The 288,358-nt window shown below is 36.4% G+C and overlaps 4 protein-coding genes across 5 annotated transcripts; 1 reads left to right on the top strand and 3 right to left on the bottom strand.

The window, feature by feature from the left end:
* Positions 1-50,490: 50,490 nt before the first annotated feature.
* On the bottom strand, positions 50,491-55,036 carry asb1 (ankyrin repeat and SOCS box containing 1). The gene is made up of 5 exons (XM_059561282.1): positions 54,887-55,036; positions 54,480-54,621; positions 53,621-53,923; positions 52,419-52,801; positions 50,491-51,519 (listed from the first exon to the last, which is right to left on the bottom strand). Exons 1-5 carry the CDS (start codon positions 54,942-54,944, stop codon positions 51,389-51,391), a joined length of 1,017 nt encoding a protein of 338 aa, XP_059417265.1. The 5' UTR covers positions 54,945-55,036; the 3' UTR covers positions 50,491-51,388.
* Positions 55,037-61,974: 6,938 nt separating this feature from the next.
* Positions 61,975-88,929, bottom strand: LOC132153170 (TRAF3-interacting protein 1-like). 2 transcript variants are annotated; one of them, XM_059562485.1, is made up of 15 exons: positions 88,654-88,929; positions 83,609-83,677; positions 81,026-81,187; positions 79,177-79,305; positions 78,205-78,600; positions 77,823-77,903; positions 75,886-75,961; positions 75,716-75,736; positions 74,704-74,788; positions 74,178-74,267; positions 73,521-73,653; positions 73,396-73,432; positions 73,198-73,271; positions 63,731-63,954; positions 61,975-62,388 (listed from the first exon to the last, which is right to left on the bottom strand). In XM_059562485.1, exons 1-15 carry the CDS (start codon positions 88,774-88,776, stop codon positions 62,223-62,225), a joined length of 1,866 nt encoding a protein of 621 aa, XP_059418468.1. In that variant the 5' UTR covers positions 88,777-88,929; the 3' UTR covers positions 61,975-62,222. The 2 variants fall into 2 exon arrangements, with proteins under 2 accessions (XP_059418468.1, XP_059418469.1); XM_059562486.1 differs by having other exon boundaries at positions 74,178-74,264.
* A 7,284-nt stretch (positions 88,930-96,213) lies between these two features.
* On the top strand, positions 96,214-100,298 carry agr1 (anterior gradient 1). Its single transcript, XM_059561281.1, has 8 exons — positions 96,214-96,347; positions 96,914-97,033; positions 97,134-97,197; positions 97,276-97,328; positions 97,790-97,866; positions 97,953-98,016; positions 99,795-99,878; positions 100,127-100,298. The coding sequence occupies exons 2-8, from the start codon at positions 96,937-96,939 to the stop codon at positions 100,192-100,194; spliced, it is 507 nt and encodes a 168-aa protein (XP_059417264.1). The 5' UTR covers positions 96,214-96,347; positions 96,914-96,936; the 3' UTR covers positions 100,195-100,298.
* A 14,559-nt stretch (positions 100,299-114,857) lies between these two features.
* Positions 114,858-254,344, bottom strand: adarb1b (adenosine deaminase RNA specific B1b). Its single transcript, XM_059562484.1, has 12 exons — positions 254,182-254,344; positions 206,003-206,084; positions 168,650-168,698; positions 135,625-135,702; positions 130,988-131,910; positions 126,645-126,759; positions 126,131-126,299; positions 125,030-125,181; positions 124,379-124,547; positions 120,463-120,644; positions 118,836-119,014; positions 114,858-116,782 (listed from the first exon to the last, which is right to left on the bottom strand). Exons 4-12 carry the CDS (start codon positions 135,692-135,694, stop codon positions 116,606-116,608), a joined length of 2,136 nt encoding a protein of 711 aa, XP_059418467.1. The 5' UTR covers positions 135,695-135,702; positions 168,650-168,698; positions 206,003-206,084; positions 254,182-254,344; the 3' UTR covers positions 114,858-116,605.
* Positions 254,345-288,358: the final 34,014 nt, after the last annotated feature.

The raw sequence follows: 288,358 nt of genomic DNA, 5'->3' as shown, positions 1-288,358 counted from the left end.
ATTTTGTCAAATAATAAGATAAATAGGACAGTCTGAACAAGAATGCTGGAATTTTCACAATGTGTATTCGGGACCAAATTTTCTATAGGCTAACATTAATATATATATATATATATATATTTTTTTTTTTTTACATACATGAAATTGATATTTCAACAGTTCAGCTAAATGAAATAAAAATATAATCCAGACAAAACAAGTTACATAGAACTGCTGGACTGATTTCTATAACACAAGCAAACTAATTTTGTCTCTTTACATCTTAAAATTGTATTGTTTACATCAGGCGAGTCCTAAAACTCATGCGAGGAATTTTATTTCATAAACATGTTTTCTTAGAAGACATGATCAGAAACTATTGTATTTAATTTTACCTGATTTGCACCTTTTTTTATTTTTATTCTTATTCATTCATTGTTTTTCCAGCCGCTCAGCAGGGTTTGCTACAATAACATATTATCCTGACATTTGATATTTATTTTTGCTATTTATAAAATATTGCAAATTATTATTTTTAAATGTAAATATTTAAATAATAGAATTAAAATGTTGTTATATTTTACATATTTATATATTTTATTTAATGCATTTTAGCACGCGAAAGGGCTTGCATTTAATCACTGCATTGTAGAATTACACATTGTAAGTAATCATTCATAATAATTTGTAAATTATATTTTGAATGATTTCTATTGATGTAATTGACACTTAAAGTTTATTTAAAAAAGAACATTACATTTAATAAAACATCATTTATTTTGTCATATCGAGGACACAGACAAGAGTAAGATTTTAAAAAAATTGTTTTTTCTTCATTTCCTATTTAACATCTCTTAATAAATTAGTTAAATAGGGTTTTCATTCTGCTGTTTTTCAATGCCAGATTTAGTAAACAAGCACTTTGCACATAATACAAAAGCACAACCATTTTGTTTGTAATTAAAACAGTTGTATAATGCTTTTTGTTCTAAGTTAAACGTTAGATTTGAATTGTCTGATATAGAATCTCATGAGGGATTTATAAAGGATTATTGTTTAAACCTGAAGTGGACACTGAGGAAAGGCTTGTCAGAACCTTCTGCTCTGCAGACAGCAGGCAGCCTGACACTGAAGAATACTGCTGTCAGATGCAGAGATCCAGCCATTCTCCACATCACAACAAAACACTCAGCTTGGACAGAGAGACCTTCAGAGAGCCTGTAGATCTAAATCTATGTGCAGTATTAAAACGGTCAGTCTAGAATGAAATCTACTGATTTAATACAAGACACTGAATTGGACTCATGTGACCCATGAGTCCAATACACCAAACCATCTGCTTATTAATCAAGTTGTGTCATCTTGGAAGCTGTAAACAGGATAATAATATATCATTTTTGTAATTAAAACCATAACATGTTCGCCCACACCTGGTTTTCAATGCATCCAGTTATATAATAAGGTGGAAGCTTGTACTTTATCAATACCTGTCATAAATAATATAATATATAAAAATCATCTAAAATGAAATGGTTCTTACAGATAAACACAAAGAGTGTTTAAAAGATGGACCTTCAAGGAGCTCTGAGGTTAAGTGTATCTGTAGAGTGCGATTTTAATTGTAAACATTTAGAAAAAAGTTTGATCCATACATTTATATTCTTTCAACAGTAATCTTTTACCAAAAAGAGTATTATACGAAAAGCAATAGTCGATTGAAGGAATGACAAACATTAAATGCAACACAGAATAAGAACATTAAGCAAAAAATTTAAAAAGATGGCAAGAGGGCATTAAAAAAATGTAGGCCTACACATTATATCAGGGGTCACCAAACTGGGTTTTGGAGGGCCGGTGTTTAGCTTTAACTCCTCAAAACACCTGCCTGGATGTTTATAGTAGCCAAGGCTAAGACCTTGATTATAGCTGATTCAGGTGTGCTTTAATTAGGGTTGGAGCTAAACTCTGCAGGACACCAGCGTTCTTGACATATCAACATTCTCTGTGATATTGCTGGTATTTCTCATATTACTTTAAAGGTCCCGTTCTTCGTAATCCCATGTTTTAAACTATAGTTAGTGTGTAATGTTGTTGTTAGAGTATAAATAATATCTGTAAAATTCTAAAGCTCAAAGTTCAATGCCAAGCGAGACATTTTATTTAACAGAATTTGCCTACATCGAACGACCCGTTTGGACTACATCCCTCAAGTTCCTGCAGTAATGACGTCACTAAAACAGTTTTTTGACTAACCTCCACCCACAGGAATACACAAAAAAGGGGGCGTGGTCTTGTTGCGTTCCGACTGAGAAGAGGAAGAGTTGCGTTTGTGTTTCTCGCCATGTCGTCGAAATGCTGTTATTTTCATCTCGGAGTCCAATCATCTTTGTTTGGCCTTCCCAGGGACGCTGATCAATGGTTACAATTCATGTTTAACTCTGTTCCCGAAAATTATAATCCACATGTAAAACTATGTGCAGCACATTTTGCTGAGGAGAGCTTCCGCAATCTCAATCAGTTTAATGCCGGATTCGCACAAAGATTATTCTTGAATAATGGAGCAGTTCCCTCTTTGTCTGGAGAAGGCGTTGTTTATGGACCACAACCGGTAAGTGTATTTAATTATTTAAGTTGGTGCGTTTAACAGTTTCTGTAACGTATTACACAAAGGGCAACGCTGTTTAGCTTTGTTAACTAGATGTTAGGGCTGTGCAAAAAAATCGAATGCGATTTTCATGCGCATCTCGTCAGTAAAAACTCTCCTGTGATTAGAAGTACATCTCCAGCCAGGGGCGTCATGCATTCATGATTTTTGAGGGGACACATTTGGGGGGGGGGGGGGTGGTCGGGAGTATAAGTCATTCTACGAAAGCACTGTATAACTGATATAGGCTTATTTTTATTTATTTATTTTTCCTTTTTATTCAAAACAATTCCAAACATGCTTAATATATCAGGAAATATCTCGTTTCTAAAATATGTGTAGGTAAACGCGTTTTGCACCTTTATAGATTGTTATTTGATCAATATATGGAAATGTAGTGTAATCTATTAACTACACATAAAAACCTGACTTTTTACTTAAGTGCCACATCATGCCATAAAATATTTTTAATACGACTGAATTTGCATTTAATGTAAATTTTAATAACAATATTGTAAGATACTTATTTTAACACTTTCATTTTACAGAGAGTAAAGAACATTTACATTATCAAAAAACATTTTCATTCAGTCTAGCCAGAGTTCAGGCACTCTCAAAAACTCCCATTAAAATCACTGAAGCACTTTACATTATGAAACGAATATCTTACTTACATTCGTACGCAAATCTGCACTTTTTGTTGTTTCTGATGAGAGAATTCGCTAAATAATTCAGTCAGCGAGCAAGTGAACAAAACACCGCGTTTCAGAGATGACTCTTCTGGACGTCTCTCATTGGCCATTGCATCCATAAGCGCAACAGAATAGTTTCTGATTGGTTATCATGAAGCGTTGTACGAACGCGTCTGTCTCTGGCGCAGCGCCAGCCAGCGAACGCAGATTTGAATTTAGCAGCTGATGCTGTGCACTGAACGATCTAATCACACCGCTGTGATTGTATCAAATATATAAAAAATATTATTCTGCAACTTTTTTTTTTTTTTCGTTTGGAAGCTGCATTTAAAATCCACTTGTCTCAGAAATCTGAGGGGGCACGTGCCCCCTCACTTTGAATGGGCATGACGCCTCTGTCTCCAGCACATGCGTTCAGATCAGGATTGCCATGTTTTCAAAACAAATCCTGCCCACTTGCTTCTCAAAACTAGCCCAATCACGTTTCCAGGAGGACAGCGTGCGCTAAGCTGGTGTCAAATCACAACACAGGAACCGCTGGCACAATCAGAACTCGTTACGTGTTTCTGAAGGAGGGACTTCATAGAACAAGGAAGATTTCAGCCCATTTTTATGACAATGAAAACAGCGGTATACAGATGATGAATTGTGTGAAAAATACTGTTTTTTTTTACACGCAAAACATGAACACATGTTATATTGCACAATGTAAACACAAAGCTTCAAAAAAGCCCGAAAAACAGGACATTTAATATATTGTTGTATTTATACACAGATTTGTTGCATAAAAGTTTATTTTAATGAGTTAATGAGTAGCCTAAGTAGCACATTTACAGAAAATTGCTTCCGTGTTGCAAAATAATGTGGATGGAAGTTTACCAGACTGAGATTAGCTGTGTCATAAATGATGCACTATATGCACTTATACACAACGTACTTGCACTATGTACTCAACCATGCAGATTATGAAATATATAAAGCTATTTTGTCACTCATAATCAGAGTCTGATAGCCCCTCCCGCTTCTCTACGTAATTAATGCTGTGACAGTTGAGTGCATGAAGTGCCCAAAGGCATGTTCCAAATCGCATACTTATGCACTATTCTATGACGTTTTGTAATATAAATAGTTCGAGTAGTGCGTTCACATTGAAAATTCCAAAAATAAAAAAGTGCACTTTAAATACCCGGATGATGCCCTTACTGTAAATAACCAAAAAAATTAAGTGTGGAATGTTGGACACTTCATGCACTCAACTGTCACAGCACTAATTACGTAGCGAAGGAGGAGGGGCTACCAAACTCCGATTATGAATGCCAAAATAACCATGTATAATTCATAAACTACATGATTGAGTACATAGAGCATAATGGCATAGTGTATATGTGTCATTTGGGACACAGCTAGAGCTCTTGGGCATGCAGTAGACCAGTGGTTCTCAAACCTGTCCTGGAGTACCCCAGCACTGCACATTTTGTATGTCTCCTTAATCTATCACACCTGATTCAACTCAGCATCTTATTAGTGGAGATTGCAAGACCTGAAGTGGGTGTGTCAGATATAGGGAGATATACAAAATGTGCAGTGCTGGGAGTACTTCATGGAGAGGTTTGAGAACCACTGCAGTAGACGCCTTGGCAGTGAGAACGGGTTGCCAGATTACATTTTCTGTTGAGAAAAAGTTAATAGGTTTGGCTTATGGCAAAGTTGTTGTTATCTTTCTTGATAAATAGGGTATCAAAAACAACTTTTGCGCTGAAATAATGGTGTTTGTTCCACTGGAGCTATTAGAGCTCTTATCTGTGGTTAGTGCAGTCATATGTCAGACATGCTGTGCTGTGTTTGAAGGGCATGAGACGGTGATTGTTCTGCACTGTTTATTCTACACACTTAGGACACAATCAGTCTTATCAGTACTGGGTGATTATATACTTTGAACTCTCCTCTAAGAGTGACTGGGGTCACAGTCAACTTCGATTAGTACAAAGCATTTGTTTACTCCACTTGGTTTTACTCTCACTGTTTTTGTTTTTGTTGCATTGCTTTGCAAAGGTCGCAGTGCCCTTGTTAATAAGCCATGCTGTTTAGTTATACCAGCAAGCTACACAGACCTGAACGACTGAACGTGTCGACTCAAATCTCTGGTCTGGTGGAATTTACAGATTGGGCTTGAGCAAGAGGGAAATGCAAATGATGCTGTTCAATCAGGTGGGTGTAGCCAGCGCCTTATGCATCATGATCTATGTGTCCCGCCACAACGAACTGCTGTCCAGCTTAAACAGAACGACGTCAATGTTATGTAGTGCTTAGGTAATGCTACAGATTTAACATGACTGCTTCAGGACATTATTGAATCTTTCTGAATAAAAAGCCAGGAAGTTAAACAAAAGCTAGCTGTGCAAATTAAAAGAACAGTTCACCCCAAAATTAACATTTGCTAAAAAAGAAAAGTACTCACCCTCAGGCCATCCAAGATGCAGAGTTTGTTTCTTCATCTGAACAGATTTGGAGAAATTTGGCATTCCATCAATTGCTCACCAATGCAAGTGAATGGGTGCCGTCAAAATCAGAGTGATAAAAACATCACAATAATCCACAAGTAATCCACATGACAAGTCTATCAATTAATGTGTTGTGAAATGAAAAGCTGCGTGTTTGTAAGAAACAAATCCATCAAGACGTTTGTAACTTCAAACTGTTGCTCTCAGGCTAAAATACGAGTCCTTCATCCATATTATTTCTTACTCCATTGAAAAAGTTGTCTCATCTGAATCAGGAGAGAAATATGGTCAGATCAAGCACTTTTTGCAAGAGAAAATAGACTAAAACTGTTCTAAACCAATATGTCAGTGGATTTTGATGTGAGAGGACAACAGGTGATGGACTTTTTCACTGGAGGACGCATTATTATGGATTATGGCCTTGTTTGCCCCCGCCCCCCTTTTTTAACAGAATAGACAATTTAAAGTTAATATGTGTTAATGCAGATGACTTTGTTTCTTACAAACACACAGCTTTTCACTTCACAAGACAAGATTCTTGTGATATTTTTATCAGCTGTTTGGACTCTCATTCTGGTAGGGGTGGTGTTGGCGCATTGGATAAGACACATGCCTTTGGTGTGAGAGACCCAGGTTCAAATCCACTGTGAGACACCAGTGTGTCCCTGAGCAAGACACTTAACCCCTAGTTGCTCCAGAGGCATGCGACCTCTGATATATATAGCAATTGTAAGCCGCTTTGGATAAAAGCGTCAGCTAAATGAATAAATGTAATGTAATCATTCTGACGGCACCCATTCACTGTAGAGGATCCATTGGTGAGCACGTGATGTAATGCTACATTTCTCCACATCTTGGATATCCTGAGGGGTGAGTAACTTTTCAACAAATTTCATTTTAGCGTGAACTTTTCCTTTAAATGCATTTTTGCTTTGAACTCTCATTTCGACTACATCTGAAGGCATCGTTATAAAAAAATGATTTAAATTGACACTATAGAGGTGAAAAGATTGAACACACTCATAAAGTGCATTCTGATGTATTGTATGTATTGGAGTGGTGCACACTTTATGGCTGTTTTCCCTTCACTGTCCACTACAACTCATCCACACAAAAAGAAAAAAATAATAATAATTATAAATTTCAAGTTTTGTATAGAAATTTCATTATATTTGTCTACAAAACAAATTAAAACTTAAGCAAAAGTCATGAGATCAACAGGTTTTTAAGATCATGACAAACAAATTCAAACTTTTGACTCTGTTACAATTGTTTGGTCTTTGTGTTGCACTTGTTGGAATTAATTTTGTCTCATCACATTAGCAATGCAAATGAGCTGATTGTCCAAGTCAGTTGTTTACACTGCATATGTGTGTTTGGCCTGTTGGATCAGCACCTTGATCTGTGCAAATAAACAAAATGTCTGAACAATCAGTGTGCCTGCTTACATTCCAGGTGCACATCAGGTTTGCTTTAATATAATCAGAGCATGTTGGAAGCCTCTGAGACGCTCATCAGTTTCATTTCAGATGTCAGTAATTCAAAAGCTGCTGCATTAAAAAAAATAATCAGTTTTATTTCAGCAACATACAGAATAATCTTGCCATTTTACAACCCATAACTATTGAGACACTATTTAGTAACTATTGAGATTGCTTTTGTCCATCCTGTGCAGTGTTAGGGAATGTAAAAAGTAGTGCATTATAATAGCGACTACAGGTGAACCTCAATAAATTAGAATGGAAAAGTTCACAACTCAAATTGTGAAACTCCTGTATTAAATAAATTCAGTGCACACAGATTGAAGTAGTTTAAGTCTTTGGTTCTTTTAATTGTGATGATTTTGGCTCATATTTAACAAAAACCCACCAATTTACTATCTCAACAAATTAGAATATGGTGACATGCCAATCAGTTTGCTGAACCACAGACGATGTCAGATGTGTCTTACCTGGGCTAAGGAGAAGAAGAACTGGACAGTTGCCCAGTGGTCCAAAGTCCTCTTTTCAGAGCAGAGCAAGTTTTGTATTTCATTTGGAAACCAAGGTCCTAGAGTCTGGAGGAAGGCTGGAGAAGCTCATAGCCCAAGTGTTAAGTTTCCACAGTCTGTGATGATTTGGGGTGCAATGTCATCTGCTGGTGTTGGTCCATTGGGTTTTTTGAAAACCAAAGTCACTGCACCCATTTACCAAGAAATTTTGGAGCACTTCATGCTTCCTTCTGAAGCTGCTGATTTCATTTTCCAGCAGGATTTGGCACCTGCAAACACTGCCAAAAGCACCAAAAGTTGGTCAAATGACCATGGTGTTGGTGTGCTTGACTGGCCAGCAAACTCACCAGACCTGAACCCCAGAGAGAATCTATGGGGTATTGTCAAGAGGAAAAGAAACAAGAGACCAAACAATGCAGATGAGCTGAAGGCCACTGTCAAAGAAACCTTGGTCTTCATATCACCTCAGCAGTGCCACAAACTGATCACCTCCATGCCACGCCGAATTGAGGCAGTAATTAAAGCAAAAGTATTAACTTTTTTTTTTTTTTTTTTTTTTTTTTTTTAAGTATTGAAACGAAAATGTTTTATATTTTATTTTTTATTGGTCTTATGAGATTTTTGGTTGGGTTTTTGGGAAATGTGAGCAAAAATCATCACAATTAAAAGAACCAAAGACTTAGTCTGTGTGCATTGAATTTATTTAATACTCGAGTTTCACAATTTTAATTGAATAACTGAAATAAATGAACTTTTACAAAACTACAACTTTCTAATTTATTGAGATCCACCTGTAATTCAGACTTCTCCCAAAAACATTAAAATCTGCTACATCTACATTCATAACTGGTCCTGTTTTCCCCATCACCGGAAATTGAGAGGTTTTCATTTGTACTAATTAAATGAATAGAAAAGTAAGACTCAAAGTTTATGAGTTACTCCAACACTGCAGCAGCAAGTGTTCCCAGACATCTGAGAGCTGCTCAGGGAGGAAGCCTGTGATACTCCACCACAGACTCTTCCTCTCATTAAAACTATGGGACACTTTCCCCTCTTTTCCGGCCCTTTCCATCACACGGTCCTGTCTGGAAAAGGCATCAGGCTTATGAAATCTTCTTGTGTAAACAAAAAAAAAAAGCATCAGCTGCTGCCATTAGAATCTACATTGCTCTGTACCAATACCTTCACAGTGTGGTCACATTTACTGTTGTTTGGTGAATTTTCGCAGCTGAAATCCAGTCATTTTAACAGGAATCCACGCGATTAATGAGAGTGACTTCTCTGTTATACTGTACATTGCTATAGTACACCATACCTGTATTCCTGGCTATGGAAATACTGCAAATTAGTTGTTTCTGAGATTGCATTTCAGTTTTTATAATGCCAGCTTAGAAGGTAGCAGCCTATGCATGCAGTAGACAGTTGATGCAGCTCACCAGGTTTTGGATCAGATCCACTGTTCCAGATCTTCACTCCCTGTTAAAAGTCAAAACTCTTTATCTCTCTCTCCCTCTCAGAGTAATTTTATGGAGGGGGTGTTAATTGTTCCAGCAGATCTCAAACTCATGCAACTGAGCTGCTGAATGGCCTTGATGTTCATAGGTTTAAAGCTCTCCAGCTATTGAGTATGTGTGGCTGAAGAAAGAGATGGGCCAGATACAGAACTCTTTTGGCCTGTGCTAAAAGACTGTGAATGGTTAGAACCCTCTTTTATCATCACCCAGTAGGATAAAGACCATGGGTCTGTTGTCCACTGCACAGGTGCAGCAAATACACTGGTTGTAGCTTGAGCAGTCCTGAGGCCACAGGGGTCACCTGATGAAGAATAAGGGGAACACAAAAGTGCTAATGACTGCATTGTGTTGTTGTTTCTCATTTTGAGAAGATGGCCTATTCGGTCATTATTGGCTTTCCTGAAAGACAAGGACATTCTGGAAACAAACTACACATACTGTAGAACCTTCTCAGAAAGGGTCGTCATTGATTTATTCTTTTTGAGGGAGTGCAGACGCTTGGTTCCCTGGACAAGATAAGACATAAGAAAAGAAAAAAAACCCACAGGAAAAACAATGTGCAGTATGCTAAACATTTTGTATAGAAAAAAATATATTTGTGTTAATAATAATAATAATAATAAAACTACTAAAAACCTTTCACATGTATCACTTTCTAAAAAACACAACAATAAAATAATTTATATTATTTTATAATAACATTAGCAGAAAGCAATATGCAGCATGATAAATGTATTTTGTGTAGATTTTTTAAGAATAACAATAAAACGTTTTATATGTAATGTTTTTCTCAAAATAAGCACTACAAGAAAAATGATCATTTATTAACAGAAAACAATATAATTGTTTTGTATATATAAATATTTTTAAATAATAATAAAACATGTATAGCATTACAAGCTAAATAAAAATTGAACATTAATACACTAACCTTAATTTAATAATACAATAAAATATAAATACATAAATACACATCAATTTTATTTGTGTAATTTTAATGTAATATATATATATTTTAAATATAACAAATATAAAATAGGGTTCAAAATGTCTCTCTCTCTCTGTATATTGTTATAACTTGCATTTTTAAATGCAGCTGAGCTTGGCAGCGAAAGAAAATGTAACCATAGTATATAATGATTTTAAAAAGGGTGGGGGGGAAATAATTTTAAGTGACATAAAATACAAAGATTGGACTGATAACATTTTTATGTTAAAAGACAGAAAGAAAAAAAATCCCTACAAAACTTTATCAAAAAGACAAACTTTTATTGGAAGCTGCAAAATCAAAATAAGCTTGAATAAAAATCTAGGGGGCATATGCCCATGCTTCATCTGAAAGATGACTTGGATAATGAAAAACACTTCTGAAAGCTCCTTAGAAATGACATTTAGTTGGTCAGTGAAAACCTCAGATGATGAGAACAAAGTCATTGTTCCATGATCCTGGAGCCTTAGAGACTGGTTCCATAGCAGAAACATTAATAAAATGATTCAGCCCATAAAGAAAAGCTTATTTCATCTCAAAAACATTGAGTAAATGACTCATGTTTAAAATCTCTTTCTCATGAAAAATCACTGAATGACTGAAGCTCTCATGAGTCAGTGCGACTACATTTGGTAAATCATGGCTTGGAGGAAGCTATTATTAGTAATGGTCATCTGTTTCAGGTGAAGCTTCCAAACATAACCAACCAAAGACATGCATTATTGGCCCATGATCAGACAGTTTTGCTTGATAATAGATGGTGCACTAAAAATGCTTTTTCGAAACACAGGGCATTTATATAGTGCTTTATTTCAACATTTATTTAGTTAATTTTATTTGTGTATTAAACGTTAATTTAGGGATAAAAATGGTAACGTATGGTGGTTTTAAGTAATATAAACAATACTGCAATAAGTATCAATGAAAATGTCATTAAACTCCAAATGTAAACAAACTCTAGTTTAGAGAGATGTGCCCATCAGCTGGCATTTAACAAATTTTTTTTTTTTAATTAATCTGTGGTTTTGGTGGCGCTCTCTAAAATATCTCATTTAAAAGGGTAATGACTGCTCTTGATAGTTTTCCTCATAATGCTCTCCAATACCAGGATTGTGAAATTATATGTTATGAGGCCAAACTTTAGTTGTTGATGTCATTTTAAAATATCAGTCTCATAAGTTTATATGTACAGTTAATGTCAAATTACTCCACAAGGTTGTAATATAAAATAAACAACATTTGTGAAAATAAAAATTATATCAATACATTTTAATTTATTTTTGACTGTCAGATTGTCAAATGCATGTTTATTACACTTAATGAAATATATACACTTGCAATCAATAATGACCTGCAAGACATTCTGCTGCTGTAAACAAAATTTTATACATATATATATATATATATATATATATATATATATATATATATATATATATATACATATATATATATATATATATATATATATATATATATATATATATATATATATATATATATATATATATATATATTAATAATAATCAGGCATCAGTAAACTATTATAGAAAGTTTATTGATACACATTTAAGTGTTTCTGAGAAAGCTAGTAATGAAAAAAAAAACTAATTGGCTCTAAACATTCAATTGCAAAATTATTCAAACCCACCCCCAAATTATAATTTTGATTGCAAATATAGGTTAATTCAATTAAAATTTAAAGCTGATTTAAATTCAAATTCAATTCAAATACAGGAAACAAACAAATCTATTATAAGATCATTTTTGCTCTTAAAACAGGAACACCTGTAATGAGTGTTTTGTCTATTAAAAGAACGATATGACAATGCATGTATTAAATCTCTATTGAAGATTATTTTAATGACTTCCAATGAATAATTCATTTCAGAGGAAAAACAGACTTTTTTTTTATAAATGCCAGGCTGACATCTGAGAGCAATTTGGAGGTCTGCATGGTTTCAGTGGAAAGGATAAGTTTGTGGAAGTAAGTGACAGGTCTTAGAGTGGGGTCTCTGGAGCCATTAGGGAGCTGTGCCAGCTTGTTTGGACTTGCATGCATAAGATATGGCGAGGCATTTGCATAAAAGGCACAGATGCAGTAAAGCGAAAAAAGCCAAACATTGTGTAAACCTAACAGTGTTTCTGCAGCTCTGTATCACAACATCAGCCAGCACATATAGTGGAGAGTGGGGTGAGCCATTTATTTTCTTGTACTTAAGTTGTTTTCTAGATAAAGAAAATTTAGTTATAGGCAAAACTAATATTCAAAGTTTATGTCATGTTTTTAATGTGCCATGTTTTAATGCCGCTTTATAAAAAGTAATACTGTTTTATCTATAATGCAATTTAGGTCTGGGCGATATGACGACAAACGTGATCCTCCGGATTTAGATCTAGCTATATTGTAATTATAGTGTTGTCTATCTCATACATCAGTGCTACAGTGACTGCAAATGCAATTAAGAGATTTAAACATTGGTTGCTTTTCTTCTACTAAGAGATTTAAATATTGGTGGGTTTTGTTCAAAGCAAGAGTAAGCAATTCTTACAAAAAAAGTAAAACAAAAAAGATAGAATGTTGCAGGTTGAAAAGTCTGATGCTCTATATTTATTAGCAACTGAAATTATCCTCTGCATCATATAAAACTGTATTATGGTGTAGGCCTTGACAAATATAAAAATTCCTAATATTTTGAAGTTTTTCATGATTGTGGCCTGTTGGAAACATATTAGCTGAGGCACTGGTACAGCTTATCCCACACTCCCCAACACATGAACAATAATAAATGATAATAATCATCATATGCTCATTTTAAAAATGCCCTGCTGTTCTTAGTGTTAAACCAGATTACAATCTGCATGCTCATATATTTTGTATTGTTGTTAGGACAAGTAATTTTGCTTCAAATATGCTGCAGTTTCCCCACAGACTCTTTCTTTAAGACCAAATCAAAGAAGCCTCCTCAACAGAAGCCAAACAACTATAATCGCTCATCACCACAACCCTCAAGGTTTGGGAAAAGGTCACATCTACTGTGGCAAGACTTTAATTCAGCTTGGTGAGAAGTTGTATACGACAAACTATTCAAGCATGACAGAAAGAGCTGCTGTTTTTGAACAGCATTAGATCACTGCGGTAGAAAGTGTGGACGATCAAGTCATTATACAGAAGAAAGCAAATTAAGGCCAGGTTTTGGACACAGTTGTGCCGTCTGAGACAAATTTAAGGATGTTTAAGGTTCACATGCTCACCGATTAATTGCCTTCAATTAATGATGATGAAACTCAGTCCTGACAGCGTTTCATTGTCTAATGAAGAACCAAAATAAGCACATCAATTATTGACTTATCTGTGGAGACAAGAAATGCAGAATGTTCTGTTAAAATGTTTATACTAGCTTTTCTATATAATACATATCTTAATATTCAGGACTTTCCCATTGTACACTAAAAAGTATTGTAATTTAACAGTAAAAGACTGTAAAAATGCTGATTAACAGCAAGTTCCCTTATACTACATGGTTAAAAACTAAAAGAAAAAAAAAATCTTTTGGGGCATTTTATGCAATTTTAAAGTAAAATGAAATGTCAAAAACTTTCTCTTTAGCTAGTTGCCAAGGCAAATTTTTTTTTTTTGTGTTCCTTTAATGTACTAAAATATCTAAAACTGACAAACATTACTAAAACTATATAGACATATATAAAAAAAGAACTACTAAAAATTACAAAAGCACTAAACAAAATGACTAAAACTTTTTTAAAATAAAATAACAAAAATAAAAACTGATTAAAAATATGAATAAAAACTGTAATATACAGTATTTAATTTTCAGTAATACTATTTTTTTGTCTAATATTTATTTTATATCAGCTTTATTTCAATAAAGAATTTTTACTATTGTTTTAGTTAACAATATCAACAATTAGCAGTTGTTTATTCTTGTAGTTATTTCTGTAAAAAAAAAAAAAAAAAGAAAACTAAATTGACATTCCCATAATTCACTGTGACACTTTGCATTTGATGGTTTTTAATTTTCATGTTTTTTCTTCTTAGTTTTCTTATCATTTATGTACATTAGGGTTTTATGTGTTGTTAATTAATGCTTATTGATTTTAGTAATTTGGTATATGAACATTATTTCAGTTCATGAAATAATGTTTTTTACTGTAAATTTAAGATCAATCTGAAAATAATTATTAACTCCTTTTTTTTATACATTTGCAAAGTTCTAGTAACCAGAGCTTCCACTTTTTTCCAGAAGTTGAATGGATTTTGATCATATATACTCTGTATTTGCTCTGAAGAATGTAGAATTCTCTCTTATTCACCCAGTCATGACAGACTCCAGACACTCAAAATATTTCCAACATTAGCACAAGTACTTGCTGGAGTTTGTGCTGTTATATTTCAGTTTTGCATGTCATAAAGACGACATCAGAAAGCCAAGTCGGTGCTGTCAATCATGAAAGCCTTACATCATACAGTCTGCTATAAAAATTAATGTTACACAATCTGACTTTTACTCAAGATCTCACTAGAGTCATGAACATTTTGACAAGTAATATCGTAAAAAAGAGAAAAAACAGTGTACACCCAGCGTTAGATGACGCAGGATTTGATTTTATATTTAAATCATAAGCAGTCTGTCATCAGCAGTGAAAACATGCCAAACATGACCAGGTCTTCTGCTCTGAGACCCACAATCTGTTCAGAAGGTGTTCCTTTTCCTGTCTTTCTATTGTTGCCAACAATGACAGGCTTTAATCCCACTGCAAAAAAAGTAACTGGATTCAAAGAAACAGATCACAAAAGGTAAACAAGGATCAAAAAGAATGAGTCATTTCACATGATCCTCGGAGTGTGTCTTGCATACACAGATTTTTTTATTCGGTCCCAGAAACAAATGCTTAATCAGGAAAAGCCTTTTTGATCGACATCTAAAGCAATCAACCACAGTCGTTTTTTTTTGTGTTTTGTTTAGAGGCAGTTTCATCAGAAATTGTTGATAGCACAATAATAGACCTATGTGAAACTCTTGTGAAGCTGTGTTAGTCTCTGATTAGTTATAGAAAACATAAAACCGACCATCATCTTCCACACATTTCCATCCGCCCGAAGGGCACAGGCTAAACTCAACAGTGAATCCAAGTACTTTCTGTACATCTGCGGATGATTTTGCATGGCAGCAGACCTAAGAGTTTACCTCTTGCCAAAAATGAATTGCATGAATTTTAGCGAAGAGCGTACAGTAAGTGTGTGTCGATGTGTGATGAGATATTGTAATAAAACACTAATCCTGTGCTGGCTGTAGACTCATCGGGCTCATGGCAACAGTGCTTTTTTTCTACAGCACGACACGCTCTGCTGACTGGTCAAAGGGGAATGTATGTGGGTAGCCTACTTTAATGGTGACATTTATGTGAAGTCTATAATAATTCAGTTTCAAGAAAATGGAAGGAAAACAAACAAACTCTTCAAAAGAAACCGCGAGAGCAAAGAATGCTGACGAGATGACACTTTAGAATTATTTGCAGTCACATCACGTCAGAAGTGACAGCTTACGTGGACACAATAGAACGAAAACCAACTACAAATGAATAATATTGCACTTTATAACCCTCAAAAGACACCCTCTGAGACACAAAGCCAATGCTATTTTCTCTGCTGTATTTAAAAAAGAAATAATTGCATTCAAAATAATTTCTCCAGTATATAGTATTTATAGTGTATTAGACTGTATATATTATGGGTACAGGTAGGCTGTGAATTTGTTTCTTGCTGTAGATCAGAATTACTCACTTCTGTTGCGTCTCTGCAGGGTTAAAAGAAGCCTTTGGAGTGCCTGAGGGAGTGAAGGAGAGAGGACTTGGCATCACACCGGCAGAACGCGGAGCAACACCGCTTGGCAAGGCATTGCTCTTTCGGGGGCAATGAAAAATAATTTCCTCCTGAAAAAGCAGCAAGAGGGAAGACTTCTTGGACTGGACACGAAGAATATGAGCCATGCCGAAAGAATGCACGCATGACTGTGACCGCCAGACTTCAATGTCAAAGACAGACGGCAATACTGCACATGCATGCCATGAAATGTTTACTTAACCTTGATTAACATATGAAGAATTCCTCTTCACCAGCTTGCACAGAGAGTCAGTGCATCTCAATGTCTGTCAGCCTGAAATACTGGAAAAATATTAAAAACCTCAGAAATTTACCATATATTTACTCACATTTAATCTGTGCCCTTCCCTAGAGCCTGAAAGAGATTGTTGTAGTTTTACATCCCTTAAAGACAGTGGAGACCAGGACAACTAGAGCCCCAGATACAGATCCCCTGTAAAGACCTTGTCTCAGAGGACCACCAGGATAAGACCACAGGAAACAGAAGATTCTTCTGCACAATCTGACTTTGCTGCAGCCTGGAATTGAACTACTGGTTTCGTCTGGTCAGAGGAGAACTGGCCCCCCAACTGAGCCTGGTTTCTCCCAATGTTTTTTTCTCCATTCTGTCACCGATGGAGTTTCGGTTCCTTGCCGCTGTCGCCTCTGGCTTGCTTAGTTGGGGTCACTTCATCTACAGCGATATCGTTGACTTGATTGCAAATAAATGCACAGACACTATTTAACTGAACAGAGATGACATAACTGAATTCAATGATGAACTGCCTTTAACTATCATTTTGCATTATTGACACACTGTTTTCCCAATGAATGTTGTTCAGTTGCTTTGACGCAATGTATTTTTGTTTAAAGCGCTATATAAATAAAGGTGACTTGACTTGACTTGTGTGTATTTTTTTTTCTTTATGTGTTTTACTGGTGTTTTTCGGTCTCATATTCTTTGCAGCCTTTGATCTCACTAAATGGGTAAATATTTGGGTTTATACAAACCTGTTATTTTTAACTATGTTAAAAAAAAATTAACTCAGAATTGTGAGTTCATATCTTAAAATTCAGACTTTATATCTCAGGACTGCAAGAAAAAAAATCCAAAATATGAGATATAAACTCTGAATTGTGAGATAAAAAGTCCCAATTACCTTTTTCTTTTCTTTTACCCCAGACAAGCCTTTCTAATAGTGCAAGTAATCCAAACATTTAGAAAAAAAACTCCTCCAAATATGTTTTTCTTCTTTGTCTGGTCTTATATGTAAACTGTAACTGTTGTAACTTCAGTGCCTATGGTAGTAGTATCTTGGTCTATGTTTCTGAGTTATGCTAGATTATCCTAGTGTTCAGCAATTGTTTTGTTATATAAAACCACTGCACTCAGGTTCTCCATCTCTGTGCAGGGGCATTACGTTACAATCATGCCATCCATTGTCATTAAGTCAGAGTTGGATCAAAGTATTTGTATGTTGTCAAGACTAAAAGTTTTTGATGCTTTGCTGCAATCAGCCAGTCTGGGGAAAGGAGGCACACATTTAAGGAGCTCGGCTGCCCTCACCCACATACAGAAGAATATTAAAAAGCACTGACCTCCACCTGCCCTCCCTTCCCCTAAACATTCACCAAACACTGCTCTGTCTCATGTCCTGGGGTGCTTTTGAGGACTGTATTTCTAACCTAAATGATCTTGTATGGAAATACGTCTGTCTGAAGTAACAGACCTGTCTGTGATGGTAACTGGCTTTGACAGAGCAGATTTGAACGCCTGGTCTCAGAGCTTTCTGATGGGCCCTTTAATGCTGAAAAATCACAGAAAGATATTCTGCAACATTTGATAAAATACCCATTCATGATCCCTGGAAGGACAGCCGTGTGTCACCAGAGGGAGACTTTGGAAAACACCCACAGCAATTAGGAAAAATGAGATAGCAGACTGTCCTTGCTGATCGCTGAAGAACGAAATTATCTTTTTGGACCACGCACAACAAGGTTTGGTCCGAAACGACCCAGACCCTAGAAACCAACGCTCTTTCTCCAAGCCTGTATAACCACACAATATTCCCAGAAGCTCAAAGCCCATATAATGTCAAAGACTTCAAAAGCGACATGAAAGGTGTAGATATCTTCTCAACTACAGTCCCTGCCAGGCTAGAAGAAAAACAGGGCAATCTGGTTCGTATTATTAGATAAGCATCCCATTTTCAGAGGTATTTTAATAGCTGAGAACTATTTCTTTTCAAGGCTGGGATGTTAACTCCATACAGCCACAAAAGAGGCCCCGGCACAGCAAAGTTTGCAGGGGTCACTGTATCTTTTATTATGTAATGACACCACTCAGCAGGAAACCTGGTTGACGCTTTATGCCACTGCCGTGGCTGGGTAGGATCAGCTTTTCCCCTTCCATCGTACCGCTGCTGTTCATTACACGTCTCCTTTCAGTACTCAGTACTCTGAAATGATGAAAAGGTGAATTCTTTTTTTTTCTCGTTTTTAATGTAGTTAAATGTAGATCACAAGATCAAAATGGTCTTCAAGGTGATGTTATTTCCTGTTTATATAAAAATAATATATAAATGTTAAATATATATTGAATCATTACAATAGTCTTCAGTGGATACTTCAGTGCATCCTTGGGAGCATAAGATAATGTTTCTTTTATATAATAACATTAACCTGTAGTGTACATGCAATATGATGAGGTCACAGTGAGATCATGTGAGAACAAAGTAGCATACAGCATAATAATGCCTATTGTTTTTACTATTTAAAAATAGTATTAGGCAATATACATAGTTCGTAGTCTTCAGTGAGTAGTGTAAAATCAGGCACTGAAGTATTCTAGCTGTAATACAAAGCCTTTTCCAAACTCCTGCACTCTGTCCCGTTGGTCAGTGGAGGATCTACACAATTGTGGTAGCACTGATCAAATTATATTAGCATCAACCACGCCACTCTGACAATGGACTATCTTTATTACCATCCCATTCTTACAATGAAACGCCTGGCTTTTCTCATCCGCTTTGATGCACAAAACCTCATTCAGCGTATACTGTCACAGTAGAGGATCAACATACGGCGCTGTTGTGCTCAGGGACAAGCCACAAACCAAACGCCGGTTTTATTTTTTGCACCAAATCCGAAGTCTTTGGAACATTTACCGACATCAGAGTTTGTCTGCCGGATGAGTTATTGACCTACCCCATGGGTATGTGCTTTGTGGTAATTACAAAGACTTTGTGTGTGGAAACTGTCGCACAGTGCCTCTTTTGTGTTTAGGCAGGAATCGAGGGCCTTGGAAATAAACTTGAGTCAATTCTCAACTCGTACGAAGTCAAACAATCAGTCGGGTTTACAATACGACAACTCTGGAATATGTATTGCCCATTACGTTAATGTGTTTTTGTTGAACGGAGGGTTCGAAGATTCATTATCCTCTTTGGGGAAAGTTAGTCATCGTGCGGTTTATGCGAAATAATAAAAACCTGATATCTTTGATCCCGTGTAAAATAAATCTAAAACTATCCGTGTCTAGCTTTGCTTAATCTGTTGGATTTTCACTTTTTCTTCTCTTACAAAGAGGATCTATTGTGAAACTCAGTCAGTCGAGTAGAAAACGACAAAGTTTGTGAATTACGAGCACAGATGCATCACTCTGCAAGTATGCCCTGCGTGCAAAGTGTAGCTCCGGTCCAGATTTACCCAGAATCCTCAGACTACGCGTGGCGGATGTCTTTGTGATGGAAAAGACCTCACCCTTCACTAGGATAATGAATGCCTTTCTGCTCAGCTGTGAGGCTAAATGAAGCAGGTTATGTCAGTCCCTCGCGATCTCTCACAGCTGTGTTGAAGGATTTCTTCGCAATGGTCACCAAATGTTCCTGCCCAGGCTGCGACGCCTTGAGAGCATTACCGACTTCCTGGTGGCCTGCACTTTATGATCGTTTATACGTCTGTGCCAACATCTGTCTTCGAGACCCCATCTATACATGTATAAACACACGCATACGTATTTCCCCATAGGCTTGATAACAGCGAGTTATGAATACGACCCGATGCCCGTTTGCTCTGTAGGAAAGAGCACAGAGGCGCGAGTCGAAGCCTGCCATCAGCATCCGCTCCATCAATCCGGTGCAGGCACGCGTTTGTCAGTGATCCGTTCAATGAGATATGTAGTCGGGATGTGGGATTTCTTTTCTTTTTTTTTTCTTTTTTATAAAAGGCTCTTTACCCAGACGGAATGGATTTGCAGGCCGGCTTTGATCCCTCCCTTATGATTCTTTTATTTGTTTTAGCCACATCCACTCTCTAAGCTGCACTTGGTGAAATGTGCTTTGAATTAAGAGTTGGGGGAAGAGGGGCGTGCAGCATTTTCACTCTGCCACAGGAGGCAAAGCGGTGGGCCGGGGTGCAACTGATCACCACGCTGGATTGATAAATTACATATACACACACACACAAACACACACACACACATATATAGTTTATATATAAAATAAAAATAATTAATATACTTTAATATAATTAATATACTTTTGTATATATTTTAATATTATTTACATGCACTATATTAATTAAAACATTAAAACCATTTAGATTCCCAACATACTTGGAAAGATTAAGATTTTGATTTGTCAAGCCATAGAGTGCATAATTTAAAATAGAAAATTAAAACGTAATGCACTTAAAATAAAAACTGATTGCAAGTGAATCCAATATTTTTTGTTCTGAACACTTTGTACTGAAAAACAAAGTGTGATTGTTGTGATTTTCTGTATAGATTCTTTGAAACAATGTGCATTGTAAAAAGTGCTATAGATAAATGTACTTGAAAAAAAACAAAAACAAAAAACACTTCAACATTGTTCCTTTTGAAGAAATAGCAGTTCATAAAAAGGAACACATTTCAGGTTCATTGATGATAAACTTGTACTTGAGCCATACGGATAGATTTGTGGGTGTACATAAGACCAAAAAAACACTTCATTAAAAATAAAAAGACTAGCCGATGTTCAGTTCATGGCCCTGTTTGACACGTGTCAGGCTTTTCTGTAATCGCTCCCATTTTTGGAAGTGGTTTGCCATCACAGAGAGCAGCGTGTTTCCCTGCGCATGTGTGCTTACTTCAAAACTGCACTGTAAACAAAATCATTTCTCAGCGGAAGTGATCCTCTGGTGGATACTGTACAGCCTAACGAAGTAAATAAACAAACTGCATGTATACATAGACTGAGAAAATAAACCTTCCCAAAGAAACACCGCATCACAACATCTGCCCTTTGTCTCCGGCTGGCATCCAGACTGTTGGAGAAGGGTAAATGGGAGCATGCTGCACATCATGTCTAGAAAAGAACCAAGGCTGCGATCGCTTATCTTCGCTTTCCAGTGACTACACCGAGAGAGCTATGAAATCAGAAAAAGAGGGAAAAAAGCCAGGAGATGATACTTTTATCAAGGCCTGCTGGGCTTCCAGACTTTGATGAAGTGATGCTTTATGAAACTGTCAGTATGCCACATTCTCCAGTGACTGAAATGAAAGAGTTTTAAAACTGGAGGTAAAGCACTTCCTGTTATCTTTTTTTTTGGGGGGGGGGGGGGGGGGGGCAGGATGTAAATAAAACCTCAACCAGACTGTGTTAAACAGTGTAGTTCTGCACTCAGCTGTACATAAGCAGCAGCGTCAGCTTAATAAAGTCAAAGTATGGCAAGTTTAATATTATGCAACAAGAAATTAAATACATTTAATTTCTTCCTGACCATATCAGCTGGTTAACTGTAAATACATCAACTATGATCTCAACCATTTACTTTCAAGATTTAGCAGATATATGAATAAATAAATAAAAAAATGTAAAAACTGAAACTGAAAAAAATACAATAAAAAAGCAGCAGCAGCAGCAGCAGCAGCAATTATTACATTTAGCTAAAGTGACGATCTCAGAAATTGGGAAGTCTGTGTAAACACTGAGAATTTAAAACTTGAGTTCACAGAAGAGTGGCTTATTCATGGCTTCAGAACCTGAAATGAACTGAAGTATTATACCCATAAAATGAAATCTCTTATGTTCATCAAAGCTGCATTTATCTGACCAAGTAAAATTAGTAAACTTGTGATATATTATCACAATTTTAAATAACTTGAATATATTTTCAAATGTAATTTTCAGCATCATTACTCCAGCCTTCAGTTTCATATGATCCTTCAGAAATCATTCCAATATGCTGATTTCCTGCTAAAGAAACATTGTTATTATTATCAATGTTAAAAAAAAGTTGTGCTGCTTAATATTTTTATTGAAACCATGCTACATTTTTTCCCCAGGATTCTTTGATGAATAGAAATGTCAAAAGAAGTCAGATTATTTGAAATAGAAATCTTTTGTAATATTATACATGTCTTTACTGTCATCTTTGATCAATTTAATGTATCCTTGTGGACAAAGCAGTAATAAAAAAAATAAAAAAAACTGCTGCTGTACACAACTGATGCTACAGTACACAAGCCCACTTTACCACCACCAACGCATACAGCATGGATTTCCCTACAGCCTGTCCCTATAAATCAGGGATTCACCCTACTCCATTAGCTCTCTGGCACAGAGCTGTCCACTTGCTTTTGTGTATCCAAATACATCCATAGTGAACAAATGAATGAAAGCCCATTGGAAATGGTCTGTAAAAGTACTAGAGCATCACAAAGCAGGTGCACCGCACTGCAGAGGAGGGGTAAGACAGGCTGATTACTCCTGTCTGCCATCAGGATGCTTTTTGAGAGAGAGAGAGAGATGGGGCCGAACCAGACCTGAGCCTACATGTGGTACGCATTTGACACTATAAACACACACACACACACACACGAGTTCTCTGGCAAACCTCCCACTCATCAAACACAGAGAGAAGAATAACAGCGTGGAGCGGCCTGTTGCATGCAAAGCACACCCAACCTACACCCCAGCCCTCCTCTTCACCCACTCACTTTCATCAAAGCAACATGCCGCCCATTCCCAGAGGATGTGGAAGTGCGCTGCGATAAATAAAACGGCAACAGGGGTTGAAATGTTTATGCACAGAGATCGGCTAGTTTAGTTGGGCCAGACCACAGCTAACGCTTCACTAAACTGTCAGTTATGACTAAAAAAAGAGAGAGAGGAAAAGAGAGAAACAACACACACCCACACAAAAGCTCAAATAGATCAAGAAAACTAAGCTCCAGTTTATTCTTTTTTAAAAAAATGTTTGAAATGGGGTATTATATTAATACTTGAATAATGTGCATTAAACTGTGTGTATTTTTATTGTATCTGAAACTGAAATGCATTAAGCAGTGATAAACATTTAACAACAATACGCTCGCTATATTGTTGTCACATGACCTCCTAGTATCAGTATTTAGTCATCTCAGATTATTTTTTTTTAAATGCATTTTGTTGTTAAAATGTCTTAATGTTTGCAGTATCATTATAGTATTATTTAGATTTTGTAATTTTTATTGGTTTAAGCAACATGAAAAATAAATATAAAAATAAATGAATACAATTAAATAAAAATTAGCAAAATATTTATATTAAGCTGAAATTACCATTTTCCACCCCACTATTAGAATAATGTCGATGCATAAAAATAAAAACATAAAACTGTCAATGGAATAAAATATTTAGTGATTAATCTGTGATGTTCAACTAAACAGCTGAATAAAAACGTAATATTATATACAATTATATATAAAAACAATTTTTACATTTTACTATTATTTGTTATATTCTTTTTATAATTACATTAATTTACTTACGCTTTTCATCAGACCCCAATTTAAAAACCCTTGAGAAGCCCATTTTGAAAACCTCAGTACCTCAGGGTTGTGACGGAAAAAGAAAACTACAGAACCCATAATGCACTGCAACAAGTAGGAGGAGTCAGTAGCCAGAAGGAAATGAAATCAGGTTAATTTAGATGCAGGTGTGTGTGCATGTGGTTGAAGGCTTTCCCACTACACCAAGAGCTAAAGTTGAAGCAGTTTGAACTGCCTGGAGTCTTTAGACGTTTAAAATGTGCCAGAATTTAGTCAAGACTTGAGATTACTGTGTTTTAAAAGCTTTGTTGCGGCACTGTGGAAGAGTTTCGACTACAAAGGTTCCAGCGAGCTGCTCCTTTCCATAGCAGTGTTTGGAATATACAAATGCTTAATCAACAGACAGTAAGCACTGTGAAGTATGATGCCGATCATGAACCAACGAGACTGAAAGCTTTTGTGTCACAAGACTTACGCCAGTTACACAGTGAACGAGTGTTCGGGTGTCGCGATGCCATTCGTTTATCAGCTGTGTTTTAAACTGCATGGGGTTGGAATGCTGTGACCGTGAGTGAATCTCATCTAGTTTGGACAGGCCTCAGATATTCTGATTGCACGTTGGAATTCAGGTAGGCCTTGAACAGTTCATCCTCACTCTGAAATGGACACTTAAATCACAACTGACTCTTGGAAAATAATGGGTTTAGCGGACTTTTATCCCATACTTCACACAGCCCATGCACACACATCTACACAAGCCCACAAACATCAAATATCCTTCTTTTGAACACTTTGCTTAAGGACAAAACTTTCAAATGCATTTGGTTTGGTTGTCTGTTGGCTTCGCTTATGGACTTTGAACTGAAAATGACTTGATACCTTTACAAGCATTGTGTCTGAATATTGATCGACATTGTTTAAGATTTGTTTAGGTCATTTATCTTTGAAGACTCGTAAACTCTTCTATCTGTTCTGAAAGATGATTGTGATCTACTGATTGTTCATTTGATGATTATGTTATAAGATTTTTTTTTTTTTTTTTTGTTCTCATAATTGTTTTGCACTTTGATATGCTGTGAATAAGCAAGATGTAGGAAAAAAGGGAACGAGTCCCCATTTTTTTAATTAAACTAAAAAAGAACGTTTTCAATTGTAAAAGTGAGCTTATTTTGGTATTTGTTTTGTTCTGTGAAGCGTGATTGGGGTTACAGCCTATCTAGAATCACTACGTCACAGAAAATGGCGCCCAAACAGGGACTTGATAACTTGAAAACTTGAAAAATTGTAAACCTTATAGTATTTGAAGCAAAGTATAGGATGATCCTTATTTTGATGAAATGTTTTTTTGTTTACTTATCTGCTTGAGTCTAACCGTGATGAACTAAGTTGTAAGATGTAACTGAAACTTATCTAAGTGCATTTACTAGATGTGAATTGTGTAGAAACTAACTCAAGTCTTTGAATTTGTGGAGTTAAGATTGTAATTTCAGTTGTGAACTATGGGTTATCACAAGTGTTTATATGTGAGTGGTATTAATGTGAAGTGATTGTTTATTTTTTTTTGTACTTCATATACTGATAACATATACAATATCCCATCTCTTTCTTACACAATACATAATGGCAGATGCTTTTCACCCATCATCAACCTTTGTGGATATTGATGTTCCAGATGTTGCCACTCCAGTCTGGATGCCTGGGCTGCAAACTCAGGTGTCCAACTATCCCTATTCCCCCATTCAATCCACTGCATTACAATCAAGAACCCATGTACAGTTTGCTCCCTCAACCTTTTCCCCTAACACGTCTGTGCAACCTCTTGTATGGGATGGAAACCCAGACCAAATGCAACTGTGTACTCCTTCTCCAGCAGGGACAGTAGGGGATGGTTCTCAAGTGTCTTCAGGGGCCCAGTATGAATTACCTGGGACGTTTCCCACACCTGCAAGGGAGGTTGGACATCTTACCACCCAGGTCCAGGGTAACTGGGACAAAATGTTTGATCTCCTGGAGAAACAAGAGGCAGCTGTAAGTGCACTTACTAGTGAATTGAAACAGAGTTCTTCACAACATGAAAGTCAATTAAAAAGTCTCGCTGCTAAAGTGGATAACCATACACAACAAATTTCAAAGATTTTGTCAGATAACAAACAACAGACTGAAACTGAGACTGACCAAATGGTGAAGACAATGAAGTTGTTAATAACCGATGAACTTCAAGAAAGTACAAAGTCCCTGCTATCCGATATTCGATTCATGGTAGAGCAACTTCAAAAGGAAGTCCAAGAAGACATTAAAGCTGTCCAACAAAACTTTCAAGAAAGTCATGATGGACTTGTTAAAGATTTCTCAGGCATTAAAGCTGTCCAACAAAACTTTCAAAAAAGTCACGACGAATTTGTTAAAGATTTTTCACATTGGACCCTTCAGCTTGACCGCCTAAGTGATAAAGTAAATGAACTGTCAGTGGGTACCGAACATAAAACTACTCTGAACCCTCCGAAGGGAGCTGAATTGTCACAGCCTTCCATTGCTGTATCACCTCCGCTAAATGCTGTTGCTGTCAAGAGTGACCACCTCAAGTTAACATTCCCTACGTTTGGAAGACCGTCAGATGACTCAGACCCTTTGTTATATATAACCAAATGTAAGGATTTTCTTGCTTTACATCCTCTGTCTGATCCAGAAATTCTAGCTACTTTCAGAACAGTCCTATATGGCACGGCCCGAGACTGGTGGGAGGTAGCCAGAGCTACGATAACTACCTGGGGTGAGTTTGAATCGGCATTCCTTACTGCTTTTCTTTCTGAAGACTATGAGGATGAACTCGCTGAACGTGTCCGAATTCGAACTCAAGGTGAGAGAGAGTCGGTAAGGGACTTTGCCTTTACGTACAGAGCACTTTGTAAAAGGTGGAACCCTAGTTTGACAGAGCCTGAATTAGTTAAGATGATTCTAAAAAACCTAAAACCCTACTTGGCCAGCCAGCTGCGTGGTCGGGTGTCATCTGTGGAAGAAATGGTACGACTTGGACAACAACTGGAAAAGGATAATCTTCAACAGTTACAGTATGACTATCGTTTGAGTTCCAAACCCAGTCAAGCAGGGTCTAAAGGTCCAAATGTCAACAGGCCTGCAGACAAACCGCCAGTGCAGTGCTGGAGGTGTAAGGGCCATCATGCTCCTGGTAATTGCCCACAGTTTACTTTGTCCTCACAGTCTGCTCCACCGTCTAACACGCAACCAACCTTTCCTTCAAAATTCAGAGGTAGACCTAGTAACAATTCTGTAGCTATTGCAAATGCCTTACCTACAAAAGTTGGTTCCACACCTGGACAGAAAAATGTTGTTGTACCACAACAATTAATTGTACCTGTCAGTATTGGTACTTGGATAGGTAAAGCCATTGTCGACACGGGGGCAAGCTATACCCTAATCCATGAAAGCTTATGGAAAGATCTAGATCCCACGGAACAAAGCCTGAGTCCATGGACTTTTGGACCTTTATATTTGGCCAATGGAAAGGCTGAAGTGCCTTTGGGATGGTTGAATATTTCACTTAAAGTACATGATCAAATTTGCCCCTTACCTGTTGCTGTGCTGACAACCAAAGCTTTTGCTTATTGTATTGTTTTGGGGCTAGACTTTATCTTCTTTAGTGGAATGCAGATAAACGTCTCTCTGGGACCGTATTCATTTATCTCTGATCCAGATGTGGACTACTTTTTTCAGCCTGGTCATGCCAGTGTGCCTTTACCTTCACCAATGGGGTCTCCATGTCTGCCAGGTGGAAATACAGCTCAACGTTCTATACCAAGTATTTCATTATTAAGTTCTGTTCCACCCTTAATGTTACCCCTATCCTTGAATGATAGTGGCAATGAGGATGACCTAACACTCATCAATCAAGCAGTGGATGCAGCTTACTTACCAATTGATCATAAGCAACAGTTAAGTCACATCCTACAAACAAATCCTCAGGTGTGCACCCTTCGTCTGGGACGGACAGATGTACTCCAACATCAAATCTACACACATCATCAAATACCTATAAAGCAACGACCTTATCGTATATCTCCTTCCAAACAAGCCATTGTGAACCAGCAGCTTCAGGAAATGTTGAATACCGGCATTGTGGAACCTTCAAAATCAGGATGGTCTTCCCCGGTAGTTCTAGTACCGAAAAAAATGGACAACTTCGATTCTGCGTTGATTATCGCAGATTAAATGCTATAACTGACAGTGATGCATACCCACTGCCAAACCTTACTGAAATCTTGGAATCACTTTCAGGATCTACTATCTTCTCCACTCTAGACCTTAATAGTGGGTACTGGCAAGTTACTATGGATGCTTCCAGTAAAGCAAAGACTGCCTTTACCACCTCTGCTGGGCTATTTCACTTCAATGTAATGCCTTTTGGGCTTAAAAACGCCCCAGCCACCTTCCAACGTCTTATGGAGACTGTCTTGGGAGAACTACGAGGAAGTATTTGTTTTGTGTATATCGACGATATTATCGTCTATTCTTCGTCTGTTACTCAGCATTTCCTTGACCTCCAAGCTGTTTTCCATAAGCTACAAGAAGCTGGCTTAACTATAAATCTTCGGAAAAGTAAGTTTTGCTTGCCTGAAGTGACATTCCTAGGTCATGTAATTAACATCCACGGCATTACAGCTGACCCGAGTAAGGTGGAAGCTATTCGAAACTATCCAGTTCCCAGAAATCTGAAGGCAGTCCAACGATTTCTTGGACTAGCCGGGTGGTATCACCGGTTTGTTGAAAATTTTTCCAGAATTGCCGAACCACTTAATTCCTTAAAGAAAAAAGGCAGATCTTTCCAATGGACACCACAGTGCCAACAAGCCTTCGAAGAACTGAAAACCTGCTTGATGACTCCACCCATCCTCGGACATCCCAATTTTGAGCATCCCTTCATTGTGTATACAGATGCCAGTGAGACTGGACTGGGTGCGGTCTTGACCCAAAAAAGAGGACAAGGTACAGAGGAGGTAATCGCCTATGCCAGCCGAAATCTTAATCCTGCTGAATCAAACTACTCCGCAACAGAAAAAGAATGCTTAGCCGTAATATGGGCATTAGATAAGTGGCAGCACTATCTTGAACATAGAATGTTCACTGTCGTTACAGATCACTCTGCTCTGCAGTGGGTGATGAATTCTCCAAAAACCACCAGCCGTCTCATCCGATGCGCTCTGCAGTTACAGAAGTACGATTTCATTGTTGAATATCGGAAAGGGAAATTAAATACAGCACCGGATGCTCTTTCACGAATTACCCTCCATGCAAGTTGTAATTTGTATTCAACTCAAAAGGATGTGAATACTCTTCCAGTTACAGATGAACTAATATGGGAGAAACAGCACAGTGACCCTGTGATTGTGAAAATACTCCAAACTTTGGCTGTTGATAAAGGGAGTCAGCAGACAAAATATGAAGTCATCGAAGACAAGCTGTACCTAAAAACGCTGTCCGACAAGCAGTCACACTACCGTATCTTCCTCCCTAGGGATCTTATTTCACCTATACTGGAACACTATCACAGTGACCCCACAAGTGGTGATGCTGGCATCTTTAAAACTTACAAAAGAATTCAGAATGTCGCATTCTGGCCGGGGATGTGGTCCGATATAAAACAATTTGTAAAGAGATGTGTAAATTGCCAAACCCTAAAAACAGATCAACGGAAACCTGCTGGAAAAATGCAGAAGATTAACAGCACACGACCAAATCAATTAATGGGTGTGGACATCATGGGACCACTACCCCGTAGCACCAATCAAAATGAATACCTTTTAGTATTTGTTGACTACTTCACCCGTTGGATCGAACTGTTTCCTATACGTACAGCTACAGCAAGGAGTGTTGCAACTGTATTCAGAAAAGAGATACTAACAAGATGGGGAGTACCGGACTTTCTTATATCCGACAGAGGAACCCAATTTGTATCTGCAATATTTAAGGAACTGTGTGAGAATTGGAATGTCACGCCAAAATTGACAACCGCTCATCATCCGCAAACAAACATGACAGAACGGGTAATCGAACTCTTAAAAGTATGATTGCGGCATATGTAGAGGACAGTCATAAACGATGGGACCAGTACCTGCCAGAAATCAGGTTTGCTATAAATTCTGCAGTGCAGGAAACCACAGGAATGTCTCCTGCAGAACTCCACATTGGAAGAAAGCTACAGGGGCCAATGGATAAGATTCTGAAAGGTAGAAGCCATGATCTGTCACCAAATGCACCCCACTATGACACTGTATATCATTTAAAGCAAATGCAGGCAAGAGCACAAGAGAACTGTAAGAAAGCCCATCTAAGACGGCTTCGAAATTACAACAAGAATCGAAGGGACATTCTATTCAATGAAAGAGACAGGGTATGGATGAGGCATTTCCCACAGTCCAGTGCAAAGGACAATTTCACAGCCAAACTTGCACCAAAATGGAAAGGACACTACAGGGTAATCCAACAGATGGGGCCAGTAAATTACAGAATAGCACTGGAGTCTACAGGCGAAGATGTTCGTGTTGTTCATGTTTGTAATTTAAAACCCTGTTATCCAACCTCCACTGAATTAGAAGCACAAAACAGACAAAAGCTTGTCGACCTCTTTCAAGAATCCTCTGATGAGGACGAAGAATTCTTAGGATTTTAATGTTTCAACATCTCATAAGGAACCATGAGATGTTTTGTCCAATGGAGGGGGAGTGTGACGGAAAAGAAAAAACTACAGAACCCATAATGCACTGCAACAAGTAGGAGGAGTCAGTAGCCAGAAGAAAATGAAATCAGGTTAATTTAGATGCAGGTGTGTGTGCATGTGGTTGAAGGCTTTCCCACTACACCAAGAGCTAAAGTTGAAGCAGTTTGAACTGCCTGGAGTCTTTAGACGTTTAAAATGTGCCAGAATTTAGTCAAGACTTGAGATTACTGTGTTTTAAAAGCTTTGTTGCGGCACTGTGGAAGAGTTTCGACTACAAAGGTTCCAGCGAGCTGCTCCTTTCCATAGCAGTGTTTGGAATATACAAATGCTTAATCAACAGACAGTAAGCACTGTGAAGTATGATGCCGATCATGAACCAACGAGACTGAAAGCTTTTGTGTCACAAGACTTACGCCAGTTACACAGTGAACGAGTGTTCGGGTGTCGCGATGCCATTCGTTTATCAGCTGTGTTTTAAACTGCATGGGGTTGGAATGCTGTGACCGTGAGTGAATCTCATCTAGTTTGGACAGGCCTCAGATATTCTGATTGCACGTTGGAATTCAGGTAGGCCTTGAACAGTTCATCCTCACTCTGAAATGGACCCTTAAATCACAACTGACTCTTGGAAAATAATGGGTTTAGCGGACTTTTATCCCATACTTCACACAGCCCATTCACACACATCTACACAAGCCCACAAACATCAAATATCCTTCTTTTGAACACTTTGCTTAAGGACAAAACTTTCAAATGCATTTGGTTTGGTTGTCTGTTGGCTTCGCTTATGGACTTTGAACTGAAAATGACTTGATACCTTTACAAGCATTGTGTCTGAATATTGATCGACATTGTTTAAGATTTGTTTAGGTCATTTATCTTTGAAGACTCGTAAACTCTTCTATCTGTTCTGAAAGATGATTGTGATCTACTGATTGTTCATTTGATGATTATGTTATAAGATTTTTTTTTTTTTTTTTGTTCTCATAATGGTTTTGCACTTTGATATGCTGTGAATAAGCAAGATCAACGAGTCCCCATTTTTTGAATTAAACTAAAAAAGAACGTTTTCAATTGTAAAAGTGAGCTTATTTTGGTATTTGTTTTGTTCTGTGAAGCGTGATTGGGGTTACAGCCTATCTAGAATCACTACGTCACAGGGTAATCTATACATATAATGTTGTTTTGTCCACTGAATGGCTCTCTGCTCTCGTTGTACCCCATAAAGCAGCTCTGCAAATACACAAAAACACATAAAGTCAAGATTGAGTGTATACAACTATATAAAATGTCTGCATGATGTGAGCTGTTTGGACTTCCTCCTGATCATCAGCTTGATTTAGTGACAAACAAACGCATCAAATATCACATCCTTTTGAGGGGTAATCACAGGAAGTCCCATCAATCAATTAACATTTGCTGCGCACTACTGACATCTTCCTGACGCTCAGGCCATCACTCACCCTCAAAGACTTTCAGTAAGAAATTCATGATCTGAAAAGATTACTTTTAACAATGCAGGCACTATTTTTGCTAACAAAAATGCTTCACCTATTTTTTTTTTTTACTTACTGCCATAGACAAGATCAGAGATTCAGTTATCGTTTTTCACTTAATAGTCCTCATGAAAGCCATATTAGTCAAAACCTCACCTAAAATTGTTTATTGTATAATGTTTGATTGGTCACATGGTCACAAAAAAACTAATTTATTTTATTTTAAAAATTTAATTTAAATATTTTATTTAAATTAGCCATATTTTATCAAAATATATTTAAATCATATGTACATAACAGAAATAGAGACAGAGAAAAAAATTGATTAATATAACATTATTCATTTAAATTTTAAATAATACCAAACAAATTATGATAACAGTATATAACAATTTAATATTATATATAACCCTACACCACAAAACCAGTCTTAAGTACTTCATTTGGACAACTTTAAAGGCAATTTCTTTTGCTGAAGGTTCAGTGAGTTTATGCACATTGCCAATAAAATATAAGTCAGAAGATGACAAGCAAAACCAGCTCAGTAAACTGGGGATGCTGCCCTCTTGATGAGTAAATTACAGAGGATGTGGATACTAATAAATATATGAGTTTTTGAAAAGAGGGAGGGGCATATCAGGGATGAAACACTGGAGGTTTGGAGCAACCGAGCCATAAAAAGTGTCTGTTTGAGTGTCCATGTGCAATTCCCTAGAGCATACGGCGAGATACACATCCGTATCAGGGTCAGTCGTCTCTTCATTAATCATACACTACAGAGTTTCCTTCACCACTTTTTTGGCCCAAGCATGCTGCAAGATACAACAGGAGATGATGCTGAATGAAAGTCAAAGTCTGCTGTGATTTTAAGGGTACATTTACAGTCCGGCCTTTATAAAGTAGGCACTATAGCACGTGCTTCACCAAAGCCAACCCAAAGCTTTGGTTGAGTACTCAATGCGCCTATTTCTACAGGAAGCATACATGTTGAATGGGCTTGGAATGCAGGGTCTGTCTCAGTGGAGAGTCATTGTGAAGGATGACATCTGAGATTATAAATCAACAAGCCTAGCCATGACCGACTGAAACCACAAGAGCAATATACTTCATGATGGAATCCACCAAGGACCGGACCCTCACTCTGCTATACTGATGAGATCCAGCGAGAGATTGTGAGCTTTCTTAACACACCTAGTACTCATTGCTCCAAATAAACATTCCATGTAGAAATTCATGCAACTACTACATTTACCCGTCACGGGCTCTGCACTTAAAATTTTATTGGATGCAGTTAGCCAAAAAATGAACCTTGTAATAATATTTGGGTATCAGAGGTGCATCAGGCACACACCTATCTTTCTTTCCTAATGTCAGAAAAAACAGACAGGAAATGCATGGTCCTGACAGGAAGATAATGGGGTAAGGGCAGTCAGAGCCCTTTAGAGTTGGAGCCGAGGTAAACAAGTGTGATTGAACCGGTTCTCCGCTCCGTTCAGGGAGTATCAGGTTCTGCCACATGGGTCAGCTGAGTTGAGTTGTGTGTAGATTTCTTTTCAAGTGCTGACTCTTCACATTTAGAGCCTCGTCATGGCTATCGATCCGATCCATCTGGGTTTCCTCACAGGATTCTGGGTTTTATGATGCATCCAGTTGCGTCTCTGCAAACAGCGAGTGCATCTGCTTTAAAAACAAGCACAAGCATGACACAGACTCTGTGTATAGACTCTTTAAAAATAACGGTTGTCGCAGTAATGCCACTGAAGAAACTTTTTGGGTTCCCCAAAGAACCTTTCAAGTCAACCGTTCTTAAAACAACCTTTTTTTTCTCAGTGTGAAAAACTATTTTCTTTTAATGAACAGTTTTAATCAATGACATAACGGCCATTGTATCTGAAATAATCTGAGAGGGTTTTGACCTCCACCAAGGCTGATCCTCTAAACATCTCTTTTCCTCCTTATTGGAGATCTGGGAAGCTCGTTTGAGCCATCTTATCATGGGAGGAAATGGTTGATTTGATGTGGCGTTGGGCCGTGGGCTTGGATCCTTTCCCACCCTCTGTCAGAAAGGTCATACTGTACTAGGAGGAAGATTCCAAGGGAATTGCTGCAAGGCAAGGCCCTATCCAAGCGAGACACCCCATATCCTCCTTCTACGCTGTTCAACGGTTCCACTTTGGGGTCACTTGATCTGAATCACAAAAAGTGACACCCCTTTCAGAGTCTGCAAATGTGCTCAGAGTTAAAATCTAAAGGCATGTGGTGGACTTGGATTTGGTGTAAGGGGGTTTCAAGACACATGATGATGCAATCCTGTGACTCTACCCGTTCTCACTGTGAACCAGCATGCATAGCGTTCACAGGCCTCTGGGAAGGCCCCTTTAAACCCATTTCTATGCTTGCAGGTTTAACTGTGGTATTCCAGGCTGCAGGAAAACACATTTTACTGCATTCCCATAGTGCTTTGTGGAATTGTTTTCCAGGGTTCCTACTGATGTTGTTGTCTGATGGCGGTTTGTCAGCCGAATGACAATTCCTGCTTAATTTCAAGAGGAAGCCCGAATGCCCTCAAACATGTCTGCTGATAGCTTTGTTCCTTGGCCAAGAGCAAACCATTCAGCTCAGCTGTGGAGCTGCTCCCCAGAGCCAAAGCTTCACAGAAGCAATTAACCATGGGTAGTTTGGCTTAATGAATACTATCAATTACAAAGCCTCTGTTCTTACAGAGCTGGAAAAACTCTGGGAGTGTGTGGTATTTCAGAAGTGGGGGGGGGGGGGGGGTATTTGTAAAACATTCATGTCGAGATTATTTTTAGCAGTTTTGTGTTACTTGAGATTAATGTTTACTAATAAAACAGCAATCTACTGCTAATCTACATGATCTCTGACCTGCAATAGGAGTTGGTAAATGCTCTCAAATATGTTTTTTTGTTTGTTTAGTTTGCTTTTTGATTCGTTTCAGATCTGAACACTTCACAAGACAGGATCTGAGAGTCTGGAACATTCATCTGCGATTCTGTTTTCATCTGCTTGCCGCAATTCACAACTGCCGGTGCTGTTGGAAAAAAAGTCAAAGTACGTGGCATTAAGCAATTTTGGTTTCCTAATTAAAATAGATTTATTGGTAAATTTCCTCCTGTCTTAAACCAAGCCACGGATTTAAGCATCGCCTTCCTTCACTGTTAACAGAACAGTCATGCTCTGCGATCAGACACGCAAACGGACGCTTGAGAGGAGAACTGCCCCGGAAATACTTTTGTAATTGATTTTGCATGTGTATGACACAGAATTGAATAATTACCAATATTTATTTAAATCGCTACCCTTCCTGTTATACTGACGTGAGACAAAATAATTAAAAATACTGTTTTGCTTGGAACATACAGTATATATCAATAGTGTTTAATTTCAAGAAGTCTAGTGGCTGATACGGCACAGCTTAAATACAGTAATACCTGATCTAAATCACATGTGATATATAAATCGGAAAATAAAAATGCATTCTTTCTACTCTTTATATAAAAAACCCCGCAGTATGAAATAAAAAATGAGTACACAACAAACAGAGCCAGGAAAAGTTATGAGATCACTGTTTACATAAAATAAAAAATGCTATTAAAGAGGGAAAATAAAATAAGAGCACAAGTGCAAATTAGTCTGATGGAGAGGGAGGTGCGAGGTTAAAATGATCTAAACAACATGCAGCTGTTACTCAATTTCAACAAAAAGGAAAAAAGTAACTTTATATCCAACACAAACACACATGCACTTTTATAAGCTCATATAAAATCTTAAGATGCAGTTAATTGCATTTCCGTTAAAACCAAAATTAAATCCATGAGGAAATTGTCTGTTTCGTTGGAAACTTGAGATGCTGTTTTCTAATACATTTATGAGACAAGAATGCAATTAGTGGCATCATAAAACAATAGAAAAACTACAACTACAGCTGATCGGTTTGGAGAAAAGAATTACAAATCAAACATATGAAACTACACTTTCATCAAAATATCAGACTGAATCAGAATCCTTGTTCTGGTAATCTGAATCTAATGTACAAAACAGACAAACCATAAATGTAAATTGCATTAGTTTGTTATAATATCAGCAAAGAAACCTACATATGGAAAGGGTGAATGCAAAAGAGAGCAGTGGTATTGATAAAGACAACCCCTAAAATGATAAAATATATGGCTCAATAAAACGTTAAATAAACAAATATGACAGCAAATAAATATATACAGACAATGCCCAAGAGTAAATGTTTGTTTTAAATTCTATTTGGTCTCTGTGGAGAGAAAGAAGTCATTAGATGGTGAGGCTTCACATGAAGATAGTGCCATCTAGAGCCATCCTTCAGACAGCAATACAATACAATCAATACAAACCCATTACAATAAACTGAAACTACTGCAGCCAAAATAGAGCAATGCCAGTCTAGGACAAAGTTAAATGCACAAACAATGACTCCACAAATAAAAAGTATTGATTTGACTTCACAATACACCATATAGTACTACAGAGATACTTTTATAGGTTTTACATGTTTTTTTTTTTGCTGCCACTTGGCCAGAACTGAATTCTGTAAAGATGAAAGGGTTAAAATGACAGGACATGCCAATCCCAGGGTCCCAAAAGAAAGTTGAAACATGCAGCAAATTATAATTATCTAGATACTACATGACAATTTTGCTATGTTTGTTTATGAAGGTCACTGTTTGCTGGGGAGTGGCTAGGATGCCACGGAAGTTTTGTATACAGCATTGAAGGTGTTTGAAGTTATTGAAAATTATTTCGCTAACCTCAACCACGTGCCTTTTCTACTAAATCTACTAAACCTTTGTTGCTTAAAAAAAAAAAAAAAAAAAAAAAAGGCCGCTTCCATGACCCTTCTTTACTTACACACAATACATTCAGCTCAGTTCACAGAGCCTAGACCTAACCAAGTGATCAAGGATTAGTTCAAACTAAAATTACAATTTGCTGACTATTTACTTGCCTGCCATTCAACCATCACACCATTGTTAATTGACGGACTGGAGTCGTGGATTACTTGTATTATTGTGATGTTTTTATCAGCTGTTTGGACTCTAATTTTGACGGCACCCATTCACTTCAGAAGATCCATTGGTGAGCAAGTGATGTAATGCTGAATAAAAAAAATTAAAAAAATCCTCTAGGATGGCTAAATTTTCATTCTTGAGTGAACTATTCTTTTGACTTACACAAAAAATAATCTCAAATAATGGTTCTTGTAAGAACTGTTCACTAAACGGTTCTCTGTTATTTTTTTGGTAGCTCCGTGTAGCTGTTTTTATTTTATTTTTTCTCTAGAATCTCTATCTTACTATCACTCTCTGTTTTTTAAAGTGGTAAAATATAACTTAATTCACACCATATTTCTGATATTATCGATCAATCTTATCAGATTAACTTTGATCGTTCACTTTTATTTTATATCATTGAGTGCAGTACACATGCAAAGCGTTAGCACTTGTTAACTTGTCATTAGCGTTTTCATTCGAACCTATCGCGGTTTTCTTTTCTCCTCTCCTCTCTCTCGCTCCAGTTTTTCACAAGTTCATCAAACAACCGCAGTAAGAAAATTTAATCAAACACGGTGAGTAATAACTGCTATTGTTATTTGCACCTCTATTTGCCACATGTACAGTTTATCCATCTCTGTCGCTGATGAGGGATTCACATGTGATAAATGCAGGGAAATAGTTAGGCTGACAGAGAAGATTTCAGAATTAGAGACACGCATCCAAACTTTAATTGAGGACAGTAAGAATGTTAGGGCTCTAGATACGGCTTTGGATGCGTCTAGCTCAGGGATTCCTGTACATTGTTCAGTTCCGGAAACAGAGCCCCTGCAGCAGGGCAACTGGGTGACAGTGAGGCAGCGTAGTCGTGGGTCAAAACACCGCTCTTCTGTTCCGATCAAAACATTAAACAGGTTCTCCCCACTCAGTGATGCACCCACTGAGAAACCTGATGAAAGTGCTCTAGTTATTGGTGATTCTATTGTACGGAACGTGAATATAGAGACACCAGCCACCATAGTCAAATGTTTACCGGGAGCCAGAGCGCCTGACATCTTGGCAAATGTAAAAGTGCTGGCTAATGCTAAACATAAATACAGTAAGATTGTTATTCATGACGGCGCTAATAATGTTCGACTTCGCCAGTCGGAGATCACTAAAAATAACATTAAAGAGGTGTGTGAACTTGCGAGCACGATGTCAGACACTGTAATATGCTCTGGTCCCCTCCCTGCTTACCGTGGTGATGAGATGCATAGCAGATTGTCATCACTCAATGGCTGGATGTCTAAGTGGTGCCCACAGAATAACATAGGTTTCATAGACAATTGGACGAGCTTTTGGGGCAGACCTGACCTGTTTAAAAGAGATGGTCTTCATCCCTCCTGGGGTGGCGCCACTCTTCTCTCTAGAAATATGGCAAATAGTCTTAGAGTTTATACTTGACTAACTGGGGCCCAGGTCAGGAAGCAGACAGACTGGCTAAACCGACCGTCTGCTAGCTGCCTCCCGTCACAGAGGTCAGTTAATTCTCAGCACATAGACTTTTTCACCTAGATATCACACTATAGAGACTGTGTCTGTTCCCCGAACTAGAAAATACAAAAAACATCCAAACCAAGTTAAGATTAACAATTTAATTGAGGTTCAACAAATAAAAAACAGAAGCAATATGGATAAACAAATGATAAAGCTTGGCTTATTGAATATCAGATCCCTTTCTACGAAAGCACTTATAGTAAATAATATGATCACTGATCATAATATAGATGTACTCTGTTTGACAGAAACCTGGCTAAAACCTGATGATTACATTATTTTAAATGAGTCCACCCCCCAAGATTACTGTTATAAACATGAGCCGCGTCTAAAAGGCAAAGGTGGAGGTGTTGCTTCAATTTATAACAATGTTTTCAGGATTTCTCAGAGGGCACGCTTCAAGTATAACTCGTTTGAAGTAATGGTGCTTCATTTAACATTATCCAGAGAAACAAATGTTAATGATAAATCCCCTGTTATGTTTGTACTGGCTACTGTATACAGGCCACCAGGGCACCATACAGACTTTATTAAAGAGTTTGGTGATTTTACATCCGAGTTAGTTCTGGCTGCAGATAAAGCTTTAATAGTTGGTGATTTTAATATCCATGTTGATAATGAAAAAGATGCAGAGGTATTATATATTGGTGTTAGACAACACGTTTCAGGACCTACTCATTGTCGAAATCATACTCTAGATTTAATGCTGTCACATGGAATTGATGTTGATAGTGTTGAAATTATTCAGCCAAGTGATGATATCTCAGATCATTATTTAGTTCTGTGCAAACTTCATATAGCCAAAATTGTAAATTCTACTTCTTGTTACAAGTATGGAAGAACCATCACTTCTACCACAAAAGACTGCTTTTTAAGTTATCTTCCTGATGTATCCAAATTCCTTAGCATATCCAAAACCTCAGAACAACTTGATGATGTAACAGAAACTATGGACTCTCTCTTTTTTAGCACTTTAAATAAAGTTGCTCCTTTACGCTTAAGGAAGGTCAAGGAAAACAGTTTGACACCATGGTATAATGAGCATACTCACACCCTAAAGAGAGCAACCCGAAAAATGGAGTGCAGCTGGAGGAAAACCAAACTAGAGGTATTTCGTATTGCTTGGCGGGAAAGTAACCTATCCTACAGAAAAGCATTGAAAACTGCTAGATCCTCTTAGAAAAGATTCTCTTTTAGAAGAAAACAAACATAACCCCAGGTATTTATTCAATACAGTGGCTAAATTAACAAAAAATAAAGCCTCAACAAGAGTTGACATTTCCCAACACCACAGCAGTAATGACTTTATGAACTACTTTACTTCTAAAATCGATACTATTAGAGATAAAATTGCAACCTTTCAGCCGTCAGCTACAGTATCACATCAGACAGTGCACTATAGACCCTCTGAGGAACAGTTCCACTCATTCTCTACTATAGGAGGAAGAATTGTATAAACTTGTTAAATCATCTAAACCAACAACATGTATGTTAGACCCTATACCATTAAGCTCCTAAAAGAGGTGCTTCCAGAAGTCATAGATCCTCTTCTGACTATTATTAATTCCTCATTGTCATTAGGATATGTCCCCAAAACCTTCAAACTGGCTGTTATTAAGCCTCTCATCAAAAAACCACTTGACCCCAAAGAACTAGTTAATTATAGACCAATAATTAACTCGAATCTCCCTTTTCTGCCAAGATACTAGAAAAGGTGGTATCCTCACAATTATATTCCTTCTTAGAGAAAAATTGTATATGTGAGGATTTCCAGTCAGGATTTAGACCGTATCATAGTACTGAGACTGCTCTTCTTAGAGTTACAAATGATCTGCTCTTATCACCTGATTGTGGGTGTATCTCTCTATTAGTTTTATTGGATCTTAGTGCTGCATTTGACACAATTGACCACAACATTCTTTTGACTTGAACACTTTGTTGGCATCAGTGGAAGTGCATTAGCATGGTTTAAATCGTACTTATATGACCGCCATCAGTTCGTAGCAGTGAATGAAGATGTATCATATCGATCACAAGTGCAGTATGGAGTACCTCAAGGCTCAGTACTAGGGCCGCTACTCTTCACGCTTTATATGTTACCCTTGGGAGATATCATCAGGAAACATGGTGTTAGCTTTCACTGTTATGCTGATGATACTCAGCTCTATATTTCTTCGCGGCCCGGTGAAACAAACGGAACGGTGAAACGGTGGAATGCATAGTCGATATAAAAAACTGGATGACGACTTATTTCTTACTGCTAAATTCTGAAAAAACAGAGGTGTTAATTATAGGACCTAAAAACTCCACTTGTAATAACCTAGAACACTGTCTAAGACTTGATGGTTGCTCTGTCAATTCTTCGTCATCAGTTAGGAACCTAGGTGTGCTATTTGATCGCAATCTTTCCTTAGAAAGCCACATTTCTAGCATTTGTAAAGCTGCATTTTTCCATCTCAAAAATATATCTAAATTACGGCCTATGCTCTCAATGTCAAATGCAGAAATGTTAATCCATGCATTTATGACCTCAAGGTTAGATTATTGTAATGCTTTATTGGGTGGTTGTTCTGCATGCTTAGTAAACAAACTACAGCTAGTCCAAAATGCAGCAGCAAGAGTTCTTACTAGAACCAGGAAGTATGACCATATTAGCCCGGTCCTGTCAACACTGCACTGGCTCCCTATGAAACATCGTATAGATTTTAAAATATTGCTTATTACTTATAAAGCCCTGAATGGTTTAGCACCTCAGTATTTGAATGAGCTCCTTTTACATTATAATCCTCTACGTCCGCTACGTTCTCAAAACTCAGGCAATTTGATAATACCTAGAATATCAAAATCAACTGCGGGCGGCAGATCCTTTTCCTATTTGGCGCCTAAACTCTGGAATAACCTACCTAACATTGATCGGGAGACAGACACACTCTTGCAGTTTAAATCTAGATTAAAGACCCATCTCTTTAACCTGGCTTACACATACTAATATGCTTTTAATATCCAAATCCGTTAAAGGATTTTTAGGCTGCATTAATTAGCTAAACCGGAACCGGAAACACTTCCCCTAACACCCTATGTACTTGCTACATCATTAGAAGAATGGCATCTACGCTAATATTTGTCTGTTTCTCTCTTATTCCGAGGTCACCGTAGCCACCAGATCCAGTCTATATCCAGATCAGAGGGTCACTGCAGTCACCCAGATCCAGTACGTATCCAGACCAGATGGTGGATCAGCACCTAGAAAGGATCTCTATTGCCTTGAAAGACAGCGGAGACCAGGACAACTAGAGCCTCAGATACAGATCCCCTGTAAAGACCTTGACTCAGAGGACCACCAGGATAAGACCACAGGAAACAGAAGATTCTTCTGCACAATCTGACTTTGCTGCAGCCTGGAATTGAACTACTGGTTTCGTCTGGTCAGAGGAGAACTGGCCCCCGAACTGAGCCAGGTTTCTCCCAAGGTTTTTTTCTCCATTCTTTCACCAATGGAGTTTCGGTTCCTTGCCGCTGTCGCCTCTGGCTTGCTTAGTTGGGTCACTTCATCTACAGCGATATCGTTGACTTGATTGCAAATAAATGCACAGACACTATTTAACTGAACAGAGATGACATCAATGAATTCAATGATGAACTGCCTTTAACTATCATTTTGCATTATTGACACACTGTTTTCCTAATGAATGTTGTTCAGTTGCTTTGACGCAATGTATTTTGTTTAAAGCGCTATATAAATAAAGGTGACTTGACTTGACTTGACTATTTGTAGGCTGCATCATTAAGTGTACTTACATATTTATTTTGGATGGGAAAAGTCTAAACAAAGCCTCCCGCTCCAGTTCAAACCAAGGAGGTCATATTGGGTTTTAAAGAGTGCTTGGATTTTAAACAGTGCTTCGCCTTCGCCTGGAAATGGCCAATCACAGATTAGAAATTTGAGTTGACACCTGGACTAGCCAATCAAATTTTAGGGATTTAGCGCCCATCCATCTGGACACGCATCCTATATGCTTGGAGTTTTTGGGTTGCTAAGTGGCCTCCTTCCAGATCCACTGCTGAAAACAATCGGAAAAAGATGACAATCGAGATCTGCTGCTGACATATTGACATTAAACATAGGGAGCTTTGATCAAGACTTTGATCGGAGCGTAACAGCAAAAATGCATAGAGGGGAGATGTTTACAGCGTACCCACACATAAGAGTGCACTTAGTAGTGTGTGAACCTACCTTTGCCCAAGATGCTGATAGAGGGACTGCAGTTCTCTAGAAGCCCACTGGTGATTCGTTGGCAGAGGCCGGCCTTTCCCAGGCTTTGCTTTTTCCACAGTTTGTGGCTTTCAACAAGATGTGGTTTTAATGTCACAGCACACTAAAGTTATAGTCTGTCAAGAAAAAAAAGCAGTTGTACCCAGAGAGTGATCCTGATGGATGAAGCCTGGGAAATCTGCGATATGGTTAAAAACCTCAGTGGAATCATTGCACATCAGGGGCTATTATATGATGGAGAGATGTGATAGCTTAACATGATATCTTCTAAGATCCCTGAGAAACCTGTGGGCAGGGCCTCTGTGAAGACAGGCTCGTTCTTACAAGAAGTATAAATCACTTCCTGTGCTGAATGATAATCATGAGCTTTAGCAATAATTTAAATGCCGAGAGTGAAGAATAATAATGACCCCCTAGGGCAAACAAACCATACAGCGCAATAAAAACAATTAAAAAAAACAAGCCAATGGGAGCATAGAGCTACGTGTAAAAGGTTTCCCATACAAGTATTATAAATAAAACATATCACATCTTTAAAAGACTTGTTATATTTTAATTGATTGCTTCTACTTTAGTAAAACATAATGAGATGATAATAATAATAATAGAAATGAATAAAACTTTTTAAAGGAAATTAATACTTTTATTCAGCAAGAATGCATCACATTGCTTAAGTCACACACCACTCCACTATTTTTGCAAATAATGAAACAAAACATCGGGGTAATGAATAATGAGACAAATTAGAATATTTTAGAGTAAAAAAATATCTATCTGGATAAACATTTTTTAGTTAGGCCAACATAAAAGTTGCAACAAATTCAAATATTGAAGCAAAGTTGAGGCTTCTTCAGTAAAGTGCTTAAGTACTCATTGACACTACTATCAATGCAAAACAATACAGGGACTGTGCAAGGCCATTTTCAGCAGTTTGAAGGTGATATAATAAGGACACATAACCAATATGAGGGACCGTACAAGACTTAATTCATTCTGGCACTCTCACACGCTTTCATTCTGCTTTCACATACATATATACTTTACTGTTTACTGTGTTGAGACGTGCTGCGTTTGCTGCGGGCATTTTGTACAGCGGTGGACGAGGTCTGAGGAAAAATGGTAAAGTGCAAATTCCAACTGAAGTGGCTGGAAAACGAAAATTTCAAGACATGGTTGCAGCCTGTTAGTGGTAAAATTGATGAAGGATTTTGCGGTGTTTGCAGAAAAGCATTTAAGTTGGGGACAATGGGAATTGGCGCCGTAAAATCCCATATGCAGTGTGACGGCCACAAATCCGCGGTAAGAGCAAAACAGCAAACTACTATGTCTAGTTACTTTGGTGTGACCGACAAATCTACAAGTAATAACGTTACGACGACAACTGATGCTGTCACCACCGTTTGTGGAGCAGCTAACATTACCACAGCAAAATCGAGCGACATTCGATCAACGTTTGGCTCGAATGCGACTTTGCAGGCGGAGGTGCTCTGGTGTCTGAACACAGCTGTCCATCTTCTCCGAGAGGCTTCTCCGTAAACAAGGAAGTAGAGACATGCAACATAAAAGAAGAAACTGTTGAGGCCCAGAGACTTGTCTGTGACCAAGTGCATGCTTTGGGGGGGTTCTCAAAGTGTCCCTCACAAAGGAACTACTGCATTCTGTAGCCTCAGCCAGGACCAGATACAGGATCTACCTCGATGAGGAGAGGAGGAAGAGAGAGGGTGCCATGCGTGGACTAAAGAGAAAAGCTTTGGAAGATGAGTTGTAAGAAAAGAAAAAGGGGGTGTTGACGGTCGTGTGCGCCAGCCTTCAGAAGGACGCCGATCAACTAGCTGAGCAGGCCGAAAACAAATCGAAAACGCTCATGGCTGAAATGATAACAAAATCTAATACTCTGAGGAGATTCAAGGAAAAGTGCTGTGAATTGAAAAATGTTGAGTCAGAGTTGGAACTAAAATCGACTGAATTAAGGCACATGCCTTAATGAACTTATTTACACAGTAAATGACTGCGCAATTTCTATAGCTCTTGCTTACATGTATGTACTTTGAATACATTAAGTTCCAGCATTTAAAAGGTTGAGCTTATTGAAGAGCTGTTTTTGTGATGATAAAATTATAAATACAATAATTCTCTTTTTGCTAATTTTGAAATATCTCCAAATAATTTGACAATTAATTAAGCTGCCTCCTGAGCCATTTCTAATTCAGTTCTGAGTTATATAATTTCATGATTGCATCATCATCAAACTGGATGGTTGCAATTAATAATTTGCGACATGTCTATTTAAAATAAAATGATTATATCCGTATATAAAATATCCGTGGTTAGTCATGGGTCGTGTATGGCATTAAAAATTTTAAAAATGGCATTAAAAAGGCATTAAATTTCATTTGAAGATACCTGCAGAAACCCTGGAATACAAGTATTGTTTCGATTAATCTTTTTCCTTCTTGTTTCATTTCTGTTTCAGTTGTTTTTTTTTTTAACCAAATCTTACTATGTGTTTCCAGATCCCTACTATCACTACCACTCGCAAACCACACATCACACAATGTAGACAGCGCAATCTTAACAACCTGCACACTTTGCCTATATCTGCTAATACACTACTTTCTTTTTCTATTGGTCTCTGGAATTGCCAGTCTGCTGTAAACAAAGCCGATTTCATTACTTCTATTATTAGTCATTCAAAGCTTAATCTCATGGCCCTAACAGAGACCTGGATCAAACCAGAGGACACTGCTACACCTGCAGCACTCTCCAATAATTTCTAATTTTCCCACTCCCCCCGTTTGACTGGAAGAGGTGGAGGTACTGTTTAGGGTTCCTTCCCCTAAACTGTTTGGATCTTTTGATGCTAACAGTGCTACTGATACTTTCTGCTCCACTCTTACATCTTGTTTAGACACTGTTTGCCCCTTATCTTCCAGGCCAGCCCGTAACACCCCTTCTGCCCCTTGGTTATCTGATGTTCTACGCGAACACCGTTCTAAGCTTAGAGCTGCTGAAAGAGTGTGGCGCAAATCCAGAAATACTACTGACCTTAATATGTATCAGTCACTCCTATCTTCTTTTTCTGCTAATGTCTCCACTGCTAAACAAAATTTACAATTCGTCTAACTCTCGCATGCTTTTTAAAACATTTTCCTCACTTCTTTGTCCTCCTCCTCACCCTCCTGCTTCATCTCTAATAGCTGACGACTTTTCATTAATAAAATTAAACGCATTAGTGCACAATTTTCCACACCACAATCAGTCAAGCTCATATCACCAGCAAACTTACACTCATTTACATCCTTCTCTTCACTCTCTGAGGCAGAAGTCTCAAAACTCATCCTTTCTAATCACCCTACAACTTGCCTGCTTGATCCTATTCCATCTCATCTCCTTCAAGCTATTTCTCCTGCAGTTGTACCTGCACTCACTCACATCATCAACACATCCCTCCACACTGGTGTTTTTCCATCATCATTTAGACAGGCACGTATAACTCCACTACTTAAAAAACCCAACCTCAATCCATCTCTTTTAGAGAACTACAGACCAGTTTCCCTTCTTACTTTCATTGCAAAAACACTTGATCGAGCTGTGTTCAACCAAGTCTCTACATTTCTCACACACAACAACCTCCTTGACAGCAACCAATCTGGCTTCAGAAGTGGACATTCAACTGAGACTGCCTTGCTCTCAGTTGTTGAAGCTCTAAGACTGGCAAGAGCGGAATCCAAATCTTCAGTACTTATCCTGCTTGATTTGTCCACTGCTTTTGACATGGTTAACCACCAGATCCTCCTATCAACCCTACTGGCAAAAGGCATCACAGGAACCACACTTCAATGGTTTGAGTCTTACCTATCAGATAGGTCCTTCAAAGTATCTTTGAGAGGTGAGGTGTCCAAGTCACAATATCTAACTACTGGGGTGCCTCAGGGCTCAGTTCTTGGACCACTTCTCTTCTCTGTCTACATGGGATCATTAGGTTCTGTCATTCAGAAACATGGCTTTTCATACCACTGCTATGCTGATGACACTCAACTCTACCTCTCATTCCATCCTGATGATCCGACGGTAGCTATTCGCATCTCAGCTTGTCTAACAGACATTTCTTCCTGGATGATGGACCATCACCTTCAACTCAACCTTGCCAAGACAGAACTGCTTGTGATTCCAGCAAACCCATCGTTCCATCACAATTTCACCATCAAGTTAGGCACATCAACCATAACTCCTTCAAAAACAGCTAGAAGCCTTGGAGTTATGATTGATGATCAGCTGACTTTCTCAGACCACATTGCTAAAACTGTCCGATCCTGAAAATTTGATTTATTCAACATCAAGAAGATCAAGCCCTTTCTTTCGAAACATGCTGCACAACTCCTTGTTCAAGCTCTTGTCCTGTCCAGGCTGGACTATTGCAATGCCCTCTTGGCAGGTCTTCCAGCCAATTCGATCAAACCTTTACAATTAATTCAGAACGCGGCAGCAAGATTAATTTTTAATGAGCCAAAAAGAATACATGTCACACCTCTGTTTATCAATTTGCACTGGCTTCCAATAGCTGCTCGTATAAAATTCAAGGCATTGATGTTTGCCTACAAAACTACCACTGGCTCTGCACCCATTTACCTAAATTTGTTACTTCAGACTTATGTGCCCTCTAGAAGCTTGCGTTCTGCAAGTGAACGTCGCTTGATTGTGCCATCCCAAAGAAGCACAAAGTCACTTTTACGGACTTTTAAATTAAATGTTCCCTCCTGGTGGAATGACCTCCCCAACTCTATCCGGACAGCTGAGTCCTTAGCCATCTTCAAGAATCGGCTTAAAACACATCTCTTCCGTCTTTATTTGACCCTCTAACTTTAACACTCACTATTCTAATTCTATTCTTTAAAAAAATCTAACTACCTTTCTAATCTTTTTATATTCCATTTTCTTTTCATTAATTATGCAATTGTATGTGTGTGTGTGTGTGTATGTGTAAAGACCTCTAACACTAGCTTGCTCTATTCTTTTTTTATTCTATCTGTTTTCTTTATATTATATTATTTAAAATCCCATGCTAGGTGTACTGTGTTAACCTAACTGAGACTTGTTATAGCACTTATATATCATTGCTCTTTTTGTTGTTTTTGATTGCTTCCACTGTCTTCATCTGTAAGTCGCTTTGGATAAAAGCGTCTGCTAAATGAATAAATGTAAATGTAAATATATTCTTGCTTTTACACGCTTTCATTCTTCTTACACATGCATACATTTCTACTCTTACACACACATACATTCTCCTTTCATATACATATATTTTTGCTTTCACACACACATGCACATTCTCCTTACAAATACATATATTTCTACTCTCACACACATACATTCTCCTTTCACATACATACATACATTCTATATACAGGTCCTTTTAAAAAAATTAGCATATTGTGATAAAGTTCATTATTTTCCATTATGTAATGATAAAAATTAAACTTTCATATATTTTAGATTCATTGCACACCAACTGTTTGTATAATTCCTGCCTTGAAATTCTAAACATTTGTAGCCTTGACATTGAAAACCACTAAATGCAGACTTCTCCCTGCTGCATTTTTCCCCAAAAGTATATTGTTGGTAGGTATAGATTTCCTCTAACCTTTATAACATTTATAGCATTTATCTGAAGTGCTCTCTTATGGCAGTGATTTCCAACTAATCATTTTTCAGTCATTTACATAGTCATTTGTTCCAAACATGTACAGGTCCTTCTCAAAAAATTAGCATATTGTGATAAAGTTCATTATTTTCCATAATGTAATGATAAAAATTAAACTTTCATATATTTTAGATTCATTGCACACCAACTGAAATATTTCAGGTCTTTTATTGTTTTAATACTGATGATTTTGGCATACAGCTCATGAAAACCCAAAATTCCTATCTCAAAAAATTAGCATTTCATGAAAAGGTTCTCTAAACAAGCTATTAACCTAAACATCTGAATCAACTAATTAACTCTAAACACCTGCAAAAAACTCCCAGCCTGGTTCATTACTCAAAACCGCAATCATGGGTAAGACTGCTGACCAGAAGGCCATCATTGACACCCTCAAGCAAGAGGGTAAGACACAGAAAGAAATTTCTGAACGAACAGGCTGTTCCCAGAGTGCTGTATCAAGGCACCTCAGTGGGAAGTCTGTGGGAAGGAAAAAGTGTGGCAAAAAACGCTGCACAACGAGAAGAGGTGACCGGACCCTGAGGAAGATTGTGGAGAAGGACCGATTCCAGACCTTGGGGGACCTGCGGAAGCAGTGGACTGAGTCTGGAGTAGAAACATCCAGAGCCACCGTGCACAGGCGTGTGCAGGAAATGGGCTACAGGTGCCGCATTCCCCAGGTCAAGCCACTTTTGAACCAGAAACAGCGGCAGAAGCGCCTGACCTGGGCTACAGAGAAGCAGCACTGGACTTTTGGACAAATTTTGCATGTCATTCGGAAATCAAGGTGCCAGAGTCTGGAGGAAGACTGGGGAGAAGGAAATGCCAAAATGACTGAATTCCAGTGTCAAGTACCCACAGTCAGTGATGGTTTGGGGTGCCATGTCAGCTGCTGGTGTTGGTCCACTGTGTTTTATCAAGGGCAGGGTCAATGCAGCTAGTTATCAGGAGATTTTGGAGCACTTCATGCTTCCATCTGCTGAAAAGCTTTATGGAGATGAAGATTTCATTTTTCAGCACGACCTGGCACCTGCTCACAGTGCCAAAACCACTGGTAAATGGTTTACTGACCATGGTATTACTGTGCTCAATTGGCCTGCCAACTCTCCTGACCTGAACCCCATAGAGAATCTGTGGAATATTGCGAAGAGAAAGTTGAGAGACGCAAGACCCAACACTCTGGATGAGCTTAAGGCCGCTATTGAAGCATCCTGGGCCTCCATAACACCTCAGCAGTGCCACAGGCTGATTGCCTCCATGCCACGCCGCATTGAAGCAGTCATTTCTGCAAAAGGATTCCCGACCAAGTATTGAGTGCATAACTGAACATAATTATTTGAAGGTTGACTTTTTTTGTATTTAAAACACTTTTCTTTTATTAGTCGGATGAAATATGCTAATTTTTTGAGATAGGAATTTTGGATTTCATGAGCTGTATGCCAAAATCATCAGTATTAAAACAATAAAAGACCTGAAATATTTCAGTTGGTGTGCAATGAATCTAAAATATATGAAAGTTTAATTTTTATCATTACATTATGGAAAATAATGAACTTTATCACAATATGCTAATTTTTTGAGAAGGACCTGTATGTATGTGTGTATATGTACGAGAAGAATGTACGTATGTGGGAGAGAGAGTATAGTGGAAACGGAAGGCAGGTTAGGCGCTATCAGGCTCACCGTGCCAGGTCTTGATCAGCATGGTCAAAATCTTGTCTTAGAACTTGTACACAGATCTGTAGAACACGTAGGTTACATAATGATATGTTCAAGTTAAAAACTTAAAATATGTACTTGAAAAGAAAACAGGATGACTTTGAATAGCATAACTGTAAAATTGTGAGGAAGAGCTGAGCAGGTCTTGCACATGTATTTCCTGGTCTGAGAGTGACTTCCTGCTTAAACAGGAAGTAATGATACCAAACAAAGGTATAAATATATATATGTAAAAGGTGAATGCACGTGTGTGAAAGCAAAAAAATATATGTATGTGTAAGGAGAATGTAAGTGTGTGAGAGTAGAAATATAATGTATGTGAAAGGAGAATGTATGTGTGTGAGAGTGCCAGAATGAATTATGGCTTGTACGGCCCCCCATAAACCAATATCATAATTCTAATATTTAATAGTCATTACTGTAGTGCTGTAACAACCGTTGGCACAAGCTAAAATAACAAAAATAAGACTAAACTCACATGATTTTCTCTCATAAGTGGTGTTCAATTTTGCCCTTCATTAAAGCAATAAGCCACGAAAGGCAGTGTGTTACAGTGATTTTACTACAGGTGAGCATGTTCTTTGGCACAGTGCAAAGAAGAGTATCTAAAACTCTCTTAAAATGGCAGCAGCAGTGCATATATTTAACACTTTTGCTAATATGCTTATGTATTCTTCTCACAATAAGAGTGCAGTACTCTCAGCTCCATTTAACACATTTTTACAAGGAATCCATTCCACAGATTTCCGCCCAAAATCAACACAAACATGCCATTACCTTGCCATTACAGCTGCCAGAGTCTTGTGGAAGTCATTGGTTTCCATGTAAGTAGTTCTGGAGAGTGAGTGGCCACTCATACCCTTGAGTTCATCGACCGTCAACATGGAGAAGCAGAGGTACATCAGTCCTTGTGAAACATAAAATTGATGATGGTTTCAGGCAGCGGAAGCGAAGAGATGCATGCTAGACGCTTCTTGCCCATGATTTTCCTGATAGTAATGCGGCACAGGTTCATCAATCTCCTCGGGTTTCCTGTTTTGGAAAGCAACATTAGCTAGTACATGTCAGGCCTCAAAGACCTTTAGAAAGACATTTAGTAATTTGACAGTCATGGACATATAATTTTTGAAGTTATACCCTTAAATAAAACAATCAAGCAAATTTTGAAACTCCTGAATTTCCTGTACTGCCTTTTTCAAGTTTATCATCTTCTCCTATTAAAAACATACCTTCAACAAAATGTTCACATCCTGTATATATATAGTTTTTAGTATTTATATACTATTTTTATTATTATTATAATTTTCATGTTTACACATTCCGTTTTCATTTTAATTTCAGTTTAAGCTTTACAAATTTTGTCTTTTGCCATTTTGTTAGTTTTTTATAGATTTTTATTATTTCTTTTTTTGTAATTTTATTATTTCAGCTTAAACTTATTTCAAATTAATTGGCAAATAAACATTTCTAATTTTTGTTCATTTTTAAAATAATATTTATTTTATTGTAGCCTTATTTCAATTACCAAAATCTAATCTCAACAGTTTTAAAGAATTTGTATGAACAAATAAAAATAAATAAATATCTGAAATATTCTTTAATAAAACACTGTTTTTTATATATATTAAAAATGCATAGCATATGACTAAAATCCACTGAAAATGTGTTCATCTACCTGTGATAACTTTCCATATTTTAAAATTGTTAACTTGTTGGTCTTCATTTAACAATTACTATTTATTTATTTTTTTGCTATAAATCTTTCAGAATCCTAAAACTTTTCATTTATTTCCAAATTTACATTAAAAAAAAAATCTAGCTTTTTGGAATTTTTACTGTAAAAAAAAAAAAAGGTGCATTTGACAATGCAAAAAATATACTGCATAATAGAAGTGACCCAATAATGACATGACATTAAGAATGCATCTTACTTTTGGCCTCTTGGTAGATGCGAAAGGCTTCAGCATTGACTTTTAAGCGAACCATGGTGTCAGGATCGAGTTCGTCCCAGGGGACTAGATACGGGTCAGCGCCGTGGTCCAGCAGCAAGCTAACGAAGGCTGGTTCACATCCAAGTTTCAGAACTGCATCCAGCATACAGGAGGCCCGGCCCCTGACCAGCACTTCCCTGCTCACGGGGCCATTGTAGTTGTAGTTGGGGTTGGCACTGGCATTCAGAAGCATCCGGAAGCAGGGGAGGTGGTGATAAGCTGCGCTGATGAAAAGGGGACAGGCTGCCAGAGTTGTCAAAGAGCGGGTGCCGAACATAAACCTCTGGTCCAGCCGATGGTCAATATCAACCTCAGCATTGAACCTGTGTGTATTACAAGGCAATCAGTATAATCATAATTCATACTTAAACAATCCATGAGAACATACACCGACAGCCAAAAGTCTGGAATAATTAAGACGTTTTATTGTGTTCGAAAGAAGTCTGTTCTGGTCACCTTAGCTGCATTTTTTTAATCAAAGCACAGTAAAAATGGTAATATTGTTGAAATAATACTACTTACTTAACATAACTGTTTTCTATATGAATGCATTTTAAAATGCAATTCTTTCGTGTGATATAATGGTGAATTTTCAGCAGCCATTTTCCCAGTCTTCAGTGACACATGATCCTTCTAAAATAATTCTTATATTGTGATTTGAGGCTCAAGAAACATTTCTTATGTTTATCAATGTAGAAAACAAATGGACTGCTTTATATTTTTATTGAAACCGTGATGCACTACAGTAGACATCTGTAATGTTACAAAAATTTTATTTTAAATAAATGCTATTCAGTGAACTTTGTATTCATCAAAGAATCCTGAAAAAATTTATCATGGTTCCCACAAATATATTATGCAGCAAAGACATTGATAATAATCAACTAGCACTAATAATAATTGAGCACCAAATTCAGCTTTGCAACACAGAATTAAATTCATTTAAAAATATATTTAAATAGAATACTGTTTTTTTTTATTGTAAAAATATGCCACAATATTCCTGTTTTGACTGTATTTGTGATCAAATAAATGCAGCCTTGGAGAGCATTATTCCTAATTTTGGCCACCAGTGTATGTAGAGTTGGAACTGAACTCCATTTTCATTATTTGTAGTTTTAGAGTTTACGAGATATCCCGACCTGATCAGCTCTATTAGGATGTCCACTCGGCCCACTTGTGCAGCGTGGTATATTGGGGTGCTCCGGTGATGAATGCTGCCGTTCGGATCAGCACCGGCTTTCAGAAGGATCTTCACACAGTCCAGATGTCCATTAACCACAGCCATGTACAGAGCAGTCTGACCCTTCACATCCACCAGGTCCACTGCAGCTCCCAGAGAGATCAGGTAGTCCACACACTCGCTGTGACCCATCATGGCAGCGATTCGCAGGGGCGTGCAAGGCAGCAGACCACAGGACCAAATCAACTTCTCATTTATCCTCCTAAAAAATAATTCAATCGTATATTCTGTGTTAAGAATATCACCTTTGAACTGCACCTGAGATGAGAATAAACACGGGTTGTGAGTTTTGTCCGATGTAAAACGTGGGCCTTATAGCAAAACCAGTGGTGTGTAGGCACTCTTAAAGGAACGGTTCACCAAAAATAGAAAACTGCTGAAAATGTACTCACCCTCAGGCCATCCAAGATGAGTTTAATGAGTTCGTGGAACAGTGTGAATTTCTTAATCTGACGGCACCCATTCACTCTGCAGATGATCCATTGGTGTGCAAGCGATGCAATACTACATTTCTCCAAATCTGCTACTATGAAGAAACAAACTCATCTACATCTTGGATGGACTGAGGGTGAGTGTATTTACAGCAAAATCCATTTAAGATATTTTCAAAAACATTTTGAAGTAAAAACAAAAACAAACAAAAAACAATTATGTATGAATTGGTTACAATGAGATCTACAACATGCATTTAGAAAACATGCAAAAGTACATTTTAATTTTATGCCAACTTTAATGATTCATTCATTGAAAATCCTCACTGTTTGAAGCCGTCTTCTTGTAGGAGGGTCTTGAGAGTGTCTAGATCTCCTACATGGGCAGCATTATGTAGACTCATGTCCTCACACTGTTCTAGAGGCCTGTCGCCGAACTGCTCCTGGAGCCATCTTCTCAGGTTACGACCTAACAGAGGGACAGAGAGCAGATCAGGTCAATCACAAAAGCAATATTTGATACTTACGAGAACAAGGTTCATACCTCAATTTCAGTAATGTGTTGAATAATAAATCTGTAATCTCGAAAAGCTTGTTAAAACACTTCAGAGAGTGCTTGTTGTCAACATTTATGGTCTGAACAGTCCCTAATAGATCTGCATTGATCATGATGCTGTATGGCTGAAACCTTGGTTCGTTCTGATATGAATGTTTTGATTTGAATAATGACATACCAGCTGCAGAAGTGTTTGGGATCTGTGGCTCAGGGACCGGTGGGATCTCATCAGACATCGTGTTTAGTACTGTCTGCTTTAATAAATGTATGCTGCTCCACAAAAAGGTTCTGTGTTTTTCCCTAATGCTGTTTTTAGTAGCGGCATGGACTCTTGGCTGCGTGACTGTATGAGCCGCTCTGATTGGCTGAGCAGCAGGTGTCTGTCACAGGCTCATCTGGATTTAAAGGAACACTACACCATTTTTGAAAATGGGCTCATTTTCCAACTCCCCTAGTGTTTAAAAGTTGAGATTTACCCAAGCGGCAACCTCCCGCTTTCTCTCGTGAAGCCAACAAGGAAGAAACTTAAACTGTAATTCGTCAACTGGCGAATTTGGCTGCAAAAAGGAGTCAATCCCATAGACTCCCCCTGTTAAAATGCCCAACTTTACAGCAGAAAAAACAACATGTTTACAAACTGGTTCAAAAAATGATTTTGGTCTATATAGCTAACTTTACCCTTCATGTCAACTGTGAGGGGGGTGAATTTTTTTATAACTCATCCGTTTAATTATATTAAGCCTTAAAGGTCTGCATAATTAAGGGCGTTGCCACTTGAGTGACAGGTGGATTGCCGCTGGTGACACTGCCGTCGAGCTAGGTGGGCGCGGCTTCAGCAACCAGCTCCTGCCTTTCTGCCCATTTTCAATTATCCAGAAGTGACGTGCTGCCAAGATGGCGACGGCTGGCTCCGCCTAGTTAAGGCTTCAAAAACGCACTTCGGAAATCTATGGGTGACGTCATGGACACCTAGTCCATGTTTTTATACAGTATGGTTTTACCGTTTTCGAATCCATTCAGCCGATCTACGGTTCTGGCGGTAGCACTTTTAGCTTAACTTAAGCATAGATAATTAGCCTTTCGCCGGCCCCTCCCCCAAAACGGCCATTGTCCAATCACACATCATAGCAACCGTTACTATGTGAGGCAGTTCCGACAAACTTTGACTCCAAGCAAGATGGTGAAGCGGTACGCCCACGGCGTTTGTAAATCGGACACTAGAATAGAGCTGTAATCGGGCTTTAAAAGTTAGGCCCGACAGGACCCGAGCTCGACAGATTTCGGCCCGAGCCAAACAAGTACATTTTGATTGACAGCTTTTTAAAAGCCCGAACACAGCCCGACATTATTCAAATGTGCGCACACACACAGCTCTTTCGCCTTTTGTCAGGAATGAGTCATTTATACATGTTTTAACATAATTTATACATGACTAACGTAATAGGCCACTTGGAAGTTTGAACAAAGAAATAAAATAAGTCCTCTGTGACATAGTAACATCTCAGAACTCTAAATAGCCCTAGGTATACACTCATTTAGCCTATAAATAGGCCAACGCACCAATAAAAACGAGTCTTTCTTAAAATTTTTAATTAAGATAAATTCTAAATTAAGACGGGTATTTGGCAATAACGAAATTAATTAAGATAAAGACTCTGCCTTATTTGCTTCGCCATAGCAGCTGAAATTTAATAAAAGAATAATGCCAACATTAGCCTATATAGGCTAGCCTATATGTCTACATCATGCATTTAAGACTCAATTAGTATTTAGTTATCATTTTTAAAACCTTAAAAAAATAATAAAAATAGATACTCGCAATAGACAATAATAGACCATAACATATGAAAGAGAACTTTCCCGGCTGTGCAAGAGCATGGCTGGTACACAAGGCTGTGCTGGTTGCATTTGAGGTACAGGTCATGGTGTTTCTCAGATTTCGCTTTTTTCCCTCCACGGCATACTGTAACCCCTTTTGCCTCGATCTGGAGGATATCGCGGAGGTATTACTCCAAAAAAGGTCACTGACACGCACGGGTATACCTCTTCCCGTCATGGCAATCCGTCGCGCTGGTCGTGTTTGACCATTTGTTTGTCGGAAGTAGCAACAGTAACTAAGGGGGGTGAGGCTCGGCGAAAGGCTAATTGAGTCTGATTAGACCGTTAGCATTTTGCTAAAAAATAGGGTGACCATATGAGCCATTTTCCTAGGACGTTCGCACCGATCATTGTATGACACCAAAGTACCAAGAGGGTGATTTTAATGCATAAAGAGCCCTCTGCTCTGCTCTCTATAGCTCTTATGAATGTCATACAAGGATCGATCTGCACAGCACAAACAGCCAAAATCTGGATATTTTAGGCAATATAAAAATCCTGGCAAGGACGCGTCCTGGGAAAATGGCTCATATGGTCACCCTACTCAAAAATGACCAAAGAGTTTCTATTTTTTTCCAATTTAAAACTTTCAAAAAGCACAGTTTTATTATGCAGCACCTGGAAATATTCCCCAGCTAGTTTGTGTATGGTATAGCAGCACATTTCCTTGATTATAACACCAGAATGAGAGTATCCCACATAGCAAATGTCTTCTGGCCCAGATCCGGGCCACACAATGACTTTTCCCTCGGCCCAAGTACCGCAAAGAATGACGGCCCGGAAGTGGCCCAGAACTGGATTAAAGACTTGGGCCACACATGGGCCATAACCGGCCAGAATCTCAGCCAGTTAATCAGCCTTAGCTGGCCCTGATCTGGGCCAAAACAGGTTTTATTATTGGTGGCAATTCTCAACTTTAAGTAAACGAGAAACCCCAAATCTAAGCCACACCTGAGCCTTTTATAAAGCCCAGACCCAACCAAGACAGCAAGCAGTGTCGGCCCAGATCCAGCCCGAATGGATTTCACGCGGGCCAGATATGGGCCGGATATGGGCCGGATCTGGGCCAACACTATATTGCTGTCTGGTAATTTTAATATTTCATATTATTACCTTGTATATTACTATGATCGCAATTATTCATTTTGTGACATGCTTTAATGAAGACACAAACTGTCAATAAAGTACATTAAACTGAATAGAAAAACAGACTTAAAACTGTGCAATAAAAAAAACATATAGTTCACAACTTTTCATTTTATGTTGGTCTTACTACACGATGTAACTACAGAAGAGTCAAGTTTTAAATAGGAAAAATATAGAAATTCCTTGGAAATTTTTGATCGAAATGCTAACGGTCTAATCAGATTCAATGATCTATGCTAAGCTAAGCTAAAAGTGCTACCGCCAGACCCGGAGATCGGCTGAATGGATTCGAAAACGGTAAAATTCAAATGGTTAACTCTAGGGGAGTTGGAAAATGAGCCTATTTTCAAAAAAGTGCAGTGTTCCTTTAAGGTGGACCGTGAACTGCTAAGCTGAAAATACATAAATGGTTTTCTAAGTGTGAATATGTGCATTCTTACATGATTCTTTGATCCCAAGTGACTTACCAATTACAATAAAACATTTTACACTTTATTCAAGGGAGAAACCAATACATCTGGATGGTGGAAGTGCGGATTCATGAACAGTTCTATGAGAACTTTTTTGCATGCAGTGTTGGGCTAGTCATTCCAAAAATGTGGAGCTTGACAATAATTTTAGCTACAATTTCTTTGTTACCCATATATAATTATATTTCATGAAATATTTTATCAAAAGAAATCACATAAATTTTTATCGTAATACAATTTATATTGGGATCAGAGGGATGTGGGTGGGCAAGCCATGTTATGCCAGAGTAAAGTTATGCCACAACTTACACATCTGTGTTCAGATCACCTTCTCCTGACAAAATCAGTGTACTGACAATATTTCCATCCCCTGAATGTAAGCTTTCCTAATGCACTGGTGACTTCAGTGCCTGTGTGAGTCGTGAAAATTAAGAAAATATATCTGGGAATTATTGGACTGTTGGATTTCAAATCAGTAGGGCTTGAGGCATCAAAATTAACAAAAAAAAGTAACGAGCCGTTTTATGGATGGTAACTGTAATATTATTACTGTTGGATTTCAAATCAGTAGGGCTTGAGGCATCAAAATTAACAAAAAAAAGTAACGAGCCGTTTTATGGATGGTAACTGTAATATTATTACTGAAATTGTATTAATAATTAGTTACACTACTAGTTACTGCAAAAAGTAATTTTATTACAGTAACTAATTACTGCCAAGCACTGGTTGCATGCACATTTATTAATTTAGGGATTTACAAGTGAGGATAATACAAGTCGAAGCATGCATATATATATATATAAATATATATATATATGCTTTTTAACATTTTGAATGGAAGAGCTGAACATGGAACATCAGCATATTTTTTTTACAGTTTTCCTGGGATGCATTCACATACTCACAGACCTTCTTCTCATTCATTCGGAGACACGAGGAGCCCCAGAGCAGAGCAGGTGAGTGTAGATCTCAGTCCAGTACACTCTCTTGAGGCTGAAGACAAAGCTTGAATGTCTTTAACTGTGGTAGGTGATTTGGGTCTGTCATTGTTGGAAGTGTATACTGAAGAGCCACAGACGCATTCCGTATTGCTGCCTGATGACAGCAGAACCATGAACACTGGCCCAACAGGCCTGAAAAATAAACAGTGAGCATGACGACCTCATGTGTCTCTGAAAAGAACTGGACCGCAGGGAGAAACACCACTCAACTCTCTAAAAAGTGTTTGGAGTGATTTTAACAAGTTGCTATACAGTTGCTAAGGTGTTCTAAATGATTCTTAAAGCTTTTTTAGGATTGTTATGCAGTTGTGCACTGCTACAGTGTTCAGGGTAGTTAAAAGGTGGTTTTTAGATAAGGCTCTGCTTTATGGTCTGCCAAGTAATGCTAATTGATCGCTTTAAAGTAACATCACACCTCTTTTGAACATAACACACAATTTGATTAGAGAACATGCTGAGTAACATGCTGGAGTTTAATACTTGTGGTTAGTGGTTTGTTAAACCCCTAACCCTAAATATGAGCAATCGTAATAATGTATTGAGGTTTACTTTTTAGAACGATTCTTTGTTAATAGCATTTTAACGACGGACTGGCTTTTCCTGGAGGTCAGTCACCAAAGCGTTTTCCCTGCTTTTTATGGTAAATAAGTTCCAGAAGTCCCAATTAATAAGGCATAAACAAAACAAAAAAAAAGGACTTATTTCAATGTAGGTAACAGAAGAACACAAGTTTCACCTGTTCACTGGTCTTCTTGCTAAAGCAGCACAATCATTTCTGACAGTCCTAAGGACCCTCCGGCTGGGGTTTTCTCCAAGGCCCACAGCAGGAGAACACTCGGACAAAACATGCAGTCCTGTTCACTCTGACCTAATCCAAATGTTCGCTCAGGCAGGTGCCCAGGTTTTCAAGGGCCTCCAAATCCTGATCTCAAAAGGCCAGTCGACTGTTACTCAATAGGCTTTTGAGTGCTCCTGCAGTATGTGTGTGTGGACCTGCGGTGCAGCTGTTTCAAGCTCTGCCAGAATAAAAATCAAAACTGATAAAGGGCTTTTAAAATGTTATTCAATGTATTCACTGCGTCCCACCGGGTCAGCTTTCCAGAGCGTGGTGTGTGACACGTTAAACACATCCAGGCTTTTTTGTGAACTCAAGAAACATTCACTTGGCGTGTTTACCGCTGCTCTGAAATGCAATTCAAAACAGTCATTAAAATGTCACAGTGTTTACTTAATGGTGACGTGTGTAATTTTTGTCACTGGCGTCACCAAACAGAATTGGAAAAATAATGACTATGTTGCAAGTACTGTATCCCCCAAACTGCATGCATTATAAAATGGCCACAATTTACAGTTTTAACAGAAATGGAACTGTTTATTAGTCTTCACTACAAAATTAATATTCATTTGTAAACTATGATACAAACAACATATACACAAAATGTACAGCAAAAAGTATGGATATGGTAAAAATCGTTTACAGTGTAAATGGTCGTCTCTTTTATGGAAACTCCAATATATTTCATTGATATTTAAAAAGCTGATTTTACTTAAAATAACTAGCAAAATATTTTGTGTCATGGTGCACAGCTGATAATACTGATGGAGTTTATAATCTGTATATTGAAGTCTGATTCTACTGACATTCATGCTGTGTGGTTTAGTTGTAAAATTCATCTAGACACTGGTACAGTAACACCGTATCCATAAAGTGTGACTGGTTATACATGCTGAAGATTTTCTCCATGTTGTGCTTGACCAGTGGATCAGCTGCGACAGACTGGACCAGTTATTGCTTCATCTAACACAGTTTTTCATGTCATAACATAAAAACTTTCAAATTGCTTCATGGATCTCAGTTTGTAGAAGAAAACGCTCTCAACAGCCCTCTAAAAAGTCATGTTTTCTCAGATGAAATATCAGTTTAACTTTTCATTATTGATATTAATTTGAAACATACACATATACAGTTAATCAAGGTACATTTCTTGACTTATACAATAAATTGACTTAAAATACACTTGTGCAATCGAATCTTGTTTCTTTGAACATATAATTAGCTAACTGATAGGTTTTTGATGTGTACAGGTAAATGATGTGCTGTATTACAGTCTAATTTATCAAAGTGCAGAGGTGCGTGTGAAATGGTTCTCCAATTTTTGGCAAATATAATGCTCAACTGTAAAATTCTACTGCTTACTAGCAGCTTTAGAAAATTACATTAAATTACATTTAAAAAAAAAAAATCTCTCTATATATATTTGTATGTATATGTGTTTCAAATTATATTTGTAGCAATTTGTTTCTGTCACAGCATAAATAAATTAAAAAGGTAAACGTGACTTTTTTCCACTATATTCTGAGAAATTCGACTTTTTATCTGAATTCTAAATTTACATCTCGCAACTGATTTTTTCTTTTTGCACTAAATAAAAAAAAAAGAAAATCACAACTTTATCTCATAATTCTGACTTTTTTCTTGCAAATGCAAGTTTATGTCCCACATTCTGACCATACTGCGAGATAAAAAGTCGCAATTACCTTTTTATTATTTAATCTCAGAAATACAAAAAAAATGTCAGAAACCAGCTTCCACAGTTTTCAATTTACACATATACATATATAAATAATTATATTCATATATGTGATATATTGCCAAAACACCTGTCAGTCTGAAAGAAAAAAATAAAATAAAATAAACCAGTCAATCTGTTTTCCTAAGAGAACATGGAGATCAACTGAAGTCCTATTTTAAAAAGTACAGGACACATCAGTATGGTGACCACACACATTTATCTTTCAAGCAAGTGATGAGTGCAAATCCAAATCTACTGCAGACGTATGAGTGTGGTTGAGAATCCCAATGGACCAGCGCAATCAGAAGGCACCTTACATGAAGGGGGTTTGAAGAGAGGGAGTCCTGACTGTACCTGCAGCTTCTGAACTCTCTCCAGTGCTGCTCAAAGACATCAGATCTCCCTGCTGCTCAGTGCTTCAGGTTTCTTTGGGGATGTGCTGCTATTCACGTTTGTGAGGAGAAGCTGATGCTGGAAACCATCTTCTGGATCTTCTCCTCGTTCTTCAGGATGCTGGACTTGACTGCGCAGATCTTGTCCTGCTGGTCTTTGATTAACTGCTCTAGTTCAGCGAGCTCAGCCTTCAGAGGTTCCACAACGCTGTCTGTGATTCTGAGATACAGACAGAGAAACGGCTTTAAACAGAAGAACAAGACATTCAAAAAGCAGCTTAAGATTTTAATCATGATAAATATTTGGATGCACTGATATAGTTATCATGGCTTATTTTTTATAGCTAATATAGTTGACAATTTGACATTATTTGTATTACTTCTGAGTTCCAAATCATCATTTAAAGGTCCCGTTCTTCGTGATCCCATGTTTTAAACTTTAGTTAGTGTGTAATGTTGTTGTTAGAGTATAAAGAATATCTGTAAAATTCTAAAGCTCTAAGTTCAATGCCAAGCGAGATATTTTATTTAACAGAATTAGCATACATCGAACGACCCGTTTGGACTACATCCCTCTAGTTCCTGCAGTAATGACGTCACTAAAACAGTTTTTTGACTAACCTCCGCCCACAGGAATACACAAAAAAGGGGGCGTGGTCTTGTTGCGCTCTGACGGAAAAGAGGAAGAGCTGCGTTTGTGTTTGTCGCCATGTCGTCGAAACGCTGTTATTTTCATCTCGGAGTCCAATCATCTTTGTTTGGGCTTCCCAGGGACGCTGTACTTAGAGATCAATGATTACAATTTATGTTTAACTCGGTTCCCGAAAATTATAATCCACATGTAAAACTATGTGCAGCACATTTTGCTGAGGAGAGCTTCCTCAATCTCAATCAGTTTAATGCCGGATTCGCACAAAGATTATTCTTGAAAGATGGAGCAGTTCCCTCTTTGTCTGGAGAAAGAAGTTGTTTATGGACCACAACCGGTAAGTGTATTTTATTATTTAAGTTGGTGCGTTTAACAGTTTCTGTAACTTATTTCACAAAGGGCAACGCTGTTTAGCTTTGTTAACTAGATGGTAGGGCTGTGTAAAAAAAATGAATGCGATTTTTATGCGCATCTCGTCAGTAAAAACGCTCCTGTGATTAGAAGTACATCTCCAGCACATGCTCCTGCCCACTTGCTTCTCAAAACTAGTCCAATCACGTTTCCAGGAGGGCAGCCTGCGCTCAGCTGCTGTCGAATCACAACACAGGAACCGCTGGCACAATCAGAACTCGTAACGTATTTCTGAAGGAGGGACTTTATAGAACAAGGAAGTCATCAGCCCGTTTTTATGACAGTGAAAACAGCGGTATACAGATAATTGAATTGTGTGAAAAATACTGTTTTTTTTTACACACGAAACATGAACATGTTATATTGCACACTGTAAACACAATCAAAGCTTCAAAAAAGCACGAAAAACGGGACCTTTAAGAGGTTTCAGTTCAGTTAGGATGCTGTATATGTAGGCAGTATCCTTACTAAGCTTAGGGACAGAGCTAATATGCATGTGCACCTTTGTTCCTGTAGCAGAGCATGTGCATTCTCCTTGTTCTCCTTGCGCCACGTCTGCAGTTCGTTCTGCATCGAGTCCATATCTTCCTGAATGTAGTCCATGATCTTACCCAGAGGCAGAGCGCTGCGACCCACCGTTTGTATGGACGAACACAGTCGCTCGATCTCCTTCGCCACCAATTCACGTTCCTTCTTACGAGACGACTCTGACACCAGTGACCGATCCTGCAGACAGACAGAACCACAGGAAACAGATCAACACTAGCAGTCTCGCTTCCTGACTGCTATTTCTTCTGTCAGAGGTCTGTCACAGTCACTTATAAAATGGAAAAGGGGTGACAGGATTTTCAACATGAAGCTATGATTGTATAGAAAAATGTTTATAAATGTCCAAGTGCAAATCCACGGAAATAAATACTGTTGTCTACACACTGGAAAAAAAATACAAAAGCTGTTAATGGAGTGTATATTTTCAAAAGGTACACTTTTGTATCTTTTTTACCCCTAAAGGGTGCATATTAATACCTAAAGTGTAAATATTAGTTCCTTTTGAAAGGGTACCATGCCAGTGCCTGAGCTTTTTTTCCTTCAGTGTGTGTAGACAACAGTTAGCAGTTATTTATGTGGCTTTGCACTTGGATGAGCATCATATACTCGCTCTCATGTCATTTCAAATCTGTATGACCTTTTCCTCTGTAGTACAAAAAAAGATTTTTTTTTTACCCCCCCCCCCCCCCCAAAAAAAAAGATTTGTTGGTTTGCCCATACAATGAAACACCCCCCCCCCCCCACCTTTTTTTTTTTTTTACGTGTCACAATACATGTTTGGAACAAATGACTATGTAAATGACTGAAAAATGATTAGTTGGAAATCACTCCCATAAGAAAGCACTTCAGATAAATGCTATAAATGTTATAAAGGTTAGAGGAAATCTATACCTACCAACAATATACTTTTGGGGAAAATAGCAGCAGGGAGAAGTCTGCATTTAGTGGTTTTCAATGTCAAGGCTACAAATGTTTAGAATTTCAAGGCAGGAATTATACAAACCGTGCAATGTATATAAAGATCAAAATGAAAGAGACATGGGATCCATAATGTGAGTGAGTGGTTACTGAAGGCCTCCACTGTATGCAGTGTGGTTGGGGGGTCCTGGTCTGCCCCAGTCACCCTTCAGCCGAGCGTAAGAAGGCCTCCCCTGGCACACAGGGCCCGTGTCTATTTACTCAGCTGGGGCCACAGGCTGTGTGTGGCACTAGGCCAAACAGGCTTTACTCTTACTGCCTCAGACACACACACACACACACACACCCTCATGCAAGACGTGACTTTGTTTATTTTAGTAACAGGCTATGGCAGTGAAGTTATTTTACAACAGTATTCGGTAACAACTACTTCACATTTACCTCATTTCAAGCTGAGCTCCTCAAGCAATTCATGTCATTCTGGCCATAAACACCAAAATCTTACTTTCTAAAGCCAGGTTCACACCACCAGTGATGTTGTCAGTGTATGTCGCTACACTCTGTACTGTGAAGATGCTTGTGGGTGTTCCTAGTGCTGTCGCTCTAATGTTATTGGTAGACATATCCTTGGAAATTGCAATCACAACTATTTATATTGCCGGTGATACAAAGATGTCATTCTACTTTGACTAGGAATTAGACTTTAAAAGAAATAAAAGTAGCATTCTGCTGTAAGAGAGTGTTGTTATATAACCTACAGTAAAGCTCAGTGCATTAAATCATTAACCAGTGTTAAACTGCTCTCTGCATCATATAATTAACAACATAAACCATCAATGTAATGTATGAATCAAACTGTTGACAAATTCTTTTACACGCATAATTTTTTTATATCCATGACATGTGGTTGCAGTCAAATCATATAATACAATGAAATCGCTCAGGGAACTCTGTCCTGTCTTTGCTACACCAGAGACAGTGACATATGAGCTCCACTGACAGATTCTTCACTCCTATTGGTTGTCGCTTGCGAAATTTGCTGTTCATTTGCATAAAGTTAAACTAATCTTAACGTTTGTTGTGTGACTCGCATCACTTGAAACGCCTAAATTCTGTCACCAAAGGTTCACCATGTTGCTTTATCGCTGCGTGTCTCTGGAGGTGTGTACGGGGCATAAAGGGTTCACCCAAAAATGAAAATGACCCGATTTACTCACCCTCAAGCCATCCTAGGTGTATATGACTTTTTTCTTTCAGAAGAATCCAATCAGAGTTATATTAAAAATGCCCTGGCTCTTACAAGCATTAAATCTGACAGTGAATGGGTGTTCAATAGTCCAAAGGAGTCCAATAAAGCACATTCAGCCATCATAAAAAGTGTCCCACACGGCTCTGGGGGTGGGTGAATTAAGGCCTCCTGAAGCAAATCGATGTGTTTGTGTGAGAAAAATATCCATATTTAAAACTTTAAAAACTTTCGCAAACTTTCGTATGTCCTTGCATAAATGAGAGAGTCATTTCAGCGGATCATGTAGGACATAGGTGTAGGACTTAGCACAAGTCCGTTGAGAATATGCTAGTCACTCAAGAACCAAGGTTTTTGTTTACAGAAGCAAAGGAAGCAAAGTTTCCTTTGTTTAGCAAAGGAAAACCAGTCTCCTCTTGGCCTTTTTTCGAAATCCTCTTACATTTTTCTTTACAAATCCTTGTTTTGCTCTCTTCTCACCGAAGCTTACTCTATAATCTATATCTATCTATCTATCTATCTATCTATATATATATATATATATATATGTGTGTGTGTGTGTGTGTGTGTGTATAATATTATTTATTTATTTATTAATATTACTTAATTTATATAATACTACTTTATTTATAAAAAAGTAGTACACCTAGTCCTACATAGATATACAGTTGGTCAAACACTATTATAGGGTTAGTTCACCCAATAATCAAAATTATGTCATTAATAACTCACCCTCATGTCGTTCCAAACCCGTGAGACCTCTGTTTATCTTCGGAACACAGTTTAAGATATTTTAGATTTAGTCCGAGAGCTCTCAGTCCCTCCATTGAAGCTGTTTGTACGGTCTACTGTCCATGTCCAGAGAGGTAAGAAAAACATCATCAAAGTAGTCCATGTGACATCAGAGGGTCAGTTAGAATTTTTTGAAGCATCGAAAATACATTTTGGTCCAAAAATATCAAAAACCACGACTTTATTCATCATTGTCTTTTCCGTGTCTGTTGTGAGAGAGTTCAAAACACAGCAGTTTGTGATATCCGGTTCGCGAACGAATCATTAGATGTAAATCGAATCGAATAGTTTAAAACGGTTCGTGTCTCCATTAACTTTTTTAATGTGGCTGACACTCCCTCTTAGTTCAAACAAACCAATATCCCGGAGTAATTCATTTACTCAAACAGTACACTGACTGAACTGCTCTGAAGATGAACACCGAGCCGAGCCAGATAACAAAAGATTTGACTCGTTCTCGAGTCAAGAACTGGTTGCATCGGTTTTCGGTTCGATTCAATAAATCGGTTGAAGAAAACGGTTCACCGTTTTTTTTGCGCTCAACCTAATGACTTCATTTGCAATGATTGCCCTTGATTCAAGCCTTCGGTTTACCTGGGCTCATAACATTAGCACAGAATCAGTTCAGAATCAATCATCAAAAGAATCAGTTCGGTTCAGACGCTCTGTGTGTCGGTTTGCTTCACGCTGAATCACACATGCGCAGTATCATCAGCTCCACGGTTCTCGAATCGGACACGTCTGACAGAAACGGTTCTCGGTTCAGTGTACGAATAAATGTCGAAATAATAATTATTATTGTTCTGCGTAGTTTGAAGATAAATATTTTTAAAATCTTTATCCCGGATATATATATATATTTTTTAATCAGGGAGAGGGTGGGGGGTCAAGGCGTTTTTTTGCAGGGTCTTGAGACCCCCCAAGACCCCCCTTGGCGCCGCCGGTGGCTTAGCATAGATCATTGAATCTGATTAGACCGTTTGCATTTCGATCAAATGTGTCGGTCTGCTTCACGCTGAATCACACATGCGCAATATCATCAGCTCCTCGGTTCTCGAATCGGACACGTCTGACAGAAATGGTTCTTGACTCGAGAACGAGTCAGTCTTTTGTTCGTTATCTGGCTCGGCTCTGTGTTCATCTTCAGTTCTCTCTTCACAGCAGTTCAGTCAGTGTACTGTTTCGGAGTTTAATTACTCCGGGATATTGGTTTGTTTTAATTCAGAGGGAGTGTCAGCCACATTAAAAAAGTTAACAGCTTAAGTCATTTGCGGATTAATGCTTATTGGAGACGCGAACCGTTTTAAACAATTCAGTTCGATTTGGTGAACTGGTTCAAGAAGATCCAGTTACATCGAATGATTCGTTCGCGAACCGGATATCACTTAAACTGTTGTGTTTTGAAATCTCACAACAGACCGGAAGAGAAGACATTGGTGAATAAAGTCGTAGTTTTTGCTATTTTTGGACCAAAATTTATTTTTGATGCTTCAAAATATTCTAACTGACCCTCTGATGTCACATGGACTACTTTGAAGATGTTTTTCTTACCTTTCTGGACATGGACAGTATACCGTGCACACAGTTTCAATGGAGGGACTGAGAGCTCTCGGACTAAATCTAAAATATCTTAAACTGTGTTCCGAAGATAAAGAGAGGTCTTACGGGTTTGAAATGACATGAGGGTGAGTTATTAATGACATCATTTTGATTATTGGGTGAACTAACCCTTTAAGATTTGAAATCTGAAAATATTTTCATAAAGTGCCGGTCTCTAATCATCTGTGTTTTGAAACTAAAAGTTTATTGTTACAACTTTACAGAGTTCAGTAACTCTATTTGAAACACTTCAAAGGTTAACTATGCTGCTTAACTCTAGAACTCTAACAAACACGTGAGAAGAAAGACTAACTTAATTTTTTCCCCCTCTCTCTGTGGTTTACAAGTGTGTTTGGATTGAAATGTGTAATAGTTGCCTTCAATGTGGGTGGTTTCTCCGGCCCCTGAACACCCCCTCTACACAAACACCGGCGGCCAGCACATTCGGCCCACTGTTCTTGGGAGCGCAAAGGCCAGGCTGGATTTGTTTTGTTTGCCATCCTCCTGCACCTCACCCCTTAGTCAAAAAGAAAAGAAAAACTCCAGCTTTCTGACTCTTTCTGACATAAATCAATTGTTTATAGGGGCTCTCATTTTCCCCTCTCTACACTGGACCCAAGAAAAATATTTGTTTTGCACGAGGCAACTGAGGACAGGTTTTCCCATTATCTCAGACAGTGACACAAGCAGGACGTGGAGTGTGCCTGGGGCAGGTGGCTTCCAGAAACACTGATGCATTGGGCCAGAGCCTCTTGGAGCGGGACGCCTCATTACACTGCTATGTGGATCTGAGCCTTCAGCTGCAAGCCCAATTTGCTTAATGAAGAAATGCATTCAAAATGCTTGATTTATAGAGTGCTAATATAGAATCATGAAAATAATCAGAGTTCAAAGTTTTGCAGTCCTCTTGAGAATGATAAACAACATGCTGTAGTGCTATATCATGGTTCTGGGGATCTGAAACGTTGATTTCAAATGTGATTCACAAAATAAAAAATGGGCTTAAATGACTACAAATGAGTCACACGTTTATTCAGTAATTAATACAGTGAGTTATTCTTCAAACTTATTCAAAACAGTAATGTGAAAGAAAATTATTCATTAAAAGAAGCTGCTCAGATGAACCATTTGTTCATCAATCGGACTACACTGGCGTTGCATTTGTTTTGCATGCATTCAAATCAGACTGCAAAAGTACATGCAAAAGTATGTTTTTTTTATGCTGGAGAGTCAAAAAACTGGCTAACACCGAGATTAACTTTGACAGAAACAATACTTGAAAATAACATTTTTATCAGTTTATGGTTTAAACTTGTGTATCGTTCACCCCTAGTTTGCATTCATTAACCTTTTTTGATTAGTTGGGAAGGGAATGTCTACCTGAGCATTTAAAAGTAACAACAATTATTAATAAAAAAAAGTGATCGATTTTTTGATTGGTTAAAATAGCATACTGGGTTGTAACACTGATTGGCTAAAGCCAGTGCATTGGCTGGACACTTTCACAAAAAGCAGTTCAAACCGAATACACAAAAAGCAGTAAAGATTTGTGGCTTCAATGATCTATTTAAGACAGCTTGCTACTGGTCTAAAACTCCATGGTGGGTCCAATACTGACTCATAAGGGTAAAGATTAATTGTTTAGCAATGTTTTAGGGTTTCCTCATTTGGGAAAACATGGGCCTCATCCAGCAAGATCATAAAAATAGCTGGGATGAAGTGAAGTGCAGAGAGGTTTAGTCGTGTACACAGGATGGAAGGGTCAGTTTGGCCCCGTGGGGGTCACTGCTGAGATCACTGTTCTGCACTTGCGTGCTAAGCGGATCACCACAGAACCACAGTGTATGAGAGTTTGGCTTATGAGAACCAGACGGCAGTAAGACTGAAATGAAATGCTATCAATTATGCTATCAGACTTCAGAGACGAATACTGTGGTATTTCACCGTAACTCCAGGGTCATTCCACAGAGATGTCAATCGTCTCTCGGTGAGGGCAAAATGTTGAGGAATGCAACAAGAGACATTTCCTTTACATTTCCAACAAAAAGGTAGATGTTTACTAAGACAGAGCCCTGAAGGGATGATTATTTATTTTCCTGCCTGTTCTGCAGAGCGTGAGCTGGCGTGGCGTTCACTCAACACCCATCCATTTGTGTGCCATGGGGTTTATTTATACATTGCAAACCTTCATCAGGCTAATTTGATGGTGCAAAAGAGGGAAAAGGAAGGAGGAAAAAATGCTTATGAAAACGCAGCTGCTGTCAAGGGCCAATACTTTCAACAACAACAACAAAAAAGACACCCTACAAGAAGTAACTTAGAATAATACACGTGATATGGAAGGTCACAACAAAGGTCAGCTGCAAAATGTACAGCAAATTCTTCAGGAAAATGCACCATGATGGTGAAACGGCCCTTTGTAATATTGCATCTGGCCTGTCCTTTCAGTCAAATGAAACAATAACGGCCTAGCAGATCTTGATGAAGTTCTGTCGACCCTGGCGAGGTAAATCTTCACTTATGAAGCAGAACAGAAAGCTCAAGCTAATAAAGCCACAGAATGAGTCATTGGCTCAGTTTCACCTTTGGAATTATTAAATGGTCAAAACTCTCAATTCTGTGGTCGTTCCAAAGAGATTAAGTCATACGTACTTGATGTGGGGATCTCAGTAAACTTAAAATCCTAGAGAGATGTGAGTGCGGAAGCTCATATTTGTAGAATAAGTAGATGAGAATTTGTAAATGAGCGCAGAAACTTCAAACCTGTCGGGGAGGATATGAAAGCTGAATATTTACATTTTTAACCCTGGATGTTACACCGTGATTACAGGAGAGCAGCTGCTTTATTGCGCTGACCTTCACCCCCCTTTCAAGTTAGGAAGGAAGTCATTATTAAAGACTTTTTTTTAATACAGCTGACTAGACAGGAGAGGTGTGGTGTGCTGGTTAACATGTACTGCACTGAAAACACACGCCCATTTCATGCACCGCAATTAAGATGGAGAATTTAGAAAGCTAATGAGGCTAAATGAAGTCAATTAGGAGAGCACGGCCAGCAGCGCTCAGATTCCAGACCAGAGTTGGCTTGCATTTGATGGGGGAAATCTAATTTGATTATTTGGGATTGAAAGGAAATCCAGTCTGATTGTTTTGAAATCAAGAACACAGGAGGGAGAAGCGCTGGCTGTATGGGCCAGCTGGGAGCAGCTCACTGTGTGCGGCTGAGGTTCAACACCAAATGGGATTGTGCCAGTGGTGAAGCAAACAGAGTTCATGCCTTCTATGAAAAAATACAGTAACTGAATGAACTAAATGAAACTTTTGTGAACATTTACTCACCCTTATGTCATTCCAAATCTGTATCGTTTTTTTTCTTCCATACAACACATCAGAAAAAAAGTTGATGAACTTATTAACAACTCAATGAAATGTAATAGGGACTCAAATCCTCACCTCAGTTTTACCATCAAACCTGCTTGACATTGCTCATTTAAGTTTATTTTACAAATGAAATTTTAAATATAAGAACTAGATTTTAAATCTTATTTTTAAGTTTTTGAATTAGTATGAGGTAATGGAAACTTCATATCCTGTACTCTACTGTTAGAAAGTTCACATTTTATATATTAATAACCTTTGGTTATTAATATTATTAGTTCTATTAAATCTATTGAATTCTGAAGTTTTATTTAAAGAACAAGATTTTTTTCTCGCTGAGAAAAGTATGAAATAAAATTGTTCTTTACTGCTTAAAAATTACAAAAATAAATAAATTTAAGTCAACGAATCATAAACAAACCAGATTTGTTATATGAAACTGGCAACTGAGTCAATATTCCTTACAATTCCTGTCCCTACATCTCCCCACTGCTGACTCACTCTTTGAACATGTAACTACTGTGGGAAGTTGAGGTGGGGTTCTGCATGAAGCCCACCACCAGACACTGCATCCATCAGGCTACAGTCAATGACAGACAGATAGACCGGAGCATTCGTTCCGGCTAGGGTGGACCACCCAGTGCAGATGGCCCCTTCCACCAGGACATGGACAGGATGCCTTCAAAACTCGAATTCAACGTTCTCATCTTCACTGGATCACAAACAGCCCAATTCAAGCTAAAATATGGGAAGACATTGATAAAGTGGCATTTTGGATTAACAATCATTCCAGGAGTCTTGAAAAATCATTCCACAAATTTTATGGCCAGAAAAGAAAAGTACATAGCCTGAGCCGCACTGAAACTACGTCCAAAAAGTGAAATTGGTTTTATTGCTTATTAGACATGAAATAGTATCTTAATATTAATCTTTATTCCATTGATGACTCTTTATACTCTCATGGGGTTTATCTCAGATAAAATCCTCCCAAAATTGTTATCTTAAAACAATCAGGACCTAAAACAAATTCACAAGCAAGCTCCAACTCTAAGCCACCAGCACGTACTGGTTTTCAATTTGCAATTAAGTAACCAAAACAAACAAAATTCACAAATAAAAAGGCCACAATAGTTAACCACGTTAAATGTCTAAACAGCATAAATGGTGCCATCATGCTTGTTTTGCCCTAATTATTTAAGCTCCATTGAAGAAAATAACACGTCAGTGGCTCTGAGGGACCGCAATTACATTTCGCCACTCCATTTGCATAGTTGCTTTCTTTAGTAAACTGACGGTGCACTGGGTCAGGCGTCCCTGAGGTATTGTAGAGCACTAAAAATGCTGATTCCCTTGATGAAGAGATTCTGAAATGCATTAACTCATGTTACTGGAATTTTGTTGTGAAAAACAAAACTTGGACCGTGTAAGATGGAATAGCACTGCCACCTAGTGGGGTTTTAATAGGGGAAAAAAAGATCACACCATACCTGTTCTTTTGACTTTGAGGCTGGAGACGATTCATAGTCTTTCTTTGTCTCTAGGATTTTTTTCACAAGTCCACCTATGAACAAATGAAAACTATTCAATTATTTCTGATATTAAGTGTGCCTTTAAAGGGTTAATTCACATAATTAATTTATGGAAGAATTTTATTTCAGGATGAATTATTTTTGCACATGGCTCACCGTGTTTGTCATTCCCTTGGAGTTCAAGTGAATTAAGCTGTAATGAAAAATAAGTCAATTAGTCCAAATTGTGGTGTTTTTTTTCTTTCTGAATACTATGTACACATATAGAACATCTGCACTACCTCAATTTCAGGTATGTCCAGAGGAGGTGCAGCTGCCTCCACCACCACAAACTGCCCATCTTCATCATCCTCATCTTCAGAGAGCTTCTTGCTATCCAAAATAACAGCCGCAGGGGTCTTGGCACTGCCCAGCCTTAGAAAAACCCAGACAATGATATCTTTTATCATAAAGTTCCTATTTACAAGTTTGGAGTCAGTATGACTTTTATAAAAAAGAAATGAATACTTTTATTTATCAATATTGAAAATACTAAGAAATAAAAACTGAATTACTAATTTAAATAATTAGAATTTTTTTACATGATCATGTGACACTGAAGACAATGAGAATTCAGTTTTGTCATCACAGGAATAAATGACATTTTATAATAAAATTAAAATAGAAAATAATTATTTTCAATTAATTTAAATAGTAAAAATATTTTACAATATTGCTTTTTTTTTTTTTACAATCAAATGAATACAGCCTTGGTGAGCATAAGCCAAACTATGCCCAAACTTTGCATGGTAATGTATATCCCTATCACAAAATGTTAAGGGGGTATTACAGGTTAGAACCCCCTACCTAAAGTAAAATCACTGTAACACAGCCAGCATGTGACTTACTTCATTAACACAAAGTGAGAAACTAAAAGCCTGATGAGCGAGATCTCTCACCTCTCTGCTGGGGTCACATCAGCATAGCTCTCCTGTCGTTTGACGCAGGGGGCTGCCGGTCGTGCGCTGCTAGGTCGCGGTAATCGTCTACTTATATAAACAAAAGAACAACAAACAAAAGAAGAATAAGTTCACACAGGAAATCCACAAGTACTTTTTGTAAAGTATGCATGTGATTTTATATGTGGGGTAACAGTTTAGGTAACAGAAAGTTTCTGTATGGGTAAATGCTTTTAAAAACAGTCGTGAGAACCAAGAGTAATGATCTGGATGAGAGTGATATCTTGTGGTTGGATCTTGCGGTACAGTGCAGTGAAAGCGAGGGATTTGCATCAGTTGCTTCCACTGCCAGGCAATCTCTCATGGGGGCATGTATGATACACTTCACCCAGCCACAGCACATTATCACATTGACTTACTTTGTTATCATTGGGCGGAAATGTAGCCATTTTTAATCTTTAATCAACACACTTATGAGATCATTACCACTAATTAAGAAAGAAGAAAAAAGAAAGAATCAACAGACCTATGTGTTGTTTGAGGTGGCACAGAATTAGTTGTGTCTCCATTCTCAATGTGGACTGGTTTCTCTGCTGAAGGGGCTTCCCCTTCTGGAAGAATAAAAAGAAATTTTTTGAATCAAGGAAATTCTGAATCTGCAATTGGTATTTTAGTTGTTGTTGTTTTTTCTGCCAACAGCACAGGTGTTACTGTAATGTCAGCCGCTACATCTTTAGCCACTGTTTAAAACACAACTGAGACAAACACACAATAAAATTAACACTCGGCAAGCACCAAACGCAAGGATAAATAGCATAAGTGAATATATGAAATGCATTCATGCAATGCAATGCATGATTGTGAGAACACAATATGGCTTAAATGTGATTTTAATATGTAAATATATAATCTGTTTTCATTTAAACGAGTGGTGTGATCCAGTGTCTCGGAGATGCTCTGTCCGCAAAAAGTGCTGCAAGTTTGAGTCACTTGTAACATGTATTTCAAAATGCAACATGCACTATCAATCTTCCCAAATAGTTTTTTTAATCGTGTATTTTTTAGACTGATTTTTTTAGACTGAAGTATTTTTAATTAAATAATTTAAGTTTGTTTCAATTGATTTATTTAATAGATGTAACAATTTATCTATTTTTATGAATTGCAATTTCTATTATTGTTGTTATTATTGTACAGCCATTCTATGAAACAAACAGCGGGAATATGGCCTGAGACAACTAAAGTGGAGAGAGATTTTATGTACATTACGTAAAAAAATTAATAAAAGTAAAAATGACAAAAATTAAATCACAATATGATTTTAAGGTTAAATTATGCAGCCTTACACACAAGCATTATGAATTTTGATTGCAATTTCTATTAAAGAGGAGGAAAAAAAAACAATTAGATTTATTGGTTTTATTTGTTAAATACAGTTTGCTGGCTGGTAAAAATAATAATTATAAATAATAGTCACCAGCCACTGGCAGGTATATTAAAAAGTTAGATTTGGACCCTAGTAAGAAAACAACACTAACCTCCTTCACTCTCAGTCTCATCTGAAACAGAGATACACAATAAATCACATTAAACAACATCTGCTGTGCTGCTAGAAACATCTAAATAGATCAGCTGGACATGCAACAAAGCATTATTGTACTGTACATCAATAATTAATAGGGTTTGTTAAGAAAGACATGTTCAGTACCTTGACCTCCTGTTTTGGGCCACCGCCGCTGTCCTTTAGCTGATGAGGGCCTTGGGATACGGGAAGGACTCTCAGCCTGAAAGGAATGAGGAAATACATTAGTTTCCATGCATTTTCACATGCATAGAGTTCCTCTCCTGTGGAGCACTTAAACAGACATTAGTCAAGAAACATGCGAGTCCGCTTCCTTTACAAACACGACAATCTCCTGGGCTGTTGTTGCACATGTGAAATATCACAGACTAATAGTCGGACAATTAGAAAATCCAGGAGGAAACAGATTTCACTTGGGACAAACAGAAATTACCTGGAATTCAGAAAGTTCTGTAGGCTGAATGAAGACAAAACAAAACCCAACAAAGAGCCTTAAAGACTTTTATGTTTATAGTACACTTATAGCCACTAGCCAAATGAAAAAAATCTCACTGCTCCAAATGAGAAACTACTGAAGCTGTAAGGACACATGGTCATGGAGCAACTAAACTATATAATATATAATATAACTGAACAGAGATGACATAACTGAATCCAATGATGAACTGCCTTTAACTATCATTTTTGCATTATTGACACTGTTTTCCTAATGAATGTTGTTCAGTTGCTTTGACGCAATGTATTTTGTTTAAAGCGCTATATAAATAAAGGTGACATTGACAAAGGTGACATATAATAGCGATGGAGCGACAAAACGAAATACCGTATTTTTCGGACTATAAGTCGCACCTTAGTATAAGTCGCATCAGTCCAAAAATATGTCATGATGAGGAAAAAAACATATATAAGTCGCACTGGACTATAAGTCGCATTTATTTAGAACCAATAACCAAGAGAAAACATTACCGTCTACAGGGCTGTAGACGGTAATGTTTTCTCTTGGTACATTTCTCTGGGTTCATGTCAAATTAATTTTGATAAATAAGTCGCACCTGACTATAAGTCGCAGGACCAGCCAAACTGTGAAAAAAAGTGCGACTTATAGTCCGGAAAATACGGTACATGAAGATACAAAATCAGTCAGTCAGAGGGTGTGTAAGGGCACTTGCTAAAGCAAAACACTTGAAAAAAAAAAAAAAAAGTGAAAACTGGGAGAAACTTGGCCAAAGATGTTCATCTGATTTTGAAAAAAAATGCAGGATTATTGAACTTTAAAAAAGTTATTTTTTAAAAGAAGTGTCAGTTTTCATTTAAAATATACTTGCTTCTCATATACACTACCATCACTGATGTACTGTATAATATAGATCAGTGACTACCATTCAGAAGTTTGGAGTAAGTAAAAATTATATTTTTTATTCATCAAGGATGTATTACACTGTACAAACATGACAGTAAAGACTAATGGTTACAAAATAATTCTATTCATCAAAGAATACTTTTAAAAAAAATCTGCATCAATGTGTCCACAAACATATTAAGCAGAACAACTGTTTACAACATTGATAAGAGTAAGAAATATTTCATAAGCTCCAAATCAGCATTAAAATAATTTCTGAATGATCATGTAACACTGAATAATAGAGAACTGACCACAAACTTTGGAACAGAATTGTATTTTGACACTTTTAAGACTTTAAAATGAGAAAGATATTTAATTTTGCCTTAGTACCAGAGAAAATGTTACCACAGCAGGTAAAATTCTTAACCAATGTCTCAACCAGGATGTCAGAAAGAGATCCTAATCCACCATCAAGAATGTCCTAGCGCAATACTGAATATGCAAACACCCATTATTCTACAGGGAAGCAAAGCAGGCACTGACATCACAACAGACTTGTACCTCCAGTTCACCGCCCTCATCCTCCAATTCAGAGGAACAAAGATAAGAACAATAAACTATGAGGAACATTATGTCAACACTCAACAGGCTTTGATGATGGTCCTTACCTACAGAACACACGTAAAGTGAATAAACAGAGATTGAGAGAGATCAGTCTCACCTCGTCTGCTTCGGCTTCATGTGTTTTACTCACAACCTCTGGGGGAGGCTTTGTCTTGCTGATCTCCTCTGATGCCTTGATCTAGGGAAGAAGACTGTTATTGCGGATTTGAAAAAGACTTATAAAAGACTTTTATTTCATATATAAATGTTACGGAAATTCGCTTTAAGGTTTTGAAATAGTGCAGAATGTTAAATTTTTCTTCATTTTTGTTTGTGTTAAAATTTTCACAACTCGAAAACTTAATTTCTAGGTTTAAATGGGATTTTAAATGCAAGAGAGGCTGGTAAAACTGGTCATTCATCTGTCATTGTGAATGATGAGCAAAAAAGCAGAATCATACGATACAATCATACAGAATCATAAGATGGTGTGAGCAAACCTTTCTATCACCTCTGTCCTTTGGCTTCTCGTCTGTCTCTCGGTGTCGTTGTTTATCTTTTTCTCTCTCCCGTCGTTTCTCTCGATCTCTCTCCTTGTCTCTGTCTTTGTGAGATTCCCGTTCCCTTTTCTTATCCCTCTCTTTATCTCGTTCTCTCTCCTTGTCCCTGTTACGGTCCTTCTCCTTCTCTTTGGTCTTGTCTTTCTCCCGATCCCGATCCCGGCTCTTGTCTTTGTCTCCGTCTCTGTCTTTTGTCCGGTCTCTTTCGCGTCCCTTGTCAGATCTCTCGGCATCTCGCCGGCGGTCCTTGTCATCCCTCTTGCTCTCTCGATCTCTTGGTTGATCTGGATCTTTCTGCTCTCGGCTCCCGCTGCTCTCCTTGATGCCCTTCCTCTCCTGGACAACAGCCAGAGACTACATCTAATTTTCACTTTCATAACAATAATCCTAACAGTTTCATGAGGACCCAAAAGTATTAAAAACAGATTTCACGAGTGAAAGAAAAAGGCACAATAAAAAAGCCCAAGAGGGACATTGAATGAATAGTTATTTAAGACAACACAGAAATCAGGCTTGGTTGAAAGTATCACTGGGTCAAAAGTAAGGCTGGGCGATATATCTAACGATATGATCATGCGCATCTAGTCAGTAAATCTGGTTTACTGGGTGATTACTGCTAAATCACCTTCACCTGCTTTTAAATGGAGCGGCATTTAATAGAGGGAACCATCGATCACTGACAAGCTACACAATATCGCATTCATTATCGAAGGCGATTCATCTGGGATAAAGAATGCGATATTGTGTAGCTTGTTAGTGATCTACGGCTCTGTTTATTAAATGCCACTCCATTTAAAAGCAGGTGAAGGCGATTTAGCAGTAATCACGGAACCAGATTTACTGACTAGATGCGCATGATCATATCATTAGATATATCGCCCAGCCCTAGTCAAAAGCTCAAACCGGTCTCACCTCTCGGTCTTGGTGCCGCTCCTTGCCCTCTCTGTTCTCCTTGTCCTGGGACCTGGAGGTGCTGGGCTTCCCCTTCTGCTCCAGCTTGTCTCCTGCTAACACCCGCCTAACAGCCTCGTCACTGGAGAGCTGGAACAAGGACAGGACATGCTGTTTAACAGCTTAATATAATGAACACAACTCCCAAGCAACCCTCAGTATGCTCTCAGACCAAACAAAACTGGATTCAGAAACAGATGGGGAAGCAAGGTGGTTAATGATCTGGGCTAGTGACCAAAACAATGTAGGTTGATAATGCAATCCGTTCAAAACCATGGGGATTCTCTCTGGATAAAAACATCAGCTAAATATGTATTGACTAGCTGAAAATTTACTAATAAGATTTTTAAATTTTCTGAAGAAAACGTGTGGTGGGGCTTGATGCAAAACTCAGTGTTACCAATAGAGTACTGTGGGTGATCTATATGTTTTAAAGATTTATTTTAGCATTATTTAGTTATATAATTATTTCACTATTATATTATTAATATTTTAGACGTAGCTTAGCTTTAGACTAGCTTTAATTTTATATTTTTTTGTTTTAATAGTTTTAATTACTTTGTTTTAATAGTTGTTATTTTTTTTGTCATGTTCTATAGTTTTTAAAATATTTACATTTAACTTTAATTTAGTTTAAGATTTTTTACTTTTAGTACTTCAAATTAAAGTTTTGACATTTTATTTCAGTTGCCAAGCCAACATTTCTAACTTTCATTTAAGTTTTCCAAGTTTACGTTTTTTTCCATCTAACGTTCAGATTTTATTTTAGCTTTATTTAAATTAACAAAAACAATTTTAATCGTTTTAGCAAAAAATATTATAAAAAAAAAATACTGGTGTTTTTCTGAATGTGTTAATTTACAGTTGCTATGGTGTTGCTTATCGGCACAAGTCAAAGGGATTTTTTTTTTATTGCCCTCCAGGTCTAAGACTGAATATGAACAGCACCTCTCCTCAACAAACAATACAAATTAGGTATCATTTATGCATCATTTATGTCCATAACACAAATTAAATTTAAGAGGTAATTTATGTATTTATTCTATATTGATGCCAATGGCCAAAGTTTTTTTAATATTCTGTTCCAAAATGCATATGAGATTTGAAGTCAGTGAAAAATGACTTCCGGTCTGTTCTTCATAGAAAGCTATCATTTGACTTCTGAAGACCTGGAACAGAATCATATGATCTATTTTATGATAATTTCATGGTATTTTATGTACTTTTTGGACCTTGACAGCCCCTTGTCATTATGTAGGATGAGTGCAACAACATTTCTCAAAATACATTCTTTCATACATGCATTCCACAGAAGAAAGAAAGTGGTGCTACTATTCAAAGCTACCTACGATCCTCCTGAAGCAATCCAAGGTTAAATGTTTCGCTCAAAGACTCAAAGGTGACAGAGCAGGATTGTCGATTTTTTTCCAGTACCTGGGTCACCCCTCTAATCTTTGACTTTAACCACCCAGCAACTTTCAGCACTGTGGGGCTCTCATGTCTTTTTCTCTTGCAACCTATAAAATATCCCAGTGTGCTGTAGAGCAGCAGAACTGTCATTCAGTTTAATGTTTCGCACCTGCTCTTTGCCTTGCAGGCATCAGTGGGTTCCCCTGATAACGCTGCTGGCGATGTTCCATCGCTCCTTAAACTTCAGGAAAGCTCAAGGGTGCAATTTAATGAATATGTCTATAAATTACCCCCTGCTTGGACATCATTAGTCTTGAGTCATTCACTAGTTAAATGGCTTCGAGCGAATCCTGCAATACAGAAGTATAGTAGCTGAGTGATCTTTAATCGCAGGACCGACCTTGTTGAGACAGCACTTAGCAATGACCTGCAGCAGCTCGTTGGTCTTCTCTGGTTCGTGTCCAGCTACAATTCGAGCAGGTTTAGCTGCCAAGGTCTCTCCACTAACCAGCATCACCACATCGATGGCCTTCTGAAGGAATGCTATTTTTGAGTCTTTGTCCTGAAAAGTACATGAAGAGAAAACAGTAGTTGAAACAGAATTGCAAGCATAATGTCTGTTTTCAAACAAGGTTCAAACACTGCCCCAGTCTGCCACTGTTCAAACAAACAGGGAGTTCCACACGAAACGCATGCCACTGGACAAGCCAAGGTTGTTACTGCTCGCCCAGTTTGGCCACTTCAACAAACAGACCGGAATTCTGCTTGGGGCCACTAAGGATGCATAAAACAACCATTGGGCAAATGTTAAGGCAGGGATTTCCAACCTTCAGCCCAGAATATCTTTCTCCTGGGTTTGAGAAGAGTACACAAAACCACTTGAGACTCCAATAATCAATGCTGACGGTGATGCTGCTTTGTGAAAGCTTAGAAAAAAACAACACAACAAGTACATACTTTAATAGTAACACAATTGAACAATCAAGATGATATGTAACTTATGTGAATCATTTGTTCTGTCAGTCTCGTGTGGCCCTTGGGTGTACATACATTAACACTACTTTAAACCCTCTTCTTCTCTATTTCTGCTTTGCTAGTTATGATGAAGTGCAACTGTCCATACGGTCATTTAATGCTTTCATACTTCACGAGGTTCCTAATGAGGTCCCAGCGTCAGAACAACCTGTATGCTGATGTGATCTGTTATGATTTTACACACTCAGCACAGCGGTGTTTAATATCCAACTACTGGCTACACAATATCTATGCAATAAGAATGTTTTATGAACCTAATCACTGAAGGCGAATTTCATGAAAACGTGTTCATGTCATAAACATTGAAACACAAAATTAAGAAATATATTTAGCATAAAATGAAGCCCGTTTTAGGACCATTAGAATTTTATGCAATGTAACATTATGACAATTAAGCATCTTTTACAGTAAAAACTGTAATAATGTGAAATATTATTACAATTTAATATATATTTTAAAATATTATAAAATGTAATTTATTCCTGTGACAATACAAAAGTGACAAGGCAATACAAAAGTGAAAAAACATTATACTATACTATAGTATAATACTATAATAACTCAATCACATTAGAAATGTCCCAATGCAATGCAATTATTTGGCATCAAAACACTTCCTTCTTTCCCAGTTATTATGTATAGACATCTATAAGCTATCTGTAGGTAGTTTCCCCTGAAAAGTGTTAAAACTGTGGCGCTGTCAAAACATTATAATGTAATGGTATACCGTAAGGCCGTCCTGTTTCGCACAGGTGTGGGGAGGTCATTTATTATGCATGCTGGGACATCAAAGGCCAGAGCTCTTTCAGTCAGCCCCACGTTTGGAGAAGGATCAGACGTGAACTCGTCACTGCTGTGTGGTGAGCTATTAACCTTCATCTCTTACAGGGTCACTGATACTGATCCAAGTAAAGCTAGGTGCTTTTAACAGGGAGATCTATCACACCTCATGACTCCCTACGATGTGGGACTTTGGCACGCTAATTAAATGGAGAGTCTTGAGTTACACTTAGTTATCTGATTAATGTCAACACCTTAACAGAAAAAAACACAGCGGAGTGGAAGTCTGAGATACTGTGGCTATAGAACCTAAGAACACTTAATGAGGCAGAAGATCAGGTAGATACAAGAGGTCAACTGTAACATGATGTATTACTGCCAAGTAGGTGGATTAATTGGCGAGGAACATAAAACTGGCATACGATTGTATGGTAGTACTGCAATAAGCGAGAAATAAGTCTCGATATGCACACATATATAGCCAAAAATTCCTCTTAAAGGTGCACTCGGTTGTTTTCCCACTATTAAAATAAGTTTTTACACAAATTAATGTAAGTGTTAGTACTGTTAGAATATTTGGGATTTTAAGATTTTTTAATGTAAAAAAGTCTCTTATGCTCACCAAGGATGTATTTATTTATTAAAAAATACAGTAATATTGTTAAATATTACTACAACTTATTGTAATTTATTCCTGTGATGGAAAAACTGAATTTTCAGCAGCCATTATGCCAATCTTCAGTGTCACATGATCTTCAGAAATCATTCCAATATGTTGATTTACTGCTACAATAAACATTTATTATTACTATTATTATTATTATTATTATTATTAAAGTTAAAAGCAGTTCTGCTGTTTAATATATGCTTGTGGAAAATATATGTATGTTTTTTTTCTGTATTCTTTGATGAACAGTTCAAATTCAAAAGAACAGCATTTATTTGAAATAGTAATCTTTTGTAACATTGAAACATCTTTACTGTCACTTTTGATCAGTTTAATGAATCCTTAATGAATAAAATATCTTACTGACTCCATACTTTCGAACCATAGTGTATGTCAAGCACAAGACCACTGATATGAAAAAGAGCCAGCTAAATATAACTTACAAAAACTGTGCACCTGATTATTCCTCTAAAAGTGGACACATTTCTCTTGGTGATTTACCTTCACGTTATCTGCCTTCATCTCTGCTTCTCCATAAAGTCCTTTCATAAAGCCTGTGGTACGTATTATCTAAAAAAAAAATAAAAAAAAAGGGAAAACAAGTTTTTACAACCAAAATTTTAATCCAAAAATATAAAGACATAGACTCGGTTTCAAAGGTTAGCTGCCTTGTTGTCCACTGCCTTCTAAAAGCATACAAACTGAAACAGAACCTCATAAGTGATTGATTTGGAACACTCTACACAGACAGGAACGGTTATCATCACTTTTGTTAACTGTTCACATTAAAGACAACATGTGTGACCCTGGACCACAAAACCAGTTTTAAGTGTCAATTTTTTATAACTGAATAATGAATAAATAAGCTTTCCATTGATGTATGGTTTATTAAGATCGGACAATATGTGGCTGAGATACAATGATTTAAAAATCTGGAATCTGAAGGTGCAAAAAAAAAATTAAATACAGAGAAAATCTCCTTTGAAGTTGTCAAAGGATTATCAAAAATTAAGTTTTGATATATTTACGGTTGGACATTTACAAAATATCTTCATGGAACATGATCTTTAATTAAAATTAAAAATTAATTAAAGTTAAATTAAAAGTTAAATTAATATCCTAATGATATAACAATAATTTTGACCCATACAATGTTTTTTTTAGCTTTTGCTAAAAATATAACCCAGCGATTTAAGATTGGTTTTGTTGTCCATGGTCACATATAATGACAGAGAAATAATTTACAAAATATTAAAAAACAACGTGATTTAACACAGCATTACACTATGACAAGCAATGACATAACTTAAGGTGCAGACAGTATGCATACAGTGGACAGCCGGTGTGAGTCTATCTGTCTAACTAATCTTAGCTGAGCTTACAGACCCTGGGCCTCTATCTCTTGATACAGACCATAGACTGTAAAAAAAGATGGACGACTCGCCTTCGCTCTCTTCCATTGGTCAAAACTGAAGCCGCCAGTGTCCCGATATGGCGCTGACATCTTGGACTTGCGCCTGCGCAGATAGCGATCTAGGGACCAGTTCTGCGCAGTAGCTATGCGCAGTAGCAAGCAGGAAGTAAAGCCTTAAAGCCGCGAAATCAACGGCCCCGCCCCTGTGCCCCGCCCTCACTCTCCCTCGCAGAATGCACATACCGTAATAATCTGCACTGTTTTGGAAGTGGAGTCCTGCTCCTGTGAACTCTGTCTGATCCGTTCCACTCCAATCTCATTAAAATAAGGTAAATACAATCTCCTCAGTCCTCCGAAGATCATGTAAAAAGCCTGTTGACGCTTCAGTGCCTCCTTGGCTCAGAGAGCTGTCGATCACAGCTGTCAATCACGACGTCACACCACCGTTTTTAGAGCATTAAATAACTATCTAAAAAACAACTTATTTTAAAAACGAACACTTGAATTTACATTAGCGTGATACAAACTACAGTAAATGACAAAAAACAGCTTCGGAAAAAAGATATTTGAAGGTTAATTTAATTGTTTAGTTGGTCTCGCGTCCCATTGAATAACATGGGGAGGCGGGGTTTATGACCTATACTAGGACCACTCACCAGGGGGCGATCGAGACGTTTTGGCTTCACTTTTCAGGGCTTGTGCGGCACGCTCGATACAGACACACCCACTTCATCCTGAACTGTCCTCTTTATTTTACTGTCTATAATTGAACCATTCGGTACGAGGCTTTCGGTTCGGTACGCGGTACGCATTATGGACCGAACGGTTCGTTGGACTAATTAATTATATTTGGAAAATAAATAAAAAATTGTGAAATATGATATGCGTTCAACAAGGTAGCCCAATAACCCAAACGACGTAACAGGCAACGCCCCTGACACCCCCGAAGAAGAAAAAAACACCAACTTATATGTTTATGTTAGGCTACTCAGTCAGGCGCTCGCTCACTCAGTACGCGCTGAAGGCTCGTTGCAAAATGGCCAATCCAAAGTGCACCCAAACACCAGACCTGTTGGTTATTGGAGGATCTTCTATTTCTGGTCTGTTAAACGCATTAGCCATTTTGCAACGAGCCTTCAGCGCGTACTGAGTGAGCGAGCGCCTTTATGGGCCTTTCACACAGGACGCGGTATGCGCGGCGCTGCGCTATAAAACCCATTCATCTCCGCGCAAGGACGTTTTGTTGCTGCGTCGACCAAAGCGCAAGCGCAGCGGTGCGCATCATTTGCGTGCTTGCGCGCACGCCGCGGTCAAAGTTCAAAATAGTTCAACTTTTGCCGCTGCGCTCTGTGACGATTACCAGCGCGACCAATAGGATCCAAAACAAGCACGGAAATCAAAAGGAATGAACGGCTAGTACAGTACTGTGTGTGTCAGAATTTCCTGAGCTGTACGATACAAGTTTGAGGTAGTATAGGGACATCGTCAGGAAAGCTGTGTCATGGAGACATATCTCCATTCAAGGAACAACAGACTATGATAGAGCTCCCGCTAAAAGTTTTTAAAACTCCGCCTACGCCATAGCGCAGCGCAGCGCAAATCGCGTTGTATCTGAAGGGCAACGCTGAACCCAGCGGCAAGCGCCGCGCATACCGCGTCCTGTGTGAAAGGCCCACTGTAGTGGAAAACGTAGGTTTTAAGAACATGCTTAATGTAATTGAGCCCAGTTACAATATTCCTTCACGAGCCCATTTCAGACAGACCGTAATTCCTGCTTTGTTCCAAAAAACATAAGCCCTATAGAGAACCAATTGAGTAAAAACACACTCAATATAAAGAGTTATAGAGTTCCATATAAAAAGTTACATCTTTGTATTTGTTCATAACTACTACAATAATATAACATTTTCATTTTTTTATAAGGAGCTGTTTTTGTTTTATACAGTATGCTGCTAATAAAACACTATAGAAGATGAGTAAAGAATAGCTCCATCATTGTTCAATGTAAAAAAAAAAACATACTTTGTTAGTTTTAATAAATAAAACATTTTTTTAAAAATCAAGGAAATTTATCTGCCAATTTTTTCTTTTTGCTGTATCTAAAACGTACCGAACCGAACCGTGACACCAGTGTATTGTATCGTACCGAACCGTGAATTTTGTGAACCGTTACACCCCTAATATATATATATATATATATATATATATATATATATATATATATATATGTGTGTGTGTGTGTGTGTGTGTGTGTGTGTGTATGTATGTATATATATATATATATATATATATGTGGCCAAAAGTTTTGAGAATTACATAAATATTAGTTTTCAAAAAGTTTCTGCTAAACTGCTTTAAGATCTTTGTTTCAGTTGTTTCTGTGATGTACTGAAATATAATTACAAGCACTTCATACGTTTCAAAGGCTTTTATCGACAATTACATTACATTTATGCAAAGAGTCAGTATTTGCAGTGTTTGCCCTTCTTTTTCAGGACCTCTGCAATTCGACTGGGCATGCTCTCAATCAACTTCTGGGCCAAATCCTGACTGATAACAACCCATTCTTTCATAATAACTTCTTGGAGTTTGTCAGAATTAGTGGGTTTTTGTTTGTCCACCCGCCTCTTGAGGATTGACCACAAGTTCTCAATGGGATTAAGATCTGGGGAGTTTCCAGGCCATGGACCCAAAATTTCAACATTCTGGTCCCCGAGCCACTTAGTTATCACTTTTGCCTTATGGCACGGTGCTCCATCTCCATCTGTGAAGCCATTTTTATGCAACGCAATGATGGCTGCACGCGTTTCTTTGCAGGTCACCATGGTTAACAATGGAAGAACAATGATTTCAAGCATCACCCTCCTTTTAACATGTCAAGTCTGCCACTCTAACCCAATCAGCCTGACATAATGATCTCCAGCCTTGTTCTCGTCAACATTCTCACCTGAGTTAACAAGACGATTACTGAAATGATCCAGCAGGTCCTTTAATGACAGCAATGAAATGCAGTGGAAAGGTTTTTTTGGGATTAAGTTAATTTTCATGGCAAAGAAGGACTATGCAATTCATCTGATCACTCTTCATAACATTCTGGAGTATATGCAAATTGCTATTATAAAAACTTAAGCAGCAACTTTTCCAATTTCCAATATTTATGTAATTCTCAAAACTTTTGGCCACGACTGTATATATATATATATATATATATATATATATGAAGTGAAGTGAAGTGACATTCAGCCAAGTATGGTGACCCATACTCGGAATTTGTGCTCTGCGTTTAACCCATCCAAAGTGCACACACACAGAGCAGTGAACACACTGTGAGCACACACCCGGAGCAGTGGGCAGCCATTTATGCTGCGGCGCCCGGGGAGCAGTTGGGGGTTCGATGCCTTGCTCAAGGGCACCTAAGTCATGTTATTGAAGGTGAAGGATATATATATATATATATATATATATTAACCATTATCATTACATTTCTGATTTGCTATTTTCATTTGTTCAGTGTGTGGTTTTTAAAAATGAACAACTGTTGGATACTGGTGCAAGTGTTGCAGTTTATTGGGGGAATATACCCCTAATTACAAAATCAAAAAAAGTTTCCATATAATTTTTTTTTCTCGATTTTCTGAGAAGTATATGTCTGTTTTATCCCATGAATATGTCAAGAATATGTCTCCAACCCTTGAAATTATATAACCATGTTGAGCTATGCCTAGTAACCAGGTAAACAGTTCAACAAGAGCTCTGAATGAAGAGACAGTAACTTAACGTTTAAAACCTAGACAGAAGAAAGGTGAGATTGTTGACAGTGTGTTTTAACAGTTATTGCATTAGTAATATATTATTAGCGTGCTTACCACCAATAAAACATCAAGATCATCTTAAGCCTGAAAGCAAAGCTCCGGCCATTCAAAAATGTTAAAGCTAAAACGAGATATTTACAAAGCAGGAAAACATATATTACGAAGACTATACGCAAGCTAACGTTACATTAACTTAGCCGGCTAGCGTTTTGAGATCTAGAAACTGTAACGTTACTTGAAGCGTATGAAGGTAAATATGTAGACGGTGAGCGAATAGAACAGCACTTATTTAATAAAAAATAATGTTTGGAATAACTGACCTCGCTGAAGATGTCGTGCAGGTATCGAAACGGCGGTTTGCTGAGCAGCTTTTCTGTCAAAGGAGGCTTTTTGATCACTTTTCCCAGAGTCTCCTGGGTCTTTTTGGCTACAGATTCATTCATGTCAACAAATTAAAACGGTATTTAGTGTAAAATATGTTTCTTTGATAATTAATCGCCCTTACTGTTCTGCTAGCAGCAGATTTCCGCTCGCTAAACTCTGCTTGTTGCCCTGGCGATAGCTTTCTATCCCACAATCCTCCGTTGTGCGGATTCTGCGCTTGCGCGAAACCTAGGCGGTCGTCAAGGGCTACGGGTGTCCATGACAACAGCAAACAACAATAGAGCACTATCAGACCAGCTGGGACAAATATCGTTCTTACCTGCACAAACCGACCAGGGGGGTATTCCAGAAAGCAAGGTTAACTTACCATTTGGTAAATCATAACCTCTGGGTTGATTTACCCCAAACCCGCATACCATGAGTATGTCGGTTCCAAAACACCCGAGAAGAGTTAGTTTAATCAACCTCCTACTGGTTACCCAGAGTTAATGCGCGTGCATAAAGGCATTTTCAATGGATCGCCGATTTCACGAGTCAAAATGGAAAATGACAACGAAAAAAAAAGAGCGGCATACTTTACTGAGGCGGAGTTGGAGGTTTTAATGCACGCATACGAAGAATTCAAGCCAATAATAATGAAAAAAAGCAATACGGCTGCATGGGCTAAAGAAAGAGAGTTGGCTTGGCAAAAAATAACGGACAGAGTAAATGCGTGAGTGTATTAAATTGCAAATTTTATATTGCCTCCCCTTTTATTATAGTGCACAATAATTAAACACCCCTTCCGCATCCTTTTGACTGTTAAATCACTACGAAAGCATTTGCTTTTCCTGCCATTCATTTCTTCAGATTAAAATAGTGTATATTGACTAGGAATATATGGTTTCTTATTTAATAAGGTGTAATCCTTCTGGAGCCAGAAGAACTTTGAGCCAAGTCAAAATGAAACACAAAAACATTCTGCAAAAAGGTAATATTTGATTACACAATTACTGAACTATTTATTAAACACGATTTAGTATATTCTTTCTGTCATGTAGCTAATAGAAAGAAGGCTGAAGCCCGTCTAACTGGCGGGGGCCCACCACCACCTCCCCTAACCCCATCTGAGGAGCTGGCTCTGTCCCTTAATAAAGGGCGACCAGTGGTTGCTGGCATTCCAGGGGGCACTTCATCACACACACCATGCACCACAAGTAACATGGTGACATGTAAGTTTGCCACTGTGATTTGTTCTCATTATGACTTAATAAATTACTCTCTGTCACTTATAAAGGCTTTTTGAACATGCTTAACGTTTTTATGCAGGCTTACATTATTTAACTACATATGATGTATAGGCTACTGTGGTCTTAGTTATATTGCTTTGATATTTTTTCCTGCATTATTGGTTTCTCTTTGATAATATTGAGAATTGTATGGGTTGTATTTTCTTATAGATACTGACAGAGGGATTGTATTATTGGACCCTACAGAAAGAACACAGTCTGTCACAGCTGTAAGTGTTTTGTTGTCAGGTACCTTTAGTTGCTTTTAGATATTTTTTATGTTTATTTTTGCCAGATAATGTATACTTGCATATTTCCACTTAAGGATGAAGATGACGATGAAGAGACCACATCTGCTGTGACAGAAGTGGACAATGCTGGTAGATCCACTGAGGTATGATGCACACCATTATAATGTATGCCCCCTTTTTACATTAGAGTAACAAACTGTCATTGTCCTTTCACAGTACATACCTGGGGATTTGCCCACAGATGAAGGTCCTTCAACCTCAATGCACAATCTAACCAGAGTAAGAATTTGAGTGCAGTTGTCCATATTTTACTTTTATTGTCTGACAGAATCTCATTCATTAAACTTTTTTTGCCTTCCTAGTTGCCAGCAAAGGAGCTGTATAAGGTCCATCTTCAAAAACAAATAAGAAAAAGTGACATGGAGATGGACCTTATACAGCTTCAAATTAAAAAAGCAAAACTTGAAATTGAATTACTGGAGCATCGCCTTAAGGTGAGAACTTCTGATTAATCTGTTGCATGTTAAAAGTGTTGTGTATATAAAGCATTGTAATAAAAAAACAACAAATTTTATTTCAAGCTTGTTTTGCTTCATTTTATTTCATTTTTACTTTCATTGTTTTGCAGGAAATCAAGAAATGAACTGCAGAGCAGACCAGTGCAAACATTTTAATAAAAGTAATTTTGACAAATCCTGTCTCTCAATAGTCTTCCATCTCTGTTGTGTGCAAAACCCTGTTGGGGTTCCTCTGGGCCATCTTCCTCAATCCAAGGAGGGTGGCTCTCTCCTCTTATAGTGGCAATGTTGTGAAGCACAACACAAGCCACTATGATGTCGCATGCCCTCTCTGGACTGACCCGGAGCCCACGCAGACACTGAAACCTAGACTTCAGGATCCCTATGGTCATCTCCACCTTGGCCCGTGTTCGGCTGTGAGCCAGGTTAAAGCGGGTCTGTGGTCCGGGATCAGGTTCAGGGTAGGGTGTCATTAAATAGGGCAGACAAGGGTATCCTCTGTCCCCCAGCAAGTAACCATTGTACTGTCCTGTAATGATTCAAGTGTACAATACAAATATAGTAAAAAAAAAAAAATTATACAGCAAAACATACCCTCCTGAAATGCCTGACATAATGATGACTCGCGTAAAATTCTGGCATCATGCACAGATCCTGGCCATTTTGCCTCCACATTAGTAATGATGTGGGTTGCCTCACATATTACCTATAGTTAGTGGGAAAAAGTAATGAGTTTAATGATTTTAACAAGACAAAAAATTAGGAACACAAAATGAAATTGTTACCTGCACATTGATACTATGAATGGATTTCCTATTAACATAGTCTCCCTCATTTACTGAAGGAGCTTTAATAGGAATGTGTGTGCCATCAATGCACCCAATTACATTTGGAAATCCTGAAATAGAAAGTCATATATGGAAGTTTAAAGTGTGTGTGTGTGTGTGTGCAGGATGAATACATGTATAGATATAAATAGTATGACTACATATTTAATATGCGTCATAGATTTTACTACAAAGGACAAACCTGCCACTCTGTGGAATTCCTCTTTAATAACACGCAGAGGTTTATGGCCAGGGAACTGTACAAATGTGTGTAAGAATCGTTTAAGTGCCTGACATACTGTGCGAATGGCTCTACACACAGTTGCCTTTCCCACATGCTCTGCATCGCCCACATTGTACAAAAAATGCCCTGACGCGAAAAACCGAAGTGATATGCACAGAATGTTCTCTGTTCTAAGCGCAGACCCGCGGTTTGTGACATTTGCAATATGTGGTCTCAAGAGATGTGTTAAATAAATTAACGAATCTTTTGAAAATCGATAACGCTCTTTCAAATAATCATTAGGAAATGAAAATACATCAATTCGCGGTCTTATAACTCTCTCCCGGCGAAAAAAACCTCGTATAATTTGTGCCTCCACGTCCACAGGATCGTCATCAAAAGGGCACGCCATACTCAGTAACCTTCTGAAACAAACTAACCCTGGAACATAACCTGCTACCGAGCAGGTTATCTTCAGAGAGTAAGTCCCTATGGTTACATACATACCCAGAAAGTTACCTCCATTTTTGGAACCGAAAGTTGAGGTTATCCACTAACTTACCCTTAAACTTACCCGGGTATGTCACATAACCTGCTTTCTGGAATACCCCCCAGATGAAAAATAAACAATTATATGATAATAATAATAATAATTATAATAAAAAATTTAAAAAACACGCCGACTCCGCCCACACATTTGTAAAAAATGTGTAAAAAACGAACCAAAAAATAAACGAAATACAATTAAATAATAATAATAATTATTATTTAAAAAAATACACATTTTGATAAAAAAAAAATAGATCTAAATGAATAATAAAAAATGTATTTAAATGAATAAAAAAAGCAAATACATGATACAATATATATAAAGAAATACAGATTAGATTACAGAATACACATTATATTATTTTTAAATAATTATTGGTTAATAAACAACAATACACTACTAATAATAATAATGTTTAAAAATAAACACTTTTGTAAAAAAAAAAAAAATAAGTAAATAATTAAAAATAATATTTAAATTACTTAAAATTTAAAAAACATTTTTTTAAATTAATTAAAAAAGAAGCAAATACTTGATACAACAAATAACTAGAATATAAAAAGATATACATATTAGATTACAGAATGTATATATTATTTTAAAATAATTATTTATTTAATACATTAGTTAAAATAACGTTATGAAACGATAATAATGATAATAAATAAAATAAAAAAATAAAACAATGTAAAACACTTTTTTGGCTCATTTTAATTTGCTCACAATAGGGCAGGGGTTTTTAAACTGGTGGCCAAAAGACAGTTCTAGGGGTCCATAAAGTTTACAGTGTAAAAATTGCAAAACAAAACAAACAAATAAAATAGATAAATAACTAAATAAAATTGATTTTAACAACAAACACACCAACCAACAAGCTACTCTTTTCAGCTGGGTGGTCTTTAGATAGAGAGATTAAAACTACTTTTAAAACTTTTCATGTAGTAGAATCTCCCTGAGACCACTGGGCCTTCATTATTAATATCCTCAAATCACAAATTAGACACAGGTTAATGATTAAGCATACAGGCCTCCACCCAAAAAATGTCAGGTTGCTGAGCTTGTTGCATAACCCCATGTGCATTTCATAGCTCATTCCTGGAATAGTAAAACAGCATGTGGAAAATAATATTTTCTATAATGAAATTACTTAAATTACAGATGAAAATAAATGTGTTTGCATATGCCACATACTATACAAAATATCAGAATCAAAAAAGAGCTCTATTGCCAAGTATGCTTGCGCATACAAGGAATTTGTTTTAGTGACATAAGCTTCCAGTACACAGAGACAACAACAACAACAACAACAAAAAAAAAAATACACATATGTAAATATAAATAGACAAATATTGAAAAATAAAAAAAAATTATGTACAGTTGCACTATAAATGATAGAAAGGAATAGAATAGAATGAGATGCAGGGATGTATTTGGTTGGAGGTGGTAACAAATAAATATAAGGTTATTGCACATTTTTATTGCATAACTGGGGAACATTTAACTGTTCTTGAGGTAGATTGCCCGGGGGAAGAAACTTTTCATGTGCCTGCCTGTTCTGGTATTTGCGGCTCTGAAGTGCTGGACAGATGGCAAAAGTTCAAAATAGGGAATTACTTGGATGTGATGGATCCAGAGTGATTTTATGAGTCCTTTTCCTCACTCTGGATGTACGTAAAGGGTGGTCAGGGGAGCACCAATAATCCTTTCAGCAGTCCGAACCACAGCTGAGACAAACCAGACAGTTATTGAAGTGCACAGGACAGACTCAATGACAGCTGAGTAGAACTGTTTCAGCAGCTCCTGGGGCAGGTTAAACTTCCTGCGCAATGGAGTCAATGTGATTGTCCCAGTTCCGGTCCTGAGAGATGGTGGTTCCCAGGGATCTGAATGACTCCACTACAGCCACAGTGCTGTCCATGATGGTGAGTGGGGAGAGTGCAGGGGGTTTCTCCTGAAGTCCACTATCATCTCCACTGTTTTGAACGTGTTCAGCTCCAGGTTGTTAAGCCTGTACCAGCCAGCTGCTCAACCTCTTGTCTGTAAGCAGACTCATCACCACGGGCGTGGTAGTGGGGGGAAAAGTGGACCTGACTACCCAGGGCCCCGTCTAGGGAGAGGGCCCTTTGAAATCCCATCACAATTTTTTTTTTTTTTTTTTTGTAGCCTAATACGAATTAATTGGGCCCTCCAATTGATGTCATTATTCATTTCAAAATATATTGATAACACCAACTGAGAGAATGAACTCAGTGCCAGACACTCTGGACCCCCCCCCCAAAAAATGGTTTAGTCCGCCCATAGACGGCAGCCGGCGGCAAACAAGTAACGCAGTGAGTCTTGAGCGGTCTAGAGCCTGGGAGCCTGATCATGCTGCGCAAAAAAGCCCAAATCGGGCTTTCAAAAAAAAAAAGAAAGACAGGAAGGAAAAAGAAAGGAGGCAGAATGAGGGGAAGCAGCTGATGACTGCTTTCTTTCCAAAAGGTGAACTGAGTTTGCTTGTTATGCACCTACATCCAATTAAAGTTAACGTAGTCAACTCCAGACAGCTGCTGCTAATGTATGTATACTAATGTTAAATCTTTAGCTTAGTTTGTCAACCAGGCTGCTTGTTGCTGTAAGTAAATTATGGGCCAGGCCTAACGTCAGGTTGCCAACATTAACCAGTTTCAGAAACAAACAGTGCTGTGCTTAAAAGCTATAGTCAATGCTCAATAAATTCATGATGTTTTAAAAGCCAATGAATAGGGTTGCAAATTCTGGGAATTTTCAAAGTTGGAAAATTTCCATGGGAGTTAACAGGAATATAAGGGAATTAATGGTAATTTACAAAACTGAAAGGTTATTCCTTTATAGTTGACTTTTTTTTTTTCATTATGGCAGGCTTAGCTTATTTGATTGTTTTCTGAGGGTACAGTTGTCTCGTTCAAAAATAAATGTTTTTAATTTAAAACTTGCAACAGTATCATGGATCAAAATGTTAGTATACAAAAGAACCCGATGTAGCCTAAGTTTAAAGGTATTTGAGCACAAGTATCCCAAATGCATCAATTCAGATGGTGAATGAAAGAACCAGTCATTACTATAATCTGATTTGATTATAGATTTAAACACTATTTATACTTGTTTATATTCAAATAATTAAAAAAAAGATTTTCATTCAAAATTGAATTTTCATTTTGCTTACCCGCATCGTACAATGGCATGTGTAGGGTGCCCACTGACATTGAGAGTATACAGGGCCCAGAATTTGGTGCTACGCCCCTGCTCATCACCATCCTGGATGAGACCAATGACTGTAGTAGTATCATCTGCGAACTTCAGGAGCTTGACAGAGGGGTCTTTAGAGGTGCAGTTGTTGGTGTACATGGAGATAGCAGTGGGGAGAGAACACATCCCTGAGGGGCACCTGTGTTGGTGGAGCGGCTATTTGACATGAATTTCCCCAGTCTCACTAGCTGTTGTCTATCTCACAGAAAGCTGGTGATCCATTGACAGATAGAGCTAGGAACAGAGAGCTGGGTTAGTGTGATCTGGAGGGCTGTTGGGATGATGGTGTTGAAAGCTGAACTAAAGTCCACAAACAGGATCCTCACATAAGTCCTTATTTTGTCCAGATGTTGCAGGATGAAGTGCAAACCCATGTTGACTGCATCACCCACGGACCTGTTTGCTCAGTAAGCAAACTCCAGGGGGTCCAGTAATGTCCTTCAGATAAGGCAGAACCAGTTTTTCAAATGACTCCATGAAGAAAGACATTAGAGCCACAGGTCTGTAGTTATTAAGGCCTGTTATCTTGGGTTGTCCATTGTCCTAATATGTCAATTGAGCTTCTGTGATTGGCTAAACAAACTTTAGAAGCATTCTGTATTGCCTGATTGCAAAACCTGTTTGGGAGGTCACACATAGTGAGACTATAAAAATGCCTTACAATGTAGTAGTTGCTGTTTGCTTGGAGAGAAGGACAGTAAATTCAGTTCACCCGTTTCATCCCTGGTAGGTCTATTTTACTTGCTATTTTCTTAATTTCTTGGAATTATACGAATCTAAATCTTAATTTATTATCCACATCTTAAGGATGGTTTGTTTGTTTGTCGGAGCAAACTTAATCTTGATTTCACATTACTCTCAGTGACATACTCGAGTTTCTTTTTCATTTCACTCCAAGCTTGCCAGCATGAAAAGCATGCCAGACTGCAAAACTCTAGTTATTATTAGAATATCAAAGAAAAACTTTACTTTCAACTGCATGTAACTGCATTTGATACAGGACAAGGTGTGTGAATTATTATTTTTGGGTGAAATCATTAGTTGTCATTAATATCATCAAATTAAATTGAAAAAGATAGTTTCTCAAAATAAAATGCTCTGTAATAGTCAAGTGAGCATTTGTTACTCGTTGCTGTCAGAACAAAGATTCAAAAGCACGTTTGTCCAGTTTAACAGCCCTTGTAATCTATTTACGAGTATGTCATGGCATGTCAGTAGGACCCAACCTTAAAAACAGTTGAATAAAAGCATTAGTCACGTTTGACTTTCCTTTTTTTTCTTCTTTTTTTCAGGACACATAGCACATACTATAATCATGCATCACTGGACGGTCTGCATATTACTTTTATTTATTGTGTTCTGTGATGTCTCTTCTCAAAGAAAAAAAAAGACAGTCCAAACTCTCTCAAGAGGTATCAGTGAATTGCATATGCATGAACAGACCCAAATAAGTCCATTTTGATCTTATACTAGGGTAAATTGGTCATAGAAAAATGTCTACATTTCTTTCAGGTTGGGGCGACGACATCACCTGGGTTCAGACTTATGAAGAAGGACTGTCTCAAGCGGTCAAAAGGTACTTACAATCACATTAAACGCCACTCTCACTTGTGTTTTATGTATAATCCGATTTTTATTATCTGTTTTATCATAGTAAGAAGCCTCTGATGATCATTCATCATTTGGAGAATTGTCCACACAGTAAAGGTTTGCATCTTTTGGATACTGCATCAAACAATTTACATGATCTGTAATCAAATGAAAATGTATAGATTGATTCTTTGTGTCACACATGTAAGAGTGCTTAAACAAATAATTCACCCAAAAATAACAATTCCAAACATGTACTGTATAGAAAACATGTGCATTGTTTCTTCATATCAGTGGTTTTCAATCTTTGAGATGCCATTGACCCCCCAATATCAGCATCCTCGAGTGAGGGTCCCCATCATCAAATTAAAAAAAATAAACAATATATTTTCTTGAAATATATATATTTGATACTTTTTACAATGTATATAAAACCCTAGTTTGAACATCCCTGGTTTAAATCACAATCTGAAAGTAATAAGTGTTGTATTAATGTAACAAACCGTTTGTATAAAATGGCATTGCATGTCAGTGTATTACCGTAATCGTTTTTCTGTACTCTATTTGCTTCCTTTTAGCTCTGAAAAAGGCTTTTGCTGAACATCAAACCATTCAAAAGCTGGCCAAATCAGATTTCATCATGCTCAATTTAGTGGTAAAGTACTGTCAAATATTCAACAGATATTGAAGTGAGAAATGCATCTAAAACGGCAAGAATAAGCTAATGATTGTGATTTTCAGCATGAGACTACCGATGACAACTTGGCTCCTGATGGCTTTTATGTCCCCAGGATCTTGTTTGTTGGTGAGTTTTTACATTATTTCCTATTAAAGTGTAGTTCAGTGTAATGACTTATCAAGTTGAGATTACCTGATAATATTGTATAATCATAACTCTGTAATTACCGGGATTTCAATAGCAGAAGCACGCTAGGTAACAATATTAGGTTATTATGTCAGTGTGCAGGTTCTGGTGGAACAAAATGGTGGTCAAAAGTTTGAAATAATTCAGATATAATTAATTATAATTAAAATATAGAAGACAGAAACATTGCTAAATATTATTACAATTTAAAATAGCGTTTTTTTTATTATTATAAATAATTAAAAAATGTAATTTATTCCAATGATGGCAAAACTGAATTTTCATCAACCATTACTCCAGTCTTCCAGTGTCAAATTAAAGAAATCAATATAGATCATTAAATGGATCCAAAGAGACAGAAATGACATTTATAATGTTGGAAAAGATTTGGTTACATCTGTTAACTATATGTAATGCATTAGCTAACATTAACTAAGAATGAGCAATACATCGTTAAGATTATTTATTCATCTTTGTAAAATGTTCACTAATAAAATACAACTGTTCACTGTTAGTCCATGTTAGCTCAGGTCAGTTAAATAACATTTATAGATAGCTTTGCTGGAATCAACAATAACTGAAATTAATAAATGCTTTAAAAGTGAAGTATTTTTCACTGTTCCTTAATGTTGACTAATGTAGTTAATCAAATGAAACCTTATTGTAAAGTGGGTCCCACTTTATATTAAGTGGCCTTAACTACTATGTACTTACATCAAAAAATAAATACAATGTACTTATTGTGTTCATATTGTATTGCAACTTTTTTTTTGCTGCTATTGAGGTGGGAAACAGGTAAGGTTAGGGACAGATTTGGTGGTATGGGTAAGTTTAAGGGTGTGTAAAGGTGTAATTATACATGTAATTACAGAAATTAATTACAGATGTAATTATGTGCAGATATTTTTCAAATATAAGTACAATGTAAAAACATGTATGAACACAATAAGTGCACTGTACCAAATTAATAATTAAAATTTAACTACATAGTAGTTAAGGCCACTTAATATAAAGTGGGTCCATAAAGTGTTATAGATTTTTTTTAAATAAATGCTTAAGTTTATATTCATCAGTGAATCCTGAAAAAAAGTCATCATGGTTTGAACAAAAATATTAAGCAACACAACTCTTTAGAACATTAATAATTATTTGTGCATTGATTTGTATTGCATTGATAGCATTGATTAGAATGATTTCTGAAGGGTCATGTGTCACTGAAGACTGGAGTAATGATGCTAAAAATTAAGCTTTGCATCATCAGGAATATATTATATTTTAAAATATATTCAAAAACAAAACAATAATATTACACACTTTTACTGTAATTTTGATCAAATAAATGCAGCCTTGGTGAAGAGATTTCTTAAAAAAAAAAAAACAATAGGCCTAAACAAATCTTAATCATTCCAAAATTTTGACCGCCAGTGTAACTAGTATTATATTGTGTTATTAGGAACATATTTGTGCAATTATATTATATTATATTATATTATATTATATTATATTATATTATATTATATTATATTATATTATATTATATTATATTATATTTAATGTTTAAAATGCAAGTATTTATATAACATATTAGTAGTCCTGCCTATTTGTTGCACTGCTCTTAAAATCTGATGGGCCTGGTTTCATATTCTTTAAGTAAAATGTCTTCTGAATTATATTTGGCTTTGATATTGAGGTGACTTGTGTTTTCCTCCACCACCCAGATCCCTCACTGACTGTGCGAGCTGACATTGCTGGAAAATACGCCAACCGAAAGTACGCATACGAGCCGGGCGACATGAACATCTGTGAGTGACTTTCTGTTGTCTAATGAGCTCCACTGAGAGGCACGGGCTCTATATTGTCAAGTGCTTTCCGACTCCCAACAGCAGAACTGAGCTGTTCATTGTTTATTACACTCATCCGTACCACATTCTCTGCTACTTTATGTGCTTGTAAATGTGCTAATGTTAAAAAATTATATTTGTTTTACTATGGTTATTAGATATTCAGGCATTAATCATACCCCTTGCCTATAATCTTTGTTTGTGTCCAGTGGCAGACAACATGATGAAAGCCAAGATCCTGCTCAAGAACGAACACAGGAAACATACTGATCTGTGATGGATAGATGACAGCTTACCCTTTTTCAATACTTGAACACAATTCGGGTTTCTTTGTGCAACTAACAATATTCATATTTGAATAAAGTCTGTTATCTATAGTAATGTTTCCATGTCAATTCCTTTAAAAGTAAGAAATAATAGCAAAATCAGGTAAAACATAGCGATCTACTTGACTAAGATCAGTGGGAATAAACAGTTGCTTCAATTTAAGCAAGGCAACACCGTCCTCCATTTTACAAGGATTAAGAAGCATGACTTGTTTTTAATTTGTAAAAAGGATCAAAAAAGCACAATAAGAATGAATGTGTGTCACAATGAGGAAGAATGCAAGTATCTTCCAAAATGCAGTGACACAGAGTAAACTCTAGATGGCAGAAAACACTATGCATAGAAGTCAGGGTCATAACCATCAATTAAATGCTGTAAATAAATGAGCATAAAATAATATCATTTTATTAATTAATGTATTAATTAATATTAACATTAATTAAAAGGTAGACTGCAGCAGATAAATATTAAATGACTGCCAAACATTTTTGCAATGCCCAATTTCACAAGTAAACATATGAATTATGAAATAATCACTTTTGGATGAACAAAAATTCTAATTGCAAAAGTGATTTCCAAAATTGCTTTTTTTTAAGGAGATATTTTTCCTAAACAAACTAGCAAACCCACTTTAACCACTGATTTAAAGCAACGAAAAGCAAAGCGAAGTAAAGGAAAAGAAAAGAAATTGACAAAAGTACTTTTTGATGAGTGAAGGAACTCATAAGATGAATTATTATAAATGATTATGAACATTCTAATTGCAATTGTTGTGCTTTTTCAGTCTTATTTCTGGAAGCAGTTTTCCTAAATCAACCAGCAAACAGAATTACAACTATTCATTTAAAATAAAATTACATAAAATAAAAAAAATAAATAAATTAGACAAAGGTGATTTTTATGAGTTCATGAACTCGTACTACAAAATATTATAAATGATGTGACTGAATAATAAACATGATACAATATACTTTAAATAAAAATTTCATAAGATATCACATGTTAAGTGTATTGCCAGAATATTCAAACAAACAGTCATATATAAACTGCTTAGAGCAAAGAAGACTTTTGCACTGCTTTATGGGAGTGAGCGGTCACAGGCTTTTGTGACATTTGCTCTTTTCCGGTTATAACAACTTTTCTGATTCCTTTTTTTTCTCAGTTAAACATGACTTTTTTTTTAGAGAAAAGAAAAATAACATACAGTGGAAGCATAGATCATCACATCAACCAAAGCTCATGGTAGGTCTGTAACTACAACTACAAAAAAAAAAAAAAAACCTTTATGGGGAATTTTTATTTTTTTTATGATCGTTACTGTTGCTCTCAAGTCTTTGAAATAACCCTGCACAAACAAACTGTCACTGTACATGTGGATCATAGTTCCTAAATAGATGGTTCAAAGGCAGGGGCATCGGACTGGGGGTAAAAGCAGTACTGATTACCAGGGCCCCAAAGGAAGAGAGGGCCATTAATGCAAAAGAACTGTGTTAGAAACTCTTCTAGAAAGTATGCCTGGAGGAGCTTTTGCTAATGAGGTGGGCCTGAAGCTCAAAAACACTGGAAAAATGTCTACAGGATTTGAAAAAGCAGCTTTATGACTAGGAGTCGGGAGTTGCTGAGTGCGCTGAATGAAGGGGAGGTGAGGTGACAGACTTTAATCCTGCGGCCATCCTCCTCCGGCCCAGGGTCACAGAGAGCAATGGAGCAGAGCAGGATGGTCATTCCTCCGCTGACAGAGTGATTTAATGCTGTACGCCTGGTTACGGCTCTGACTGACAGCCGCACGCTGGTCACACAGGCGCAGGAACAGTCTTATTAACACCACAGATGAGCACACCCTCTCACCTCACCAACAAGACTGCCAGCTCTAGAGCTGCTGTCAATATATACACACACACACACACAAAGTAAGTCCTTGACAAGGACAGCAAGGATGGTCACAGTCAAACCAAAGAAATGTACAAATAACTTTTGAAGTGACTTACTTGTGCAAAAACAGATATATATATATATACACCATTCAAAAGTTTGGGGACATTTCTTTTTTGGAGGGACACATTTTATTTATCAAAAAGTGACATAAAAGACATTTAAAATATTATAAAATATTTTTTATTTAAATAAATGCTAAATAAATAAACTGTTTAGTCAACAAACAATCCTGATAAAAGCAGCACAACTGTTTTCAACATTGATAATAATAATAAATGTGGCATATTAGAATGATTTCTGAAGGATCATGTGACACTGAAGACTTTGCCTCACAGGAATAAATTACATTTTAAAATATATTAAAATAGAGGACAGTTGATTGAAATTGCTATAATTATTCACAATATTAATGTTGGTACTTTATTTTAAATAAAAAAAAAAAGTCTTCTGAGACAAAAATGCGGGTAAATCATGAATATTTTTAGTCTGTTATGCCAGTAGATGGTACATTTTAAATGTCCAAATTTAGTAAACCTTAAAGCTGAAAGGCATACATTAAAAGCCATAAAACTGCTATTTTGATAATTTCAAGAGGTATTTAATATTCCCTGATATTTTTTTATGTACAAACAGACATTTGTTCCTTAGAGCATCCTGAATAAGCATGAAAAACAAAAATTATCAAGTGAAACAAAGTGTCAGACAGAGGAAAACCACATTCAGCAAGCCTGCCCGTCTTAAAGCACAGCCTCACAGAAATATGATTCATGTTCTCAGTGCCTGATACATTATGCACAGGCTCTTGTGACCTGCTGTATGCAACAGAAAGCCACTCTTCAGAAATGAATGTGTCAAACAACACCACATCCAGCACAACTGTTCCAGACAAATCCCATTCCTCATATTCCCTGGCAGATGCTCTCACTCGGCTCGGCTCTGATATTAGTACAGCACCAGTCAGAAAAACTCTTGTATCTACTGTAGAAAGTGTATTCTTCCTGAAGGCCATATCATTATCCATTATCTGCTGTAAACTATTCATTTCACGGTGAGAAACTAGTATTTGCACTGAGAAGAATCAATACCACTCGGTTATCTATATTAAGTTATTTATTGGGAGGATGCAGTGATGGTCGTGGATTCTGGAGGATGTTTTTGAGAGATCTACTGTTACTCCAGGACAGATGTGAGACAGTCATGCATACAATCTGAAGGCCAGGATATTGTAACAAAGTAACAAATAAAATATGTATATTATATAAATAATAAAATCAAATAATAAAGTGATAAATTGAAATAATAAATAATTATAAAATTATAAATTTTAAAAATTATAAATTACAGTAAAATCTATATATTTGCAACACACACTTTACACAGAAATTGCTACTGTAGTACATTCAAAAATATGAAAAATAAATGTATTTCTTCGTATTTTTTTTTTTGTAAAACTTGTGCCAATAATCTCTTTTATTTACAACTACAACATATTATTGTACATTACTATAAAGTTTTGGGTTTACAATTAAGTTCGCAATTGTGTGTTTTCTCTTGTGCACTTGCATGTTGTTTTCATGTTGTCACAAATTATCATGTGCGTTCAATCAAAACTATTTTCCGGCAATAATAGTGTAAATATTCGACAGCCGGTTTTTTGTAGCCATCAATGCTTCTATCTTTACATTAATTTTAAAACAAACCCAAGATATTTTTGATGAAGTAAAATGTGACAACAAGCCACCAGCCTTATCTATATACTGCATTTATAGAGTAGGGTCCAAAAGAATTTAGTATAGGCCTATTATATACAGTATTACAAAGCATACAATTATTATAGGCCAGTAGCATGTAATATTTAAATGTATTTATTGCATAGTAGGTAAGTACGAGGAAGCTGCAATAGTTACACATTTAACGATGAAATTCTGCACTCCTTTTTGACTTGCTGGAATCTGACAAGGACAAAGACCCATTAACTGCCATTTCAGCTCTGCACAGACAATTTAGATATTCAAATATGACCTCGCTTTGTGGAAACTGTTTGCAATGAGAAGCAGAATAGATAACGTGACATTAATCTCTCTCTCTCTCTCTCTCTCTCTCTCTCTCTCTCTCCATTTGTCAATAGCAAAACATGACAAAGATTTCCAAAAGATAAGAATTTGCATGTCAATACAACACATTCGATTTTTCAATTCAATTCAATTCAAGTTTAATTGTATAGTGCTTTTTACAATACAAATCATTACAAAGCAACTTTACAGAAAATTATGTTTCTACAATATTTTTACGTGTCCTGGAGGAAATGTGAGTGGTGTTAGTCCATGCAAAACTCACTGCCAGTGCTATGGTGTTATTGGGGTTATCAGGGCATTGTTACAGTTGCTAAAGTGTTTCCGAGTGGTTTTAGTTGTCGCTATGATGATGCTAGATTGTTAGTTAAAAGCCAAAAAAGTCAAATGAACCGAGAAGTTTCTATGACATGGTCTGTCCATCAAGGTTTTTTTAATTATTTTTTTAAGTCCATGTTATCAAAACAATCTACACTTCTCAACAATCTGCATAATTAGAAGCCTTATGCACATGCAACATAAACTAACAAAATAATATATATATTTTTTTTTTAATTTTCAAAACCATAACCCTTACAAGGGTTTTCATTCCCATTCTAAAATGTAAAGGCATAAAGTTTCTTGTCTAAAAACTCATTAAAAAAATTAATATTATAAAAAATTATTACTATTATTTGGAAAATATTTAGCTTCAATAAAGTTACATTTATACAGTACTGTACTCTGTTAGTTACTTATTTTAATATACCTTTTTAATGTTAGTTTCATTCATTTTAATCTTCAATTTTTACTTATTACACATTTATTATATATTTTGTTAGAATTATTTTAATCTATCTTGTTTTAATCTCATTTTTATTTATTTAATTATTTTAATCTGTTTTTATTTATATATTTGTATTATTTATTTTTACATTTATTCGTTTTATTCGATTTGTATTTACAGTCATGGCCAAAAATATCGGCACGCTTGGTAAATATGATCAAAGGAGGCTATGAAAATTCATCTGTTAATCCTTTTAATATTTAATAAAAAAAAAAACAAAAAAAAAAAATATCATAATGATATTTCCCCTGATTTTAAATTCTTATTATCCAATGAAAATGTTTAATAAAAGATCAAAAGGATTAATAATGTAATTTTCACAGCCTTTGATCATATTTACCAAGGGTACCAATATTTTTGGCCATGACTATTTATTTCAAATTGTTTTTGCATTTATTTTAACCTACAGCAAGCATTATTTAATTATTTTAATCCTGTTTTTTAATCTAAGTTTTTATTTAATCTAATTTTCTAAAATTTACTTGAATCTTTATTGATTGATTGATTATTTTTAACTAAACTTTTTCACGGATCTTTTAAGGCGGCCGGTCCCACTCGGCGCTTCATTTTGAACCACAACTGGACAGGTGAGCCCATGTGAAACTTTGCAGGCGTGTCTGAATGAGGTTCCCCAGACAGAGTTTGATGACTCCTCAGTGAAAATGAGTAGATAGCCTATATAACCACATTATGGATTCATGAAGATCAAGATGGATGTCTAAGCGTGATGTAATAAACACTTGAGGTTTGAGAGCTATGATGGAAAAAGTAATAAAAGCACTTACATAAATCACAGACTCGACTGACACAGCAAATTTCAACAAGAGACTTAACATTTAAGTAATAAAAATAATAAATCATTCCTGAGCTGTGAATGTGAATTGTTGATGTAATGCGATGCAAGTCTTTAAATGCGAATCTTTTTGTTGAATTGTCAACCAGAGCGGCACATAAAAACGAACAATAGCGCGATTCAGGGGCGTGTCTAGGGGGAGGCTGGGGGACGCAGTGCCTTCCCTAGGATAAGCCCTGCCTCCTCTGAGAAATGGACTGTCCATCTGATGATAAATAAAATTGTTAAAGTGGATTGTTTTGTGGATATTTTTCCATCACTAGCAGATGGGTCTGACACAACAAATGCGCTCAGAAAAAGTTCATCATGTGAGAACAGAACGCAAATGAAATGTTTACCTGGTAGAGCTTTAGAGCAGTGGCGTGTTACCTTAAAAGGCTTTATACTAGGGAAATTAGTTTGGCTGTGATGCTCAAACAGCTTGCAAAATAGAGAAACCAACATGACAAAGAATCAGGATAAAATCATGATTTCTAAAAAAATAAAAAATAAAAAAAAAAGATTTGTTAGATATTTATCATTTCGCCCATCCCTAGCTGAGGCAGAACAAACCCATACAGACTCCAAGCCCCCGTAAAATAATAATATTTGCCTATGGCAAGCATCACTAATAATAAAATAAAAAATTAAAAAAATACAACTATATTTAAAAAAGGTTATGTTGTCTCTGCTAATGATATCATAAATTCAATTCTTTTAGTTTCACAGAAATAGCTTTTATTTCAACTCTCTAAATCTCCTGATTCCCCTGTTTGTTTCCTTTTATCTAGGCCTACATGTTTACATTTACATTTATTCATTTAGCAGACACTTTTATCCAAAGCCACTTACAACCAGAGAATACCATTCAAATACTGTTCTCATACTGTTCAAATGAGCATAAAATTTTTTTTTTTTACCTGAGGCCGCATTCACAAAGAAACTTAAAAGAGCTACAAGTAGCTCCTAACTGGCGAATTTAAGAGTAACTCCAAAAAATAATGTCCGTGTCACTCATAACTTTAGACTCCTATGCGTTTTGCTAAGAGTAATTCACGAAGCATTTTAGCCCTAAAAGTAGCACCTACGTCTGGAACAGCTTAGGAGAAGAAACAAATTAATTTACCTCTTGTCTAATCATGACTTCAGATTCATAAAAAAAAATAGCACGTCTTCTCACAAGCAATCACCGTGATCTGTTATATATATAAATCTGTCAATATTAATAATAATGTCCTCATCATATCATTAAAGGGATAGCTCACCCATATAGCAAAATTATGTCATTAATAACTTACCCTCATGTTGTTCCAAACCCGTGAGAGCTCCGTTTATCTTCTGAACACAGTTTAAGATATTTTAGATTTAGTCCAAGAGCTCTCAGTCCCTCCATTGAAGCTGTGTGTACGGTATACTGTCCATGTCCAGAAAGGTAAGAAAAACATCATCAAAGTAGTCCATGTGACATCAGAGGGTCAGTTAGAATTTTTTGAAGCAACGAAAATACATTTTGGTCCAAAAATAGCAAAAACTACGACTTTATTCAGGATTGTCTTCTTCTCGTGAACGAGTCAGTCTATTGTTCGTTATCTGGCTCGGCTCGGTGTTCATCTTCAGTTCTCTCTTCACAGCAGTTCAGTCAGTGTACTGTTTGAGTAAATGAATTACTCCGGGATATTGGTTTGTTTTAATTCAGAGAGAGTTTCAGCCACATTAAAAAAGATAACAGCTTAAGTCATTTGTGGATTAATGCGTATTGGAGATAGGAACCGTTTAAAACAATTCAGTTCGATTTGGTGAACTGGTTCAAGAAGAACCGGTTACATCGAATGATTCGTTCACGAACCGGATATCACAAACTGCTTTGTTTTGAAGTCTCTCTCACAACAGAACCGGAAGAGAAGACATGATGAATGAATGAATTCGTAGTTTTTGCTATTTTTGGACCAAAATGTATTTTCGATGCTTCATAATATTCTAACTGACCCTCTGATGGCACATGGACTACGTCGATGATGTTTTTCTTACCTTTCTGGACATGGACAGTATACCGTACACACAGCTTCAATGGAGGGACTGAGAGCTCTCGGACTAAATCTAAAATATCTTAAACTGTGTTCTGTCTCACGGGTTTGGAACAACATGAGGGTAAGTTATTAATGACATAATTTTGCTATTTGGCTGAACTATCCCTTTAATGTTGACCTGGTTTTACTAACTTTTATGTGATAGCCCTATAGTCTAATAGGGGCCCTGTGCCTATCTCTGGGTTCCTGGCTTAGAAAAAGATATGCATTAAAACAGATTGTGTGTAGTATAGCTTAATGTTTTGCCGATTTTTTCAGTTGTTTATGTTGCCCCCCCAAACAAGCCAAATGCCCCCCCAAACATGACATCCTGCTAACCCCTCTGGCGCGATTCCCGAACGATGATTCTAATGAGCCGGGTCTTTTTAATGAATCAAAATCATACAGTGCCGCGAACAGTAGCTATAGTTTGATTCTAGACAGGGGCGCCCCCAATAATCTCTGGCCACCCCTGCGGCCACCCCTAGGATTATTTGCAGTGGGTCCTATTAATTTAAATGCAGAATGTAAATTCACAATAGTTTAAGAAGTGAAAAAAAGTGCAGCACCTGCTGCAGCCACAGTTTTGCGTCTCTGAGCAACATTAAAGTGTTTCGTTCCTGAATGAATCAACCGTTTAAATGATTCGGTTCAATCGCAATGACTCACTTATTAACAGTGATTTGCTGCCACCTATTGACGGTTTTAATTTAACATTTAATGGAACGTTTTCATTTTTTAAATAATTTCAAACATCAGTTTTCAATGTTTTATCTTTAAAATATCAAAACATTATTTATTAATTTGTAACTGCAGGTTAAAGTATTCCATGTTCCACGGAGCTGCATTAAACAGTGTGTAAAAACATCTAAATGGCACTTCAGATGCAGCTTCTGTTTTATCTACATTGCAAAGATCAATTTTGTTGATACTGATTGCATTTGCTTGGTAACAGCCCAAATGCAAGTATTTGACCTAAAATATGGTGCACACTTTTAGAAACAATGGTGTAAAGGTAAAAAAAAAAAGAATCAGGTGTCAGCACAATTAAAAATAACATATCAGCACAATAACACTCAGCAAAATAGTGTAATTATCGTTATCGATAAAATCCTAGAACTCACAGAGATATAACTTTTTGTCTATATTGCAAACCCTTAATTTTTTTCTTTATTTTAATGTGCCACCCCCAAAATTTACTGTGGCCTCATTTGGCCACCCCTGTTAACATTTTCTGGGGGCGCCACTGATTCTAGAACGAATTCTTCTGAGCAGATTCCTTTTAGTGAATCAAAAACAATGCGGCCAACGTTATCTGATTATGGAACAAATTACTTTTCTGAGCAGGTTCTTCTGAGTGAATCAAAACCAAAGCATCACCAGAGAAGTGATTACGAAATAAATGACTCTCGATTTGTTTGATTTTTGGTGAACCAAATACTTACAGCACAACCATATGTCCTTATTTCCAAACAAAATATTCTTATAATCGAGTATTTAATCGATTCAAAAACATATCTACTAGTCATTATTTTAATGTATAGTTCATAAAACCAGTTTCTGGATTAAATCAGTTTGACTCCTTCACTGAACTGAATGAGAAAGCGGTTAATAATTCTATACTGAAAGTTGGCCATGCTGTTTTTGATTCACTAAAAAGAACCGGTTCAGAAGAGTCACTCATTTTTTAGAATCGGACTATACAGGTCGCGCTGTATGATATTGATTCATTCAAAATTACTGGCTCCTGAGAACCGTTTGTTCGGGAATCGCGATACACTAGTCGCTTTGTGTGCTTTAGTGTTCACAAGTTTTAAAGATTTTGAGTTGGCTTATGACAGCCTTCATGTTGACAAGGATGCATGAAAGAAACATCCTTAAACAAGTAACCCTTTCATCTTTTCTTCCATCATTTGCGGATACAAACACAAGAGCAGGTGAAAGCTCTTTGTTGGAAAATGATCCAAAAAAAACTGTGTCAAGCAGAGGACAGAGTTCGTCCTGAGGAGAGGTGGTCAAGACGGACGAGACGAGAGCCAGAAACTCCCCAGCTCATAAACCTCCCAGACCAGAGGGAAGGTGAAGGTAATGATGCTTTCAGCTTTGAAAAGAACCACACGTTTATTTGGTTATCCACAGCATAAACCAAATCTACCGTCCTACTTATGTTTTGCATCATACAGTGAAAGTAGCCTACTGATCGTTTTCAAATTGAGAATATTTATCAAGTCCTATTTGACTCCAAAATTCAAAAGAAATAAGATGGTTGGATTTTAAATGATTTTCATGACTGCAAATTGTAGTTTTAAATAAAATATAAATGTGCAAAATATATTGTATTCTTTATATTGGGATTAAATGGGACCTGGACATATTTCCTTATGCACCTTTAGATTTTATTCCAGCCAAAAATATTATTGAATTGTCTATAGACAATTTATACAGTAATAATAAAATATTATGAATATTCTCTGTCTGGTCCATTAGCATCTTCAATAATGTGCAGTGAAATAAGTCTATGAAACCGAATGTTTATTCGATTTCTCAAAGAAAAGAGGCCAAGTTGTGTCATTGGACTACTTTCTGAAAAGTTATATTTCTCTGTCTGTTATAGACATTTTTCTATTCCAGTTGATAGATTTTTTGAGATATAGTTTAGTTTCATATCTCTTGTTTCTGTTTAACTAGAGGATTTACATCATCTTTCTGTCATCATTTACTTCCCTGTCATATTTTGCAAACCTGTATGACTTCTTTTCATCTGCAGAACACAAAAGAAGATGTTTTGAAGGAAGTTGGGCTTCAAACAATTTAATTTAAATCTACTGCACAAATGTCTTAAACAAGACACTTAAAAGTTGCCTTGTGAGCAAGTTTAAATTCTCACAAAAAGAAATATTTAGCCAGTCAAATTAAGCAGTGCAATGATGGCAATTTGGAAATTCTCTTTTATTTCCAGCCTTTTTGTGAGCGCGGGAACCTGTTGCAGTGAATTCACCTCATATCTTTCACCCCATAACAGCTGGTGAATAATTCCCTCTATTAATCCAGATAAAAGTGAAACACTCAGCCCACATGGAAGGGAGGCATCAGTCTCGATGTGCTTAAGATCTCAGCAAGTGCAGAGAACTTCAGGGTTTCCCTGGATGACTGTGACTTGAGAGGAAGGCCAACTCCCAGCTGAACATCATAAGGAGATCCCAGTGTTTTTGAGCATTTCTGTGCTACTGGTTACTGATTCATTATTAATAAGAGCACTATGCATCTGAAAACTCAAGACACAGTTTTTATCAGACAGAGTAATTTAAATAATAACATGATCAACTCATATGTTTGTTGGCATGCACCTAGTTTGATTATTGAGGCTGAATTCACAGGAAGCACATCCAAACTTTCTGATCAGGAAAAAAGTTTTGGTAGAAGTTCTCCGGCAGTGTTGTCCTGAAAGTACCTCACCACACTTCACAGGGGCTTGTGGGAGTGACTGTGAAGACTCCTAAACCTGACAGCAGCAGACGCTCAGTTTCTGCCTGTTTGAGGAGTAAAAAGCAAACAGCGCCTAGATCTGTAACAAAAGCGAGTGTCAACAGCACTGATCACAGGAAAATCACGAGTTGTTGTTTTACAGTGTACAGGGACATTACAATGCCACACACACATACACAAACTCTGTTCCAAAACCTCCACAGGGCACTTCAAAGGGAGAAAAGTCACCTCATTCATGGGTTGTTCCAAACAGAAGTACATTTTTCATGTAATGTTTAAAAAAACATTACTTATCGCTCATGTTGTATTCTAGTCATTTTAACCTATGATTTTCTCACTTTTTGAGTGAACACTGACAAAATTAACCACAAATAATGCATCTTGCATAATGCATCTTTTTGCATAAGTTTGCATAAGCATTTGAGGTGTATTATTTACGATTTGATAATATTGCATAATGGATTTACAAACAATTTACAAGCAAATGTTAATTACTAGTGCATTATGAATGACCAAATTTATTATTTTTTACATTTATGTCACACATCACAATTTGGATAGAATATACTTTTGTCTAAAATATATAATTGAGATAAAAGTAAATACATTTTTTGTCATTGTTGGAATTGTGACTTCCCTTTTTTAATGTAATTTAAGGAATAAATGGATTGTTTCAGACACAATTACTTGACAATTACTTTCAATATAAGTAACATAAAATTAATAAAGTCTTCAATTTAATATTCTACTTTAAAACATTTCTTCCCCCCAAAATATACATATATCAAATAAGATAACATACATGTTGATTTGATGTTCAAGAAACGTTTTTTGTTGTTGTTGTGGTTTAATATATTTATTAAAAAAATTTTTTTCAGGAATCTTTTATGAATAAAATGTTTAAAAGAACAGCATTTATTTTAAATATATATGTATTGCCACCTATAGCATATAATGCATTGCTAAATTTAATCAGTAAATGGACACTGTTTGTAATGAGTTATGCTGCCTTCTAAGAGAAATAGTTGTAGAATCAATTAAAAAAATTTGTATTAAGGAACTCATTCTAGTTCTACCGAATTATAAATGTACTAGTTTACATTAGACATATTTTAATGCTTAGATTATCAAGTTGTTAGTTTAACAAGCCAAACTCTACTGAAATTAATGTAGAGTCTCCCATGACAGCAAGGCAGCTCACTAGGGTTTGGAACAGAGCCAGAGATATATCATAATTCAGCTAGATTTCTGTGAAGCGCACACACACACTCGCTTTCTCTTTATATAAATCAGAAAGTGAGAAAAGAATGACACCAATATGCAAAGGTAAACTAAGATGTTTTTTATTCCTTTGTTTTTTCTTATGTATATATAGATCTATTTTTTATTTTGTTCCTTTTTCTACATACAAGTCCTTATGTCGTCATGCTGGGTGCAGCTTCGGTGAAGTAGCTCATGCAGGTGACCCATGTGGATATTACGAAGGACAGGCAAAAGACGGGGTGGACCGAGATCGAGTCCAGATCGAACTGGACCACCGCCGTACTCCACTGTACAGTCACCAAATCACAAGACGTTTAGAAACGGGTTGACCAGGACCAGGAGGACGAAAGTCAGGACTCTTCGCTAAGACACGGCTCAGATTCCCAAAAGAACATATAAAGAAAAAAATGTGACATCATCAACTGGCGTCTCAAGCCATCAAAATCCCCAGAAAACGGCAGCAGAAGAGAAGGTGAAGATGAAATTACGGTGTTGCAAAAGAAAGAAAAAGTTTTTTTTTTTTTTTTTTTTTAAATCCCACAAGTCTCCTGTCCTTGAAAAGTGACATCAGCAGAAAGAGCTACTTTTTGCTGAGCCACATTTATGTAGAACCAACTGTGCTCATTAATTTCAGCCCGTAATGGTTTCCATTACAGCAAAAGGAGTCAAAGTGTACAGTCATTAATCATTACAGTACTGCAGATCCCCATACACTCATATGGGTCCATCAGAAATACATTACGGCACAAACCAATGCAAGGACACGGTCGCCCTGGCATTTAGAGTAAAGACCTTAAAAACAAAATGCATGTTGCTTTTTGCTTGAGAAATTAAAATTAGTAATACATATGCAAGGAGTCTACTGTAACGGCATCGGAGAGGGTCACAATATATTTACAGCAGTACTGAGAATGACGAGCGCGTCCCAAAGCCAAGTCAGTCCTGACTGATCCAACGCAAATGTACATATATAAAATCTACATTAATTAATGAATGAAACAAAACTAAACACAAGGCAGAACTGTAAAATGCTGAACAATCTTTGCACCAATAACCTTCTTGTCTTTTAAAAAATAGTCTCAGTTGGTTTATAATCTTCAAAAGGAAAAGAAATTGACATCTTTGGTGAAGATTCCACAGCGATCGCTCAGTCGTGTTTCCATGATGTCTCTGCAGAATGCCAACTGGGCTCAGCAGCAGGTGCACAAAAACAGAAGGACGGACGGATGGACAAACGCACAAACTGCTGGTTTCTTTAAAAGTTTTCAAATCAACCACAATCCCGCTGGAGAAACCTGATGCCGTCGAGGGGAAAACTGGAATGATTGTGCTGAGGATGAAGCAAGTCTGATTTCATGGAAGTCTCTCTGAAGAACAGGCTCTGTGAACATCAGCACTTTTAACAATTTTGAAGATTTAAAGAAATAGTTGACCTTCCTAAAATCATCATTCCAAACCTCTATGTTGTTTTCCTATTAGAGCCTCTGGACAATCGAAACTACCCAAAAAAGGACCGTAAACCCATTAAACTACCTTTAAAGTAGTCAACATTTAATGATTTTTAAATCTTCCCTTCCGCTGCAGCTCTCAGATGTTATTTTACATACTGTACAATACTGTTCAAAAGTTTGAAGTCTGTACAATAAAAACAAAACAAAACAATTCCTCAAGTATGCGTTACATTGTTCAAAAGTGACATTTAAGACATTTACATTGTTTAAAAAAGATTTCTATTATTTCAAATAAATGTTGTTCTTTTGAACCATTTTCAACATTGATAATACTAAGAAATGTTTTATTAGCACCAAATCAGCATATCAGAAAGATTTCTGAAGGATTGTGTGACACTGAAGATGGGAGTAATGATGCTGAAAATTCAGCTTTGATCACAGGAATAAATTATACTTTAAAGTATATTAAAATAGAAAACTATTATTTTAAATTGTAATAACATTTAAAATTGTTTTCCCCCTTTACAGTGTTTGTGATTAAATAAACACAGCCCAAACTTTTGAACGATAGTGTACAGCATATTCCAAACTGTAATTTCAGTCATTTAGTGGAAGGGGAAGTTTAGTAGTGTATAATTTCTTAAACAAAAATTCCAAGACCTGAAATATAGTACTTGAGTCATATAGAGTAATGTTGTGCTGATTTTATGGTGATCCTTTTAGAGCTTGACTTACAGCATACATGTTTGAGGTTGAGGAAATCACAGTTTTCATTTGTGGGTCACCAATTCCTTGAAATACTAATGCAGTATTGTATCTTTCATTTTAAGCGTCAAATTATATGACTGAAAGTTCTAAATCCCAACAGGAGTTCATGCAATGATTCTGGAATCTGAAAACCACCAAAGCCCAATTTTCTGCACATGAATGATCGGTGGAGAAAATACTTCTGCTCTATAACCTTAGAAGTCAAACATGCTGCACTGGATAAGTCATAAATCAAAGAGCGCCTGAGCTCCTGGCTTAGACCTTCCTCCAGAACCCCATCCTCAAGGACACAGCTGAATTCAGTCTTACAGAAGCATCTCTGAGGAGGAATGTAGGCATTCAGGTCTATGCAGGAAATAAAAAATCCTCAAACAAGGCGTAAGGATAAAGTTAAAGTCAGAGTCGCCTCTGCAAACCCTCGCTTCTGCATGCAGATGACTTGTCAATAATAAACGTGCATTTTACAGACCATTCTGCCATCTTAAAGAGCTCCCACAATTCCCTGCTCTCAAACCTGCAGCTTGAATGCATTTAGAACTAGAAATAGACTCACCTACATGCTGTTTCATATTCATAATGATTCTAGGTTTGGTCCATCCCTCATGCGAAGCTTTAGACAATCTGGAAGTCATATGGTGCTTGGAACGACATAAGGGTGAATTTTTGGATGAACTATTCCTTTAACATAACTCGATCACATCAGGTTCACTGGGATCCAATGGAATCCATGCAGCTTAAAGTCCATATAGTGCAGACATCTAAAAAGTAGGGCTTCTAAAATGGTCCATTATTGGCCAGTAAAGTATTAAATAAAGGGCTTTCTTTCAGCCTTGTGTAATTCGCACATGCATTTAAGACTTCTGAGAAATGTACACAGCCACGACACATTGTTTGACAACTTCAATGCACTTTGGTTGCATACATGAAACTACTCTATATTCCAATTTAAATAACTGTTTGGGAATACCGATTACATAGCTCTCAAGGAACCATATGCAAAGAAATTCAAGTTTCCCCCTGAGGTCAAATTAAAATCAAAAATTTTGACTAGAAAGACGGCGTACGCTAATTCTACACTGAAGTCCTGACAAAATAAGTTTGTCTATCTAAAAGGACCATGCTGTATAGTTACGATCTATGTGATAGATTTTTTTCCCATTCTTAAATCTGGTGGCAATGGAATTAAAAATATAAATATGCTTATGTTTTGCATATCAAGGAGAACCATGCTCAAAAAGGTGAGCCAGCATTTGGGTAGGCTGGACCAGGAAACCTTCAGACCTGTGCGCACAGCGGTGTGGTCAACATGAAGCCATTTACGGCATCAAGGCTTTGTCGGAACAACCCTCTCTCACTAAAAAATAAAAAATAAAAACATTTCCAGTTACAAATGACATTACGTCCTGTTATCTGCTAAAGGCTAATGCTGCTTCAAACTTTAAAACAAACATACGTTAGATGACAGTCTGCTTCTACATTACAAATTAAAATGGCAGTCATGATTCACACAGAGAGCAAAATGACAGACACTAAAGGGCTCTTGGTTTGTCTGAGAACAAACAGCATCTCTCACACACACACACACACACACACATCCCCGCACATCAAGTGAAGTATTAACAGCTGGTTGTTGTCATGTCCTGGTCTTTTTATGTTCCCTCTTCAAGAGTTCAGTGAGAACTGGTCCTGTTCTATGGGTTTTTTCACCCAGGCGCCCAGACCTGCTTTGTGAAAGGCCTTGATGAGCGTTTGCTTGGCCGTATGGTACTCCACCGCTGCTTGTTTGGCTTCGTGGTACGAGCTGGGCTTGGGCACTTTGATTAGCAGAGTTGACGAAAGCTGCAGAAAAAAAAAATAGTTTGTGTTTGCACTATGTTTTGCATATCTTTTATAATGCAATTAATGTCAAACACACGTTTGGTACATGAGCTAAAGTTTATTTGCTTTTTCCACATACTGATAGCTTTCCTTTAAAACATTTGTTTAATCTTACCATTTATAACACATTTTGTTTATAATGAACAGCACTACATTTATTTTTTCATGTTCTGTTCTGAATATTCTTAAATTTAAAGGATTTTTTTCGTGGAGTGATACATGTTAATAGCATTTATAATGTTTGTAAATGTTTTATATTTTTGGTAAACATTTTTTGTACCAGTATTTGACATTATTTCTCAATGTAATAATGAAATTATTTGCCCTTTATTGATTTAACCAGGAGAGAACCTCCCTGTGATTAAAAATCTCTTTTACAGAAGTGTCCTGGCCAAGATAGGCAGCCCAGTTATATAAATACACATATGACAAAACAATACGTCACAACAATAATATATCAATAACATACAGCACTATAAGCATTTGCAAATCATTAAATAATTTTTCAAATTACTAAAACAAACCAACTGATTTAGCCGCAGTTTCATTTGAAGACAGTTCCTGTCTGATGGTGCAGCATATTCAAAAGCAGTTTTACCTAGATTAGTTCGAGCTGAAGGTACATGAAGATTATAATAAGACTGGGAACACAGTGAATCGTTACCAACTACTTTTGGTTGAATCAAACAACAGAGATAGGATGACAAAAAAAAAACATAATTGCTTTGTAAATCAATAAGTACCAATGCATTTTCCTTCGAACAGCAAATGAAGACCAGGCAAATCTATTATATAAATGTACAGTGATGTGTAGAAAAATCTGTAATTAATACAGTTAATTAATACAATCTGTATTAAATCTTAAAGCACCGTGATACACAACTTTCAGGGAGGTAAGAAGATAAGAAGAGGCATGATGATGTACTACATACCTGTAGTCAAGAATCGGTAAAAAATTAAAAGCAAGACTTATTTCTAAAATAAAATTCTAGCTGCTTCTTTAACTTTTGTCTCAAATAATTAATATGTGAATTAAAATGCAGTTTGTCATCAATTATGATGCCAGGTACTTGTACTCTGATACTAATGTGATCAGTTTCCCTTGCAACCGCATAAATATTGTTTTCTCAACATTTAAGACCAACTTTAAAGTAAAAAAACCTTCTTTAAATAATATCAAATGCTGATTGTAAATCATGCAGCTTGTTGTTGTGTAAGTGCAGAACAATAGATGACAGTATCGTCTGCATAAAAGTGGAACCTTGCATTTTCAATATTAACGTCTAGGCAATTTATATATATAGTAAATAATAATGGCCCCAATACAGGTCCTTGGGGGACTCCCGTACCCACTTCCATTAAGTCTGATTTGATACCTTCCACTTCCACACATTAAATTCTTCCCTTTAAATAAGCATTAAACCACAAGACTACATTGTTTGATAGACCAACACTTCTAAGCCTATCTAAAAAAATTTCATGGTCCACTGTATAAAATGCTTTAGTTAAATTAATAAAAATACATGCACAGTGGTGTTTTTCATCTAGGGACCCCACACAGATGCAACACATTTGTTTGTTTGATTTTTTGGTAACATTATATTTTAAAGGTGTTCATGTTACACGTTACATGTACTTACTATTATAATAACAATTAATTATGCATAATTACATACAAGTAACCTTAAGCCAAACATTAATCATATAGTAAGTACATGTACTTGATTAATATTACTCAGTACTTCAATATATAAGTACACCGTAACAAGGACACCGTAAAATAAAGTGTAATCGTTTTATTTTCTGTCAACAATGCAATCATATATATATATATATATATATATATATATATATATATATATATATATATATATATATATACACATACACACACACACACCCTTTATTAGTGAACAACTACATAACATGTTTTTGAAACATAAATGTTAACATCATCTTTACTAATAAACCAAGTCTTGCAGTAAGTTTGAAAGCGAATCTGTGATAGCAGTACCTTAGAGTGTAGTCGCACCCAGCGGTTATATAGGGCGTGCTTACAGAGACGTGAGGCTCTGCCCATGTCATCCTTGCCTGTGGTGGCGTTAATGACTTCTAGAGCCTGATCTCCCACCGTCCAATTCACACTGAAGTTAGGAGCCTTCCCCGGCTGCCGGGCCTCAGCGTTACTGATTCCTGCAAGCACACAAATACACTAATTATAGTCGAAAATCACACCCAGAAACGGCCTTGTAAAGGTGTCTCCAATAAGACCCTGAGCAGAGAGACTGATGACTTCTGCTGCTTTACAAGTCTTGCACATGAACTCAAAAAGAGCAATGAAAAATGTTACAGACTAAACCAGAAACTCCTACATTTATATTAACTGACTGACTACTTAAAAAACCCTATAGCAATGGAAATTAATTGAAAAACACTTGAAGGCTGCATGCCATTATGAAACAAATATTTTATTCATTCATATTTATATTCTTAAGTTCTTATTAATATAAAAATCTATAAAATATTATACTATTATGTTATATTTCAAGAATATTTCCATAAAGCATAAATGGCTCATTGTACTATGCTTAACCTGTTTACCTGCAGACAAAGACGACAGGAACAAAAGGGTCGTTCTTTGAGCTCGGGTCGAGTACGCTATGCCTCAACATCCCACAACACATCATCAAATGGAGATTTTCAGTAGTGAGCCATTAAAAGCTAGTTCTGCTGGGAATCTGATGTAACCCAGTGCAAAAGCAGTGTTGGGTGTTTCTCTTGAGGCACAAAACAATGCGAGAAAGAATATGTACTCAGATCACCATATATACTTCTCCAAAAGCAGCCAACGTCTCCCTGATGACAAGCGAGTCATTAATATTAGAGTGTTCTCTGGCTGTATTAAGTCTGTCACCCCAACTGAGTTCTTTATTCATTGTTTCGTGCCATAAAAATATGTCACATTCATTTCAAAACTATTACATGTGGTAGTTTAAAAAGATAATTTAAAAGATAATGCCTCTTTGAGTAGCTTTTTGTTATTTTTGTTAGAATTAGGAAAACTACTAGTAGTTTTTCTACTTTAAAATACAATTAATACTCAAAATTATCAATATACTCAAATACATTATGATGAATTTTGCAACACTGGCCATTATTGAAATGAACTGAATCAACATTGAATGGAGTTTAACTGAATAATTACAGTATTGTCTTAGTCTCATATTTGATGATGTTTGCATCATTGATTTTTGTTACTTTCCTGTTCATTACAGAGAAGCTGCTTTGCTTATATAAAGCACTATATAATAAAGGTTATTTGATGTAACTACTCGACCAAGTAGTTTAAACTACATTATATTTATGTCAAGAGTTTCTTAACCCTGCTATAGGCTGTACAGGTTTATTTTCTAGTGTGAGAGAGAATGAGAGAAATCAGCAGGGGATTCTGGGAATTCAGGCATGGTATGAATTACTGAAACAGGCTAGTATTAGAGAGCAGGCCCATCTAAATTACAGTAATTCATCAAACTATGAGGAAATTGAAGGCGAGTTGGGGGAAACTGGTAATACAACTTGACATGGGTGCCATTTTCAATGATTTGGAAGAGGAAATGCAAGCCCGTGTAATGTTGTCTTACCGCTGAGCAGGGGGCGGTTGAGGGCGAATTGCTGGGGCAGGTCTTCGATGTCAGCGATCCGCTGGTACATGGCTCTGGAGAGATGATCAGCGTGATACAGGCTGCCCAGGATGATGCTGGAGAAGTAGATGGGCTCAGTGAAGTAGCTCATCAGAGAGCCCTGGATGCCCACCACGTTCCACCTGCAGGAACCAGCCCACACACCTCACATCAGTGTCCAGATTTTATATTGGGCATCAAGTGGCAACCTAACACAAACTGACTGTTCAGTTCAAAAAGTAACAAATTAATAATGGAATTTATTCATGTTAATATTAATTGCATACACCCAACAATATGCAGATAAGGTGAGAATGAAAAGGGAGTTCGATTGGACACACAACATTAAAAGATATGAGAAGCAAATTTGATAAGCCTATTTATTTTGTGCAGTTATTATTATTATTATTATATGAACTTATAATTTTCTTCTTACTAAATTAAATTACAATATAATTATTTGATTAATTTTTACATGCATTTATTAACCCCTGCTTTACACAACCCCATCAAATCAGACCCACAACCCATTTTGTATTATAATAAATTATCATTATGAATTTATTTATAATATAATTATTTTATAATTTCATATAATTGGGATTTTGCATTGATTTCCACTGGCCATTAGTAACCCAGGCCCATTTTTAATATAATTATGATTAATTTAATTATTATTACATTTTATTATAACATAATTATTTTATTATTGCCATTTTGCATTGTTTTCCCCCTGTTGTACGTTGCAGCCTCATCAAAACAGACCAGCAACCCATTTTATTGTAATTAATTATTACTAAATTTAATTATATTTAATAACTTTTTTTTATTGTCATTTCGTATTAATTCGTTTTATAATTGACATTTTGCATGGTTTTCCCCCTGCGTTCCCAACAGACCCAATTTTTGCCACCCAATTTGATTTAATTATATACTTGATTATAATTAATATTGAATTTAAATATAATTATTTGACACTTCTTTATCTTCTGTTGTAAGCAACCCCATCAAAACAGCCTTGCAGCCCATTTTTGGATCCTGGCCCACTACAAGACACTATTACTGCACTGTTATTGCACTGACTCGCCTTTACATTTAATTCATTATTGTTTCTTTATTATAGCCTGAAGTTTTTCCAGCAGTTTGACATATTGAAACACCTCTGGGATTCCTAATCTCACTCCATCTAAAAGGCTGTCAAAATTACCATTTACAGGCAGATGGAACATAAGACAATCATGAACTACATGAATCACAAAAAAAAAAAAAATTCTGTCCAGAAGCCCGGATGTAAATGATTTTCAGAAACAGTGGAAGGATTGTTCAATTAGTGCTGTTCTTCCAAACCACCTCATTTACATCTTCACATGTCGCAGACACAATCAAAAGGCCTAATCTAGCTCAAATCTGCTCCCCAAAACAACACATGCTGTATGCAGCTGAGAAGAACGCAGACCCAAAAGATTGGAGGCGTTCTCTTCAGTCTGACCAATCAACATACTCAGATGCCAAAGCGACACAGTCCAACTTTTGCTACCTTTAATAAGACTACTTTGTTAGCTAAGCACTTCTCTCCTGCAACCAGAACACTCTGCGGTTTATTCAGTTTCTGATGGAGGATATCTAGCCTACTTACTAATTTACAGATTTGATGACAATAACCTGGAAAATCTGGGATTTCATCCCTAAAAATGTTCATTGCATTAATTTGTGTTTCGCAGAAGCCAGCAAATCAAATAAGAAGTGTCTCTCACATAGTACTTGTGAGTTTTTGAGTGTAATAAGCAGCCAGTGAATGGACTTTGGGTTGGTTGTCTTAAGACTAGCCCAGTACAGGAACATTTGATTCTGGCCGAACATTTGATTTGAACACCCTCCACCTACCGTGTCCCTGTTTGAGACCTACATCTGGTCATGTTACCAGCAGAGCAGATACAGACCCTGATGGATGAGACAACACCACACCATCTTTCATCTTAGCAGATGAGCTGCTTTTCCTTGAGTGTGAGCTCTGAACATCACTTCTGCTGTGTGTGAGTGTGTCAGACTGGCCCTGAACAACACATAAACCAGCCCAGCCCTGACTAAACACCGCTTACCTTTAAAAACCAGAGCAGCAAACAATCTGATATAAAACAGATACTGGAAACAAGAAATGCTCATTGTCTGTCACAATGCATTAACTGATGCATCTCTATAGAGACGCTAATATATACAGCATATATATATATATATATATACACACACAGAGATAGTTCACCCAAAAATGAAAATTCTAGTATTTTTTTTTCCACACTATGGAAGTCAATGGCTACTGTCGAATGTTTAACAACATCACTCAAAATATCTTCTTTTCTGTTCAACAGAAGAAAGAAACTTCTTAAAGATTTATGGAATGAAAAAAGATCAAACTAAATTTTAAATAACTTAAATAACTACATACTGCAAATGAATAAACTATAAATAGATAATAAACACAGACTGCATGATGAGGATGATATATATGTAGTATTGAGTGATAGTGAGTGTTTGTGTTTGTGTGCAAAGGGAGGTATTCTCTCATTAGCAGAGACAGGACCTGTGTTCTCTGGTCACAGCTGTCTCTGAAACATCATTATCTGTCCACTCACAGCTGCTGGGTGGCAGGAGACGACACACTGCCACACTGACCCCAAATGATGAATGAATGCTTCCTCCAACACTGCTAATGCACTCTTCTTTTAACTAGGGTTACAGTAATGTTGAACCTATGCACTTCTTTCCCTGTCAATTATGAAGTCCGGTAAGAGCCAATGGGCAATTAAATTCATAAAGCCCATGTTCTCTTCTCAGCAGGGACAGGTTCAGCTTCTACCTAGTGTATATTAACCAGAAGGTTCTAGACTAATGCTTTTACTGAGCTGTCCGTTATTCTAATGAAGAGGGCTAACAATATCTCCGCTCCAAAGGTAAGGGAGCTGCCTAACTAGATAGCATTTTTAGAAGTAAAGGTAGGAAGAACATTATGCTCATTATGTTTATTATAACTGTAAATGTAGCATTACAATCGAAGAAAGCATTTCGACAAGCTCAGAAAGGAGAATTTGAATGTATACTTATTTAATTAAATAGCAACAAGTAGGATTTTTTTTTCATCTACATACATTTAGGGGGAAGTCGTGGCCTAATGGTTAGAGAGTCGGGCTTGCAATCGAAGGGTTGTGAGTTCGAGTCTCGGGCCGGCAGGAATTGTGGGTGGGGGGAGTGCATGTACAGTGCTCTCTCAACCCTCAATACCACAACATAGGTGCCCTTGAGCAAGGCACTGAACCCCCAACTGCTCCCCGGGCGCCGCAGCTTAAATGGCTGCCCACTGCTCCGGGTGTGTGTTCACAGTGTGTGTGTGTGTTCACTGCTCTGTGTGTGTGCACTTTGGATGGGTTAAATGCAGAGCACGAATTCTGAGTATTGGTCACTATACTTGGCTGAATGTCACGTCACTTCATACATACATACATACATATATATATATATATATATATATATACACATTTGACTAATAATTTTATTACACCATTTATATTAATTATTTATATTAACATTTACAAAAAAGCAATACATATAACTGTAATATTTCTTAATAATAAGCTATAATGCGACAGCTACTAACAGCTATAAACTTCTTAAATACTTTGTCTGGAAAATGAGGGCATTAAGTGTAAACCATTACTGGCCCTGGGACATTCTTAAAGCTGAGCTCTGCAACTGATTGATACAGAGCATTCAGGTTCACTTACATTGATGTATTTGGCAGATGCATTTATCCAAATTTTTTTTTTTTATCAGTTAGGATGTATATGTAGAAATGTACATGTGTGTATACATGCTACCAAACTACCTTGCTATTTTGTCACTGCATGACATCGTGAGCAGCCTCTCGCCCTGCAGAACTCCGTCCCACGTCTGTATAGTGTTACTAGAGCGCACCGGGATGGTTCCCTCTCCAGACTCAATCTTGGTCCTCAGTTGGCCTCTTGCCTTCCTGTTTGGGTGTCTGTCTCCCTGGTCTGAGGAGAACAGAAAAAAAAACAAGAATTAAACAGTGAAATAAACATTTAACAACGAGTGGCACTTACAGGCAAAACATTTTAATCTACTTCAACAAACCAACAGATTTAATCGACCAATAACACTAACTTAAAAAAAGTAATTGAGTTTTTTTTAGCTGAATAATTGTATCACATATAAAGCCAAGCAAAATGATTTAAATACAACACTCAAGAGCAGAATTAATCAGGCCACAATGGGAGTTGACAAAGCCAGTTAATTAAAAACACTGATGAAAAACAGCATTTTTGAAATGCAGTCAGACACTCAAGTGAAATTATAATGAAATGTGACCAGATCATAAGAGGACCCGACCTGATCTTAATTGAATACAACTTTTCAATTTTGATCAGTGTTTGAGTAAAATAACATCCCCATCCACCTCCCGCTAGATCCTGTATAAAGAACGGAAGAGCTAGTTTTATTAAATACTCAGTCTCACCCTCAACAGCCGCCTCGTGTGGAGAGAAGATCCGAGCGTCTCCGCAAGGTGATGTGCTGATGTAAAGATGAAACTGGACGTTGTCTTTCAGCCGGTAACCACGTTTGTCACACTGCGTGAATATGGACTTTTCGTGCTCCTCTTTATTGTTACTAAATTTAGAGACAAACAACAAAAACAAAAAATTTTCACATACAAATATAAAGCTGTATGAATATAATTATTTTGACAGATTGTGACAGCAATCTGAACTTTAACATGATAAACATTAAGTATATTTATTAAATATCTTACACAGATTTTTGATACCTAGTAAACATAATAATAATAAAGATATGAAGAAGAATTATTATTAGATAATAATATTATTATCTATAATCATTATTCATAAATATTTCAATAGATCACAGCATTTAGTGGTTTACTAAATTGCAAAAGGCTAGCTCACACATAAATTCTGATTATAAATATTACATATTTCACATGTACATGTTTTTCAGAACAACTTGAATTACATATAACTTAAATGTATATATACTTATATATGAGAAATAAAAATATACAGTGTGAATATTATTTATTATAGATGTATTATTTTTTTTACAGAATACATCTTGCATACAGTATATGAGATCAATGATATACTGTGTGTGTGTGTGTATGTATATGTATATGTATATATATATATATATATATATATATATATATATATATATATATATCATTAAACCACAATATTGGTGATTTAATAAATTGCAAAAAGCTATTTCACGATTAATCATATCTAAATGCTGAGTGTGTGTTTGTTGTTTGTGTGTGTGTGTATTGTGTGCCATGCTATTGTTTGTTTGTTATTACTTTATTATCTTAAATATATTTCCATATTTATTCAATTCAGTCACAGCATTTGGTATTTTAATAAATTGGAAAAGGCCCTGATTCATCACTATAAATTGTGCACCTCTATTTAAACTGTATATAATAACACAAAATATTAAATTAAAAACTGTTTATGAGTTTCTGCTGGGCTAAACATCCCTCATGCTGTGGTGACATATGAGACATCCACAGACAGGCAGGACAGTAAAGGTAGCATCTCACCTTAAGAAGTGCTCCAGCTGCATGTAGAGATACCTGATCAGGGAGCGACGAGCAATGATTTCAGCGTGACAGTCGTTGAGCGCCAGGCCACGGTCGCTCATATACTCGCCGTTTATACATTTGGTTCCTGTGGAGACGCAGATGACCTCAGCGTCCTTGACATCAGTGCCTGAGTGAAACACACCAACAGAAATCACAAGACATTCACCCACACCTGAAAACTACTGCACTGACATCTACGAATGTGGAATCATAAGAAATGTACAGATTTAAGTTCTGATTCCTTGATTTCATTATCGATTCTTTCATTAGTGCATGAAACAAGTCTCATCAGTAACTGATTCATTGGGATGATTCATATTGATGACTAATGAGTCTATTTGATTCACTGGCTCGAAGCCATTTGGCGGGAGAATGCTGATGTTTGTTGTTGTTGCAGGTTTCTTTTCTTTTTTTTAATGGAAACATTTCTGAATAAGATGTTCTCGATTCTAAATCCGCTGCAGAACTCTACCTGTTGTCATGACAACACCAGCCAGAACTTTCCGTCGCGCATGTGGAGACGTGAAGTTGTCAGTGAGCTCGCTGAATTTGTCCACTACCAGACGAGAAACGGCATCTGCAAGGACCTGGTGGAGAGCATATGGATATTAGACTTCACATCAGCAATGCATGAACACACATCAGTATATTCATGATACTGCTATAGGCAGGCATGGAATATTCAGAACAGTATACACATCATGGCTAAATTCAATATTAAGTTATCAAAACATGCTCCTTGTCCTATTTGTTCAAGACCCATGGGTACGGAAGGCCATTTCTTCCACAGGATAAAACTGGATTTTTTTAAATTGCATGATATAAACTTGCAATTCAGACAAAATTATGAGCTATAAAATCAAAATTCTGACCTTTATTTTCACAGAATTTCGCAATTCTGTCCTTATTTCTCTGCATTATCTTTTAATTCTGTTTTTATTTTGTCTGTGCCATGGAATACAAATATAAAAAAGGTAAATGTAACATGTAAACTCTTCATTCTGAGAAGAAAAGTCAGTCAAGTTTTATGTAGCTTTATATACAGTAGATGAGTCCATATATGGGTTTTTATCCTCTCTCCTTCAACCGACTTGCTTTAATATGTAATATCCACTTCTCATAATACAATCAATTCCTGATCAAGGCTCAAGGCTCTACATTTTTTCTTTGTGAATATGCAATTCCTCTAAGAAAAAACTGAGCAAAGGGAAAGTCTAATACAGAGTTTTAACATAATACACTGATTTTTAATGGGACAAGCACAAATTTGATTCCACAGAAAATATTTCATAGAACCTGCCCTTCTATGGATGTCTGTAAAGCAAAATTTACAGCAGACCTCAGATTCACCTTCTGCTGTTGCAATATAATATCAATATTTCATTGAAACCCTTCCGCTAACAGTGCCCTCTACTTCACATTCCTTAAGCTCCCTGTTAATATGCTGGAAAATGATTATGCCAGGGAAAAATCAATGGGCGAATGGGCAAGAATTAGAGACATTAGTCTAATATTACTTCCCAAATACTTCGGAGTCACTCGGCCGGAGACGGCTAATGGGAGTTTTTTGGTGGAGCATCCTTTCAATATATTATCGGGAGACTGAAATCTCCCACTGAACAGAATGCTGCGTTTTACTCTCATGATAAAACACACTAGTTCCCACCATCATCTTTATTTGCTTTCATTTCCCATTAGCCCCTGAGGAACAGATGATAGGAAACTCAATGGCCAACTAGTCACTGACAGATTTCACAGGACAGCAGCCTAGAAAACTAAGAAAGTGGAAAAAGGAGGCTAACGCAGAAAAAAACAACAACTAATATTTCAAAGACAAATAACATTCTTGAGACTATATAATACATTTATATTAATAACAGCATAATTTTTTTACAGTCTGATAACTAAAAATGTATTATGGTAATATTGTAGTAATATTTATAAAAATCTAAGATATAATTTAGAATTTTAAGTGGCAGTTACAAGTAATGTTCTAAGTAATGGTATACATCAAAATATAATGTCATTTTATGATTATTTTATAAATATGAGATAATTTTATTATTAGCTATTAAGTGATTTTAAAATCTAAAATATATATAAATGTCATTTTTCATATAATCCAATGATTACATAAAATTATTAATTAGTTATTATATAAAAAAAGATTTATATATAATTTTTATATATAACCAGATTTATTACATTATATGATTTATTTAAAATAGGCATTACCACAAGGTTATTAAAATGCGGCATTATCTGTTAGATTTACAGCAAAAATTTACACTGTGACATAAAACACTACTTTACTAATTACAGTACTCAGACCATTATATACACCGCTATATTATTCAACCTTCCATTCTGGACACGAGGTCAGTCTGTGCTGCCACACTCAAGTCCAGGAAAAACATGCTTGAAGCGTGACGAGAGTCTGTTTAACCTCTCGCCATCTGGCTTAAGCAAATACACCCATCCACCTCGGGTTTCATATTGACATCATGTTAAATATGTGGCTATCAGATTAGGGATGGATAATGGGGTTTTGCATTCATGGCGCTGTATCTGTCATGCAGAGAGACAGCCCAAGAGCCATCAGCATCAGAGACAGGACTGCTCTTTAGTGGACAGGTAGTGGGCAGGCTCAAACTAAATTTTCTTGTTTTGACACGGTTCAGAGGAAGATGTTAATTAAGATCGGGTTGCTTCCAGGCCTGGCCTTATCTCAAAAGCAGGATTACAGAGGATTTTAGAAATGTGTAAATAGACGCCTTCTCACACAAACACCAGTCGTTGTTGGTCATTTTAGCTCACTGTGTTGGTTCACTGGCAGAAGTGAGATATTGAATATGCATGACATATATCCAATGCTTTGCTAGTGACATGACATTACATGACATTACCATGGCAACATGGTGAACACCATTTGGATTTATATTTGGCCATAAATATCCTTAAGATAAGTTTCATGGTCTTTCTTTGTCTCACAACTTGCAAAAACACTAAAAGAGACTCAAAGTCATGATTGGTAACTTTGATTCATTTGAAACAAATTCAGGCTAATTGAGCAAATCAATGTAGAATTTCAACAATTTGTCTGAATCATTTAAAAATGCTCAGTCTCAGCATGAGAAGTTTTATATATATATTAAAACATTTTAGTAAAAATGTATGAAGATTAATTAATAAGTGCATTTATGTTGTTATATAAGTATATAAATGAAGGTTATCATCAAATGGAATAAATATGGAGAAAATGTAATATCAAAATGCTATATCACTCAATCCATCTAAATATTTTAACAGAGCTCAAATTCATTTCCATTAGGCTTTGTTCCTAATGAAGACGGCCATTTGTGCCGGTTTTGCGCATCAAGTTATAAAGGCTCAGATTATGATCTCTGATAAACTTAAAAGGATCAGAAACTTCAATTAAACACTATGAGATGTAAAGGACCAATTTCTTATAGTCATCAGATTGTTACAGATCTGATCCAATCAGACCTTATCAGCCAGTCTGGTGTGTGTGCTAAAGGAAGTCACAGTTTTTAAAGTTTTTAAATTATTAAAGGTTGAAATGAGGTTCAATATTAAAGTCTGAGTTTGTGAAAATATTCACTTTTATTAATCTATAACTGAAATGCAATCTTCTATAACATCTATTTACCAATTGAGGCCTGCATATCTCTAGGGTATAAATGAGACATTACTATTTAATAATTAAACCACCTTTCAAAAACTTAATGAATAAACTAAAAGGTTAAAGGCCCTTTGAGATAAATGGAAATTGATGTGTCTATGTTGTGTTATTTCTAGCTGTTTTAATGCTAGACTCCAACCTACATCTATTCGGTTTTTGCATTGCATCTCAATGGTTAATTTCATTGTTCATCTAATGGTTTTTGAACATGGTTGCTGTGAGTTAACTCTTATAGGGACAGTTCTCCAAAAATTTAAATTCTGTCATCATTTACTCATAATCATGTTTTTCCAAACCCATTAGACTTTGATTAATCTTTGAAACGCAATTTAAGAAATTAAGATATTAAGAAATTCCAGGTGCTAAAACAAACCTCACTGGTTCATTGTTTGGATTGAAATAAAAACCTAAATGAATCATATAAAACTTCATAACTCTTGGCAATATAATAATATTCTAATAATCTAATAATAATAATAAATCTAATAATGCTTTCTTCAATGAAAAATTCTGTTACCTGTTGTTCTCTCAAATCAAAACCAACTGATATACTTGTAGAACTGTTCTGGACTGTTTTCGATTATAAATGGTCTATGTAAATTTCTCTCCTGATTCAGGCGAGATGACTTTTTTACTTGGGAAAGCAATATTATGGATAGAGGATTAGTCTTTTAGCTGAAAGCAACAGTTTTGAGTTAAAAACAGTCTTGGTGATGGATTTGTTTATTAAAAACATGTAGCTTTTTGACACACAAGACATTAACTGATGGACTAAAGTCGTGTGGATAACTATTGGATCATTGGAATGGTTTGGCTGTCTGCGACGGCACCCGTTCACTGCAGAGGATACATAAGTGAGCTAGTAATGTAATGCTAAATTTCTCCAAATCTATTTCAATGAAGAAACAAACTCATCTTCATTATTAGCTGAGCAAATTATGGGGACGAACAATTTCTTTATTAAACTTTTTGGATGTTTTGGTTGCCTGAACTTTCACTGAAGGGACCGTAAATGACCACATAACTTTCATTATAGGGTGAACTATACATTTGTCATTACGTGTAGCCTAGTTTTCAGGCCAATATGAAAGTATGAGGTGTAGTTCTCTTACTTGCGGCAGGTGCAGCTGTAGTCCCTCTCTTGGGATGGGTTGGCGTGACGGGGTTTGGTCCAGTTGCATGTTGAAGAGCGCTGACAGAGCTGCCTGGGCAGCCCGAGCTTTAGCAAGTTTCTTATTTCGTCCCGAGCCCTCAAATGTCTGGGTGTCCACGGTCACCGACATCACAAAGTTTTTAGCGTGGCTTTCCCCGCTCTCCGACACAAACTCGTATTTGAGGCCCGGCCGCAGCTCGTTGAGAATCATGACAGGGTTTTTACCATTGGTTGAGGAGGTGAAGGAGGAGGGCAGTGGCGCCTGCACGAGGCTGTTTGTACCTGGTGCTTGGGGCACGGGATACTCTCCCAGCGGTTTTAAGGAGCCATTTCCGTTGGAGCCCAGAAAAAATGTTTCCTCAGACAGTGCCGGTGTCTCAAACCCGTTGAAGAGCATGTCAGGGAAGTCAGCCTGGTCGGATGTGAAATCCGTGTTGACAGTGAGAGTACGGCCCATGGCCATGTGCGCCTCGGATGCGTTTGGGAACTGCACAAAGGAACGCAGGGCCTTTTCAGCAGCGTTTAACTTGGCCTTTTTCTTCGTAGGCCCCGAACCCTCGAACAACTGGGCGTTAACCTCAACGGTCATGACGAAGACCGGCGCATGGACCGGGCCGGTCTGCGAGAGCAGCTTGTACTGCAAACCCGGTTTTATCTCGTTCAGCTGCATCAGGGCGTTCTTGGGCAGAACCGGCCCTGGTGTTTTCTTACGTTTCTTGGGTCTGAATTTGGAGTGCGCGTGGCCATTGTTGCCCTCCTCCAGGGGCCGCTTGCGACCCCCTCCTCCACTACCATTGGGGAGCTGCTCCACCAGGCCAGCTCCCTCCTTAGAAGAGACGTTGTCCAGGTTGCGGTTTTCCTTTACGTCGGTGCTGCATGAACCTGCGGTGCCCAGAAAGAGTAACTTACAACGCCTTCGTTGCAGGATCTTGTAAATGTAAAATTTATAGATTCCTTTATCTTTCTTTGTACCCGAACAAGTGATGTGTGTTCCTTTTGTTGTGTGTACTGAGGGATTCTAGCATGACACATTTTTAGACTAATCTTGTGAAAAATCATTATGAGGGAAATTTCTGAAATGACACTAAAAAAAAACAGATTAATTAACATAATTAAGGAAGACCATGAGGTATAAAATCTAAATGATCATAATCATTAGTTTAATTTAAAGTAGTTTCAGTTTTGCAGGCAATGGCCCATGCGGAGTCAATCAATCACCTCGTTGGAGATAAAATATGTATTAACGGAGAACAAAAGCAAAGCTTTAAAAAGACTAACAGCTGCTTAAAAAGTCTCTTTTTGAGGGATGACAAATGCACTTTTTCAGGCCCTTTGATATAAAAGAAGTTATGAAAAATAACAATAAACTGGTTTCAAAATTAAAAGTTACATATTTGTAAAGTTTTTAGTATGGCTTTTTTTTCTATCAACCTATCAAGCATCATATTTCGACCCAAAATCAAAATAAAGAATTAATAACTGTAAATAAATGAATAAATACTGCTGTCAGATCCTTAAAAAATAAATAAATAAATAAACAAACAAACACAGACCAGCCTATGTGTAATTATTAGGTTTGGCACTTTGTGTGGATGTCATTTTTTATTTATGTAGCAGTGCTTTTCACGCCTTAAGGTTTTAGAAATCAAATTAAATCAACACTGGTACAGTATAAAATATAAGTGCATAAAAAATAAGGCAACATATTAAATTGAATGCATTAATGTGTTAACCTGGACAGGAAAAAAAATAAAAAATAAAATAATAATAATCAATTAAATAAATAAATGAAATAAAATAAAAGTGAATCATTAATATATTATTTAATTTTGATGTTTGGGTGAAATAGAACCTGGACAATTTTTTTCATGAGACTTCTCATGTGTTTCTATTTACAGGTCACAACTGTTTTGCCGTAATAAGCAGATGAAACACACACCATCATGTTCAGTTCACAAAGCTGATGGAACTTTGGCTAAATTTTCATTTATAACATCCTTCAGCAAAAGCTCGCTAGGTTACTGCTTTCAGTGCTCTGGTAGAGAGAAAATAGCATCCGTGAACAGTAGGGGAACAGAGTAAGAGCTCTCTGCAAACAGTAGGATAAGGGATAAGGGAGTGGGTTCAAAGCAGGACGAGAATTAAAATGAAGACATCTGAGAAGAGAGAAAACATGGCTGGGACAAGAGAGAAAACATGGAGGAGAAAGAACGAAAGAGAAAAATGAGAGAGAGAAATATACAAAACAGTCTGGAGCAGAATCTGAAAAATCTAAATCCTTCTTAGATGTGTGAATGCACATATCCACATTACACACAAACACACACACACACACACACACACACACACACACACACACACACTTGAAATCTTCAGCTCGTGTAAACAATTTGAACACATGTGATCAATTCTGGCCTTAATGATGGAAAGCAATCTTGCTAAAACAACAGCTTTGTTCCAAAACCTAGTGAGCTGCCTACTTAGGTGGCATTTTAAATCATCATAGGCCACCCAAAAGGGAGTCTCATAATTCACTGCGACAAATTCCATCCACTCTTATAATACATTCAGAAACAAAAACTATCAACAAAACATGCCATCTAATTAAAACTGACAATTTGACACAATATTTGTATTTGTTGTGTATTTTAATGCTTTTAAGAGTCAAATCATTCATTCAAATCTGTGCTTTGTGTGAGGATCCCTACTTGTATGATGCTACCCATCTAGAATGTTACAAAAGTGAGGTTCAATTTCAATTAAGATGTAACCATAGAAGTAGACAGCAAGACAGGTCGCTAGGTTTCAGAATAAGCCAATGTTTCACACGAAAAACAAAGAAACCCCAAAAGATTTGTGCAATTCAACTTTAACAGCCCAGGAAAAACAAAACCAGCTTAGAGATGTTCAAGCTGTGAGTTTAGAGAGCTGCCCACCTTCAGCTGAAAGTAAAATTAATTGCACATGGATAAAAAGCATAAAACTTATAGTTCTTATAGTTGGCAGTTAAAAACATTGCCCCTACTACATGGTACACATTTTTCAATGTTCTACATGAAACAGAATATTAGTGAGTTTTAAAAGAAAATCCTATAATTGTAGTCTATAACTTTAGTTACTTACTGATTTTTTCTTGTAATTATCTGTGAAATTTACTAGCAGTTTCTGAGTGAAAATCATTCCTACTCCAATGTTTTTTCCAGTGCATGTAAAAGCAAACATGTGCAGATGCACAGACAGCTTAAATCACATAGAAACAGGATTTTTTCCTCTAGAGCCATGAACTTTAATTTTATATGTCCAGTAACAGTGTGGTGCACTGGCTACTTTTGTGTGCATAAATAGTGTCAAAAATATGCATATTACCGTCGCTCCTGCCGAGCAATGAATTGCTGTGTATAATCCTATAGTTTCCTGCTTCTAACATCTACACCTGATAGAGAAATATTCACTGTCACAGGTAGAAAGCTTCTGAATATCAAGTATGCTTATCTGCAGAAAATAAGATAAGAAAGCGTCCGCTTCACTACAGACCAGTAATAAATGACAGGACCCTCCATTGTCAGTGGCTCTGAACAGAAGTGACTGAGTGACGGGACAATAGAAGGTTATATTTCCTCTGGGTTAACAACTCTTCCAGAACCTTCTATTCACAGCACTGGTGAATGAAGAGGAACGAGACACGGAGAGAACGCTGTGTAATTCATGATCTGATCAGTCTTCTTTGATCACGTTCAAGTCTAATGAATCAGGGAATTCAACATTTTTATGATATACTCACAGTTTGATGGTTGTTTTAAAACACTGTTTATTAGTGTTTTACAACAAATGTAATGTTTTTTTAAATCTATAATATGTTTTCAATTATTTAGCTACATTTTAAATTTGAAATGGCTAAAGAAAGTACTTAAAAGATGCTTAAAGTTATAGTTAACCCCCAAAAATATAATTTTCCCATCATTCACTTAGAGTCATCTCATTTTTATGTCCTTAAAATAAAAGTTAAAGGGGTCCAAAGTTGTTATCATTTTTGGGTGAACCACCTCTTTAAACAAGTTTTAGGAAGTCATTTAAAATTATTTTCATTATTATGTTTTCTGGTCATATATTTTAAGTGGCATGCTGTGATGTGAATAATTTTTTACATTTGAATACATGGTCAAATTAACAAATATTTCAATGTTCACATTAATCTAGGACATGATTGTCAACCACAATTTGTTGTTTTTGTTATTTCATTGACTATTAAATGGCATTTCAGTCAGATGAAAACATACTACAATCATCAAGTTATTTTTTATCAAGACAAATAAATGAATAAATAAAATTGAATTGTGGTTTGCATGGATTTTTAGATTTTCTAACTCCATGCCAGGTAATTTTGTGCGCTTTCATGGCAAAAAACTTGATTTATAAAAATGCAAAATCAAAACTAATGTTTAAACAATGTTTAAACATTGTATCAGCTGGGATTGTTTCAGAGTGAGGGGCGTAGAACTGTTCATGAACGGTTCACTAAGTGACACATTAGTTAAGGGGAGTGTGCCGGACTCGGTGTTTAGTGAAGGGGTTCGGGGTTCAGATACAAGCACTCACTCATGTTCTCCTCCTCATCAACATCCATGGTGGTGAAACGCCTCGACTGGCCCTGCGCTTGCTGAGCCATGGCCACACCTGACAGAAACACAGACACATCATCATTAGCGCCGTTTGCTAAAGTGAGCTAAATAACTATAATCACAGTTACTTTAGCTTAACCTTGGGCTCAGGGATTTGTACAACGTGATGGATTTTTTTTTCAGGGTTCTTTTATGAGCAGAAAGTTCAAAGAACAGCATTTATCTAAAATAGAAATCTTTCATAACATTATAAATGTCTTTAATGTCACCTTGGATCAATTTATTTATTGAAAATCATTTCGAATTCAGACTGAGCCCCAAATGATGAATCAGAAAAATCATTCAAACTGATTTGTGAACCAATTTGACTGATTCAACCGAAAGTAATCGACTCAAACGAACAAATCATTCACACGTGTGACATAAGTTTGATTCTACACATAAGCAAAACCTACAGCATTATAGAAAATGTACATGACTTTTCCATGTCTGGAAAATACAATTTGAAAATTCCCTCATACTACCAAAACCGTTTCCATGACTGTGTGAACCATGTGAATAGTAAAGTGACAAATTCAAGAAAACAAACACAGTCCCCTCCAAATCCTTAGCCTCACTAAAAATTGACACTTTACCATAAGGTCTGGTTTTGCACGTACCAAACAGAGAGCATTGGCAGTCATATAATGCCTCTAAATAATGGCATCATGCATCCCGAGCTGCTTTAATTAGACAAGCGAGTGGAGCAGTGCGAACAAGAGGAAAAGAAGAGGACAAGAGAGGTGAGAAGAGGACAGAAATGGAAGACGAGAGCAGAGAATAGGATAGAAGAGGAATGAAACACCATTGACTGTGAGGTTAAGCCTACAGTAAGTGTATAAATATTCAGCAGGAGAAACTAATCTCTGAGAGAAAGGGCCGTGCTTGACAGGCCGTAATAGCAGGAGCAGTCTATTGTGACTTAATATCCATTCGATTAGACCTCATCTTCAGCTGCCTCGGAGGAAAAATACAGTTATTGACATCAATGGGCTTTTAGTCCCCTTGACACAGATGCCGCTTGAGCTCAGGTGAAAAATACAACACAAACACATGAGGAAAATACAAAAAAAAAGGGCTCATAATAGAGTGGAGGGCTGCGTTGACTTGAGGCTATAGTGAAGTGGATTTTATAAAGCGATGTGACACAGAGCCGATATGGAGAGCTTCTAGATTAACTGACAGAATAGACGCTGTCAAGGAAATAATGTCAGTATTTCTGCTTTCTCTTTCGTCATAGACACATTTTAAAAGGGATAGTTTACAGAAAAAACAATTACATTCTGTCATTATTTACTCAAGTCATTCCAAAACTGTACGACTTTCTTCTGTGAAACACAAAAGGTTAATTTACAGTAGAAACATCTGAACTACAGAAAAAAAAAACTGTTGATCAAATTCAAGTTCTATGACAAATAAGGATGCCTAAAAAATGAAAGGGGAAATCTATTAACATTCAGATTAAGTTACAGTTGAGTTCAACTGTTTACATACACCTTGCAGAATCTGCAAAATATGAATCATATTACCAGAATACGAAGGGTCATATAAAATGCATGTTATTTTTTTATTAAGACCTGAATAAGATATTTAGCATAAAAGACGGTTACATAACGTCCACAAGAGAAAATAATAGTTGAATTTATAAAAATCACCACTTTCAAAACTTAACATATGCTTGATTCTTAATACTGAATACTTCGACTTTTTGAACTTGAAGATCAGATCAAACTGAACTTATTTTGTCTTCTGGCAAAGACATACAGTAGGTTGACAGCCTATTTGGGCACTACCGTCGCGCGTACCGCCGCGCGTACCACCACGGCGGTGCCGCTGCATTAATTGAATTCAGTCGTGTGTTAAAATAATTCGCTTAACTACCGCCAGATGGCGCAAAGGGACGAATTTTGAACTGACTGTAAAAATAAAATGAGGGTTTGTAAACGAAGATGAAAGGACAAGTAAAACATCAATAGCATTATATTATAACTATATTATATTATATTATAACTCTATATATATATATATATATATATATATATATATATATATATATATATATATATAAACAAACCAGAATAAAAATATTAAATGTTCTAATCTGTGTGTGTGTTCCTATATATATATATATATAGGATTATATAAGGATTATATATATAAGGATTAAAAAAATATATATTTTTCATTCTGGTTTGCTCTTAGAAAAATATAATAAATGAAATCCTTCAAGTTCCATATGCGTACCGAAATGAGAACGGTCCAGCATTAGCTCTAACAGCAAAAAATTCTTATTAACTGCTGTTGTTCTTGATTTTTCAAACTGTCTCCAATTATGCCTTAACCGTGTAAGCAAAAATTGAGTATGGTGTATTTCAGCTGTTTTATGCGCTGGTGCCTCACACGCACATATTCATTGTAAACAGCGCAGTTCAGCATGAGCAGCTGGTCTACTGTGGCATATTTTTGCTCATTTTAATATTTTTCCGTTATACTGAAATCATATGCATATGAACATTTAAGAATAAAAAAATCCTCCTACCCCCTAAAAATTCTCTTCACATTCACTTGTGCGCTCTTGCGCAATACATTCCTCTCGCGTTGCTCAGTTGTGGACAACGTAAAAGTGTTTGATATAAATGTTGCTGTGCCATTTTATACATGAATTGTTAAAAAACGAATTATTCTGTTAGTTTCATGGTAACATGCAATCAAGGTCTTCTGTTATTTAGGCTATATTTACCATTCACTGTGGCATTTTCATCCATTTAAACTTAAAATTCCATGAGATTCTAAATTCAGATAAATAGTATTAAAAATTCAGATTTAAACTAGTATAATAACGCATTAAATTGCTTAAATTATTTCTATAAGTTAAAGTTGCCAACCTTAAAAACGAGTTGTCATGACTTTTTCATTGTATTTTTTTTTACAGTCTGATAACAAGCTGTATTCATTTTCCTTTTTTTATTATTATTTTTGTTTTAGTTTATTGAAAATAAATTGGCTAAAATAGAAGCAGACACGTTTAAATTAAAACAACCACAAAAAACATGACTAGGTCTTGAGGGAAATATAGGTTTTATTTTATTTTTTTATAGAAATCGCCAGATAAAATACAACTACTAAAATATAATATTAACAGATTTTTAAATATATTTAAAAGAAATGTATTTTAAAAGAAAGTGTCTTCAAAAGTGCAGACGTCGGTGGGCAACAGAGTTCCTTGGGGAGCGTAGGAATTCGTTGACCTGAATTCAGCGCTGGACATGTGGGGAAACCTCTGGGAGACAGTGCTTGTAACATAAGGCATAATCCAAAAATACTTGTAGCTTGTAATTTGAAAAATCAAGAATAATAACAGAGTTAATACTAATTATTGCTAAATGCTGGACTGTTCCCATTTCGCTCTGCATATGGAGCCTGAAGATTTTTTTAAACCAAGAATGAACCGAAATGAAAATGAAATAAAAAAATTTAGCTTTTAATTTTTGTTTAGTAGACTGTAGCCTCCTACATTTAAAAAAAATAAAAAATTGTAAAAAAAATTATGTTTATTCCTAAATATGCAGTTATATTATGCACCGTTGGCATGAATTGTACTCGTGATGGAGCAGTGGTCGAGCGCTCTTGGTGCGAGTGAAAACACGACGCTCCGACTTGGAAAAAAAATCCCTACTCGCTCCAGTCCAAACTCCAGTCCAAACTGCTCACATAACTCTGCTCGGCAGCAGAAGGCGCGTTGGCAAACGAGCGAGGGAGGGTTGATCCCATTCGCACGGAGCCCTGCACGTCACCTGTAGGAGAAAAAAAATCAATCCGTGGCGGTTTTGCAATCCGTCCCCGCAGTTAATAAACCGTACTCACGAATTCATAAACTGTTCCCTCGGTTTAACAAACCGTGCCCACAATTTTTTTCACTTGCAGATCACCAGATCTTAATCCCATCGAGCTGGTGTGGCACGCACTGAAGGAATTTATCAGACGTCAGGTCAAGCCAAGAAATAAAGACCAGCTTCTTGAGGCCATTGTAACTTTTTGGTGCAATTGCTTGACAAAAACTGTCTGCAACAGATACATTGACCACCTTCAGAAGGTTTTGCCAGCTGTAGTGCAGTGCAACGGATGCGCAACTGGAATGTTTTGCAATTTATTGCAATTTTGTACATTTATTGTAAACTTGCTATTATTTAATAAACTTTAGACTTACAATAATCTGCTGGCTCTTATTTCTAAGCATTTCAAGATATGTATATGAGAAACCGCAATTTAAAGTAAATTAATTCTCAGGAAAAAATTCAAGTGATCAAGAGGGTGCCTGTCATTAATGTGCATTAATAATTTTCGCACAAACACTTGAGTTTGAATATTCATACACATTTTGCAAATGCTTTACAACGTAAATAATTTTATTGTTTAAGTAGAATGTGTAATTTACATCGGTTTATTTGAAGGAAAATCGTTTTTCTTTTTCACATCCACTGATGCTCCACTCAAGGCTCAACTCTCACCGCGCGTCTGACAGAGACGTGAAATGAAATTTCAAACATACTGAATTAACTTTATCCGCGTAGAGAAGGTGGAGCGTGTTTCAGTAAGCACGCAGCGGAGTGAATATTAAATGCTCTGAGCGCAGAGGAGGAGTTGCTGCTTCATTCTGCTCACGGACTCTGCTGCGGAGTGAGAGAGATGATTCACCCGACGAAATAAAGACCATGGCAGCACAAGCACTGCATATACATTTATTCGTTTTTTGTTTTAGTCTAATTAGGCCTAAATAATGGGAACTAAATTATACGTGCTTCACGTTTTACTAAAATAAAGGAAATAATTAATAAAACATGCAAGAATGTCTAAATTTGTGTAGGCCTACATACAAAAAATAAAAATTCCCAAGAAGTTATCTGTCAAAATAAAGGACAGGTAACGAATAACTCAATGTTCAAATCAATGTTGTTTTATTAAATGAATTTTAAAATATAATATAAATTATATATATTACAAATAATACTGCACACCTTTCAAATGTGTCAAATCTAAAAATAGGATTTAATACTATGTTGCTTAAAGAAAAAATAAGCACAGGCTCAGGCACAGTCTTGATATTTATCCTGCTTGAATTCGTTCTAAGAAATGCACATAACTTCAAAAATACAAAACTTTCGTCTGTGGATATTAAATATTAATAATATTAAATATTTCAACTAGGCTACAGTGTTTTTCTTTCATTTTCCCTGACTGAAGCCATCAAATCTAACACATCAGTGAGGCAAAACTGACGTCTATTAGGGAAAATGTAGGTGTGTGAATGTGTGTATGTCAGTCAAGAAAACAATCGAAAACTCCAGTTTTGTGAGCTAAAAAAATGTGTGCATATGTTTAGTTTTATTCTATACACTATCTATTAGCATATAAAACAGAATTTATACTTAGCTGTTGCATTGTGAAGGCTACCCTTTTCACCTTTTTGCAGAATGAAAAAATTAAAAACTCTGAAAACATGCTTGCACGTTTTTATTTTAGTGTAATTTCATAGATTAAAAAAAAAAATGTTTACATGCATCTTAAGGATCCCTAATTGTGAATGTGAGGGGGGCAGCACGATCGTGCTCTGCCTAGAGCAGTATTTGAGCTTGCTCTGGCCCTGGGCTCATGATCAATAAGTTTTATTCGCCTCAATCTGATTCAGTAAAGTCAAACCGCAGACAGTGAAGCTTGCATCACTGAGCGCGCGGGACTCGCTGTGAGGCGGGAAAAGAGGATTCCGCTTGGTCTTAAAGCCTCCCGCAAACATCCACGATCACAAATAACAATGATTTTCTTAAAATAATGATTAATTATTAATTGATGATTTTTTTATTATCATTATGGTCTTGTGAAAATAATAATATGGGCTGCGAGAAAATTATGAATACAAAGAGTTCTGCTGAGTGCAGGCATGTTTCAGCCCAGTAACACACCGTTCCTCAGAGCCAAAACACAGACCGAATTCTGTTCAGCTGAAGGGGGTTGGGTTTTGGGTAGTTATTCATGGATGTGGGGGTCGAGATAAAAGTGTGAATTGCTCTTTCATATGGACAGTGTCTTTATGAGGCTTTCACTTGCTGAACCGGTTTATATACGACTGTAGTTTTGATTATATTAACAGTGCTGGCTCTCTCCGACGAGAGAAATGCAACATTCACACATTACACTATTCCTTTTCGTCTAAATTTTTAAATTATACATTCATTATCATGAAAAATTAAAGTGATGAGACTCAAACAAATGTAATCTTACAGTGCTACATTATCAGCATGCTATCTGATTTTGAAATCTTGAAGTTAATCGATCTGTTTAGATAAAAAAAACTGACAAAAATATACTGTTATTTTCATCACAAAAAAATTTTCACAGCAGAAAGCAGCAATTAAAGATGTAATGCTTACAATGTTATTAGTTTGGCATGTGATAGGCTATAGGGAAAAAAGCTTACACAAAATAGCTTAAGCCACTTTGAAACTCTCCTGTTATTTCTTTTATTATTATTGTTTTATATGCTATGTTATGTTTCTGGTATCAGAGCGCGTGGAGGGTAAGTTGTTGCTTCTCACAGACTCTGCTGCGGAGTGAGAGAGATGTTTCACCCGACGAAATGAAGACGACCGCGGCTGCACAAGCACAGCACATCCGCCGAAAATCAACCTGCAGCAATGCTCGTTCATCGACTCGCCAAGCTTTACTTTTGTAGGTCGCATCATGGCAGTAAATAATTCGATAATATGACCATGCAGTCAATACAGATATTTAATAAAAACATTAAAACAAGCAGGGCTGTAAAATAAAACAATAAAAAACGCACGCCAGGTCTACACTGGACACGAGTGGAACGATCCAACAAAAGACAACAGAACACAGTGATGGATGCACTGGACTCGATCCCCATCAGTGAACTGATGCTCGTTCTGTTTATGATGAAATGTTCTGACACTGTGTTCAGATGATTTGACACTATAGTGTGATGTCATCAAGTTAAGACACACTTTTCGCTGTGGGGCACAGATGACAACTCTCGCGTCCGGTGTAGACACAGACAGTGACTGCTCTATTTGCAAATAAGTTCTATAAGAAAAAAAAAAAATCTAAACCAGTGGCATAACGAGATGGAAATATAAACTAGAAAAAATATTAACAGGTCCTCCGTCCATGACACTGACTCACTGCGGAGCTGGCAGTTTTAATCTGAACAGCTCTTAAAGCTGAGTGGTTAGATGCATGATGGGCTAGTATTAAAAAAGATAGCATCTTTCCAGCATTAAGGTAATAACAGTACTGTTTTTTTTTAATCATCTTGTTGCAGTTATAAATTTGACTGATAAATGAATGATAAAGAACTATATTAAAACTTGTTTTGTAAAATTTCTTCGTCATTTGAATATTGATTTAAAAATCGGTTTAAATCATAAATCAGATTTTTTTTTTTCTAAAATAAACAGGGATATTTTTTTTAGGCTATATGATATTACCCTACTTTAAAAACAAGTAGGAAGAAGGTTCCCTTTAAAATTACTTTAGTTGTCAATTACTAAAGCTTTTTTTTTTTACATCGTGTGAATGTTGTTGATTATAATGAGAGAACTTGAGTTTAATTGTGGGGACGTTTTATTAATTCTTTAGAGTTTCAAAGATTTACTCGTGCCGGTTTAATTTTATTCGTTTCTTGTTTTAGGCAAATTAGGCCTAAATAATGGGAACGAAATTATACAGTGCTTCACATTTAAACATGCAACAATTTCTTAATCAGTTTACAGACAAATGTTTTTCCCCAATAAGTTAAAGGACAGGTAACGAATAACAAAAATGCATGTTATTTTATTAACCCTCTGGAGTCGATTAACGCGGATACGCGTTAGGAGTCATTTTCTCCTGATAACCCCGAAAAGAACTTAAATTACACCTTCAGTTTTAATCGTACAGATAAAAGCAATACATCAATCGAATCTGTAAAGGGTCTACTTTTTTTGGACACAGACATAATAACAACAAAACTTTGTGCACTTATAAAATAAAGATAACAAACAAGGTGTGCTGTCTGCAACCTTTGTCTGCGCTGATCTTCATTTACAAACACGTCATTAAAATGAACTGTAACTCCGTGAATACTCAACGAAAATACATGAGAGAGATATCTATAGAAAGCTTGACATGTCTACTTTTAAACTAAACAAGTGCCGCCGAAAACAGATATTCTGTGATAAAGTAATCCTTATGAAAACAACAAAATATATTTATATTGAAAATATAAATTAAAATAGGCTATAGGCATAATATATGAAAATATTGACATTTTGTATATTAATCCAAGTAGCCAACCCCCCTAAAATAGGCTACCACTTTTAATGCTCCGATGCAAAGTAAACCACAATTTCTTTTGAATAATATAACGCATAATATAATATAAATAATACTGCACACCTTTTAAATGTGTCAAATCTAAAATATGGTTTAATACCATGTAGATTAGAGAAAATATTATCACAGGTTCAGGCACAGGCTTGACATCCTGCTTGAATTCGTTCTAAGAAATGCACATAACTTCATAAGTACCAAACTTTCGTCTGTGGATATTAAATATTAAATATTTTAACTACAGTGTTTTTCTTTCATTTTCCCTGACTGAAGCCATCAAATCTAATACATCAGTGAGGCAAAACTGACGTCTATTAGGGAAAATGTGCTTTGATGCGCTTGTTTGATAACTTGTGGTTAAAGCGCCACTCAGCGGTCAAAGGCTGCAAATGCACTTTATACCGCCGCCGCGCGGTACGTGTGGCAGTAAAAAGGGCCTTTTGGATGTCTACTTAGTGTAAGTTTATTTTGTAGCTTCTGAAGGGCAGAACTAAATTACAATAATAATACATTTTATTTATAAATCAAAAGTCACTGTCTGTAATAACTTAATATATCAGGGCCATAAAAATAAACTAATAAAAATGTATGATGTCATAGACCAAACCATTGAGCAACACCTTCACCTATCAGTCCTAAAGCACAGACACTCTATGTGAGATGGAAAGCCATAAAATCCTATGAAAGCCAATACAAAGCACATAAAGCAGCCAATCACAGCTCTCTGCTTTCGCTCTGGCCCATTCTTCATGGGCGACACTTTCTTAAGATAAACTAAATTGACTAATTAATCTGGTCTAATGGTGGGTGACATCAAATATGCTACCACAATTATTAACCTATTAAAGATTAATATTCTATAAGAAAATTGAAAAGAGTCAGGGGACTGGTGTTGAGGGATCATTTGTCTGAGCAAAGCTGAAATTTCTCTCTGCTCTTGCTGGTCTGCTAATGGTCTACAGTGTAATGAGCGACTATGGTACTCAGGCTCATTTTTTTGTGTGTTGCTTTTGATTTAGCTTCCTCTGCTGTTCTCATTTACCCACAAATCCACGAACAGCATTGAAGTCGGCTTCAATCTACAAGTGGTAGACACAAAAGTGCGGGAAGGGTGTGGTGACAGGTGTATCTGTGTATAATTATTTGTGACTTTTTTATCTCGGAATTCAGACTTTTTTTTAACATATTACAATTCTGTTAGGTTTTGTTTTCTCCACCAGGGAATAAAAATTAGAAAAAGTTAATTGCAACTTTCTATCTAACAGAACTACAAGATAAAAGTCTGAATTGTGAGATATTTTTTTTAAATAATAATAATAATAGTTGTGACTATTAAAACTGCGGTGGAAAAAAAGATTCCATAGTATTGTGTTCAAAATGGAAAGAGGTTATTTTATATCTTACATTTTACATATTTTATGTAGGTTTTATATTTATATTCATTTAAATGAAAATTATAATTTATTCTAATATACAGTACAGACCAAAAGTTTGGACACACCTTCTCATTCAAAGAGTTTTCTTTATTTTCATGACTATGAAAATTGTAGATTCACACTGAAGGCATCAAAACTATGAAATAACGCATGTGAAATTATATATGGAATTATATACATAACAAAAAAGTGAATAAAACTGAAAATATGTCATATTCTAGGTTCTTCAAAGTAGCCACCTTTTGCTTTGATTACTGCTTTGCACACTCTTGGCATTCTCTTGATGAGCTTCAAGAGGTAGTCACCTGAAATGGTCTTCCAACAGTCTTGAAGGAGTTCCCCGAGAGATGCTTAGCACTTGTTGGCCCTTTTGCCTTCTGTCTGCGGTCCAGCTCACCCCTAAACCATCTCGATTGGGTTCAGGTCCAGTGACTGTGGAGGCCAGGTCATCTGGTGCAGCACCCCATCACTCTCCTTCTTGGTCAAATAGCCCTTGATGCCTTCAGTGTGACTCTACAATTTTCATAGTCATGAAAATAAAGAAAACTCTTTGAATGAGAAGGTGTGTCCAAACATTTGGTCTGTACTGTATATATAAATTTAAGTGGTCAACCGATATATCGGCTGATATTTGGTATTTATCAAATATCGTCATCAGCCGATAACTTTTTTCAGCTTGGCCGATAAGTTTGTTGAACGGTTAAACAAAAGAATTAATGCAGACAAAAATTATTATAATGATTGCTTTTATATTATTATTTATAGAAAGGCAAACATTATAATACGTTCTCGTTTGCCGTCAGCATTAAGCAAATATGCATTTATATAATTTAAACAAATCTTTGAATGACTAATGAACAAACCTTGCAAACTTATCGAATCCAGCAGTGAGCTCTTGTAAAGTGTGCATTTTTATCCAGCATGATCGTGTGTTCTCTTTGTGACAGTCGGCCCGTGTGAATTGAATGCTTTAAACTTTACATTTGTGATTTCAAATTATGCTGCGCTTTATGCATTTGTCATATTCATGTCATTTTCTCTGTGTGCTGTTACCCTTGCTTTATTTGAAAAATATAATTCTCAATGCACACAAACTTCCCAGAATACTGAGTGCCCTGTTGGTTAAAAAACCTTTTTTAATTATATTTTTATTAAATATTTATTTATTTGTGAAAAATAATTTATCTAAAGTAGGTTTATTTCACACATTTAATTTTTAATTCATTGTCAAATTATTTCAAAATTCTTAAATATTAATTAATTTTGTTTATTATATTGGCTTTATATCGCACCTTCCCTGCTTTTCAAGATATTGGCATCTGTTGTCAAAAAAACAACAACTAAAAAACTATATTAGTCAACCACTATTATATATATATATATATATGCTGCTTATGTAGCTAATCAGCCACTTATGTCACATTCATTTCTGTTAGGACCTTAGAAGCTCACCATGGGTTGGACCAGATTCACAGACTCAAGAGTAACCACTAGAAAGGTGTTAACACTGGACCCAAGCCATGTCACATTTGGCTGGTTTCTGTGGGCTCTGAGAGCAGCGAGAGGAGATTACAGGATTTCCTGTTTGTACAGCTGTGTCATGTCCCTCCATCTCGGAGTACACACAGTCCAGAGATAGATGAACTAGCAGCTGGACACACATCAGTTCATTAATGTTACTAGTCAAACACACAAACAGAGACCAGCATCTGTTGTTTCAGAGGATCCCAAAGCCAGATTAGGGCTTTTAAAATCCCAGCATGAATTTCTCAGAGTGCATCATCTCAGGAAACTGTTTCTGCAAAAACAGAGAAACAGCAATCCAATATGAAACCAAAAATAACAAACCTCTGCTCGTGTGGCTGATGCAAAAGTGCAGGACTGTGAAACAGTTATCTGGGAGATGTTCATGCACTCACTGATTTGTTTTTCTTTCATCTCGCATGGCTGTGTGGAGAAGATGTTCAATACATCTCTCTCGGTGTCTGGTTATAAGACCATAACACTAGAAAAATAAAGCTCTCTTCTTTGGATAAAAGTATTTGCCAATGCATAAAAATCTATACGTAAAATATAGGTAAGAACCAAAGGCATTATGAAAGGCAAAAATTTCAGTGAATGAATATTTCATAATTACAGTCCATTCCCCACACAAAACATATATACCACTTTATAAATAAAACTTGGATTCAAAACAAGGGTGTGTAAACAATGATCATTTTTACAAACTGTCCTTTTAAGTAATCTGGATTCAGGCAGAATTACTGAATAAAAAAAAAACTGTTTGTGCGTCTGTCACTGTATATGAAACTTGGACAGTCTTTGCAGTTTGCACCATTATTTTATGATTACATTTCACATTATATCTTCATAAAAGCAAATTTGACAAAAGATAGTATTGCTAAATAAGTTTAAAGTAGGTGTGGGTGATATGGCAAAAATATATCACAAATTTATTCAGGGAAATCATTTTTTAAGGGAAATGACGATTTACAATTTCATCACTATTTTTTGTCTTATTGGTTTTACCATTTTGCAAGTTGTTTGAGCAGTACAGACAAACTAATTTCCCTATTTTATAAACAAAGCTTTACAAGTTAACTATATATAGTATACACACACTGTATATACATTTTTTTTTTCTTCTCGATGGGGTCGATGGGGACCAGCAACTGTTTGGTAACCCATATTCATATTTTATGTTCAGCACAAGAAAGAAATGAATACAGGTTTGGGACAACCTGAAAGTGAGTAAATAATGACAAAAAATATATTTTTTTGTGTGAACTATCCCTTTATAACAAAGGGGCAGAATGTTTAGTACTATTGGTCTAATATACAGGCACACTGCTTAAACATGCACTATGAATGCTGTAACAGTGTCAATATGAGCACCAAAATGAATTTTCACCACACTAGCCTGAGGGAAGAGGTGAAATCAAACTCACACAAGTGATATTTTCTGGTTTGCAGACTGCTCCAGTGGAAACATGCATAAAGAGATGATTTAGCTGCACGTTTGGCTTTGTAACTGGCAAAAGCATTCCCCTCTTTCAGTTCTTTTCTTTCAAAGATGCGATTAAGAGCAAACTGGTGTGCTTTTCGTAATGAAAGCATGTTTGACGAGCCATGGGCGGCTCTTAATGAAAGAGGAAGAAAAGAAAGGCTATACACCCTGAGAGTCTTTAATGCCATCAGCAGGCACACATTCAACTGAAGATGGTTCTGCAAGAGTTCAGATCTCTGTGTGAGTGCCTTATAGGATACGGATATCCATCTGCAGAGTCAACATCACAGCCAAATGAGGATGAGCGCATTCACTGTGATCTGCCACTTCAGAGCCCACTATGTAATTTCAGCAAAGTGGCTTGTGGTTCATATTGACAGACAGATGAAGGGTAGCACGCCCAGGGCACTTTGGCCCAAACACCTGAGAACATTCTATCGTGTCTTTAACTTTAACTGTGGCTGTCATGTGGCATGCTGTTAAAGAAAAGCAAAAATAAAAAGAGAGATGGTCCCACATGCACATTAAATCACATTAATTTCCACTCATTTCATACTCGGGTTGTGAATAATTCTCAAGTACGGGGTGTTTTGCAGACTTTGAAAAGTCATTCAGGGTAAAAAGAGGACGTTATCAAAAAAATCTTGTGCTGTGCTCCGAAACGTACAGAGAGTTCCCGTGGGTCCTTAAGTCTTAAATTTAGTTCAAATTTAAGGCCATAAAAGTGTTAAATACCTTAAAATGGTATAAGAAAAGCTCTCTTTAAAGATTTAAAGAGGTCTTAAATTTGGGGACAGAAAGACAAGACTCGCAATACATCTTAATGTTATAATTACACTTCAAATTGCTAAGAGTTCTTTGATTAAATATCGTTTCACAGTCAAAATGTGGTGTGGCTGTTTTTATATGAATGTGTTTCTGAAGGGAATCGACTGCCTAAAGAATGGTTTAATTTAATCTTTCCTATAATTCCTGATAAAGCAGTGCTTATGAGCACAGCGCTGCTTTGTGCACAGCCATTACTGGGGAAACCGCTATATTTCTGCTGTTTCAAAAGATCCACCTAGTGGCAGAAAAACAATTTGCATCACTGATTATTATACACATAAGTGATTTACATTTACAATAAGCCCTACTGCTGTTTTTGTTCTAACCGATGCAAAAACTCACCCATAATTGTATGCAGCAAACATGCCATGTTGTAAATGTGAAAGTAGTGAATGTGCCTTCTAAAAATCTAAACAATTAAGACATTAAGATTTATGTTTTAAATATAATAAATTATGTTTGACTCATCCCTTGTTAAAAGTGATTTTAAGACTGAAATGTGTTTATTTTATAAAAAAAATTTTTGGTGAAAACCTGTATCTGAACTGTACATCATGTCATTTTACAGTTTAATATGTTACCATAGTCAGTTATCATACCCTGCTCATACGTTGTTCATTTTATTTGTGCAGGTCTTGAAAAGGGTCATACAAAGCCTTAAACTGATTTTTTAAAAATACCTTTTAAATAGTGAAATACAATTCCTTCCTTAATATTTGTGTTTTGAAAATGTTTTTGTTTGATGTTTTGACTCCTATACAATTTTCTATATACAGTGGGTAATGAAAATACCCACCCCCTTTAAAATAATAAAATGTTGTTACTTTGTAGCCTGAAATGAAGACTGAGTTTTTGTTTAATCCAGCTGTATTTACTCAGTGGAACTTATAATATTAAAGCGAAAGATATAACACCAACATATCATTACATTTTTTTTTAAATAAATAAAATAATAATAATATTACAAAAACAGAATGACTGATTTGGAAAAAGGATCACCCCCCCCCATCCCACCTAAAAATGACTAAACTAAATCAGGTGTAGCTAATCACCTTATCATTGGCACACAAGGCCATTTGGCTTTAAACTGTGATCGGCTGTGCTCATTTTGATGAGTTCAGCAAGAAAAGAGCTTTCCTGGAGCTTTTCAGTCCTTGGTAGTGCAAACAGTCAACTATGGGTGGCAAAGCACTGTCAAAAGGTCTCTGGGATATAGTTGTGGACATGCACAAGTCAGGAGATGGATAAAAAAAAAAAAAATTTGTAACAACCTGTCCATATTAGTTTTACGAAAAAGGCCAACTAGGACATTCTACATGACATGCTAATTTATATATACTCAAGGAAGGAAGGAAGAAATATTATTATCAAAAACACAAATGCGCTTAATATTCATAAACAGGTGCCTCTAAACTTTAACCACATTTGTTAATTTTCAGCATGCACTATAACTGCACACATTTTCTGCACATATTAAAGTGTATAGTCCTCTTTCAGCGTGTGTCAAACACAAGCCCTCAGGACAAATAAATTCTGCTCTCCAAATAAATTGAATAATACTACTGCTGATATGAGTTCATGCTCTCCACCTGCCTGGATGCCAATTATTGTGCTCTAATAGAGCGCCGGGAGGCAGGGTGGCCAAAAGCCCAACATGTGTCAGCAGCTGATGGAACGCACTGCTACCACCAGACCAGAGGCTTCAGCACCACGGACAGGGCTTCAGCCGGGAAACCCAGTTGTGTCTAGAAGGGATACAGCTATGGCCAGAAAATAACAATAAATAAAATTTGCTATCTATTACATTTTGTTTTATTAACATCTATACCTACCCCTTACAATGATGCAAATACAGTGATTATTGTAGTTCAGCATGACAAGAATGACGAAATATTACATGCCCAGTAAGCCCTGCTGGCCAAAGTTGTTTCCCTTCTAGCCTCAACCAGCAAACCCATGTAAAACCACAGAACAATGACCTCACTTCACGTAGAAGACATACTGTGATAAGCATTATTTTGCCTTATTTTAAGTGCAGAATGTAGTACATAACACCTGCTTACCAGTAAATATTGAAAGTTTGTTCTGAAACACAAACTTTCCACTATACAAATATCCTCTTTGAGAGTTTGGACAGCAGAGACAGTGTTTCTGCATCCAGAACATTGACAAATGCTGCCTTCTTATGTGGCAGGAAGGAAGCAGGAAGGCATCAGGTTCCATTACTTGCATAACTTGCTATTTTTTAAGCATAATTCTTTTTATAGAGAAGCATAAATTATTTTAAAGAATCCTAAACTGTCTAAAAGTCTAAATAAAAACTATATGTATTCAAATGGTTGTAAATCTGACAAGAGTATCAAATTCAGCCATAAATGTTCAATTATTTTATCTTTACACTTTTATAATTCCATTTCTACTGAAAAATAGGTATTGTGGTCATTAAATATGACCTTGTGTATAAAGCTTGGTTATGTCTATAGATAAAACACTAAAAGAAAAAAATTATAGAAACTTAAGTAAAAAATAAATAAAAATGACAATATAAATTATAAAGAAACAAGATATTGAACATACACTTATACACATATGAAAAAAAGAAAAAGAAAATTACTAAATTAAATATTATATTCTTTCTTTTCACCCTATGATTCCATTTCTACTGAGAATTAAGCATGGTTATTAAAAAAATATGACCTTGGTTATGTCTAAAGCTCAGTTTAATATTCTTGAACACTGCAACATTATGGTGCCTAGGAAGCTAAAGCTAGTTTCTTTCATCAAAAACGTCTAACTCACTGTATTTTTTCAGAGAGAGGATGGTTATGAATATTCTCCAGCTTTTGAATTTCACTGTTCCAGCAACATCAAGGTTTTCCAAGCGATGTAAGGGTTTTGAGAAGGCTGGAGCTTGAGCGGAGAGGAGAAACTCTTTTACTGTGTTAGTGGATTTAATAACTGACAGCTGGCTGTTCATCACACTGCACTAGAGTTGAAAGCATGGCCGGCAAGGAGAAAGAGCGTGCGGGATGAATTTTTTATATAATAGTTTTATGTGAGATTGCTTTCTGTCAAGGAGCTGTAGGACTATGAGATGGTGAAGATCATATTCAAACCCATGTGTACACGCATACAGAAATCATAGTAGATTTATCCCCAAACCTTTTACACACAATCCCTCTCTTAGAAAACAGTGACTCATTTATTATAACGATGATTTTAGAATCACAATATCAGTATTTATTTGAAATATACTGTATTCAAATATACATGAAAAACGCATGCGATTATGCCCGTTTTCCAATAACCAAAATAATTTCTCTGTGTGTGTGTGTGTGAATATATACAGTAGTCAACATTTGAAATGAATCAAAACCTTTCATCCAAGTTTTCCTAAAACCAAGACAATACCCGTTCTTGTCTTAGGACAACTTTGATTAACTTTTTTGATCCAATTCAAATATATACCTTTTTTATGCTATGCTTAGTCTGATAAACCTAAATGACATGTCACATTTGAATGATTCACTGGATTATTATTTAAACCACAAAGTCACTCAAGTTTCAACAATTTTAACACTGGCGTTCACAGAACAAACACACCTCACAATATGATTACTGATGAAACCGCGAACAGACTTACAACGCTGCAGTCACAGTCTGGAGTTACACAGTTTAAACAGTAAAGCAAAAGCACATTCTGTATCTAGCGATGCACAGCCCTACAGCACACACGCACACCCCACAGTCTGCTCAGGTATAAATCACTCACATGTGTAGCTATGAAAGTCTAGGCGCTGGATGAAGGCCAATAAATGGCTGCTCTCCCAGAGTCTATCATTCCAAGGTCGAGTGACCGCCACACCTCCTCTATCAATCCACCCTCATAGACTTTTAACAGATGCTTCTGGATCCTTTTCTTCTCAGATCCCCCTTCATTTGTGACCTCCGCTCCATTTAGGATGACAAATACAGCCTGATGTGGCCGAACGCTGACTCAGACAGTGCTGAGCTAAGAATTTATGCCCCAGTGCTTCAGTAACTTCATAACAGCCAAAATTACAAGGAGACTTTTACTTACTTTTACACTCCGGCAGAAATGAAGTTGGACAAAAAAATAAATATATAAAACATAATAAATACAAATCTCAAAACCTTTATCCACACGTCAGAAAACCTTGTCACTTCTGTGCTAGCAAGTTTGAATCTTGATGTCTCGAGAAAGAAAACAAAAATAATAAGGAAATCTTCCATGTATGAACACTTGTCTACATAAATGTGATGCAATAAAACGCAACTCATGCTACAGAGGTTTTCAGAAAGATTTCACAAGATTCATCCAAAGGTGTGGCTTACAAAAGAGACGGCAACTTCTGGGGCAAAACAGAAGAGCTCAATGCAATGGTATTAACGGGATTATAGCAGGCAGCACAGGGAAAATGGGAGAGATCCTGAGTGAACAGGCTAAACACTGCATAATATTGCTTTAGGAATTGGTATGCAGCACAGGAAACCTATTCGCAAATAGGCCTCAACATCAAACTGTAATAACTGCAGTGCAAAGTTTGTTTATACACAGCCTTTTGGTCTAGTAAGGTTTTAACAAAGTAAGAGTTGGTCTCTTATGCTCACCAAGACTGCATTTATTTGAACTAAAATACAGCAAAAACAGAAATATTGTGAAATATTATCATAATTTAAAATAACTATTTTCTATTTTAAAATATTTCAAAATGTAATTTATTCCTTTGATTCAAAGCTGAATTTTCAGTATCATTACAGTCTTCAGTGTCACTTGATCCTTCAGAAATCATTCTAATATGCTGATTTGATGAAATTCCAACATTCAGAAAGATTTCTTACATACACAAAAATTCTTTAAATGTACTTGTGATAGAAATAGTTTTTCTGAGACCATCTCGCAACGAAAATCCTTAAATGTTTGTCCTGGTACAAAAGCATTGTCTCATCATAACAATAAAAATATATTATGAAAAAGTTGATGCTACAATATTAACATTTTGGAACTTCCTCACCGTTCAATAAATGCCCAAGGGTAAGTTTAGCAGTTATTTGAAATGGAAATCTTTTGTAACAGTGCTAAAGTATTTAATGCCACTTTAGCCCTGAAAAGTTTTGAACAGAAGTGGACATGCCAAAAAAAAAAAAAAAAAAAATTCAGACTGGTACAGACTTTTAAAAAGCATGAAATCAAATTTTTAAAAGCATGTAAACACTGCTAGAAAAGGGAAGCTGCAAATGTTCATTTTCAGTGGCCTTCGGTCAGTCACAAGATCCATGGTCATTAATAAAGCTATTTACATAAAATAATTAAGAGGAAACCGAAAGAAAAGTGCCTGCTTCTGAACATTTCTAATAAAGGAGATATATTTAAAGGACTTCAGCGGCCTTGAGCTTGTATTTTGCTAATTGTATCCAGTGGCCTTGATACTGTATGACCTTGTCCTGCTAACAATCAATGCAGTGGAACAAACGAGAGAAGAAAACAGTTATGCCAAGGTCCTCCTTTTCTTTCTTTCATGCTGCAATGAAATCTGAACATATGACAGTGGGAAGGCTTGGGATTGAAAATAACCTAGACTTGCATTTCCTAAAAAAAAATACAAATGCAACCAGGGCAAGAAATAAAATGGTATTATAGATTTTGCAAAATTTAGGTTCTTTTAGGATGCAACTCAGAACAAAAATAATTACCGCACACCTTAAAGGTGGCTTGAAATTAAATATATATAGTGCTGGTCAATGATAAAAAAAAATTTAAATGGCAATTAATTACGTATTTGTCTGCGATTAATCTCAATTAATCGTGTTGTTATGCACAAAACTAGTAATTCATTCAAAAGTTGTCTATTGTGCACTTTTTTCATTTAAAGTTGGCCAACTGCTATATGAACAAAAGTGTAATAACATATTTCTTGTAAATCTTAACTTATAACATTAATGAAATTAAATTAACTATAAAACAAGCTATTTGTCACTGCCAGGACATTAACGTTTTTATAGAAAATATTTTAGTTTGTTATAGAAAAACAAGTAATGCTCAGAGTCCAGAGCCTTAATTTTAACATTATAACAGGCACCTCCCTATTAGAGACCTCCACGATCGCAGAGTGCGGCGAGGGACAACACTTGATGTGCGAGTAAAGACTCATGTGTGTGGCATGCGGGAGAATAATTAGAGTGCGCTCACACTAGGCAATCTTAACCCCCAAAGCCTGGTTTGTTTGACTAGTGTGATCGCTCTGTTCAGCAGTCCCTGGCTCGGTTGGAAGAGATGGGCAAGAGCGCGGTTCAGTTATACATAGATCAGTGAGTGTGAGCGCCAACCGCGCCGGAGTGCAGATCTTCTGATACGTGCTGCATGATTGTGTGAATATTTCTGAGTGGCAAAAGCAATAGATGTGTAAAGCAATACATTGTGAGAGGGCCATGTGTTACCGTGTCCCATACGACTCAAAATAATAAACCACAAAGTTAACAAAACTATTCACACCACTGTGTTGAGCAAGAGCTTCTCTGCTGTCTTCACGTGCTATCAGAAACTGCCTATTTCCCATTTATGAAGTGATTACGAGCTTGTTGCATTATATTCTGTAAAAATAACAGTGGACAGTGGTTTGTGAATGCAGATGTTTAGCCTAAATAATTTGATCGGGAGCATCCCCTACAGTGACCCATGATTTGTCTGTATGTGTATTCAGAGCTAGTGAGCAACAGACTTTCATAATAATAAAAAAACTGTGATAACGTGTATTAAAATAACTATCGGCATTAATCAATTAATGCGTTAACACGATAATAACGTGTTAACTTGCCCATATCAGCAAAAAAGACAAAACCACATATCAAGCTGCAAGAAAGAAGACCATGTATTCAAATACACCTTTTGGAAAAAGATTTTTCCAAGTTGTAAATAAAGTTGTACATAAAACAGAGACTACTGGAGTATCTTTTATAAGAAAATACTATTTCACTCCTAATTCCACATTTCATGTTTAATTAAATGTTACTTGCCATATATTTGTAATTATTTGTCAATTTTCTAGCAATTGTTTCACCACCACAAAAGAAGATATTATGAAGAATGTTGGTAACCAAACAGATGACTGCAGCCATTGACTTCCACAGGATATTTTCCATACCATTGAAGTCAGTGGTTACTGTCAACTGTTTGGTTACCAACATTCTTCAAAATATCTTCTTTTGTGTTCAACAGAAAAATTAATTTGTTGAGGTTGAGTAAAATGAGTGAACTATCGCTTTAATTTTAAAAGCCCTAACCAAAAGCTGATCAATATCAAAACAACACCTCTTTGTAAACTACAAATGTTTTTTTTTAATCTAATCTCATTTAAGTAAGTTTAAGTTAATGCATATTCAAGGCTGCAAATATGTCCCTTAAGTCAGCCTGTGAGGTGTCATAAGGCTCTCTGCAGGAAAAGCAATCATGTGTGAGTGAGGGAACGAGTGAATAGAAGACAAGAAGAGAGAGGGAGAGGGGACGTAGATTGATGGGCTGTGCAAATGGGGAGGGATATGAGACACGCAAAAGTTCAGCACAGAGACCAAACCATCACAGCGGCCCCTGTGTGTGGCCTAACACAGATGGATCGCTCCACTGCCTCAAACAGTCATGAGGAAAAAGGGCCCTTCCCAGAATAAAAGGAGCATCCGCTTCCATTATAGCCCCAGACCTGCATTTCAGAAAAGTCTATATTTTCTTTATCATGGCATTCATCACTTCTGTTATCTGTGAAAGGTGGAAAAGACACATATAAAGCAGCTACACAAAGCTGATCAACTAATAACCTATTATAATTAATTTTAAAAGCTGTAAGCAATGAGGAATTACACTTCTTCAACAGAACAATTTTCTAAAATCTCATCATTACAGGTAGGGCTGCATGATTATGACAAAAATCATAATTGCTGTTTATTCCCTTGAAACTGTAATTGCGATTATTAATTACGATTATCATAATTGACATTGAATGATGTTTATACCATTGTTTGATGCAACTGCATGCTGGATTTTTATATGAAAATAAACAAGCTGAAAACACTCTAGCTGAAAAACCTTTAGTGCTTTTCTATATTAAGCCTCAAATGTCAACTATACATCGGATTGGTGGATTATAAAAAAGTAAAAATATGAATGGTATTATAATCTTATACTAAAACTCAAATTAAAATAATGGGGAAAAACCCTTAAGATAACATGTAGAAAGAAAAAAAAACACATCTTAAGCACACACAATAACATGAGTGGAATTTAAAAGATTAACTGCTGCTTTGAACGATTAAATATTTGTGACATCCATAATTGTAATTGCGATAAAAAAAAATGGATTTATTGTGCAGCCCTAATTACTGAATGCAGTGGAAGGCGCTGTGGACGTGTCACATTTCAAACTTAGCAGACTGTTATCTATTGATTCAGAAATCAAACAGGTGGAGAAACTTTTTTTTTTCTTTCTGAAAATGAAAAACAAAATCTCGATAATATTCATAATTTTTTTTTTCTTATAACTTACCGTTGAAATTTTTTATTGATTCATTAGTTTTTTTTATTGATGCATTCTTTTTTATTTATTTTTATTTTATTGTTAAATTTAGCTTATTTTGAAATCATCTATAGCAACATATTTGAGTACAACAAATAAAAATAAAACTATACACAAAAATACAAATCTAAATCAGAACTGTGTATATTTTTGTATTGACTTTTTCCACAATAATTGAGCACATTTTCACCCATTTCCTCAGTACAGTAATGATCCCAGTTGTATTGATTTGTTTATTCTTTCATTAGACTTAATGTAATATAGTTTCTAAATTAAATCTTCATAATGCTGTATACATTCGATGTATATTTTTTTTTCCTTTTTTAGTTTAGGTAGTTTTTTGCCATACAGTAATGAGAATTTAAGGGGAAAATGTACTTTGTTAGAAAAATAGGTTACAGTTCATTTTAAGGTGCCATTGTTTCGGTGTTTTTATATATTTAAGTACTATTAAATAATTATTACATTTAAGTAATATTAACGACGTGTACTTACTATAGGGTTTGGTTTAGGCTTAGTTATATGTAATTATGCATAATTTACTGTTATTATTACAGTAAGTATGTGTAATAATAACACAATAAAAAATAAAGTGTTACCCAAAAATCGATCTAAAAAGAATGAATGAATCAATGTATGAATGCATGAATGCATGCGTATTGTGGGCTGAAATATGACCTGGACATTTTCTCAGACAGACTTTCTTAAGATGCCCAATTTATGACTCTTTTTTTGTGCAAAAACTTTGATCTAGTATCTTTTTTTCCTGCTACCGTATGCTGATCAGTCTTTCCTCAGAGTCTCTGCTCACCTTCTTCTGCCCCCACATAACGATGCTTAATGGACTACATGTGCGGTGGACACTGGCCGGCCGAGCTCCTAATGGAGAGGGGTCCCAGTGGATGGGGCAGGCTGTCGCTCCACCTGATTAGAACTGATGGGCCGGGAATGTTGGGAAGGCGAGCACAGCCCCCTCAGACCGCCCGTGAGCAGCTGCTGAGAACCACCACCTCCATTATTGAATTTCAGCACTTTAATGACCAATATCAGATTTAAATTAGTCTGCCAACACTCATTTTAAGCTCGCCGCAAATTACAGGGTTTTTAGACTGCAGACACATTTAGGAGGTTCCTGCACAAAAGCTCACGACGAGACAATTTGATAAAGTGGCTCCTAATATCTGGGGCTTGATAAATGAATCTGCTGTCAAAGTGAGAACAGCAGCTGACAGACGTGTACCTGCAAACCTCATGCTAAAAGACCACCAGGAGAGACGACGGCCAGAACAAGACCCTATTAAAACCTCACACATTATTATAGCTTATGAGGAAATATGTTATGTGACTGTCCAATTACTGATGAAAACTAGTGGTGCTTGCCTGTGCTAAACTCACAGGCATGATGACAGGGTGCTTAAGCAGTTGCTATGGTAATTCTGAGTCAATGCAGACATCATTTATACAAAAAATATGGCAGTACTTTGGAATATTGCTAAAACTATTTAAGAATAAAGGAGCCATTGCTTGCTGAACACTCACTGATAAACTAAATGTAAAACATCTCAAAGATCGTCTTTTTGTGCTGCCTGCAGATTACAGCAATAATCATAATAAGCATGCACACTATTTTTGATGCCACCAGCTTGACAGCTTTGCATTTCTTTTTAAATGGTTACTTTAAAAAGCCTGTCTAAAGACGAAGTGATCCATTTCATTCATTTGTGTGTATGCACGTTGTATACAGTAAACGTGTTCATATGTGCTGAATACTGCTAAAGATGACGTCGTATTTAAAGGCTAAAATTAAAAACGACCTCCTTTCTGATGTTTGTGTAGAGTTGTTAATGAACTTCAAATTCAGCACAAAGAGTTGTCGCACATAATCATGACAATCATTGTTTACATTATCGCTTTTAATAGTCCTACCATGTATTATATGTATTGTTGTAATGCTTAAATATGACAATTAATTTGAAATAATCAAATAAATTCATCAAATCATTCCTAACTGTTGAGTTTTAAGACAAGTCTGGCGTTATCCTAACTTATGAAGCTAATTAAGATTATTTTCAATAATTTGAATTTGAAAGTTTTGTCTTAAGAACAATCTGGAAGGGAAAAAAAGATAAGAATATTCTTAAGAAGAATTTTTGGGAATACAAAGTAGTCTTCACTTTTTTAGTTTAGTTTGAAAATAAGAAGAAAAATGGCAGTTAATTCATCTCTTTTGTCCACTTCTGTCCTGATATTGAGGGGAGGTATGTGTGTTCTGATCTTTTAATCTAATACTGTGAAATAAGCTTGCACAATTTACGTAACATCATAAACAGAAAAACGATACGGTTGGAGAAGAGCAGATTTCATTTTTGTGATAGCCACAAACCAATGCTGAACTATTTTGTTCAACGAGTTTGTTTTAGAGTCAGGATGGGCAAAGCATGATTTTTGTCCTTTTTTTTCCAAAAGAAGTCCCTTATGCTCACCAATGTGCATTCATTCCTTTTAATGGAAAAATATGTGTTTTGCCCTCAGAAGCGTGACCCTTGTGAGGGACTGTACGGATTGATGCAGCATCTTGAAGCATGACAAATTGCTTCAAAATCTTGGTTATGAGCACAGATGAGCCCCTGGAGCTTATATCCAGCTCTGTGTGTGTTTGTGTGTGTGTGTGTGTGCTTAATCCTCAGCTTTCCTAACCTACACTGGATGGACAGGAAGTTTGCTGGCCTCAGCACTATGTATCATCCTGTCTTTTCTCGTCTTTGGCTCTTGCTCTATCTCTCTCTGCTCGTCTCCTTCCCTGCCTATTTTCCTCGCCTCAGCGGCCCGCTGCACACAACAGATGACTATCACTGTACTCCTAATTCAAGGCCAGGTCAGTTACTCCAATATCCACAGGGAGGAAACCAGCGCTGGGTGCGTGTTCATGCCTGAGTGGATTAGCCGGTGAATTTTACAGCCGGTGGCTGGGTTATTAACAGCTCTGAAGGGAACGGTGATAGACAGGCAGGAGCGCTGAACATCCAAAACATCAGACAGAAACAGACACGTGCGAATAGTGTCAAAACAGTCTCAACTGCTTCCACGATAATGACAGACAGAAAGAAACAAAAAGACAACAAAAGACAGGGAACAACAACTAATGGAATGAATGAAACAAAAGACAAATGAAGGAAAGAACAAATGCATGAAACAAACAAAAGAAAGAATAAAAGTAAACAAATAAAAGAAAAATTAAGGTAACAGTTTACTTCAAGCCTTTAAGTATTATAAATGTATTTATAATGTACATTGTAATGTAGCTTGCTTAAGAATTAAACTTTAGCAGTTATTCAGACTACAACCTGGAGGTAATGAGTCTGTAAATGAAGGGATGACAACAACAATGTTTCTCTCTCTCTTTCCAGACGAGTCTCTCCACTGATCTATGCTAATTATGTAGTCTCAACCATGTGCTGCTGTGACTCTCTATTAGACTGGAGAGCTGCGGATCATGTTTTCCAGTGGCATGAGCTCGTTTCATCGATATGTAAAGAAAAGGTTAACAATATCACTTTATAACGGTAGAAGAACTGCTCTTTTTAATTGCTTTTAATTACGATGATTCACTGTTACTGCCAACTGGGTTACTATGTCAACTTATATTACATTAGCTGTAATTATTTCTCTGCTTATTTACTTATTTTAGTGCAATTTAAGAAAAATACACAGCGATATCACACAATAACAATAACCTCAAACACCTCAAGATTTCCATGGATGAAATACATTATCAAACGAACCGCACTAACTGAGCAATAACACCAGTGTTCGTTTTAATCGAAGTGTCCTGCTGAAGATATATAGTCTCCTCCTGTTCGCGTCTGAGTTTCTAACACCATGTAACTACAACGATCAGTTTTCTCAGTTCAGTCTTTCTGAGTAAGTTACTTGAACTTAAAATTATCAACATGTTTATAGTTAACCACGTAAGTGATAAAAATACGTTTTATGTTACAGACATTTGCAGAATCTAAAGAGGGGGGTGTGTTAACATTGCTGCATGTGTTCATACAGCATAATAAAGTGAGAAGAGCAATGGTGATCTTATCAGAGCGCACACGTTCCCTTCAGTCCATCAGAGAAGCTTCATTTCCTCCAGTCTGCTGGCTGAGCAGAAATCTCTCCTCCACATGTCATCAGTGACCCACTGGAGAGCCTTTAAATGACATGAGAGACACAAGAGTCTGAACTTCATCCCTAATGTTTGCACAGTCTTTGTAGAATCTGCAAGATATTTAGCATTAAAAAAATTATATAATTGTATTATGTTTCTCAGTAATACTCTGAAAATATTTTATATTTTCAGGGTAGTAATATTATACACGCTATATTTTAGATGAGACAATAACAAAAAAATTGTAAAGTTTTTTTTTGGTCATTTTTATTCTTTTTGTGTTTTTTTATTGTTCTATGTAATTTTCTATTTTTCAGTTTTAGTACTTCAGATTAAACTTCTTTCATATCTCATTCATTCAAGTGTTTTAAGATATCATATTTAAACACAACCTCAATGTGTCTTGTTTGTGTGTGTGTGTGTGTGTGTGTGTGTGTGTGTGTGTGTGTGTGTATATATATATATATATATATATATATATATATACATACACACACACACATATATACACATCTACTGTATACATATAAATCTATAAACAACAAATTATATAATAAAATGAAAATGAATAAAATAAAATGAAGTGAAGAGAAGAGAAAAATAATTTCATAAAATAAAATAAAAGGGTATGTAAACTTATAAGCAGAAATGTACACCGATATAATGCTCGGACTATTATTCAAACCTAATATTAAACCACATATTTAAATACAAGCACAATGAGTCACATGTTTGTGATTTTCAATGCCACACCACGTCCTCACGGCACATTCATTACTACCACCAATGCTGCAGGAACCACGAGTGACGCAAAGCCCCTAAACTTCCAAAGATAACTCTGATCCAGCTCAATGTCAGGCGTCAAGCGCACAGAGAGACGCCGCCAACACAATGCGGCCCAATCAGGCCAGTGAGTGAGGGAATTACACTAGCAGAAGACTTCTTAAAGAGAATCACGCCTTCATTTTTCTGCTCCTTACGGCATCCGGCCTCAGATATGAGGAGGAGACAAACTCATGGGTTTGACAAAGCCGCCTTAAGTTGCCAGGCCGCATTAAGGGGTGAGAGGCACACTGAAAACACCACTTCAACAGAGCAGGATTTGCTTGGCTGACAGGTCTCAGCCTGCACAGCTTAGAATGTAAAGGCAAACGGTGAATGCTTGGATAATAGCGGTTTAACCATACTCAAACCGAACCAAAGAACCAAAATATGCCACCCACAGTACATACCGCGGTACTCTCATGGCCTACCCCGCCCCCAGATGAGGCAATTGTCACTTGCATGTCATTTCAATTTAAATATTGAAGCTATTTTAACCCATAAACTACTGGTGCACTCTGAGACTCTGCCATGGATAAATTAAATAAAATGAGCACATTTTGTTGTCGCATTAATTAACATCGACTAACAAAGAGCAATTAGTATTATTAAGTTAAAGAGAATTGAGTGTTCTTTAGCATTGCTGGTGCCATGGCATGAACCCTACCCCCACAGCGAAGAAAACCATGGCTCCAAAACCATGATATGAACCGAACCATGGCACTTGTTTATTGTTACACCCCTGTCGGATAATACCTTTAAACACAACCCTCAGCGGCTGCCACCACACCTCCTGCCTGGGCTTATCAGCACACTGGTCGAGTGTGATGCCCAATTCCTCACTCCACTCCTGGACAGGTAGACAAATACATGAGCTGTGCTCCAAAACCCAGTGAGCTGCCTACTCGGACAGCATTTTAAGTTGATTTTAAGCAAAGACCATATAATTATGCATGATTATGCTACCGTTTAAGTTTCCTCATTTTAGCTGTATTCTAAACCAAGATTGCAAGTATTCTTTGCAATGAAATGCAATGAAAAATATATCCACAATAGCTGAAAAAAAAAAAACCTTCACAGAAGAGTTAAAAAATATATATAACAAGCAGTAATGAAATAAAACAAAAATAAATAAAAAAAATAAAAAAATTATATTATATGAAAAATTTAAAATAGATAAAATATAAATAAATAATAAAATAAAATGAAAATAAATAAAAACAATAAAAAGTATAAGATGACAATAAAATAAAATAATAAAAAAATAAATATATTAAATGACTGAATATAGAACTGTATACAGATTCGCTGCTTTGACTTCTATTTAAACCAAATTTTAACAACCCCAAAGTCATATTTGTGATTTAAAATGCCACACCACATCCTCACAGCACATAAACTACAACTAATATGATTTAACTGCATAATCAGGGTGCATTTGGGGATGCAAGCATAAATATCAGAAGTTAAACACTAACTAAACACTTCCACCAAGTACTGTACATTTCCAAAGTAGGACAGAATTATTACACACATTAACTAAGAAAGATGAAAACTTCTATAAAAAATAAAAATAAAAAATTATTTAAGGCAGATTGGGGCAAAGAAGCTGAAATTTAGATCTCAAACTGACATTCACAAACTTTAATTCCATTACCTTCCGGAAATACCTACCTACCAAAAAGCAGCTATTAACTTTGCATTTCTACACACTTCATCTCTTCATATAAAATCAGATGACAGTGCAAAAGAAAAAAGAAGAAGAAAAGATAATAATACCATTTGGAATAAGATTTCACACCTACCTAGATGGAAATTTACATTTTTAAAAGTACCCTTAAAATGACATTAAAAAAGAGAGGAGTTAAGCAAGTACAAAGTTAAAGTTGCAACTAAGACCTCTCCAAAACAACACTGTCATGTGACATGAGACAGAGAGAGAGAGGGCCTTCAACAGCAGTCAGAGACAAGTGTGACATTTCAGGATTCATATCTGTCGGAACATTGCATAAAATAAATTGATCTTCAGTGCTTTAGTAACGTAATATAAACCAAACTCAAAAATATATAAAATCTATTAATAATTCAATATAATTCTCCAGCATGCCTGCGAGCGATCTGTTTGTGGCTCATCACGGTGGTGGTGACCCGTCAGAAACACATGCTGCTCATTCCACAACAATCCCAGCGAGAACAGCATCAACTAAACCAACCACAGAAACATACATCACTCACAAAACACTGCAGCAATAAATGAGAACTCCTGCAACAACAAACTGAATCATGCAGAAAATCTCCCCAAACCACTTACTTTAAAGAAATCGCTGCCTTATGAATTTACATAAATGAGATACTGTGTGAGCCTATTTATTAGTCAAAATAAGACCTTTTAAGACTTAAAAGATATAAAAATACATTTAAGGACTTAAAAACCCTCATCAACTCAACTGAATGATAAATCCAGGTAAAAGCTTTTTTTTTTTTGGCTTAAAAATGATGATTTTCACACAGGAATTATAATTTAGACCAAACATCAATTTTACTAACTTAAAAAATTAATTAATTAAAAGCACATTAAGATGTTTATGTGAAAACTACAACAACAAAACTACAAAAATCAAGTTTGTAATAATCAGGGAATGTTTTACACTAAATTAATTATTGGGCAATTAATATCCAATAGATTTATAAATAATTTAATAAAATGGCTGATTCAACTTTGGATACCTGCAATATTAAAAAATGTAATATTTAATAAAATATTAAATATAAACAATAATAAATTTAATAATTTAATAATAATTTTAAAAAAATTATTGAAGGATTTTTAGAAAGTGAATTGAAGACACTTTAGGATCTGTAGACATTACGGTATTTCTAAATATCTTTATATTTCTAAACTTATTTACCCAGTTTTACAAAGTTGTATTATCCAGAAGCACACAATTGTATCATACAGAAAACTGCATTACCAGCTTTTGATTTTACCAGACGAAACAACAAAAAGTGCCTTTTACTTTCATTTAAATTGATAAAATGACAAATACTGCATAAAGCTGATGAAGCAACAGATATAAAACTGATAAATATTACATATATTCTCTTTAATCTCTTCTCTAATAAAAGAATTAGTTTAAAATCATTTTACATGCATCAAACTGCAATAAACAAACTTCTCAAAAGAGTTTCATGTCAACTACCCTTAAATATCAGTCTAGAAATGCAAATCACACATACTGGAGAAAACACTGCATACGATCAAGTTTTAGAAGTCAAAAAACGATCACAGATCTCTGCCAGGCTTGTTAAAGAAAGTGTTCTGACCTTTCCGCTCCGAGCGCTTCTTGCGTCGCCGCTTGAATCGGGTCCTAACGAGGCAGTAGTAGGCGCCCAGGCAGTGCGCGGCGTCCACGACCAGGGCCATAGCTGCTTGACCCGGACGCAGGAAGCTACCTGACTGCACTGTTCTGTGTTTCTGAGACACTCAGTGAAGGTGTGCACCGCCAGCCCCCTTCCCTCGCTCCACACTTTCAGCTCTACCACACACACACACACACACACACACACATGCGTGGTCTCCTCCCCCTCCTCTGCTTTTGATACTTGGTGAGAGGAGAGAGAGAAGCAGGAAGCTCAGAAGAGAGGACACTGGCAGAGCTTCACAAGGCTAGACCGAGTAAACACAGACCGCTGGAGAGTTTGTGCTGGATTTGTTTCCTCACTTCCCTTCTCGATCACGTATCCTGCTATTTTACCTGAGGCAAGAGCAGTCTGCTCCCGTCAGTCCAGTCCATGACATCATGGCAACTTCAGCCAATTAAAAGCCTGGGTTCACATGGCCAAAAACAACATGTTTCCTCCCCTGACATCCTTTCTTCAAGACTACTTTCTTTGCCAAGAAACTGCTTTTATTTCACATTTCAGTTCTTGTTCTGCTGCAGTACACCCTGCAATGCAATGCGAATAAGACAGGCTTATTATAGTTAACTAAAACCATAAAAAAAGTATGCCATACTTGAAATAACTTCAACGATGTATTAAATGTAATAACGATGTATTAAAATAAGAAACTTTAGATGAAATAAAAAAAAAATATAAACATAATAGAAAATTGTATATATATATTTATATATACATATATATATATATATATATATATACACACATATATATACATACATATATATTTATAAAATTTTTAGTAGCTAAGATTGTAAAACAAGAAGACATCAGAGATTTAATACATTCCCGCTCACTTTCAGCTGTGTTAAAGCTGTTTTTTCCCCACCCATATGTCTAATACGTAATAGGAAACAGTCATCCTTGCGTGCTTTGAGCAAATATTTGATGTTGGGCTACAGCGAAATCTGTTAAAAAGAAAAAAACAAATCCAAGATTTCCAAAGTCAGTGGCTAAAAAGGATCTTAGAAATTCAGTTTTAAACCAGCCATGATCACTAGAATATTAAATGCAATTGCTGTTTAGTGCAATGAATGAAGTATTTAAACATGAAGCAGTCTGGATCTGCTCACTGGCTCATGTTCAGTTTCAGTCTGAAAATCTGGAAGAAACTCTAGCGCCATCATGAGGACAATGCAAACCATTGCACCTCATCCAGTACTTTTACAAAACAGAAAACGCTCAATTCACAACTATTTAAAATAAAAATAGCAATCATCAAGATTTTAGTACACTAACATTATACATCTATAAACAGACCCGAGATCCTCAAAAGCCTTTAAAATTACAGTAACACAATTACTATAGTCCTTCAGCATCACTGTAATGAAGAAAATACTGAACTGATACTGATAAGGAGTGTTTTTAAAAGCAATAAAGGTGCAAATCTGATGTTCTTTAATCAGAAAATAATTAAATAATGTTATATAACTGTCAAATAACTCAACGATTAACATCATGAAACAGTAGCTAAAAAATAAAAAAGAAGAATAAGAAAAAAGCACACAACTGTGTTTTCAGACCTTCTGATGCAAAATCTCGGTACCAACTGTAAAGATTGCAAATCTTATAGAATAAAGTTTTTTTTTTAAGTATTTTTTTTTTAAGACTCTGTGCATAAAAGGCAAGATGCTAGCTGCTCTGTAGACTGGAATCATCTATCCAGTAATGTAGCAGGTTGACACAACAGAACACAGAAGACTGTGTGAATGAATCAAAGATGTCACTAGGGTCAAAGCAGCTCTCCAGCGCCTCTAATGGAACTACAGGACTACTGCAAACACTTTCAAGCATGCAATGACTGTGAATAAAAACAAACAAGCAAAACGAGTAAGCACACTACAGACACCTCATCAGAGCAAGGTTGTATTAAACTGAACACAAGTGGCATTACATTTATAATTACAGTTTAAAATATATTAAAATAGAAAACAGTTCTTTCACAATATTACAATTACACTTTACTGTATTTTTGATCAAAATAATTGAGCCTTGGTAAGAGACAAGTGAGTTTTTGCACACGCACACACACACACACACACACACACACACACAACCTTCCTGGATTGATTCATAGAAAAAAATATATATATAGCCAAAATGATTGCACAGTTACATTCCTTTCTGTAGCTCAAACAGTAGAGCAGGGCACTAAAAATGACAAGGTCATGGGTTTGATTCCCAGGGAAAGCAAAAACTGACCAAATTTGTCCCTTGAATGCAATTTAAGTGTCTGCCAAATGCAAACATGTAAATATTGCAAAACCCCAGATAAAGATACACACCTGGGTTTCCACTGGCTGTCAGAGCTGGACTACTGCTTGATCACCCAACCTGTATAGACACAAGAAAGAAAACAGAAATAAAGAACTTAATAGCAAATATCAGTATAACACGATGCATTTTCAGATCTACCACAATGGTACATATCTACCTATTCCACAACATCCCTTCACAAACACATTATCCACTCGTATACTGCCAGTAGAGTTTAGATGTAATCTCCAGCTACTGCAGATTTCGTTTCAATCCCCTGTCACGTCACCAACTTTCCAAGTTAGCAAGAGTCTCCAAACTTTCACCTGCAGGTGAACGCCACAAAACATGACCCAACGGCTGTGCTAAACGCATCAGGTGACGTGTCGTGAGCATGAAAACAATATAACCTCCGCTATAAATGTGTCTCATAAAAGTGAAAGAGGAAAAATAAGAGTCTCTCTTTCCAAAGTCGAGAATGGAGTCAGAAGGGAGTGAAGGAGATGCAAAAGGAGGCAAAGAAAAGAAATATGAGTGATAATCACACAATAATAGCCATATGTACAACCAGAGACACAAAAAGGAAAGCAATTCCCTCATTTGAGTTCCTTATATCACAGTTTGTATCAGTGTTTTTCTATTTCACCTTTCTTCATGATTGCATGCAAACTAAAGTGATAGTTTATCACTGAAAATTTGCCTAATGCATTTTTGACTGATTCTTTACAAAAAAACTGCAAGAGTTATTTTCCTGTAAATTGGACTGCAGGTCCTACACTTGAAAGACATAATTCTCCCAAATATACAAATTCGGTCATCATTTAATCACCCAGATGTCATTCCAAATCTGTATGAATTTCTTTCGTCTGTGGAAAACGAAAAGATATTCTGAAAATGGCTCTGTTTTTGCCAAAAACAATATAAGTTAATGGGGTCTAATGTTATTTTGAAGCCAAATTTCTTCAAAATATAACTTTTTTTGTGTGTTATGCAGACTTATTTGCAGACAGGACAGTGAAATGATGCCAGAATTTTCATTTTTGGGTGATTTATATCTTTAAGCTGTGGAAACACTGTAGTCCAATTCGTAGGCAAATAACGCTAACCTGGTTCTTGTGAAGAATCAGTCAATAAAATGCATACATTTTCAGGTTGATCACTTTCATAAAAAAATAAAAAAAATCTGCGAACTCTCAGCTTAGCAATCTGAATCATTCTAACAAGTTACTGAATTTGTCAAAATAAAAATGAATACCTCATGGTCTGACCAATCTCAATGAGTATTCAGTGAAGAATTCAAGGAAAGTGAACAAGAACTGAGGTTTTCAAAAACGACAGAAAAAGTTTCCTTTTAAATGAAAAGCTCAGATTCAGAAAGCGAGCTGTAAAGCATATGAATCACATCTTTCACTTATGGCCAGCTGAGTTCAGCGTAGATTGAAGAGAAGCACTCAGTATCTTTCTGAAGCTACCGTCAAAGAGAACAGGTCAGCCCACTGGGAAACTAGTAAGAAAGTACAGACGAAAAGTGAGCCTTGAACTTTCTACGGTCAGTTGCAGTCTGCAGTTTCTTTCCAAGAAACATGTCTGAGATGTTTTAAAAGTACTGCCATTTTAGGTCTTCTTTAAGCTGTGTTCAAGTTTAAAAAAAAAAAATCATTAGTTATCAAGCAAAAAGTAGGAAACATAGATTGCATCATATCAGTCTTTTCTATAAATTACACATTAACTGAGCATCTTAATTCTAACACTCAAAATAATCTTAAAGAAATTTGTTGGATCAACTATAAATCGTGTGGCTCAAATGGTGATAAAGTAAAGCCACTTTGGAAAAAAGCGCCTGCTAAATTAATGCATTTATAATCCCAAAACAATATTTTAGTCCATAAAAAAAAAAAATAATAATAGTAATAATATATATATATATATATATATATATATATAAATCACATTATTTAAAATAGTTTCTGATCTAACCGCCATTAGATACCAGAAATGACAGACCAAGCGGTGAGAACAGTATTTGTGTCACAGGGTGGCACTGTTGCCCTTTTCTTTCTGGTATTTCCCAAATCGTTTCTGCACATATAAATCTAAACAAGCTTCTACTACTTTCACAGAGAATATCAAAATCAAACTCATCATGCTGTTATAAGCCAGAGAGCAGCCACGCAATGCACCGCAATCCACAATTTAGATTATTGTGTGACCACAGTTAAAATGTTCAGCGGGGATCTTTAACCAGAGTGTCAGACGACAGGCTCCTCGGTCAGACTAAATGGGTTGCGAGAGTCACGCATGTTTGGATCCGAGGGCCTGAACTAGCTGTAGAGGACAAAAGGCTAATTGCAGATACACTCTTAATTACAACGATAAAATTACTCCTCCGTCAACCCTTGCCTTCTATCAGTGTTCTAAGAAAAGAGACAATAACGAGCTCTAACTGTCCTGTATGCTCACTTTTCTTCTTGTGAAGCTTTGCAGGAATAGTTCACATAAAGAAGGAACTTCCCATTCAACAGAGCTCTCAGTTACTTTTTTGGCACATGCAATTTTAGCAGGTAAAAAACATCTCAGCCAATTACAAGCCTTCTCAATTTTTGAGTATCGCACGCACATGCTAAGTGGTTTAATAAATCACATTCCTTTGGCATGTCTTCTACAGTATTCGACTGTCTCAAGTTAAAAAAAGACCAGATGAGGACGGTTTTAATGCTGCCAAAGAAACTGAGAGAAATGCTAAGTAATCACCATTGCCATTTTCAGTTAAAACAAAGCGCAGGAATTCAATAAAAGAATACATAAATCACACCTTTAGACCGAACAGAGAGTTCTCTAAGAGAGAATAAAAAATACAGATAAAGGAATGAGGAGTCCCTGCCAACAACAGACAGTTTAGGTGAGAAATCAGTCTGGGTTGAAACGGTTCCCATAAAACAAGAACCGTACGGTTTGCAAACTACAGTTTGATACATGTCATTGCCAGGGTACATCTAATGTTTAACCTCCTGAGTAATAAAGGGCGTCTATTTTTGAAACTAATTACAGTGATTCTCTCTACTGCAGAGGTTCTGTACAGTACAGAGAGGAAATGAACTCAGTTGTAACAATGAGAAAAACAAGGTAGCCAATAGTCTTGTTGGGCGAATGCTCCAACACACATCGCGGTTATGCTTTCGGAAACCCAAGCTGAATGCCAGCTCTTTCCCACAATAATTCCTGTCTGCTCTAGATCCAAAATAATCCAAATTATAGTGAAAAAAGCTAAAGCAAAAATTGTCTTTAATTTCATAATGTAAAAGATAAAATGAAAACAGACTTAAAGAAATAATACAATTTACTATTGTATAATATTTAGTATTAGAGATTGACCGATATGGGTTTTTCTACAGCCGATGCCGATGTTTAGAGGTTTGCATTTGCATGCTAAAATGTCACACTAATAATAAGTGGATGCACAACATTTCTAAACTTATCATCATTTATTGAGCACTGACTTGAACCATCTCTCGAATCATCATTTTGTGCACTGCACGGTATTAAAATAAAAAAAAAATTATCCAAAGTTAACCAAACAAATCAATAAACTGACCAAGTATTAAATATATAAAACAGGTTATATATATATATCAAGTCAATCATTTACATAAAAGTTTTAGAGCATTTATCAAGTTTTTTGGAGCATAAATGTAAACTTAAATATACATTTAAATAAATACAATTTTAGAAATAAAAATAAATTAAACTGAAAAATATAAAAAATTTAATATATAAAAAATAAATAACAGTAGTGCTGCAAACACACTAGCAACCAGCAACATTTGTGTTTGGTATAAATGACACAGAACATCTAAAGTGCATTCTAATTTTAAACTTACATTGCAGTCTGTTCATTATTAAAATAAAGTACACTCAACCAAACATATAAAAGGTTACACTGGTCAGTTTAAATAGACCGTAGTATACCGGTCCACTCTGGTGTTATGCCAAGGACATTTTTGCTCATGTGAAGAGGATGATCTTTTCCGTCTAGTTTACATAAAAAAAAAATATTATAGTTTAACATTCAGATTAGTGCTGTCAATCGATTAAAAACTTTAACTAGATTAATCACACATTTTTTCTGTGATTAATCGCAATTAATTGCAATAAAAAAAGAAATGTTTTTGTACGTTTTTAATATATTTTTTAATGTAATAATTTCACAGTTAAATTTAAATACTTGTTTAAATGACATCTTTTTATGAATGAAGGCCAGTATTACTGATATTAATACAGCTACTGATTTTTTTTTTTTTTTTTTTTTACATTTATTATTAGGCTTCAAAAATATAACAGTTTTTAATTTAAGTAAACTTAAAACAATGCTATAAACCATAAACCCATAATAAATGTCATGTTTACTCCTGCCCTTCCTGTCTTAACAGTTAGGAAATATACAGAAATTTAATAAAGTTATCAAAGTTATATGCAGTCTGCACTGCATAAACTATAAATTAAATAGTTAATCCTTATTAAAGCTACAAAAGTTATTTAGTCAAGAGCAGCGAGTTATTTTCTCTGTTCCCTTTGTTCTTTAACTTTACTGACAGGAAGCTTTATTGGCTGCTGTCCCTTTAAGAGCAGACAGACACGCGGATCTCACCGTTTATATACTGTCAATGGATCTCGCCTCATTCTCTCACAACTCTTTTTGTTCATTTTAGACTTTATATAAATCATTTAAGATTGCTCTTATGAGGATAATCGACAAAACTGGCACTTTGGGATGTTTATTGTTAGTTCAAGAGAACTGGATTCTGGCGCCCTGTCTATGCATTGTGTGTGTGTGTGTGTGTGTGTGTGTACGTGTGTCACATAAGGGCATTCACAGACAGCGCATTCTCTTTTGTCTTGCCGTGCTTGAAATGTTTAAAAGCATTTAAATGAATAAGAGCGTGATCATATAATGTAAAGCTAGCCAACGGATGGCAGAAAATACGGATGCTGCGTTAATTGCGTTAAATATTTTGACACGTTAAACCAGACAAACATTAATCGCATGCGTTAACGCGTTGACAGCACTAATTCAGATACATTGCGAATATGGAAACATTTGGATATGTGCAGAACGAGACGTGAGCAATAACCTCCAAATACATATAGTCAAACCCGCGCTCGCTCGTCCTCGTATGGATCGGATCATTTTTCGGATCAGAAAAAAAAAAAAAAGAAAAAAAAGGCCAAGACAAATAAACATACGTTTTGTCTTTTTTTATTAACATTAAATTATTAAATTAAAATATATGAAATCAACTTAAAGTGCACATGGCTTAATATCTTATTTTTAACATAATAGCCGGACTTCTCATCTCCCAGTCTGCTGTAATGAAGTGAGTAGTTATCGTCACAAAGCTCTCCGTCCCCCTGGACATCCACCCTTCTGTTGTGAGCGCATCAGAGGATGCTCGGGATAGTTCATCCACAACTTTTTTCTTCTCCTGTTCATAAAGATCTGGCACAATCTTTTCGCTGAAGTGGGTGCGAGACTGGATGTCGTAACGTGGCTCTACGCACCGTCACGGTTTTACACTCTAACCTCTTTCCTTCATCATTATATCTGACAGGGAAGCCAAAATGCGCGGGGCGTTCAAGCTTCTCCATTCCTCCGCTCGCCATGACCACTGAGTGTGGACAGAACATGCGCAACTTTTTTTTTTTTTTTTCATAAATCAATCCGCGGGTCACGTGTGTGCCGAACCAAAGAAATTGATCAGACTGATTGAAACATACAGAAGGGAACTTCTATTGTATGTGCTAGAGACTACATGGAGGTGAAGGCTGCCAAGAAGATGCTACAGCAGAGTGCACATGGAACGCAGAGAAGAACAGAGGCATTCTCGCTGTCAGTCATCACCAGACTCTGAGAACTTCCTCATCAGGGCGACAGAAAGATCCTCATGAACATGACATGAAAAATATAGAGCCATTTGATGGTGAAAAAGACATGAGGGGAAAATTACTGCTGCTGCCCCAAGTGTGAACTTCCGACAGCAGAGTCGGTAGGATATAAACATTTTTTTTAAGATGCCTGGCTAGTATCCTCACCATCCTGGTTTGTACAGTTATCTAAAGTTAAAGCAGCATATACAAGCAAGACATAAACATTGCAAATATAGCCTACACCAGAGATGTGTAAACACTTGGTCAAAGTGTACCTTGTAAACTAGCTCCTCTGTAACATCAACAATATTGGCTCCTGTGGTGGGAGTGCAGGTATCATGGGGCATAGTAAACTTGTAGGGTATTGCTCAGTGTGTGCAAAGCAGAGGAGAAAACCAATACCATTCACAGACGTATGACCTTCTCTTATTCTCCAGTTACACCACAAGGGATCGAAAGCTTCGGCCCATTAGCAAGAATCATTAACACAAGTCTAAGTGCAAGTGGTCTAACACAACAACAGCTCTGTTGTAGACTCACTGGCTCCAAAGTAGGATAAGCTGTTCTGGTCCTGATAAAACAAGGCAGAGGAAGAAAACACACACACACCTTCTGTGGCTTGAGTACCATTGCTGGTGACTGTGTGAGTTCTTGGCAAGGTGTCCACTTGGTAGTTCACGTCTGACTGTACATTGCAGGACTGGGCACGAGAATAATGCTTTGCTGTTTCTCATTAGGAAAAACAACATTCCCTGGTTTCTAATAAGACGTGAACATTTTCTCAAATGCTGACTGAATCAACACTGTCAACTCCCACAGAAGCTCCAGAATGGAGGTTGCGACAACCAGAGCAAAGCAGTGGAATAGGTCTCAGTGTGGAATGTCACTTAAGGCCATGTTTAATCTCCTTCCAGAGACCTACAAATACATATCCATTCTTGCACCTCCACTCTTTACTTAAACTTGACAGATTCGGGTTGTTTGTATGCGTGTGTTTTCGTATTCCCTGGGGCTTGCTATTTGGGTCAACACTCCAGGGAGAAGCAAGGATAGTGTGCAGAAACCAGCTGGCTGACACAGCTGGAGCTCATGGAACCTACCAAGTGACACCTGCAGTTCTGAGGCCAAGGGTGTGTACCCAACTTTACCACCTGGACACTGATCAGGCCTTCGGGTCAGTGAGAAAACTCAAGAGAAGACCCTTAAAACTAAGAGGGTGGCCTGTCAAATATGCTTTGAGCATAGCACTGTGGTACGGCTATTGCTAAACTTTTCCTAAGCCTCAGAGGGTGGCCTTGTACTGTGAAAAATGATGATGACGCAGTGCAGCTTGTACCCAAGAAAAAAGTCTCCCAGGCCAGGACAAACGAGGGAAGTACCATAACCCCCACACAAACACTCAGCTCCAACAAAGCCTGCTCTGTAAATTCATCAATAAGGCTAAACCTGTTTCTATTGAGCTTTGAGTTTTTCTCTTTGGCAGAAACCGAAACCCAGTGATTACCGAGGTCCAGCACCAACCCGTGACAATCCAGAGTAGTTACACCTCTGAGGATAAGATCTTTCACAACACTCTTGACCGCTCTTGTTGGAGCAGCAGAACAATGCCCCTGAGTTTTTTTCCCACGCAGGATCTCCTGAGGTACTCCAGCTTGTGTTACAGCAGTTGTGTTTAAGTAGGCCACGAGTGTCTAAAAGAGGGACTGAAAGAGTAAGCTAGGAGGATCTCACACTGCGCTCACACAAATCAGATCAATCATAAGCATACAGCAACCATTGTCCCAATGAAACAGAACCTTTAGATGATGAGAGAGCAGGTGATCATACAACAGCTCACAAAAGAGAAAACAGAAAGCTATCTCTCTTTTCCGATAAGAACCATTTCAGGTCTTGGAGTCTCTACTATCAAATGGATAGGTTGAATCAGGTGTGTTTGATTAGGGGGACAGTGTGTAGTGTTGATGGGACTGCAGGATCAAGGTTGAGGAAACTTTTCCAGTCCCAATCTAACTGGCTAAAAAAAGTTTTAATACTACTAAAGCCTGACGTTAACTCTATAGATCAAAGTAAGGCAAGAACTCTCAATATTATTTATAAAAGACTACTGCATTAGGTAAAGAGAAAAAGGAAGGAAACCTTTGAATGGTGATGACTGCAGTCTGTAGAGGAAGGCGTAGTTTAAAGCTGGCTGCTGGTCTGCCCAGCATCCATCTCTCAATCAGTGGGCGTACTCCAAAGCAAACAGCCATTTCCGCTGAATATGGAAGTAAAGGCTGCTCGTAATTCCTCTATAGCATCATGGGGGAAGGGACAGTCTGTGGCTGCTGTATGAGACCCTGTTCTCCATCCCATCTGCTTCAATCTTAATCTCACAGCGATAAGACAAGCTTCCCTCCATCCAACATCAACATCAGGCTGTGTTCTTATCTGTCTCTAGCCCAACACTATACAATATCTGGCCATCTACGCTACCCCCAGATGCAGCAAGCCAAACCCAGGCAACTGTTCGCCTGACAGAAAGACTGATATCCACAAAGGGTTCATCCTATCTGCTGTATATCATTACACAGGAATTATGTTTAGAGAAAACCTCATTAACCCCACCTGCAATTCAGTGACACTAAAAACCCAGAGGAAGAAAAAAAAAAGTACTGGTGGTGGTAAATTGCTTCAAAGGACCCATAAAAAATCAGATCAATCATTAGCATACAGCAACCATCGTCCCAATGAAACACAACCTTCAAATGATGAGGGATCAAGTGATCATAGAAAAGCACACAAAAGAGAAACCAGAAAGCCTGCTTGTGTTTGCACTGCGTTGCCAACATTTATTTTCTACAGGGTTGTTTATTTTTCTTGCGACTGTACAATGAGGGTTTTGGCATCGTTGGCACTGCAGCAAGTCGCTGTTCTCCTGCACCCTTGAGCAGTCATTAAATGTATAAAAGTCCCATATTCATGTTTTACAGAACTCTTTGATTACATGCTGCTCTTGCTCTCGGAGTCTCTCTGAAATATTTACAAGCTCGTTGAGATGTCAGAAGGCAAGGGGCCTTTATTTTAATTCTAGTTTTCAGTAGCAAGTCACAAATGCTTTGAAAAAACTGCTGCAGTGAGCCAACGGGATGAGGTTACATAATAAATCTGTGCGCAAGAGTACATGACTGTACAACCAGAGAACTCAGGGTACCAGGACTCATTCAGGGCATTTTAATATGGTCAAGGATATGTGAAGCATGGTTAGGCATAAGAAAAAATGGTACACTTTTAATTTAATTTTGACTTTGAATTGAGCAACCCACAGGAAGCTACTTTGGAAAGACAGGAAGAGGAATTTAAAATATAAGAACTGGCTCGCTTTCATCATTTGGATTTGAAATTTAATTGGCGACAACTGCAAAATTCATCACAACAAATGCATTCTGGGAAATTAAATCAATTTATCTATCCATCCATCTATCTGCAAGGCCTATAAACACTTGAACTTTAAGGCTTTTTAAATTTTGCTAAACTTTCAAACAAGTCTGTCAAGTCAACATTCATAATCTGTATTCACAACCTTTGCTTTTCCAGTTAAATGTCAATTAATTTTCCTTACATTAATATTTAAATTGCAATTCTGCATCCTGCATGCTACCTCAAATTCAATTCAAATTCAGAAGTTTTTAAAGTATATACAAAAATCTGATAATCAGAACATAATATTTTCATACTTTTAGCAATATTACAAATGTATTCTCTTTAAATCCGCTACCAAAGGTCCAAAGGAAATGGAATAAGTCCATCTAGGCCTAGAAAACTCGTAGCCAACTTCACAAAGTAATTTAGTCATGTAACCCAAACTCACAGAAACAAACAACATGCTTTGCTACTCCTGAAAATCAATATTCAGTGTTCATATTTTACATTCAAGGCATCACCAATAGATTGGCAACATAATCCATTACGATGACATTTTCTATCATCTCTCTTTAAACACATCATCACTTCTGCTCGAGGCTCTAATCAATTCAGTCAGAGCCTTTCCGTGGGGTCAACCATGCAGAACAGCAGCAGCTGTGACGAGGTAATTTGGAGCCTCCAGCGGCACCCGGTGATGGGCCACAAGGCATTGTGGGTAGATTCTCAATGGCCCTCAATGACAAACGGAGCTCCTGTGAAATGGAAACACACTCTGGTTTCACCTCAGTAAGAAAAAATAATGAGAGACTATTACGAGAGGTTACTCTGCTCATGTTAAAAGACAAGGTACGCTAAGTGTAATGTGCCCAAATGACAACTGACACGGAGAGTCAGGTCCCAACACCGGAGGGATTTATTTAACCCTTGTTGCTACGGTGAAAATCCTTTACTTGTTTTGGTGTTCCCAGGTCAAAAATGAACGGCCTCTTAAAAATTTATTGCAAATCTCTTATTATGCTATTTCAAATCAGCAAATCTTATATTCAATGTTATCAACTTGTTTTCTTTCAATCAGCGCTGGTTTTGAATTTCACTTTGAAACCAACTGATCATAGGCCTCATAGAAGTAAGCTTATGCCCCTCAGTTTTTAAGTAAAAAAAAAAAAAAAAACACTTATTTGTGTCTAATTTTGGCAATGTTCACTTAAAAACTGAGGTGGCATAACTTCAGATCAATGTGGCCTATGATCAATCAGTTCCAAAAAATATAGTACAATAAATTAACTAGTCTCCGGGTCGAAATGACTGGCACACAACATGAGGGTTAACCAAAAATTATTAATCTGCCACTATTTACTCACTCTCATGACTTTCCTGTATGACTTGCTTTCTTTAGTGGAACACAGTCATTTTAAAGACTGTTTGTATGCAATTACAACAAAAGGGTACAGAAGTGTTTAAGTGTGAAAATAAGTAAAAATACCATAAAAGTGTCATAAACATGGTCCATGACCCTTCACACTTCTCAAGCTAAATCTTGACTTCTGCCCCAACTCTCCTTAAAACATCCAAAAAGGTTGAAATGAGAGAAACTGATTTATGAAGGACTCAATCATTTGCATTAAATCAATCAAACTTTGATGTTAATGATGTTTCTGCATCCTTTTTTTTATGTCTGAAGGTTCAATTTCCCATTTATTGGAAAACAAAGATAAGCTCAGTCTTCAGAATAGCTTTAAGTATCCCATTATTCAAGTTTCATTTGATCACCTGTCACACTGACCCCTAATCAGAGCACATATATTCCATCTGTGCTACAAACCAACAGCTGAGGCCTTTTCCTCAGAAGAAAAACAACTCAAAAACCTTTCATCCACTCCTAACACAACAACATCTGACACCACCTTTGATCAGATAGCACTGAACCATCTTCCAGACGCCGTGCAACAGGACCGTTTTGTGGGCTACAATTTTAAATATCACATAATAAATCACGCAGACATATTCCTCCCTGCAGACTCATAGCAGAAATGCCAGTTGTCCCTTGGAGGAGGAGTCTGAGAACAAAGCCGCCATTCTGCTTTTCTCAAAAACAGATTTGCGTATCATAAACGCCTCTTCCTTCCCTTTGATCCATTTCAAATCAAGCCTGTTTATGAACTGAATTATAAGATACTGAAATGCTTATGTACGTCCGTGGTTCTAATACACAGGAAGGTAGTATTTATCCAAATGCGCCATGGGGACCTCGTCTATGATCACCCTGACATTTCATTACATTCAGTTTGCCCTCTAAAGGAAAGGCTGCGATTGAAATAAAGACTGTGTTGAAATTGATTTTTCTTTACACTGGGTTACAAAGGAAATATCTTTGTTATATGTTGAATTCCAATGAATAAGACGACGAGACTTCAGTCATTAGTACAGGAGGCCTGAGAGACAGACACTCACTCTCATTAATACATATGGATATTTTCCTTCAGGGAGCTCAGGGCATCATTCATCTCCTGTGTTTTTTTTTCTCCTCAAGCACTGCTGTGAAATTCCCACACCGCTGAACTTGCAAAAAGCTCCCACATCCTTGAGCATGCCAGGATGAATGAGCGATCTACCGGTAAGTCACTGGAGAACTGAAAATGACGGGCTTGAGAGGAAAAATGTAAGGCATGGAAATGGCTTTTTGGATTGTTTTAACTCTGGCAAACTTGAAGAACATTTCTAAATGTTACAGAAAGACACCAGTTAAAAACAAATCCGGGGACGGAGTCGAGGTCTAGTGGTTAGTGCACATGCCTTAAACACGTGGGACATTTTTGTTTTATGAAACAACAACTTTTGCTGTCAGTATTTACATATTATACAGTATATATATATTTACACTACCTTAATGAAAGTTTAGGGTCAGCAGGCTTTCTTTTTTATTATTATTTTTTTTTTTTCAGCATTGATTAATTAAAATGTATCAAAAGTGACAGTTAAGACATTTGTAACACTACAAAAGATTTCTTTCAAATAAATTGTTCTACTGAATTTACTATTCATCAAATAATCTACAGAAATACTTTCTAATAAAAAAGAAGACGAAGAATATTCTATCCAACTACAAGCAACAGCACAAAAAAATACAATAGAGTAAAGATACAAACAATAAACAGTGATTTTCAGTTGTTGTTTTTTTTTAGGCAGATCTAGCATTAGTTTTTAGGTACAGAAATTTAATAAATTAATCAAATGTAAAACAGCATCACATATTGGACTGTATAAATTAAAGATTATTCTTTATTAAAATAATAAAAGCTTTATAATTAGGAACAGTGAGTGATTTCTTTGTTGTTGCTGCTCGATTACTATAAAGACTGTCATTTTAAGATAATGCACTGATCCAGTGGCCTGCGTTCAGCCGGCTATGTCTGCTGTAGGATAATTATCAAAACGGACATTTTGACATCCTTTTTGTGTGAATTTGTCCATTTAAACACAATACTTCAGAGAGAGCTTAATATTTGGGCACGTTCTGAGGAGCGGGTTTGCGTGCTTCGAATGAGCGCATGCACAATTCTTCTCACTGTGCGCATGAGCTCGCGTCCTCTGGCTCTTAAATGCGACAAAGCTTAAATGAGTTTAGTTTAAATACATATTAACATGTGCTGTTCAGGTCTCATCTGTGCGCGCGTGCGCTATCAGCACCCGGATGATGAAGGAATAAATGACTGCTCATAATCCAGCATAAGGCATTCACAATGATCAAGAGTGAATGGTTTGTCCAGGGTTTTTTTTTTTTTTTTCTCTCATCGCTATTGTTGTAATGTCTGGGAATCCAGAATGCGCATCCATCAACAGAAACATATAATAGTTGAACCCAGTTTGTTTTACGTGTTATTTATAGCAAACCATATTACAGATGCTTTGTCAGATTTAAGTTGAACCGCGGTCCCAGCGCGTGCCGAACTGTGCGTGCTGAACCGAACGGTTCAGGTTTTTTTCAGCGAACTGTGCCACCCCTAATTTCACAAATTAACTGTATTAAATTGTTATCATATAAATTTGTGAATTTAAAAGACTTCTTTCAAAAACAATAAATAACAGTAAATAAATAAATAAATACATTTTACCAACCCGACAATTTTGAAAAGTAGTGTGTGTGTGATCCCACTTAATTTTTAAAGTAAAAAAAAAAAAGATATTTTACTATATACACGCGCACACACACACTCACACACATCCACACACATATATATACAAAGCAAAGACGGTGTTGATATAACTGTATATAAGCTGTATATAGTCATATTAAAACTAAAGTGATTATTCAGTAAGAATATTAGCATTTACCCAAACGTGAGCTCATAAAAAAAAAAAAAAATTCAAATAAAAAAGGTCACAAAATCAACCGATGATTTCTCATGAATCAGACTGATTCAGATCTCAGTGAATAACAACCTACATTTTCGGTCTGTATGAGAGTTAGCGAGCAAAGTGAAAAACATCCTATTGATAAATGATATGGTGTATGAGAAACTAAACAGAGTGAGCTGTAGATATAACTCTCTATTCATTTCTTCGTTTCAGCAAAACCAGACCTGTGAGCTATCAATACAAGCATATCAATTGTTATAAGGAGCTGGATGATGAGTAGTTTTTAAATACATTCTCTTAAAGGGAAAAACATGTGTCCTGGGATCACACAGCTCTCTGAAATTACAAAAACACTGGTAGGAAGCCCTGATACCGATATAATATAATATTCTACACACTTATCCATTAATCACAGTAGAGTGGATGGCTAGGAGCAAGAGAGAATGGTGAGGACACAAACAACAAAAGAGAGAGAGAGAAGAATAGCTTGTTAAGGCCATTATTTGACATGAATAGATGCTGAGGTCATGTTCCTCTTGTGTACTTTGGCCTGCACGAGCTGTGGTAGTTTGAGAAGTGTGGTGTAGTGCAGAACTGTCTGATCCTTTTAATGGGGAGCTCAGAGGCCAAAGCCTCCAGCACTGCTCTCTGCTCACCTGCTCTCCACAACCGCACTGCAATTTACTCCTGCAGGAGCCGAACGCATACACAAGCAGCTGGGAGAATACTGAGCCATCAGTTTGTCAAGCAAGAGGAAAATGAGAGGAGAAGGTCCAAAATTGAGGAGAAGTTCCAAAATTTCTGGAACTTTTCCTAAATTAACTGGACATTTTCCACCTTTTTTCAACCCTAAATAAATAACAATTAAAAAAAGACAAGAAAATAAATTGAAAAAGTGTAAAGAAATTACAATTACAAAAAAAGAAAAAAAAGTTATATGAAGAAAATATATAAAAAAACATTTTTTAAATTGTTAATGACAGAATAGAAAAGAAAAGGGGAAAATAAGAGAAGAAAATTAAAAAGAAATGGTGCAAGGAAATTTCAGTAAAGGGTTATGATAAACATAAATAAGAAACGAAAAATAAGAAAATAAAATTAAGAAAGAGGAAAAGCAAAGCAAAGACAAGACAATAAACCAATGAAATTAAACAACAGGGTAAAAACAGACAAGGAAATTAAATAAAAGTGAAAAAGAAAAGGTGATCAAATTAAAGATAGAAAATTAAAGAGGAAATGAAAAAGTAAATGAAAGGCGAAAAGGGTGACGAAATAAAAAAGGAAAGGAAATAAGAAAGGCAAAGCAAAAGGAAAGGGGGGAAATGAAAACGCGAAATGAAATTTCAAAAGGATCGGTCAAAGGAAAAATAAGTAAAATGAAAACAATGAAAAGAAGTAAATGAGAAGTAAATGAAAACAGAAAAATAAATGAAAATGAAAAAAAGAGAACAACATTAAAAAGAAAAGGGGATATGGAAGTGAAAATACAAAAGAAAAGGAAAATCTGAAAGAAAATGGTAAGGAAAGAAAATAAGAAATGCAAAGCAAAAGAGAAAAAGCAATAAAGTAATGTAAAAGGAGAGGTGAAAGAAAAGAGAAAGGAAGGTCAACACAAACATCACAAGCTGTGCATCCGAACTGATTTTACTACAGTAAACAAGATTGCAGCAGTGCACCAAAACCACAAGAACAAAGAGATGAGAGAAACAACGATCCAGAGAAATCATCAAGTTTGAATACTGAGGCAGACTCACTCAGCATGAGTCCACATAAAGAGCCTCCTCTTATTTCATCCAGCATCCAAACACACAGACAAGCAAAGCACTTCCTCTCCCTACACTCATTCTGTCAGTGGGGCGCTTTCCCTCAGGTCCTCTGTAAAAACACCTGCAAGTTGGCATTTGGCTATTACGACTCCATTTCCCACTAATATAGAGTGTTTATGGTTAGTGGTTCCAGAATGAGAATTTACTAAAATATTAGCATATGGTACAGCATGTGTAGAGGGAAAGTGTAAATGGCACAGCGTTTTTTAATGATGTTGAAGTTCTGTTATTAGCTCTGCGAGTAGGAGGTGACATTTATTAAAAACAAAAAAGATGCCATTTCAGACGTGTCCCAAAGCACAAGTGCACACGAGCAGACTAAAATAATATTTGACTCATTTATGAATGCATTAAAGTATGTGGTAAATCTGCTTTTCAAAGACAACTTAATGGGTAAAACAACAGTCCAGGAGATCACAGACATCCTTTTCATTTAAAATCTAATGTCATTTGGACAACTAATCCAGTCTGAATAGTGATTAAATCATCTTGTGTGCCGCAGATGCTCATCGTGGCCTACTAAGACAGGCTCTGACTTAATTTGATCTTGAGTATATTACCATTCCAATCATATCTCAAGCTCAGGAATGCTGCTCTTATGTCCCGGTTGTGTAAAGGGAAGGGACCGGAAGGAAAAGGACACTGGAGGACGTTTGGGATGAGTAATGATCATCAACAACCAACTAGCTGATTAGTGATGTTGTCAAACTCCTAATTAGTTCTAAGTTTGTTGTTTTTATGACATTCTTAGAAGTGGTGCTTCAGTTAGCATGCTTTAATTAGCATGCTTGCAAAATTAAAAACAAGCTCCAGTTTTAAAGTATTCCATTCCATCACAGTCCGTGTAAGTTTTTTCTGAAAGCATAAATAAATGACATGTACAGCCCCCTAGGAAATGAGTCTAATTGAACTAATTATAAAGGCCTTCCTTAAAGGGACAGTTCGCCAATTATCATTTCAAGCCTGAATGACTGACTGACATTTGTGGAAAACAAAAGATGATATTTTGCAAATTATAAAAATGTTTTCTTGAAGAAATTAAGACATAAATATTAGCATTATAAATATACAGGTTAGAAATTACATGAGGGTAAAATCAATTAAATTATTAACATAAATGCCAGAAAATGTGTGTGGAGGGCTCTGTATTTTATCTTCATGTGGCCTACTTTGTAATTAAAATATACAATTAAATAAATATATTTAAAAATGAAAGTATTGGGTATTTTCCTAATAATACATTGAGAGCTACATATAATAAATGGTTATTACAGTTAACTAAAACTAATATAGTTGCAAAGGCAGCATTTTTGTACCCCAGATTCCAGCTCAGCTTTCCTGCATGCTCTCCCAGTGAACACGGACACTCTTGTCGATTGGGATGATACAGGGAGAGAGAGAGGGAAGAACAGTGCTTGCTGTCATGTACTTTAACACACCGATCACTGTGTTGGCAGTGAATGTAATTTTAATTTATAGAGAGACGCTTCAACACCGATTACGTCATGCCTGCTTCATTTCTACAAGCAAGTGCTGTGGAGATATGACATGCACACTGCACACTACAGCTTCAACTGTTAAAGCACATCTTCACATATGGGGTTAGAATTGTTGCTTTATTCCAAATAAATAGATTATGATCCACAAATAAATGTATCTCGTTACATTTATTTGTGGATCATAATCTATTTATTTGGAATAATGCAACAATTCTAACCCCATATTCACATCATTTAATCGATCTATCTATGTAATCAAGGAACAAGACGACAAGACCGAAAAGAAGATAAAAGTATTTTTCATCCCATAATTCTGACTTTTCTTCCTATCCTATGGTGGAAACAAACTTTTAGAGAAATCTAAATGACTATGTGTGTATATCAAAGATGAAAAAGTGTTTAAGCATAAAAACGATAAGTGTAATACTGCTTTAAGTTGTTGCCCCCCCCCCCCAAAAAAATGTTATACATTTTTTCCCTGATTTACAGAAGAGACCCACTAAAATGTTATTCAGTGTAAGTCTCCTCAGGCATATTTACAACAAAAATAAATTTAAGACATTAAAAGACTAATTACTTTCACCCCAAATACTAATTAGTTTTAATTTTACATTTTTTAAATATTCCCTTACCCTAGGTTTTGCCCATTGGTCAATAAGAATGTTTTACTCATTTAAAACACAATACAATTGTATATGCCCCCCCTACACTTTTATATATTTGAGTATGTATATTTCAGAATAAGCATGTTGTTTGAATTTTTACATAAACATTGTTTTACACTGAATGACAATGTAACAATTTCAAGCACATTTGAACATTTTATCCTCGAAAAACGTATTTAAATCTTTTAAAGTAGACACTTTACTTACATTTAATGTACTTTCTATGGACGTAAAATCACTTAGGCTAATTCACCAGCAGATCTCATACATAATCAAAGATCATATTACATAGCTCATCTGAACAAAGTAGCGTATGGTGCACAAGGTCTAACAGCAGTCATTGCTCACCTCTCAACTCTTTTGACTGACCTACATGAGGTGTAGCATGACCAGCATCTGCACTAGGGATGGGCGTTTTCCACAAATATCACATTCGAATATTTGAGCTCACAAAAAACGAATATTCGAATATCCGTTTATTTAAATTAAGTTTAATGAATCAGACGTTATTTTTCAGCAACATTTGTTTTCGTCATTTTGAACAAGCTTACAATAAGCTTGAACATTACACATCGTGTTTTGTAGCTGAAAACCTTTAACAATGCGTGCAAACAAACAAATGTACAGATTAAAAGCAAAAAAAGTGAACAAAGAAAAAACGTAAAGCAGCCTGCAGCAATTAGGCTATTGTACAGAATGTAGCTTACACTTAACTTTTAAACTGTCAGCAAATCTTTTTTGTTTTTTTTTCTATTGTTTCAAATGTTCTTGTTAAGAAATACGGGCATGTAAACATGATTGGGGGAAAGTCGGCTCCTTAGTCTGTTAACAATAAGGCCGGCCGCGGAGAAAACACGCTCTGACGACACAGACGTTGGCGGGACTCACAAATAACGGTGTGCTAAGCGGATAAGTTTTGTGAAGCGCTTCGTGTTTTCGTTTCACCACTGAATGGGATCCTCATCTGGTGGCAGGGCCAGATTAACACTTTGTTGTACCCTGGGCAACAATATTCAAGGGCCCCATCATCACGACCCCAGGATCACCATAATATGGTCATATACAGAATATATTACTGTAATATACAGTAAATATACTCAATACTTCAAATTCTAACTGTCATCAGGTGTATTTTGATTTACAAATATTTAAATGCTCATAGAACTACAAATGCACTACTATGTCCCCTATCAAAGACATTCACTCACATATGATGCTATGAAAACAAAACACATCAGCATCTGTATAATCTGGTAAAATTGACCCACTACATTGAGAGGGAGGGAAATATCCTCCATTTTCACAAAAATGAATAAATAAGCAACCACTTTCAAACCATTGTTTATTTAACAACATTTATTCCCAATAGAAATGTATTGAATTGATATAGCTATAACAGAAGACCACAGACAACACATCAAGAAACATTTTGGTCCTCAGCTCATTTTAAGCAGAAATCACCCTGACAGGGTGACCCTGTTTCCTCAGAATTCAACAAGGCAATCAAGTTATTAGTCCAACACAAACAATTTGAAATCTGCCAGTTTTCCCTCCACAACAATATACAGCATTTTAATAAAGCTGGCACCGCAAGGAAAAAATAAATAAATAAAATGCAGTATCACTGTTATCTGCTCATAAACATTTTTATCCTAAGCTCATTTTAACTTGTTTTAAAATAGAACAACAACATATCACAGCACAATTAACCAGTTAAACATTGTAGTGCTACATAAACATTTAGAAATCTGTCAATTTCTCTGAAGAAGACAAGACAGAAATAAATGCTACATAATCTGGCAAAACACACAATTTTAGTCCTAAATAATGAGGAAGTGCATGTTTGAATTTGAAATGCCTTCATTTGGCAAACACATCTTACAATGGCTTTTTTCTGGACTTTGACTGTGCAAACTGGTGTACAGTATAACATCTTCAAAATCAAGGCCACTAACAAGTTCATGTCCAATAGCTAAAATAGAAAGTGCAGAGCTGTGTCTGTGACACAATTTCTCTCTAGAAGACAAGATAAAAATAAATACTACAAAACCTGGCAAAACACACAATTTTAATCCTAAATAATGAGGAAGTGCATGTTTGCTTTCATTTGGCATCTTGTAGAAAAGTCCTGGCTAGCTGAGTTGTCCTCGTCGTTGACGGAAGCTGACTTAACAGAACTGTCGGCAACATTAACAGGAGTGAAGAAATTACCTATTTTAGGTATATACTTTACATTTTCTGCGTTTCTGATGTCCTTTTCATTTTTTAATTTCTGCTTCGCGCTCCCATTTAGCTTCTCCATGTCAGATTTTTTTTCTGTTGTAGCAACGCCTGACGTAACCCGCTCGGCGTAACATTTGACCAACCTCATGCGGACTGACCAATGAGGAGAGGGTCTTAACTTGAGGCCCTCTCTTCATTGGTCATTCCGCATGAGACTGACTCTCAACTAGTGATGGGATTTATGGCTCTTTGAGGGGATCCGGATCTTCGCGATCCGTTCCTTTCAAAGAGCCGTTCAAAAGAACGGCTCTTTTGGCTCTTTTTAAATATTTAGTCAGTTTTAAGAAGCCAGCTTGGGGGCATCTCAGTTTATCCTGGAAATAATTACTGGGAGGAAAAATGAGGTGAGATTTGTAGTCAAATAATTAAAACTCAGATATCACACACCAATATCTGAGTTTGAATTATTCTGAAATATTGATTATTACCTCGTTTGTCATGTGTGGACTATATTCCATAGGGTTGCACAAATCCCTCTGCTTAGACAGTGACATCACTATTTTGGATTTACCTTTAGTACAAAGTGTGTGTGTGTAAAGCTACGTTGACTTATGTTATTCATACAATACCTACTCAAATAAACATCAAAAACAAAGCCGGCTGCAATGAATTTCTGTGCAAAACAGCTTTTACTACAAACACTTTCACACAAGAACATTGTTATCACACAAGAACATTTTGATAGAAAACAAAAAATATTTAAAGTAGATAAAATTAGAATAAATAAAATGGAAATGTCTACATACTACATACTATTACTACTGTAACTTTGCAAATAGGACATCAGCCCCTTCAAGTCAATGAACAATAACAAAGTGGGCTGCAATGAACATGCACAACTAATAACTAATAACATAACGCTATAAAGGGTTGGCCTGCGCTGGGTGCGCCCCTCCCCCTATAACTGTTCTGTCTCGCGGAGGAGCTCATTTGTGTGCATCTGTGTGAAACACGCATAGGAAAAAAGAACGACAGAAAGAACGGCTCCCCTCCAGCCGCGACTCGGCTCCCATCGTTTATGTTTATGAGCCGTTCAAAAGAATCGGTTCGTTCGCGAACGTCACAACTCTACTCTCAACCGCTCTCAACTCACGTTCAAAGTCATAGGCAGCGCAGCGTCTCTCTGTGCAGCGCAAAAGCCCGTGTTGACAGTTTGTTTAATGTAAAGCGGGAGATTACCAGATACAGTATTTTGCTCGTGCCCTTGCTGCCCTGGGCCCTTTAGAGGTCTTGGGCCCCTGGGCAATTGCCCAGTTGCCCGTATGGTTAATCCGGCCCTGTCTGGTGGAATACATGGCTCCAGCAAGAACTGTTCCCACTCGTCTCGGCTGGACTCTCTGTAATCATCGCTGGAGAACTGGCTCAGCCTTTTCGGACGAGTGGGCTTTGCATCCTCTTCATCGTGGCGACTGCATCCGCACCACTCGCATCAAGGAAAATGTTCTGATAATGTTCCAAAAAGTTTTTTTTTTCTTACCTCTCTCATGTTTTCATCGAGAAACCTGAGATGTTTGTGCCGAGGGTCTAGGGCAGACGCGAGAAGAGGAGTTTTCACTGCATTCTCCAAGTTAGCGGTGTTTATTCGTTGCTTGAGAGATGCTGCAACAATGTTCTTGGATCACTTTCTGTGATTCTCCACGGCATATTTGAAGTACTAGAAGACCGCAGTTCTTTTAGGGGGCGTTCACATATCGCGTCTTTTGCATGCTCAAGTTCGTTATTTCCAATGTAGGCGCGCGGTATGCGCGCTCATAATGGAAGCGACGCGGTCGCGATGCGCACGCGGTGCGACGCGCCCGTTTTTTCCAGGCGCGTCCGCACAGCATCGAGTTAAAAACATCTCAACTTTTAAGAGAGCCTTAATCGCACCGCAGGTCATGTGACAAGAACTAAACATTCATCTTCATCCTTTCCTGTAACAACGTTGAAAGCTCAGCCAAGATGAAGGAACAGCTGATCATAGCTGTATATGGATTGCCATTTTGAAATAAATTTAGTATTTTTTTTGTGCTGCAAATCCATTTATCCTTTGCTGAAATTCCGCGTCTTCATGGAGAGAACGCGTCGCCTCAGGAGCGCTTCTGCCCGAGCGCTTTGGAAAGAAGGAGAAAGCGGAGCGCATAGCCTTTTCCACGCCTTATTAGGCGCGATATGTGAATGGCCCCTTAATCATTCATTAATTATTTTTTGCTTGCATACACCTTCAAATATGCCGTGGAGAATCACAGAAAGTGACCAAATTAGGTTTTATTGTGAACTTTTTTTTTTTTTTGCGAAATTCGAATATCATTTTTATTTATCGAATAATTAGAGCAGAACGAATATTCGAATGTTCGACTATCCGTGCACATCCCTAATCTGCACCGCAGGCTTCAGGACGATACTGAATCTGCCCCATGAGAGAGACACAAAGAAACATTCAAGAAAAACAATGAAATGAATATTCATTTCAGTAAATGATAATTACCTGCAACAACAGGCATTTAAAGCATGGACAAAATTCAAGTACAAAATTTAAGTAATGTTCATTAATATGAAAATAAATCTGATTTTGGTTCATTTATTTTGGCTTAACTCATATAGTTATAGTATTAAGGGGAAGTCGTGGCCTAATGGTTAGAGAGTCGGACTCCCAATCAAAAGGTTGTGAGTTCGAGTCCCGGGCCGGCAGGAATTGTGGGTGGGGGAAGTGCATGTACAGTTCTCTCTCAACATTCAATACCACGACTTAGGTGCCCTTGAGCAAGGCATCGAACCCCCAACTGCTCCCCGGGCGCTGCAGCATAAATGGCTGCCCACTGCTCCGGGTGTGTGCTCACAGTGTGTGTGTGTGTGTGTTCACTGCTCTGTGTGTGTGCACTTCGGATGGGTTAAAAGCAGAGCACAAATTCTGAGTATGGGTCACCATACTTGGCTGAATGTCACTTCACTTTCACTTTTTTATAACAATAATATTGTATTATTATTATAATTATTATTATTATTAGTAGTAGTAGTAGTATATACACCCCTAAAAAACTACATTTAGTGATAAGTGACTATTATAATGTCTAAAAAGAAAATAAATATAATTTGGTTAATTTAATCTGTCCTAAATGTTATATAATAACAATACTACTACTAATAATAAATGTATATATTACTACTACTACCACCACTACTATATTACATTTTTTTATTAATAATAAAAAATATATATTAACAAAATTATATTACAATATAATATATTAAAAGTTATTATTATAATATGAAGTCCCTTAAAAAACCTCAGTTTAGTGATAAGTGACAGTTGCAATGTCTGATGTGAAAATAAATGTGATTCGGATGAGTCTTAACTGTTAAATAACACAATATAATTCAATATAATTATCACTATTAATACTAGTATAATACAACATCCAATTTACTGATGCAGTACTTAATCTGAAAATATATGTGATTTGGTTAATTCAACTCTTATATTGCATTTAGGAGACACATTTTCAAGCATTTTATACCTGTGAAGAACTGCAAAGAAACCACATCTGAGGGTCATCATTTATTTAAGCCAAATTGTGTGTACTACAGAAGTAGTGTACAATGACTGCTGGGTAAATTGCCCTCTCCACTTCCTGTGATGTGATATATTGATGTACACTTGTTCCCTATGTCATTTGTAGTACCCTTCGGACTGAACATAAATGCTCCCTATGATATGGAATCACACTTTTGATGGCCAAATACCCTGTGAAGTCCATTATTGAGCGACTTGAACATACCCTGTAGACCCTGACATCCCAGTATGTGTGTACTTGTAGTGAAAGAGCAGGAGGTCACGATGTGCGGGGATAAACAGTCTTGAGCGCTGCAGAGCGGCAGATGGGGCCATGACTCAAACTATTAATCCTTTATTACACGCAAGCACGTTTGCAGAGATTCAGCAGAACCCAGCCAGTCACTGACACTGGAATGAAAGAGCAGTCAGCAGAGGAACCAGACACATTTCCACTAATCTTTCATGGACACCAGAACACTCTGAGAAGCCAAGATTCTACTATTTTACATCTTTATCCAAAAAAGAAAATTCTGTCATCATTTAGCACAAAAAGGAAAAAACATTAAAGAACGGCTACTTTTTACTTAAAGCCAAAAGTTATTTTTTTATTTTCCAAAATGACAAAACAAGATTTATATAAGCAGCCCATAGGACTTCTGAACTCATGCAAATGCTTTCTGTGAGAAACCGACTGAACCTTTAGTTCATCTTTAGTTCATCACACAAAGATATGATATGGTTTCAGAAGATTTGGAATATCAACTGTTATGGTGCTTTTGCATCTCATACAAGTTTTGGAACAACAGAGAATTATCATTCTCAAATGTGTCTGTTTTTTTTTTTCTTTTCTTTTTTTTTTTGCAGGGAAAGAAACCCAATCGACAAAACAGACACTTGTGTGCTAACATTCTGGCTCATATGAGGACACTGTGCTCCTCAAAGCAAGAGATTTGTGCTATTAAATCTTAAGAGACATTTCAAGACAAATGCGCACATCTGGCAGAACTTAATGCAAATGCAGCATTAAAGGGAAAGTTCACCCAAAAATGAAAATTCTGTCATTAATTACTCACCCTCATGTTGTTACAAACCCGTAAGACCTCTGTTCATCATCTGAACACAAATGAAGATATTTTTGATGCATTCTGACAGTTCTCTGACCCTCCCAGAGACAGCAAGGGTCCTTACACCATCAACATCCAGAAACATAACAAGGAGATCAGTAAAATAATCCATGTGACATCAGGGATTCAACTGTACATTTACGAAGCTGTGAGAATACTTTTTGTGTGCAAAAAAGTATCCACTGAGCGCAAACAGCGCATGTGGTTCCAATGTCAGCCACACCACACAGATGTGCTAACTTTCTGGGTTTATAAAAGAACACTGGACTCTTTAAAGCAAGAGATTTCTGCTATAAAATCTTCCTGGAGATTTTTTGCAAGAAGACTGTGCACATCTGGCACAACTTAGTCTTGCAAATGCAACATTAAGGAATAAAACACTGGCCTTCACACACTTAACAGCAGCACACTTTAAAATTGCTGTACTGTCTCCATTTTTGTACTGCATCAAAATGTTCAGCATTTAAAAAAAATGAAGTTGTAACGAAATAAACACACATAGATTAGTTCCCACAAGCAGAATTTCAACAGACAATATCATTAAGTGAAAACTACATCACAAAATATTGCATTAGTCCCATGAAAATAAATGAACGCGAAGCGAAAAATCAAGAATAGACTGTGTGTCCTGCATATAGAGATTATATTGGGCTGACAGAGGTCCCAGAGAAACAGATTGCCTTGGCTTTCCTGCGGAGCACTGCATTCTGTCAAATAACTCGGCGCTTGGCTGAACTATCCTTGCTTTCTGCCCTTATTCAGAAAATGAAGTGGTGTTCTGAAGAGCAGAGCATGATGGTTCTCTATAGGACGCCCATTCTCTTGAGGAGGACACCTACCTCGTGGCTGGCCTGCTGCTCTATGACATATGAGATACTTTGCTTTCACCTTCACTTCTTTAAACCTTCCAAGTAAGCCATTCATGAACCAGCAGGCAGCAGCGATTACCTTTCCAGTGAGGTTCTTTTGAGGCGTATGATTTGATGTGCAGATCTAAAAACCATGCTGTGCATCAGAAGGGACATGTTTGAAGCAGCCAACATGACAAATGCTTGAATTGCTATATTCATTCACCCCAATGTGTATTTGGACATGTTTAGACTCTTAAAATATAGATATGGTTTCAGTTGCATTGGATATATATCAAGTGACATCTGCAAATAAATGAGAGTGTTTCTCCAAACCGTATTGTCTACTTTAATATTGACAACTAACCTTTTTTTTTCTCCAAAGAAAATATGCAAGAAGCATGCATATAAATTTAATAATTTTAAGAACATTTTATATTCAATAAAAGATTCCAGCAAATAATGGTATATAATACTTTGTTTTCCATTTTTTTATTAATTTGTAATAAAAAAAAAGAAAATATGCAACAAGTATGCATCACAGACACATTTGATTTAAATTTAATTATTTGTTTGAAATGTTAACATTTATTTGCAATGTTTTGTTTTGAAAATACAGAATTGTGAAAAATACTGACAAAAAGAAACAAAGATAGTTTTTCTTTTTTTGTAATAATGCTAGAAATAAATTTATGAATTATATTTTCAAAAAGAAAAAAAAACTGCTAAGTAAACTTAATTCATAAATATATTTCTATAACTATATGAAAAAATCATTTTTTTTCAGGTATTTTTTGGTCAGTATTTTTCAGTAGTCATATTTTCAAAAAGAAAAATCTGCAAAGTAAACTTGACTACTGAAAAATACTGACAAAAATGACTCATGAAAATGGAACATTTAATGAAAAAATATTTCTAGCAAATAATTTTACATATATTTTGTTTTCCATTTTTTTAATTTGTAATTTTTTCAAGCAAAAGATGCAACAAGCATGCAACACATATACAGTTTTAATTTACAGTTTTACACACGTTTTATCATGAGCAACACCGTGAACAAGGACGCTGCCTATAGGCTAATTCGGTCATGTGACTGCACATGTATTTGCGTTAAAGCCCCTTACAGGCACCAGAAAGTATCCAAATTCCAAACACTTATTCATTTCCAAAACAGGACATCTTGTTACTTGCGAATGAGCAGTGGATGCCTCAGGACTTATTCGGCACCGACTCGATGTTCAGAGTAATTGCCACAAGAGGACTTAGACACAACATATCAAGCAGAGCAGAGCGCTGGCTGGCTTTCTACAGGGACGTGTAGCAGACTTTCAAAATTGGCTGCATTGATCCAAAAAAGGGGAGTCGGGGGGGAAATAAATATCTTTCCAACCATGCAGCCTCTAATCCATAGAGGGTAATGTTGGGCTCTATGCACTAACATTCAGACCTCAAACCAATGTCACTGCAAAGAGGAGAAGGGTAAACAGACAGAGTGATAGAGAAATGATGTTCAGCTATAGTGACAGTGTCTTCCATTCCCAGTCTCTGTAAGGCAGCATGAGACGCATTAAATCAACCTGTCTCTACATTTCCAGATCTCAGCCCTCTGGGACGCTCTCCTGTGCTTCTCTGAGAGATAAGATGAAACAGCTTTAAGGAATGCTATTAGAGAGAATAGCACTATTCGGACAGGATTAGTTTGCTAAACGACGTCTGAGCTATAATTATTAACAGGGTGTCTGTGATTTCATGTACTGATTTGGATGGAATTGGGATTCGTTATTATAATAGTCTAGATGTACGTTTACGGAAAGGACATGCACTCTGGATGCATGCAAATAACTATGCATAGAATTAAAGCAATGAATTATGATAAGATAAAATCTGGTGCTGATATTGTATGCAGAAATTGAGCACCAATAATTATCTTACCCAGAATGTTGGTTTAATCTAACGAAGGTGCACCAGCAGTTTATTCTAAACTGAATTATTTGAAATAAACAACATAACAGTAAATGAAGCAACAATTATCATGTATTTATTCATTAATTCATTCATATATTCATTTTCTTTTTATTTGATCATATATTGATTATTTCTAATAATTATATCTACAATTCTAATTACTCTTTATTTCAGGACATTGATGCAGCATTATTTACATATATCATGTATTGTTAATTTTGAATAATGACATCTTATATTTTATTATAACACCACTGTACTGAACCACAACTCTTAAAGGAACTACACAATTGAACAATACAAATGAAAAAATAAAGCAATAATGGTTAAATAAAAAATGAAAAAATCTATCTATCTATCTATCTATCTATCTATCTATCTATCTATCTATCTATCTATCTATCTATCTATCTATCTATCTATCTATCTGTCTATCTATCTATCTGTCTATCTATCTATCTATCTATCTATCTATCTGTCTATCTATCTATCTATCCTTCTAATTATATAAATGGCTGAAAACATTAGGTATAAGTAATATTCATGATGCACTGATGTGGAAACTATACAATTCTGAACTTAAATTGAAAGTACAACCACTTAGGCAAAATATTTAATATTGAAAGAAACAAGCAAGAGCCGTGAATGTGTACAACTTCACGAATAACGGGTGTTTAAATTCAACTTAGAATCTCTAATGAGTTCTGTGGGAACAGCTTCTGTGTGAGAAACTGAATGACAAAAGCACCATCAGACCTGTAATGTCCTCATTTATCATTCAATGTCTGATCAAACTCCAACACTACGAGCTTGAATCGAATCGGTCTACCTATCTGAGCTTCCTAACTTCACACGAGCAGCTGAGAGAAGGACAGCAGTCTAAATGAACAGCACGTGAGGTAAGATAACGCTACTATTATGCAAGATGACACTGTCACTCTAATTTCCCCGTCCGAAGGGTCACATGCGATCTGTCTGGGTTTCACAGACTCATTATCTGCACTCTGATCAATATATGATGGATGGGCGGTGGAAACTATCGCCTGCCGCACAGACGGAAAAATGACTGAGCCATACGGCCCACAGCTATGATGGAATCAGGCCATTGGGACACAAGAGATGAGTCCAACCCAAAAACACAATCAGGATCAGAGCTCCTGCTGAGCTCAACATGTGCTGGACTTCACACTACAGCTTTATTTTTCTCATGAAAAATGGCTGAAACGAATCCTAAAATAAAACCAGTAAATCTAAAAAACTATAGGACAGTAAATTATCAAGCAGACATTAAACCAATAATCCTTTTAACAAACTTCTGTGTGTAGCGTAACAAGTAAACAATGCAAAAGAAATATGAAAACACCTTCGAGAAATGGCATATAAACAAATAAAAATAAATAAATACACAAATAAATATTATAACAAAATATAAATACAAATAAATAGGTAAATCTATCAATCAATCTCAGTAATTATATAATATTATTTATTAATATTAATATATATATATATATATATATATATATATATATATATAAATTAATAAATACATATAATAAGAAAATTGTGTGCGTGCATGTGTATGTGAGAATGAGCACATATGTAAATGTTTTATTTACTTATTTATTTCCCTTTTTACTTGCGTAATAAGGGAAATAAATAAGTCAATAAATATTTAAGTCAATAAGTAAATATATATATATTAAAATGTGCATATGCACATACATATAAGTATATAAATATGTAAAGAAATTAATATTTAAGTAAGTAATTAAATAAATATTGGCAAAAAAACATTTATCTGTGCATTTTTGTTTGTGCTAATGCTCATACTTAATTTCTTTCTCAACCAACAATTGGATGTGATGGAAGTGACCGGCACAAAAGTGTTGTCAAATTAAAGGCTACTGGCTGAACAAAAACAAAAGACAAAAAAAAAAAAAAAAAAAAAAAACAGAGTCCCGTTATCTCCCCAATTTTCCGTTTGAATAAGAAATGTTTCAAGACAGGAAAGAAAACTGATAGTATCGACTTTAATCTTAAACATACCAGCCCAGACAAACAATTGCACCTGAGTGTCAGAAACATACGAGAAATAGACAGCTTTTCCAAAGTGCTTTATCTTTCAACTAACTCCAAATAAACTGCTGTGAAAACCCCCACAAAAACAGTGAATGAGAAACAGGAACCCAGCTCATAAGACTGTCGTATCTCCAGCATGCTGATGCTGAATCCCTACAGGCTGCAGGTGCAGAGAGGACACGGACACGGACAGCTCCTTCTCTCATTACACCAACAGTTTCCTCCAACATCTAATCTCACTGCCAAACGGTCTGATGAAATCACTGCAGCAGAATGCATTGCTATGCAGCTTATATAAAGGCGTTACTGATTACAAACAGGCAAGCATGAGCATTAACAATCTGATGCGATTCTGCAAAGCAATGGCGTGAACAAAACAGCTGTTCATTTGCACGGCCGATTTAATGGAGGAGAAGTTAATTTAGAGCTATTCGGAGATATCTAACTTCATAAAAACTGTGTGCATACATGAAAGTCTGACAGGCTAATGTGGAGGGTAAATAAACAAACAAAAACAACCAAAAAAATGGTGATAAAAAAATATTACTATTATTAGTAGTTAATTACTACAACTGCTGCTGCTACTAACGATAAAGTGCTAAAATATGATTCAAATCAAAGTCGATTTGGAAGAGGAACGGTTTGATTTACATAATTCAGAACGGAACCCTAGCATCGGTTTGAGTGAACATCTTCAGGCCCTTAGGAGACACGGCCGGGATCTTTTCTCAGCTCAGTGGAAATGACTTCTGTGGACCTGCAGCTTTGATATTTTATGTTTGATGCCACGTAGGGTCTGCCCACCAGCCAGGAAAGGGCTGATTCACAGGCTGACGGCATTGTGGGTCAGAGGACAGTCTAAACAGCTCTGGGTCATAACAGCCCTTCTCTAGCCCCATACCAGCACACATATGTGCCCCATAACCCTATAAAGCATCAAAAAACATGCTGATTTCATTTAGTGCACAGATGTGAAACCAGCGGGTTTGCACTAGTGACACGAGCATGTTGCACCTGAGCATCTTTCCTATCCAATCTTCTATAAGAACAGATGTCCATGAACTCATGAAGTCATGTGACTGAATACTTCTAAACCACAAGTCATTTATTAATAAAAGAGCCAGAGTGGCTTTCCCAGTGGATACAACTTATACTTTCATTGCTATTTTCTGCTCATTTCTCCAGAAGTGCAGATTTTTTTAATTATCGGCATGTTGTTTTTGTGATATTCTAATTTTCATGAAAATGCAGCGCTCTGGATCCCAATCAGCCAGTCTACCGCAGCACAGATTCAGCTCCTCCGACACAAGCAGATCAGATACCACCGCCTCAGAAAGCGATAGTGTTCATGTCATCAAACACATCTGCACTGAATATTCCAGATAACACCATGCTCCCCCGGTAAAGATCTGCAATATCATTGACATCACGCGACTTCTCAGCCAAACAGAAAAAAATGTGATTACAGCAACCGATTCAACAAGAACAACTTTCCCAAAATCCACACTTTTTTGATATGGGATCTTCTAGAGTTTTGTTAAAGCTCTGTCAAAGGTCTTAAACAACAAATGGAGGACTATCTGGCAAACTTTAGATTAAAATGGAGGCCCTCAGATGGTTAACATCACAGAGAGGACATGTATTGGGTTTTCCATGCACCACCAGGGCCACATGACAAAAATCACACACATCTACATAATTGGCACTATTGACGAGTCTGCAGAGGTGAAGCGTTATCAGGACAGATCCAAACCTCCGGGGCTTCAGCTCTGATTTGTGTTATGGGAGACCATAGGACATCAGCTGCCGTTAGATTTCTCTGCACTTATTTATATTGACAGCAAATTCAATAATGAAGTCAAACTCCACGTCCCCGCTCCCACAGGACCCAGACTGAACCCAGAGACTTCCCATGTGTCACGCCCATAATGAAAATAAATGATGCTAAAGGAAAAAGACATCATTTAATTCCATCATTTTATCACACCACTCATTTTTGCAGCAGAATGTCAGCATGGCTGCAATTCAGACAATTAAACAGAGTAACTTATGCTGCAGACAAATATTGGCCACCCAGTTTGCATATCCATCTACGCCAATGAAAATAATTTATAAAGAACAGAGAATCAAGTTCAAAGCTTCTTTTGATCATGTGACTCCGACACTGTACTGCTTATTTATCAGCTATAGTTTTGAAGACAGTTTGTTCAATATAATTCAAAGACAGTTTGGGCTTTTTTTGACATTCAAATACTTTATTTGTGTTATTTTCAGTTTTGATCAATTTACTATTATTCAAAATAATAGAAAATAGTACAATTTCACTGATACTTCTAATAATCAAACTGGTACTTTTAGGATATCAGTTTCAGTTATTTATTAAATATATATTTATTCATTTAAATAAAAAATATCACTGAATAAAAGATCAAATAAATTACATTTATAATTTATCATTTAATTTAAATAAAATTGTGATATCCAGAATATTTGTTAGTAAATAAATATTCACTAATATATAATTTTATTTATTTACTTACTAATATACACAGAGAGAGGCAGCTATACATAATATTATATAATTAGTAAATAAATAAATGAATAAATATTAATTTATTTAGTAATATATTTTAAATATATGTATACACACATAAATACAGTTTCATATTTGTTTTTAAATTACATATTTATGTTTTTTTAAATAACTGAAAGTGATATTAGTAAAATGACATTAATAAATAGCATATATAAACTATATGTGAACCTGGACCACAAAAGCAGTTTTAAGTCACTGTAGACACTACACTATTTGTAGCAATAGCCAAAAATACATTGTGACATTGGTACAAATTATTGATTTTTCTTTTATGCCAAAAGTCATTATGATATTAAGTAAAGGTCATGCTCCATGAAGATATTTTTTTGTAAATTTCCTTCTGTAAATATATTAAAACTTAATTTTTGATTAGTAATATGCATTGCTAAGAATTCACCTGGACAACTTCAAAGGGGATTTTCTCAATATTTAGATTTTTTTGCACCCTCAAATTCCAGATTTTCAAATAGTTGCATCTCTGCCAAATATAGTGAGATCCTAACAAACCATACATCAATGGAAAGCTTATTTATAGCTTCTAGATTATGCATAAATCTCAATTTTTAAAAAAAAATTGACCCTTATGACTAGTTTTGTGGTCTAGGGTCACATATTCTTAGCTGAAATGCTTATTTTTAAAGTTTTGTTTATTTTAACAGAAAACGGCAATCACTCTGAAAAAAAAAAAAAGAAACGGATGTTTGCAGTCTACAAATGTTTTAACACATCTGTGCTAAAAGGAACTCTGTTCATCTTATTTCAAGCCTGTGCACAGAGCGAAACAAGAAGTGATTTAAAAAGTCTTGCTCAGATTGAGACAAGACCATGAAGACCTGCAGCCCCCTTCTAGTCTCAACCTGTATCGCACAGCGAGAAGCCGTTTCCGCATGAAAATGATCGATGAATGCTTTATTCGACACTGCCGGTTCTGACATATATAAAGTACTGTACCATTATAGAATTTAACGCCTCACTACCCACATATGAAATAAAAGAGAGATTTTAATATCGCTGTGAAAAGATATATTGCTGTTCTACAAAAAAAAAAAGGACACCGGCACAAGGAGATTCATCTCTTTTCGATTTGGTTAGCAGCTGCAGAAGTTCCAGATCTGCATTTGTAATGTCAAAATGCATGACGCTGCACTGCAGTCCTGCATCTCTCTATCAGCGGAGAGGAGGAGCAGGAGGGCAGCGAACAGGACGACTGACACTATATTGATGTCAGCGACTGGTAAGCAAGGAGAGGATCTGTGGGTGACTACACAAACATCAATAAGAGCCAAACAGTGAGTGCACACTTTTTCAGCAGTCTTGGTTCGCAAAGCGAGAACGAGAACGACATACTTTCTCTACGAATAAAATGGTTAGGATATAAAAATCCTGAACCACACTGTTGCTTTCTATAGTGGTCTGGCTCTGATCCAGGTATCGGATCATTAGGAGTCTGGCCAGAACTTCCTCCAAAAGCTCTTTGATGAGAATTTTGGAAAGCAGGGCATAGATTTATAATAAGGTCTACAGGGAGGGACTACTGTATACTCATCTCCGATCAATATGCAGTCACACCACAGCTAAGTAAGTTGCACAAAACTCAGACTTAAGCAAAAAAAAGTTAGCCTTATTAGATGTGGAACAGGATTGAAACCCAGGATAGAAAAGTCTGTGCATCTTTGACTTACTCTGGACATTTACACGTCAGCATGGGACAGTTATTTTAAAAGGTTCAGTGCAGATTCTTGTCAATAATACATATTAAAAAAACAAGTGTCAATTCGAAAACAATGTGAAGAAACAAAGTAAATAAAGAGCGGGATGGAACCCAAACAAAAATAGAAGACAGAACACTTCTGTAAGGCAAAATGTGTTTGTAGTCACTGCATACTGATGAAGAATTTAACTGACATTTGGTTATTTACTATTGGCTACTTTTGTGGCTCATCCACCAATTTAGAGTTGGAAATAGTTAAACATAAATTAGACGACGAAAAAAAAAAAAAAAAAAAAAAAAAGGTCAGCTGATTTTTGTCCAGTATGTTCCAGATAATAAATAGCTAGAAAAAGAAAAAAATCTGGACAATATTTCATTTATAAAATAAAATAAGAAAGGAAAACAGTGTTATTGGTGTTATTAAATATTAACTCAATATTTAAATATTAATTTAATACCCAATATGGTCCCCAATATATACAATCTATAATTAGAAGCTAATAAAATAAGATGATTTGTGTAAAATATTTCATTCATATGCATTACTATGAGATTAATTCAATAAATCAATCTTTTTGAGGAATTTTAATTGAAAATAACGGCTGCTGTGACATAAAATGACTCATACCATGATACACACAGTTTTAGTTACACCACACACCTGTGTATGGGACGGTGAGAATGAGACAGAAAAAAAGAGACAGATTAGACACTTTCATTAATCTTATTTAGTGGTAGAGAATGAATGCCCTTGATGAGAGATCTCAGCTTGCCTGCAGTCTCTTCCCTGCAAAGCGTCTCTCTGGCATCACCTGCAGAGCGGCAGCGAGCAGGTGCTCATCTGCTCTCTCCACCCCGCTGCTCCCATGAGCCCCCGTCGCAGTCTTAAGGCTGTCGTTTTGTAAGACTCTTAATTCCTCGAAGCAAATGAAAGAATCCACGAAGGGCCCGGAATCACAGAAGGCTCCAGACCCCAGGCACCCATGTCTTTAGATGGCTTACTTCTAAAAACAAGAGGCTCTTTTCACAAGGGACATGCAAAGCCCCAAGGTTTGTTAAGCCTCTGCAACAAGCGCAGAGACTGTAGAAACGGCTCTCAAACAATGCAAGCTTTAAAAAGCCGTTCCATCAGCCCGAATGAACACTCTGAACGCTGACAGGCTTCTTGGTGAGATGCAGAGTGAATCATAATAAAATCAGCTCCGGTTTTGACTTTGACAGAAGGAACGAAAAGCCCCTGCTCTATTAATCGCCTTAAAATAGCAGAGAAATGATGTAAGACCTGAGAGGACATATTAAATGCTAAACCGCTTTCAAGTGTGCAGCTAATGAAAGTGTATTACTTTTCTTTTTTCTTTGTTTTTTTGTATAATCCGGTATTGATTCTTAACATCCCAGGATTGATCTGTTAATCCAAGCGTTTTAGTGCATGTGAAAAAAATGTGCTAAATATTTGTAGCGTGTGTCCAGTAATCCTGTTACAATCAGTTGCACAGGATTGTGCCCACTATAAATATTGTGACCGTTCCAATATCTCATCGAAAATAAATCGAGTAACTTTTTCCCGGCAGCTTTTTAATATGATACATACTCCAAATCTGGAAATATGCTGTCCTGTAACAGATTTATGCAAATGTGAAGGTAAAAAGTGCATGAACAGTGGTTATATAACACTAAACAAAGCAAGCCATTTTACAGGGTATCTGCAGGATTTTTAAGCTCAAATTTAAGATTTTAAGACCTGCAGAAAATAAAATGAGTGGGGTAAGGCAATGTCTATGATAATAAACTGTAAAATGACTATAAAACGCATGATTTACAGTTCAGATACAGGTTTTCACAAAAACATTTTTTTTTTAAATAAAATAATAAACTTCACTTTTCAGCCTAGAGTCAAAATAATCAATTACTGTATTAGTTTAAACAAGAATGACTAAATCAATCATTATATTAATTAAATAACATATAAATGTATTTTACTGTCTTAATTGTTTAGATTTTTATATTGTATTATTTTATTAATCCACCAGTTCACATTTACAACACTGTGCGTTTGCGGTGTAAAAATGTGTGTCACATTTTCACATTGGTCTGAACAAAAACAGCAGACCGGCTTATTAAAAATGTAAATTCATTCTCTGCCAGCAGGTGGCACTTATGGAATGGCTGAAATATAGCGTTTCCCTGGCAACAGCAGTACACAAAGCCACACAGCAGCTTTTGAAGTTTAATCCTCACATTAAGCTATAATAGCAGTTTTTGTCTTTCCATCCCCAAATTTAAGACCTCTTGAAATCATAATTAAGAATTTCTTGTACCATTTAAGACTTTCTGTCCTCAACTAAATTTCAGACTTTAAGAATTTAAGAAAATGTAAGACCCGCAGTTTTATCAAACTAACATAAATTAGGTAAATCAGTGTCATTATCCAGCCTTAAAGTTTATAAGGTCTGAATGGTAACTGGCGTCAATAACAGAACTTAACGCACATCATCAGAGTTGAAAAGTGAGAGGTAAATTAATCCATGCCTGTGTAATTTCATCTCTGAGACTGCCGTATGTCTCTTCTGGCAAGTCATGGAAACCTTTTACAAAGGCTATATTCATATCCCCTTTGTTAAATAAATTAATGAAACTCTTAAATTCTTAAAAAGCTGGGTCATATTACCAGGAGAATTAAATGTAATTTTCCATTGCTGTTCCACAATTTAAATCAGAGAACCTACTGTGACTGGTTGATGTATTCCCAAAAAGAAAAACCAGGGTATTACTTTATCTGAACATAATATATAATAAATAAAGATTATTATTATTATTATAGCATATTTAATACCATTCAAATGTCTTTAAGAAATTAATAAAAAATAATCCAAAAAAGTGTGATTTCCACAAAAACTATTAAGCAGCAAAACTGTTTTTAACATTTATAATAAGAAATGTTTCTTGAGCAGGAAAATAGCATATTAGAATGATTTCTGAAGGAATGCATGGCACTGAAAACTGGAGCAATGACTGCTGAAAATTTAGCTTTGCTGAGTTCAGAAATAAATTACACAGAATAAAAAAAAACTAAACTAGAAAACCATTTTATAAAATTGTAATTAAAATATTGTTTTTACTGCATTTTTTTAACAAGTAAATGTAACCTGGTGAGCAAAAGAGATTGCATAATCTTACCGAATATGCCACACAAGGACTTCTTCAAACAACTGAACCATAATGTCAATGATTCATGAATTACATTAAACAAAACAAATATTCTGAATAGATTCACAGAAATTTAGCTGAGGTCAGCAGACACTGATAAATCTGCCTTAACAGTCTCTCAACTGTTACATCACTGCAATGGTCATATACATATACATATAGTATATCACTAAGCACTTGTGCCTGCAGTTCTGATAAAGCCCTTGGAGAAACCCTACATATCAGCAACAGGCACAAAGCAACAGTTTGTTTGCACAAGTTTTAATTTGCTGCATCCTACCATCAGTCTTCTATCTTTTTTCATTTCACTGCATGTGAACAACCTCTGTGTTTGAGCGCGTTTCACTGCATATTCACTTACCTGCTATTAAAAAGCAGCGGATGTTGCTCCAATCTCTTACAGCCTTGAACAAGCTCTTCCTGCTGTGAGTCTCCACTTCCTCCTGAAACACAAATGGGAATAAAACATCAGGCCAAAGCTAAAGTGGTTCTCTCCGATCCTGATCCTAAGAGCAAATCAAAACTGAGAGGTCTCATGAGAGAAATGAGCACCATAAATGGAGAAATTCCCTCAAACTCAGATGTCACACATTGTATTCTTTATTTACACTTAAAAATCACTGTTTAAAGACCCCTGGGGAAGCTATAAGTAAGCTTCAGTTATTCCTTACAAGTAAAGACACACACACACACACACACTATATATATTATATATATATATATATATATGCACACACACACAATATATATATATATATATATATACACATACATACATATACATGCACACACTCACACACACACACACACATAGTATATACAAGATGACATGACATTACAGACACACAGGTATACATACTATAGCATTTAAAAGTTTGTTTGTTAATTTCTAAATGTTTTTGAAAGCTGCATTTACTTTATGTTTTTTAAAATCACAAATTTTTTGTTTTTGTTTTAAATGCTCCAAAACACATATTATTGATAAATATTATTACAATTTAAAATAGCTGATTTTTATTTGAATATCTTTTCAAATCAAATTATTCCAGTGACAGAAAAGCTGAATTTTCTTCAGTGTCACACGATCACATGCTGCTTCATATTTTTGTGGAGACCATGTAAAACTACCATTCTGAATTTTAGGGTGAATAAGGTTTAAAATAATAATAATAGTTTAATTTAACAAGGATGCACTAAAGTGATCACAAATTACACTGAAGATATTTACAATGTTACAAACGATTTATATTTCAAGACTCACACACATGCATTATTTTCAGGAAAACAGCTATTGTGTGTGTGTACGTATGCATGTATGTATATGCAGTATGTGTGTGTGTGTGTGTGCTCTTGTTTTTGTGACATATCAGGACACAACTCTGTATAATGACATGGGTATGACACAGCTATTACAAGGAGAGGGTGACTTATGAGGACATAACCCATGTCCCCATTTTACAAAACGCTTATAAACCATACAGAATGAGGTTTTTTTTTGAGAAAGTAAAAATGCACAAAGTTTCCTGTGAGGGTTAGGGTTGGTGAAGGGCGATACAATATACAGTTTGTACAGTATAAAAACCATTACACCTATGGGATGTCCCCACTTTTCACAAAAACAAACGTGTGTGTGTGTGCATGCGTGCGTGCCTGTGTGCATTGACGAGGTGGTGACGTTGGTTTCTTGATTATATTATATTAATCTTTAAATTCAAATTGAAACATCATCTAGCACAGGACTTCTTATCAAGCAGACTTACAGAAACATCAGGTGGCATCTTTCAAGTGGCACTAAATAGGGCATGTTTTGATCATTTTATCTCACTGATGTCACTGCATAAGCATCAAGGTTGAGTTCTTCCTGGCAATGGACTTCTCGGCATGAGATAGTGTTTTACAAAGCAGACTGCAATCTTTAAAGGCCCCTGACTGTAGTTCATAGTGAAAACGGCTTCACCCTGAGCATCTGCGTCATAAAGAAATGCTGTCAAAAGAGTGACTGCCCCTCTTTATCATAAATACAGAGTGCTAAGGAAAGAAAATTCAATAGAGGTTTCAAAATAGATGACATCACAGCCGCCCTGAAATCGAGGTCTAAAAATAGGAAGCATATCCCGCCAAAGGAGAGTGACAACATACTTCAATTAGGCAGCTTAGGGAAAAGAAAGACAGGTGTATGGAGACTGTAAATATACCTCCTTTCAGAAACATAACTTCCATCCGATGCCTTTTATTACCTGCTCTTTTTCACTAGCGGATGTTTTTTCTTAAATTAAGATCTATTATATGACCAGTTGTGTGGCAGTTTAATAGCAAAACTAGAGCTAGGCAATATTGAGGAAAAATATTGTTTTAATTTGAACCAAACGGTTTGTAGACAAACAGATTTCAATGCTGCTAAAATAGCACTATAATAATCATATTTATTTAAATAACAAATAATATAAAATTATACTTATATAAAATTATAGTTAAAAAGAAAACAATAATAAAATGAGTACCATGTTCTTTATTTTTTACCTTCCCATTGAAAACACCCATTAAAAAATTTAAAAGCTGTTAAATGTGATTTAATATCACACTGGCTCGGCTCGGTGTTCATCTTCAGTTCTCTCTTCACAGCAGTTCAGTCAGTGTACTGTTTGAGTGCATGCATTACTCCGGGATATTGGTTTGTTTGAACTCAGAGGGAGTGTCAGCCACATTAAAAAAGTTAACAGCTTAAGTCATTTGTGGATTAATGCTTATTAGAGATGTGAACCGTTTAAAACGATTCAGTTCGATTTGGTGAACTGAATGATTCGTTTGAGAACCGGATATCACAAACTGCTTTGTTTTGAACTCTCTCACACAACAGACACGGAAGAGAAGACAAAGCTGAATAAAGTCGTTGTTTTTGCTATTTTTGGACCAAAATGTATTTTCGATGGTTCAAGAAATTCTAACTGACCCTCTGATGTCACATGGACTACTTTGATGATGTTTTTCTTACCTTTCTGGACATGGACAGTATACCGTACACACAGCATCAATGGAGGGACTGAGAGCTCTTGGACTAAATCTAAAATATCTTAAACTGATAAACGGAGGTCTTACGGGTTTGAAACAACATGAGGGTAAGTTATTAATTACATAATTTTGCTATCTGGGTGAACTAACCCTTTAAAATCCCCAAACTGTTTACTTAAATATTAAATTAATAAATGACTTCAAAACAGGGGCGTTTGCGTTATGATGTGGTGAGCTGCTGTGGGCAAGAAAGTCCAGGGCTACTTTTTGGTCACAGTCCGCCCGTGAATTGCGCACCCCTATCCAAAAAGCACAACCAGTTGTATTAATAATGTTATCCTGAGTGTGAAGTGTTATGCAACATAGCGAAGCTAAACTTAAAAGGCTTGGTTTTCCACATAGACAACTTTTTGTGAAAACGTCAACTGAGAAAGGAAAGAATTGGTTTAGCAGCTGCCCTTCCCAAATTACTGCCCAATACTTCTCAGCAAGCGAATAATGGATGTGATAACAGAATGTCCATTTCTGGGTGAACTATTCCTTTAAATTTGAAATAGTAAATTACCCAGACCTACTCAACTCCATCTAAGTTAACATGGGGCACATTTCACCAGAGTTTCTACCTTTAGCATCCCTTTTAGACATTTGAGAGCAGTAGCAGAGTAATCTCAGACTGTGGTCAGCACTGACACTGTATTCACCCGTGTGGTCAGTCTGTCCTAAAAACCACAGAGTCTGCCATTCACATCAGCTCAGCAGAATGTGCTTTCGTCCTGAAATACTCTGCATGCTTCATAACAAAAAAAATTAAATAAATTGCTAATAACATCCAGCGAATCAGCAGTTTTTCCGGTCTTACACAGGAATGCATGAGATTGTGCAATTTAGTTCCCGCCTGACCGAATAAATATCTGATAATATAAATACTCCTGCAGTCAAATGCACTCTAAGTACAGCAGATGTATTAAAAATGTTTTCCCAGAAATAAAAATGAACTATGTGTGCTTGTGTGGTTTCCAGTCCCTTATTGTTAAAACAACAGCAAAATCTGCTTCAGATTCGACCAACTCCATCAACAAAAAAAAGGGTCGATGTCAGTCAGTTAGCTTCTTAACCCAACAGGCATCAATTGTGTGATGCATTTCAGGAGGTAAAATATGGGCGATGTCAGTACAGCTTTGTAGAGAAGACAGAATTGAGCTGTTACAGGCCTAATGAGTCCTAAACCACCAAAGAAGAGTAGCCGACTCAGCAGAAACACAGCCTGCAGTCGCCTGCTTAAAGGAAACAACGAGGTCCACAGCATCACTGCCTCTGCATACTAAAACAGCTCACACAATTACCACGCTCTCTCATGTGGCACTGTGAAAAGATCATCATCATCGTCCTCCTCATTAACGTAAACACCGTTGGCAATTTGCATTTAAACAAGTAATGCCTTTATCTGCTAATGATCCTTTTAAGAGAAGGCAATACAGACACACACAGGTCAACTATGAGATTCTGTGCTATTTGGCTTTTCATAATGCGTCGTTTCAGACTAGTGGAAAGAAAATATCCTAAATGTAATTTAAGTGTTTATTTTATTGCACAGTATCTATTAGCATATGTAGATGTTAATTTCAAAAAGTTTTCTCAAAAATCTCCACTTCCTATCTAAATTCTGAAGGTTTTTACAGAGGGGTTTGTTAAAAAAAAATATAACATCAGTCTTTTTGAGCTGTATTAAAATGAGCTGTACAAACTATTTTTATAATAATACACACACACATTATTTATTTATTTATTATTAATTATTATTATTATTGATTGATTGATTTGTTTGCGACTACCAGTCCTCATTCATAGCAACTGCAAAAAAAGTTTTAGGAACATTCTTCCAAAATAGAAAAAAAATCATACAGGTGTGAAACAGCGTGAGGGTGATTAAATGGTGACATTTTCATTTGTAAGTGAACTAACCCTTTAAAGGTAACAAACAGTCATCTGTTTCAAAGCACCTAAAACCTGTAAAGAAATCTGTTTTTTTTTTTCTGTAGCGGCACTCTGAGACGTCAGCACTCTACTCCAGCTAGAAAACCGTGCAGTCACCAAATCAATGGCCATCTCTCAAGCGACCTTATTAATATCGTCCAAACATGATTTATTATTTATTGCACATGAATGTCTACAAGGGTCTAGGGCTGTCTGATGGATATCTGGGTGACAGGAGCCCATTATTTCCAGCATGTCATATTGAATTCTGCAGGAGTGCACTCAAATTTTCCCAGAGCTGCAGGCCCGGAGCCAGGGGGACAGTTTCGGCTGGGCCGCCACAATTGCAAGGGGAAATCTGACAGGATCTCACTGTCAAAATTATATTTCAGTCAGATGTAAATGGTCCCCCTGCATGCTGCTAATGCATTTGTCTTTTTTCCCGCGGATGGAATGGGTAATCAATGACATCATGGCTGGGGGACAACGGCTTGGATTCACTGAGTGCTGATGACTGTTTGAGAAGCATCAAGCCTTTGATCTGTGCCTGAACCTTTGGTAATGAGGAAGATCAATTCTGATTGTTGTAGCTGATGATCTATGAGGCTGAGGGCAATTTCATATTCGTGCCAAGGCGGCCATTTGTGGCGTCTAATTGAGCATAGGCTTAATTAAAATTCATCTCGCTCAGGCTGTCTCTATTTTGGGGAGGATCAAGTAACAGCTCTGTCACCCAAATTGGCTTCAGCGAAAAGTCTGAACCTGTTAATCAGCAGGGGGAGCGATAATGTACCACCAGGAATGGGGGTCTTAAAAAGATCTGACAAACTCCACACTGAAGTAAACATGAGTCTGATTTAACAAGATAATGTCATTAAAGGGACCTAAAGTGATTTATTAAAAAGACACATGCCAAGATGTGTGGGACTGAGGATTTCACATAGAAAGGGAGCTAAAGCTGTGTGATTTGGATAACTCTGTGGTTTTGATTGTCACTTTATTTATCATTTTATTTATTTATTTATTTATTTTGCATTTAACCTTTTTATCTATTATTTTTATTATAATTGTTTACTTTTGTTTGATTTAAATGTTATTTATTGATGTAAAGGCAAACAGGGTGATATTAAGTATTAGGAGAACTTAATTTCTGAAGATAATAAACCTAAACGAAGAAGCTTCCAGAAGGAAGGAAATTAGCCACTTAAGCTCCACCCTCAGTTTTCTGACTAAATGAAACCCTCTCATGCCACCCTGGCTTAACAGCAAAAACATAAATTAAAATCAAATCAAATAAATGTAATCATGTACAAAGACTGAAAGAATCAACGAACAGATGACTACTACTAATAATATAATAGCTAAATAAAATTAGCATCAATAAATAACATTTAATAAATCAAACAAATGTAAACAATTATAATAAAAATAATACATAAAAAGGTTAAATCTAAATAAATAAATACATAAAATAAATAAATAAAGTCACAAACAATCAAAACAACACGCAAATAAAAATATAAACCAATAAATAATTTATAAATTAAAACAAACAAATAAAACTAATCAGTGAACAAATAAATAAATAGAACAAAACAACAAATAAATAAACCCATATATAAAAGCAAAATGGCATCACACCGAGTAAATCAGTCTGATCACAGTCAAATGGATTCTAAACATCATTTGTAAAGAAAAAGTGATTAGCCAGTGTCTCGTTCAGAAAGGCTCCACATTTGTAGACAACAGGGCAGCAAGCTTCCAACTGTGAAATGGAAATGACTAAAAAGAAACACTGGTGTTTTGTTTGAATGTGACGTATTATTCTCTTTAAGGAAAAAGGTGGCAGAGGAATAGAGGTGGTTCCTCTAAACTTCTTTTGCGTGATAACGTGCAATTACGTTAAGCATGGCACTCAGAATGAACCCTACCGAGACAAGCAGTCAGTTTTAATCCCTCCTTTAGAGTGGCAGCAAATTACATATTGCTAAGGATCAGTTACATTACGCAAACATAACAAGCTATTCTAGTAAATTATCTATGACCACAATGCAGTGTGCTTCCAAGCAGCCATTTAAGCTGCCTATGGAACCTTCAAACGTTAAAAACAATAACAAAGGCACCCATCAAACAATAACAGTCTGTCATAAAACACTTACATAAATACATAAATAGATTCATACATACTGTACATGCAAACATACATAAATTAATATTTTAATAAGAAAAAAATACTGCTGCTACTGAAATAACTAAAAACTATTTTAATATTGTCAAATAATATTATCAAATTAACTATATTATTAACTATTAGTAAACTATTAATAAATTAATAAATTAATACATTTACTAATTAATGAATAGTGACTCACTGACAAATTAGCCAAAAGTCAGTCATTTTCTTAACTTTATGGAAATGAGCAGCAACTACCAATGCAAGTGCAGACTGTGAGACACTAATGACACCAATTTAGGCTATTCAATCGCTGTCAGTGTGAGAGAGAAAAATGAGGTCTTGGCCTATCAGTGACTCAACACAACAGAAACGCTCACAAACTCATTACCGCAGATCATCTGAATAAGCATCTCATCCCTTAAGAGCCCATCATTTGCAGTCTGCAACTCCATTGATTCTCCGGCCTGGGCTTGACTGCTATGCTGTTTCTAGTATATGTTTATAGAGACCATCCCTGCTGCTCCAGTGATGGACATTACTGCAGTCTCACTGTCCAGGCAGAGCTTACCATCCTTGACATCAGCAGATGAATGAATTCATGGTGTAATCTACGAGCCTTCACCACTGAACAACTAAAATCTGACCTAAAGTGGGAGCGATGGGGTCCGGTGTTGTAAATGGATTGCAGAGTTGTGCTGTTGGTGTCGATAGCATGTGCTGTGCTGCAAACAAGAGGCCCTCTTCTCACATAACGATTCACTTATACTGCATCCAGGGCTGCCTGAAGCAGTACTCACTATTCCAGCATGGCACATTTTGAATAAATGAAAAGCATCAGCGTAATCTGGTGCTGATCTACCTTCGCACTGGGAGTTCAGACAGCGGACATGACTCTAGATGATCTGGATCTTCTCAAAAGTCCTGTCTTCCACGTGGCTCAGTTCTATTTTTTGGAAACCTGCACTTCTTTGAGCTGCTATTTCACATCTAAAAATCTCCTTAAACTATGAGAAGGTCAGACAGATTCTGTGGACTTGACTGGCTCTAAATTTAGAAATTAAGAAGAAATATAGAAACTACTACCACTCTATCAATTATAAAAAAAAATTATATTAAATAATAGTATAACAATATTAATGCTAATAGTTTGGGTACCCGGACAGGGGCGATTCTAGGATTTAGATTTTAGGGGGGCTTAGCCCCCAATAAGGGTATAATTAAAAAATATTATTTGACTATTAGGGTAGGGTGGTATGCTACTAACCTTACTGCAATTCACTATTCCATTGTATTCCCTGTATTTCATATATGGGAGTAGGAGTACTGACTGAGCCATATACAACACTGTAATAAAAAAATAATTATTGGATGTGACCACTAGAAAATAGGGATTGTCGATTTTTTTTTTTTTTTTTTTTTACAATGAAGACCTCCTGATTCATTCACTGTACAAACACACGCACACATGTTTCCAGTACAAACACAACATTTTATTGTTTGCATTTCTATGCTCACATACAAACCTCAGATAGGAATTTTTTCCTTTGACGATACCACTGCTTTTTCTTATAAAATGTACAGGGAAATTGGCAGACAATTAAAACAATGTCAGGGTTCAATGACTGAAATGAATCTTGGGAACACAGTGGTATTGTGTGTGTAAGAGGCTGTCTACGTTCTATTCTCACCTGACTGTTGCTCATTTGCAGACCTACTCCCACACGACAAGAAAAAATTTCGTATATCCATCTACAATGAAATATAAATTATTTTAGTTTTTAGCTTTTTAGCCTTTATAATCAACAATACGGCTGGATATTCATAAAGTCACCCCATGAAAATTGATGTCATTTTAAGTATTTTAACTAACCAGCTAATATTCATTAAGAATATAGACAAACCATGTATTAATGTAATTGTCTATTGGCAATATGATTAATCTGTTTTATTTATTTCTATTTATTAAAAATAACAACATGAATTATCAATTTGCCACTTCTATAAATCAAGTACAAATCTAGTATAAATAGTATAAATCAAGAAAATCAAAAATCCCTTTACTCTACGCTTACTCTAATTTATGTATCATGACACTCCTCCTGATTCATTATTACTTAATACAAAACTATATTTAATAATACAAAACAAAATAACTCCACATTCTCTCTCTGGGCCATCTAGTGCTTTCAGACAATGATGTGTGTCTTTAATCATTTCTGTGCATGGCTGCATAATGTAATGTCAAAATACATAATATGTCTGTAATTTTAAAAAGTAAATGAAAATAAATCATGATCGTTTTCTGAATCTAAAGTATGTTTTCATGGGTGTTAATCACTTCATTTTTGTAGGAATAAAAAACAACTATCACACAAGGGCTGAAGGTGAACGCAGTGAAACGTATTGGTATTGGATGAGAAACTGAGCCGTCCCGTGTGCTCCCAATGCTCCAGTAACATTACATTATGTAAACTGCAATGCTTTTATGACAAAGAACTGCACCGATGCAGATGTAATATCAATAAATGCACACACACACGACACACACCTTGGCTGAAGCCCCCCTAAAAAGGGCCTAGTGACGCCCCTGTACCCGGATTTCCATCTATCTCAAACGCAACTTGGAAGGCACTAACACTGACAGCTTTCTCCACAATAGACAGCTCAGACAGCTTTCTCCACAATACTGGATATTGGTACCATATATCAGTTTAGACAACTTTTACTGTCATCTAACATTTAACTGTAAAGTTCATCTTTAGAAATAATAATAAATTAATAACACTGTTAAATGACATTTTTAGAAAATCTGCAAGTATTCCTTATTTATACTGTACATCAGGGGTCGGCAAGTGAGATTGGCATCGGGCCCAAAAAAAATTACACGACTAGATAGCGGGGCAGGACATAGTCAAAGGATAATTTAAGAAATTAATTGATGAAAAATGCAACTAGAATTGCCTGTGACAGACTTCACTCCGCATCTAAAGTATCTAAGTTTGGTTGAAATATCACAGTTCTGATCATAATATATGATCATAATATATTTAAAAAATAATAATAATAAAAAAAAAATGTTTCAAAGTGGCTTATTGGAACCCTAGTGTGCAAACTTTTTTCCTATGACATGACAAGCTAATAAAATGGTAAAATTGCTGCTTTTTGCATTGCAAATTTTGTTTGCGATGAAAATGACAGTACGGTTTTGTCAGTTATTTTACCTACGGATCAATGCATTTCTTACAGATGTCTGCTCATTTGAAATCTGATACAGATGAAGTAGCACTGTCAGATAAAATTTTTGAATGCATTATTGAGAGAATGACTGCATGTGAATAAATGTTGTAGTTCTTGTTTAAATCACGCTTTCAGCTGAAAATATTCAGTATAGAAGGAACTTTCTTTGAAATTCCTTGAGAACTATAACTTCCCGCTCATGTCCATTGCCGTCATCATAGCCTTTACATTCTGATTTGAGTGATCCTTCTCTATCAAGTTAGCTAAATATGTTTAACATGTGAATTCTTGCTAAATATGCAGTTATATTACAGGTCGTTGGCATGAATTTTACTCGTGATGGAGCGGTGGTGGAGCTCTTGGAGCGAATGAAACCATGACACTTTATAAATATAAAAAAATACAATAATTACAAAAAAAACCCCACCCTAGTTCCAGTCAAAATCACACCGCTCCACTCCATGCTCTGTTCTGCTCACATATTTTGATTGTAAGGAATTGTTGCTGTCATGACAGATCTATTTTAAAACCAGCCGCTATCAAAATCACCCTGTTGCCGACCACTGCTGTACATTATAAAGTTGTGATGTTTAAACCGCTGTAGCGTTTAAAATTATTGAGTTTAGACATACAGAAGTGAAGAAGTGACCAAGTGTAAATAACACCTTGCTGGCAGCAGAAAGCAGTACAGAAAGTTCCACATATATTACGCAAATCTAATTTTACAAAGCTCTACACAATTTTCGTGACAACCTGCCTATGAGTGAATGCATAAAAAAAAAAAAAAACTATAAATCAACTAACACATTCCTGATAAGATATCTGTCATTTTAATGATCATCTGGAAAATCAAGACAAGACAAGTGAGGACAGGAATCTGGCTCTGTTTTGCTATACACAGCAGAGCTGATTTTGTTCTGCATAACAAGGGAGACACCCAAAGTTGACTCAACACTCTCCAATATACGAAAGAGCACAATTGCAAAAGATTTTACATTAGCACTATTAATAATCAAATGAAAATGTCAATCCTGGCTGATTAGTTGGTGCAAAGAAACCGGACATGAACGAGATGCATGTATATATTTTAGGGCTGGGCGATATATCTAACAATATGATCATGCGCATCTACTCAGTAAATCTGGTTCTGTGATTAGCGCTAAATCGCCATCACCTGCTTTTAAATGGAGTGGCATTTAATAGATTGAGCCGTAGATCACTAACAAGCTACACAATATCGCCTTCATTATCGCCTTGGATGAATACGCAATATGGACGCGATATATTTAAACCATGCATTTTATTAAATTTCTTGATACTTATGTTTTTGCTCTGAAATGGTATAAAATGGTGAATCTTTCAATCTAAGGAACAAAATTAAGAATATAAATTTTATATTTAAGAATATAAATATAAAACACATAATAACACATACAAATATCGGCATCGGACGATAAGTATTTCTGCTGGTCCGATGTGTTCGATGTGGCGCCACAGAGAGCGGTAATGCCTGAGCACAGTGCTCACTCTCTCTCTTGTTTACTGTCATTGTTAACAGTTCTGTCTAATACAGATAGAAGTCTGTCTAATAATCAGATATAATGGTTAAACAAAGGAATTCATGTATACAAAAAGTAATATAAAGATTGCTTTTATATTATTAGTAATAGAAAAGCAAACATAATAATACTTTCTTGTTTGGTGTCAACATTAAGCAAATATGCATTTATATAATTTTAACAAATCTTTGAATGACTAATGAACATTTAATTTCACAAACCTTGCAAACTCATTTGAATCCAGCTGTGAGATCTTGTGAATTGTGCATTTTTATCCAGCATGATCACGTGTTCTCTGTGACGGTCAGTCTGTGTGAATTGCTGACCCCTCAGAGGACCTCAGATGATGCTAACCCTGAATCAACAAACAGAACTAACAAATATTGCTACAAGTGTGACTGCATCATATAATAATTGCTGTTAATAATGTTCATTGTCTGGCTGACTACATCTTGTATTAATTTTTCTGAAAAATCCTGTCATACTCGCACAAACTGACAGTCACCACTTATAAGCTACTACTAAATATTGTAGAAACGTAATTTTCTGTAAAGTTGCTTTGTAATGATTTGTATTGTAAAAAGCGCTATACAAATATACTTGAATTGAATTGAATGCTTTAAACTTTAAACTTGTGATTTCAATTAATGCTTCCCTTTATGCATTTTCCCACTATTAATTATTGTCATTTTCACTGTGTTGTATGTAAAATGAATGTTACCCTTTCTGTATTTGAAAAATATGATTTCCAATAAACACAAACTTCCCAGAATACTTAGTGCTATGTTTGCTACAGTTAACTTCCTTTTTAATTTTATTTTATTAAAAATTTATTTATTTGTGGAAAATACTTTGTCATCTAAAGTGTTTATTTTACACATTTATTTTTTTATCCATTCCATCAAATGATTTCAAATTTCTTAAATATTAATAATAATAATTTAAAATAATCATATCGGCCTTTTATCGGCCCCCTGCTTTCCAAGATATCGGAATCGGCATCAGCTGTCAAAAAACAATATCGGTCGACCACTATTGATCAGCAGTGAACAACTTGACCCTGACTCAAAAACTGTAGCCTGTTTGTGTTGTTAACACCATGTCAAGAAGATGCTGTGAAAGAACATTTGTTTAATTTCCATTTCCGAAAGTTGAGACTGCAGAGAATCAGTGGTTTAAATTCACAGCAGTACAACCCCAATGTTTTTCTGTGTTCGCGTCATTTTCTGAAGGTTTCTTCTGTAATCTTGGGGAGCTCAACTATTGAAAGATGGATCAGTACCCAGTTTATTTGGACCAGCTGGCTCCACTGAATCACAACCTGTAAGTATGATAAATAATAGATGTTTATGTTTTCTATCAAGCATTCAAAATACAGAACTGAGGCAATGGCTGTATCGTTTCTGACACAAGTTGTACGCAGTAGACCAAATCACAACAGACTGGGACATCCGGCCAATCAGGGCAGAGTAGTCTCACAGAAAGGAGGGGCTTAGAGAGACTGAATCTTAGAACTGCTTCGAATGAATTCTTTAAGAATCACTGAAAAAAAAAAAACCTTGCATGTATGTAAACCTATTGTAGGAGACTCAGAAACAACATTAGGAACCTTAAAAATGGCATAATATGGGCACTCATGCGGATACATTTCACTAACAATTACAAATAAACAGCATAGATGTGTTCCAACACACACACAAAACATTTTATACATTTTAAAGGACCACTGCAGAGACCAGATTTGGAAACTGAACGGAGAGCTTGAATCAAATCACTGAACTTATTTGAATGAAATTACTACATTTTAAAAACAGTGTAGCTTAAATAAGAAACCCTACTTATTATTTTTAACACTCTTGAAGACTCTTAGAAGCATCCATCACAGTTAAATCACTATGATCTTTGTCTAAGTGCTAGCAACAAGATGCAGGGTAACTCCAGCAGCTCATACACACAGGCCCTGCCCTGTTCTCCTCTTGCCCAGAAAGTCCATCATCCCACCACAACCCACAGCTAAAGACGTCAATGCTGCCGGCAGCCAGCAATCTGCTAAAAACCAGGACAGTGCTCCATTTCTCGTTTTCTCCCATCCCCCTTCAGGATGAAAGGAGAGAGATTCTTAATGCAGAGCACCACGGGCTGTTACTATATCCAAGTCCATTTACCCTCAGGGATTCTGAATATGAAATGCTCCATAACACATAAGGCAGGACAACCATTATCAAATGCAACATCTTCCATAATGACCCACAAATGGAGACGGGCGGCCATGACACTCACAGAGGCCTCTATACTCAAACAAAGCAGCAAAGAATTGGATGAGAATGGAAGCAGGCATAACCTTTTCCCGCCACAGTGCACCGTAATGAACAAACTGAGGCTGTAACTCTTATTTAAGCTCAGGAGGACATGCAAGTATTATTACTGCTTTACTTAATCAGTTCATGATGGCAGAACTTAATTTCAACGACTTGGCCAAGATGAAAACCATCCCCAGTCGTACTAAAGTAAAGCCAGATGAAAGACGCTTTATTAAACGACTTTGGATCAGTCCATCACGCATTGCGTCTATTGAGCCTCCACCTGCTAGCCATTCAACAGACAAAATCTCTCAGAGATGTCAATGTGTTATATTGATCTCAATAAAACATTAAATTAAATATTGACTGACTGCTCTCTTCCAGTGCAGCAGCAGAAACGGCTAAAGCAAAGTCCTGAAAAATTTCCTGGCCAAAGAACACTAAAGCCTTATTGTTCTTTGGAAACATTTGTACTTCACCGTGCATGTCTGGATTGACAGGCCGAGTTGTTCCGCTTGAACAAACAACTATGAATTTCATTCAGGATTAATTATAGAGTAGTAAGTTTTAACTTATCGAAGTAACATAAGCAGAATAAGTGGATGACATATCATTGGCTTCAGAAGTCACACACACAAACACACACACACTTATCCCTGGAGTTGCGCCTTTCTTGACATGGAACGCTGCATTTGCCCAAGCAATTCACCCTGTGACAGCTTCCCTCCCCCATTCCCAGAGGATAAATGCACTTCATATGGACAGAGGAGGGGGGAGAGGTGGAAGAGAAGATAAAGACGTTGACACTGTCGGGCTTGTAGTCCAGATTTTCATTGGCTCTGCCAAGATGTCAGCATTTTTACTTGTCATTTGAAAAAAAAAATAATAAAATAATAATAATAAAAAATCCACACATAGAATCTTGCACGTGTACTGATGAAATACAGACTGACCATGCAATCAGTTACTTATAAGAGCTCAGTACTCTCTACACATTTAACCATATTAAAATACATTCTACCCAATTAAAAAAAAAAAAAAAAAAAAAAAATTATCTCATTCTAACTGATGCACAGAAAATAATAGCAAGGAATTCATAACACTGCTGATCAGCAGGCCCACACAGATTTGAATTGAGCCCACACAAAATTCCAGTTGAAATCTGTGTAATTCACTTTACATCTTTAGCCCACTGCATGTTTGCTTCTTAAATATTCTGGAAAGATCTTGAAGCAATCAAATCTTTTAATCTTGCTTAAAGCTACACAAAACCTACCATATTTCAATTTATTCCAAAAAATAAAATAAATAAATAAAAAAAAACGAATAAACAAATAACATTAATAATGTATTTTACAAAAATAATAGCATTGAATATGATTTTTAATAGAATAAAAGAAAATAGCATATTTCACCTGGGCCTTTTGATTTGGTTTGTCATTTTCCAAGTCAAGACAATGTTTGCAACAATAATGTTCAATATATAACAGAAATCTAAAAGTTTACAAGGCATAGAAATGCACATCAACAAATAAGATATAGTGGCAATGTAACACTGGACATTATTTATTAAAGTTAAAGAAATTAAAGTTATCAGTAGAAATATTCTGGGCCCAATGCAAATTAGGCTCTATCAACAGTTATTGTGGTACTGTTTAATATTCACCAACACAAAATAATAATTATACACAAACTGGAATAATTTTTTTTGGTGTTTATAAACAATATGTTGTGATATTCTAATATCCAACTGCATTTAAAACTTTTATAAAAAAACTATTAAATTATAAAAAAAAAAAAAGACCACACTTAACCCATTTTGATAGCTCTTCCAACTTTAAGTGTAAATGTTTCAGTTCCCAGCCTAATTTCTGAAACTGCTGCAACCGACACACAAATCTGTCACTTTTAATCTGCTGACCAGCAAAGAACTGCAGGTTTTTGTTTATTTCTCCCAGTGGTGCCCTTTGCTCTGGTGGCCATTCGCTTACTTTTAAGACCAAAGAACAAAACTTTCCCAGCAGACTGTTAAACACAAAAACAGCACAAAACAGAGAGACAGAAAGACAAAGTAATATGCTGACACAACATGTGAGAAAACCACTGATAGGTCAAAAAAAAAAACATGCACAATGCCTGGAATAAAAAAAAATTATATTAAAAAAACATTCTGAATAAAAAATGGAACAGGGAAAGCCCTGAGTGTAAACGCACAGATCATTAAATCAATTAATATCAATTAGAAAAATGTGCATATGGTGAGCAATCAACCAGCGCTCAACAGCTTGTTTTTCCCTCAAGGCAAATCATCATACATTCAGCATAATGCAGAAAACATGCCTCTCTCAGCTCTTAGACACCCACTAATCAATATATGAGAAAACAAACACTCAATCTCAAGTGTACATTTTTTATATATATATATATATATATCTTTCCCAGCTTCTAATAGCAGAAGTTCAGAACAAACAGTAATAATACCAGAAATCACACAAGACCAAGAGCGTTCATTAGTTCTACATATTCCCCATCTGCATGAAACAAAACTAGTACAACCTTCAAGTCATCTTGGTTCATCAATCGGGATGTACTACTCAAATATATCTCCTCCTCATCTTGACCACCATAGCTAAGATACAAAACCTAGTAAGCTGCCAATGTAGGCAGAATCTCAAGACCACATAAGTCCTAATACATAGAGCCCTTGATAATAAGGAATCCCATGCATGCTTCACAGAGCATAATCTCATAATGGAAAAGCAGAAATACAAAAATATTAATATTCCTGATTAATATCACTTATACAATTGGTCAACAGTAAAATTCTATACTATTTTGACAAAAAAAATGAAACCTGACATCAGAACACTTTAAGCTTTTGAAATATAATTATTTGATTTATAATTATTATTTTATTTCTTTATAATTATTATTAGAAATGGGCATTTATTTATTGTTAATGTACATTTAACACAGCTGTACAGATTAAAAAATAAAAACAGTTTTTTTACACAATACAGTATGTGGATTGTTATTCCCAAATCGATCCTTGATAATGTTGTTTATGACCACTTATGATATATCAAGGTATACCTTATGTAGTCAGTTGACAGCAAGGCAGCTCACTAGGGTATGAACAACACCAGAATGCAGAACATCAGTTTTTTTAAAAATGCCAACATAGTGAAGATTTAACATTAGCTTCTTATAGCCATTTATTAAGGCAGATAAGGCGTGCATATCCTTAAATACTGCACTTCAGTGGGTGTTAAAGAGAGAGAAGACACCTCAGCATTATCCTGCTTCACTGGGTATACAGAAACAGTGTCTTCCAAATCACCCTGAGCAAAGCCAAAGTCATGCTTTTTTTTTTGCTTAATTAGAGATATCTCTCTCCCTCTCTCTCGCTCTCTCTCGCTCTCTCTCTCTCTCTCTCTCAGCAGCCCTGTATTCCTCTCATGCCCAGGAGCATCGCTGCCACTAGCACTGACAGCAGACATCCATCAGTCTAACGCCTCAGATAGATGAACCTGCATGAGAGTTTGAGAACAAGTGCATTAAATCATAAGAACTACACTCAGCTAACTAAATATTGACTGGCTTATGACAACCAGGTCCTGGAACCTCAACAGTCCAGAGTTCTTTCTAACCAATGAGACATCAACAATGTCTGTGTTAAAAAAAAAAATTAGATTACATTAAATGAAATTAAATGAAATTTCAAATGAAAAATAAAATAAAATACAAATTTATTATTAAAATTAAATAAACACCAGCCTAATTCCCCCTTATTCTGGTTTCTAAAAATGCAAAATAATGTTCGGTACAAATGTGCTGAATACACTATTAACTAACTATGAACATTGCATGACAAGTAGAAATTTGTAAACATCCAATTATGGTCACAGTTTATTTAAAGGCCCAATTCTTACTATTTACTAACTATTATCAAAAAATTTTGCCTCAATAAATTCCTACTTTGATGCTTAATAGTTAGGAAGGTAGCTGTTAAGTTTTGGAATGGGTAGGGCTGCACAATTAATCAAATTTCTAATCACAATTACAATCATGAATGCCACAATTACATAATTGTTAAAAGCGGCAATTAATTGTTCAAAGTCCACTTATGTTATTCTGCGTGCTTAAGATACATGTTTTTCTTTCTACATGTTATCTTAAGGGTTTTCCCTCATTATTTTAATTTTAGTATAACATTATAACCCCATATTTTTACTTTTTTTATAATTTAAAAAAGAAACCGATCCGATGTATAGTTGACATTTGAGGCTTAATACTACAGAAAAGCACAAAGTTTTTCAGCTAGAGTATTTTCAGCTTGTTTATTTTCATATAAAAATCCAGCATGCAGTTGCCAGAACAAACAATGGTATAAACATCTTTCAATGTAAATTGTGATAATCATAATTAATAGTCACAATTACAATTTCAAGGGAATAATCAACAATTATGATTTTTGTCATAATCGTGCAACCCTAGGTATGGGGGTAGGATTAAGGGACCTAAAATATGGTCATGCAGAATAAGGCATAAATAAGTACTAATAAACCACTAATATGCTTGTAATATGCATGCTAGTCAAATAGTGAGAATTGGGCCTTATAATAAAATGTTACCCTAATTTCTAACTAGATTCAAGTTGAACCTGAAAAAATTTAAATAAGTATTTCTTTAAATTATGCCAAATGGCTACAAAGCAATATTTAAGAGTAAAAAAATACATAAATAAAATTAAATAAATATATATGTGGAAAGTGTCAGGACTATTCCAACATCCATGAAGCATGCAAATCTTCGTTTAGAATAAATGGAGCAGCTAGAATATAGACCATAATTGAAAAATTATGTGGAAAAGAAAAGTGTGTTAAAACAGAAAGTGGTCGATGATTTCTGAATATAGTCATGTCTCACGTAGGTGTGGAATGAACTGGAAGCTGAACTGGAGGTCATGCTTTGCAAAGCAAAAAAAAAAATGGTGACATTTAGATTTACGTTCATTGATTTCTCAGTGCAGGCTGGCAAAAGAGATTTTGGAGAAGATGCCTATAAATTAAGTATGCTCTTGCTCAGCTGTAATTCAGTTGAGCAATACAACAATATATGCATGTGGGTCAAATTAAATAATACAAAATAAAATTAAATGACAGAGGGAGTGAGTCACAAATATGTCAGATTAGGAAAATAATATTGGTTGCAGATGACAATTCACGCATATTTTCATTTTGGCTAAAAAGCATCAGTCCAACAGCAGACACTGAATGAAGCACAATTATCTTCATGCTTCAACAGCATTACAACCAAATACTAAAGTGTCACATCTAGAGATGGAAGCTGACAAATAACTCCAACCAAACTATCAATCACAACTACCAGCATTAGAGCTACTGACAGCAGATCACAGCCGCCACGGTCCCCTGAAAGAGCTGCCTCTCAAAGCATCTCAGCTCATTGGCTGACTAATCAACCAATGCCCACTTCATCTTTGACACATCAACTCCAAAGGGTTTCGAAAAAAGTCTGTCCGAGCCCAAGACATTTGATTGGAAAATGCCGCTTGTAATTGAAAGTCATCACCACATGCTGATCTGATGGTCTTGAGAGACTAAAAAATATTTAGGAAGCAGACGAATTAGTTTTTAAAGTCTCCCCATGACCTTAAGCAAAGAAAATATTAGGTTTGAGCTGCCCATATATCAGCTGAGCCAGTTGAAAGATTAAATGATTCTGCCGTAAAACAGAGCGGCCTTTCAAAACACAAGATTTGTGCTGTTTGTAACTTGTGCTGCTCCGCTAAGGACGTTAAAGTCAACATGTGCTTGCAACACACCGATACATCTGTAATGTGTTTTCAAATAAAACTAAATATTTAAGGGGGGGGGGGTGAAAATTAAATGGTTATATGTGTGACTCTACAATTTTCATAGTCATGAAAATAAAGATAACTCTTTGAATGAGAAGGTGTGTTCAAACTTTTGGTCTGTACTGTACATATATATATATACACATATACACATATACATATATATATATATATATATATATATATATATATATATATATATATATATATATATATATATTAGAGGTCGACCGATATTGGATTTTGCCGATACTGATAGCTAGGTTGGACCACACTGGCCGATACCGATTAATTAAATGCGAAAAACTATCGGCATGGATTTTTGCCGATAACTGATTGTTCCAGCAAACAACTATCGGTGCAGATTAATCGGCAAAACCGATAAATCAGTCAACCTCTAAAATATGTATGTATGTATGTATGCACAGCTGGGTAGTAACTGATTACAAGTAATCTGGATTAAATAATCAGATCCAAAAAAATTAAGTACTTGTAATTTGATTATATTACATTTTAAAATGTTCATAATCAGAATAAAGTTACTCTTTTATTAATTACATGCTTACATATTATTCACACAATGACAGTAAATTATAAATAATCTGATCATTTGATATTCATATTTTGATTCACCCTAATTCTTCTTTTTATCCTTTCTTAAATTATATATATATTTTAAATCTACGAATTTTATGCATTTGAAAAGTCTCCAAAAAGCTTTCCTTCAACTCACAAATCTATCAGAAAAAGTTATTTCAGGAATCCCAGTTTCGTTAATACTTCATCATGTTGATTAAAAATGGAATATATATTTTTTTGTACGTTTAAAATCACATTCAAAGAATATTTTATTTTTAATCATAATAAACGGTCAGAATAAGATGAGATTTATACAATAAAGTATATAATAAAAATATGATATATTTTTAATACATTTTTGACCAAATAAAAGCAGCCTTGTATTTCACACTTTTTATTTTTAATGAAAACCGACCAGGCTGAATAGATGGTTTCATCACTGGAGCTTTGAGAAAATTAATTGCTAATGTTTATTTTTATCCCCAAATCTTTACCAGATGGCCTAAATATAAAAAGGACTATAAGTGAGCCATGTTTAATAAAGTAGAGAAGCCAAACTCATGAAATGAAACCACATCAGCTGTATGATTTGTAATATATGGGCATTTGTTTTATACTGCATCTGCCCTAACACACACACACTCCCACACACATAGACAGAAAGCTCTCTGAGACTGAGCGACAGCTTTACGGAAAGCCACAAAACCCAGAAGAACCCACACTGATATTCAATTCACTGGATGAGAGACCATGTGAGAGAGGAAAAGAATCAGTATGGGATACAAAGAAATTCAGCAATGCTAAACTAACACACTTTAGCTCTGTCAAGAATAAGAGGTTTCATTTCTAGCAGATTCCACAAGAGACAATGCTTTACTGAGGAAGAGATCTGCAGATAGCTTCAGGCTGTTCACAATGGAAGTGAAGTACACTACAGTTAATTTTAAAGGCTGACACTGGTGCAGATATCTAGAGATCAGGACCAATTCAATGCCAGTACATAGTACAAAATTTCATAAGTGTGAAAAGTAAACAAACTATATTTTCATAGAATTTCACCAAACACACTGAAAACCAAAAATGCCTATAATGCAATTTCCGATGATCTCGAATTGGCCAAAAAAATCTGACAATAGTCAATCAAAAATTAAAGAAGGTAAGATAACATAAGAAGATCAGATTTATAGATGAGAGTATATAATATTATTAGGGCTGGGTAATATGTCCCAAAAAGTTATCACAATGATTTTTTTTTCATATCAGTCGATATCGATAATTATCCCAATAAATTTCAAATCTTTTTTTTCAAGTTTAAAGGCAGATTTTTGCTCCTAAGTGAAACATTCTAAATAAACATTTATAAACTCTTCATATCGGTTTATCGAGGAAAAAGTATATTGTGATAATTATAGTTATCCTTTTAATCGGCCAGATCTATATTTTATATTAATAAAAAAAATTAAATACTTAAAATAATTAAATTAAATTTCATAGCGCTATGGAATGACCGGTGCAGCACCTCAAAAATTCAAACACCTGAAAGTCTTGGTAGGTGTGTATGAGAAGTACCATTATGAAGAAAAATATAATTATGAGAAGAAAAAAAACACACATCCAGCACATCACAAAAGAAACGTGTAGCATCTGTCACAACACGTCAGAACAGGCGCTTCCAGGATATACAGTTGTGTTCGGCTACACTGTGTTCAGAAACTTCCACTGTTCATAGTTTTATATAACTAACTTGGCAACTTTTTTCCATGGATTAGCCACAGAGAATAATTCACTAAGCAGCTGTACAACAACAAAGCGCCAAAGAATTTTGTTGATTTGATTTTGTCTCAGCCATGCAACAAGTATCAAGCATCTGTGGCGTGACGCATTGCAAAAAGACAAAGCACCTTGACAGAAGGGGTCCGGGTGTGACTGAACCCCATGCACAGAAAGCACAGTGACTAACACAGATGTCAGCCCAAATTTCCCCATACTGCATGCATGACAGGGCTTTACCACACCTCTAGGCTGTATACTTTGAGTACAGAATGAATAAATGGAAAAAAACATGGGACAAATGGGATAATTTTAGCTTGCCATCTTCTGCAAATGGTATTTAAATTCACAATTATGCATTCATTGCGATTGGATCTGACAGCCTCAGCCTTCCCAGCCGGGGGGATGGGAGGACGGGGGGCCTTGGGTTGGGGTTTGTTATTACGCCAGCTCTTTAATTGCTTTTGGAAGCGACAGGCCCAAATCAGCCATCTATTTGGATGATGCTCATTCTGGTTCTCCAGCAACCAAACGTAAAAAATAAATAAATTGGCAGAAAACTGAATCGGGTTTGTTTGGATATGAAATAAAGGGCATCCAGAGATCGTATGGCCTCCAGTCTTCAACAAAAAAAGAGCCAGAGGATGTCTGAAAGATCCCCTTGGCATTACAGTCAAATGCGTTTTTTGGTTCAAGAGTGTCAGCCAACACGTAATCCATTCCACTTCAGAAGGTCTCAGGATATCTTCAAAATGGTGACAAAAAGTGCCATGCTTTGGGCGAATGCAAAACATCTTTTCTGCCCTGATTTCATCAGGGTCACTAGAACATTCCTCTTTTGCAATGAAGTGGGTACTTGGAAGTCGTCCAAAGCGGGAGTGCTAGAACCATCTGACAAGCTAGGAGACACAGCCTGACTCATGAATAGGGCTGGACGATATGGCCAAACTTTATATCACAATATATTTCTTCATTTCAGTTGATATGATATAATTCCGAAAAAAAATAAATAAAAAGCCTCAGAAAAACTGCCAAGAATGGACGTCTGTACCTGTACCTTCTGAAAAATGAATTTGCCAAGTCTATGAAACCTTTATGTTTTAGAAATAAAAACAGTACAAATAAATTAATGATCACCTTTTATTTGTATTTGACTTCATACAAACAAGAAATGTGAATTCACTGTCACTGTTTTTAGCAGCCATTACTCCAGTCTCGAGTGTTACATGATCAATCAGAAATTATTCAATAAAAAACAGGCTGATTTAGTGCTGAAGAATTTTTTTTTAATAAAATTATATTTCTGAATCATATTATATCATATTTTATTATAAAGGATTATGTAAAAAAAGAATTAAAAGAAAATAGTTTTTAAAATAATAATTTCATACACCTGGATAATGGCTGGAGTAGCTCTTACAGCTTGAACATCAAAAATTCAAAAACCAATTAAAGTTTTTTTTTTTTTTTTTTTATATATATAAATACAAGCAAAATGAAACCCTTTATAAAGTCCTAGTTAATGACTGCTGCATCCCTGAGTGAGAAACTGAACACATGTTTTAGGGTGAGGACACCTTGGAAAAGTTTAGACACAATTGCATGTCTCAACATTTCCATTTAAAACAGTTTCCTTGTGCGGATCATATGGACAGCTTCACTCCTTCACATTCCTGATCAAACACGAGTCATGTAAGATATGACAGAAGAATGTGTTAACAAAACACGCAGCTGATTTGGTTCAACTTCAGTAACAACGACAGCCTCCAGACATGCAGTGCTGTGATAATTCCTCGTCTGGGATGTTCTATGTTCTGTGATCAGACAAAAATCAGTCGTCAAGAAATCCCAGTGGGATTCTGTGCCATGGCATCCTATATTAAGTTGACAGACCCTTTCAGAGATCCTTCAAGAAGAAAGAATCCAGATGCAGATCTGAGCTCCTGCTTAACACAGTTTCCAATAACCCTCAGCAAAAAAAAAAAAAAAGATCAAAAAAAAAAATCAATCCAAGATCGAGCAAACTCTTAATAATCATCATACAATTTACGACATTTCTACATGATATAAGTTCACATCAGACAGAAGATAAGTAAATTAATAAAAAGAGTTCTGTTCTTTCTGGTTCAAGAACAGAGATCACTCACACAATGAATGGAAACAGCCGCAGTAACTCCAGGGACGATAAACTCGCACAACCATATAGGTACACCAATAAATATTTTTGTCATTTAATTAGAGGCCGCAGATCAGAATTAGCTCTTTATTCTGCATGAGTCACACTGACTTATGAACTTAATTCCATGCAGGTTTTTTTAATTAAAACTATTTTGGACACCATGGTGGTGACTCACTAGGGAGTAATTTCTGAATATTTACGGTCTATAGGGCCACATAATTAATCGAATAAATGATTGAGATTATGATTATTGCTAAAAGGTTTTATTTCAGCACTCCATTATGGTTTTCTTTTTGCAGTGATCGAGCTTTGTAACCAGTGACAGACATGAATGCTTCAGCAAATCAATAGCATTTAGCTTTATAAATTGCAAGTCTTTAAGTTAGTGAGACCGATATTATTATTTTTTTTGGTTAATTTCTGAAAAAAAAAAAACCTTCAATTAAACCCCAAAAATTAAAAGTGGACTGAGCAGTTATCACAACTGAAGTAGAATCAACTTTGAAGGTTTGAGTCTGGTTCTTTTTAAAATACACAATTGTGAACAACCCTAGAGAATGAGGTTTCATTCCTCCTGGGTTCAGGTTTTGTGGTCCAGGGTCTCTCTTTCTCACACACACACACACAGAGAGAGCGATAGAGAGAGAGAGAGCGAAAGAGAGAGAGAGAATATGTTTGTGATAAAATGCAGCAAAGTATTTCACTGTAGAGTGGTCGGCGATGTCCTTACATCAGCAAAACAGATACTGCTCATTTGTTACAGCATGTCGATGCAATTTCCTCCCACCCATCATAAATAAACACCCACCAGCAGCAGGTGGCCCATTTACACCATTACGGAGCAGTGAGATCTTTGCAGAAGCCCGAATCGACATTGATCTGTGTGCAAGCGGATCAGAGGAATCCACTCGGTGTCCCAGCTGGTGCCACATTTCGGTGTGATTTTTTACAGGGAGACAAAAGATAGAGAGTCTTAGCAGCAGCTTGAACAAACAGACAGCATCTAAGCCGCCAGTGTGGCCGTTTCCCCAATCGCTAACCACATCACTCAGACAAATTGAAAAATTGCGCAGGCCCCCAGGCTGACCAGAGTGAGCATGTAGGGTCGAAAATAACCACGAACATCTCCAAAAAGCAGCAAATAAACTGGCTTGCTTTGAAATAATTATGCACAGCTCAGCGCACAAAGAAGAAAATCAGCAGAAGAGGTCCCGGGGTCCACAGCTGCTCGCAAGACTGGAGACGTCAGCAGAAAAGACGCACTGTATCATGTTGGATTAAAACCATGCTCTCCACCGTCCCTGTAAACTAAAGCAAGCTCATGTCAGAAATACAATAGTTGAGAAGGCTTAGAATAGCTAAATCCTCTCAGACCGCAGTCTGACACAAACCTCCTACCGAGGGATGAGGGGTCAGGCAGCCGCCACACCAGGCACACATCCCTCAAGGACACTCTACAAAGGGTAAAGCAAACAAGCATTACGGTGCGGCTCTGAGGAGATAAGAAGGCATTCTTTTTCAAAAGGGCTCTCATATCTTTTGCTGCAAAAATACTCTGATATCCTGAATATGTTACAGCGAAACCATATTTTTATCATTTACCATTTATACACTTAAAAGATCAATTGAAAATCAACTTACAACTAATACTACTGAACATTCAAATATCTTCCCCCAAGGGGAGGGGAGGGGAGGGGAAGGGAAGGGAAGGGAAGGGAAGGGAAGGGAAGGGAAGGGAAGGGAAGGGAAGGGAAGGGAAGGGAAGGGAAGGGAAGGGAAGGGAAGGGAAGGGAAGGGAAGGGAAGGGAAGGGAAGGGAAGGGAAGGGAAGGGAAGGGAAGGGAAGGGAAGGGAAAAGGGAAAAGGGAAAAGGGAAAAGGGAAAAGGGAAAGGAAAAGGGAAGGGAAGGGAAAAGGGAAAAGGGAAAAGGGAAAAGGGAAAAGGGAAAAGGAACGAAGCATTGGTCTGATTAGGCTACTTTTGAAACCAGATGTAAATTTAAAAGTTTTTTATGCAGTTAAAAAACAAAAGAAAGAATTCATATTAATATTAACCATTAATAAACGATTAACCAATACTGGCCAAAATTGTTAAATTGCTGCTTTAAAAGTCAATGAAAATAGATAGTACATTGTATTAATAAATATATAAATTTTACTCAACTAAAAGATAACTTTGAATTTAATACAATTTACATTCAACTAATATTTTACTAAATTACAATCTAGATATTGAAGCTAAAAGATCAAACACCTTTGCATCCATAATTGAAATCGACTTTCAAATAATGCTATAAATAAAATGTTGCAAATTAATTTTCCGGCATCTATATCTCATGAAAACGTAATGCTTTACACACCTGCTTATCATTTAGCACAAAGCCACTGTTTCCCCAAACTCACACACTCAATAATACAATTATGGCTTCATTGCTGAAACCCATATTTCTGCATAATTGACACTTTTTAAACCAGGAACATAAAACAGTGACACAATATTCTTCATTCAGGTTCACACATTACTAATGCAGACAATTTCCGCCTAACAAGCACCAAAAAATTCAGAGGGAGGAAGTTCCATCTCGGAGCCGTTCCTGTATCATTAGGAGGAATCACAGTAGGAACTGTAATTCACTGTCACCAGTGCAACAGCTGCCTGTAAGTTTATCCTGCACGTCAACACGGCCACACCGCACACGCTCAAGGCGGCAACATTACCACCGCACACAAGCGTAGGTCACCCAGGGTTCAATAAACAACTTAATGCAAAACCAATACATTTTCTAGGACAAAAATTGCAGATGCAAAGAGACGGTTATGACAAGGTATTTGTCAGCGGAAAGACACCCTTACAGGCATGATGTGTCAGACGAGACTCATAGATTGGTCATTTTTCTCCAGACCACAAAGTCAGGGCAAAGTCAAATGAAGAGAGGAGTGGCTGTGGAGCGCAAGAGGAGGAAGGAATGAAAGATTGTTTAATCTCAGGGTATCTGCTGGGGTTCATATGCCCCCATATGAGCTCTTCCCCTACAGACTTTTTACAGACAGCTGCTGCCAAACTTACACCAGTCAGGGTTCAACAAAGCTCAGGGGGATACGTCAGAGAAAGTGAGAAACAAATGTTCCATAAATTTAATTTTTTACACTTTTTTCCATACATGGTAAATATGTTTAAAAATATATATAATTTTACTCATTTTTTATTTATTTATTTTTTATGTGAAGCTAAAATATCAACACTGAAATCTGTTCTCTAGTAGAATGTAACTGTCACATGATATCTTGTACAATTCAGTTTTTATGACAAATATTGACTAATTCTGTATATGTCAAAAGCAGAAAGATTACAATGAAAACATGATTATACTTGATATTGTTTTGCATTCTAAACTCTCAGAACTCATACTTTTTTAAAGAAACTTTTTAAGAATTGGCCAGATTGAGAAAAAAAAAATGCCCTCATAAAATTGATTTCAGTGTGGCAAATGTTAAAAAGCTAAATTTATTTTTAAGGATGAAACGATGCACAGTTGAAAATTGATACAAATATATGATGATTCTATATGAGTTGTTAAATGAATCGCGATAAAACTGGGGGGGGGGGGGGAGGAGTTGATATGAATGTGTCTCTTAGGGGAACTTACTGTCTTTAGAAAAGATTAGATTGGATTTTCTTTTCATCTGGTCTCTGTATTATGCATATTAAAGCAGTGTTTGTAAGCACAGCGCTGCTTTGTTTACACCAGTAACCAAGGAAATGCTTTTTGTTTCATGCAGATACATTTTATGTAGTATAGTTTCACAAAGCTAAAGTCAGACCATTCTGCTTTTGCTTCAAATTTTTAAATTATATCGATCTAATTTAAATCAAAAACTGCTCATGCAGCAACTAAAATACAGTGATTTCTTCTCATTTTAAATGAAGAGCTCAAACAAAGCTTTCTCTATATTTGATTTGGGGTTTATTTGGAATTTTCTATTTAGTTTTGTTATTTGACATTTCAACTTGATGTGCAGCATTTTGTGCAAGCAATATAAAAGCATACCTTTTTCAATTATAATTTGTCTTAAATCTCAATTTAGTTAAATAAAATAAAATTGTGAGAAAATCATATCGTCAAATCAGTTTCATGAATTGTATCACATTGGTGAGGAGTCATGGCCTAGTGGTTAGAGAGTTTGATTCCTAACCCTAGGGTTGTGGGTTCGAATCTCGGGCCAGCAATACCACGACTGAGGTGGCCTTAGGCACTGAACCCCCAACTGCTCCCCGGACGCAGCAACATAAATGGCTGCCCACTGCTCTGGGTGTGTGTTCACAGTGTGTGTGTGTGTGTGTTCACTGCTCTGTGTGTGTGCACTTTGGATGGGTTAAATGCAAAGCACGAATTCTGAGTATGAGTCACCATACTTGGCTGAATGTCACGTCACTTTTGTTTTTTGTTTTTACATTGTGAGTAGAGTGAATCGTTACATCCCGATGTATTTTTGATGCTAGCATGCAGGTTCCAAACAAAAGTATCCAAAGTCTTGACTGTATATGACCAAACTTACAGCTATTTGCGTACAAACAAACATATGCTTGGAAGAATACCCTGGTTTAAAACTAACCAGAAACCTTTGCATTAATGCCCAAGATGCATTAAACATTAAGCTATCATTACACCAATCCATGTCCATGTATGATCTTCAGGGAAGTCATTCATAAAGTCGATTCTTTTTATGTCTCAAGGCTTTTGACAAATTCAGCATATAATATGCTGTCTGACATACAGAGAGAGAGATGTGATTTTATTTTATCAGGCCACTATAATTTCAGCAGCTCAGCTTAATTTCAGCGTCTTAGTGAAACTGGCTGCTCGCTCGGCCTGCTACACCATACTCACCAGCCCATAAATAAAAGACCACGAGAAACCCAACCATCAGGAATCCAAGAGGAAATCCAAAACCTTTACAATATAAATGACTCTTCAATAATTGATGCTGTAAATTTTTCACAAAACAACTTAATGAGATCCCAGCGTGGGTGCGCATTTCTATAAAAATGTATATAAATGTGTACAGACACAGGCAGGTTTCCTATCTGCACGGTGAGAGCGGGACACTGGGAAGCATTGTTTCAGCTTTCAGTTGAGGTTAAAAATAAGCGTTAACACCAACCGCCCACAACGATTCATAGCGGCACAACGAAAGCGGCAGAAAGACCGGGAATCAAACAGCTTCAGAACACGGCTGGAAAAACAACAAACAAACAAAAACAGACAGCCAGATCCTGTCGAGGTGGGTGTCATTATCTGACCACAAAACTGATTTTACATGCAGAAGCTTATGAATCTCATTTACCTTCAAATCTGGTGCTGTAAAAATATGGCAGTGAGGAACATAAACATTGCTTCATTAAATAATAATAGTGCTAGTTAAGTGGCCTTCGTCTCAAATGCAGAGTGGTTAGCTGAAGTGCTGTAAATAAGAGGCACAGAAATGCCTTTACATAAAAAATATATTGATGTGTTTGTTTTAACACACTAGTTTAAAGTGACCTAAGAGCAAGATTACCAAACACAAGATTAGCTGTGTTTAAAAGTGCTTTTAAAAGCATCGTAAATGCACAAGACTCAAGGTTTGGTCATGGTTTGATTTGTCTATAATGCCTTAAAGTGATAGTTCACCCAAAAATTTAAATTCTGTCATCATTTAATCACCATCAGGTTGCTGGTAGCCATAGACTTCAATAGTATAGGAAAAAAATACTATGGAAGTCATTGGCTACCAGCAACTTTTTGGTTTACACACTTTCTTTCAAAAATCTTTTTTGTTCAGCACTAGAAATACATTTATACAGATTTGTTACAACACAAGGGCAAATAGATGACAACAAAATGTACATTTTTGGGTGAACTATCTCTTTAAAAATCTGCCTGTACAGATAACTCACAAATGTTTCAGTCTAATTTCTACACAACTCACCTCAATTACATTCACTGTACATGGTCCTCACAGGCTCTCTCAAGTTAAAAGTGACCGAGATGTGCCATGGAAACAGTGTAACAGAATGCAAAACTCTCCATTATTAACTAACGAAGAGGTAAGCGATCAGTGGAAAGTGGAAAAACAGACGACTTGGCCTTCGTATTTTAGCCACAAGGACGGAGACACGAATACCATGTTTTTGTCCAAGTCCTTGTGTTCCCAGTATGTCACAGACAGCCTGTCAGCAGTGCTAAGAAAAGAGAGGAAACAAGTCTCCATGGCTGGAGCGCTCCCGGCGGAAGCTGTCACTCAGATGCTGAGAGCCTGTGAGACAGGAGACAGGAAGAGACGGAGAGAGAGAAACACAAACAGAGGCAGAGGAAGTGTAGCATGCATTTCCAAATATACAAGGCACTGCATTTATACCCAAAACAGAAGCAGCAAGAAGCATTTAGGCTCTTTTTTTCTAAAATAAACTGTACATGAAAGATGGAATATATATATATATATATATATATATATATATATGTGTGTGTGTGTGTGTGTGTGTGTGTGTGTGTGTGTGTGTGTGTGTGTGTGTGTGTCAGAAATAAAGTGTGTTATATTTCAAATTTATATAAAATATAAGAGAACCGATATTACCCGGGCAAACAATACAACAGGGAAAAGAATCTAAATAAAATTAAAATACATTTATACATTTATAATAACAAAATTTATATTTATAATTATATAATTAATTCAAGTTTACATAAAATGATAAATATTTTTTTCTTCTCTTTTTTTAATTATATATATTTTTATCATTATATATAAAAGGGAAAAAAGGATCAAACACGTCAGTTTTATTTAATGGATATTGATTAAAGTAGTTTTATAGAAACATATTGCATAAATAAATGTCTTAAATACCTAAATATATGCATAATCAAAATATAAAGCCAAGCTGTAAACTAAAGGTGGAAACCCTTTAAAAAATGTCTAAAATATTTAATACATTTACTTAAACAAATCACTATCACAAGAAACAGTATATTGCATGCTTGAATGCTGCTTGTTTTTTTTTTTTTTGCAAAAGAAAATGACTCGTTTGATCAAGCAAATGCCTCTCAATCATAACTGTGCAACACTCAACATTTGAGTAAAAGTTTGACTAAAATTTGAGGCTATATTGTAAAAGAAAAAAAAAGAAAAGAAAAGGAAGGTGTCTGACAATTGATTTAAGCTTTTGGTCATCATCAGTTCACAATTTAGCCTTGAAAAGATTAATGTCAAGCTTTGATATTGCATAAGCATTGCTTATATTAATGCAACCACTTGCAGTGTCATTGCATAAAAGCAGTAATCCATGAAATTCAATTCTATGATTCTACCATGGTCAAAGGCAACAGAACAACTCATGCCTGTAGTAAAACTCATAAGAGATGGTTTTTTGTTGATTACGGTTTAATTAAGGCAGGAAGTGCATTAAAATACACACAGAAAGCTGAACATTTTGCAGTGATTGACATGAACTAGAAAACACTGCTGCATCAAACTCACCCTGCTGAGTGAGTGTACCACTAGAGACACGAGAGCGAGAGGGAGAGAGAGAGAGAGAGAGAGAGCGAGAGAGAGAGAGAGAGAGAGAGCGAGAGAGAGAGAGAGAGAGAGAGAGAGAGAGAGCAAAAAGATGCTGACAAAACCCAAAGAGATAAGGGAGGGGGGAAAATACCAAAAATAAACAATCTCAGTAAGGCTGATGACAACCACTAAATAAACAGGAACCTTCTGCTTATCCACAATGCACCTCATTGCACTTGACATTGTTTTGGTATTCCGGTTTCATTACTGAGCCACGTTCAAAATCTGAGTGCACTCATTGAAATGAGACCCTGATGACAAACAGGACAGTCAAAACACAAGAGCTTTACTGGGTACAAAAGAGTATAATTTCAAACTAAACAAAAAAAGATTTTGTTTCCTTTCCCCAAAACACGATGCAACCTGTAAATCACAGATATTCTGCACCTCAGGTAACTCTGGAATTAAAGAATGAGGGCAGAGACTTCTTTTAAAGCAATAGATTTCCTGGGATGTTATGGTTCATACAGAACGATGTTTTTTATTAGACACAAGACTTTAATTCAAACATTGACACTTCTCCTTTACAAATCTGACTTGTTTTAGACTCCGAAGATGTAAATATAAAAATAATTTTAAATAACCAATTTATTTAGTTTTTGTGTTGCTTTTTTAGCTCAAATTACTACTAAAGCCACTCAAATTACAAATGTCAGGGCCAGTCCAGCTACTGCACACATTAGTGTAAAAATAATAATAATAATTACGCCTCCATCAAAAACACCTTTGTCTCTTTAACTAAAAGGTGGGGCTTTAATTCCTACAAACACCACATACTGATTACTGATTTTGCTATTCATTTTTCAGTGAGGGGTCCTTCTCCTCCTGACACTGCCTCATATGCACCAACCACTGCATCACAGAAAAAAACTGGGTCACATTAAAATATTCCCACTAAGAGAACGACGTGTTAAAAAAAAAACACCCAACCAAACATCAAAACGTGTCAGGAGTGCAGTTAACAACCTCTATTTTCCAGCCATTTCATTGTTTTGTCATCAGCCGATTCCAGGACCACCTGTCTCAGACACTTTTCTCTCCAGAATTAAGTTGTGAGGTAACAAGGGTGGCATACAGCTGTGGAACTCCATACATCATCACAAATGAGAGACGAGGGAATCATAACTGGTATTTACAGCAACTCTTGGTAGCAGTTTTGTAATTGAGACGATCACTGCAAAAAGTCAACTGAATTTCAAATGATTTCAGGACGTCATCAACCTCTGCCCTGAAGTAGAGATCATGCAGAGGAAGGGGACAGAGGGAGAAACGGTGGGGGTACTGACTCATCCATCAAACACACACACACAAAAAAGAGCTGTGAGCAGTCATGACAGAAATAAAGAGTAAGAAGATCACAGTTCGTTTGAGGACTCTGCTAACTAGGGCTTGGAAATCATGAGTTTAGCAAGCTCACAATCTGAACTGAACGTGATGAGAAACTTATTGCTGCAAAAGAAGAGACAATACTCTACCATTCAAACGTTTGGGGTCAATAAGAGAGTGACACATTATTTGATCAGAAGTGACAGTAAAAGACATTTCTGTTATAAAAGACTTCCATTTCAAATAAATTCTGTTCTTTTGCACTTTATTCATTTCAAAGAATCCTGAAAAGAATGTATTGCAGTTTCCTCAAATATATTAAACCGTTTTTAAAATTGATAATAATAAATGTTCCTTTAGCAGCAAATTAGAATGATTTTTGAAGGATCATGTGACACTGAAGACTTGAGTAATGATGCTAAAAATTCAGCTTAAAAAAAAATTTTTTACATTCCTAAATTTATTAAAACTGAAAACGGGCATTTAAAATTGTAATAATAATAATAATAATAATAATAAATAACGGAAGTGTAGCATGCATTTCCAAATATACAAGGCACTGCATTTATACCCAAAACAGAAGCAGCAAGAAGCATTTAGGCTCTTTTTTTCTAAAATAAACTGGACATGAAAGATGTAATATATATATATATGTGTGTGTGTGTGTGTGTGTGTGTGTGTGTGTGTGTGTGTGTGTGTGTGTGTGTGTGTGTGTGTGTCAGAAATAAAGTGTGTTATATTTCAAATTTATATAAAATATAAGAGAACCGATATTACCCGGGCAAACAATACAACAGGGAAAAGAATCTAAATAAAATTAAAATACATTTATAATAACAAAATGTATATTTATAATTATATAATTAATTCAAGTTTACATAAAATGATAAATATTTTTTTCTTCTCTTTCTTTAATTATATATATTTTTATCATTATATATAATGATATTTGGCATTTTAAATTGGCATTTAAAATTGTAATAATAATAATGAATATATATATATATATATATATATATATATTATTATTATTATTATATAAATATAATATTATTATTATTATTATTATTATTACAATTTTAAATGCCCGTTTTCAGTTTAAATAAATTTAGGAATGTAAAAAATTTTTTTAAAGCTGAACAAGCACGACCACTGTAGTCTGATTCATGCACAAATGATGAATTCATAATCCATAAATCAATTCTTTTCAATAGAGTGGTCAAAAATACTCTCAAACTTGTGAGTTATCAAGTGTACTTCAGCCTTCATAACTGCTGACTGGTTGTTCATGTGTCAACATGTAGTTAATTAAAATGGGGGACAAATGCAATACGTTAGCAAAAAAAAATCTTTGGTCTACTATACACTTAATACACAGACTTACAATGACAATTTTCTTATTTCTCACTGGCATGATAGTTCTTGAAGAAAGCTACACTGTTTTATTTGTGAACAAAATATTAAGTTCACCAAGAACCAACTGGTTTATATAAACATGGACTCAAAAGAACAACATCTTCATGAATAAGATATTACTTATCTCAGGAAAATCCCAGAGAACTTGCGTTTTTATTTTGTACAGAAGAATGATTTAAATTTTACTCAGTTTCTCAACCAAACCTATTGTTTGGATTCAAAAGACTCTGAATACAGCAAATGGGTCATAGCAATTTAGCGACTTTGATGGTGTTTTTATGTCATTTTGAACATAATATCATATCATTTGGAAACACACACATCAGTGAACATCCCTTTAATATTCCCATTCCTAACTGCTGTTTCCATTCACATGAAAGAGTTAAGCCTATATTCATGCTTTTTGTCTGTATATAATCCTCTTGTTTGAAAAGTAAAGATGTATAACAGCCTTTTCAGTTCAAACATCCAAAAACAGCCTCAGGTGAGCATGATAGTCAGCATCCACATGACGGCGACTTTGATCAATTATTCATTAAATTAATTCCTGAAAGCCAATCCACCGACCCACATAATTAGGGTGATGTCTACAGCACTCTCTCTCATAGTCACAACAGAGGCTGAAAGCCAAGAACATCAGAGCCTGTGCGGCATTACATGGCGCTGGATTGTTTGTGGATAAAACAAACGATTTCTCCCATCATTTAGCAAAGAAACACCCCATCATGTACTTACAGGCAATAATTGCTGCATCGTTACTGCAGTTACCCATATGCGCAAGAAAATACAGTGCATCTGTAATCCCGCATTACTACACTTCTGCAATTTCTGAGACAAATAAAAGCAGACAGCAGTCAGACACAGTGTACACACTATGACACAATCTTCACTGCAAGCCAGAGGAGCCTGTGATGAAGTTTCCATACGCATCTGACAATGTGGTGGGAGACGGAGGATGCAGGGAATGCATCGTCAGCCAATCGCTGAGTGGCAAAAAAATGCTCGTTTCAGCCTTATGTGTCAACGAACACTGGCGGAAACAACAGGACAGGCGAGAGAAAGGCAGTAAATCTTGGTGCGGTATGCGTTGAATGAGCATGTCTTTGATTCTTAAATTGGTGACAACATGGACAGCAAACAATCATTTGTAAGGCTAATCAAGAGGCCACAAGGAATGTTGCAGCAGAAAAAAGGTTAATTGAAGCATGAGAGCATTTGGAACCATTTAAAAAAGGTCGTAAACAGAATATAGTATGTTGCCAGGTTGTCATGTCAAGTGCTTTGGCAACAGTTTCCTAACAGCCAACTTCAACTGCTTCATAAAGTTAAAACTAAAAGAATTCAAAGCGTGTACATCAGTACCTCCACAGAAAGAGTGTGTAACAGTATATTGCACCTCTCCAAAAATCTAACAGCTTCTACGCGGACCGCAAGCGCTGTGATTGGTCTGTAAGAATCCCTCCCTCTGTATGTACTTGAGTTTTATGTGCTTATGTTCACTTTAATATTTTAATGTTACATCTAATATAAAATAAAGCAAAGCAAAGAACAAGTTTCTTATGTATTATACTACACAGCATTATAAATCAGTAGTTGTCCGCGACAAACATTGTTAATCTGCCATGGTATAAGACACAGAAGTGTAAATGAAAACTGGCGCATAGCCTACGGCGTACGTCCGACATGTATAAATCAGCCTTAACAAGTTCGTAATCTGAATTGGGTGTGTTAACTAAGCAAGACATGCAAAATATGTGCGCAAGGACTGGAATTGGTAAACACTGGGCTACATCATGTGTCATTTATCAGCGAGAAAACTTTAAAAGTACTACAAAACCAGGAAGGAAGAATGGGTTGTTGATGTTTGTCTTCCATTCCCGCTCTGTCTGCACATTGTGTGTGAAAACGCTGATGATCTATCCTGTTTGTGCAAACAGAGGTGAACAGAGGTATCCCAAATATAAAGGCCTGCATAATGAGCTGCATAATGAGCCGTTCTGTCAGCTGTGTCACTGAGAGGGGAAGAGTTATAAGAAAGAATGTGAGGACAAAATAAATGTATATAATTTTATGTTTGTAGTTTATTTAGAATATATTTAATTATCCCACAAAATAATTTAATATCCACTTGTGAGTGCAGTTATACAGTTTATTAGGAACAATCAAAGCTGATTTTTTTTGCATCATTACTCCAGTCACACAATCCTGCAGAAATCCTTTTAACGATCTGATTTTCTACAAAAAAAAAAAAAAAAAACATTTATTGTTGTTATTATTATCATTATTAGTATTATTATTAATGTTGAAAAGAGCTGATAATATTTTTTCAGGTTTTTTGGGGGGGATAAATTGAAAGAACAGCATTGTTTGTTACATTTTGTTAGAGTTACATTTATTTGTTACATTTATATTATTTACATCAAGCTTTTGAATAGTAGTGTATATTGTTATTGAAACTTCATAATGTTTCACTTGAGTATACATTTAGTCATTAGTTATAGTTTTGAAACTAGTCAAATGTTTACACGTTATGTGAAAACTAGTACAAGTATATACATAAATAAAAAGAGACTCGTGTTTATGATCTCTGCTGAATAAAGTGCTTCATTCTCTTTTCTGAGGAAATCCAAATCTCAAATCCTCAACCACATCACATCTTTTTGGGGTGAATTATGTCTTATTCCTCTCATCGCGAAGCAAACAGTAAAATAAAATATCTTGAAGAACAGTCTGGCTGCGCTGTCTTCTGTTGTGTGGGCGTATTCAAGCCGAGTGCTTCAGTTTGAATCTGAATAGCGCGTTCAGCGCGGGGGCGTGGTCACATTAGAAGATAATGAAGGGAGACGTGAAAAATGGACATCGCGTTGTTTTCATATGGATTACTTTATCACAGAATATTTGCTTTCGGCAGCACTTGCAGTTTAAAAGTAAACATTTCAGGCTTTCTATAGATGTATCTCTAATGTCTCTTTGTTGAGTTACAGTTCATTTTAATGACGCGTTTCTAAATGTAGATCACTGCAGAGAAAGGCTTCAGACAGCACACCTTGTTTGTCATCTTTATTTTATGAATGCACAAAGTTTTGTTGTTATGTCTGTATACAAAAAAATTAGACCCTCTACAGATTCAATTGATGTATTGCTCTTATCTGTACGATCAAAACTGAAAGAGTAATTTAAGTTCATTTCGGCGTTATCAGGATAAAATGCCTCATAATGCGTATACGCGTAAATCGACTTCAGAGGGTTAAAAAAAACTTTCAACCAGCATAACAATAAAATGTTTCTGAAGATGATCACCTGTTGTACATTTAAATTTCATTTGATGTTTGAAAATTTTTAATAAAAGCATCCTTTTTTATACCAAACATACACCCCACCAGTTCAACACGTACCATTTTTTATTAAATTAATACTTTTATTTAGCAAGGATGCATTAAAATAATCAAATGCAGCCATGGTGAGCATAAGAGACTTTTTTATAACTATACGTTAGGATATGAAAATGAATTAATCTGCTACACTTTAGCAAACTGAAGGGATCTCCGAATATGATGGAGATCCACCGTGCTGTTACAGAGATATGGCCATTCAAAATTTCAATGGTTTTTTCCATAGACTGCTTTAAACCGTTTCATCCAGGTCACCAGTAGCAAACAATGGAGCGCACTCTGCTTTCACTTCAATAAGGAGGTCTCTTGTTCAGGCAGCATTCAAGCGTTGTCTTATTCGACCGTAAGTGCCTTGTGAAGTGGACTTCACATGAAATTCCGCCATGATTCCAGTTTTCAAAGGGAACGTACACGTTACATTCAAAGGGCATTAAACTGCGCAAAACGTGAATTTATATTGTATTTATTTACAGAGGTATATTATGTCTAGGGCTGTAGCTATCGAATATTTTAGTAATCGAGTATTCTACCAAAAATTTCATCGATTAATCGAGTAATCGGATAAAATGTGTTTTTTCTTAATTAAAGTGCAATATTAATTATGCAAGAGAAAATAAGACTCCTGGGTCTCTTAAAATGAAGTTTACTTTTTTAGAATTTTTTTTTTTTTTTTAAATGCATAGAATGCAATGCATACATCAAAAATAAACATTTAATTATTACCCATTGTTTCTCTGCCTGTACTTGTACTGTGAACAATCAAATGCTCATGAAGTTACTGTCAGAGCTAGGGGTGTGCACGGATAGTCGAACATTCGAATATTCCTTCTGCTCTAATTATTCGATAAATAAAAATGATATTCGAATTAAAAAAAAAAAAAAAAAAACAAGTTCACAATAAAACCTAATTTGGTCACTTTCTGTGATTCTCCACGGCATATTTGAAGATGTATGCAAGCAAAAAATAATTTATGAATGAATAAGGGGCCGTTCACATATTCTCCTTCTCCAAAGCGCTCAGGCAGAAGCGCTGCTGAGGCGTCTGCCGTTGCGAAGCAACAGTGACGGGCTCTCTCCATGATGTCGCGGAAATTTCAGCAAAGGATAAATGGATTTGCAGCACAAAAAAAAATCGCTTGCAGTAGCTCTGCTACTAAATTTATGATCAGCTGTTCCTTCATCTTGGCTGAGCTTTCAACGTTGTTACGGGAAAGAATGAAGCTGAATGTTTAGTTCTTGTCACATGACCTGCGGTGCGCTTGCAGCATTCTGAAAAGTTGAGATGTTTTTAAATCAAATGCTTTGCGGACGCGCCTGGAAAAACGGGTGGGTCGCACCGCATGCGCATCGCGACCGCGTCGCTTCCATTATGAGCGCGCATACCTCCCGCCTACATTGGAAATAACGAACTTGAGCGCACAAAAGACGCGATATGTGAACGGCCCATAAGAACTGCGGTCTTCTACAGTACTTCAAATATGCCGTGGAGAATCACAGAAAGTGACCGAATTCAAGAACATTGTTGCGGCATCTCTCAAGCAACGAATAAACACCGCTAACTTGGAGAATGCAGTGAAAACTCCTCTTCTCGCGTCTGCCCTAGACCCTTGGCACAAACATCTCAGGTTTTCTCGATGAAAACATGAGAGAAGTAAGAAAAAAAAACTTTTTTGAACATTATCACATCATTTCCCTTGATGTGAGTGGTGCGGATGCAGCCGCCAACGATAAAGCAGATGCAATGCCCACTCGTCGGAGAAGGCTGAGCCAGTTTTTCAGCGATGATTACAGAGAGTCCAGCCGAGATGAGTGGGAACAGTTCTTGCTGGAGCCATGTATTCCACCAGATGAGGATCCCATTCAGTGGTGAAACGAAAACACGAAGCGCTTCACAAAACTTATTCGTTTAGCACACCGTTATTTGTGAGTCCCGCCAACGTCTGTGTCGTCAGAGCGCGTTTTCTCCGCGGCCGGCCTTATTGTTAACAGACTAAGGAGCCGACTTTCCCCCGATCATGTTTACATGCCCGTATTTCTTAACAAGAACATGTAAAACAATAGAAAAAAAAGCAAAAAAGATTTGCTGACAGTTTAAAAGTTTCAAAGTTAAGTGTAGGCTACGTTCTACAATAGCCTAATCGCTGCAGGCTGCTTTACGTTTTTTCTTTGTTCACTTTTTTTTCACTTTTTATTTTGCTTTTAATCTGTACTTTTGTTTTATTTATCTAACTATTGTTAAAGGTTTTCAACTACAAAGCACGATGTGTAGCCTAATGTTCAAGCTTATTGTGTGTAAGCTTGTTCAAAATGACGGAAACAATAAATGTTGCTGAAAAATAACGTCTGTCTCATTAAACTTTATTTAAATAAACGAATATTCGAATATTCGTTTTTTGTGAGCTCAAATATTCGAATGTGATATTTGCAGAAAACGCCCATCCCTAGTCAGAGCAGTTCTGGAGATGTTGTTCATGTGTTCACGTCCTTATTTAGTGAGACAGCAGACGCTGAAATTACCAGAGCGTCACGCGCGCTTCAGTGTGTGTAAATAAACGGAGACGCGCTTCTGCAGCATTCATTAACAGAGACATGCAGAACATGCAGGATTCATATTTAAATGAACTGTTCCGGCTTAATATTTACAGATATTAGTCCATATCGTGATTTGATGTAAGTGCAATGACCTATTTTCGATTAATTCATTGAAAATTTGGCAAATTCCATGCCATTCCGCGTTAAACTGTAAAATCCATTTTTATGACTGGATTCTGCGATTCCCTCCGCGTTTTCTGCATCGCGGAAATCATAGGGCCCTAGTTGTGGTATGCCAGCTCTATCTTGCAATGGACACACACCACGACGTTCTCTTTACGTTTGCCCGCGCCCTCAAATCAAAACACTGCTGACTCCGTGTGTCTCTTTCCGCTTTGAGGGTGAAGTAAACGTGTTGCTTTAAAATAAATTAAAAAAGGCTTTGAGGCAGAGGAATTTACCTCAATCATTTTTTGTAATCGAGTTACTCGAGGAATCGTTTCAGCCCTAATTATGTCACACTTCTCTAGTAAGTTTCAGCTGTGTGTGAAGACAGACGAGTGCAAATCCATGAATGAATTTTCCCAAGTGAACTAGATATCAGCCTTTTTACTCCCTAATATCGGTATCGCCCCCCCCCCCCCCAAAAAAAAAACATATCGGTAGGGCTCTTATTCAGAGAGCATTCATCTGATTCAAACCAGTAATTCATACGTTTACAATTCATTCAGATTAATTGATGGACAAGAATCAGCTCACAGTAAGTTGCTCATGAATAGAACAATCAATCAATCAATCAAATAAAAATATATAATATAAAAATGAAATATTTTAACAAATTCGCTACAATTGGGAATCAGAACTTGAGTAAAATATTGGGCATTGACCACAACGGTAAAAGAAAATTTCATTAAACTTGAGAAAAATGATATATTGAATACAAAAATTTTAAGATCATTATTAATCCAAGTAACTCGGGGTGAGATATCTGCTGTTTCCATCTGCAGAACGAAACTGCAAAATACACTTCTTCTTCAGTAATCAGCTTGATGACACTAATCTAAATAACATGTACAATTAACTATAAACTGTTTTCTTTAGTGGTTAAAACAATTCCACATTACAAAACTAGCACTATGCTAACGAAAAAAAAAGGCAGTTTTTTTCCCCAGAAGCACTTAAATCCATGTGTATTATTCATGGATCTTTCATTCCATCTAATATTCAAGTCTTCTTCAATCATGACTTATTGAAAAAGCAACGGAGCACATGACTTGGTTGCCATTTCACTGTACTGAAAACAAAAGTGCTGAATTATTTTGAAATGCACTGCGCTGACAGAAGCTTTCACCAGTGCTAGTATAGCCTCTCTCAAAAGCCCACCGATCACGCAATAGCCACGTTTCAGAAACCCTAAAGATCAAACCTGCAGTCAAAGTGATGATAATCAAGCTGAACTGCTAAAGGCCTGGCAACTGCATCTCAGAATTAGGCTATGGCTCACAGTGGCCTTGATCTCAAAATCTGCCTCAAAAACACACAAATCAAACAGAGAAACCATATCAAAGCTGAAATGGGTATCTTTAATCACTCTTGGGTGCCTCCGTACAAGCAGACCATTCTCCTGGGCACAGCATCAGATGTCCAGGTACATTCCTTACTGGTGCTTACTGCGAAGTAAGTACAAGCCAAGTGCAAGCCAAGACACATGTCTGTACTAACGATGACGGATGGCAAACAATGGCGAATGATCTACTTTTAAAATAGGAACAAGTCCCAACAACATTATAGTGTTTATATGAAAAGAATTGAATAATTGTATGACTTTAGATGACTGATATATATATAATGTCTGTCTGTCTGTGTGTGCGAGTGTGTGCTCTCGTTTTTGTGACATATCAGGACACAACTCTGTATAATGACATGGGTATGACACAGGTATTACAAGAAGAGGGTGACTTATGAGGACATAACCCATGTCCCCATTTTTCGAAAGGCTTATAAATCATACAGAATGAGTTTTTTTGAGAAAGTAAAAATGCACAAAGTTTCCTGTGAGGGTTAGGGTTAGGTGTAGGGTTGGTGTAGGGCCACAGAATATACAGTTTGTACAGTATAAAAACCATTATGCCAATGGGATGTCCCCACTTTTCACAAAAACTAACGTTTGTGTGTGTGTGTGTGTGTGTGTGTGTGTGTGTGTGTGTGTGTGTGTGTGTGTGTACGCGCGTGCATGTGTGTGTATATTTATATATATATATATATATATATATATATATATATATATATATATATATATATATATATATATATACATATACATATATAAAATCCCACAATTATTCAATATTTTTTATGTATACCTTTTTTTATATAATCCTTTATAGAAAAAATAAAAAAAAAAATTTATAAAAAATAAAATGTATATATATATACTTTTTTTTTTGGCCACAAGCTGCAGCATTGGTGAAAAGTTTCTAGAATAAACTGAAGCGAGCATTTAGACATTCATTGACTATAAATGTGAATGATACACAATCATGTTAAATGCTCCTTATTAGGGTGAGTGTTGTGCTTGTGGTCAAACATCAGGACAGTAAGAGGGCAAACCTTGAGCATTGGTAATGTCCTACTAGAGGGTTCTGAGATGTCATGTGACGCGCTTCATAGATTCAGACATGGTCGTATGTCATTCCCCCTCTTCACTAATGGTTGATTCCTTTTGTTCAAGAAGTCATGAAACGGGTTACAAATTGCATGCAGGCCGTTCCCCAGCCCTTCTATGTGCAGCTGATGTGATTGGTGTACTTTCTTAAGGCCTTGTACTTGTTCTAAAATGAATTACACAACCGTGGCTTCAGCATACAAACTTATTCAGCATGAGTAATCGCTGCAAACCTGCAGGTTCTGCGCCGCCCAGATTTTGTGACGAGGAGATGGGGCGGCAATGATGTGCCCTCTGGGAAGCTTTCAGGATGTACCAGCCATGTTAGCCTTGGTTTCATCACCAGGCCCATGACAAAAACCCTGCATCCCGCTCCTCCATTTTCACTGACCATGCTGCTGCCCAATTAATCAGCCTAAAGAAGGGCCAATACTTCCAGTCCAATAAATCTACTCTTAAAACTTTACTAACCAGCTTTAACAAAACTCTGCGTAACACTTTTCCAAATATTAACACAGAACAAAGCAAAAAAAAAACACATGAGAGAAAAAGCGAGAAACCTCAACAGTGAGGCTGAATTTAACAGCAAAATACAGAGACCATCAAACAGAATAGCATTTGGTCATGTAAAGGCTTTGGTGATTAGGCCAAACCAACCCAAAGATGAAAAAAAAAAAGAAAAAGTTCTTACTACTTGATATTGTTTCTGTTTATTTAATTGTATTAAATATTAATATTAGGAATAGAAATAGGAATATTGGTAATTTATTATGGAGAACAGCAGTGCCACTGCAAATATATTTATATATTTTTCGAAGTTGTAAACAACAACAATATTACTGGCGTGCATTAAGAAAACACTGTTTCAGTCTTCTTACTTAAACAGGTAATGCTTAATTCAGTTATTTGTAATTAAAGTAATTCTTTCTAATATCTTAAAAGCAATTTCTTAGTGGTAATAGTTTCAAATCTTACACCAGATTTTTTTCCACCTCTCTCTCACAGTGTGCACTACTGCAGATCCCTAGTGACTACATATCAGCTAAACAACTTCTAGTGCTATGCAAATCACAACAAACAGAACAACCAAAAATATCTTTATCAGTATACTAAAGACCATTAACAAGTCCAGATGCAATTTAGCAACTCTTTGGGGATATGTTATCAATATATCAGAAACACAGCCTCAACTCACTAGCCCTTTCTTAAGATTTCAGCAACATTTCCACTATGTATTGTTTTCCTCCTCCATATTCGCCACTTGAAATATCCTTATATATTTGGAGCATTAATTATGCAGATATTATGAGCACATGGCTCACATGGGGTAGAGTAAGGACAAGATTAGGGCTGCGGCTTTCTTACTGAGACTAACAAAGCTCCATTGTGCTCATTATTTACGTGCAGCACACCATACAGTAACTTACTGTATTTACTGTTGCTGCTTATTCAGTATTCCCTCTGGACTAACAAGTAGTGCTGGTAGTTTCCACCTGACTTGCTGTCCAAGATGTGCTGTACATCAAGTACTGTACAAGGGGAACAGTCCCAAATATAGGCTTCTTGCACACAGGGCTGGCCAACATAACAAACATGAATTATATATATAAATATAAATATAAATTAAATATATATTTCTATAAAGAAACACACATACAGTATTTATTTTTTAAATATTTACACACACACACATAATATATAAACAATCGATTTCTTTTCTTAAATGTATACATGCATGTGTTTGTATTTTTATATAAATACTAAATATACACAGTAGACACATATATACATATATATTATGTGAACAAACACTTATTTTGGATTAATTGTTTGACAGCACTAATATATATATATATAAAGAATTTAAGTAATTGCATTTTGCACATAGTACAATTTTCAAATATTGATTTAGAAAATATATTTATTTATATTTATTTACAAAAAGAATTATATATATGTTTGATTGAATAATGATTTCTTGGTTTAAAAACAAAAAAAGAGAGCAAAAACATATATAAATACAGGGATCCAACGTAAAACATAAAATTATATATAAAATACTTAAATAAAAAAAGTAACATATATTGTCCTGCCCTACTTCACTACAGACCCGTGTCACTTCCTGCATATTTATTTAGACCAGTGAACTAATTGTAGTCAATTGACTCGAGATGGAATTCAATCTGACATGTGTGCTGAACAAAGTGCCACAGAGAAGAACAAATGGGCTACACAGCTAAGCCTAACCTTCAACTTTGAATTTGACATCAAATGAGACACCCAATACACAATGGCACTTTTTGTGTGCCCTGTGGCCAAACTCGTCCCGGTCTGACCAATACAGATCGTGGCACAGGAATCTCTCCACGTCACAGTAAATGAGCTGGTTGAAAACGTATTAACTGATGCACTGCTCATGTAGACAATGCCATGACCCTAAAACAAGCTGCTAACAAGGATGCAGTGATGCCATGTGACGGATTCACACTTCTTAAACAACCAGGGTGGCCGACAGGCCAAACATAAGCAGCACCTCGCTGAGTAGGAGATTTTCAGAGTTTATGTATAAATACTCAAACAGCATGTGCTGAATTCAGTTTAACATACAAATAGTTAGCAGCTAATCAAATAGCAATGCTCTCAAACTTCATTTCCACATAATCTGTTCATAATGTCTTTTCACATCTGACTAGCGCAAGCTGAGTCATTATTATGAGACAAATATGAGCTTTGAGTCTTCAGGGTATATCTGACTAAGGAGATATAAGCAGTAAGTGATTGGTTGTCTCTGAGTGAATCATGCACTATGCTCTGCTGAGGACAGCAGCCCGTCATCGGGTCACCTCACGGCTACTCTGAGGTTGGACGGTTAATGGCTGCTCGTGATTCATGATTTTGTATTATTTTAATTTTTAGCATTAGTTACATGAGGAAAAAGTTGGAGTCAGGGATAAACTGAAAATCAATGCATTTCAGAACACACCTTCTAACAGATGAGATACGATCATTAAAGCACAACTACTGTCTTTGATGACTTGCTTGGTGCCCTTCGTGAAAAAACATGACCAAAATAGGAAGAAAAATACAACAAACACTTAAAGATGGGCAAGTGCATAAAACAGGCAAATGCCTCAGAAGAGAAGGCTAAAGCATCCATGTAATTGGCTGATCACGCTGAAAAATAGAGCTATGCACACCTATGATAACAGGTCCACTGTTAGCCTGAATGCAACAAACTGGTAAAAATGGACGGACTAATTACAAAGGCAACAAATCACAAATTCAGAAATCATAACTTGTGGTCACATCCAAATCAAAATGAACCTGAAATGACTTAAAACAAAACGATCTGTGTGTGAACTGAGTTTCAAAGTGAAAAGACATTCAGCCAAGTATGGTGACCCATACTCAGAATTTGTGCTCTGCATTTAACCCATCCGAAATGCACACACACAGAGCAGTGAACACACACACACTGTGAGCACACACCCGGAGCAGTGGGCAGCCATTTATGCTGCGGCGCCCAGGGAGCAGTTGGGGGTTCAATGCCTTGCTCAAGGGCACCTAAGTCGTGGTAGTGAAGGTGGAGAGAGAACTGTACATGCACTCCCCCCACCCACAATTCCTGCCAGCCCGGGACTCGAACTCACAACCTTTCGATTGGGAGTCCAACTCTCTAACCATTTGGCCACGACTTCCCCAAACACTAAAGACACTAAAGCTGCACCTGCTGTCACAATCAATATACACTTGTGCTGTTTACAGAGCATTTGATGTTTAAAAAGGTGACTTTTAATAAAAGCAATACAAATATTAATAAAACAAAAAATACAGTAGTATATTGTTATTGAGGCTAAATATTATAATATTAAAATATTCAACACTGTTTACTCTACAAAGCAAGCACTCAAAGATGGTTGGGTAAGGTAAATAAGACTACAGTACTAATATTACATTTATATATATATATATATATATATATATATATATATATATATATATATATATACACACACACACACACACACATATATACATACACATATAGCTATATATACACACATATACACAAATATACATACACACACACAAACACACACAATTAAAATATATGCATTTTTTGACAGATTTGACAGCGGTCACTTTGCATCTTCAATGGCTGCCACGGATGGACTGAAAAGACGGTGGCTATTAATAATAACAGCCATACAACATTATGTGTTAATAAGATAAAGAATATATTTGCGTTACTTTGTTATAGTGGCCTTCGCGTCTTTAATGAACGGACAGAGCAGCTTTGATGTTTCAAAAGCCGTTTAAAAAAGTCAAACAATGACTGGGTAGATGATGACAGAACTATCTTTGCAATGCAAAGGTATGCACATGTATGCATAAGGTGCATTTAGACGTGTGAATGAATGGGCGATTTCCGCCAGACCGCCTTCACACAAACACGAAGTTGCAACAAAAAGAAGTTGCATTCTAGATGCACTTGACTAAAACCATCGCCTAGGACTCGTGTTTTTTGATCAAGTAAAATTTCTGCACACAGCCTGGGTAAGCGCGGTTTTTCCGCTATCTGGCTCTACACCGTGCACATTTCTATTGTGGACTGTGGAGCTGCATTATGACATGCTCGCCTGCTCCGCTTCCGATCAGAGCTGCGGCGATGCGTCGCGTTCATTAATACAGCTTCACACTACACGCGCGCTCCCGTTCAGCACTAAACACCATAATGCGCACCTACAAGCAGCGGGGGCGGGTTAAAATTACTATAGGACAGTTCTGCTTCTATCCCTGTCAAATAACCAGACGAACAACTTGCGTCTGGATCTGAGGAGCTTCTGCATAAAAATAAATAAATAAAACGTTTGCGTTACATAAACATAACAGGAACACGCAAAATATCCCGCGTCTAAAAATAACACAAGAGTGGAGATAAGTCAGTACTCACGGGTATGAATGCGGCGATCAGCACCTCAATGCAGATTCAAAGGACCCCCGTTTTCGCCATTGAAATAAAGTTGAGAGCGCACCTCTAATCTCGATGGTGATCCGGGGAACGGAGTGCATCTGTTTGATCTCACGAGCGGCCTAGAATACGGTAGCGCCCGTCTGTAGCGCGCAACGTGGTTAAAGAAACACACTGTGATTGGCTGAAGGAGTGATGGGGACCGCCCATAATCTGTCTGTCAGTGCAGGAGGCCGAACCCATGATCCGATTCTGATTGGCGGAGGACACCAAAGCGAAACAGATTGGCTGTAAACGCAACGGATGGTTACATTTGTGAGATAAAAATGCAAATTTGTTGTTTTTAATTAATTATGTCTGTAAACGACAGTGTGATGATGATCAGTTGGCTTGGCTGCAGCTATCACAGGGTTGCAGTCTACTAAAATATTTATGTTAGTTTTATACAAAGTTAACTTTGTGACCAGTTTAGTGATTCTTGAGACATGCAAAATATATATGTCCCTTAACTTTCCCTTAACTCACCCTTAATAACTAATGCGTGACCAATTGTAACTTAAATGTTCCAGGCTTCCAATATGGTTTGCTTCCACTTATATAAAAACAGTCCTTTATGCTGCTTAATATTGCAAACTATTATATTATTTTAATGTGTTCTCATACTCATAAACACACTGGTTTGTGGTGCTAATAGTTTTCATGTTTATTGCACTTTGTTATTCTTATAGTTCTAGTATCGCACATTGAAGAAAATTGCTTCATCCTGAAGCTCCTCTTTCTATATTTCACCCACATCACACAGACTTTCAATTCATCTCATTTAAGTCCATGCTAAATTTATCAATATTTATAATAAATATTAGCCTATTCTAGTATCTGCCTGTGTTTACCAATATTTAGTGATTTTTAGTGAATAAAGAATTTCTCTAAAAATGTTCAACAGATTAATTCAAAATAATTCTGTGATACATAAACGCTCTACACAAGCACAGGCAAAAAGCAATATCTAGCCAAATAAATATGTAAATATTTTAAATTGAGACTTTCCCACAACTTTTTAAGATTTCATTACTTTTCAAATTTAATTTGAATACATTTCATGGTATTTCCAAGTTTTTTGTGGGTATATCTAAAATCTGCACTTTACACCCGTGTTTTTTTGTTTTATCCTCCCCTTTGCCAATTTTTGCTAAATTAAGTAGGGCACAGTACAACTGATCTGCAAGAAGTCAATTGAGCTCAGCGTCCAGACCAAACTGGAGGGACACATGGGGAGAAATCACTAAAGCAAATGTTTTGTTGTTGTTCTTTCACTTTCATTACATGGATAAGTCATATAGTCAAAGTCATAGCTTTGGAATGACATTATAGTCAGTATGAGCTAAATAACTACTAAATTGACTTTTGGTGAACTATTCCTGCAATAAAATGCACAAATGAAGTACTGTTTTTACTAAATTCACAATGTAGCTAATTTTTAAAATGCATTTTACTTTTATTGTCAGTGAATAAAAGACAACCCAGACCACCCCTCGACTCACCTAATCAAACCCATGTTCAAAATCTCCATACGCTGCCCTCGTTGTCCGACAAACAAAAAGACATCGGAAGGAATTTAAAATATTGCACAAGATCAGTGAGAGTTTTGACGGGAAGACTTTAAGGTCACTGGTTTTGTAAAAAGCAAGAACAGTTGGACCGACAATTTATCAAATGATAGAGACCTGTGCTTAAAATCTTCATCAACTAACCCCTATCATTCACTCACAGTGGACAACCAAAACTTCATTAACCTTGATACAACCTGTGTCATGTACTGAACTCTATATTATGTCCATGCATATTATAATATTACATATGAAGAGTTCCGATGCAAATGCCTCTAAGTGCCATCTGAAATTTTCTTCTAGAATGATAATTTTTTATCAAGCTCGTATATTTAAGTTCATTAATTTCACTTAAATGACAATTAATAGGTAATTTGCATTGCCATTTAAGTTAAATTACTGAACTTAAATATACAAGCTTGATAAAAAATGATCATTCTAGAAGAAAATTTAGAATCGCACTTAGAGGCTTTTGCATCTGAACTCTTCATATATGTCATCAAGGTAATGTATTAAACACACACACACACACACACACACACACACACACACACACACACACACACATATATATATTTATATGACTTTTGCAGTCAGTGTAGACAGATCATGGAAAGAATTTCAAATCTACCCTTCAGCACACATCAATCCCAGTTGTTATTTCTCCTATGAAGGCTCTTTACCTCTGTCTGTGTCAGGGGACGTCTAGAGCTACCCTGTGATCTGACCCCTGCGCCAGAGTCTGCAGAGAGAAGACATCCTAAACTACCATGAAAAGCAGATACAGTCTTCAGGTCTGAGATGTTTAGCTGCATGAGAGCACTAAAAGCATGCTTATGTCTATGTTTTAAGAAAAGCTCCTTATTCATGTTCCATGCGTCCTTCAAGTCATCTTACAGAAAAGCTGGCCAAGGGCTATGACTCCTAGAAAAGCTGTCTCTGGGGCAGTACCTTTTGAATAAGATAAGATAAGATAAGATAAGATAAGATAAGATAAGATAAGATAAGATAAGATAAGATAAGATAAGATAAGATAAGATAAGATAAGATAAGATACTTAGGAGATTTTGGAAGAAATGTTGGAAAAAAACATATTTTTTTTGTGTCTGGGTTTCCCCAATAAACGTCATAAAAATCACTTCCTCTCAGTACAAACCAACACCATCATGTTGTGGTATTGTACTCAGCTGCTAAATATAGATCTCTGTGAGCTTTGCAGGAAGAATGAATGAGGTAAGTGTGGACATATGAACAAGCCGAGCATCTCTGGAGGTTGCCAGCCTTCTGCATCATTTATGGAGAGAAGAGACAGGAATGGGGTAAGCAAGAAAAATACATGCCGACCTGTCTGAACACAAAATGCTTTACCCATCTTCTGAATTATGGCGGGTCTCTTTATTAGATGAAGAAATATCTATTTTCCCTTTTTTGTCTTTGATGATTGGATTATAAGATCAATGGGCCTTATTCATTAAACAAGAGCAGAACGACTCTGTGTGATTCTTTCACAAAGTCTTTTGTAAATAAATTGTTATATTCAAATCAATGCAAGAAATTGCATAAGAATGGATTCATGAATGATTAAAGCAGAAATTCAATTTGCATGTTTCACGAATTAGGCCCATTGTCAGAAAAAGATTTATATCTCTGTTCAGAGAAAATACTTAAATAGACTTTTTTGTGTTTCTTTTTTTTCTCTTGTAAAACTCTGCACCATGATGCTCGTTTTTTGTAGACTGTTTTTGTTAAACTTTAATTGGTTGCTAGTACATGTGAATATGATTCACACATATTGTTTCACACTGCTTTATGCTACAAGTTTTATGAGAATAGTGGCACTAGTATTTAGCTTTGTTCAAGGGTCAGGGTTCCTCTCTCTGCTCTAGCACTCAAGCACTATCCCTGTGTCCGAAATCACCCCCTAAACCTTAAATAGGACACTATTTAAGGGAAAAGCCATTTTAAGTGTGTCTGAAATCTTGGTGGACATTATCGAGTGCACTCACAATAGTTCCCCAAATTAACAAATACAAAAAATGTCCAAACCAATTTAAGGGTAACCATTTAATTGATGTTCAACAAATAGAGCAGAGGGCAACAGTTAAAAGAGATTCTTCCGAGGCTTTTTCTTTCACTGATTGAGTTCTGGTTCTTTGCCACTGTCGCTTTTTGCTTGCTTAGTTGGGAACACTTAATTTTCTTGCAATATTGTCGACTTGATTGCACAGATACTATTGGAAGAGTGCTGAACTAGATGATGACATCACTAAATCATCAATGAACTGACTGAAAATTTGACTCTTTGTTATTCTCCTCTTGCATTTCCACGACTTCCCCAACTAGCCGTGCGAAGACTGGTGGGTAATGCCACTGCGAGATGCCACAATCACACATTTGATGGTTTATAAATGCTATTAGAATGACTACTGCTCTGTGGATACTCAAATAGTGCCTTGAGTGGTGCTTCTCAAATTACTTTTCAAAATTCAAAGTCAAAGACATCAAGTGGCAACCAAACACAGCACCAAAAGTGTTTGGCTAAAATGTACTCACCCTCACATCACATATTTGGAGAAATTGTGCATTATATCACTTAATGAGAGAATGAGAGTCCATACAGCTGATAAAAACATCACAGTAATCCACATGACACCAGTCCATTAGCAGGGGCGGACAAAGGTAGGTGACGTCCTTGGGCCCCCTAAAGCCAGGAGGCCCCCTGAAATGCTTTTTTATATAGGAGTTGCGCATTAAGCGCTGACACATGAACGGTTGCTGTTTATGGTGTTTATTACCACGACAACCGTCCGAGTCCGTGGTGCCTGCAGGTCTATGGCTGTACGCACTGTGAGTACCATGAGCCCTCAGACTGACCTCCAATTTGCCCCGCAAACATTTCAGCAGTTATCATAGGCTTGTGTGTGCCCCGTATCTCTGTCTTTATTGTGCATGCACACAAATAAAACCCCTTTATAGTTTAGAATGAGGTATTACTCTTACCTTTATGAGCAAAAATGACTGCGTATTAAGTTGTTTCCACTGTTAGAAAAAATATATAAATTATATATAAATTATATTTGAGGCCTGTGCAGGTTTGTAAAAAAAAAAATAATAATAATAAATAAATAAAAAATTCTCACAATCCGATGAAGAAACAAACTCATCAACATCTTGGATGGCCTAAAGGGGAATACATTTTCAGCTAATTTTCATTTTTGGGTGAACTTGATATAGTAAAAGTTGTTCCTATGATGTTAAATTTAGGCATCTAAATGTCTTTTGAAAATGGTTTCAGCCAATAATTCAGCACAAAATACATTATGCTGTTTTTGACTAACTTTTACAAAATAAAAGATGAGTTTATGTTAAAACACACTTGATTTGATTGGAGGACTTTGATGTCAACAACAAAATAAATGGAAATTATTTTCTGAACGCTTTCAGAAGTTTATTTGTTTTGCCATCTTATAATTTCAAAATTATACGATTAGCTGAATTTTTTTAATGACATTTGATCCCGAACGCACCTGAGGCTAATTTTTGGGTTATGGCCCACCATTTGAGAATCGTCATCTTGATGAAGACAATATTGATGAGACAGCAATGCTGTGATGCTTTTCCAAAATATATGGTAGTCCAAAAGTCTGAGACCTAGTGAAAATTGATCTACTTAATACAATTTTTAAAATCCCAAATGACAATGTCAACATGATAATCTGAGTGTAAAGTTAAACTATTAAAGTTAAAGTAATAATGTAAAGGTAAAACTATAAAACTATTTGCTTTAATGAAAGCAGCACTGGAACTGACATGAAAAAAACCTGATGATCATGATCTCCAATATAATTTGAGATGTTATCTTGTGCTTCCATGGACCATGTGTACAAAAAGTCACATGATAACTGTCACTTTAATTTCACTAAAGTACATCCAAGCTACATGAAGCTGAATGGTATTTATTAAATAAATGTTAAAATTTCAAAGGTCTTGTAAGGCCATAGTAAGTCTCTTCATATCAACATTAGTGTATCCTCACATACACTATCAACTGTTGTGTAGATAAACTGCCCTTCAATTCAGGATGAATTTGAAAAGCCCGTATTGTATAAAGGTAAATCAGTAGCAAAACTCGAGAGGTTGAAGATCTGATTGTGAGAACTTGTCATATTAATATTTGTATTTGTAAGTTAAAATTTACACTCACAGCTCTGATGTGAAAAGTTGAAGCTTTCAATTTGCACACACAGACAATGATCAAAACACCCGTGTTTTGAATTGGAAGTTGTAGATTAATAGTCACAAATATGTAGAATGACATTCACACAAAGAAAATGACATATACACATGTTTACGACATATTTACTTTTGCACTTTACTTCAGTTTCGCTGCACAACGTCAAGTCGGCACTTACAACCTCTCAGATCTGGAAGTACAAGTTCAAATCATAGCGCTCTGACTTTTGCTACTCTTTTTGCGGTATTCTGTTGCAAAACTCACTTGTGCACTTGTGCATGCAGATGTGAGAAAGCAGAGCTGGGGGCGGGGCTTTGGTGCGAATGCAGACATTTTATTGACCGATGCCCGACCAATGAACAACGCCAATTGTTTTCACTGAATATCCTTAGCTTTGACAGGATTTTAAGACTGCATTCATTTTGCCATTCAGGTATTATCTGGTAGACAAATAATGCAACATATTTTATATGTATATCCCACTGCATATCACTCTACCAGAGTTGCAATATAATGCTGTTTTTATTATTTTTATGTTTATTATTATTATTATTTATTTATTTTTATAAAATCGAGTGTTTAATAATGTCTAAATGTACATTAAACAGCAAAACCTAAAAAATAAGCACTTATGACCAGAAATACTGTTTTGAGCAACTAGTAGAGCTAAATACATGTATTTATTAAACATCAACAAGGCCATCTAGTGTTTAAGCAATGGAATTGCATATGAATATTATCTTTCTGGCCACCAAATGCCTCTAATTTAAAGCGTGCCTCTTTGCACTGGAATTTAAACCTAAATACTACAGTTATTGTAGTATAAATAATAACCACATTAGAAAATGTTATATTTCAAATGGTCATTCATGGATCATAATTATTGCGCATATTATTTAGTACCATGATCTCTTCAAATTAACTAAACAGGACTGATTTAACATGTAGTACAGTTATTTTATTGGTTAGAAGTTACACTTAATTGTTTAGTCACATTTAACTGCCAAGGAGGAGTATGAGAACATAATGCTGTTCCATTTTCCAGTATAAAATGCTATTGTAACGCAAAGTCATTAGTCAACGTAGTTATCCAAGCATAATCAATGCACGTTAAGTGTTACAAATTACTAGAAATGCTGCAAATATAATAAAACTGCTGTCTGTCCTAATTAATACATTTCAAAAATATTGACAAAATGTTAAGTTTAGTACTATTGATAGCTCCATGAACCACGTGACCGCGTGGCGGTGAGATCAAAGCATGCTCTGGTACAGCGAGTTTAGCCTACTCTGCAATATGCAGTGGGATATACATATGAAATATGTTGCATTATTTGTTTACTAGATAATACCTGAATGGCAAAATGAATGCAGTGTCTTAAAATCCTGTCAAAGCTAAGGATATTCAGTGAAAACTTTTGGCGTTGTTCATTGGTCGGGCATCGACCAATAAAATGTCTTCATTTGCACCAAAGCCCCGCCCCCAGCTCTGCTCTCTCACATCTCTGCATGCACAAGTGCACAAGTGAGTTTTGCAACAGAATACCGCAAAAAGAGTAGCAAAAGTCAGAGCGCTAGGATTTGAACTTGTACTTCCAGATCTGAGAGGTTGTAAGTGCCGACTTGACGTTGTGCAGCGAAACTGAAGTAAAGTGCAAAAGTAAATATGTCGTAAACATGTGTGTATGTCATTTTCTTTGTGTGAATATCATTCTACACATTTGTAACTATTAATCTACAACTTCCAATTCAAAACACGGGTGCAAATTGAAAGATTCAGCTTTTCACATCAGAGCTGTGAGTGTAAATTTTAACTTACAAATACAAATATTAATATGACAAGTTCTCACATTCAGATCTTCAACCTCTCGAGTTTAGCTACTGATTTACCTCCATAGTATTGGGCTCTAAGCATTAATAATCTATTTCAAAACAGTTTGCAAACAGGTAATGTTTATTCAACCCTTACTCGCATAATTTCATTCACACTCTGCACATGGAGATCACGTGAAGCATTAAATTTCAAACAGGAACAGAGATTCCCCTGATTGTGACAACATCAGCAGGTCATTTTGTCAGCACGGTGCATGTTCAATGACCGCTCAATAGCCTGAATTACTATTGATAAACAAATCTGTGGCGTGGGCCAACCAGCGACCTGAAAATTTATTATTTTAGTGGCCTAGTTTGTAATGTTTGTGACTGTACACTTGCATCAATGTGTATGCATTATAGCAATACTTAACTTGAATATGTAAATTATGACATTTACTTGACACAAATGAAGATGTTTTGAAGCATCTCCAAAATGCTTTTTTTAAATCAAGGATATCAAGGCATTCCTGCCAAAAGTGCCTGCCAAATACATAAATGAATAAATATTCTAAAGTCTATTCCAAGTCTTCTGAAGGCATACGATAGCTTTGTTTGAGGATCATGCTAAAATTCAAGGCTTTATTCAATGATTCTCTGCCAGAGCTCTTAAATCTTATTTGTGCTTGTTTAAAATGGCATTTTGAATTTTAAATGTTTCGTGGCACATTTGATGTCATTAATGCAAATGCCATTGGTACTTGTGTTTCAAACAAGTGTTACAAAATGCAAAACGGAAATGAGACTTGGGAGTTACAGCAGGCAAATATCAAGTCACCATTCTTTGCTAATTTAGCCTATATGCTAATATTCAAATTTGGCACCTCAAGACATCTTGCACAGCCTCATTCCGACGGGACTACAGGGGGTCTGTAGAGAAATTAGTGTTTCACAGACATACTTTGTGATTTTCCAAAGTCAGTGTTTTTCTCATACAACCTCTGTAATAATTCCACAGCAAATTACTGTTTTTCAGCAAACTCTTCAGTGAAATCAAATCCTATCCAAACGCGAATGTTTGTGACTGCAGAAAACCTATTTTTTACAGCGCATTTCCTTGTGTGTTTTGGCCAGTGTGAACTACTGCAGACGGTCTTACTACTGTGCTTATTTTTTTCTTGTTTGGTTCCCGGCAAAGATATAAAAAATAAAATCTAGAGGCCAATTGCGTAAAATGTTTAGCAGGGCTACTGTAATATCAGCATCAGGTTAGATTTCTCACCTTCATTTCTGCACTCAGTTAGATAATATTTTAATTACATTTTAATTACATATGTATGTAAAAATAACAACAACAAAAAAACATGTTTTTTATTGAACTGAGGTAGCCACAAGTTAACCATGGTTTTGCTATACTAAACACAGTTTAATCATGGTATTTGTAGTAAAACTTTGGTTATAGTCAATCGGCATGAATATATGCAATGCATACATACAGAGCACAAATTATTCTTTGAAATAGTGTCTTTGTGGGTTTGTTTGATGAACCTAAACAGCAATTTCAGGACACAAGGTGGCAAAGAAGACCAAGCAGTCCGTCGTTCTTCATGGTTGGCGAACTGAACCTCCTGGCAGGCCTGGCACAGTGGGGAGGAACATAAACACAAAACTTGCCGTTCCTTCAACTTCAGTTACACTACAGACTGACACAAAGCTGGTAAACAGCAAGACTTAAAGTGGCAATATGCCACTCTATAAACACTTCTCCTTCACTCGCTTCAACAAACTGCTGAAATGTCTGGCTTTCATGCAAGGAACAATTCAAAAACATCTAATTTTGGCAAGTGCGGCTGTGATCTGTCAGCCATGATGCCAATGTAAAGAGAGAGTAAGCAGGAGAGGTATTGTGAAGAATCCACGGTAAAGAAAATGAACTATGGGGCTTTTGAGAATTTGGCCATGCGATAAAAAATAAATAAATTGTCAAATATTTGTATTTAAAAAAATTAAGTTAAACAATTTAGCCTAGTCTGAAGCTGTGAAAAAATGCAGTTGCTCAAGGCTGTGGCTAGAAGGTATACAGCAAAAACTGGAAGCTAACAATAAATTGAATTTTCTATCTATTAGATTGTTTTTTTAACGTCTACACCTACACCTACCCCAACCCTAAACCTACCCCTTACAGTAATGCAAAAATAATAATTGTTGTTGTGCAGTGTGAGAAAAATTATGCTATATTGATGTGCGCATGCCCAGTAGTTTTTGCTGTATCCCACCTAGCCTTAACCGTTGCTCACTTTCATGGTCTCGTACTAATTAACTACTTTCTCAATGTGTTTCACAGAACATGATGCTGCAGGCTAGATGTTTCCAAGGATAGAAAACCCAATAATGCTGCTTTACAAGCAGTGAGGCTTGCTTTTTGTCAGCTTTATTAGTCGGAATAAGTGAGAAGTCATCTCTTCTTAGTGCAGACATAATGCTTGTGCAGATCTCCATAGTGCAGTGTTGTGGTCTTTAAAAAATTAACATTCTGTCATCATACTCACCCTCATGTTCTTCCAAACCTATTGCATGCTATTTTCTCAGGCAGAATGTCCAGGCAACTGAAATAGATGGCAATTGCACAAAATATCATTGAGATCTGAAAACTCTAGCAAGAGTTTGTCAGATGAAAATTAACTTGTTAAAATGAAAATAACAAGTTGTATGGACTAATTTATTTTCATAAAACCTCTATTGGATGAGAAATGAGCAGTTAATTTAGTGTTTTTAGGATGAAAGAAAATTAGATGATGTCAGAAGAACACATGAGGTCAAGACATTTTTAGGTGATCTGATTTATTTCTCATCAAAAATATCTGTTTATATTCAGATACTAACTTCAAAGAGAACTCCAATAGCACCAAATAGGGATTTTAGGGAGATTCAGGCAATTAATCATTTTTGTTTTAAACACGAGATTATCTTGAAATAACCTAAGAAAAATGTTTGAGTAAATTACAACCATCCCGCATGATGCCATTATTGGCTGTACACTAAACACAGACTCAACATACTGTAAAAATCATCTGACCGTAATCATGTCATTTGAGTATTTAATTAATTCCAGCAGTTGAGACCAACCCCCGTGTCTTTTCTAAATTAAATTTCAACATGAAGTCCTCGTAAAGGTAATGCGCTCCGTTGTGTAATTCCTCCAATTTCCCCATTAGCATCTAACAATAACTACATGAATGAAAAATAATCCATTTCACATTTGACATCCATCATTTTCGTAACATGTTGAGTCTGTCCTTAGCGCAGCGTAGATTTTTAATGAATACCATACCATGTACCGCAAAAAGTGGAAAGCATGCCAATACAGAGAGTGGGATGTTTCAGACAAAGACATTCCCAAGTGTACAACCCTAAACCATTCTTTTGTTTCTTAAGAGCTTTCAGATGGTCACGTACAAACCATAAGGACAGTAATCGTTCATGCACAACAATAAGTATGGTATGGTAATTATATTAAACTAGATTTCTTTATTATTATTATTTCAAAGTGCACAATACACACAAGGAAAGTAGATGATAAACTACAGATCAAAATTACTAATAAGGGGTAAAAATACATGAACATTATTACAACATATGCAAAGCACTCGATTGATAATGCGCACACTTTCTTCATTCTACACTGCAAAAATAATTTCTCAATCCATATTTTGGTCCAGTTTTTCCATAAAAAAATTCCTAAACATCCATAAAACGAGATAAAAAAAAGTTACATTTACTTATTATAAACAAAACTGCTTAAGATATTACGACTTGTTTTCATGTCTGTGTAACCACTGGACGAATAAATATTAGAAAAAAACTTATTTATGGTGTTTTCTTTTTTATTTATATACTTTTTGTTCCACAACCATTTATAAATTAAAAGGGGAGAAAATACATAAAAATTTTCTTATCCAACAGACAAAGTGTTGTTTTATAGCTTAAGCATAAACCCCAGATTTAGTTAAATTCATGCTTATAAAAATATGGGCCAATGGGGCAAAAAACAAACAAATGAACAAAAATAATTCATAAATAAATTCAAGATGTAGTTGTAAGGGAAACAGATAAATTTAGCTCAAAGGGAATCATTTAAGATTTTAAAGGGAATTTGAACAGAATCACTGTTTCACGGCTGATCACTGAGACGCCCTGCGATTCACTGAACCAGCCGTTTAACATCAAATCTGCACTGGATATTAATATCCAAAGTATAGTGAAAACACTATCAATTAACACAGGAACAAGATCGTCAGTTTAAGACATTAACTTGTAAGCACAAAACACAAGATACTTCTCTTTTCAATATGAATAAGGCTTTATTAGATAAATCTAAGACATATAAACTAATCTAACACATAAGGACACGCACTCAGACATTCATACAAGTTGCAGGAAGATCGAAAGTTAGGGAAGAATGAGTTTAAGAGAATGAAAATGTGGAATCCCAAGTTTACAGCAAAACGTGAAATTGCATAGACATGAACAACCATCAATCACTTAATTAACCCTCGCATTGAGTTCCTCAATGAGGTTAAAATTATATTAGATACACCAGTATAGATCAGAGTCTGGAGGTACTACTTGAGTCTCCTGTGTAAAGTGGGTTCCCTTTGTTGTCATTGAAAGGGGGTTTCCCGATGTCGCTGATTGGCTGGAAGTTCAGTAGTCGCTGAAGTGACGTCTTGGGAAGCCCGTGGTTGGGCGTTGGCTGAAGACGCGGAGTTGTGTGGGCTCACTGGGCTGGTTGAAGTTGAACGGGCACTCTAGGTCAGACTCGGAGACAACGCCGTTACAAAACTTAACTCAGACCACGAAACTCTCAAACGGAAAAGAAAAGAAGTAAAGTTTGACGAGACTAGGTGGTGTTTCTTTTCATCGTGGCTAAGTAGCAGCAGGCGTGCAGGCCGACGCACGTTGGAACCGCGCTCAAAGAACAGTGATGACTTGAAGCATGGCTAAAAACAAAAGCTAGGAAGCAAAGCTACAAGCTAAAACCAGGCATGACTAATAGTAGAAGCAAAGCTTAAAGCTAAAAGCACAATTTTATGGTGTCCTAAATATTTAAACTGGCCTGTTGGCCACACCTCAAATGTTGTCTGGACCAATCAGATATTGTCTTGGCTCGGGGGTCATAAATCATATGTTATCTTATCAAGCACGTGGTCCAAATTTCCCCGCTCTTGCAGGGTCTAATTTTGGACATGATCCTTATAACAAGAATATGATACATTTGACAAATAACTGATGGTCAGGACTGTTTCAAGCAAGCAGAATCAAGCACAAACATACCAAACATGATTATGAATCTTTAAGCTATCCCATAGTTATTAAAGACATACACAATAAGTGATTATAAACATGATAGTCAAATGTGTGGGTTACACATAAATGAATATGGAGTGAATCGATGGACTGATATTCATTTATGAGTCTTTTTAAGTTCATTAAAAGACAGTTTCTGTACCATTCTCTGACATAAGGATGTTCTGTGGAGACCAGAGGTTAAGAGGTCCCCTTAGGAATTTCAGTCTGGTTCTGCTAGGTGTGGGGGGGGGGGGGGGGGGGGGTGGAGTCAATCCAAGGATCTTGTGTCTAATGGGTTTACATGTGATGTTTATATTGTATTCATGTACTTGCATGAAGTACCTTTAGGCCTTACATTGCAAATATGTCATCATAACAGAAGCAAGGACTGCTACTTCCTTTAGGAAGTGCAAATCTAGTGCTGCTTGACATCATATCAAGTGCTGTTGTGGAAAACTTGCTGTCAATACGTTCCACCTTGTCTCGACACATCGTAGACGTTGATATCCATCCGACATGGTTTAATCAGAACTCCAACCGCTTGAGGGTACAGCCATAAACAACCCAACCGGCAAGTCAATGCAGTAAATGAGCTGTTATTTGCGGTTTTTATAAGGAAAACAGAACATGGGGTGTGCCTGTTCTTGCCAGGTGCCGTACCAGTCATGCAACAAAGCCTTTATTTGGATAAGAACTGCTGCAGTGTGTCTCTGAGGTTCATATCAGGATTCATAGCTACCACTGCAAAACAACAACATTTTATGGTTGTTGCTATGGAAGTGACCTCAAAGTAGTCCTTCAGCAATCTAGCAGCTTTGAAAACCGCACTGTTATGTTATGTATATATAATATCTCAGCACATTGTTATCTTGAGGTCATTCTGTCTGATGGCCAAGTGCACGATTACAGGAATTATGTATACCTTCTCTAGTAACACCTCAAGCTCTGTTCTGTTGCCTTTCAAGGTCTCTAATGTCTAATAGCTTATGCAACACATCAGACCTGTAGAACTGGAGCAAACATTTTCTTTGCCCCATCAGCTTCCTTTTAAAAACCCACCGATGGCACTGATTTCCTCATGAGAGAAAAGCTGAGACTGGTTGTATTTTTCAATAATGGCTCCTTAAACAGAATAGAGACGTCAACAGAAGCAAATTATATCATTATTCCCCATGAGAGAATTGTGCACACACACTTTTTCCAGTTTATTTGTTTAGTTTACTCCAACTCATCTATATTGGCTGCGTCTTACTTAACCTGGGGAAATGCAATCCCTCACCAGGCTTGAAGTCAATCTATCTGCCGAAAGCTTACCTTAGTAGTGTAGTGAAGTGACATACAGCCAAGTATGGTGACCCATACTCAGAATTCGTGCTCTGCTTTTAACCCATCCAAAGTGCACACACACAGAGCAGTGAACACACACATACTGTGAACACACACCAGGAGCAGTGGGCAGCCATTTATGCTGCGGCGCCCGGGGAGCAGTTGGGGGTTCGGTGCCTTGCTCAAGGGCACCTCACTCAGTTTTTAGCAGTCAAACCCAGTGTTTACGAATGACTCCCACTGGTTCTGTGCCCACAGGCAAAAAAAAAAAAAGCCGTCTCCATCACCTGTCAATCAACCACGTTATAAGGATAAAGGAACACTGGAAGAGTAAGACTGACACTTCGGTGCGGATGGTTGATCGACACGACCTGCACTCATTATTTCCATCATGAAAAACATGAAAATTCATGTCTGTGAATTTTATGACCCAAACCGCACCGACATTTTCAGGTGCAGAGGCGATGCACAGAGATCAGATGCACTCGTATGGAAGAAAAAAAAATATCTGGAAATGAGCTCTCCTCAATATGATAATTGTTTCTCTTAGACATCTTTGAGCTTTTAAAAGCAAATGGAGACTTATCAGGAGATGTCTCTGCTGGGAAGAAAATCTGTGCTATGAGTTATCAAGATACTAAAGATTTCAAGTATTTCTTATAATATTTTTATACTTATGCTATCCGCATTTTATAGCTCTTACTGCAAGTCAACAACTGCCTCATGTCTGTCTATTTTTATTCCTTCTAAGGAATTTTAGGAGACACATCTGAGACAAAGCAATAACATTTTCTCTTGCAAAGCAACCTGAATGACAGACTAACCTCAGGAATTAGAAAAATTATTATGATGCTTGTAATATTCCAGTGAAGAAACTTCCCTTTTCTTTTAAAGGCAACTAATTACAGGGGAAGTTTTGCATTAGTGACTGTAATGATTAAACTTCGTATTCATCCGGAAGAAGGAGGCGGGAACCGGCGGACAATCAAAATGAAACTTTAATTATTCAAAATAAACACAAAACAGCGCACCAGCCCCTCACGGACGACTGGTGCGCACAAAATAAAACCAAAACACAACTAAAAGCCCAGGCCTGGTTCTTTCTTGTCCTTCACTGTCGTCGCTCCAGTTTTATATCCTTCCGTCTCCTCTGTGGGACTCTAGACCGGCGGCGGGTCGCAGGTGTAGCGGATTTCCCAATCACTCCACCGACCTCACTCATGTTCCCACATCCCTCGGCCCCGCCCCACTCGTCACATACCCCCATCGCCCCCGCAGGCCGGGGGGTACCCTCGAGACTGTGCTCTACTCCCCCCCCCCTCCCTCCGGGGGGGACCGCTCACGGGGACCTGCGGGAACCTGGGGGTAGGACAGACAAGGCGAGAGAAACGGAGATGGAAGGAGGAGCGACAGAGACGAGAGAGGGGAGAGAGGAAAAAAAAAAAAAATTCCGGTTCCCAGACGCACTGCTGCTCGGCCCTCCACCGGCTGGGCGATCTCCTCCGCGGTGCCTGGCGGTGGCACTGGATGGCCCTCGGTGGACGGCACGACACCCCTCCGCCGCCCGGTGGACGGCGACGGCTCCTCCGGTTTTGGGCAGCCGACAGGAGTCCCCCGTTCCCTGCTCCTCCGGATACCTTCACGGAGGCAGCAGGCTCCGGCCCCCTGGCGAACGGCGCCGACTCCTCCGCTCCCTCACGGACGGCAGCCGCCCCTCCCTATCGTGGGCGGTCGGCAGCGAGCTCGCCCGTCCCCGGAAACTCGCTCCAGTCCACCGCCTCAAGCGTCCATGGCGGCATCCTCCTCGCCTGCTCGATGGCACCGCGGATTCACCACAGCGGCGAGGGATCTTCAGCAGCGCACCCCTCCTTCTCCCGGGTTTCGGCACCACTGTAATGATTAAACTTCGTATTCATCCGGAAGAAGGAGGCGGGAACCGGCGGACAATCAAAATGAAACTTTAATTATTCAAAATAAACACAAAACAGCGCACCAGCCCCTCACGGATGACTGGTGCGCACAAAATAAAACCAAAACACAACTAAAAGTCCAGGCCTGGTCCTCTCTCGTCCTTCACTGTCGTCGCTCCAGTTTTATATCCTTCCATCTCCTCTGTGGGACTCAAGACCGGTGGTGGGTCGCAGGTGTAGCGGATTTCCCAATCACTCCACCGGCCTCACTCGTGTTCCCACATTCCTCGGCCCCGCCCCACTCGTCACAGTGACCATACACCACGTTCCCACCATTTTTCGCTGTTGTTTACTGCAACACAACCTAGTACCAATTAGCAGTCCAGACCCGGACCCAAGATTGGTTCCATACAGACGACAAAAAGTCTCTTTTGTTCAACAAGACTACATTTATTTGATCAAAAATAGAGCAAAAACAGTAATATTGTGAAATATTATTATAATTAAAAAAAACTTTTTATATATGAATATGAAATGTATATATAATTATTATTGATATTATATATTTTTTATCCTGTTTTGCAGGCTGAATTTGCAGCATCATACTCCAGTCTTCAGTGTCACATGGTCACTCAGAAGTCAATATGTTGATTTGCTGCTCAAGGACCATTTCTTAATATTATCCATGTTTAAAACAATGTTGTTGCTTAATATATTTGATGAAACTGTGATATATTTTATTAGATGTTTTTAGTAAATAGAAATTTCAAATAGCATTTACTTGAAAAAGGTGTCCTTGCTGAATGAAAGTATTTAATTAAAAGAGTCAATTAATATTTTTCAACATAGTGACAATGTTGACAATGTGATATATTTCACATTGATGTAATAATGTCATTTATGAAGTTTTGGTGGAAAGAAGAACATTTAAAATTTTTATATTGACTGATTAATCACAGTGAGGTGGCCACAGCGAAACTGAATCTAAACTAGTCCTGACTCATAAACCATCTTCTATGGGTCACCAGGAAGGAGAGGTATGGTGACAGCAAAATATCGCAAACGCATAATTTCTCTGTAGTTTCCCAAACACACAGGCAATTAGGTACAATAATTCAGCCAACAGAACTGTTCACCCAAAACTGAAAATTCTGTCAGTATTTACTCACCCTCATCAATCCAAATTTGCAGGCTGTTATTTTTTCAGTGGAACACCAAAGGAGGAACTCTAAAGAATGTTCATGCAGATCTTTTCTTCAAAAAATTTAATAAATTGTAAAAACAAACAATAGAAAAATAAATAAAATTCATCATAAACATATCATACTTGTTTAGAACAGCATAATGTTTATTTTTGGGTAAACTTTCACTTTAAAGGAATAGCTCACCAAAAATGAAATTTCCTGAAAATGTACTCACCCTCAGGCCATCCAAGATGCTGATGAGTTTGTTTCTTCATCAGAACAGATTTGGAGAAATGTAGCATTACATCACTTGCTCACCAACAGATCCTCTGCAGTGAATGGGTGCCGTCAGAATGAGAGCTCAAACAGCTGATAAAAACATCACAATAATACACACGAGTCCAGTCCATCATTTAACATCTTGTGAAGCAAAAAAATTGGTGGTTTTAACTTCAAACTGTTGATTTCTCCAGTGAAATAGTTGTCTCATCTGAATCAGGAGAAACATATGCACAGATCAAGCGCTGTTTACAATAAAAACAGTCCAAAACAGTTCAAAACAAATATGTTGGTGGACTTTGATGTGAGATGACAACAGGAGGTGGTATTTTTTCATTGGAGGCAGCAATATATTGAATTATGGACTCGTATTTTAGAACAAGTGATGGTTTAAAGTTAAAACGGCTAAATGATTTGTTCCTTAAAAACATGGAGCTTTTCGCTTCACAAGATGTTAATTGATGGACTGGAGTTATGTGGATTCCTTGTGGATTACTGTGATGTTTTTATCAGCTGTTTGGACTCTCATTCTGACTCGCATTGCTGAGCAAGTGATGTAATGCTAGATTTTTCCAAATCGTTTCCCATGAAGAAACAAACTCATCTTGAATGGCCTAAGAGTCAGTAAATTGTAAGCAAATTTTCATTTTTTGGGTGAACTATTCCTTTAAAAATCACTAACATCTATGCCTATGCAAAACTGCAGCACATTTCTGCACTGTAGTCTCAGCAGAGTGAAGATCTGTGTTAACTACCCAGACAGCATTTCTTTCTATGCCCCTCCATTTCCCTGGAGAGACGAGAGCAAAGTCCACTTTATCAGTGTCAACCTCACTGCAGCAAACAGAGTAAGCAACAGCAATCTCTGCACCAACCGCCACTGACACCAACAAGATCCAATCCTCTGCATATATCTCCTCGCTCAATTTCCCGACCGTTGGATCTGAATGCCAACGTCTAGATGCCAGAAGGCAAATAAGCATGGTAGTCCTGATTTAGGGGTTGTGGATGTGTCTGACGGAGGTTTTCATCTGCTGAATTCACATTGGGACTGATAGGTTCTAGCTGTTTACATCTGTATCGGTTGTGTGATCACAAATGGTCTATTGAGACACATTAAAGATTTAACTTGGTATTAATGCATTTCTCAAATGCGTCCCCTATGACTACTTTTGATCAAATTTTGTTAAGTGGAGGGCTTAATTCGTGCAAGAATATTGAAAAAAAGTAGAATATTGTAAAAACAATTCACCACTTTAAGGGAAACTGGTGCAAAATAGAGAAAAAAGAAGTACTCATTCTTCTGAGAAGTCACATGACTTCTTGAAGTAAAGAAATGTCGTTGTGTCATAGTTTATGTGTTGAAATCACATATATTTATTAAAGTTATTGTTTGTTTTTTATTTGCATATTTGTGTTTCCCTCCGGCATCCAGCTAAGTTTTCATTAAATTATGTGGATGAAAAACCTTACTGAACAGCTGCATGTTGATAAAGTGAAAGAAAGTCAAAAATTTCATCACAGTGCTATCAAATATACCCTATTTGAAGGCAAACTCGTTTGATGTTTCAAGCGAAGTACCTTGTTATTTCAGTCAAGTACCTGTATTAAAGAAAATATATGATTTAGTTCAATTCATGTCACTTCATACAGAATACTGAAGATTTGAAGTCTTTTTTGAGCTTGTTTCAATTAATTGGTTCACTGATAAGTAAGTAAGCTAGGGTTGAATGGGATGCATCTGATATTGTTAGCTTTTACAGTACACTACAAATGTGTGTCAGCAGCAGCAGTTAGTGTGAAATCGCATAAGACATTCTGTATGGCATACCAAACCATCAAGCTCAGCACAAGTGCCAAAGTGCACTCCAAGAGGAGCTCTCTTGTTTCAGATGAAGAGGTGATCCTGTAGAAGAGGGAGAGTTTAGAATCATGGAAACCCAGTATTAATTAATCTTGCAGCTGTAAATCCATGGGAAGTGTGGATCAGCGCTGAACTGGCAGTGAATCTGCAGCTGGGAGGGACAGGGCTTTGAAATAAGGGCCAGAGTGAACAGCACTAATCTTCTCACAGCAGGCCCTTCCTCTCCAGGTCTGGCACCCTGCAGTCAGACAACAAGCTCCTTTTCGCAGTGCAGAGAAACCCCTTCTGGCCAAACTGCACTCTGGTCAAACATTTTTTTAACTTCTCTCAAATTTTCCAGCTCAGTAGCACCTTTCTGAAAAAAGCAGACCTATCAAAATTGTGGTTGTAGTATGCTTAATGCAATGGAGAAAGTGCGTCTCCAAATTTGTATTTTATATTGAGACACATTTTATTGTTCATCGTTCACATTGAGTCAGATCGGCCAATTAATCATGACAGAAGTACACGAATAACTGAAGAAATGGATGGAAAATATGAACGGCCATTTCTATTTTTGTCCATTTTACCTAATGAACCATTGCCTTTGAGCTTGTCATGGGAAAGTCTTACAGAGCTGTGTGTCATGATTCCTTTTGGTTCCGTTTAATAAACTCATACTAGGCAACAGACTTAAGGAGTAGACAACTGTTGTAGGAGCTTTGGGATGCATGACCACATATATGTATAATCCAAAAGAGTCATTCACAGAAAATGTTGACTTTTTTTGTCTGTTCATTCAGTTCATTTTTACCCCCAATAATAGAACAATTTCGACAAAATGAATACTACTTTTAAATGTTGACGAGACCAATGGCTTGGAAAAAAGGACACATATACAATTATCTGCATTATTATTGTGTTTTTGCACACTTTTACACTCCTTCCACCAATACTTACCCTAAACAAATGAGTAAAAATACAATTTAATAATAAAATAACACAGGTAGTTCAAAATAAATAAATAATATATGAATCAATATAGAGTCAAACCTTTTCATATTTTATAAAATATTAGGTTGTATTGTTTTATTATTTGCATTTTTATTTTCTTTTATTTTTGGAAGTTGGTATGAAAGTAGATTGGTTAAATAAATAAACAAACACACACACATACATACATACATACAGAGTCCAGCCATTTCATATTTGATAAAAATGTTAGGGTATAGAATTGTATTATTCATATTATTTTTTGTACAGTACTATTCTTCGATTTTTTTAAATATATTTAAGCAGGTAGTTAAGGGAGATAAGTAAATAAACAAATGTTATTTTAAACTCTGTAAGTTAATAGAATTATATTTTTTATTTCTTATTTGATAGATAGATTATAGAATTGTGCCTTTTTTGGGTTTCCTGAATATTCTATACCTCTTTCATGGCTGAAAAGTCACTTGTTAGCATATTTTGAGAACGAGCCACAGCTTTTAATTTTCTAGTTCTTTAGAAAACCATTACACCTTCACTGATCTAAAGAACCTTTAATACAAATTCAACATTTTAGTCCCTGAAGAACCATAGCAAGATAAGAATCCTATATAGTGAAAATAGGTGTTGATAAGCAAAGGGTCCACTGCAGCTGGTTCATTGCTGATTTCCTAATAAAGAAGCTTCTGTAACATCAGTGTATTTTGAGAAATCTCAGACAGAAGAAAAGCAATGCACATTCCAGTCAAGTCAATCAGACCAGCATGCCTGTCTTAATGTCCTTCATTCGTTCTGCAATCAAAGATGCATGCTGCAAAACAAGCTAATAAAAGATCTTTCACCTGTCGACAACACTGTGAGCAAATGCTCCATCCTGTTATTGAGACTTTAAACTCTTCTATAAAAGTCTCTCTCAGTCTCACACACACCAACACAAGCACACATCTTTTGGCTGGCCTGTTCCTTTCTCCCAAAGTGACAAACACCGATTGTGCAAGATTTGTTTTTCTGTGGCTTGTTCACACACACACACACACACACAGATTGTTCTGCTGCTGAAAGTCTCGTCCCGTGTGAGTCACAGCGGGGCACACGGGAGGCGGTGGGCGAAGCTGCCAAGCATGTGGTGGCTGCTGCCCCAGATAGTGACGACAAAGCACCCTGAATATTGGGCTGCAACACTGCTCATTTGGAGACAGGCGATTAATTCAGTTTCAGCACAAAGGGGAAAATGGTCTCCACAATGTCCTCAATTTGTCTCCAGTGCCTAACACTTGTCTATATCACCCGCCGACATATCCTTTAACTGGTTCAAACTGACAATGGCATCAACCCACTCTCATTTCGGTGCAAAAGGAAAAAGGGAAGATTACTTTGTCCCTGCACTTAGCACGAACGAATGAGCTTTCAAGCTTCAGAAAGGAGCACAAATAAACTTCTAATAAAAGAAGTTAATATGATAATATTTAAAGTCTTCTGAAGCCACACAATAGTTTTGTGCAGTGGAAAAGATTTGCAAAGAAGATATTGAGCTGTTAAATGCTGCGAGAGTCAGATGAACTTGAGAATCAGATCAGTCAGTGAATGAATCATTCTGTTTGGCTTTGTGCACTTTAGTTGCAAAGATCTGGCTCAAAAGAACAACTCTTGCACAGAGTGGACACTGCTGTTCTCATAGTTTTCTAGTAATCTCTAGTTTTCTAGTAATTATATATATATATATATATATATATATATATATATATATATATACACACTTAAAAATCGCTGTAAAAAACGGCCAAATTTCGACAGTAACATACTGTTTTTCATTAAAACAGTGCATTCTGGGTAATATTCATAATTTTCGAGAAGGTAGCCTGCTGCTATATATCGTAAATTTACAACGTTCAAAGTCGACACTCAGTGGCTGTTTCTCAAATCACACCCTACACCCTCATTCACTATTCCCTACATGAGTTTACTAATATAGTCCACCTGACAGAGAGAATGAACGTTAATGAGTGAGTTCAGACAATGATGAACAGCTGCTGTTAACAAGCAGAATCACTGAAGAAAAGAGAAACAAGACACACACAAGAACTACAGCTGACTTCAGCTACAGCTTTAGATTAAATCAACTGAAGATTTAAACAATCAACAAACAGCTTTACCAACTTCACTCATTACTAACCAGACTGACTTTATTTCTATCAGATCAGAGATCAGAGATCAAAAGATCTTATTGAGAATTACAGAGATTTAGATGATAATGTCACTGTTTCGTTTGACTTCACCATTGTGGAGATCAGTGTTTGATTTAGTTGGGCTCCTGACCCTTGACTTTTGTACTTTAAATATTGTTTCATTGCTATATTTGTATCTTTATGATATATATGTTACAGCATGATCTACTGGACTGACTTAAAATGTTGCTATAGTAATCAAATATTAATTTGGTGTTGAAATATGTGAGTGATGAATTACACAATTTTTTTGTTTCTTCAATTTTATAAGCTCGAACAGTAATGTGATAACCAGAACATATGGATTTAATGACAGTTTTAGTTTTAAATATCTTGGGCAGCGGTGTCTGCAACACTCAAAGAGAGAAATCAACAATCAGCATATAAATCTCAACAATGGTGACAATCAAAAGGTTCATGATACAATGCATGCTGGGTACCAGCACAGGATAAAACTCATCCATGACTCCCAGCATGCATTGCGGCATGAATAAATTATGCCCCTGAATTGTTCACTTAATCACTTAATTTCTTGAATTCTTATGTGCTTATAATTTTGCTTTTGTCTTAAGTTTTAGTAGCATGTTTCGTGATGTTCAGAACTGATCTGTTTATTTATTTTGTGGATTGTCACCATTGTTGTGATTCATACCCTGATTATTGATCTGTCTGTCTAAATTTCAGCAAAGGTTTTTTTTATGAATGAAATTTTCATTCAACAGTCTTAACCTATGGCTCAGCAGTGTTCCTTCTTTTGCTGTAGTATCAATATTCAATAAGAGAAGGGACACGGGATTGGATCAGAAATAATAGTGTTTGGTCTTGTCAATCTATAAACAATACCAGATTTTTTTCTTCTGTTGACTTTTTTTTTTTTTGCTATAAAAAGTTCCAAAGATGCATTATTATAGCATGTAAAAAAAAAAAAAAAAAAAAAAAAACCTTAGTTGTTGAAAAGTCAAGTTCAAAAGCCCAACTAAAGTAAACACTGATCTCCATCATGGTAGTGAAAAAAAACACCTACACCTATTTAACTCTCAATAAGATCTTCTGTAGACATCTGACAGAAATAAAGTCAGTCTGGTTAGTAATGTGAATCTGGTGAAGCTGTTTTAGGAGTTGTTTAATCAGATCTTGAGAGGTTTGATGAATTCATTTCTTTCAATTAATTTCATCTAAGGCTGTGGCTGAAGTCATTTGAAGTTCTTGTGTTTCTCTTTCCTTTAGTGATTCTGTTTGTTAATAGCAGGTGTTCATCACTCATGCTCAATCATCAATTAATCACAGAATTATCTCATTAACTTCACTGATTCAGTGTTACTCAAACACTCTGTAGTGTGCACACATTATAAGTGTTAATTGTTGTGGGGTTTAAAGGGTTAAAGATTTAAGATGAAGAAAAAACAGCATGAAACATAATTTAACAGTAATAAACTGTAATTAATTTAAAGGAAACAAACTGTAGAAAAACAGTTATTTACTGGCACCCCTGCTGCCAGTAAATAACTATTTTTCTACAGTTTGTTGCCGTAAATTAATGGATGCCAGCAAAAAAAGTGTTTTTCTAAAGTTTGTTGCCGTTAAGTCAAGAAAAAACAGTAATATAGTGTAAAACGTAAATGTCAGATTGTCAGAATGTCAGATCCATAGAAAAAATGTATGCAAAGTCATACACTGATAATGAGAGTAAATACTGAACTTGACTGTATTAATGTGTGTTTGCACAAGAGAGATCTGTTAGTTTAATGTAGTTTTGTTTTTCACCATTGTGCTGGAGAGTAGAGCCTGTGCTTCAGTCAATGATGAGCCACAAATTCTGATCTTCTGCTGCTTTATATAAAGACAGTAAATGTGGAGTCACTGATACAGTGTTAAGTGATACTGTGTTAAGTACTTCAGCACATACATGTGTGCTATAGCTGACAATGAACTGCAGTGATTTGAGTAAAAGTCATGTATTTAGTTACTTTACTACAACACATTAAGTGTTTGCATTTGATATTAAGAAATATTCCTTCTCAGTGGACTCAAATGAAATAAGTTCACAGTACTAACATCGTAGGAATGCTAGCTTTTAAACTCGAACTATTTGAAGCAGTGGGAGTGGAGTTAATTTCCATGGTAGAATTTACGGTAAAATACTGTAAAAAAAGTGGTAAATTAATGGTTGAAAGCTGTAAATTAACAGGACTTTACTGGCACCCCTGCTGCCAGTAAATTACTATTATTTAACGGCACAATTTTTAACAGTGTATATACTTAAAAATGTTGTCCAGGAAACTAACTGAAATAAAATAGGTTAAATTATTTATTTATTTTTCAAGTAATTACATTTTTTTACTTTTACTTTTTTACTTTTAGTTAAATACTTACACACACTATATTGGTCTATAAGTCTTTTGGACAAATGTGATACTTTTATGATGAGGTGAGCTCATTCACTTTTATTATATTTAAAATAATGTAACACAACTTTTTTTGTCATCTACAGAAGAAAACCTGTCCAGTGGGTTGGGAGAACCTGAGGGTTGACAACAAGTCTGCTCACTCACATCTTTTAAATAAACTAGGGTGCACATGTGAACTAAGTATGAAAATTCCTGGTGATAAAAACCCTTGTAATTGGTGAAATTGTTCGAAAAGAACTGCTCATTAGTTCTCAGGTAATTTGAGCTTGAAACCCCTGCCTTAAAAATAAGGAGAGTAAAAGCACAGTTCACTAAAGAAAATTAAATAATCATTTACTAGCTCTCATGTTGTTCCAAACTTGTGTTCTAATTTTTCTGCAGAACACAAAAGGAAAACTCTGAATTATTAAATACTAAATAAATAATGAAAGAATTAATTAATATTTTATAAATGAAATATTATTTAATTTATTATTTGAATAATATAAATTACATATATTTTAACAAATGCATTGCTTGTCTATTTTAAATTCATTAAATTTTTTTATCAAATTTAAAATTAGAAATATACCTTTAAACACAGGTTTATTCACTTGTTCTCTGTTTACAACAGCTCTTGAAGGAACAACAACCTCCACCCTATCATAAAAGTTCTTCTTAAGAGTGGACACACAAACGTACTCTGATTAACATTTAAGCTTCTTATAAGACACTCATAATGCTTATATGATTAGGCAAGTTGCATAAGCTTATTAGTAAGACACACTGGCATTAGAGAATAACTCCTTCAAAGCATATATAAATCAAATACTGTACAAAAGCGTGACTTTGATCTTTATTCTACAGTCGAGTCACAGAATATCTTCAAAAGAGTGGACTCACTGTTATTTCTCTCTCACAGCAAAACACCACCATTAGGGAGTGCATGTGTCATTTGTATGATTTAATGGGCCAAAACAGATTTGGTCTTTCCTTTGTTCAATTCAATTCTGTTCTCTAAAAAATCATTTGTGAGATGTGTCATTGGTTATGCAGCGACACATTTTCTGAATGCGTCGGTCGCCAACCTCAATCAGTCTCAATATTGAAACCACAGGTGCATGCAATCTCCCCTGGATCGACCTTTTAAAGAGACGGACCCACATCACCTTCTGCCACCATCAATCTGTCTGAAATCTCACTGGCTTTGTCAGTAACTATAGGGAGAAAAATTAATTAACAGAATGCATATTCACTGAGTAATGAGAAGCTTCAGTCTGACTGTGAGCAAAGTGATGTTTCATCAGTTATCAACTCCCTGAAAGACTCAAATGAGATAGATAGATAGATAGATACAGTAGATGGATAGATAGATAGATAGATAGATAAAATGATAAAACAATACAAATTGTAGATAAAGTAATAAAATATGGAATAATAAAATGGTAGATAGAACAATAAGACTAGAATAAAAACACAGATTATAACAAAATAATTTAGGAAGACATAATTATGTAATTAAAAAAACAAAACAAATAATATCTGTATTATACTCCTTTAGTTATAGCAATGCTTTTTCCATTTCAAGCATTTCTTGACTAACAGTACTTCTCATTAACTCGTCCTTCACAAAACTGAAATGCAGTTTAGTTGGAGTGTTTGACAGAACATGCTACTTGTGTTTACAGCATACATTTGCCAAATTATATCAGCTGTTTGAATGAAATGATTTCTTTAATTTGGCAACTTTATTGAATGTAATTGATCTAATTTGGCCCATATGTTGAGGCAATTATACTAATTTAAGACATATTGCTTATGTCCTGGACGTCTAAATGAGTCGTCTTCTGGACGTCGTCGTTTAAATGTTTAAATGCGTTGAAAATTCTGTCATTTACTCACCCTCGTGTTTCAAACCTGTATACCTTTCTATGTTCTGACAATATTGTTTTCACGTTTGCTTTACTGTGTCAATGACAAATAAGAATCTTTAAGATGATACAAATCTATTTAAAAAAAATTTTTTTTCAATGTAATCTTTGTATCCATTTTGGATTTCTGAAATAAGTTTACAGGCCTACCATTTTCATCAGAAATATGATTTAATGAGGGGCATCACTGAATAAAAAGTGCTGAAATACTCAATCTTGAAGTCCATTATTATTGTCAAAAATTTCTATTTTCGCAGTATTTGTTTATTAATGTTTTTATTGATTGCATTTATTTTTAAATACTTTAATCATATAAATAATATTAAGAATATTATATTTAAACGTGGCATAACCACCTTGCAGGAGCCATTGTTGTCATGTGACAAGAAAATCATAAAACATAGAAGACCCTCATCATAAAATATGTTTGAATTCATTGCTATTTATAAAATCAAAGTAGCTAGATGATGTTAAACTATATATAACCGACATGAATTCAAATATTACATTTCTGAGAATGCGTTCACGTGTTTTCGACTAAAATGTTAAAAGATGGTTTCTTTTTATCATGTCTTTATTAATCTTGTCATTGACTTACACAGTTGTCTTATAAACACAAAGATATTTGGATGAATATTTGTAACCAAGCAGATCTCACAATCCATTAACTGCCATTGTAGGAAAAATGATTATGATCGTAACATGAGGGTGAGAAAATTATGACTATTTTCCTTACTTACTTTTTGGGTGAACTATCCCTTAAACACATTACAGTTGTTTGGCTCATTTCTTGTAACCTCCACCCTCAGCTCTTCCTGGAGCGAGCATCAGGTGTTCTGCCATTGCTGCATCAGTCTCAGAGACTCTACCTCTTCACAGCATCTGAGGGAAGAGAATATATTTCTTTTTAAAATAAATAAAATAAAAAAATTGAGATAAATGACATGCACTTATTTTCAAAATATCTTTATGGTCTACAGCTAAAAATAAATAAATAAATAAATAAAAAACCTTGGAACAAGATGAATGAATCATGAATGAAACATTAGAAAAAGGTAATCAACATGCATTAGATTTTTTTTTATTGTATAAAAGATGTTGTGTTTTAATGTGTTGCCGTTGAGAAACACCCTTAACTGGGTGTGTAACTGTGAGAAAGTGAACAGGACACTTCTGATAAGACAGGAGGGCTGTGATGTCCCCTGAATAATTAAAGCGTACCAATAAAAATTACATCAATAAGTTACTTTTAGCCTACTAACGTTAGCGAATTTTAGCCATACTCAGTGAATTTCAGTTGACAATGTGGGCATCATTTCTCTCGGTTCCCTCGTGTCAAACAAGTAAAACTCAAGCACGTTAATCAAATAATACAAAATGTACTTACCCAACAGTACATTTTATATAATATATATCGATACATCTCCCTCCTTGAGTCCTCTTCGAGTCTTCTCCTCCTGGTTGCCTGCTGAATGTTCCGTAACCGGAAGACCGCGAGATCTCGCGAGATAATCTATCCTATCGCGGGATTTTGTAATATCACAAAATATATTACTATGTTTTGTGTCTATATCTTGGCAACACCGTTTTGCCAATTACATACAACTCAGACCGAAATGGTGAATGGATATATATCTGTTTTACATGTATATGCATAGATTCCATAAAAATAATAACAACGAATACATAAAACAGGTTGAAATGATGACTAAATTGTAGCATGGCAATCACTTAACCACACTGGGCAGTTTGTCATTATAATTTATTTAAACAAGATAAAGTAAATATATTTACTTTGTATAAATTGTTTTTTTTTTCCTGCTAGTCTTGCTTGGAGTCTTTTCAGAACCGTGACAAGACGTGTAAAAGACGTCAGTGGACGTCTATTGACAACCTCTTTAAAACCTCTTAAAAACTACTTGGTGCACTTAAATTAATTATTGCAGTATTAATCAAGGTGTAAGCACAGCTTTTGCATATTCCACAAGGATTTCATAGAGGGTCACGATGGACGTGTAATGCACGTGTAAAAGACGTCAAAAAGTGACGTCCTCTCACAACCGATTCACAACATGGGTAAATAGTGAACTACACGCAGCTAAAAGTCAAAGTAACAATTATACATGCAACCCCATAGAACTATAGACATGTACAAACATATCTGAATGCATTTTTAGGAAATGTTCTGTGTTACATATTTCTACCGATTTATGCCGTCCTACCGCGACTATTTTTGGCCGGGCACATGACGTCGCCGTCGGACCAATGTTTGTTGGGTTACTGCTCGTGCAGTGATGCTGTGGTAATCTCCTTTGTCAAGTCGAGACTTGACCTGAAGATCCATTTCTTGTTTTGGATCTGTATGTGCCAAAAGCTGAACACAGCAGCTTAAAAACATGTACTTAGAATCATTTGATGTCATATTTCAATGCAGCTAAAGCCAACATCTAAGCTTTCATTGCACACTAAATCTCTGACAGATCTATCTGGAGGATTCTAAGCGCATTTCTGTGGTTTCATTTTATATATCTCATTTGCTGAGATTCTTATTCTGCACTGTTTGGGCAGACATGACACGTCAGATCAGGCTTGTTGATGAGAGCTATGATAATTTTTCTAAGCGAATGATTTAAGTCTGACAGACTATAAAATGAGCGTCTTACACTGGAGGGACCTGAGCCATAGACTAGAATATGGTCTGGACTTTCCGCTGGAACAGTGTTCTATTGTGACCAGGAATACAACAGTTAGTGGAAGCTAGAGATTACGGTTTATAAAAGTTTTTAAATATGGATTATATTTTCTTACAAAAACACACTGATTCGCTACAGGAGGCCTTTATTCACCCCCGAGCGATGTCAGACACTTTTTATGATGGATTACTCACATTTCACTGCTGGTTTTATATGCTCTATATAATTGTGTATGTGACGAATAAAAAAAATCTTGGATAGATGTGCTTTATTGGACTTCTTTTGGACTTTTGAAAAATAACACCCATTCACTGCCATAATAAAGCTTGGAGGGGCCAGGACAAATACAACTCCGATTGGATTCATCTGAAAGAAGAAGGGCATATACACCAAGGATGGCTTGAGGGTGAGTAAATCATATAATTTTTGGGTGAACTATCCCTTTAAGAGCTTACATGTGGTCTTAAAATGAAACTGGAATCAGAGTTAGATTCCATAAAATTCCCATCCCTAGTGAAGACCTGAGCACCCATAATCTCTTCTTCATTTTTACCTCTTCAGTACTGATAAACCTTTTTGAGACCCATGTATTCTGAGCTTTGACTCTGAGAAGAGGGTGTCAGAGCTCTTGGTAAATTTAATCCCTTCACAATGAGTAACAAGAGTTTTAAAGCAGAAACTGAAAAACAGGTCTCTGTTACACAAGGTCAGTGGATTTGTCAGAATAGAGTATCTATCAGCCTGCTGTAATCAGTTGTCCGAGATGATGGGGCATCTGTGCTTTATTTGAGATGCATAGAACAATTAATCATGTTGATGATTATGTACGGTGTGTTCTTAGAGACATTAACTTAAAATGGATTAAATTATAGCCCAGCACGGTTTTAATGTAATAGGGAGGAGATCGATACAGGCCTTAATTGCAGCAGGAGTGAAGATCTGCCTGCTATTAGACTTTATTTCTATTTAGACATTCAATAAGAGCCATGGGCCACATGGTGTTACCCATTTTCCTTGTGTATATCTTTATATCACAGGCTACGGATCTGAAATACTTTTTTTTGTGCAATTACATTTTAATGGAATTTTAATTGCACTACAGTACATCACATTAGAAGAAACCTAATTTAGGGCTAAAATTGCACGACACTGAGCTAGATCCTTTTCAAAACACTGTAGCAGTGCTGCCACAAATCAATGACTAGCCACAACGAATGAGAAGTATCTCAGCATTCTGCAGCGTTATTTTTATAGAGAGAGAGAGAGAGAAACAGAGAATTACTATTACCAAATACGTAGATTGTTTATATCTATAAAATACTTATATGAAAATACATGGTGCTAAAGAAATATTTAAAAGTTTGGGGTAAGTAAGATTTAAATAATAATAATAATAATAATAATAATAATAATAATACTTTTATTCAGCCAAGATGGATTAAATTTACCAAAAGTGACAGTAAAGACTGTAATGTTATAAATCTTTTATAATGTTATAAAAGATTTCTATTTCACATGCTGTTCTTATGAACTTTTTCTATTAACCAAAGAATCTTGAAAAAGGAAAGAAAAGTGCATTACAAAAATGCTATGCAGCAAAAACTGTTTCTAGCATTGATAATAATAAAAACCATTATTATTACATTGAGCACTAATAACAATTGATAATAATCAAGCACCTAAACAGCTAATTAAAATGATTTCTAAAGGATCATGTGACGCTGGCTGCTGAAAATTCAGCGTTGCTATAAAAGGAATAAATTACACATTACACATTAATTAACATGAGTAAACAAGTATACTATGCAAATGTGTGAAATTTAGTCATTCAGGCTAATTTACATCTGTAGTCCCTGGCAGGTTGATGGTAAGAACCATAATCCACAAATACACAAAGCAGAAACAAACATATTACACACACACACAAAAAGAATACAATAAATAAAAAACTATAAAAAAATTAAATATATAAAATTGTAAAAATAAAAATATAGTATAGGATAATATAATATATAATAATAATAACAATAATAAAAGATGTTTGCAATTTCATTAAGAAACATGCAATTTTGGGAATGTCAGAAAAAAATTGTATTGTTATTGTTTACCAAATTATTTACAGAATTTCTAATCCTGAAGAAAACACTGAAGCAACCCAATATTTTGTGCTTGCAGGGTTAAATTAATTTACAGTTCAACCTCCCCCTGCATCTTTCCTAACCTTGTTGTTTCTCTGTCTAATGCGCTCTCCTCCAAAGGCAAGGTGAATCCAGGGCGCTGCACAGCAGGAGGCTCTGATGACACCTGCGTGAGGGGCCTGCTAATGGGCCTCCGTGATCTCGGTCTTACCCAGAGGAAGTCCACTTCACGGAGCTGAGAAAACCGCAGGGCAGGTGTGATTAGAGCTGTGGTGAGTGGGAGGTTATCAATCAACCTTGCCGGCATGCTCTCTGTGCCTGGGCAGTGAACACACCTCGGGGTACTACCAAGAAAGCAAGAAAAGGAAATAATTGAGCTCACATATATTATGCTCAGATCTAGCATTGATTTGCCAAGGTTGAAATAAAACACAAATCCAGAGACGCAAGACGTGTTGTTTTGACCTTCCATAAGTAGGCAGACCTGAAGCTGTTCTGGTTTAACCAAAGTTTTCAAAGTTATATATATATAAGATTTAAATTGTAATATCTCACCGAATTGTATTTTTCATCAAATACAGTTTTGAGCTAACACATGCCTGCATTGAAATTTCACAGTACATGTTTCTAATCCATCACTTAAGTGGTTTCATTTCTTTTGACATGCTTCCTGAGAAGGACAACTGCAGTAGATTACTAAGTTCTGGAACAGAGCTAAATAGACTCAACTGAAGTCATTTATTGTGAGTTTATTCATTCGGCTCGTGGCTGGAGGTTCACATTTGCATTGGCAAAGCCCCTAAGGGGGAAAGGCAGGAAAGAGGAAGGTGAGCCTGGCATCCTGCGCACTGAGCTGCATACAAGAGCTCCTTTCTGCTTGGTCAGCCTCTGCCTCAGCCTTTAAACAAACAACACACTGCCCCTGTGAATGCTGTCCGGACGTCTAAACAGCCATAATAGAGGGCCTCCCTGACAGCCTAAGAGAAAGGTGTGGGGTGGGGGGGGGGGGGGGGGGGCAAGAGAGAAATAACCCGTTCACCTGAGATAGCGCTGAATCCCACTGCACTGACAGTTATAAGTCAAGGATGTTGAAATGCACAGTTATACAACAAAGGCAAAGGACAAAATGAAGGTCACAGTTAAAACAAGGGCAAAAGTCAGGTGCAAGGCATGCTGGAGCACAATGCCATGCCTAAAGCAATTTTTCTTGCATCTTTGAACATGTAATTACCTACAACTAAATTTTGCATTAAAAAATATACATACAAACACCTGTTCAACTGGAATTCAGCAGGTATGGTAAACTGTTGAAAATAGGCAGATGAAATGAATTTAAAATAAAAGATTAATACCTATTAGACCTTGAGTATCTCATAACACCATCTGGTTACAAAAAGCCTATTTTTCTAGCCACCTCATTTTTAATGGAAGAGATGGGACAGCCATTTGTGAAGTGCAATGTGGGACTTTTTCCAGAAGAAATGGGTTGAAGTTAAAAATGTCTAAATTATGGTTTTTGTTTATTACATGTAGTTTTTTGCTTCACAAGATGTAAAATGATGGACTGTGTGGATTACCTGTGGATTACTGGGATGTTTTTATCAGCTGTTTGGACTCTCATTTTGACGGCACCCATTCACTGCAGAGGATCAAGTGATGTTATGCTAAATTTCTCCAAATATGTTCTGATGAACAGACAAACTCATCTACATTTTCAATGGCCTGATGGTGAGTAAATTCCCAGCAATTAAAAATGTTGGGGTTAACTATAACATTAACAATTGCAGCTAATGAATCAGAAGTCTTGCACATTCAAACAAAATAACTTACTTCAGAATGGCAAATTAAGGTTGATAGACATAAAAAAGTTATCATGCTTTCTGAGCAAATAAAAAAGTTATCATTAATATTTTTCCTTAAGTTATCATTAACATTATCATCATATATATAACTGACTGTTTATATTTTGCACAACATGTACAAATAAAATCTCAGATCCATTGATCCTTGAGGCAAACTGTATCCCTATGACTCCCTATGTTTTTTTTAAACTCCAGATGTTTTGAATATTGCAAATGTAACCTAGTTGCTAGGCAACAATAAATGAAAATGGCTAGAATTTCTGTTTGTTCTTCACAGAGAGCTATCATATATTTATGATGTTTTGCAGTTGCATTTGGTCACTATGAATTATCATTGTATGCAAAACAGCTGTGAAAAGAAAAACATCTTCTCTAGTGTTTCATGGACA

The sequence above is a fragment of the Carassius carassius genome, chromosome 11 (assembly GCF_963082965.1).
Source record: "Carassius carassius chromosome 11, fCarCar2.1, whole genome shotgun sequence".
Classification (NCBI taxonomy): domain Eukaryota; kingdom Metazoa; phylum Chordata; class Actinopteri; order Cypriniformes; family Cyprinidae; genus Carassius; species Carassius carassius.
This window is presented reverse-complemented; position numbering and strand designations above follow the sequence as displayed.

Bases quoted from the DNA above. Each gene is read 5' to 3' on its own strand.
- asb1 (XM_059561282.1), bottom strand. From the start codon at position 54,944: ATGTCTGATGAGATCCCACCGGTCCCTGAGCCACAGATCCCAAACACT. The intron at 53,924-54,479 runs GTGAGGATTTTC...ATTATTTTTTAG, and splicing joins CAAGAAGACGGCTTCAAACA to GAGGATAAATGAGAAGTTGA. The intron at 51,520-52,418 runs GTAAGATGCATT...TTTCCAAAACAG, and splicing joins CATCTACCAAGAGGCCAAAA to GAAACCCGAGGAGATTGATG.
- LOC132153170 (XM_059562485.1), bottom strand. From the start codon at position 88,776: ATGAATGAATCTGTAGCCAAAAAGACCCAGGAGACTCTGGGAAAAGTG. The intron at 63,955-73,197 runs GTATGGTGTGAT...GTCTGTCTGCAG, and splicing joins CCTCAAAGTCAAAAGAACAG to GATCGGTCACTGGTGTCAGA. The intron at 62,389-63,730 runs GTGCACATGCAT...TCTGTATCTCAG, and splicing joins GCTCTGCTACAGGAACAAAG to AATCACAGACAGCGTTGTGG.
- agr1 (XM_059561281.1), top strand. From the start codon at position 96,937: ATGCATCACTGGACGGTCTGCATATTACTTTTATTTATTGTGTTCTGT. The intron at 97,034-97,133 runs GTATCAGTGAAT...CATTTCTTTCAG, and splicing joins AGTCCAAACTCTCTCAAGAG to GTTGGGGCGACGACATCACC. The intron at 97,198-97,275 runs GTACTTACAATC...GTTTTATCATAG, and splicing joins CTGTCTCAAGCGGTCAAAAG to TAAGAAGCCTCTGATGATCA.
- adarb1b (XM_059562484.1), bottom strand. From the start codon at position 135,694: ATGGCTCAGCAAGCGCAGGGCCAGTCGAGGCGTTTCACCACCATGGAT. The intron at 126,760-130,987 runs GTAAGAGAACTA...GCTCTCCACCAG, and splicing joins TACAGCTGCACCTGCCGCAA to GTCCTTGCAGATGCCGTTTC. The intron at 120,645-124,378 runs GTAGTTTGGTAG...TGGTTCCTGCAG, and splicing joins TGCAGTGACAAAATAGCAAG to GTGGAACGTGGTGGGCATCC.